Source organism: Bidens hawaiensis, unplaced genomic scaffold, assembly GCF_021521415.1.
Source record: "Bidens hawaiensis isolate Kalapana, Puna unplaced genomic scaffold, B.hawaiensis_p1.1 tig00021177_1, whole genome shotgun sequence".
Classification (NCBI taxonomy): Eukaryota; Viridiplantae; Streptophyta; class Magnoliopsida; order Asterales; family Asteraceae; genus Bidens; species Bidens hawaiensis.
In genome coordinates, this window is record NW_027493272.1 from 18,459 (window position 1) to 275,566 (window position 257,108).

The 257,108-nt window shown below is 37.1% G+C and overlaps 4 protein-coding genes and 4 pseudogenes across 10 annotated transcripts; 1 reads left to right on the plus strand and 7 right to left on the minus strand.

Moving 5' to 3' along the window:
* Nucleotides 1-17,043: 17,043 nt before the first annotated feature.
* LOC143562821 (receptor-like protein EIX2) lies at nt 17,044-22,317 on the minus strand (annotated as a pseudogene). The gene is made up of 3 exons (XR_013140558.1): nt 21,752-22,317; nt 19,166-20,782; nt 17,044-18,759 (listed from the first exon to the last, which is right to left on the minus strand). The product of XR_013140558.1 is annotated as a receptor-like protein EIX2 (transcript).
* Nucleotides 22,318-24,459: 2,142 nt separating this feature from the next.
* On the minus strand, nt 24,460-170,166 carry LOC143562828 (zinc finger protein VAR3, chloroplastic-like). Of its 3 annotated transcripts, none has more exons than XM_077050523.1 (7): nt 169,689-170,159; nt 169,103-169,220; nt 168,607-169,016; nt 168,408-168,524; nt 119,023-119,139; nt 118,849-118,938; nt 118,278-118,540 (listed from the first exon to the last, which is right to left on the minus strand). In XM_077050523.1, the coding sequence occupies exons 1-7, from the start codon at nt 170,087-170,089 to the stop codon at nt 118,432-118,434; spliced, it is 1,362 nt and encodes a 453-aa protein (XP_076906638.1). In that variant the 5' UTR covers nt 170,090-170,159; the 3' UTR covers nt 118,278-118,431. The 3 variants fall into 3 exon arrangements, with proteins under 3 accessions (XP_076906639.1, XP_076906638.1, XP_076906637.1); XM_077050522.1 differs by lacking the exons at nt 118,278-118,540; nt 118,849-118,938; nt 119,023-119,139 and adding exons at nt 167,348-167,704; nt 168,015-168,104; nt 168,179-168,295 and having other exon boundaries at nt 169,689-170,139; XM_077050524.1 differs by lacking the exons at nt 118,278-118,540; nt 118,849-118,938; nt 119,023-119,139; nt 168,408-168,524 and adding exons at nt 24,460-24,591; nt 24,740-24,856 and having other exon boundaries at nt 169,689-170,166.
* Nucleotides 48,916-57,619, plus strand: LOC143562829 (ankyrin repeat-containing protein NPR4-like). Of its 2 annotated transcripts, XM_077050526.1 has the most exons (3): nt 48,916-49,045; nt 55,312-55,797; nt 56,563-57,619. In XM_077050526.1, exons 2-3 carry the CDS (start codon nt 55,690-55,692, stop codon nt 57,205-57,207), a joined length of 753 nt encoding a protein of 250 aa, XP_076906641.1. In that variant the 5' UTR covers nt 48,916-49,045; nt 55,312-55,689; the 3' UTR covers nt 57,208-57,619. The 2 variants fall into 2 exon arrangements, with proteins under 2 accessions (XP_076906641.1, XP_076906640.1); XM_077050525.1 differs by lacking the exon at nt 48,916-49,045 and having other exon boundaries at nt 55,058-55,797.
* On the minus strand, nt 58,865-63,222 carry LOC143562830 (receptor-like protein EIX2; annotated as a pseudogene).
* Nucleotides 113,336-117,316, minus strand: LOC143562827 (receptor-like protein EIX2; annotated as a pseudogene). Its single transcript, XR_013140560.1, has 2 exons — nt 115,379-117,316; nt 113,336-115,306 (listed from the first exon to the last, which is right to left on the minus strand). The product of XR_013140560.1 is annotated as a receptor-like protein EIX2 (transcript).
* Nucleotides 163,012-166,830, minus strand: LOC143562822 (receptor-like protein EIX2; annotated as a pseudogene). The gene is made up of 2 exons (XR_013140559.1): nt 165,182-166,830; nt 163,012-165,109 (listed from the first exon to the last, which is right to left on the minus strand). The product of XR_013140559.1 is annotated as a receptor-like protein EIX2 (transcript).
* Nucleotides 170,167-174,785: 4,619 nt separating the features above from the next.
* LOC143562823 (phospholipase D delta-like) lies at nt 174,786-179,576 on the minus strand. The gene is made up of 10 exons (XM_077050520.1): nt 178,625-179,576; nt 177,886-178,002; nt 177,605-177,799; nt 177,245-177,526; nt 177,081-177,146; nt 176,846-176,993; nt 176,386-176,534; nt 176,143-176,310; nt 175,849-176,049; nt 174,786-175,273 (listed from the first exon to the last, which is right to left on the minus strand). The coding sequence occupies exons 1-10, from the start codon at nt 179,537-179,539 to the stop codon at nt 174,980-174,982; spliced, it is 2,535 nt and encodes an 844-aa protein (XP_076906635.1). The 5' UTR covers nt 179,540-179,576; the 3' UTR covers nt 174,786-174,979.
* Nucleotides 179,577-196,579: 17,003 nt separating this feature from the next.
* LOC143562815 (uncharacterized protein At1g76070-like) lies at nt 196,580-197,656 on the minus strand. Its single transcript, XM_077050517.1, has one exon. It carries the CDS (start codon nt 197,439-197,441, stop codon nt 196,614-196,616), a length of 828 nt encoding a protein of 275 aa, XP_076906632.1. The 5' UTR covers nt 197,442-197,656; the 3' UTR covers nt 196,580-196,613.
* Nucleotides 197,657-257,108: the final 59,452 nt, after the last annotated feature.

Here is a 257,108-nt window from a genome sequence, read left to right on the forward strand (position 1 = left end):
ATATTGTCTATAATTTTTTATTTCGCAATTGCTTGCATTCAAAAGACTTATGCATCATCTCTTCGTTTTCTTTTCATCTTTGAAACATTCACCTTGACCATAACATATATCATGTCCATCTTTACCCCTGCAAACATAAAAAGCTTACGTCTCCATTGTTTCTTGAGCAACAAGACTCCGATAACACCCCAAAACCCTGCTGCTAAACCACACATGGCACTTAAATAAAACCAAAACTCGGGCTCATCAGGTTCTCTGTAGTTGTTCTTACTTGTGGTGGTTGTATCCTCATTATTAGAGCAATTCTTTGGCAGTGGAGCACCACAGAGATCTTCGTTACCAATATATATTGATGGATCAGTAAGAGTTTGTAATTGATATCCCGTTGGAATTGTTCCCGACAACTTGTTGTATGACAGATTCAAATGGCTTAAAAAATAGAAAGATGCTCTGCTCGTAGGAATCCTCCCAGTCAACTTGTTGTCTGATAAATCGAGTGAATTTAATGCCTTCATGTTTCCAGTTGTGTTTGGAATGCCCCCACTTAGATGATTATGAGACAAATTGAGACCCACCAACAAAGAAAGTGTCATTAACTCTTCAGGTATAGGTCCAACGAGTTTATTGCTTGAAAGATCCATATTAAAAACCAAATCCAAAGTTTTCGAGTATTAAATATTGGAACCTTTTATAACCTGAGTTATGTTTTCACTAGAACTGGGATGACTTCCAATACGAATGTCTTTATGACTAGCCTCAATCATTCCATACAACTCCCCAAAGCAACGAGGGACTTGTCCTGTTAAGTTGTTGTGTGCAATATCCAAAATTTGAAGATATGAGTTTTTGCATAAAGAGTGAGGAATTATTCCATTGAAGTTATTCTTATGTAACCTCAAAACCATCAAACTTGTCAGGTTTTCTCCAATCCATTCAGGAATCTTACCCGAAAATTCATTGTCACCTAGATCTAAGACTCTCAAGGCATGTAGCTTCCCCAAATCTTGAGGAAGCTCTCCGGTGAAGTTGTTTTTGTTCAAGTTTAACCATGACAACATTGGAAAAGTGCGGCCTGGAAAACTTGGAATGGCGCCAGAAAGCTCATTTGAACTAAACATCATCATACCCAAATTTTCAAGATTTACTAAACAGTTCGGTATTTCCCTGGTTAACCTATTTTTTGAAAGATCAAGAATTTTCAAGTCAGTCCTTGTGCACAAAGACCCTGGAATCAACCCACTAAAAAGGTTATTCTGCATATATAATGACCCCATATAATAATATTTAAACCCGTTGAGGCGGCCCTTGAAAGGAAGGTTTGTCAATGATCCATTAAAGGTTGTTGCAAGAGAGATCTAAGGCCCTAATGATGGGCATTTGTCGCAACCATATGGGTAGAGGTCCAGAAGTGCTAGCATTAGACAATACTAACACATCAGGTTTCTTTTAAGTTTGAATCCACATGGGGAAATCATTTAAAATATTGCAAGAACCAAGCCGAATGGTTATCAACTGGAATGGAGGTATCCACTCATGTGAAACATTTAATATCAAATTTCTATTAGAACTTAAGTCCAAGTATTTTAGCAATGAAAGGTTTGAAAAATGGGCTTCCAAAACCACTCCTTCTAAAGAATTGTTTGACACATCTAAATGAGTTAGCTTGGAGAGTTGACCAATTGAAACGGGAATAGTCCCATTTAACATATTTAAAGACACTGAAAATGTTTTTAATGTGACAAGTCTTCCTAGAGATGCCGGCAGGGGTCCTGTTAACTGGTTGCATTCTAGATTCAAATATGTTAAATACGCTAACCTTCCAAAGGATTTTGGAATCGAATAATTCAAGTTATTATAAGAAAGGTCAAGTTCGGTTAGTTGTTGTCCAACAATTGTTGGAATGGGACCATCTAACTGGTTGTAAGATAGATATAATGCTTTTAAAAATATTAATCTCCCCAAAGCTTCTGGGATTGAACCTTTCAATATGTTTGATGCAAGATATAATGCTCTTAAACTTTTCATCCTTCCAAGTGATTTTGGAATCAAACCACTTAATTCATTACCAGATAAATCCAACACCTCTAATGCATATTGGGAACATATGGATTCATTTGTTGATGGTCCATGCATATCTCCTTCAAGATTACTATCTGAAACAATCAATTCTTTCATGTTACACTGTCTCCATATACCAATATGGTCAAGTAGCCCAATATTGTTATTGTTAGAAAGATCAAGCTTTAGAAGGCTAGGCATGAAAGGAATAGATGAATTTAGAAAGTTTCCTGAAAGGTCAAGGGATACTAGGGAACTCATGTTTGTTAAAACGGAAGGAAATCGACCTTCAATAGCGTTGTCTTTAAGATGAAGGTATTTAATGTTAGGAAGAATTCTAGTAAAATTAAGCTGAGGGCCTGCAAGACCAACATTTGAAAATCCACAACATGACAAGCTTAAGTGTATTACCGAAGGAATCATGTAAAACACCATGTCACGATTTTTTGCCCCACTAAGATTCACACCATTCAAGTCAAGATACTCGAGTAGTCGAGTGACAAAAAACCAGAAATCCATACCATGTCATCTACGGTTAATGTTTGTGTGTATGTTGTTGAACTAAGATCAAGAACTTTCAAATTTGAAATATTTCCAATGTGATGGGGAATATTACCACTAAAGCCTGCATTAGAGAGATTTAGGTAACTTAACTGTTTCAAGGAACCGATGAACTCCGGGATCCGCCATCCTTAAAAATCATTCCCGCTCAAGTCCAGGTATTTTAAATACCTCAATTCGGCCAAAGAAAAGTTGACATCTTCACCAACTAGGTAGTGATCTTCACCAACTGTATAGTCATCTTCAACAGTGGTGCTTATGCTTATGCCTGCAACCCAACATGAATAAGAAAGTTCCCTTACATTTCCTCTGAGATGAAGACCGACAACTCTTCCGGTGGCACTGTTGCAACGAACTCGGTCCCATGAGCAACAATCAACACCAACCCATGATGACATCATTTTGAAATCATCTTTGACGCTGTCTTTGAACTTGAGTAGTGCTAGCCTCTCTGGTTCATGGCAACTTACGGTCGGATTTTGTTCACCAAAACAAGTATATTTGGTTGCGACGAAAAAAATGCTTAAGAAAATTAGATGAAGCCCCATCATTGAGTTGAATATGATTTAGATAATGAGAATGAATCTGATTTATATGATGAACATACTACATTTATTAATATAAGGCTAAGTGTACTGGGCGGCAAAATTGGGCGAATTGGGGCGATATTTGGGAAGAACACCGCCCACCCCCCCCCCCCCGGCGATAATTGGGTGAATTGGGGCGGGGGCGGCATATATTTGTCGCCGATGGAGAAGAATAATAATAATATTATATTTAAAGGACCGTTGTGAAACGGTCAAATTTTTAAAAAAAATTAAACAATATATATATATATATATATAAACATACACCTTTCTTCTCCATTTTATACACAAATCATACCCAATTTCTTACAAAAAATAAACAAAATGAATCCTAGAAACAACCCGAACCAACCGAACTACCAATTCCCTGCTTTCGGTCAAACGTATGGTTCGCAATCAAGCCAACCGAACCAACCGAACTACCAATTCCCTGCTTTCGGTCAAACGTATGGTTCGCAATCGAGCCAACCGAACCAACCGAACTACCAATTCCCTGCTTTCGGTCAAACGTATGGTTCGCAATCAAGCCAACCGAACCAACCGAACTTACAATGGAACCAACCGAGCTATCCGTATCAACTTTCCGACCCGAACCTAAGCATGTACGACAACTTTCTCAACCCCCAAAACACAATGCCGGCGTTCGGGTCTACACCACCGGATACGGTACCGGATACGCAAACGTCACGGGCCTCCGGTTCAAGCAAAAAGCCGACCCGTAAACACAAAAAAAAACAACCGGGGGAGACGATGGCCCAACGTGATCCATACAAGCATTGGAACGAGGAGGAGGAGGTGGCCCTTGCAAGGGCTTGGGTTAACATTTCGGAGGATCCTAACGTCGGTAAGTTTTTTAATATTAAGTATTTATTAAAAATGTATTTAGTGTTTATTAAAATATATACTAATTGTTACAAATAAATTTAATTTGTAGCTAACTTTCAAGCCACCGGGGTGTTTTGGAAGAAAGTATTTGAAGCTTGGCTCGCGATAACCTGTAAACCCGAAGACTACCGGGGAAAAGAAGCGGTTCAAGCCCACTGGAAGGGGCTTAACGCCGATTGTCAAAAATTTGCCGGGATAATTAACCGGTTGAAGGGGTCCGGCTGGCGTAGTGGAAATAACGACATCGACATTATAGGTCAAGCCTTGAGCGAATTTCGAGCTCAGGGTTACACTGTTGAGCGGCCCGGGAAACCGTTAAAGTATTTGAGTTCTTGGGAAAAGCTACGTCGTTGCTCGAAATGGAATGTGGTACCAACCGTTCTGGCCGCCCGACGAGCCGGCTCATCCCGGCCTTCAAAAAAGTCGAAGACATCGTCGTCGACAAATCCGAGCACACCAAACACACCCTCCGATGCTCGTAGCTTCTTCCTGGACGACACGGTTAAATTAGCCGACGATTTTTATATACCAGACGACGAAGAGGTAGAGGAGTTGCCTCGACCACGCGGGAGATCGAGGAAAAATAAGGGGGAAGGTTCGTCGTCAACACGATTCAATACGGAGCCCGTTGAAATAAACGAGTGGGTCGGTCGTTTGGAAACAAATGCCACCGTAATTGGAGCCGACATTCGAGCATCCAACAAATAACAAGAAAAGCTGAACCAGACATTCGAATTAAAACAAATGAAAGACGACTACGAATCCCTCAAAGCGGATGGGTTTCACGAGGATGCCGAATTATTGATGCAACGCCGACGTGAAAAAATGCGCGAATATTACGGATATTAGTTTCTTTTTTAGTTATGTTTTTTTTTCTTTAGTTATGTTTTTTAATATTTTTAGTTATGTTTTTTTTGTATTTCTTTTTAATTTTAATGCATTTTAATTTAATTATTTAAATAAATTGGTTTTTATTTAATTAGTTTAATTATAAAAAAAAATAATAAAAACACACACTGTGGGCCCAACTTGTAGCCCCGACATTATTACACCCCAAAAACAAATTTCCACTCCATACTAACTGGGCGTCACGTGTCACAATTCGCCGCCAATTATAGCCCCTCCACTACACATAGCCTAATGGAAGACTTTGCAAGTCAATGTGGCCCATGGAAGACTTTTTCTCATCTATAGTAGTGATATTAAGTCTTTTTAAATGGATACTTGTTTTTTTCGACGAATATTGTAGTTGTAGTTTGAATTTGAATGCCAAATAAACAGTCTATTTCACCATAGTTTTTTTCACTAAGAAGTAGTTATTGAATTTAAAACGCCGACTAAGCTTTAGTCGGCACTCAAAAGCAAGGGCTAAACTTTACCGTCTAATTTTCTAATTTCTTTATTTCATTATATTTAATTTTTATTTTATTTAATACTAAAATACATATTCATATTCATTCATCTAATATCATATTAGTGTAAATATTTTACATAGTTTTATTCTTTTCTTAATATATTTTATTCAATTCTTGTTTACACGAGTATGTAACATAATATAATATACATAAAATTGTCATTAAAAAAAATAACAATAAAGGCCCTACTTTGCATGATAATACAAACTAGATTATTATAACAAGTCCATTAATTAGTGGATGATAGCTGCAAGTCTTCACACGCTTTTGAAGTCGACAAAGTAAACTCTCACTACAAAAAAAATTGACCTAAGGCAACCTTTATTTCACAAAAAAAGCTGTATTGGGTGAAGTTGCATTAGATCTAGTGCAACATTTTTCTTAGATAACGCAATTGTTTTCTTCAAATGCAACACTTTTAAAGGATTGCATTTTAAAGAAACAGTTGCATTATCTAACAAAAAGGTTACACCATGTTTAATGCAACTTCACCTAACGCAACTTTTTTTGTGAAATAAAGGTAACCACCTAATTTTAACCACCTAATAAAGGTTCCATAGACCAATTTTTTTGTAGTGTCTTGAAAAAATGGTGTGGTGGTAATGGTAACCACCTAATTCTATTCTCTTAGACCTTAGACGTAGAGGCTGTTTGACAGTCTCTTAGTGGCTATTAAAAGACTACATTTTAATTGTTCATAACCTCTTAATATTTAAGAGATAATCATAAGTTGGTAAGAGGTAGTCAGATAGCCATTAAGAGGTAGTCTCTTAACCATTCAGACTTATTGTTACTTCTTAACCATTAAGAGATTATGAACTATTAAGAGGTAGCATCGGCCATTAAGAGGCTACCAAACAGCCCGTAGTGGATTTTAGCAATGTATTAAAAACCGATATTTTACTTGTACCGGACTAGGTTAAAAATTAGTACAACCTGTTGAACTGTTTTACTGGGAGGTTCAACCAGTTGAATAGTTTACCTTATTTTCCTATAAATGTAACTTCAATCCAAAAATAAGTCAAAACTAATTGATTTCATAGAAAAAATAGTCCAAAAGTTTAACCATATTAAAAAAAATAATACAAAAGTACTCAATATTAAAAAAAATAGTCCTAAAGTTTACACTTTTGAATGTTAAATGTTGGGTTAAAAGTAATTTTGAAAAAATATGGGTCGCAAAAATCAAAAATTTCTCGGATTTAAAACTGGTTTGCCGGTAAAAACTAGTATTCTAGACAAAAACCGCCAGTACGTTCTAGCAAACCGGTGAAAAATATCGGACTCAAAATACTGGTCTGCTATGCGAAATCCGGTTTAACCGGTTCAACAAGCCGGCTTATACCGGTTTTTAAAACACTGGGTTTTAGTTTCACTAGTTTTTATTATAACATTTTAAAAACGGCATATCAGGTTCAAGCTATACATGATTCGCCTGTTCTCGTTGGTTAGTACCGTGCCGTGGAAATCGTGGTTATGAAAAAGGGTTGTGGTTTTATTAATTCGGGTAACTTTGGTGTTTCCCTCTCTTTTTGTCGTTTCTTTTTTTATAGAAGGGTCTTTTTTAAGTACTCATCATGGGCATTGAAAATTTCAGAAACGATCGTGCTAAAATTAGTTATGATAACTTACGACTTGATTCCGACCCAACGATTTTGAAAACATATGGAAAATAACTACTTTTTAACTATTTGCTGACTCATTATAAGATGATTTCTAATTTTGATGAAAGTGTATGTGTCATGGACGAAGGTTTATAAAGCTTTAAACGAGGTTACACATTTACCACGTGTGCGCGTTAAAAATACATTGGCAATTTTCAGTCTTGAGTTGATCAAGTACGCAACAAATTTATATTCTAGAATATTTGTACATACATATGAGTAGAGAGATGCACAAATCGGGTTTTTAAATACCCGGGTTCGGATATGAAAACCGGGTTTGGGTATGATCGGGTATTGGTAATACCCAGGTTGGTTTTGGGTCGGGTATTGTCTCTAAAAACCATACTCTATGCATCGGGTTCGAGTCGGGTATACAACCGGGTATTCTAAAACCGGGTATTTGAATATCCTATTTTCGGGCATTGAAAAACCCTATTTTCGGACTTTTTTCTAGGTATTTTCAGATATAGATTGGATTTTTTAAAAAATTGCACTTTTAGGGGTATTTTTAAGATATTTTTCAGGTATACATCGGCGGCATTTGAAATATCCGGTTTTGGGATGGAAAAACCTAGTTCCGGGTATGGAACCGGTTCGGGTTTTCGGGTATTACCGGGTATAAATCGGGTCCGGTTCGGGTTTTAGTACCACGATGTATACCCTATCCATACCCTACGGGTAGGGTCGGGTACGGGTTCGGTATTAAAAACCTGGGTATTAAAAAAACCGATCCTGAGTTTTTATTTCGGGTCCGGTTCCGGGTTCAAGTTTTTTGTGCACCTTTACATACGTGTGACTGTAGAGATGCACAAAAAACCTGTACCCGGAACCGGATCCGAAAAAAATACCCGGAACCGGTTTTTTTATACCCGGATATTCTATACCAAAAACCGGAACCGACCCTACCCGTAGGGTATGGATAGGGTATGCATTTTGAGGTCAATACCCGTACCCAGAACCGTACCCGATTTAAACCCGTAAATACCTAGACCAGGTCATACCCTATACCCGATACCCTATTTTCTAATACCCAAAATAATACATGAGTTTTTATAGTATATTTTTATGTTTACTTCACAACTTTTATGTGTACGTTTTTGTAAAATGCATATTACTAAGTAAATAATTTGTATTAAGTGGATTTATGGTTTTAGTAATATAGTTTAATTATTTTTATAGATTAATAAGCAAATTTAAATTTTAAACAAATTAAAAATGTATAAAAAATTACAAATTCAAAACCGGGTATTAATACCCGATCGTACCCGTACACATACCCGGTTCCAATACCCGAACCCGATCATACCATACCCGGGTACATAGGGCTGAGTTTTTCTCCTCAATACCCTACCCGAACCCTACCCGGTTTATCTGAATATCTGATTTTCCAATACCCGATCATACCAAAAACCGGTCCATACTCGAACCTGAATATTAGAAAAAACCCGATTTGTGCACCTCACACGGTGTGAGGTGTGATATCTAAAATTGCCTTATAGGCTAGAGATGTTCAACGAAACCGGTTCTTGGAACCGAACCGGTGGACCCGAACCGGTTCCTACCCTTTTTTTGTAGGAACCGGACCCTATCTGATTCAACCCGAAGATCCGTGACCGGTTCTTGCATTTCTGAGTGGGGGCGGGTAGGAACCGGAACCAAACCGGAACCGGTTCTGGAACCGAACCATCCGGAACCGGTTCCTAACCGGTTCTAGCCGTTGGATCGAATATAGCCGTTGGAAATCGTTTTTTTGGCCGTTTTTTGACCGTTGGGGTCAAAAATAGCCGTTTTTTGGCTCCCCCAAGCACCCCACTGTATTTGGTGTCATGGGTTCATCACAACACTCAAAACGCAAACCCGAACGCAAAAAAATACAAAAAAACGCTATTACAACGTTTTGAGTTCTCTAATCTCTTGTTTTCTCTTCTTCTATATTCATATTTGTTGTTATGGCTGCCTCACAATCATCGGTTGGTCAAGGTTCCAACGCCGAACCAAGTTTCGTTCGTATTGTACCTCATAATGGTAATCAAGAGATTTGGTGCAATTGGGATTTGGTTGAATTGAGTGACCATTCATTGAAGGCTCGGTGCAAGTTTTGTGGGATTTATTTAAACCCACTTTCGAATTCAAATTTGAAGAAACACATCGAAAAACCGTATTGCAAGGCGTTGAAAAAGAACGTCGATTCGCAACAAACGCAAATGGATAGTGAAGGCGGAATATTTACATACCAAATTGATCGAGTTCAAGATCGTATGGCGAAGTTTGTGATTCAAGAAGCTTTGCCGTTTAGCCACTTCGACAACCTTCGCTTAACCGCCATGATTCGAGATACGCTTCAACCACAATACACTCACGTAAGTCGTCATACTCTTAAACGTTATTGTTTAAAATTGTGGAAGAAGGCCAAAGAGGTACTAATTGCATATTTTGAAAATATAAATACAGGAATAAACTTAACTAGTGATGTTTGGTAGGCTCCACATGGTCTACCCGAATCTTATCTTTGTGTCACCGCTCATTGGGTAGACCCGTTATCGTGGGAAATGATAAAACACACCATTGCTTTCGAACTCTTTGAGTATCCACATACGGGAGATAATTTGTTTGAAATTTTAGATTATGTTATAAAAACTTATAAACTATAAAATAAAATATTTTCAATGGCATTTGATAACGCGTCGAATAATACATCGGCGGTTGATAAATTAAAATTAAAATATACGCCGATTTGCAATGGTGTATTTTTTCACTCAAGGTGTGTTGCACATATCATTAATTTAATCGTGCAAGACGGACTTGCTTCGGATGATGTTACATCGGTTATAAACGATTTTAGACTAATGATACATGAAGTTTTTAAGAAAAGTAAAAAAAGACAAATGGAATATAGAAAATTTTGTAAAGATACGGGAAGAAAAGCTTTAGGAGCTAATTGGGATGTACCTCATCGATGGAATTCCACTTGCATAATGTTTCAAAGTGCTTTGAAACAAAGAGAAACTTTACAAATGTTTCATTCTAGTCTTGCCGAGAATGATTTGGCAATCCCCTTTTCAAATGAGAAATGGGAAATTATCAATGACTTATCGACTTTTCTTGAAGTTTTTAAAACATCAACTAAGAAACTATCGGGAACGTATTATCCGACAAGTCCCTTGGTTCTTTCGGAGTTATTTTTAATCGTTAACAATCTTAAAGAATTTGAAAATAAAAGTCCAATGTTTTCAAACATCATATTACCAATGAAGTTTAAATTAAAAAAATACTTTCTTGAATTGCCACCGGTTTTTACTTGCGCCGCCGCTTTAAACCCAATGTTAAATGTTACGGGGGTTGAATGTGTGATAGACGAAATTTTTTCAGCCTTAGATATGCATGAAGTTGACCCAAACTTTTCAACAGAGGCAAAAAATGATTTTAACTTGAATTTTAAATTTATGTATGACTTTTATTTAAATAAATATGGGTCAAACATACACATGCCTATGCCGGGGGGGTCTTCATCAAGTTCAAGTGCTACTAGAGTACGAGATCCCATGATTAGCCTTATGAACACCGTTCGCAAAGTAACGGCTAAAAAACAAAGGGGTAACACCCCTTCAAGCGAACTAGGAAGGTATAGTGCAAATGATTACTCTATCGGTTTATCCGAAGAGGAATATGGCACTTTTGATGTTTTGGCTTGGTGGAAGGTAAAGGAAACCGAGTTTCCGATTCTTGGCCCGTGATTTACTAACCGTCCAAGCTTCTACGGTAGCTTTGGAATCCGCTTTTTCTCTTAGTGGCAGGGTAATATATCAGTGAGAAGAACAAGACTAAATTCGGAGTCGGTGGAGATGTGCATTTGCTTAAAGGATCACTTTGACTCAATCGATCGTATTCAACACGTAACCACTCTCGAAGATGAAACACCACTTGATGTTCGAGTGCACGACGAACAAGAAGGCATTTCTACAAGTAATTCCGAGGAAGAAGTCGCCGCTCAATAATTACGACGAACAAGAAGGCTTTTCTAGAAATAATATGTCACAACTTTATATTTATAAGTTTAATGTTTTGTTAGTTTGTTTTTGAAGATTTTAAAACATGTAACCTTTTTTTTTGAACTTCTTAAAGTAAATAAAATGAATTTTATGTTAATTGTTTTGTTTATTTTTCATGTTATACAAATACGAATCGTAGTTTAGAATCCAAATCGCAAACGAAAAACGAAAAAAAAAAACTAAATGCACTTGTATTGCAAATCCAATGAACAAGTTTACATTGTACAATGGTTACATATTTAACTGATGATGTTCCAACTGATGAAACTCTGCAACTGATGTGTCACTGATTCATATTTTGCATCAGTGACAACAAACTCTGCAACTGATGAATGTTCCCACTGATGAGTAGTCCTCATCAGTGGCAACCTTCAGTAGTTGTCATCAGTGGCAACCTTCAGTAGTTGTCTTCAGTGGCAACCTTCAGTAGTTGTCTTCAGTGGCAAACATCTTCAGTAGTTGTCTTTTCTTCATCAGTTAATTGTTTATTTTTATGTTAATTGTTTTTTTTATTTTTCATGTTATACAAATACGAATCGTAGTTTAGAATCCAAATCGTAAACGAAAAACGAAAAAAAAAATAAAAATTTTTACACTGTAACCGGTTGGAACCGGTTACGGTACAGGAACCGGGTTAGGAACCGGTAAGAACCGGTTAGATAGGTTAGGGGTCCGAGGGTGGGAGAACCGGTTCGAGCCTGGAACCGGTTTAAAAGGGGGTTTTGAATATAGGAACCGGTTAGGAACCGGTTCCGGTTCCTAGTCCCAAACCGTTTTGAACATGCCTATTCTAGGCTGCAGGATGATTACTGGGCTGACTGGTCTTTCTGATGGGCCTTTCATATAAAGGTACTGGTGTTAGAGGTGGTCAAAAAAACCGGTTACGGAACCGGTTTGGCCGGTTTAACCGAAAACCGGTTTTTTAAAAACCGGTTTTTTTAAAAACCGGTTTGACCGGTTTACGTAACCGGTTTACGTATCGGTTATAAGTTTTGGACCCAAAACCGGTTTTATAACCGGTTATAAAAAAAACCGGTTTTTTTTAATAACCGGTTATTAAAAAACCGGTTAACCGGTTTTTAAAATAACCGGTTATTACCGTTATAAAAAAAACCGGTTAACCGGTTTTTTAATAATCGGTTAACCGGTTTAACCGGTTTTCGAACGTTACCAAACGGCCTTATAGCCGTTTTTTTGTGTTTTTGACCGTTTTTTAGCCGTTTTTTTTTTGGTTTTTTTACCATTTTACCCCCACAAACATCTATATATAGTTTAGGTTGGGTATTGGTTAGATCACACTTGATTATACAACTCCAAAAGCTCTAAACGTTTATTTCATACGCGATTATACAACTCCAAACGCTCTTCTTTCGTAGTCGTTTATTTCATACTCGAGTATACCACTCTTAATTCGTAGTCGATTATCATGGCCTCCCAAAGTGCTGCTTCATCGGTCAACATGGGTGCCTCGAACACGGGAGAAACCGTCGTTCGGGTCATCCCCACGAAACGAAACAAAGATATTTGGCAACATTTCGACCTATGCGAAATGTCTAACGGAACCCAAAAAGCTAGATGCAAACATTGTTTGAAGTTTTATAACAAAGAAGCAAACTCCAGTTTAAGAGCTCATGTAGAAAAGCCCTCTTGCAAGGTCTTGAAGGACGAATCCGGAAGTAGTTCGCAGCCGGAGATGACGAATCAAGGAACGGTGTTTACGTACGACCTTGAAGCGGTACGTCAACAGTTTGGCAACTTTGTGATTCAACAATCACTTCCTTTCAACCACTTCGACAACCCTCAATTCACGCAGATGATGCAAACGTATGTTCAACCACGCTACCAACACGTAAGTCGTTCGACCCTTAGAAGAGATATGCTTAAAGCATGGAAAAACGCTAAATCCGAACTAATTTCATACTTTTCAAACTTACAAACTGGTGTGAACTTAACCACGGATGTGTGGTCGGTACCTAATGGTTCGCCCGACTCATACATTTGTGTGACGGCTCATTGGGTTGACCCCCGGTCGTGGCAAATGATGAAACGAACCGTTGCGTTTCAATTGTTTGATTACCCGCACACGGGTAGAAATATTTTTAAACTCTTGGATAAAGTCATTCGACAATACAAGATTGAAGATAAAATCTTTTCAATATCGTTTGATAACGCGTCCAACAATACGGCCGCGGTTGGCCATTTAAAATTAAAGTATAAACCTATCTGTGATGGAGCGTTTTTTCATAGCCGATGCATTGCACATATTATCAACTTGGCCGTGCAAGATGGGTTAAACGTGATCGAAACGCAAAGAAACAATTTTAAAAGAATGTTACGAGATGTTTTTAGCAACAATTCAACATTTTCAAGATACAAAAAATTTTGTGAAGAAGCTAACTGTCAATGGTTGGGGCCTAATTGGGATTGTCCAACAAGATGGAACTCGACTTGTGAAATGTTTGAGAAAGCCATCCAACAAAAACAATCGTTAATTGCGTTTCATCAAATTTTGTCAAATAGGGGTAAATGTGCACCGTACGATCCTAGAAACTGGTTATTGATTGAGATCGTTACGGAGGTTCTTCAAATTTTTAAATCTTGCACAAGTAGTTTATCCGGGGTTTACTATCCAACAAGCCCCATTGCTTTACCAAAAATTGCTGTCATGTGCACAAAGTTGAGTGACCTTCATTGTAGGGGTGCACCTTATTTTGATATGGGTGTAAAAATGAAAGAAAAATTTAAAAAATATTTTCAAGAACTACCCGCTGTTTTGACCTGTGCTGCTGCGTTAAACCCTTGCATCAATGTTGGTGGTGTTGAAGCTTTAATAGAAAAAATTTGTGATGAGCTAGGGTTAAACGACGATCAAAACCCCTATTATAGCCAAACTTTAAAGAATGATTTCAACACCACCTTGGCAAACATGTATGATGTTTACCTTACAAGATACGGGTCGTCTTCCCAAATTCATGACTCGTTAAGAGCTGTTGCCCAATCCCAATCCCAAACCGACCTTGAAATGGGGATGTACTACATGATTTGGGAAGACGCCGGTAAACGTCAAAGGGTAAACACCCCAAGCAGTGAACTTGGAAGGTATGGTGGTACCAACTTTGTGAAACACATGACTCCGGATGAATTTAGAAGTCTTGATTTGCTGGCTTGGTGGAGAGGTAAGGAGGATGAGTTTCCGATCCTCGCCGCCATGGCCAAAGATTTACTAACGGTCCAAGCTTCCACGGTAGCTTCGGAGTCTGCTTTTTCTGTTTCTGGCAGGGTTATATCGATTAGGAGGACTCGACTCACTCCACCAGCTGTAGAGATGTCGATTTGCTACAAGGATTACTTGGACTCTTTAGACAGGGCACAACATCAACGCTCACTCGAGGGGGAAATGGACTATGAGGCGGCCTTGTATGAAGACGAGGTCAATCAAGGACACACTCAACCAATGACCGATGAAGAAGCCGCGTACGACGATTACCTAAGGAATAGCTCGGGATCGGGTAGCGAAGAAAATGAGTAACAAACATCAACTTGTTAATGTAATCGTGTCTAAGCATTCTTTAATGTTTGTATTTTTGAGTTACGAATATGCGATAACGATTTAATGTTTGTATTTTTAATGTAAAAGCTATAAATGAAAGTTATGTGTTTTTAATCTTCCAAGCAAAGAATGCTAACAACGAAACCCTAAACCCTAAAGCAAAAAAAAAAAAAAAAAAAAAAAAACCGGTTAACCGGTTAGACCGGTTTTTAAAAACCGGTTATAAAAAAACCGGTTTAATAACCGGTTCTAACCGGTTTCTAAACCGGTCCAAACCGGTTTGGCCGGTTTGAGTTTTCAGCAATAATAACCGGTTAATAACCGGTCCGGTTATTAACCGAACCGGTTTTTTTCTGGATAAAAAAAACCGGTCCGGTTAAAAACCGAACCGGTTTTTTCAAAAAAACCGATTTGTGCACCTCTAACTGGTGTTACTAATTTCAAAATTACCCCTCTTTATAGAATTTCTTAGAATTTGGATGTTTTTGTTACTTAACATGTTTTTGTTACTTGTCGCTAAATAAGTATTTATAAAAGTATTATATCTTTTATTATTAGTAGTTATTCACATATTATTTGTTAAACAAGTATATGTATTTTTCTTGAATGATCATGTAGAGATACGTATGTACAAACGTAAGCATATATACTAATTGCTAACTAATCAAATTTTGTATTCTAGCTACTAATATAATACAATCTGGTTGTATAGAAAATGAAATTTGTTGCTAATCCCACGTAATTTGGCAAGAAAATGCAACATGAAAATAATCGAAACATCTAGTGATGTATACGACTATATATTTTACTTTGTATGATTTATTTGTCTTGAGCTAGTTATCAGAGCGCTGAGTTGTGATCCGATAGTATGGCTTATCCAAAATGGATCGAACTGAATCCTTTTTTTCAAAATTGTTAGTTTGTATTAAACTTTTTGATAATAAATATTGTAAGAGATCACAGTGCTCGTCCCTCTTTCATTCCATACTATTGGTATAAATAATTACATAATACTTTTGGTAATGATTATATTGTTAACTACAGAATCATCTATACATTTATGTTGATATAGTTTCTAATTCTATTAAATTCAATACATATACAATATATTATATATTACACTGTAGTCGTCATAAAATGATAGTAGTTTAAGTAATATTAGCAAGCACACAAAGGATTTTATGATAAACTACATACCCCTGCTTTTTACGAGAAAACAATTTGTTTCTTAACAAGTTCATAAAGTGATTTGAGCTACAAATCTCCATATGCTTTTGAAGTGAACAAAGTTTTATGAAAGTTGTGGTTTATTTCTTCTAGTGACTGTGGCAGTGTGGTGTTTCTTTATTTTCTTTTTGTTTTATTTAAACGTTCCTCAAAAACCCGTAAGGTTTTTGACATATAATTAATGTTTTAGAAAACATATACTAATTTACAAAAGATTCTAAATGATAAGTGAAAACAGGGGTGTATAAAGACCTCTATTAAAAAAAACAATATGGTATTGGCAATAATTTGAAAATAAAAATTAACACAAAAAGTAACTTAGTAAACGTTCTATCGACACTTGTATAAAAAATAAAAACAGTAGCGACCTCGTATAACTTCTGCTAAAAAAATTTACATATTCAAAAAACAAATACAAAGAAATAACATATCTAAAATGACATTTATTTGATCGGAAAAACTCGAGTGTTGCGAGAGCGACACAAATATTTGGTCGGTTTCGGTTACAATGCCGGAACAAAAACAAAACAAAAAAACTTGTAAACGTCGGTAAAATTTGTGCGGAGAGTCGACACGAATTTTGTCGGGTTCGGTTAAGTCGATACGGTACCGGAACTATAAAAAGAAAAGTTTTTATATACTAGATGTCAATCTTTAATTTCGCTGTTTTGAATTTGAAGTTTCAAAACGCACACAAGGTGTTTGATGAAATGACTAAGAGAGGCTGCCTGCTGGCATGGGTTATACTTTTGCATTATGTATCGATTTTGCAGGAGTCACGAGAGATTAAAGAAGAATAAACAATCAGAGATTGGTTCTTTGAACAACCGTTGTTACATACCTCCTATGAGATTGCTTTTCGGCCACCATCATTGCTGTTATTGCTCGTTTATTTATTTTCAAAATTCAACTCAAAATCGAATTCAAATTAATAATGGTTGAGACCGAAACTATGTACCGTATGGTATTCAAACAAATAGCAAGCCTGTTTCTGTCACATGATTTTTATGGTAGGCAGTTCTGATCTTCGGTAACTTCTTTTGTCACCTGCATGTATTCCATCTCATGTATTGCAATATTTCTATTTATATAATACACAACCATTGTTACAAATTTACAGTACAACAGAAGTATTCAAAAGCAAAATAATATTTTCATACAATATTATAATTTATAAGAATTTAGTTGGCTTCTCTGCCTCTTTTAATCTTGGAAACTCTCACTGCAACCATCACGAATATCTTATCCATTGCCACCTCTGCAATCATAAAAAGCTTCTGCCTCCACTGCTTCATGACTGACAAGACTCCAATAACGCCCCAAAAACCTGTTGCAAATCCACACGTTATGTCCAAATAAAACCATACATTATTTGGCTTTTTATTGCTTGTTATGGTTGGTGGTTTTTCGTGATTGGAGCAATTATTTGGCAGAGGGGTACCACATAGATCCCTGTTACTGGCATATATTGATGGGTCGTTAAGTGTTTGCAATTGATTTCCGGTTGGAATTCTTCCCGACAAGTTGTTGTGTGACAAATTCATATAGCTTAAAAAGTTCAAAGCTGCCATGCTTGGAGGGATCGTCCCAGTTAATTGGTTGTCTGAGAAATCGAGAGAATATAAAGCCTTCATGTTTCCAATGCTATCTGGAATACTCCCACTCAGATGATTGTGAGACAAATTGAGACCCATCAACAAAACAAGTGCAGTTATCCCAAGAGGTATTTCTCCTGTTAGTTTATTACTTGAAAGGTCCATGTTAACAACTAGCCGCATCGTCTTTGTATATTCAAGATTTGTTCCTTTCATGACCTGCATCACATTGATATACTGACCCATAATCCCATCATCACTGTACATTCCCTCTTGAAAATCTTGTTGTCCATCGTCGATCATCCCACTCAAGTTTCCAAAACAGTGAGGGATGGATCCTCTCACGCTGTTGTGTGCAATGTCTAAAATATGAAGATGTGGGAATTTGCATAACGATTGAGGAATACCTCCTGTGAAACGGTTTTTATGCAACCTGAGAATCTTCAAATGTGTAAGATTTTCTCCAATCCATAACGGTATGTTTCCAGAGAATTCATTATCACCCAAATCCAAAACTATCAAGGATCTCAAATTGCCCAAACCGGGTGGAAGTTCGCCACTGAAGTTATTATCATTCAGTTTTAGCCATTCTAATGATACAATGTTTCCTAAAGAACTTGGAAGAACTCCAGACAACCCGTTTGAACTAAGTATAAGCATCGCCAAGTTTTGTAGATTCTCTACACAGTAAGGAATATTTCCATATAACCGATTACTGGAAACATCGAGATGTCGCAAGCGTGTACTTTGGCACAGTGACCTTGGAAGTGACCCATTGAAAAAGTTGTCATGTAGAAGCAAATACCCCGTATATTCGCTAAAACGAAGGTTTGTCAAAGATCCACTGAGGTTGTTATGAGAGAGATTTAATTCATCAAGCATGGGCATCTTCCACAACCCTGTTGGTAGAACTCCATGTATGCTTGCATTAGACAACACCAACCGCTCAAGCTTCTTCTGAGTTTGAAACCACCATGGAAATCCGTTTGTAATGTTGCAAGATTTAAGGTTAACAGTTCTTAATTGGAATGGAGGCACCCACTCAAGTGAGAAATTGAAGATCAACTTATAATTAGAAGATGCATTTAAGTAATCCAACATCAAGAGATTAGCAAAATGGGCTTCAGAAACCACTCCTTCTAAAGAATTATCTGACAGATCTAAATCATCATCATCATCATCGTACTCAGTATATCCCACCAATAGCAATGCTATGGTAGGGTCTGAGGAGGGTAAGATGTAGACAACCTTACCTCTACCCCATAGGGATAGAGAGGCTGCTTCCGATGAGACCCCCGGCTCGATAGTAGTTTTGCATCAAGCCTTGGACATAAGGCACATAGCACTCAATCATCGGGACACCGGCTGATTGGTGCATGTGCCCTTGTCTTTCGGCTATCAACGCCACCACATGATGCCTGAATAACCTTCCCCCACTTTTAACGTTATTTTCACGAGATTAGTAAAATAACGTCAAAATTAGTGCAATTTTACTTTTGCCCACCCGAGAGTTCACACATATATACATTATATGCGTGCACCGCCAGCAGGGCAAATCTGACAGATCTAAATAAACGAGTTTATTGAGTTGCCCAATTGAAACTGGGAGACTTGTTAGCAAGTTTGCAGACAGATCCAAGTATTCTAATGAATCTAGAGTTCCTAGAGATTCTGGTAATGGACCTGTTAACAAGTTTGAACTCACGAAAAAATCTTTTAATGAATCTAGTCTTCCTAGAGAGGTTGGGATTGCACCTGTTAACCGGTTCGATTGTAGATACAAATAGGCTAAACTTGTTAATCTTCCAAATGATTCTGGGATAGAACCAATTAAAGGGTTATAAGACAGGTCTAAATATTCTAATGATCTTAATCTCCCCAAAGCTTTAGGGATTGAACCGGTTAAAGAGTTAGACGTGAGTTCTAAGGCTCTTAAATTGGTTAGACTTCCAAGAGATTCTGGAATTGAACCAGTCAAGCTGTTTCCCCAGATCTGCAAGTCTCTTAAATTGGTTAGTCTCCCAAGAGATTCTGGAATTGAACCAGTCAAGCTGTTTCCCTGCAAGCTTCTTAAATTGGTTAGTCTCCCAAGAGATTCTGGAACTGAATCTGTCAAACTGATTCCTTCGAGCTGCAAGACTCTTAAATTGGTTAGCCTTCGAAGAGATTCTAGAACTGAAACTGTCAAATCGTTTCCTGAGAGCGCCAAGACTCTTAAATTGGTTAGTCTTCCAAGAGATTCTGGAATTGAACCATTGAAATTGTATCCCCCGAGCCGCAAATCTCTTAAATTGGTTAGTCTTTCAAGATATTCTGGAATCGAGCCGTTAAAATTATCGAACATTGAATACAACATCTCTAAAGCATATTGGGAACATTCAGACGTGTTTGATGATGGACTTATCATTTCTTTTCCAAAATAATCAACTGATAAGCTTAACTCCTTGAGATGACACTGTCTCCAAATCCCAATAACCTCAATGCTCTCAAAGTTATTGTCATAAACATGGAGCTTTAGAAGGTTAGGCATGACAGGAATTGACGAGTTCAGTCTGTTATATGAAAGCAAAAGGACTCTCAGTGAGGTGATGTTCATTAATTCAGGTGGAAATTTACCTCCAATTGAATTCCAACTAAAATCAAGATACTGCATGTTAGGTAGAGCACTGAAATTAAGATAAGTGGGTATTGTGAAGGCCACAATCTAACATATGAAATTCCAATAAGGAAGGGAGTGTGTTTAACAGCTGTAGAGAGTTCCATGCCACACTAAGATTATAGTATGAAAGATCAAGGAATGTTAAGAATGTCATGTTTTGAAAAAAGTGTGGGAGTTGACCTTCAAAATTGTTGAAACCAAGATCAAGATGTTGGATGTTGGGAAGTATGCCACTTGAATTAAGATGTGGACCAAGATCAACGTTAGAAAGTCCACACCCACTCAAACTTAAAAATGTTAATGAAGGAATTATGTGAAATACCATATCAATATTTTTTGCTTTAGAAAGATCCACCTCACTCAAGTCAAGATGATCGAGTAAGGAGAGGCTAGAAACCCATGCCACATCATTCGCAATGAGCCCTTGTAGAAAGTAATATTGTGAACCAAGATCAAGAACCTTCAAATTGGAAAATTTCCGATGTGATGGGGAATAATACCACTAAAGCCTGCATCAGAAAGATTGAGGTAACTTAGGTGTTGTTTGTTTTTCTTCAAAAGCACTTTTCCACATCTTTTGTCTGCACTGAGAAGAGGGCGCGCAGACATTGAGCTCTGCAGTGCGTTTGTTTTTCGGAAGACCTTTCGTTAAAAAACATCTGCGCGTCCTCTTTTCCTAGAAGTGATGGACCATTAACTTCTAACCTCTTCTATCCTTCTTTCTTTTACATCAGACACTTAAACCTCTAACCCTAGTCTCTTCTTCCCCCTCCAACCATCAACCTCTCTTCCTCCATAACCACTGCCACCGCACCTCCCGAACCACCGCCACCGCGCCGGTCACGCCACCGCCGCTGTCCCAACCGTCATCACGCCACCACCGCTCCTTCTCTCTCCATCTCCAACCCTAACTTCCGCCTCCGCCTCCACTCTTCCACCGCTGCCGCCTCCACTCCTCCACCGCTGGCGCCTCCATTCCTCCACCACCGCTCTCTCTCTCTCTCCCTCTCATTATGTTAGATGTGATCGTAACAGATTCTATTAAGATAGGTGAATTCGGTTAGCTGATTGACGGTACCAGTTGTTGGTTTGTTGAATTGAAGAAGATGGGACTGTTGATTAAGGGTATTATTGGAAGACCTGATGAAATCTGGCTTTATTATTGATTTATTTCCATTGTTTTGGTGATTAATCTGTGAAAAAGTTTTCATTGTATTGTTAATGATGATGATATAGGAGCAAGTAGATCTCATGTATTGTTAATGATGATGATATAGGAGCAAGTAGATCAAGGAGTAATACTTTTTGAAAAAGTCTCCATGATTTGCTCATTGCCATCCATTAATTATAATAAATTTTAGTTTATTTTAGGTAGACATTACAAAACAAACAGTCTTCTTCTTACAGACTGCAGATATTTGGTCCACCTCTTCTGTTGCAGATGCCTGCAGATATGGTCCGCAAACTGCAGATGTTTTACCTCTGAAAAAACAAACAGCACCTTAACTGCTTGAAGGATCCAATGAATTCTGGAATCTCACTTCCTTGAAAATCATTCCCACTCAAATCCAGATGTTGCAGATGCCTCAACTCGGATAAATATGTGTTCACCTTATCACCTTCTAAGTAGCATTTTTCTGTGTAGTAGTAGTCGTAGTAGTCGTCCATAACATCCCCTTGATTTCGCCTTAGATGGAGCCCAACAACATTCCCAGTGGCGCCATCACAACGGACACCTTCCCACGAGCAACAATTAGTCCCGACCCATGACGAGAGCACCCCGCACTCATCTTTAATGCTATGTTTGAACTCGAGTAGCGCCTGTCTCTCTTGCTCATGGCAGCTTCTTGTTGAATTTTGATCAGCACCGAGACACGTATATTCGGTTGCAACCAGAAACATGCTTAAGAAAACTAGATGAAGTCCCGAAACCCACTGATTTCCCATCATTGAACGTCAACTTATTAGAAAAAATGAGTCGTAATATGAGTTGGTATGATGAACAAACTGCATGAATTAATAATTGTGTAGACGGAGGGGACCTTATGGCCCATGGAAGACTTCACAAGTCGTGGAATGTGGATGGATGATTAAGGCATAATTATGTAGATATAGGGGACCTTATGGCCCATGGGAGACTTCACAAGTCGTCGTGGAATGTAGAATGGGATATGATATATCAAGGCATAAACTGTATCCACAATATTGCTTCCGTCTATCTTGGGCTAGCTACCTTTCGTTTTCTCCATAAATTATTAATTTATTATTCCCAACGATATATATCTTGAGTCTAGACTATATTGAATCACATTCATATATTATTTTTAGTAAGCTGGTAAAACGGTCAGCTCATGCTAAGTAACTGGTCAAAACGAGTTGTTTTAGAAAACCATTAATTTGGTTCGGTTCAAGATCTGAGCTGTCGTTTTGGAAAATAATATGTATTAATATGGGTGCACCCACAATAATTTTTATAGCGGACGGTGGAAATGGGTGGAGACGATCCTACTTGTAGCGGCATCATGGGTGGTGTAGGTGGCTACGAGAGTGGCAACAGTGGCGGTGCAGGTGGTAGCTAGGGATGCTAACGACATATATAGGAGGGTTATTTACATAAGTAAAAATATAATGAGAACTACAAGAACCAATAAAATTTAATCCATATATGTATTTATCTAAAATTCTAACAAATCATATATTTATGTTTAGTATATTATAAACATCCACACGCATGCAAAGATTCATTATAACTATATGATATACACAAGTGTATAAAACTTGCAATGAGTGATATAGTGGAGACAGTAGGATAATTAATTAATCAATTAATAAGAGAAAAAAACCAGTTAATCTTTTACAATTATACACTCTTCACAAAAATTGTTGTTATAGTTATAACATTACCATTAAATGTAATGTTATGACAGTACCCCATTACTGTTACATATTGGCCCTGTTACATTCGAGCCGCTAAACATTTTTTTGTAGTCAAGTAAACTTACGGTTTCCTCCATATCTGTTCTTGATATTAAGCTTCTGCATCTTTCGGCCTTTCACCATTGCACTTCCGACACACAACATTTCCGGCATAGTTGAAGAAATCACACCTTTCCCAAAATAAATAAAAAATACATTATTAGACTGAATATGTTACACTTAACTAAACGTTTAATTTGCTTAAACACTAACAAAAACATGTTTAATAAATGGCTTACGTGACACATTTAACATGATTATATATAACAAGTTCAATAACATGAGTGACCTGACCCATTTTAACCCTTTTAACTTCATGTTATGTCGTGTCAAAACTTGCTGGCTCCGGTTAGTAACCGGTAGCAGTTTGACCTATGCAGTTATTGCCAAAAAATAGCGGATATCGGTCATTGACCGATATCTGAGATATCGGTTATTGCGGTGGGATAACGGTGTGCATATATATAATATATATAACATATATATATATATACACACACACATATACATATATAACACCAAAGATATCTAATATTAATACTTAAGTCTTAATACCAAAATCATAAAAGTTAACAGTTCAAAACACAAGATAACAATATTTTTTATTTAAGACATGATTAATCAATTAATCGAAAGCCATGAAATCATCCTCCGAGTCCACATCAACCAAATCCTCCAATTGTTGTTCAAGATCGTCCACTTCAATTGTAGCATCAACATCATCTCTATAGCCTGATATTAGGGTTAAATCAAATGGAATTGGGCTCTGGGAAAAAAAGGTAATGGGAATAATCTTTGAGCCAAAAAGTTTAACACATTTGGGTCAAAAATTTTGAACTGATAAACTCGCCGATAAATCCGCTATATCGGTAGTCAAATAGCGCAAAATATCGGTAAATAGCGCCGCAAATATCGGAACTGCTATTTGGGCCGATATTTCAACCGCTATTTTACAGATGGACCGATAACCGCTATAGCACCGATATTGATAGCATAGATTTTGACACATTCTTCCTATTCAAGCAATTAAAATATATAAACCGATTAAAAACACATTGTTGTAAAAAACAACTTAGGGACTTATGAGGGGCACTCCCACTCTCCCTGCTTCTTGGGGCGTTGCTCCCGGCAACGAAAACACTTTGTGCTGCTAGCAAAATTCATAAATTGACACCTAAAACAAATAATATCAAAGTTCATAGGTTAAAAATATTTGCATATAACAAAGTGTGTATATAAATTTCTTACTGTGGGCAGTTCCAGTCTCCTTTCTTCATTTCAACGTCATTTGTTCCAACCCTCTTCGGCCCCTCAGTTTTGCATTTCAAGCACCGAATGTTTCTCCAAAAATTCATAAAATTGCATCTGCAAAATCAAATCATCAATTTTAGTATATACACAATCGTTAATTCAACTATAAGTTCCCACAAGTGATGTTTTTTTTATTATTAAAGAATAACAAAAATGTGAAAAGCGATAAAACCAAATTTAAAAACCTTATTTACAAACTTACTGAGGACAATTCCAATCGCCTTTTTTCATTTCAACATTGTTACTACCAGCGTTTTTAGGACCATCTTTGTTGCATTCCTGACACTTTTTATTCCTGGAAAAGTTCAAAAAATTGCACCTACAAAAAAATGTAAGCAAATTATGAAATTAAATTTCAAAAAGTAAAAAACTATGAAAAAGGATTTCAACATAAACTTACTTAGGATACGATAACAACCAACACAGTATGAGTACAACTTTTCAAAGTCCAATGACCGGAACCTGTAAAACAGACACCGTGAGTCTCGTCACGGGAATGACAAGAGGGGGTCTTCCCGTAACCACCCTCCGGCGTGAGAATCAGTACAGTTCTTAAGAGAGAAAGTACTAAAGTAAACAGAGTAAGTACACTCGTGAGTGAATGTGAATGAATACCTCATGCAGGTTGACAAGGTATTTATAGCCGAAGGATGTAGGAAGGTGATTGAGCCAGCTGTCCCTTTCTAGAAGATCTTAATAACCGTGTGGACGCGTGTCCCTTTGTGATAGGTTGAGCTATACGTCCCATGTGCATGGGTATAACAACCTGGGCACGCGTCACTTCATGATCAGGACGAATCAAACCCTGGCCATGTGCACGGTTATAACAACTTGGCCAGGTGTCCTTCATTCATTGGTCGACGGGTCACGTATTTTCCAAGTAACAATCGTGGTTACTCTTCTAGAAGGTAATTAGTTATTTACAGTTGTCCTGTTGACATTGTCTTCCGGTCATTTTAGTGGACAAATGTCTTGTCCTGCGGATGACTTCTGAGGGTGCCAAGATGCTTTCGCGTGTGGTGCAAGGATGTTTCTCTTCTACCATGTTGTGAGGGTGATCCATATGTTCCGCGGGTGGCATATGAGGGGTTCCTCTCCGACCCATGGATAATACTTAAGGGTATTTGGGTCTTTTTGGTACCCTACCTCTATAAGTCCCCCAGTCCAATGTTTCTCCCGCATAAAACTTCACGCATAAAACAAAACTACGGGACAACTTGAGTCTACTCAAAGTAAACGGGTCAATTTGAGTCTACTCAAACTAAACTACGGGTCAACTTAAACTAAACAACGGGTCAATTCGAGTCTACTCAAACTACACTATGGGCCAGCACCACCGCCACCGCCATCACTAGTCCCGACTATTAGCCATTAAGAAATATAACAGACGATCATATTATGATACTTATATTCTAAAATGACTCAGTTCAACCTGAGTCCATTTTTACCCGTTTAATTTGGACCCGTTCTGATTGGTCACCCACAACCACCCGGCCCGCAAAGTTTTCCAGGCTTACTAGGTAACTATAAGCATAATACGCTATGTATTTTTGCCTATCAGCTACAGGTCACCAGCACCACTACCTCCACCGACAGTGCCACACCGCCGCCCACAACACGAGTCAGTTGTCGTCGCCGCCACCAACCCTCCTCACCAAGGGCCATAGAAAAATATAACTGATGAACCTACTCTTATAATAAAACAACTCGATTCAACTCGAGTCCACTTTTGCCAAAACCTGTTTTAACTTGAACCTATTCCGGCCGTCACCCAAACCCGCCCACAGCCCAGTGTTCCAGGCTTACTAATTAACTACAACCATGCCACAATTAGCAAACTCGGAATCTTTAATCAGCCTAACACTAGGTAATTTTGCTACAAATGAACAATGAATATTAAAAAAAAAGTAATAATAAGAAATGATTGTTTATTTCAAAAGGGGTTGCTGCGCAGCTTGTTGCCCGTTTGCCTGCCACTTTATTGTAATCGTTTTATATTAAATTATATAAAATAGCTGCAGAATTGTTTATACAAAATACAATAGCAAATTCTTACTTGAATAAATGAAATCGGTCACGGCCAAAACTCAAGCAACCGTCCTTGAGAATAGTGATACGTTTATAAAGAGTAACAGAAACAACATCACTTCCACCAGTAGTTTGTTCTTCATTATTAATGTAATGTATCCTTTTGACTTTAAACGGTCAACGAAAGCCACCCTTGTTTCATCGGTTATTGCAGAAGCAGAGGATGGAAGATGTGTAGTGACGTAAGCGTAGGAATCTATCTTGTTACATGAGTTGCCATAACTTTAGTTTCAGCAAGGTTCTTCTCCGTTTAGAGGGTAAGGTGAGCTGGAATGTTGGATGACCAGAATGGATAATTTAGACATTCTCGCTTTCTAACATAGAAATTATTTGTGTTATGTTATCGTGAATTATTGTTTCTAAGAAAATAATCCTAGTTTAAAAATGTTAATCCCAACTTTCATGATATTGGTTTTCACTTGTAACAGAGATAGTGGCGGACCCAAAAAGTTTTTTAATGAGGGGCAGAAATTTGTAAGAGTCTGTTGTTTATCTTATTAGGTAAGCAAATTTCAAGTCGAGTCAGATGACATAATAAAAATAATACTAAATCAAACCCCTTATACATAAAAAAATAAATAAATAAAACTATATAAGTTGCCATTATATATCAATAATCCGTACATTACTCTAAGACTATGTTTATCAACAACCCAACCCAGCCTAACTTTTTAATAAAAAACTAATTTCTTTCTCTTCCACATACACAACCCAACCTAACCTAACCTAACCCCAGTTTTTCACTTTTATTCACAACCCAACTAAACCCAATTATTTTAATACATAATACATATATACTATTTATGTTTTAATTTATTAAATAAAATCTATAAAAATTAAAAAAATATTTGTTTTTTTAAACATTATTATTTTAAATATTTTAATAAAATTACGTTTATTAAACATGTTTAATTAAAAAGATAATTCAAGTTACAAGCATGACACTAAATATAAAACTGCAAATACATAAGATGGAAACTACATAATTATTCATCAAGGGAAAATTTGTGTCATATATGCTCAATCAGATTGTTTTTTAGAGCATTATGAGATTCTCTATTGTGAAGTTGTGCTCTGTTAGTCATATAACTTAATAGATCTGCAATTCGTTTTGGTAGAGTATTGGAAAGGTTGTTCATCGTCTTCAATAGAGCTTCTTCGATGCCGATTTGTAGGCCTGTCATTTAGAAATTCAGATGGATCATAATAGTGAAGGTATGTGTCTCTTTCATCCTCAACGATCATATTATGGATGATTATACATGCAATCATAATTTTTCCCATCATATCCTTGTTCCACACAAGGCATGGATGTATACGACATATCACTATACGACATTTTTAAAGAGATGGAAATGAAAAGCTCTAGTTGGAAGAGAAAGTATATCAACGTTATGCTATTTCTTATCTAAATAAAATATACTCACCCAATGAAAAGTTGACAAATGGAAGATTTTAAGATAAAGTTAGATTGACATGATAATGTTGGATTATATTATTTAAATAAAATCCAAACATCCAATGAAATATTTGTTGGGTTTTAACAATATTAATACCCCATGTACTAGTCGCAGGACTAATACTCCATGTATTAGTCACAGGTCATTGAATATTTTTAAAATGTAGGAGCTGTATATTCCTTAGGTCGCTTTCTTCCTTTTGATGTAGCTTTTCTTGATCCATGTCAAGTTTCCTTTTAAAAACCTCATTCTCATAGTCTTTAGTAAGTTTCAACGCATGAAGTCCTTCAGAAATTGCATCATAAGCCTTACCCTTTCCTTTCTTTTTGGCCGCATCTCTACCTATTGGACGTTGAATTGCTGAACAACCGGTATTTGGCGTTTATGGGTTGGAATAGTCCCAATCTTCAGTAGTCCTCGATCTTTTTACACTGCCACCACCTTCTTCATTCTCCATTTCACATTCAGGACGAGAACGTGTTGTGTCACGATGTGTTAGTAGCGCCCACTTCTGGTTTTTAGACATAACATCATTATAAACAACAATATCAGTAAACTTGCTGTTAACATCTTGCTAATATATTTTAGATAATATCATAATTATGTAAAAAAAACCTTGAATTTTTACATATATTAATAACATAAAATTTACATATAATAATATTAAAAAAATACATGTTTTTAAAAATGCTCCGTTTTTAATAAATTTTATATCGAAATGCTCATAAAAATAAACAAAACAAAACTGTGTTATTAAAAATTTAAAATAAGTTAAATAATATAAATTATTAAAGAAAAATCAAATTGTAATAAAAAGAAATTGTGTAAAAGAAAAAGAAGAAAGAAAAGAATATTTTGATGATTGAGGTCATGGCCTGGGTTGTGATCTCGGCCAGGTCGTGGAATCAACTTGAATTAATTAATTTTTTTAATTATCAAATAGTGTTACAACCTCACAAGAGGTTGTTTGATAAACCTAGTCTAAGAGTTTTTATATTTTAAAATCAATTCATTATAATATAACTGAAGAAGCGTGGATCGACTCACTGGTAGACGATCTACTTTCCTCGGGTGTGATTATGCTATTTCACCGATGGTTCTCTGGGATCTGATGGATCTGGGTTCTTCCACCTACAAAATGAACAGCACCGTAAACTTACCCCTCAGAAAGGGACAGAGGGGTCCTCTTTGGGGTAACCCTCCGGTGTGAGAATAAGTATTTGTGGGAGAAGATAATAATATGCGAGAGTAAGGAATTTGGAGTGTATTGCTTAATAGATGAATACTCTGTAATTGGGTGATATCTGATGTAATTGGATGCTATCAGATGATATTTTATTTGATCCTCTCTCCTTGTGGAGTTGATGTGGTATTTATAGTGCTAGGGTTTCCAATGATTGGGCTCAGACCTAATCAGGGCCTTGCTGGCCTCCTCCAATTGCTTTGCGCCACGTGTCCTTTGGGACACCTGGTGCTTTTTCATTGGTTATAATCACGTGGTAGCACATGGGTTATGCTGAGTTTTCCACCTTTCATTGGCAGTTGTCAACATCAGCATATTCTTATTCCTTAAAAAGATACCTTCTGGAAGGTTGTCTGACGTGCACAATCAAGGTTGCCCTAATCCTGATTTGGATAAGGACGAGGTTGATTATGTGCATGTGTGATATGCGCCAATCCTGAGGATGCGCGAGGTCTTCTCTTTATTCTCACGCGCAGATGTTTCATGCGCAGATGTGATATGCACGAGCATGTGATATGCGCCACGCGCTGATGCGCCACGCGCATATGTGATATGCGTGAGCATATGTGATGCGTGAGCATATGTGATGCCTGAGCATCTGTGGTGCCTGGGCATATGATGCCTGAGCATGTGATGCATGAGCATGTGATGCATGAGCATATGTGATATGCGTGAGCATATGTGATATGCGCCATGCGCATATGTTTTGGCTTTGTGCCTTCATAATGTCTTGATTTCAAGCCTCTTGTCTATATCTTGTGGGTTGACCCGCCTCGCTCGGTGTTGAGGCGGGTACATACCTCTTCAAGCCCCCCCAGTCTAATGTGTGTCTTGTCTCGCGCGAGCGAGGTAAGATAGATATTAGACTTAATAGTTTGCTCTTTTAGTAGAGGTTTGTCTTTTTCTTCTTATTATTCATCGTTGCGCGAAATTCTATCCTTTTGGTTGAAAACGAATCGTCCCTGTACGTGGTTGGTTGCTGCTGACATGCGTCAGTGATGGAGACGTGTCAGACCTTTCGTGTGCTCGAGGTGCTACAGTTGCCTTTCATGTCCCCTCACATAGTGTCAGGGACACGTGTCGCGCTCGCGTTGGTCGGCTCTTGCGAGTGGTGGCGCGTGAATTCTGGCAACAGCTGTAGAGTTTCTTTTCGTGTCCCCTCACACAGTGTCAGGGACACGTGTCGCGCTCGCGTTGGCTTACACCTGCGAGTGGGTGCGCGTGAAGTCCGATCAGCACCAATATTTCTCTCTCCTGTGCCTATAAAAGCCAGCCCTTAGAGTTTTTATTCTTCATCTTCTTTGCTGTTTTATTCAAAGCTTTCCTTTCTTTCCTTGTATTCCGATTACCTTTGTTCTGCTTCCAGATATCTGTTCTTCAGAAGCATCCTTTGTTCGTTGTCACAGTTGTATGTCTGATAGCTCAGACAACACAATCTCCCCTATCCATCGCCGTGTTAAATCGTTAGTAATGTCGACGTTGAAGAAGACCGGCAAGGGGAAGAGGGCTGCTGAGGCCTCATCGGAGGAGGTAGGAAGGATCAAGGCAGTGAAAAAGTGGGATGAGATCCCCTGCAAACTGAGGCAGGCCGATCTTGACAGCCTTATCGCCTCTCAGGGTTTTCTCCCTGAGTTTGGCTGCATGTTGCCTGGGGCCGGGCAAACGGCGGCGGACCCGCCTACCGGTCATATATCCCTTTACTGCCATTTTTTCACCCACTGCAACCTTCGTCTTCCGATGACAAGGTTTGTGGGTGCGGTGCTTAGCTTTTATGGGATTCATATATCCCAAGTCCATCCGTTTGGACTCGTGCGCATGACTCATTTTGAGTTTATGTGCAAATCTCAGCGCGAGGAGCCCACCCCTCGGCGCTTTCAGTTTTTTTATAAGCCCAAGATCCAAGATTCTTGGTTCTCATTTATTCCTCGCAGTCAGAAGGTCAAGTGCTCCACTGTTTCATTCAAGAGCCTTCATGACTGGTCTGAGAGGTTTTTTTACATCAGGGCTGGTGTGATCCCCATCCGCATGACCATGCGCGCGATCTCTTCTGCGCCTGCGGATGTGGGTGTCTTCAAGAACCCAACTGGCGCCTGGGTTAAAAAGTTGACCGCCGAACCATCCCCCGCCAAGAAAATTTGTGAGGAGGCGTTGGTGGGGGTCGGTATGAGCAGGAGGTGGGCTAACAGCGCGACTGAGCCCGTTATCCAAGTTGACGGCTTGTGTAAGTTAATCTCATTCCATTACTTCTGCGCTAATGTACTTCGTTTTTCTGATATCATTTGACTTGTTTTGTGCAGTCAGCAAGGAGTATGTCCACGCCGCCTATGACGAGCATATGGAGGGTGGCTCCGTCGCGCTGGGCGCTGGTGAGGTTGGTTTCCCCGATCGCTTCGATGACATGTTCATCCCTGTTGATCTGGGATTTGTCTTTGACAGCGATGCGCCTGGTAAGCCTTTGTACTTATGCATTTTGCCTTTATAATACCAAATTTGGCTAACACTTCTTTTGCACGTATTGTAGACGCGCTTGAGAACTACGAGCTGGAGCTCGCGGAAGAGGAGGAGGAGGAGGAGGCGCCCCAACTAAAGCGTAAAGCTAAGGGGAAAACTGGCGCAGGGGCCAGTAAGAAACAGAAGAAAGATGTTGCCCCTGTTGCTCAGGATCCTCCTACTCAGGCGAGGGGATTTGAGAAAACCCAGGAGTTTCCTTCCAAGTTTCCCTTGTCTTCCCTGCCTCAAAAAGTGGGCAGACCTCCTGTCCACACGAGGTATGGTGGCGCTACCTCCTCCCTTCGCGCGGCGGAAGAGGGAAGCGGTGTTGCGCCTTCGACAGGTATACTTTGCTTATCCTTTGCTTATCTTTTATGGTTCTATGAGCGCAATTCTGATAGAATTACTAATGAATCTTTGCTCACTCAAATGTGTGTAGAGCCGGCGACCTTGGTGGATCAACCTCAAGCGCCACAAGATGCCGAGGCTGCGCCGGAGGTTCCTTCGAAGTCCCCCGTTTTACCCTCAAAAAAGGGTAGAATGGACTTCATGGCGATGTTTGCCTCGCGCACGAAGTTGCGCCAAGGTATGTATTGCGCTTTTATTTTCTGACTTATTTCTTTTAGATAATGTCATGAACAATTTCTTTTTGTTGATTTTTTCATAGGAGTCGTAGCTGGCGTACAAGCTGCTGGCGGCACTCCTGGCGCCGGTGCCAGCGCCGTTGGCTCTGCTCCTGCTCCTGCAAGCGATGAATCTCCCCTCATCGGGATTACTAAGGAGCAGGAGGCCGTTTTACGCGCCGATCTGGCGACGTCGAGACCTCCCTCACCTCCTCCTGCGCACAGCCCTCCTCGCGAGACTGATTTTGATTCTAGGTCGCAGGAGAAAAGGCCTGTTTCAGAGGAGGATGAGGAGGTTGATGCTGAAGGCTCCGACGGCGGCCGCGCCAGCCCTGCAGCGCCACGAGGCTTCGCGGCGCCGTCTTCTCGTGGGCCTGGCGCTGACTTTTCTGCTTCGTCCCCGCAGGTATAAGTTCGTTTTTGCTCCGCTGCGCGGACTTCCATATTAGTGTTTGATGACTTAGATTATTACTTTGTGTTTGCAGGAAGCCGATCACATTTACCGCCCGAGATGGAACATTACTGAGGACAGCTCATTTCAGTCCATGGGCGTGTGTGAGGACTTCTGGGCTTATTCTGTTCCTCCAGCTGAAAGGAGGTTTCAGGAGGCCCGCGCTCGCGATGATTTGCTTAAAGATCATCTGTTTGCTGGGTCGGCTTTCTTTGCTGCCTCCCAAGAGCTTCGCTATGATTACGTAAAGGTACGTGATGCTCTTGCGGAAGCCAAGCAAGAGGCTAAAGTATCTGCTTGGCATCTTTCTGATGCTCGAGAGAGAGCTGAGAAGCTCCAAGCAGAGCTCAGTGAGAACAGGGCAAGTGCCAACACCGCCTTTGTGAAGCGCGGGCATGAGCTCCAGGCTGCGCGGGAGAAGCTTCAGGCAGCCGAGGCGGACGCGGCCAAGTACGCGCGTAGAGTGCGCGACTTGGAGCTGGACGCGGAGGCGCGTGACCAAGCTCTTGTCCAGTCTATTACTGACAAATCATCGCAGGAGAGTGAGGTTGCGCGCCTGAAGAGGGAGCTGGCGGCCGCGCAGGCCGAGAAAGATGAAGCCTTGGCGACGGCAGCGTCTAGCTAGGAAGCACTTGATGCTGCGCGGGCGGAAAAGGAAGAAGCCTTGGCAGCAGCAGCGTCCGACAAAGAGGAGCTGAAACAGACTAAGGAAACTGTTGAGTTGTTAAACTCTCAGATTCCTTCCCTCGAGACGTCTGTTGCTTCCCTCGCGCAGGATCGCCAATGGCTAATCTCACAGGGCATGACTCGTTGCGCTTACGCGATGAAATACTCAGACGAGTTTCAGGCCCTTGTGATGGATTGCAACGCTGCCGCGCGCTTGGTGGGTCGAGCTGAAGGGTTTACGGATGGCTATGAATATGGCATGTTGAAGAAGAACCCATCCGAGTACCCTTATCAGAGCGACGTTGCCTGCGCGGACATGGCCGCGATGGGGGAGAAATATTTGAATACTCCCATTCCCATCCTTGCGCAGGTATTTTAACCTTAATGAGATAACCTTGACTTATTTTCCAAGTCTCTTTGTACTCATATTTTTCCTTATGATTTGCAGATATCCGCGCTTGCTGACCAGCCCGATCTCGCCGCGCTAAAGAGATTACTTGACGAGTGCGAAGGGGCTGGTGGCAGCGATGATGGCGCGGGGAATGCTGCCCCTGCTAGCGGCTCTGGCGTGGCCAAAGGATCCGCTCCTGACACTGTCGTGATAGAAGACTCCATTCAGGACGAAGAACTTGACTATGGTCAGTTTGGAGATGACGAGGAGCGGGCTGCGCCAGATGCTGAGGGCGGTGATGAGGACTATGAAGAGGCTGACGTCGACGTGGAGACTTGAGAAGCCCTTCATGTTTTTTGTATTTTTATTTGTAGTTTGTATCTCATCATCTTGTAAACTTGTAAATTTCAATGCTTTGGAATGAAATTATGTTTTTCCCTTCTTCGCATCTTGCGCATTCCCCATTCATCTCTTTATATTGCATGTTTGCTTGTTGAATATAAGATATGCTTGCACGTTTGCAATAAGAACAAGGTTGTAAGGAAATTATTATACTTAATCCTTGTCATATTGTAAGTGATTTTGCCATATCTTGATTATGTTGACACGTGCCTAGGCGTTTTCATTATTCCGCTTTTGCGCGACGTTGTCGCGCATTTATTACATGGAATTATGAGTTTTTTAGCCTTTACGTATCAATATGTGTTGCTCAGATATCCATTACAATTGCATGCGCGACCTCGACCTGAGACCTTAACAACTATGTTTTGGCATTTGTTTTGCCTTAGTTGTGTTTAGGTATTTTTATGGTCATGCTGCGCAGTATGTAGGATGGATGTTGTGAGTGATTTGAGCTAAGGCTCACATTATTGGGCTAAGGCCCTGACGTTTTAGAGTTAAGACTCGTTAACGCGTTTGAGCTTGAAGCTCGCGCATGTATGTTTTACTTCGTTTTATTTCGTTTTGATGTCAATACAATGTTGTCATATTGCTCAAAATTAATAAAGGGAAGTGTGAAACATGTATGCAAAAGGTAATAGAATTGGGCTAAGGCCCTGACGTTTTAGAGTTAAGACTCGTTAACGCGTTTGAGCTTGAAGCTCGCGCATGTATGTTTTACTTCGTTTTATTTCGTTTTGATGTCAATACAATGTTGTCATATTGCTCAAAATTAATAAAGGGAAGTGTGAAACATGTATGCAAAAGGTAATAGAATCCACATTAAGAGAAGATAGCGCGTATCATTATTCATAATGGCTTAAAAAGCCTTGATTACAAACTTGACATTTACATGAAACATTTTCTAAGCTGTGCCGCGTTCCATGCGCGCGGGATCTTCTTTCCATTCAAATCTTTTAAAGCATATGCGCCTTTTCCCAATTCTTCTGAGATTTGATAGGGTCCCTCCCAAGTGGGCTACATTTTTCCCGTGGGTATCGCGCGGCTAGCTTCATTGTTTCGAAGGACAAAATCATTTTTCTTAAAGTGGCATTCTTTCACACGCTGGTTGTAATATTTTTCCAGTTTTTTCTTGTATTTGGCTTCACTGATGATAGCTGCCTGTCTGCGCCCTTCAAGTAAGTTGAGATCCAACCTTCTTTCTCGCTCGTTATCAATCTTGCTCATCATGAGCACTCTATGGGATGGGCATCCAATTTCTGCTGGAATCATTGCCTCCGTTCCATAGGTTAGGCTGAACGGGGATTCGCCATTGCTAGTTTTGCTTAATGTCCTGTGCGCCCACAGGACATTAGGTAGCTCGTCAACCCAAGAATGGGATTCTCCCTCTAACCTTTTCTTCAGCCCATTCAGCAAGCTTTGGTTCTCGCGTTCCACTTGGCCATTCCCCTGAGGGTGGTATACTGAAGTGAAAATTTGGTTGATGCGCAATTCCTTGAGCCAGCTTGATATCTTCTTGTCAGTGAATTGTTTGCCATTATCGCTCACAATTTCCATGGGCAAGCCAAAACGGCATATGATGTGGCTCCAGATAAACTGCTTCATCGCTTCGGCTGTGATTTTTGCTAGTGGCTTGGCTTCAACCCATTTTGTAAAATAGTCTACTGCCACTACCAAAAATTTTACTCGCCCTTGCGCTTGCGGTAGGGGACCCACAATATCGATTGCCCATTTGTGGAAAGGCCATGCGGAGGTCACCGGAATCAAGTTGTTCTTTGGCCGCATGGTGTTCGGCGCATAGCTCTGACATGCTTTGCATTTTTGGATCTCCTTTAAAGCGTCCAAGTACATGCCTGGCCAATAGTAACCTGCGCTCATTGCCTTGGTAACAACCATGCGCGGACCAGCATGTATTCCACAGATTCCTTCGTGTATCTCTCTAATCACATAACTTGCTTCCTCAGCATCTAGGCATTTCATGAGCGGTCCAAGATAAGAGCGTCGATATAATGTACCATCAGGCAGTTCATAGTTCTGCGACTTGTGTCTTATCTTCCTCGCCTGTGCGCGATCGTCCGGTACTTTTCCCTCATTCAAGAATTCCATTACTGGAGTTATCCATGATGAAGGGGTTGTATGAGTTACAAGGACAGACTTCGCTCCCACCGACGGGTTGCTCATTACTTCTACTCTGACATCTTTGCCAAAGTGATCGAAGCTGGTTGATGCCATCTTGCTCAGCGCGTCGGCAGATTTGTTTTCACTGCGCGGAATATGAATGATTCTGAAGCAGTCAAATTGCTCGATGAGCTTTTTCGCCTGCTCTAGATATAGAGGCATGGTGTTCTCCTTGGCATCATAAAGGCCATTGACCTGTGCTGCTACCAAGTATGAATCAACATGGGCCTCTAGTTTTTTAACTCCGAACTTGTGCGCGATGCGTAGGCCAGCCAGCAGGGCTTCATACTCAGCCTCATTGTTGGTGCTCTTGAAGTCCAACCTGATGGCGTAAGTATATTCATGATTCTCTGGATCCACCAGTTTTAGGCCTGCGCCGGACCCTTCGTTGTTTGAAGCTCCGTCAGTGAACAATCTCCAAACATTTTCTTCATCATTGGCTCGCGGAGGGTCTGCCTCGCGCTGAGCCTCTTCAATTTTTCCCTCGGGGATTTCTGCGATGAAATCAGCTAATACTTGTCCCTTTATCGCTGGACGGGGCTATATGCGATCGTGTGTTCACCTAATTCCAGCGCCCACTTTGTCAGCCTTCCTGAGAGCGCGGGACGCCGCAAGACTTGCTGGATGTTGTAACCAGTCAGAACTTCAATAGGATGACCATTGAAGTATCTATGAAGCTTGCGCGACGCGTGTGTTAGCGTCAAAACTAACTTTTCCATGATGGAGTAGCGCGTCTCAGGATCTGTCAGCACCCGACTCACATAGTATATTGGCGTTTGGATTCCCTTGCGATCCACCAATAATACTGCGCCGATGGCGCGCTCTCCTGCTGATAGGTATAATGTCAAAGTTTCACCAGGAAGTGGAGCTGTGAGCGCGGGCAGATTTATCAAACATTCTTTTATCTCCCTGAAAGCTTGCTCGGCCTCAGGAGTCCATTTGAATTGGCTTTTCTTTAAGCAATTCCTCAATGTGTTGACAAATGGGGTAGATTTGCTTGCATGGTTCGCTAGGAACCTGTTGATTGAAACCAATCTACCATTCATCTTCTGGACCTCTTTCATGGTGGATGGCGAGGGCATGTCAAGGATGGCCTTCACCTTCTCAGGGTTCACCTTGAAACCATCCTTGGTGACCATTACACCTAGAAATTTTCCCTCTAGTACGCCGAAAGTGCTTTTGCTCGGATTGAGGTTCATGTTAACTTCCTTTAGGCGCCCAAGGGTTTCTTCGATGTCTTTGAGCATTTGCTTTTCCTCCCTACTTTTGATCACCAAATCATCCACATAGACTTCTAGGTTTCTTCCAATTTGCTCGCTGAAAACGGCATCCATAAGTCTTTGGTAGGTGGCGCCCGCATTCTTCAAGCCAAAGGGCATTTTTGTGTAGCAAAAAACACCCTTGTCGGTTCTAAATGCGGTCTTGTCCTCGTCTTGTGGTGCCATTTGAATCTGGTGATAGCCCTTGTAGGCATCCAGGAAACACTTGAGCTTGAATGGCGCCACGGAGTCCACCTTTGCGTCGATGTTTGGGAGGGGGTAACAATCCTTTGGGCATGCTTTGTTGAGGTCCTTGAAGTCAATGCACATCCTCCATGACCCGTTACTTTTCTTTACCATCACAGGATTGGCTACCCATGTCTGGTATCGTATCGGGCGGATGATGTTTGCGCGCAGTAGATCCTCAACCTGCTCATTCATGGCCCTCGCTTTCTCATCCCCCATGACTCTCTTCTTTTGAGCAATTGGCTCTACAGACTTGAACGTGTTGAGAGAATGTTGTGCCAGGTCTCGCGGAACCCCAGTCATATCAGAGTGTTGCCACGCGAAGACCGACATATATGCCGTGAGCAATCTTTTCATTCTCAACCTAGTGTCGTCTGATATCGTTGCGCCAATTGTGATCTTCTGCTCCGGGAATTTTGGGTTGAGAATCCATTCCTCTGGCGCGTTGTCTGCCATTGGAAGTTTCATTCTCCCTTCCCGCGGAGTATTTGTCACTGCACACAAATGATCTCGGTATACAAAAGTTACACCTGTTGGTGTTGGGAACCCCAACGCGCCGTGCGCTGGCGACGGTATGGCGTTAAATTGGGCAATCGTTCCCCTACCCAAGATCATATTGTGGCAAGAAGTGGTGGGCAAGACCAAGAAGTTTACAACTTCGGCTCGCTTGTGTTTTTCATCCCCCATGGTTAGTTCAAATTGTATTTGACCTAGGGGATGAATGATTTCATTCGAAACACCAGAGATTGGTGCATTCACAATTTCAAGCCTCGCTTGGTCTGCCGGATCCAGTTTTCTGAAACATTGCTCATACATGATGTCTGATTCGCTGCCAGTGTCCACCAGGACTTTTGACACTTCGTAATGAGCAATGTGTGTAGTGATGACAAGAGGATTGCTGATAGAAGGGCCTCCCCTGATTCTTGGGAAGATTACTTGTTGCTCGCGCCAATCTCCTTGGATTTGCGCGCTTCTCTTTCTTGATGTTTGCCCTTGCCTTCCTCCCTCGGCTACACAGATTCTTTTGTACTTTTTGCTGGCAGAGGCTCCTTCTGGTTGTTCACTTTCTGGTCTTGGGTTTTTCACCAGGTGAGCCAGCTTGCCTGATTTCACATCTTTTTCAATTGCATCCTTCAAGTGATGGCATGCATCAGTGTTGTGTCCCGTGGACTTGTGAAACTCGCAGTACTTGCCACTGTTTGATGGTCCCTTGTAGTGTAGTGGCTTGGGGCTTTTGAACTGGACATTCTCAGTGCTTAACACTTGTGAAGGTGTTTTAGTGAGGGGAGTCCAGATTCTTGGCAGAGGTCTGCTAGGATCTCTGCCGCCTTCCCTCTTGTCACCCTCCCAGCGATTACGAACGTCTTTTTGGGGCTGGGGTGAGCTTGGTTGCGCCTGCTTTTCTGCGGAAGAAAAACTGGTTGATTGCAACCTGGACCATACAGTGTTCTGTTTGCCCCTTCTTTCGCTGCTGCACGGTGCCTCTGCTTGATGCCCTCTTTCTCTCGCTCTATCTTGGGCAATCTGTTTTTCATTTCTCGCGAAGACTCGCGATGCTTCCATTAATTTGGCCCAAGTGGTGGGCATGCCATCTCTGCTCACAAGAGCTCGGCGGAGTTGATCACTGCGCGCGCCTTGTATAAAGGCCACGCGCAATAGTTGCTCAGTGATACCTCCGATTGCCAGAGGCTCCTAATTGAAACGAGTGATGTAGTCTTCAATCGTTTCATCATTCCTGCGCACGCAGTGCATGATGTCATCAGGGTCGCGCGTGTGTCTGCGCTGTTGTACGAAGTGAGCTTGGAACTTTTCCAATAGTTCCTCGAACCCATCGATTTGCCCAGTAGGCAAGCTTTCAAACCAGACACGCGCCGCGCCCGTGAGGCAGCGAGCAAACATGTGACACCATGTTGGCATCGTCCAGCTTTCTAGGTTTCCAGTGTTGTAAAAACCTTGTAAGAAATCGTCTGGATCTGTTGTGCCGTCATATTTGCCTAAACCACTTGGCATCTTGGTCTTGTGCTGGATGGGGGCCTTCGCAATGCGCTCAGTGAATTTTGAATGTTTCACCAAGATGGCTGGCCTGTATGGGGTGGTTACATCCACTTGCCCTCTCACTGGTGGGCTGTATGGTGTGTGCAGATCCAGATCGGCTCTGGCTCCAGGCGCCATGTTCATGTGCGCGCGGAGCTGTGAGCCTCCTGCCTGAGTATCTCGCGTCTTCCTGACGCTGTGCACTTCTTCATCACTAAACTCAGCGTGTTCAGTGTGAACAGAGTGACCCTCTTCCGGCGCGCGCGCCCTTTTTGTTCCCTGAATGGCTTGCTTGTCAAACGCTAGCCTTTGTGTTAAGTCGGCTAACTTTTTCTGTTTGACCATCTCATTGTACTTGTCCATTAGACGTCGTTGCTCGTTTATGAGCCATTCCTTAGGGTCATTCGTTTCATCTTCTGGACCCATTGGTCCTTTTTGTTTCGCGCCGGCAAGATTTTGTAACGTGAGATCGTCTGGAGGAGTTTCAGTCTGGCCGTGAGGAGTTGTGATGAAGGGACGGTTACTGGTGGTGCGCGTAGAATCACGCGGCCCCCTCAGAAACTGCTGTCCCTCATTAACATCCTCACGTTCAATATCCTCCAGAACTTGATCGACGTTACGAGCACCAGAAACCATGGTGATAATTTGTTTTTTTAGAGATTTGATGAGATCTTGTTGCCGTTGGTCCCACGGATGGCGCCAATGAAGAAGCGTGGATCGACTCACTGGTAGACGATCTACTTTCCTCGGGTGTGATTATGCTATTTCACCGATGGTTCTCTGGGATCTGATGGATCTGGGTTCTTCCACCTACAAAATGAACAGCACCGTAAACTTACCCCTCAGAAAGGGACAGAGGGGTCCTCTTTGGGGTAACCCTCCGGTGTGAGAATAAGTATTTGTGGGAGAAGATAATAATATGCGAGAGTAAGGAATTTGGAGTGTATTGCTTAATAGCTGAATACTCTGTAATTGGGTGATATCTGATGTAATTGGATGCTATCAGATGATATTTTATTTGATCCTCTCTCCTTGTGGAGTTGATGTGGTATTTATAGTGCTAGGGTTTCCAATGATTGGGCTCAGACCTAATCAGGGCCTTGCTGGCCTCCTCCAATTGCTTTGCGCCACGTGTCCTTTGGGACACCTGGTGCTTTTTCATTGGTTATAATCACGTGGTAGCACATGGGTTATGCTGAGTTGTCCACCTTTCATTGGCAGTTGTCAACATCAGCATATTCTTATTCCTTAAAAAGATACCTTCTGGAAGGTTGTCTGACGTGCACAATCCAGGTTGCCCTAATCCTGATTTGGATAAGGACGAGGTTGAATATGTGCATGTGTGATATGCGCCAATCCTGAGGATGCGCGAGGTCTTCTCTTTATTCTCACGCGCAGATGTTTCATGCGCAGATGTGATATGCACGAGCATGTGATATGCGCCATGCGTTGATGCGCCACGCGCATATGTGATATGCGTGAGCATATGTGATGCGTGAGCATATGTGATGCCTGAGCATCTGTGGTGCCTGGGCATATGATGCCTGAGCATGTGATGCATGAGCATATGTGATATGCGTGAGCATATGTGATATGCGCCATGCGCATATGTTTTGGCTTTGTGCCTTCATAATGTCTTGATTTCAAGCCTCTTGTCTATATCTTGTGGGTTGACCCGCCTCGCTCGGTGTTGAGGCGGGTACATACCTCTTCAATAACAAATAAATTATGAGTAACTCAAACCAAGTTAGATATAACTTAAACCAACATCAAACTATAGTTATAGAATTAAATAGCATACACTAAATAGATAAAAAAAACAAAAGTTAAAGGGAATCATAAGTTTTAAATGCTACAATTTTATGAGGGGTAAAGTACAAATTATAAAAACAAGAGGATTATGTTGTGTTTTATTTTAACTTTTAGTGAATGAAAGAACAAACAAATAAACTGTGCAATAGTACAGTACAATACATCTTTCTCTTTCTTCCTCCCCTTTCACCTTCGATGTCTTTCTTGTATATTCTACCTCTCACACAACTTTTGGTAGACATTAGCCGGCCGGAAAAGTTCTAAAGATTATAAGTTTGTCATCTCTTTTCACCCAGTAGTTCCGCTGATGTGGGCGGTGTCAAAATTTCATAGGGGGCGGTTGAAATAATTCACAATATACCTAAAGAAGATAAAATTTTAAGGTGGCCGGCCGCCCTTCTCCACATAGTAGGTCCTCCCCTGAACGAAGACTAACTCAGTTAATTGTGGGGAAAAATACGTTATTTCTCCAAAGGTAAAACAAAACTTCTTTTTATTTGAACTCTGGTTTATTTTTCTTCTCCAATTAGGTTTATTTTATTTCTCCAATTGTTTTTATACTTCGAACAATTTGTAAGTTTAACATAGTATCTCTTAAAACATAACGATATTTAAAAAAATGTTTTTATACTTCAAATAATTAATTAATTAGTGAGGAAAGTTGTGTTTGATTTAGTTGGATATGTCGGTAGGGGTGCAAACGAGTCGAGTTGAGCTTGAACTCGGTTTGTTTCAAGCTCTATATACAAAGCTCGAGCTCGGCTCGTGAGTAGATTTTTAAGTTCAAGCTCGGCTCAGGCTGGGCTTGTTTGCTATTTATTTATTAATTTGTACAAATTTATAATTAATATATAATGTTTTTTCAATTATAACTTTATGTATAAAATAATTTATATTATGTAGTTACTTTTATTTACTTTGTCATAATATTATATTTAATTAATAATTATTAAATATATATTTTAAAAAGTTAAATAAATGACATGTTCGTTTAGGTTTACGAGCCGGTTCGGGCTCGATTAAGTTCGGCTTGATCAATCCTTTTAACGAGTTAATCTCAAGTAGTTCGTGGGCTACTCGACTCGTTTACGTCACTAGATATGCGTGAGAGAGAAAGTAATTTTATAAAACAAGTTACAAATGGTTGTGAACGAAGATAGGGGGTCTTTGGCCTAGCTTTTTTAACAAAGCTTATAGTTTTTTTAGCTTTTTTTTTTTACAAAATAAGTTTAACTTAGTGTTTGGTTTAGCTTTTTAAGCTTATGCTTATATAGCTTTTTAAGCCTGTGAACCAAATCCAGGCCATCCGCCAAGGATTACGATCCCACTCAACAGTTGTGATGGGCAAGAACGCCTGGATGAGGAGCTCAATTGCGGTCCATGCTCCTACAATTGAAAATTCTACTTTTGTTGGTGTGATTCCTTATATTGTGAGTAAAGTTGGGATGTTGTTGACTGATTGCGATCCGGAGGAAGTGAGTGAAGCTGTTGTTGGTACCGTTGCGGCCGATGGTGTGTTCGTCTATGGATATTGGGATGTGTTCGCTCTGGCAGTGGCTGCTAGGGGTTCATTTGAATTTGGTTACTAAATTAAGCTGAAGCAGATTTGCATAATAAGGAGATTGATGATTATGTTTATGTGAATACTTATTTTAAAATTAATGCGGTTAAGCTAATAATATTAATATTGTTAAGAACTATGATGCTCACCATGTGTTCGATGAAATGCTTATGTGAGTTTTTTTTGTTTTAGTTATCGAATTTAAAGGAATTGAATTCATTGTGAGAAAGAAACATCAACTTGAGTTGTGTTACTTTAGGATTTGAGTAAAGTGTCTTTTTCTGTAACATCGTGAAAGTTTCGGATCAAAAATGCCAAGTTACAAAATTTCAAGGATAAAAAATGACAAATTCTAAACTCAAAGGGGTAAAATGTAAATTCTGATTTTATGGCCTATAGCGATACGCGACGGCCTTGGAGACAAAGGAATCGCGTATCGCGATGACACATCTGGACAGGTGGCACGTGACCCACCACGTGGCATAAAGTCCGCCACGTGGCACCGCGTCCGCCACGTGGCAGAGCTAGGGGTGACTGGTGGTGCCTATGTCGCGATACGCGACAGGCTAACCAAAGGGGCATCGCGTATCGCGATGGGCCCACTGAATTGCCTATAAATAGCAACCTCCAGGTATCTCATTCTCCACACCCAATTTTCACACATATCTCTCTCTCTCTAACATCTCTCTAAACCTCGTGAAACGCACCCTTGATCACCTCGTAAAACGTACTCAAAATCCGTCGTTCCTCGAAGTACATGCCAACTACCGACGACATTATAATCAAAGATCAAGCCATCCAAGACGTCCCTACGATTCGCCTCATAAAGCGTGCCGACGTGTGGAGAAGTATTGGTGTGCCTCGTTTTGCGTACAAGGAAAGGCGTTGATCAAGAAGACAAAGAAAACGACCGGCGTCGAAGTGCTGCTTGATTGTGTAGGGTTTCTATAAGCCAAAGAAGGTATGAATAATGGCCAAACAAAATAATAATAAAATATTAAAGGCTTAAAACCCTAAGTCGAGGATATACTCGATTCCTCGATAAATAAAAGAAAACATAACAAAGAAAAGAAAAGAAAGGAATATGAATATGATATCAATGTGATTATTATATAATTCTTTGTTATAAAATATTTTTTAAGTTATTATTCTTAAATAATAAAGAAAAGAAAAGTATATGTTTCTTAGAGAAGAAGAAACGTAGGGTTTTAAAGAAAAGTAAAATAAGATTAACTAAAGGTTTATCTTATAAAAGAAAAGAAAAGTAAATAAGTTAAAAGAAAGAATTTTAACTTATAAAAGATTAAGAAGAAAACATACTTTTATACTAAAGGTTTAAAGTAAAGAAAATATAATCGAGGTAAAGATTATAAAAAGAGACTAGAGGTCTTAAGCCGGATTGTATATCCAACTAATAAAAGTTATACTCGTACTATAGGTGCGAGATATCAAAGAAAAGGGAAAGACCCTCGGACAGTGTATTAAGCTGATCCAAAGAAAAAGGTGAATACGCCACAACTTTACAAACTAGTTTAATCGAGTCAAAAGAATTAAATGAAAAGAATTACATGGGACTACGTGCCTCTAAAACGTTATAAACAAAAGTAAGCGCTAGCCCTCAGGCTGTCGTGTACGTTTGTTTGGATCCTTACATATGTGATAAATAAGTCGGTGGGCACACCGCGCCACACTTGGTCACGACCTCCGCCACGATGGGCCGGACCCAAGTTAGGTCCGAGTGAGACTGCCCATGTGTATACGTATGGTACTTAAGTAATGTCAAACGCTGCGGTGTTTGCTGGGGTGTCTTGTGTAGAGACTTGAGTTTATAATTGTGTTTGTTTTAAAAGCTTGATTATTCCTAAGCCACGGTGGTCCGAACCCAAGTTATGTCTCAAGGGGTAATCAAGTAAAAGAAAATATTTTAGCGTCATCATATTCACCAGCAAGTGTTGCTTTTTAAACATTTTGCAGGTAATCAAGAATAGGGCTTGGAAGCTCAAAGTGCTCAAGATATCCGATGGCTCGGATCTTTTGTTAACTTAATAATATAAATGGTGGTTTGTTCTTCATTATTAATGTAATGTATCCTTTTGACTTTAAACGGTCAACGAAAGCCACCCTTGTTTCATCGGTTATTGCAGAAGCAGAGGATGGAAGATGTGTAGTGACGTAAGCGTAGGAATCTGTCTTGTTACATGAGTTGCCATAACTTTAGTTTCAGCAAGGTTCTTCTCCGTTTAGAGGGTAAGGTGAGCTGGAATGTTGGATGACCAAAATGGATAATTTAGACATTCTCGCTTTCTAACATAGAAATTATTTGTGTTATGTTATCGTGAATTATTGTTTCAAAGAAAATAATCCTAGTTTAAAAATGTTAATCCTAACTTTCATGATATTGGACTCAACAATTTTTTTAATGAGGGGCAGAAATTTGTAAGAGTCTGTTGTTTATCTTATTAGGTAAGCAAATTTCAAGTCGGGTCAGATGACATAATAAAAATAATACTAAATCAAACCCCATATACATAAAAAAAGAGTAAAGTGTCATTTTCATCTTTATGGTTTGACAAATAATGCAAATTTAGTCTAAAAAGTTTATTTTTTTGCATATGTACCCTCCACGCCCAGTTTTTGCCAATTACATCCAAATCACTAACCCCATTAAATTTAATCGTTAAGTCAGGGTAAAACAAAACTTCTTTTTATTTGAACTCAGGTTTATTTTTCTTCTCCAATTAGGTTTATTTTATTTCTCCAAACGTTTTTATATTTTGTACAATTTGTAAGTTTAACATAGTCTTTTAAAACATAGCGATATTTTAAAAACAATTTTTTTTATACTTCAAATAAATAATCTATTAGTTTTTGGTTAACTAGTGAGGAAAGTTGTGTTTGATTTAGTTGGATATGTCGGTAGGGGTGCAAACGAGCCGAGTTGAGCTTGAACTCGGTTCGTTTCAAGCTCTATATACAAAGCTTGAGCTCGGCTCGTGAGTAGATTTTCAAGTTCAAGCTTGGCTCAGGCTGGGCTCGTTTGCTATTTATTTATTATTTTGTATAAATTTATAATTATTTTAATATATCAATTATTTTCAATTATAATTTTATGTATAAAATAATATATATATTATTTAGTTACTTTTATTTCCTATTTCATAATATTATATTTAATTAATAATTATTAAATATTTATTTTAAAAAATTAAATAAATGAAATGTTTGTTTAGGTTCACGTGCCGGTTCAGGCTCGATTAAGTTCGGCTTGATCAATCCTTTTAACGAGTCAATCTCATGTAGTTTGTGGGCTACTCGACTCGTTTACGTCTCTAGATATGTGTGAGAGATAAGTAATTTTATAAAACAAGTTACAAATGGTTGTGAACGAAGATAGGGGGTGTTTGGCCTAGCTTTTTTAACAAAGCTTATAGCTTTTTTTTTTTTTTTTTTTTTACAATATAAGCTTAACTTAGTGTTTAGTTTAGTTTTTTAAGCTTATGCTTATATAGCTTTATGCTTACCAAATCTAGGCCATACGCCAAGGATTACAATCCCACTCAACAGTTGTGATGGGCAATAACGCCTGGATGAGGAGCTTAATTGCGGTCCATGCTCCGACAATTGAAAAATCTAGATACTGTGCGGTTACGGGACCTACACAGCTGCAAGTTTTCTACATTGTATAGAGGCGTGTTAGTTCCAGTGTTCATCTTGTTAACTTTTTGTTCACTACAACCGGTAAATTATAAATAGCAGCCGAGATGGCTACGTTGTCAGGAGAAGATGTAGCTGGAGAGACTCCAAGCTCAGAAGCAATCAACTGGAGGACTCAAAGAATTATCTATACTTCTAATTATAGCTCTATATCATATCTATTTGGTAATGTATCTTCTTCTAGCGTATTATACGCACATGTTCAACATATATCAAAGGTATAAAATAACATTTTATCAAATCCATTCCATACTTAAGTGGGCTAGATCTGGTCTAGATATATATTTTACCGAGTTTAATTTTATATCTAACTATGCTTCAAGCTAAATCTCTCCCATGTTTAGCTTGTGGAGTAGTACATATTAGACCATTAGTCCATTAGTAACATTAGTGATATGTTTCAAGCTAAATATGTCAAGTGTCTAAAAAAATAATTACCAAAATGGCCCTTTTAACCAACAACATTCCTTGACTAACTCATTTAAACCAAAAATACCCAAAATGACCACTTTCTAAACTGTCAGATCCAAAACTGACATCCGACAAAGGCCCATGCATTATTGTAACCCTAATTAATGACATCACACAACAATCTAATACATATCGATTCTTTCAACAGGTAGTGCAATAATGCAATCTACATATAAAGAAAGAAATTCCATTATATGATGGTGAATCATATACAACTACTTTAAAGAGGCCATAGCATATGGCTTTTCATTTGTAGCCATTCATTATTGATAACTCCCTGAAATAGAAATAGAAGCCCACATTGTCATGTGAACTTATTTTCAAAACTTGAAGGCCCATTTCCGACATAACCTACAGTTGATTTTGACTGCACTCACAATTGATTCTTGACAGCACATACGAATTATTTTCAAGAGCCAGCACAATCAATTTTTGACAGCAGATACAAATAAATGGCTACTCAATGAAATCACTATTCACCCGTACAAACCATTTAAGATGTCATAGCAAAATCATGTTGTAATATCTATCTATATGTATAGCGAAATCATGTGATTCTACAGGCAGTAAACTATAAATGGCAGCAGAGATGGAGCCGTTGAAAGGAAAAGAATAGCCGGAGAGAGTCCAAGCTCAGAAGCAACCGAGGGGGATAGTCAGAGAAGGATTGACACAGCGAATTCTACGGAAAATACCAAACGTGTATATCTATTCCATGATCACACAAATGATATTACCTATACTTATAATAGCACTGTATCATATCTATTCGGTAATATATCTTTTTTCTAGCATATTATATATATGTTCACCATCAATGGTATTAATTAATAACAGTATGATTTCACATGCAATTAATCTGTAGGAAACACAGAAGACTACTTAAATTTGGTTGTTCCATTATATGAGGCATCTATCATTGGTGATTGGGAAACTGCAAAGATCATCCTTGACAAACGCCCAGATTTGGTAAGGATTGGTCTCAGCAAGAATCTTGGGACATCGCTTCATGTGGCAGCGACAGCAGAAGAAACCAAGGTTACGATAAATTTTGTGAAGAATCTAGTAAATATGATGACGGTGGAGGAGTTGGAAATTCAAAACCAATATCTCAATACTGCCTTTTGGATAGCATCTTCTGAAGGGAAAATGAAAATGGCTATGATTATGATGGAGAAGAATCGTAGACTCCCGGATATCCGTGGTATGGCATACTTGCCACTGACCATTGCAGCTATGAAGGCGACAAACACCATAGTGAAATATTTGTATGAAAAATCTCAGAAGATGTTGCGCTCCAAATTGTGGAGGATCATCCAGAACTTGCCGGTAACATGTCTGTACTTGAAGTTTTGTCTCGGAAGCCTGATGCAATAAATAAAGTAACGAAGAATCATTTATTCATGAGAATCATAAAACCATGTAAGTATGTTAGTAGCTTAAGTCATATCTCATGGTTTAATAAAGCGTTTGTTAAAGTCCAGGACTAGATATGTCGTTCTTCTTTAGTTGACAGTTTTGGGTCAACAGTGATAAATCATTGAAACTCCTAGGGGTTTGTTGGGTTTAATCTTGACGCGTCGGTGTAGAGCATCTACAACAACAAATTTATACAAACCGAAACATTATCGTCACATCCGATTCTCTATTTTTCTCAAAAAACTCACTTTTTCCCGCAACAACAAACCTCCACAAACCAAATTAAAAAATATTAATGGTATGTTTGGTAAGAAACTTTTATGAGCTTTTAGGGGTTTTTAACTCCAATTTTTAAAGCTCCTACTACTAGCGTTATAGAAAAAGCTAGCTTTTGAGAAAATTTTACAAGTTTGGTACATGAACTTTCATCAGCTTTTGTAAATTTATATAATAGTTATACATTTAACACTTATTCAAAACCAACTACCACACGATTTTTTTAAAGGCCAAAACTTTTTCAGGGCGTTAATATTTTTTTAAAAAAAGATCATAAAAACAAGCATTTTATTCTCTTTAATTTAAGTATGGTATTGTTATACTTTTTTAACTTTAAAAAATTAGCATATTAAGTGATTACCGATTAGGATCGGTAACAAGTCAGAGTCAGTCGAGCTCGGGCCATGTGTAAGACCAAATTAGGGTCGGAACGAATCGATACAAAAAAGATTAATTTAGTTCGATTCGTGTCGGTACTGTTTTGAGTTGAAAGGGGTCAGTTGAGAACATATTTCTGATTAGAACAATGTCGGATCGGAACGGGATTTAGATGAAAAGAAAAGGTTGTCTATTTCAAACTACTATATCTTGATACAAAAGTGTCGAGACGGGTGCGGTAAATCAAACGACCAAACATAAATAAAACATAAAGATAAGATATATGAATGATCTCGTTGTCGATTAAAAGATTAATATATTAAACAAAGAACTTACCCACCCAATGTGAGCTCCCTCTGGATAGATGATTTACACCATGGTAAAAACACATATAAAAGACTACAAGTGACATATTTATAGCCTAATACACTAGAAGCTTTCTCCCATTGAAGTTAAATGCGCGTCCCGAAGCCCTTGTTTCGTGTCCGTTTCCTCGTCGGCTTTAATTATTAACTGACCATTAATATTAACGGGTTTCATAATTTGATATCGCAAGTCATAACTTTTTGGCCTTAAAATCACCCCCTTGACTTGTGATATCTAAACATCATCGAACCGTGTCTCGCATCTTCACGAATTAACCCAATAAAGTCGAAGCCTCTCCAGTCACCCCCCCCCCCCCCCAAAAAAAAAAGGTATGATCCACTATCGGGGACAACGATCAAATGACAAAGTTTATTATTACCCTTTGAGAAAATTACTGTTTGCGTCCCTGTGGTTTCAGGGTGGAGGCACAATGAGTCCCCAATAAAAAATTTGAACTGGTTGAGTCCATGTGGTTTCAAAAAAGAACTATTTGAGTCCCTGTTGTTACTTAACTATGTTAGCTTCAATGGTAGATTTGACATTTCACTTCTATATAAATACTTTGTCACTCTAAGTACTTGAACTTTCATGATTGGTCACATTGAGTCTCATTCACCTTTTAACAAAAATAAATAAACTTGAATAATTTAGTTTAGTAAAAAAATAGTTCGTTTATTTTTGCTAAAAGGTAGTTCGATCGTTTATTTTTTGTAAAAAAGTAGTCTGGTTTGTTTATTTTTATTAAATGTAGTTCGGTTTCTATTTCTGTTAAACAAATAGTTTGGTTCGTATTTATGTATAAAAAAGTATGGTTCGTCTATTTTTGTTAAAAAAAAGTTACTTCAGTTCGTTTATTTTTGTTAAAAAAAAGTTTGGTTTTTTTATTTTTGTAAAAAAAAGTTCAGTTCGTTTATTTTTGTTAAAAAAAGTTTGGTTTTTTTATTTTTGTAAAAAAAAGCTCGGTTCATTTATTTTTGGTTGGTTATTGTTTGGTTAGTTTATTATGGCTTAATTGATTATAGTTTGGAGGTCAATTGTGTAATTTGGAGGTAATTTTTAAAGAGGGACTAAAACTGAGCAATTACTTAACCACAAGGCCTCATATAGATCATAAAAAAAAGGTAAACTATTAATTCCAAATTGGCAGGGACTCAAATGGTTCACTTTTGAAACTACAAGGACTCAACTAGTTCAAAAAAAAAGTTTTGAGGACTAATTGTGACTCCGCCCTGAAAGCACATGGACGCAAACAATCATTTTATCTTTCCCTTTTAAGCGTCTTTTAAAAAAAATATTATTCAAATAATACTCTTTGAACACGGTTCAACAATGACGAAAACCCGAGCAAATTTGACTTTCTTCAATTGGTCAACCCTGAACAATAATTCTTTCATGGCCCAAAATTATCTAGCAAACATGTGGCTTGAATGTCTAAAAACTAGAAGTCTAAGAACCAAATGAATGCCCATTGTTTAAGTGAACTCATGTTGTCCCAAACAGCCCATAAAAGGCCCAAGTCCAAATCCAAGCCCACATCACTTAATAAAACATAGTAGGGCACAAATCTTTAACATTTTGGTGACTAAAAAAGACAGCCGCCACCACGTCGAAAATGTGATTCCAATGGCCAGTAGGTCGCCGCAGCCGACGTCTGTCTTCCTCTCCCAACCCACTTTCGTCGCTGATCCTCATCCGTCGCTGATCCTCATCACCGCCGTCAACTATCGCATCCAACTCATTAACGCCGAAAAAAGGGTCTCCGGCCACCACCACCACCATGTTTAGTTGCCGCCACTCCTACCACCTGTCACCGTCGTCAACTTCTTCATTCATTCTTTAATTCTCGCTGGAAAATCAAAAACCACCCTCCTTTCCTCTTTCTTTCTTTCTTTCTTTCTCTCTTTCTTCCTTTCTTTACCGGAAAAACGTTTCGTCGGAAAACGATTCGATTCGTTGTTTTTAACTTGAAACTCGGACATCCACCATCTACCACCGCCGGTAGCTACCGGCAAACCCGTCGGTCACATCTTCATCCAACAGTTGCAACGACCCGAAATAACCGACACTCCTGTATCGGAGTTTGATGTTTTACATCTTCAACTTCGAACTCTTCATTGGGAAGAACCGTATGGTCACTGGATTTTTGGCGTATAACGGAACGATTCCCGAAACGCCCGGATCAGACACTTGTAGATCCCGAACATCAGATCTACAAGGAGAAGCTTTAAACACGCTTATTTCCCAATTTATTTTCAACTTTAGTTTGAGATCTAGAAACCTTATTTTCAAACTTCAACGGATTTTAACGTCTCGGTTAGGGTAATAGTGGATATAGAACCCGATATCAAGAGCTAAGTTGAATCATAAGATTCGGCCCGCTCTGAACCAATTGTAGGTCCCAAACCGACCATACGAACGGTTTTGCTCTTGATACAAAGTATCAAGACGGGTGCGGTAAATCAAACGACCGAATATAAATAAAACATAAAGACAAGATATATGAATGATCTCGTTGTCGGTTAAAAGATTGATATATTAAACAAAAAACCGACCCACCCAAGGTGAGCTCCCATTGAGTGGATGATTTACACTATGGTAAAACACACATATAAAAGACTACAAGTGTCATATTTATAGCCTAATACACTAGAAGCTTTATCCCATTGAAATTAAATGTGCGTCCCGAATCTCTCGTTTCATGTCCGGTTTCCTCGTCGGCTTTGATTATTAACATGACCATTAATATGTACGGGTTTCATAATTTGATATCGCAAGTCATAACTTTTGGGCCTTACATATATTTTAGCTTTGCTTCATGATTTTCACCACCGGTTACACGCGTACTACCTTTACACGAATTACACCTCTACATTTGGGTTATGTGTGCACTGTCATTGGGTGAATCATGTACCGACAATGATTATGTGGTTGATGTCAGGTTGCACACCCACCCCATCGCACCGCGCGGGCACCCAACTAGTTTTATTAAAAACTCCATCTACACCTAATATATCTAAAAAGCTACAACTACCAGCTACAACTACAACTTCCAGCTACCAGCTTTCAACCATCAGTCACCAGATTTCAGCCAACAGCTAGTTTTGCCAAACATACCGTTAGGGTATAGGGTATGTTTGGCAAAGAGATTTTATGAGCTTTAAGCTACAAGCTTTTAAGAAAAAAAACTCATATTTATTGAAAAGTCTTGCTCGGTTGGAGTAGCCAGAAGCTTTTAGGTTTAGAGAAAAAACTTGAAGCTAAAAGCTCCAACTAGTAGCATTTAGAAAAAACTACAAGCTTTTAGTATTTCTAATTTTACTATTTTGGTACTTGAACTTCCATCACCTTTTGTTAATCATTTAACCCTTATTCAAAACCAATTACCCCATGACTTTTTAAGAGACCATAACTTTTTCACACATTAATATTTTTTTTTAAAGATTGCATAATAAAAACGGGCATTTTTCTCTTTAATTTTTAATTTGAGTATGATATTGTTATACTTCTTTAACTTTAAAAAATTAACATATTATGTTATTATCGTTTAGAATCGGTAGGGCTGACATATCGTGTATATCCGTACACGATAAGGCACGAACACGAAATGTGTATACCTGTGCACGACACAAAAACTTATCATGTACCTGTATCCCAAACACGTAAGAACATTATCATGTTACGAACATTAACATGTTACGAATATTAACATGTTACTACCTGGTATACACGATAGCATGGCTGCAATTTAGGGGAGAGTGGGTTTAGTTTTAGGTTGTTGAGTCTTAGTATTGAGTCTTAGTATTTTTTATGGAGTCATGTAAGGCTAGTTATTTAATTAGTTTCCTTCAATACACATACAAATACGAAAGCTTGTTTACGGAATGAGAGAACTTTGGTTTTGGTCCTTGTGGTTTCTTAAACTATCAGTTATAGTCCAATGGTTTATTTTAGACTTTTATGTCACAATAGTTTCATTTTACTATCAATTTTAGTCCAGACCCTTAACGCCATTCACCAGATAGTTGGTTAACCTAACTTGAGGGTTTATTTGGGTTTTTTTTAACCGTGACGGTTTTTTTTTTGTCATTTAACCTCTCGCTTTAATTAACCATAAGTAAACCCTAATAAATACATCATCATCGACATACATCACATGGAAGGGTTTGTTAGACAGATCTTCCTATGTGTCAAAGAGCTGTTGAAATTATCCCTAGACTCTTGAGATCCGGGAACAATTACCAAGTTCAAAATTGAAGGCTGAAGTTTTCTTTAATTCTTAGTTTGGTTTTCGCTTTGATGTCGTTTGTTAAAATTATGACTTGATAGTTGTTTATTTCGATGTCTTTCTTACCAAAATGACCCAAACTGTTGTAAAGGTCATTAATTTTGTTTCGAGGTACTAAGAAGTTATTGTCATTTTGTTTCTAAATGAATGTTGTTGAAAGTTATGCTTTCTTTGTTTGTGACGCAATTTTTCTTAGCAATCAAATTGATCCAGATGTTTCAAGCAAGAAATCAAAGCAACAAAGTGTTTTCGATAGGAAAAAAAATATTAAATACCATCGTTCAAAAAAAAAAAATCCTTGAAACTAGCTAACAAACAAAAAGGATAAATTCAAACCAACAAAGTCAAATAAAGATAGAACTAGCTTAGGTAAATTGAGATAACTGGATAAAGTTTCAAAACGGCTCTAGGTGGGTCTTGCAGTCTTGGGTTGTTTCATGGATCAGGCCCGTGATCAGTAGTAGGTTGATCCGGGTCATCCGCATCAGTTTGTATCCGAAAGTGATCGATGAAGACATATTTATTAGGGTTTACTTATGATTATTAAACAGCCCCTCACGTGAGGCTAACTAACGATCTGGAGGATGGCATTAAGGGCCTGGACCAAACATTATAGTAAAATGAAACTATTGTTACCATAAAAGATTAAAATAAAATATTTGACTAAAATTGTAATTTAGAGAAACCACATGGACCAAAACGAGGGTTCAAGTGTTATTAAGCAAATTGATCCGTTAAAGTTGTTAACAACTGATTTTTAACAATTCTTTCCATTTGTTTTCTCTGTAATATTGATTCAGTATAAATAATCAATTGAGTTCTTCATCCGTTTTCGTTCTTGACTGTTCCAGTTTTGTACTCTTTGCTTTAATTCGTTACAAAGTACTATTGCAACACATAATAGATATCTCTAAAGTAATAGTGTGGAGTAGTTGGTTGTTCTTTATTTGGTAGTTGTTTTCAGGTTTTATATTTTTTGGCATTACTGTACAACCTAATGATGAAGAGGGTAACGATGCACTTACATTACTGAAAGCCATTTGGGGACATGCTACCCGAACAACGTGCATAGATGAAATTGAGGGCATGCTCGATAAGCCTCCTACTTTCGCTGCTAATGAAACATTAAGAGAATCTTCAAGAATATTACTTGTTGCTGCAAAAATGGGCAACACCAGATTTATCGTTGAGTTGCTTCGAACCTACCCTGATCTTATGCTTTATGCAAATGAGGATGGGCTCACTTTATTTCATGTGGCTGTTATGCATCGTCATCAAGCTATCTACAACCTATTGTACGAGATAGGGGGGGTCCAATCATGATATATGCCTATATAGAGACATGTCAGGCAATAATATGCTTCATTTAGTTGGGAAGAGTTCGAAGGAGATGGTAGCTAAGAAATCCGGAGCATCTCTCCTAATGCAAAGAGAATTATTGTGGTTCAAGGTATAACTTTAAATGTCCCCGTACCCCATAAGTAATTGTGTGCCTAATGAATTAATTATACTCGTATAACTTATGGGAGCTAGAACTTGGCTTTTTAAGTAATATTTTAGCCATAATTGTATTTAAATTTTTTACATATATTTATAATTTAGTAGATTTATAAAACATGATATACAATATTGAATTGTTTTACCATAATTTTATACTTTTTATATAGTAATAAACATGTACTATATTAATATATATTTGATATATAAAATAAAAATTATATAAATAATAGTCTCGTTTAGCCTTGTTAGCCTAGTAAATCTTAATATTTGAAGCTCCAGCTCAAGCTTGTTTAGAAAATGAGCCCAAAATAAGCTCGAGTTCGGGCATGCACTTAATTGCTCGTTTAAGCTCGCCTTAGTTTAAGCTTTTTAACGATCTGATCTCAATTAGCTAACAAGCCTCTCCGCTTATTCACGCCTTGTATATGTCACTTTAACTTTTTGATCTATGTGGAAATGAGAAAATTGATGAGCTTTTGCAATTCATATAGCTATTAATTATGTTGTGTTATAAAAGTACCCATATAAGTTATATTGTCATTACTTAATTATTAGTTTAATCATTCAGAATTATCACCTGGTTATTGGAATAATATTGAGATTGTTCATGAAGCACACACGCATCTTGAATGTAACTCGTTCAGCACAACAATAGGCAGAATTATTATAAAAATTGTAATGATTATCGCGTCTTTAACTTTTGTGTATGTTGTAGGAAGTTGAGAAGATGATGCCACCTTTTATGAGGGAAGCGTTGAACAACGATGGTCAAACACCATATGAGTTATTCTCCAAAGAAAACGAAGAACTTGTTTCCAGGGGACTAAAATGGATGAGAGACTGTATGGTCGTTGCCACCCTTATCGTCACCATTGCATTTGCTGTTGCTTTTACGGTCCCAGGAGGCTACCACCAAGAGGATGGTATTCCCGTTTTCATTCATGATTACACCTTTTTGGTTTTTCTTATTGCAGACGCCATTTCTTTGTTCTCTTCCTCGACCTCACTCCTAGTGTTCTTGTGTATCCTCACATCTCCTCACGATCAACGTGACTTCTTGTATTCATTACCCAGAAAGTTAATGATAGGTGTTCTGACACTTTTCATCTCGGTGGCTGCAATGATGGTTACTTTCAGTGCTGGTTTTTTTGTGCTATACGACAAGAAGATGAAATGGGTACCAATCTTTATTGCTGCATTTTCCTCTATACCGGTCATCGTGTTTGCAATAATGCAATTTCCTCTTTTGGTGGATATGTTTCGCTCTATTTATGATTCTCATTATCTATTTAAGCCCAACAAACACATCCTTTACACTACAAAACCGAGGTTACGTTCTAACAACTCGCTCTGTGTTTGATTCACAATATCTTCAAGTCAGCTTGCATTTAGTTTGTCTAATTTGTATTAGGGTTTCATTGTGTTAGTCTGGTTTGTTATTTTTCGTCTTTCTTTGATATCTGGATTCATCATCATCAACTGATCTGCTAAATTAGTATATGATTTTATGTATTTTTGATTAAGAACTCATATTGCGTTCAAAAGGAAATTTTCAGTTTAGGTAAATCTCTAATAAAGTGTTCACTTTGTTTTTCCGCTACATCTTTTGTGCTTGTAAGTTCATCGGAGAATTTGACAAGAAAAAAAACCTGAAATAATAAAAATCGAAGACTCAAGAAATTGAATGAGCATGTAACAGAGAAAGTGAGTGAAGCTGTTACAGGGTATAAATTTCGGCCATTGGTGTGCTTGGTGTGTTCATTTGGGGATATTGGGATTTCATATGAAAAAAATTCTGTAGAATTTGAAAATATGAAGGTACTTGAAATGGATTCTCAGAATAAGAAGACTAACGAATATTTGTTTTAAAATCAATGCAGTCAGGCAATGTTTTTACTAACAAAATTACAATTCAGTTATTTGGTTTTTTATTAGATTTCTTCATTATTCATAAACTTATTGTGTTATTGTGTTTATGAATTGTTACCTGTGGAAGCTTGAGACTTAGGTTCCTAAAGTATAGTAGCTACCAAAATTTACGTGTGTGAATAAGGGAAATCTGAATTGGGATATTGTTAGATATCAAAGTCTCATCGCATTGAGAATTCAAGGGGTTTTCCTTCCGATGTTGGAGTTTGGGTTTTAGAGAATGAGTATTAAATGCAAGAGAGATATGTGCAAGAGAATTAATTGAATGTCTCTTGTTGAGAGGCCGAAATACTCTTGTGACTTGATTTTGATACAATTGGTGTTATTCGTCATGATCGTGTGTGAATCGTTATCTCGTTCATGGTGGACAAAGACCGAGATATGTTTACCATTGAGAACCTTGACATTTAATGCTCGTCATATTATTAGTTGGCACTTTTCCTCTGATGACATTTAATGCTCGTCATATTATAGCTGATTCACAAAAAAGTTGTGTATGATAAGTGAAAACTTCGATTCTATCTTAAGCACATAGGAAACCTACCAAATTATACATTTTAACTTTCTGGGCTAAATGATTCCTGATGGGCTTATCATTCTCTGCCGTTGAGTGAGCTACATTAAACTGGTGGGGAGGATTATATATGGAGGAGGGCATATAAACAATAATTCTAGGAATTTTACCAGCTTCAGTTTTTGTGGTTCTTGAGTAAAGTTATTTAGAATTAGACACACATAAGGCGTTTGATAAAATGACAAGACAAATTTGCTGGCATGGGTTATCCTAGTATTATGTATTCATTTCGCAGGAGACTAAAGAAAGAACGAGAAAGAGTCCGAGATTGATTCTCTGAACAACAGTTGTTACCTCTTTTTGGATTGCCTTTCGGTCATCATCATTGCTGTTGTTGCTCTTTCAATTTGTTTCTTTTCACAACTACACTGCAAAATCGAATTCAAATTAATACCGGGTGAGACCGAAACTATGAACTGAATGGTATTCAAACAAATAGCAAACCTGTTTCAGTCACATGATTCTTATGTTATGCATTTCTGGTCTTCGGTCAACTTCCTTTGTCACCTGCATGTATTCCATCTCATGTATTACAATATTTCTATTTATATAATACACACCCATGGTTGAAGTTATATAGTACAACATAAGTATTCAAAAGCAAAATAATATGTTTTTTTATATATATTATCATTTATAAAAATCTATTTGGCTTCTCTGCCCCTTTTAATTTTGGAAATTCTCACAGAAACCATCACGAATATCTTATCCATTGCCACCTCTGCAATCTTAAACAGCTTCTGTCTCCATTGCTTCTTGAATGACAGGACTCCAATAACACCCCAAAAACCTGTTGCAAATCCACCTGTTATGTCCAAGTAAAACCAAACATTATTTGGCTTTTTTTTGCTTTTTGTAGTTGGCGGCTTTTCATGATTGGAACAGTTATTTAGTAGAGGGGCGCCGCATAGATCCCTGTTACCAGCATATATTGATGGGTCGGTAAGTGTTTGCAATTGATTTCCGGTTGGAATTCTTCCTGACAGGTTGTTGTGTGACAAATTCATATAGCTTAAAAAGTTCAAAGCTGCCATGCTTGGAGGGATCATCCCAGTTAATTGGTTGTCTGAGATATCGAGAGAATTTAACGCCTTCATGTTTCCAATGCCATCTGGAATCCTCCCACACAAGTGATTATGAGACAAATTGAGACCCATCAACAAAACAAGAGCAGTTACCTCAGGAGGGATTTCTCCTGTAAGTTTATTACTTGAAAGGTCCATGTTAACAAGTAACTTCATCGTCTTTGTATATTCAAGATTCGTTCCTTTCATGACCTGCATCACATTGATGAACTGAACCATAATCCCATCATCAATGTACATTCCCTCTTCAAAATCTTGTTGTCTATCGTGAATCATCCCACTCAAGTTTCCAAAACAACGAGGGATGGATCCTCTTAAGTTGTTGTGTGCAATGTCTAAAATATGAAGATGTGGGAATTTGCATAACGATTGAGGAATACCTCCTGTAAAACGGTTTTTATGCAACCTGAGAATCTTCAAATGTGTAAGATTTTCTCCAATCCATAATGGTATGTTTCCAGAGAATTCATTATCACCCAAATCCAAAACTATCAAGGATCTCAATTTACCCAAACTGGGTGGAAGTTCGCCACTGAAGTTATTATCATTCAGTTTTAGCCATTCTAATGATACAATGTTTCCTAAAGAACTTGGAAGAACTCCAGACAACCCGTTTGAACTAAGTATAAGCATCACCAAGTTTTGTAGATTCTCTACACAGTAAGGAATATTCCCAGATAACCGATTACTGGAAACATCGAGATGTCGCAAGCGTGTACTTTGGCACAGTGACCTTGGAAGTGACCCATTGAAAAAGTTGTCATGTAGAAGCAAATACCCCGTATATTCGCTAAAACGAAGGTTTGTCAAAGATCCACTGAGGTTGTTATGAGAGAGATTTAATTCATCAAGCATGGGCATCTTCCACAACTCTGTTGGTAGAACTCCATGTATGCTTGCATTAGACAACACCAACCGCTCAAGCCTCTTCTGAGTTTGAAACCACCGTGGAAATCCGTTTGTAATGTTGCAAGATTTAAGGTTAACAGTTCTTAATTGGAACGGAGGCACCCACTCATGTGAGAAATTGAAGATCAACTTATAATTAGAAGATGCATTCAAGTTCTCCAACATCGAGAGATTAGCAAAATGGGCATCAGAAACCACTCCTTCTAAAGAATTATCTAACAGAACTAAATCAACGAGTTTACTGAGTTGCCCAATTGAAACTGGGAGACTTGTTAGCAAGTTTGCTGACATATCCAAATATTTTAATGAATCTAGTCTTCCTAGAGATGTTGGGATTGGACCTGTTAACCGGTTTGATTGCAGACTCAACCAAGTTAAACCTTTTAATCTTCCAAATGATTCTGGGATAGAACCGGTTAAATTGTTTTGAGACAGATCTAAAGCTTCTAATGATCTTAATCTCCCCAAAGCTTTAGGGATTGAACCGGTTAAAGAGTTAGACGTGAGTTCTAAGACTCTTAAATAGGTTAGACTTCCAAGAGATTCTGGAATTGAACCTGTCAAACTATTATCCCTGAGCTCCAAGACGATTAAATTGGCCAGTCTTCCAAGCGATTCTGGAATTGAACCTCTTAAACTAGTAAACATGATATTTAAGACCCTTAAATTGGTTAATCTTCCTATAGAATCTGGAATTGAACCTGTTAAATTGGTTTCTATGAGCTCCAAGACTCTTAAATTAGTTAGTCTTCCAAGAGATCCTGGAACCGAATCTGTCAAACTGATTCCTTCGAGCCTCAATTCTCTTAAATTGGTTGGTCTTCCAAGATATTCTGGAATTGAAACTGTCAAATTGTTTCCCAAGAGCATCAAGACTCCTAAATTAGTCAGACTTCCAAGAGATTCTGAAACTGAATCTTTCAAACTGATTCCTCCGAGCTGCAATTCTCTTAAATTGGTTAGTCTTCCAAGAGATTCTTGAACTGAAACTGTCAATAAGCTGCTTCCCTGAAGTGTCAAGACTCTTAAATTAGTTAGTCTTTCAAGATATTCTGGAATCGAGCCGTTAAAATTAACGAATATTGAATACAATGTCTCTAAAGCATATTGGGAACATTCAGACGTGTTTGATGATGGACTTATCATTTCTTTTCCAAAATAATCAACTGATAAGCTTAACTCCTTGAGATGACACTGTCTCCAAATCCCAATAACCTCAATGCTCTTAAAGTTATTGTCATAAACATGGAGCTTTAGAAGGTTAGGCATGACAGGAATTGACGAGTTCAAACTGTTATATGAAAGCAAAAGGACTCTCAGTGAGGTGATGTTCATTAATTCAGGTGGAAATATTCCTCCAATTGAATTCTCTATAAGATCAAGATATTGCATGTTAGGTAGGGCACTGAAATTAAGATAAGTGGGTGAAAAGTGGGTATTGTGAAGGCCACAATCTAACATATGCAATGCCAATAAGGAAGGGAGTGTGTTTAACAGCTGTAGAGAGTTCCATTCCAGACTAAGATTATACAATGAAAGATCAAGGAATGTTAAGAATGTCATGTTTTGAAAAAAGTGTGGGAGTTGACCTTCAAAATTGTTGAAACCAAGATCAAGATGTTGGATGTTGGGAAGTATGCCACTTGAATTAAGATGTGGACCAAGATCAACGTTAGAAAGTCCACACCCACTCAAACTTAAAAATGTTAATGAAGGAATTACGTGAAATACCATATCAATATTTTTTGCTTTAGAAAGATCCACTTCACTCAAGTCAAGATGATCGAGTGAGGAGAGGCTAGAAACCCATGCCACATCATTTGCAATGAGCCCTTGAAAGTAATAAGGTGAATGAAGATCAAGAACCTTCAAATTGGAAAGATTTCCAATGTGATGGGGAATAATACCACTAAAGCTTGCATGAGAAAGATTGAGGTAACTTAACTGCTTGAAGGATCCAATGAATTCTGGAATCTCACTTCCTTGAAAATCATTCCCACTCGATGTTTCAGATGCCTCAACTTGGCTAAATATGTGTTCACCTTATCACCTTCTAAGTAGCATTTTTCTGTGTAGTAGTAGTCGTAGTAGTCGTCCATAACATCCCCTTGATTTCACCTTAGATGGAGCCCAACAACATTCCCAGTGGCGCCATCACAACGGACACCTTCCCACGAGCAACAATTAGTCCCGACCCATGACGAGAGCACCCCGCACTCATCTTTAATGCTATGTTTGAACTTGAGTAGCGCCTGTCTCTCTTGCTCATGGCAGCTTCTTGTTGAATTTTGTGCACCGAGACACGTGTATTCAGTTGCAACCAAAAACATGCTTAAGAAAACGAGATGAAGCCCCGTAACCCGCTGATTTCCCATCATTCAACCTCAACTTATTAGAAAAAAATGAGTCGAAATATGAGTTGGAATGATGAACAAACTGCATTAAGTAATAATTGTGTTGATGGAGGGGTCCATATGGCCCATGGAAGACTTCACAAGTCGTTGTGGATGTATCAAGGCATCAATTGGGCTACCTTTCGTTTTCTCCACAAATTATTAATTTATTATTCCCAACTATATATATCTTGAGTATAGACTATTGAATCACATTCATATAGTATCTTTGTTAAGCTAGTAAAACGGCCAGGCCGGCCATGCTAAGTAACAGGTCAAAACGAGCTGTTTTAGAAACCGTCAATTTGGTTCGGGTCATAATCTGAGCTGTCATTTTGGAAAATAATATGTATTAAAATGGATGCACCCACTATTTTTTTATAGCGGATGGTGGGAATGGGTGGAGACGATGCTACTTGTGGCGGCATCATGGGTTGTGTAGGTGGCTACGTGAGCGGTGAGAGTGCGATGCAGGTGTTAGGGATGCAAAAGACATATACAGGAGGGCTATTTACAAAGCTACAAATATAATGAGAACCAATAAAAAATAATCCATTTATTTATGTATTTTTCTAAAATTCTAACAAATCATATATTTATGTTTTCGTATATAATAAACATCCACACACAAGCGTATAAAACTTGCAATGAGTAATAGAGATTGTGGAGACAGCAGGGAAATTAATTAATTAATTTATTACAATAAAAAAACCAGTTAGTCTTTCAATTATACACTCTCCACAAAAATTGTTGTTATAGTTATAACATTACCATTAAATGTGATGTTATGACAGTACACCATTACTATTACATACACCATTACTATTACATATTGGCCCTGTTACATTCGAGCCACTAAACATTTTTTTGTAGTCAAGTAAACTTACGGTTTCCTCCATATATGTTCTTGATATTTAGCTTCTGCATCTTTCGGCCTTTCACCAATGCACTTTTGACACACAACAAATAAATAAAAATATACATTAGACTGAATATGTTATACTTAACTAAACGTTTAATTTGCTTAAACACTAACACAAACATGTTTAATAAATGCCTTACACGACACAATTAACATGATTAATGTGATCAGATATAACCAGTTCAATCACATGAATGACCTTGACCCGTTTTAACCCTTTTAACTTCATGTTGTGTCGTGTCAAAACTTGTTGGCTCCGGTTATGGTAATCGGTAGCATTTTGACACATTCTTCCTATTTAAGCAACTAGTAGTTGACCCGTCCGGTGGACGGGAATATCAACTTAGAAATGTGATTACATTAATTAATTTAGTAACAAATGTGACGGTTTGGTTACTTTCCAACACATTTTGGGAGTTACGGGTTCGCGGGAATAGCAAATAAAATAAAATTGTATTACTTAAACGGGATGCACAATGCTTACCTTTTTTTAGAGTTTGAAATTAAATTATTTCAATGAAGGCAATAGGCCCAAACATTGTGTATGAAAACACAATAACGGTTATAAGTAACATTCGTGTTGCATGTAAGCCTTGTTTTAGGTATTAATGGTATTTTGTAAAACAAATAATGCATCACTCATATCTTGTTCAAACCTGTCTCAACCTTAATAACTAAAATCAGAAACACATAATTGGCAGCGCGTGTTTGTTTGCCTCTGAATGGAATCATTCAGAGGCTCAAGTATGAATCGGTAAGATATAGTGGTGTTGGGTTGAATATAATAAACTCAAAACAATAACATTTTTGTAAAACATAATACACTCATTTCAATACCATTAAAATAAAAAAACACTCAAATGAATTATAAGGTTCTATACTAAATTATAGGTTCAATTGGAAATTTCGTAAGTTTGTTAACCAAGTACCAACTACCATCACCACTTCAATTTCAAGCATGCACTTCATAACGGTCTTAAAAATGGCAGGCCAAAGTAACGACTCAAAACAACATGAAACCAGCAAAATCTGCAACAAAAAGTCAACCTAATGATCTCAAAAGACAATTAAGTGAAACACAATGATAGAGAACCAGAATTTGATGAGAATGTGAATGTGATGCATATTATAAGTTGTCAGTTATCGTTGGAACAAAACAAAAACATATCTGAATCGGATGTAAATGTGACGAGTGTTGGTTAATATACAAGTTTAACTTAAGAGAATTAGACTACAATCAGAGTTTAGATCAAATGATGCAGGCATGGGCAAGTTGCTTTAATTGATCATGTTACAATGAGATTTAGCTTTTAAAAAGACCATTTATTAAGAATTAAGAACACGAACTAAAGCAACAACTATTGTAATAGTTGTTAAATAATCAAATTGTATCAGAACATATTTGAGCCATGCTCAGTAACTGTCTATAGACAAACTTGGATAGTAGAAGAACACATCCAAAAAATCAAATCATCATATTCATATGATAAATAAAGTAAATAAACAAAGTGCTAGTAAAAAGGAATTCCAGTAAAACTATTTACCAGAGGTTCGGAGATAAGGTTCTATGAGTGCCTTGTTCATCGGATAAACCTGCATTGTAACCTATAATAAAAAAGATCATCAATTGTTACCAAAAACACAAATAAGAAATAAAATCATATAATAAAATAATCACCTTATTTGGTATAGGCACATCTAATTCTTCACAAATGGAGACAATTGCATCTTTCAAAGTGACACGATCAATAACTTCAAAAAACATTGGGAAGTTGATCTTTTGGTGGCTGTGGCATCAGCTCATAGGCTTCTGCTCCTCCACCACCCATGCGCATCGATTTTCCTGTAAATTACCATTTTACCCTTAATAAGAAAAAAATATATAATTAAAATTCTGCTCCCAAATGCTTCAGTTATTCATGACAATCACATCAAAAACTATGATTTTTATAGACCAAACAACTCTCATACAAAAGTCAACAATACTAAAATAGTCTAAATTAAAATAAAAAAAAGAGTTAAATTTGCTTAAAAAGACAAAACAGATTATGATCATCAAATTTTCAATATATCCCAACCATTGATTTATAAAATTTGACTTTGACTAAAAGCTCTAAGGATAAAAACAAAATAGCCAGATATGAGTTTTTTTGGTTTCAAGTCAAGTCAGTCTAAAACGGCTAAAATGCCTAAATATGTCTCCGTTAAAAAAAGTATAAAATGGTCATATAATGAAAATTTGGGCAAAATATTACTCCAGAGGTTTAGTCGTGCTATTGAAGAGAAATTCTTGCCAATGTTGCAGAAACTGTTTTGAGAACGAAGCAAGTCATAAATTGTTTTTTCGGGTTATGCCGTTGCAGGTCAGTTTTGAGGTCTTAGTAAATCACAGCAAATGGGTTATAACTTATAAGTCTCAAAGTGAAAAGAGTCATGGGCATGCCTTGAATTAGTGTAATGTGCAGTTTTGACCATCCTATATCAAGTTGTACTATTAAATTGAAAGCATAATCGTAAGAAAGTGTACAATTATATTAACAACATAGCTGTAACAAAATGTACAATTATATTAAAAGCATAACCAGAATGTTAACATTCTCTATGCATTCAAGCTAGTACATGTGCACAGGTCAAGGGTCCACAAGCCTACCATTACAAAACCTAGGAACTAAGAGCGCAAGAAGCGGAGACTTCTAATAACTATGGCTAAAACACTATGAATGGAGAATTAACTGACATTGACGGTTGTCGAAGATAATTATGACCGATGCTTGTTGAGCTATAGCATTAACTCTAGTAATCAAAATCAGTTATGAGACTCAATAATCGAATAAAGTGAACAATGTAATAAAATTCATCGTGTTAGTATCTGACTAATATATATACTGTAATTAGCAGTGAAAACAATAACATAATGATTAGAAACTGACTAATATGAAAAAGAGGTAAGAAATTACATGATGCGGGGTGTGTGTTTGATTTGGGAGGTGTTAGGGCACGGAAATTTGGCATTGTGGATACGTTATCCTAGCATATGTCTGGATCAGTTATCCTTAGCATGTATTCCAGATCATATCAGGGCCAAGGATCCTCAATACTTATTACTAATTAACGGTTGTTCTCATGTGTAGTCTTGTATTTAGCAGGTGTAACGGTTAGAAGACTCAGTCTATCCACTAACTCGCATTTAAGAAGATATGGCACGTGGTCAAATGGCTGTAACACGTTTAGTGGGGATAATGGCGGATTTATATGACTTCTTGTTGAGTCACAAATAATTGAGTGCTGAGGATATGTTATTCTTGAAGACGTGTCTGGATCAATTATCCTTCTGAAGAGTTCCAGAGCTATGCCAGGATCAAGGATCCTCAGTAATTGGTGTTGTTAACGGTTGTTTCTAATATAAAGGTAGATATTTATCAAGTGCAACGGCTCTAAGATGTGGTCTACCTAATATTTCGCTACAAGGCACCTCCAGCACGTGGTCAAAAGTGAAGACTAAGCTAGTGGGAGTAGTGCCATAAAAATAGGAGTTAGTTAGCTTTTATTTTTATATATAATTGAGATATGATCGATTAGAAACTCACTTGTATTCTCACACACACTAGAGCAGAAACAATAACTCTCTCTACACAATAGCATTCTATTGTAACATCGATCACAATCTCCAAACACCTGTAACCTTTTTTGTGATTAATAAATTGTTGATTGACGAGTTGTCATCACCCGGGGTTTTTTTCTTTGATCTAAACAAGATCAAAGGGTTTTACCTCGCAACAAATCGTCGTGTTCATCTCAATTTCGTTCATATATTCGTTGTTATCATTTTAGCACTAAACCTCACATAATAGATTTGGATACATTATCCTTAGCAGATTTTTATCCAAAACAGCTATAACCTCCCACGAAGAACATGGACGAAAAAAGAGGGGGTGAAACCTCGGGTAACTGCATGCAAAACTGCCATTTGAGTTATATAATACGGCTATGATTTAATCTCAGTGATTATCTATGGCTGAGATTCAAGGAAACTCTTCTCTAGCCATATAATATATAATTAAAATATATAACACAATCAAAAATGTGTTGGTGTGAAAAAAGAAAAAAAAAACAACTTAGGGACTTACGAGGGGCACTCCCACTCTCCCTGCCTCTTGGGGCGTTGCTCTTGGCAACGAAAACACTTTGTGTTGCTAGCAAAATTCATAAGTTGACACCTAAACAAATAATATCAAAGTTCATAGGTTAAAAACTATTTGCATATACTTTACAAATTGTGTGTATAGATTTCTTGTTGTGGGCAGTTCCAGTCTGCTTTCTTCATTTCAACATCATTTGTTCCAACCCTCTTTGGCCCCTCTGTAGGTTCCCAGCCGGATCTACACGGAAATATCTCGTTCTACTTAGGTGCTGAATTCTTACGTAAGACGATACGAGTGTAGAATCGATATACATTAAACACAAGCAAACACACGTTACAATAAACAAAGAACACGTTGTATTGCAACCAATTACACATGATTCACCGATCACCTATTTCACGAACTGAACAACTGATTACGAATAACCAGTAGGCTAAACCTATATATCATACGACAACTTCGCCTAATATGTTTAGGCGAAGTTGTCACTAACTTCGCTTGTTCCACAAGTTCGCTTATATCAGGCGAACTTGTGAGACAAGTTCGCTTAAACATAAATACAAAACATACTAACTCGATTACAGACACTAGATATTGAACTATTGACATCATGTACCAACAGACTCCCCCTTGGCAGTAGCTTCATATCTCTTTCTTCAAACACGTGTCTCGTAATCCCAAAAATCTTGTATCTTCCATCTTCAAGCATGAACGCCTTCTCGTACGCAAACTGAAACTACTCTTTGATATTTCTTTGCTTCTTCTTTCCAAGCAGGAATGTAAAATATCTTTTTCTCGTTCAGCACCTGCAGATCAGCTTGAGACAAATTCACTAAATGCATAGGATCATATACTCTCATCAGCTCTTGTTCATCTTCATCCTCCATTACTGCTTCAGCTGTTTCACTATCAACGTACCACCATTTTAGATCCTTTAGCACGTCCTTGGGCATTTGTTTCATCGGCACTTCTTTTAAGCACCGGATCGGCTTATACTTCATTATCATCCAAGTTTTGCCATCTGCTCTCATTCCTCTGTCTCTGTCTTCAACGAGCTTTCCTTTCTGCGGTTTCAACAGCTCGAACTTTTTCTCCTTTATGCTTTCCTTCCAGACTATCTTTCCAATGATCCTAGCCATGTTATCATCACTCTTGTTGTTCAACCCCAACCTGGCTAAGTCCTTCACTTCACATTCAGGCAACGTATTCAACGATCTCAACAACCTCTTGAAATACTGAACCCCATCATACCGTTTAATCACAAAAAACCTCAACTGCTCATCATATAACCAGCATATAATCCCCTTTTCTTGAACATAGTAGGGACCGCCGGTTTCTTAGTCTTTACGAACCACTGAGCGTAGCCTTCTTTCCATCTTGGCTGCTCCTCCCATTCTGTCTCATCACATCCCGTATCTTGACCCAAATCTGACTTTTCAACTTCTGGAATTTCATGTTCAATGTTGTCCTCCACAATCTCTCCTTCTTCAACTTCATCGTCAATCACAATCTCAGCCCCTATCTTCTCTATCTCCTCCAACGGTAACACATCCTCATCACCTATAACATCATCATCCAACACCTCCTCAGCCTCCACAACCACCACATCATCACCCCCTGAACTGCCAGCTGCACTCGTTGACTCCCCCTGAGATGTGGAAGTCCCAAGAGCTTGTTCAGTTCTTGGCAACTCTCCACCTGCATCTTTCGATGCATTGGGATCATCGTCTCGATCGTTACGCTTCTTCGTCCTCAGCTCGTCACCCTTACAGCTCGTCTCCCCCTGAGATACCAAGAACTGTTTCAAGGCATCAAATATTTTACCATGCTCGATAAGGAGGGACGACTGAATCTGATTCTCCGCAACGAGGCGCTGAATAGCATGAGTCTGGATAAGATTTACCCTTGATTGTTCTGCCATGACCCTTTCCAGCGCTGCTATTCTTTCCGAGTCGGATAAGGTTGCATCGAAATCAAACCTCATATGTGATATGTCTTGAGCGTACGGAGGAGGGATTCCCAATGTAACCGGCACCTCAGAAACAGGTGGAAACGTAACCGCAGGTGGTATCGTAACCGACAACCCTGCAGTGGCAACAACTGTCGACTCAACAAACCTTGCTACGACCTCCGATGGAGTAAGAGTTGGAGGTGGCAAGGACACAATCTCCGGAGCCGAGAGCTGGAATGTAGTGGGTGGGATGCCGAAGGAAGATGAGGTAGTCACCACAGGAACATCCGCGGCACTTAACCCTGTAACTGGTAGTGATGAAGGGACCATAGTCATACCAGACAGTGCGGGTGGAGTGAAACGAACCACCCTTGAGCTCTCACCAGCTCCCGAACCTACACCTGCCCTTTCCCTTCTCGATCTACGGACCAACCGATGTAAATCTTCCTCAAAGTCCGAATCACTGTCATCGGTGTCTCTCTTCCTCTTCCCGTGAATTCTTTCTTGAGTAATCAGAATCTGTCTTGCTTCATTCACATCATCATTTGAAGAGTCAGAATCAGTCTCCGTCGTAGCTGTCATAGCCACATCCACACTAGTAACCCGTGCAACCGAGACTTGCACCTCTTCCTCTGGATCAACACGTTCCATATCGAAGAAACCTTGGCCGCCAAAAGCAGCTTCAAGGTCTACATTTTCCTCCGGTGCCACAACAGGAGCAGCAGGTAAAGCTTGTTGTACCTCAGGTGGTGGTTGAGGTGCTCCAGCCTGTTGTGGTGCCGGATCCCGAAACTCGTCCCCACGAGCTGGAACATACTCTGGGTTGATCAAGTACCCAAATAATGGAGTATGTCGAGGACAGAGCTCAGGTTTGCTTCTTGCACTTGATGATCTACACTGAGCGAAGATTTGCTTGCTGACACTTTCCACATACCGAATCGGACGGCGCTGAGGTAACGAGGGGGCCACGTGATTCAAGATCATTTGAAGGAATCTTGGGTACATTAAGAATCTCTCACGCGCCACCGCTCGTCTTTGACGGTCTATCTCGTAGAACACCATCTGACTAAAGCTATAACGCTTGTTGTAAGTCAGTGCAGTCATTGCCGACTACATGGTCGCACCCATTCCATCCGTACCGGCCTTTCTCCCCGACATACACACGATCATCACGTGCATAAGAAAGCGCCATTGGTCTAACAAGAACCCCTTTCGTCTTTGAGTATCCTCCAATGGACCAGAATAGCCCATTCTCAGAAAAGCACCATCTCTGAATGGAGCCACGAAGTCGGTAGGGTCATTTCTCGTTTCATCCCTAAACTGCAAAGCCACCCTGATTTGCTCAGACGAGAACTGCACTACCTGATTGTTAACCGTTGCACGCATGACTGGGGGCTCGACTCGACAATCATATTCCACTGTCTTCCAGAAATCTTCTATGTTTGGTAGGGAGATGGGCAGTGTTGTAGTAATAGCGTGGAAGATACGCGAGCGGATAAGAAACGTGATGATCTCGCTGAAATCATCAACACCGCTCGCATCCGGGTCTAGAGTAATGTACATGTTATGCCCCGGGAAAAACTGTCGGTTGTTGTCTCCACCTTCATCACCACCTGCACCACCTGCTCCAGCTACAGCTGCCATTTCTGCAACAAAAACAGTCTAAGTTAGAGAATCGTCAAGTCAAATCACAAGTTCGCCTGTTACCATGAGCGAAGTTATGATTTATTCTGTATAGGCGAAGTTAGGGGTGGGGTGAAGTTGGTAATAACTTCGCCTTAACTTTAACTTCGCCTGATAAATGTTATATAAATAAAAAAAATAAAAGGGCCAGGCGAAGTTAATGATAACTTCGCCTAACCACAACTTCGCCTCATATACAGTTAAATAATTAAATATCAGGCGAAGTTAAACCTTAGGCGAAGTTAAGGATAACTTCGTCTAAACTGTAACATCGCCTGAATCTGAAGCGGCAACAGTATAGACAGCAAAAAAAGGTGAATTTTATGAGTTTGATGATTGTGGACTCTACAAAACATGTGTTTGAGGAGATCACGACGATCAAGATGATTACGAACACGTGAAAATAAGTTTGAAAAGCGGGTGTTGAGGGTTCGAATGAACGGGGTCACGAATCGGGTCGAAACGACCTTTGTTTAACGTCAATGTCATAGATTATACGATATGATGACACTACACACCTTTAAATCGGATTAGAAACTGAGAAAAACAACCAGATGTGATTCGAGAGATAACTTCGCCTTGGTTAAAGGATGATAAGTTCGCCGGGTTTAAAAATAATACTGAGTTTGACCAAAAATTTCTTTATATAGGGTCAAGGTTATACAGGCGAAGTTAGGGATAACTTCGCCTATCCCATAACTTCGCCTGTTTAAACAACTTCGCCTATATTAAACTTTACAAAACAAACCCTTATAATTTGAACAATTTGCAATTAACTTTTAAAACTTCCTTTAAAGAGTTAAATGATACGATCAAAGACCAAGTAACCAGGTATAAAATCATAAAACGACATAAGTAGAATAAAATTTAGAGATAAAGTACACGGGATCAAATTTCAGTCTCAACAGAGACTACCACGTTTTAGAAAAGATCCGAACAGGAATCATACTAATTAAGTGACTGTCACACAGATCCATGTTCAGCTGTATTATGACATAAAGAGACAGGTTGTAAGCAGGTAAACAAACTTAGTATGGTTTTCATCGCTTCTGTGATACGGATTAGGTTCAATTAAGCTCAAAATTTAAATGGACGACACATCAGAGATGATGATGTCTCCTATCTATTCTCAAAGCGTATTTGGCTTTCCCCAAGTCACCCCGAGTTAACCTCGACCCGTAGTGTCTGATTAAATAGTAAGTACACGTCGATCTGTAGAGTCTTCTTCCCGTTCTCTTTCTTGCATCTTGATTGAGAAGTATTAACATTATAAGCTCTAGAATGTCTCAATAACATATAATAAATTATTTATTTATTTATTTTTATTTATTTATTTATTTTTTTTAATAAATATTTACACAGTTTCAGAGTAGTAAACAACTGCAAGTCCCGAATCTGGATCACTGCAGTTTCTTGCCACGCTATCTTCACGAGAATCAGAACACTCACGGGCTCGTGTATGACTGGGTAATCGCTTTTCTGCCTATCATTCGGAAAGATATATATGAAGACATGCACAACTCTTAAGGAGTTTCCACGTAAGATCGAGGAGATTTAGTTAGTATCACTTCTACTTTTACGCACCATAAAAAGCTACCATGACATACAATGACTGTTCTAAAGTCTTTTAGGCCTAATAACTTCACTAGTTAAGCACACAGAATCAGTTTGTCCATCACTTTCCAAGGTTGGATCAATTTTCTTTTAAACATTGTATAGATACTTCTTACGAAGCAGTAGACTTGAAAAATTATTTCATCTCCCTTTTAAAAAAAATTTTAACTTCTATCGCCCCGATCAAGTCGAAGTCTTCAGGTAAACGGCTATCCTGAAGATCCAATGGATCTGCTGGACCGGCCACATACGAGTATGTGTCCTTCTAACTAAGTATGAACGACTAATTTTCAGCGAAAGAATAAAAACACATCATAAACCGCCCCGGTCACTTTCAGTCATCTGGTTAATGGCTATCCTCATACTCTACAGGTAGAAATGAGGACCAAACATATCCGAAGATATGTCCTTCAAACTGAAGCAACCGACATAATTCTAAGCGATAGTGACGTTTTTTTTTTAAGTAAAAACGAAAAACACGGTTACTCGGGATTGATCATCCCATTTAGCTCAACAAGGTTTTGAAAACGAGTTTTGTCAAACGCTTTAGTAAACAAATCAGCGAAATTATCTAACGAATCAACCTTTTCGAGCATTATCAATTTCTTCTCAGCACAATCCCGTATAAAATGATGACGGATGTCAATGTGTTTAGTTTTGCTATGCTTTACGGGATTGTTAGTTACTGAGATAGCAGCAGTGTTATCTATGCAAATAGGAGTATGAGTGAAATTCAGACCGTAATCGCGCAATTGCTGTTGTATCCAAAGAACCTGGGAGCAGCAGTTCGATTCTGCCATGTATTCTGCTTCACAGGTAGAAATGGCGACTGAGGTTTGCTTCTTGCACTGCCATGACACTAATCTGCCTCCAAAAAACTGACATCCACCCGTTGTCGACTTCCGATTCTGATTGCATCCTCCATAGTCAGAATCCGTGTAGGCGACTAACTCCAAGTCTCCTCCTTTCGTGTACCACAACCCTAGCTTAGGCTTGCCTTTGAGATACCGCAATATCCTCTTCACACCCTTCATGTGAGATTCCTTTGGGTTTGCCTGAAAACGAGCACAAAGACAAACTGCAAACATAATATCAGGTCTAGATGCAGTTAAATACATTAAAGAACCTATTATTGCCCGATATTGGGTGGGGTCCATGTCTGCATCACTGTCTGAATCAGCACCCAGTTTATGGTTGACGCAAACTAGAGTATCAAATGGAGTGCTGTCCTCTATCTTGAAGCGTTTGAGAACGTCTTGGACATATTTAGTCTGATGAATGAACATCCCATCTTTTTTCTGATCAACCTGCAATCCTAAAAAGAAAGTTAGTTCACCCATAGCACTCATTTCAAACCTCAATTTCATGACGGCTTCAAACTCCTGACACATTGCGACTTTTGATGCAGCAAAGATGATGTCGTCCACGTAGACTTGAACCAGAAGAAAGTCTCTTCCTTGTCTCTTAACGAACAGTGTGCTATCGATCTTCCCCCTTTCAAATCCATTCTCAAGCAAGTAATCGGATAGAGTTGCGTACCAGGCACGAGGGGCCTGATGTAGCCCATATAGCGCTTTACTTAGCTTGTACACGTGATCAGGAAAGTCTGGGTCAGGAAAACACGGAGGTTGCTCAACGTACACAACCTCATCGACTTTACCGTTAAGAAACGCACTTTTCACGTCTAACTGGAACACCTTCATCTCCTTGTGTGCAGCAAATGCCAAAAACAATCGAATCGCTTCCAATCTCGCCACAGGAGCAAACACTTCATTGTAGTCGATCCCTTCTTGCTGATTAAAACCTTTTACAACCAGCCTTGCCTTGTTCCTGATAATTATCCCTTTTTCATCTCTCTTGCATTTGAAAACCCATTTTGTGCCAATCGCATGCACATTTTTCGGGTTTGCAACCAAATTCCATACCTCCATCTTCTTGAACTGGGCTAACTCTTCTTGCATGGCTTCGACCCACGAGCTGTCCTTGAGAGCCATTTGATAGTTCTTTGGTTCAATCTGGCTGATGAAGCAGGTGTACAAGCATTCGTTAATGATGCCTGTATCTTTAATGCTCGTGTAAACACAAGTGTGCTCATTCAAGCTTCGTCTTGTTTGTACACCGTCGGACAGATCACCTATTACGTTCTCCAAAGGGTGATTTTTGTGAACACTCGTAGTCGGAACCGAACTGACTTGCAGATTGTCTTCCAGGTTCGAAGATAGCTCATCAATGGGTGATTGTTGTTGAGAGTGAAAAGGATTGAAGAATTCCTCTTCTGTAGAGGTAGCAGGGGTATCGACAGCATTTGACGAGGAAGGGTGACATTCATCGTACTGCGGTCGTTGCATAAAATTTTCTTCCTCATCATAAAGCATCTTCGTAGCTATTCTCTCATCAACTTCTGCACAATCCAAGTAAGGCAAATTAAAAGATTTAAAAAGCCTATCATAGTCGAAAGCCCCAGCGGGTCCCGTGCTTGGTTTTGGTGATTTGTAACTTGTGATGTCAGTGTTACACACCACCTCAACCTTGCTGGTCGATAGATTAAAGACTCGTCTGTTGGGTGTCCCAACAACATATCCGACTAAAATACCTTCGTCGGCTATCTCACCAAATTTTGAGTTCGTCTTTAATACCGAACACGGGGACCCGAATGGATCGAGACCACTCAAGTTAGGCTTTCTACCATGCATAAGTTCATAACATGTTTTATTCAATCTTTTAACAGTTAAAACTCTATTAAGGATATAACAGGCTGTTGCAACAGCTTCAGCCCAGAACACCACAGGAAGTTTAGAATCAGCCAGCATGGTTCTGGCTCCTTCAATTAGCGTTCTGTTCTTCCTCTCAGCCACCCCATTTTGTTGCGGAGTATACGGAGCGCTGTACTGGTGGTCTATCCCTTTCTGTAAGCAGAATATCTCCATCTGATAGTTTTTGAACTCTATCCCATTGTCACTCCTGATGTATTTAACCTTTTTCCCCATAATATTCTCAACCTTGGTAATCAAATTCATTACCAACTGAACCGTTTCATCCTTTGTCTTCAGGAAATATACCCAAGAATATCGAGAGAAATCATCAGTTATCACCAAGCAGTATGATGTTCCACCTAGGCTTTTTACATTCACGGGACCGAAGAGATCCATGTGAAGTAGGTCTAGGGTACTGACTATTGAATTAACCTTCTTGGTGTGATGAGATTTCTTGTGTTGCTTTCCCTTTTTGCACGATAGACATTGGTCTTCAAAGTTGAAATTTTTCAAGGGAACACCCAGCACCAGCCCATTCTTGACAATGTAGTTCATTTTTCGAAGATGTATATGCCCCATTCTTCGATGCCATAACTCGGACTCCGATTCAGTTGCTTTTGACGGAAGACATGATTCTTCTGTTGCCATCTCAGTCGACCTCATGTCCATAACATATATATTCTTTTCCCTTGGAGCCTTCAATACTATCCATGCCTCTGGTATCTTGAAACCAGGATACAGTACGATCGCTTCATTTTTGGTAAAGTGCACAGTGTAATCTTTGTCACAGATCTGAGACACACTCAGCAGATTATGCTTCAGCTCTTCAACGAAATTCACCTTTTCTAACTTCATTTTACCATTAGTCACCGTCCCAATTCCAGTAATTCTACCACCACTCTCTCCAGCAAAACTTACTCTACCTCCCTGAACAGGTTTCCATTCGTGTAACAAATTCTTGTTACCCGTCATGTGCCGGGAACAGCCGCTATCCACAACCCATAGATTGTTTGCAACCCTGTTCAACTGTTCCTGCACGATTAAAGCAAAGGATTAAAATCTGGGGACCCAAGACCTATTGGTCTTGGGTCGATTAAATCTGTTAAAAGGCATACCGTACTTTGGCTGTCCAAAGTTAGTATTAGAATGATTTCTGTAAGTCCTAAAAGGATACCTTCTAGTAGATTGACTATGAGGCCATCCAAACCTTCGTGAATTAAATGAATTATAACTAATGATTTGGTTGTTAACAGGGAAAAACTGAGATCGACTTCTTTGAAAACCTGGATTAGTCCAATATCTGAACTTTGATGAGTTTTCATTCTTACCATTATAGTAATTACTGTTAGTTCTATTCTCAGTTTTCGAAGGCCTCATACCTCTGAATCTCTGATTCAGAGGGCAATCAGCAATCAGGTGTCCTATTTGATTGCATCTGAAACAGCTCCTGTGTTCAACTTTCGTCTCAACAGTTGTTTTAGATGTTGAGGTTGCATTACTGCCCGTTTGTCTAACATATGGTGGGACATATGGGTTTAGTGGAGAATTCTTTTCAGTTGGTTTATGTTCCTCTCCACGTTTTAGTAACACTGCCTCTTCTTTTGTCTCGCTAGACTCGGATGTCTTGTCCGAATTTGATGAGACAGAACTAGGAACAGAAATCTTAACATTCGAAACAGGCTTACTCGTTTCGCTTTTACTAACTTCTGGATCTTTAATCATAACTTTAACAGGAACTGTCTGACCAATTTCAACATCAACAGATTTCTGATTACTAGGATCATAAGTATAGTTATGATTATAAGGTGGTGGAACTTCAGAATATCCAATTCCTCCCCTTTTAACTGGGGAACGTTGATTACTTACGAGGTGATCAAGTATTGCGGAGGAATTTCTAAATTGCTCAAGCTTTCTGTTTAGTTCCACCACTTTCACCTGGTAATCAGCTATCTGTTTATCCCTTTCAGCAATTAGTTTGGTTTTCTCTTCTAACACTTCATAGCTAAGATCAATTACTTGTATTTTTTCAGCTAGACTGGCTTTAAGACTTCTGATATCTTTCTCACTAGCTTTTATTTTTACCGTGTAATTGTTTTCTTTAGTTTTAGTGTAATAATGATATTCTTTTAATGTTCTAAATTGAGCATCCAAACTAACAAACTGATCAGTTATTGTTTTCAATTGTTCAAACAGATTTTCACATTTCGTACAAGGGAGTTTAGAACTTACCTCAGAGAGCTGATCTTTCACCTTTGCCATATAAGCTTGATCTTCTCTTGTCTCTCTGTTTTTTCCTTCAGTTTCGATGTTAACCAAGTTGGCCTGTTCGAACACTTCCTCAACTTGCAGATTCCAATTGTATTCCCCGTTCTGTCTGGATATCATCACCCTATTCTCGTTACTTCCCCCATTCGGTTGTGTTGGCCTGTTCTGACTACGTTCTACTCGTTCATTTGTGCATTCTTTAGCAAAGTGTCCATTCTGTTGACAGTTATAACACCGAACCTTTGACTTATCAAACCCTGGTCTTTCGCCAACAAACTTTCTACCAGTTTTTTTCATAAACCTTTTGACTCTTCTTACTATCATCGCCATCTGCCACTGCAGATCCATCTCCTCCAGATCATCAGCATCGATCTGATCATAGTCTTCGTCTAAAGTTGCAGGGTCAACGATTTTACCTTTAATGTAATTTTCGTAAGAAGAAATGAAAGATGCATAGAGAGCAAACTGCTGTTCAGCAGATTTAACACTCATGGGCATCTGAGAGTAGTTGTTGTTCGGAACACTTGAAGAAAAACTACCCTTTGTTGTTTGAGGTTTAGAAGTATTTGTTCCACCAGCTACGAAACACACATCACCATCCATGTTGAGAGTTACATGACCATCATGAGTTGAGTTAGAGCTCGAGTCTCCTTTTGAGTAGTAAGCAGATGATTCTGAATTCGAACTTGAACTTGAATTAACTTTCGCACCATACATTCCCGGATCCTGAACCTGATCAGTTGGTGTCTCTTTTCGAACCATGTTAAGTTCAAAAGTTCATAGTTTGTTGACTGCTGTTTCCAAGTCAATGTTGGCAAACTCTTTATCTTCTCTCATCAAGACAGTGTACATCTCCCAATTCGGTGGGAGAGCATCAAGGAGTTTTTCCACGATCTCTTCTTCTTTATAGTCAATTGAAAAGTTCCTGAGTTCGGTCATCAAGTGGTAATACCTTGTGATGATATCATCAAGTGACTCATTCTTCAAATGCCTGAACACCGATAATTGGGTTTTGAGTAGCTTAATCTTGGATGCACGTATCCCCACATTACCTTCATATCGGTTTTCAAGCGCTTCCCATAGCTCTCTGGCGGTTTTATATTTCCTGAAGGTGTGAAGAATCTCTTGTGGAAGAGCCATTGTTATCGCAGCATGAGCTTTGCTTTCAGCCTCATACATCTTCTTTTCTTCCTCTTCCATCTTATTGTATTTCTTAATTTGTTCACGACCCTCATACAAAGCCGTTGGTGGAATGTATCCATCTTGAATGCACACCCACATCTTAGCATCTTGATATTTAACATACTGCTCAAACCGATCTTTCCAAGCCACGAAATCGGTACCCTTAAGCATTTTCGATGCCTTAGTAGCTGAGCCTGCTTCCACCTCCATTTTTACCAGTTCCGTAATATTTATGGAAGTCATCTTTGGAAGAAATACGAACGATCACTCGAAGAAACCAACAAAAATATTAAATTATTCTGAACAGTACCAATAGGCGAAGTTAAACTTAACTTCGCTTGATTTTTCAACTTCGCCTGATTAGGCGAAGTTGTGGATAACTTCGCTTAAGTTAAGCGAACTTGTGAGGTAGACGAAGTTGTTAATAACTTCGCTTAAACTTATATCTTCGCCTAAACCTTACAAACAGTGGCGGCAACTTCGCCTGATGAACACAATGTTTTTGAAGGTTTGATTTTGTCGTTTTGTGAGGTATGCGAAGGTGTAATGGGTTAATTTTGATGGTGGGAGGTGAGTAGGACACAAAAACTCGGTATATTAACGTAAACTCGTCCAGCGAATAGTCGAACGGAACGATTTCTACACCCGTGTGATAATCCCGAACCACACAATCACGAGCAAATGCTATGATACCAATTGTAGGTTCCCAGCCGGATCTACACGGAAATATCTCTTTCTACGTAGGTGCGGAATTCCTACGTAAGACGATACGAGTGTAGAATCGATATTCGTTAAACACAAGCAAACACACGTTACAATAAACAAAGAACACGTTGTATTGCAACTAATAACACGTGATTCACCGATCACCTATTACACGAACTGAACAACTGATTACGAATAACCCGTAGGCTAAACCTATATATCATACGACAACTTCGCCTAATATGTTTAGGCGAAGTTGTCACTAACTTCGTTTGTTCCACAAGTTCGCCTATATCAGGCGAACTTGTGAGACAAGTTCGCTTAAACATAAATACAAAACATACTAACTCGATTACAGACACTAGATATTGAACTACTGACATCATGTACCAACACCCTCGGTCTTGCATTTTAAGCAACGAATGTTTCTCCAAAAATTCATAAAATTGCATCTGCAATATAAAAACATCTATTGTAGTAAATACACGATCATTAATTCAACTATAGGATCCCTCAAGTGATGTTTTTTTAATTAAAGAATAACAAAATTGTGAAAGGCCATTAAACGGGTGTTTGCAACTACGAATCCCGTTCTGTTAATTCAACAGACCGTGCCTTTCTAGCAACGGTTGCGGCCGGTTTTTGCAATTCCGGGTCAACATTGGTGTCACTAAGCTCAGTCAACTCCAAAAGCAACTTCCTAGCAGATGCTTCAACAAGTTCTGCCCCTGAAGGCTTCATATCAGAACCAACAGATGGATCAAGCGCATTATTTAATAAAACGCGCACAGCATCTACGGTTCGTGCGACCGATTCACTGTCTTTTAGTATCACATAGGCTCGCTCACAGGATCCTTTAAAGACACATATACCCCATACATATGTTTAAAATGTAAATATACCAAAATTAATTAAAAATAAAATGTTTTAAAATGTTTAAATTAAAAAAAAAAAATTAGCTTACATCTCCCTCGTCGAGGTGTAAATGTGATCGTAAACGCTTCCCAGAGTTGACGGTGTTTCGGTTAATATTGAGACAACCTTTTTCTACAAGAGTTTGAATATCTTGCATCGATAGTGACCTGCAACGTGATAAATAAGCATGCTTGTGTTATTTTTTAGGATCATTTATCATCACAGAACTATTTATTTATGCCTAGTTAACTATAATCATAACATAATTATCTTATTTAGGATCTTTAATCAGCTTAAGAATTCATTTGGGTCAATTCGGGTCTACTTAAAGTCTTCAATTATACGAGCCATTTTGATTTCTTCCAGACAAGTTGTTGTGAGACAAATTTAAAGGGTATTTAAATTTCACATTAAAGGGTAAAAAGGTTTCAAGGGTCTGATCCTTTTTCAACCCCTTGAACCGTTTATTAGTTTGTTGATAGATATAAATTAGATTCGCGATTAATATGACATTTAGATGAGGTTTGTATTTCATATATGATTCATCAAAAATTTCCCAATTACTAAGAAAAATAAAAATAGAGGGTCATACTATTGATTGGAAACATATATATGTATGTTTCGGTCAAAAATTGGCAAAGCAACTTTTGATCAAATTAGTGCGTGAGGTGAAGTGCTTGTTGATAATAAGATCGAACACAAAGATATGATTACGAGGGAAAAAACCCTTGATTATGATAATCTTCGTTTCGGTCAAGAGTTTACAACGTAATCTTTAGTCGAATTTCTTCGGTTAAAGATTATGAACTTAACTTTTGGTCGAATTACGCTTGATTATTATGATCTCCGGCACAAAAAAACCCCCGGACGGTGAAAACTATCACCGTCGATATTATTAATAACAAAATCGGTTATTACAAAGGTTGGAGCTGATTAGTAATCGTGAGCTAAGTGATACAATGAGTACTAGCAGCTAAACGAGTGAGTTGTGTGTGACCTATCGATACTATCAGCTCATATTTATAATAAGAAGATTACAACTGTTATTCCGATTATTCCGGAAACCCTAGACTATTTCTTCAACAAGCCGTTGCTGCCCACGTTCTTTGTTGACGAAGTTCAAGTATCATTCCGTTGCAATCCACGTTCTTATAAACATATTTAACACGTGCTCTTATCTGCAAAACAATCAGATAATATAGGACAATTGAATTAGTCAACGTACCTTCCTCAGAATAGCAGCTTAAGTCGTTATCCTTAAATTAGGCTCAATTCCGAGGGTGAAAATCCGCACCCAACAATTGCCCCCAATTTTTACTGCGTGACAGCTGTAAAAATTTTGAATTTAAAAAACAATAATATCTCTGCGATGTGAAATGACGTGTGCGAGAATCGAGGAGACTCCACAACCGTTTCTCTAGGTTATAATTAAAGCATTCCCAGTCTTCTACACCACAATCCTCTTCCACCGATTCATAATCAGGTTAGTTCTCATCTCTCGTCTTCTTGATTTCTTGAAGTTTTTCTTTCGATCCACACAAAAAATGAGAAAAAGAACCCCTCGTGCGCCCAATCCTTTCTCTTTTGCAACCTCAGATGATTTCGTCGACCAGGCTCTCATTCCGGCGACCGATGAAGACCAGTGTCTTTTTAAAGATTTAGATATTAGATTTCTGAAAGAGTCGGGTTTACTACCTGCCGATACTGTCATTAGGCAATATGATCCCAAAGTCAAGGCCGACTTTTCCTCTAAAACCTGAACCTGCTTTTTCTATTACCCCTTTTCGATTGGCCTTTCATATCCATTTTCCCTGCTCATACAAGAGTTCTTTGATGTGACCGGGTTCTCGTACTCACAAGTCATGCCAATGTGTGGAAGGTTTTGGCAACAGTAGATCGTCTGAACAAAACCGGTGGTCTATCCATAGGTGTGCCTGAGATTGCCGCAACTTATAACCTTCGGACTCACGGATCCTTTCGCTATTGTCTTCAATCCAAGTCCAGCCGTCTTTACATGGTTCCCAAGGTGTCCGGTAGCGACCCTGATTGGAAAAAACATTTCTTTTTCGTTCGTCGGGATTCTATTCCTGATGGGACGAACTTGCCTACTAAATGGGTTCATAAGGGTAGGAAATCTGTAGGATAAAACTTCTCTTTGCAAATGATTCATCTTAACATGGTTTGTTTTTTGACAGTTGTGTTTGAGGATTTGATAAAGCTTAGGAAGGATACGAAGAAAAGGCTCAAGGCGTTGTTCAAGATTCCAGCAGAGGAAAGGGAGTTTTGCTTAGAGGAAGAAACAGGAGAAACAAGTGTGATTGCTGCAAAACCCGCTGAAAGCATGAATTATGGTAAGTGTTTTGGGGATATTAGGTTTTCTAGGGATTTTGTTATCTTGAAAATAACTCGATAAATCATTGTGTAGGGATGCCGAGGCCAAAGTCTTTTAGCTTAGTAGATTTGGACGATCTTATTGAGGATAGGATTGTGGTGAAGCAAGGAAATTCCAATACACTTTCTCCGTCGGTGAGAGTCCCAACAACTCGCCAGAAAAGTGCCGCACAGAAGAAGAGGAAAGCCACTACTTCAGCCGAGACCGAGCCTTTTGCTGACATGACCATTACTGATGCTGTGGAGAAGCTTCAAGCTCTTGCTAACTTTCTTGGAACAGTAAGTATTTTTTACTTATCCTGAAAATAGTAATCTGCAGAAAAACTAATATTAATTTGGGAATAACAGAAAACCGAAAGTTACCGACAGATATCCCAAGATGCTGAATTGTCCAAGAGAGAGGCTGAAGCCAAGCTCGCCGATCTTCTACAAGCTGTTGACACCAAGGACAAGTTACTCAAAAAGAAGGACAAAGAGATTTCGGATCTCAAAGCCTCATTTGAGTTGGAGAAGACTGAGTTCTTAGAGGAGACCAAGAAGTGTGCAGCCGCCAGCATTCTGGAGTCGATGATCAAGATGTCAGAGGAAGCGCAAGCGAAAGGTCATATGATGGATTCTTGGAATTCTGTAGCTTGGAAGAAAAAGCTCAAGATGCTAAAAGGGGAGAAGATTGAAGAGGATGAGACGGCTGGGACTTCTGAGGTGATCAAGGATGCTGGAGCTGGTGAGGATGTGAAGGAAGCCAAGGCTAGTGAGGTGCCGGAGTCGGAGAAGAAGGAGGGTGATCAAGGTGAAGGTGACAAGGTCTGAACCGGGTGTTCCGGTTGTGTTAATGTGTTTGTGATGGTGGTTTTAAACAATTTTCATTTTGGTTATGTATGGATAATGTAGTATGCTTAGGATAACGGTTTGTGTGGAGGGATCCTGGTTCAGGACGAAGCCCAAACCTTTTATTTCCTGCTTTAAGACAATATGATGGTTCAGGTGGATGGGCTCTTTTTTGAGTGAAACCTGAATAATCTCTTTCCTGCATTTTTAATATTAGTAGAATAACCTTTTATGACTTGTGTTGGTGTTTTATCCTCGTCCATGTTATCGAATTTTCACAATAAAGTTGATTTCATTATAATTATAAATCTAAGTGAGATAAGAAACAAAATTTAGGTTTAAGTTAATGAACCAACATAAAGTCATAAAATTCATTAAATAGAAGGGAATAAAGAACATTGCAAAATAGGAAGTCATACCAGAATTATTTAGTAACCAACTTTGATAAGGTATAGACCACTTCGTCCTTGTTAATAAGATTCCCTCCGAGGTTGTTCTTCTAATCATAAAGATATCCTGCAATATTATCCTGAGAATAATTTCAGAAATTCTGGCGACAAGGCCCAAATATACTGGCGACAAGGCCTACACTGGCGACAAGGCCCTGAGAAGAGGTGAAAACCCCTTAAACCTTATGATTAAACTGGCGACATGGCCCTTGAGAAGAGGTGAAAATCCCTTAAACCTTAGGATTAAACTGGTGACATGGCCCTTAAGAAGAGGTGAAGACCCCTTAAACCTTAGGAAATGGTACGTCTACCATAAACTTGAGATTAAAACCAATAGCTGAGGATAACGAGGTAACAAGTCACTATATTTCATGTGTTGGCCCCGTCTCTCAAACTATGGCACGAATAAACGTGCGCTACAAGTGATCTTAAGAAGAGGTGAAAACCCCTTAAACCTTAGAAAGTATTGAATAATACCTTTAACTGGTGACAAAGGCCGACTGGCGGCAGGGCCCTTGAGAAGAGGTGAAGACCCCTTAAACCTTATAAATAAACTGGCGACAAAGCCCAAAGATACTGGCGACAAGGCCTATATATACTGGCTACATGGTCTAAATTAACTCCATTCCATGTGGGGATACCACATATTTTTCAAGCTACAAAACAGTCAACTCTAAGTGAGGGGTGGGTGTTAGCCTTGCTAACACCCCTCCGATGCTTAAGTTAGTACCAAGATAGAAGAATAATAATGTTGAAAAATAAAAAGATAAATTAAAATATGTACCTTAGTTGTTTAACATTACTGTTAAATTATCCTCTGGATAGAATCTTACATAAAATATTTTTTTGAGGTGGATAGCGTTCCAAGCCCTTGGTAGTAAGTCACCATCCAAAGTGGACAATCTGTATACCCCCTTTCCTGCTTCCGAATCTATCAAGTAAGGACCTTCCCACTTTGGTGCAAGCTTTCCATCTGCATGATTTGTAGTATTCTGAAAGGCTTTTCGGAGAACCAAATCCCCTTCTTGAAATCTACGAACCCTGATATTCTTGTTGTAGGACTTTGCTATCTTCTGCTGATAAGAGGCCATTCTGATCTTCGCTAAATCCCTGAGTTCTTCTACTGCATCTAGGTCTTCGAGTAGACTTTGAGTGTTATTTTCGGGATTTTGAAGACTGACTCTAGCTGTAGGGATAACCATCTCTGTCGGGATAACTGCTTCAGCTCCAAACACCAATGAGAAAGGAGTCTGACCAGTAGCATTATTTGAAGTGGTCCTGTCTGCCCAAAGAACAAAGGGTAGTTCCTCGGCCCACTTTCCTTTCTTAGACCCCAACTTTTTCTTCAGGTTATTGATAATAATCTTGTTGCTTGACTCGGCCTGTCCGTTAGCCTGAGGATGGACGGGTGTTGAAGTGATCATTTTGATTCGCCAACTGGCACATAAGTTAGTGGTCCTCTTGCCAATGAACTGCGAGCCATTGTCACACACTATCTCTGCTGGGATTCCAAATCTTGTCAGGATGTTGCGCTTGATGAATGAAATAACTTCTTTCTCTCTGACTTGAACAAAAGATTCAGCCTCGATCCACTTTGAGAAATAGTCTGTCATTGCCAGCATAAAGACTTTTCCTCCCGGAGCTCTTGGTAGCTTTCCCACGATATCCGTACCCCACTTCATGAAAGGTCAAGGGGATATAATAGGATATAAGGGTTCAGCCGGCTGGTGCAGAATGTTGATGTGTCTTTGGCATGCATCACATTTCTGAGAATAATTCATAGCATCCTTCTTCATCGTGGCCAGAAGTATCTTGTTCTCAGGATTTTGGAGAATAGTGCTTTGCCCCCAGTATGATTCCCACAGTCTCCTTCATGGATATCCTGAAGAACTTCTTGAGCTTCTGCCTTCTCCAGGCACCTAAGATATGGTCCTACAAGAGATTTTCTGTATAATATATCATTCATTATAATATATGGGATTACCTTTGTGAGAAAAGCTCTTGGGTTTTCATCCTTGGGGATAACTCCATCCTGAATATATTTCCTGATCGGAATAATCCAAGAATTTTCATTATCCTCAGGATCCTTGGCTCTCATATCTTCATCATCTTCTGATATTTCATTGACACCTTGCTCTTCTATTGCTGGGCTCATGATGTGTATGATGGGAATCTTGGCACCTTCCGGTATTCTAAAGGATGAAGCTAAGTATGCTAAGGCATCTGCTTCAACTTCTCTTCTCTAGGTACCTGTGAAATTTCAAACATTTCGAAACACTTTGCTAGTTTTTTGACTAGCTCTAAGTATTTCATTAGTTTTTCTCCTCTAACAGTATATGAACCATTAAAGTGATTAGTTAATAATAATGAATCAACATGTACTTCAATAAACCTGATTTTCATGTCGATTGCTAGTTGTAATCCTGCTATCAAGGCTTCATATTCCGCCTCATTGTTTGTGGCTTGGAATCCGAAAGATATGGATTGAAGTATAATGTCCCCCTGTGGCGATTTCAGCAGGATCCCGAGACCTGTTCCTCTATCATTTGAAGCACCATCAGTGTATAGAATCCACTTATCTTTGGTCTCTTCAAGTTGTTGGACTTCCAAGTCTGCTTCTTCTTTAAGTTCACTGGTGAAATCAGCCACAAATTCTGCCAATGCCTGGGATTTGATGGCAGTCCTAGGTTCATATGCTATATCATAAGCGCTTATGTAACATCCCGAAATTTCAAGATAATATTAACTGTATTACTTAATAATAGAGGGAAAGTTTACTCGGGTTATCAGGAAATAAATAAAAGAATAGGAGTTGGTATGGGTCGGGCTAGTGTCGGGTAATGGACGTTGGTTATGGATTTGGATTAATTGAGATGGGTTAAATAAGAATGGGATTTCAGGGATATAAATACCCCCCCAAAATCCCAAAAATATCTTCATTTACATCTATTTCTTCACACACTCAAAACACACATTCTAACCGATCAAGATTCGAAGCCGAGACCCGAGATTTTGTTGATAGATCTGAGTTGGTAAGTCAGCCGTGCACAACTGAAGAAAGGGATTACGATCAACGGAGAACGTAACCGTGTTCAGGTGAGTTTCTAGCCCCATTTATGTGTTACGTTTTCGGGGCTGTGTGCATACTCAATATGTTTGTTAATACACTTATCCTAAGAGATAAGTGTATGCCTTATATGGATAATGTGAAATATATGAATGATTACTTGATGGTACGTGAACGATCTTCGGATATTGCACGTACTGTCAGGTTGCAGCGCTAAGAATAAGGTAAGTATGTTATGTATGTTTATGTGTATGAACATGATAGAGATAATAGAAGAAAGAAATGATAACGTATGGTTGTATGGTTACGAAGAGGGTTCCGAGCCCTAGTAATACTCGAGGAATGTAGGGCGTAATGCTCTTTATAACGTAAGATATGAAAGTAAGATAATACAAAAGAAAGTAAGAAAGTATGAACGAAAGGATATAATTTTATGTGTATGCCGTGTATGGTATATGTGATCGATACGAATGAAAGCTTGTCGGTACGTGAACGATCTTCGGATATTGCACGTATCGTCAAGGGAAGTGATTAGCTCCTTACATGGATATTAAATAATAACTTATAGATAGTGTTCCTTATATGGATATATATAGAGTTCCTTACATGGATAGTATAATGTTCCTTTTATGGAAAGTAAAATGTTCCTTCTATGGAAAGTATAGTGTTCCTTCTATGGAAAGTATAGTGTTCCTTCTATGGAAAGTATAGGGTTCCTTCTATGGAAAGTATAGGGTTCCTTCTATGGAAAGTATAGTGTTCCTTCTATGGATAGTATAGGGTTCCTTCTATGGAAAGTATACAGAGTGTTCCTCCTATGGAAATTCTATATAGTATGGTAATGGTAAAGGTTCTTTTAATAGATATTACGTGATGATCCTCCTATGGATATTTATACGAGGTTAAGGTAGAACTATGTGTCTTCGGATACGGGAAGTAATATATGGGAATAGATTGTATGTTGCCTGATTAACTAGAACTCACTCAGCGTATCTGACTTTTAGTATGCACGCAGGTGAGCTGATTATAGAGTTAGCATGAGGATGGCACACGGCATGGATTGAACGGCTGGCATCTGAAGAAAGAAGTAAAGATGTTTTAAATATAAAGTTTTGTGTTATGGTATCAAAGAAAAGATTTAATGTTTTGTAACAAATGATTGATGTTTTATATTCCGCGAAAAGTTTTAATAAACTCTGATTTGAAGAACTGTGTTTATGAGTAAATCCGACGCTAAAGTAAGGTCACCGGGTTCGGGGCCTTACAACTTAGCTTTACGGCCCATTTTCCATCCTACCTGACATTTCTGGTTTTCTCAAAACAGACTTAATAGGGTAATTAGTTTTAACAAGAATAGGATGAGTTTCAAAATAATGTCTAAGCTTAGTGGATGCCATAATAAGTGCTAAAATTAATTTCTCAAGATAAGAATACCTGGTTTCAGCATCCAATAAACTCTTACTTACATAATAGATGGGATGTTGTTGACCTTCAAGATCCTTAGCCAAAACTGCACTTACAGCATTATTTGATACAGCTAGATATAGAGAAAGAAGTTCACCTTCTTCGGGTTTTACCAGCAGAGGAGCAGAAGAAAGATAAGCTTTTAAGGACATTAAAGCTTCTTCATGCTTACTTGTCCACTCGAACCTTTTGTTTTTCCTCAGGATATCATAAAATTCTTTACACTTTTCTGAGGATTTGGATATGAATCTGTTGAGTGCTGATATCCTGCCATTCAGCCTTTGAACATCTTTGACTGATGCTGGGGATTTCAGGTTAAGGATAGCTTGTATCTGCTCTGGACTCGCCTCTACCCCTCTTTTGGTGACCATGTATCCCAAGAATTTGCCAGCCTTCACTCCGAAATGGCACTTTGCAGGGTTCAGCTTCATGTTATATTTGTTGAGGATATCGAATGCAGTCTTGAGATCCTGGAGGTGATCCTCAGCTTTTTTGGACTTCACCACCATATCATCAATATAAACTTCCATCGTGTCCCCCAATTACTCTTTGAACATCATGTTAATTAACCTCTGATAGGTTGCACCTGCATTTCTAAGTCCAATGGGCATAGCAATATAACGATAAATACCTGTGGGAGTCATGAAGACCGTGTCTTCTTGATCTGAGGGCTCAATTTGGATTTGCTGAAATCCTGAGGATGCGTCCATAAATGTCAGCATCTCGTGGCCGGTTGTAGCATCTACTATTGAATCGATGTGCGGTAGAGGGAATGGATCCTTAGGACAGGCTTTATTCAAGTCTGTGAAATCCACACAAACTCTCCATTTTCCATTCTTTTTCAGCACGACCACCACATTTGCCAACCATCGGGGATATTGGACTTGCCTGATCATATTTGCCTTCAGAAGTCTTTCAACTTCTTCTTGGATAATTGTGTTTCTCTCAGGTGCAAACTTCCTTCTCTTTTGATGGATTGGCCTGAAAGAATTATCAAATCCAAGTTTATGTGTTATAATATCTTTGGAAATACCTGTCATATCCTCATGTTTCCATGCAAATGTTGACGGTCCTGATTTGAGGAAATCGAGCAATTTTGACTCCATATCCTCAGGAATGCTGGTTCCCATCAGCACTTTGACTTCAGGATCCTCGGGATAAGGAAGTACTTCTTTGATTTCTTGTTCCCTGGCCTCCATTACGCCTCGTGCTGATTTCTGTAATTGCTACGCCTGCTAGGGTTTGGTAGTACACTTCATAGAGGATGTGTAGCAATTCTTTGCGTCTTGTTGATCACTGATGATTTTGATAACTCCCCACGGACTTGGGAGTTTCACACATTGGTGGTAAGTGGAGGGGACTGCTTCCATGTCGTGTATCCAGGGCCTGCCTAATATAATATTGCAACAAGATAAACAGTCAATAACACAAAATTTTTGCATTTTATTTACCCCTTCGACATATACTGGGAGCTTGATATCCCCAATAGTATTCTTAGTTTCTCCGCTGAATCCGACCAGTACTGAGGAGCTGGGGATAATTTCATCCTCAGGAATGTTCATCTTCCTTAGCACATCTAGTTGAATAATGTTGACAGTTCCACCATCTATGAGAATACTGCACACATAATGGTTAGCCACATATAATGTTATTACCAAACTATCATGGTGAGGATCCTGAATATGGACTCTGTCGCTTTCATCAAAGGTTATGGTCTTTGCTTGAGAGAGAATGGATGTCTTTGTTGGTCTGTCAACCACTTCTAGCTTTCTTTGGTCAGCATTTCTCTTTGCAGCAGAGTAAGAGGTTCCACAGATGTCGGATCCTCCGAATATGAACATAATTGTTTTTGCATCCGTTGGTGGGGGAGTCGGCTTCTCAGGAATTTTTTCAGGATTTTGCTCTCTTCCCTTTTTCCTGCCAAGTAGCACTTTCAAGTGGCCCTTGCTGAGAAGATAGTTGATCTCCCTTCTGAGTGCAATGCAATCGTCAGTCAAGTGCCCAAAGTCTTCGTGGAAGGCACACCACTTTGATTTATCTTTGTAGGCTCCTTGTTTTTCCATCTTCTTTAGCCACCTGGCTTTTTCACCTAAATCCTGCATAGCACACATTAATCCACCAATATCAACAGAAAAACAATATTCAGAAACCTTAGGATATTCTTCATTATCCTCATCGTCTATTGCATTGATCCTGGGGTTATCAGGCTTATAGTAAGGCTTTGACCGATATGATTTTCCTGGGGATTCGGCCTTCCTGTTCGTCTGATCATACTTCGGGGTATCGATCTTTTTAGAGATTATCTTATTGTCTTCCAGCCTGATAAACCTCAGAGCTCTGCTTCTTGCTTCATCTAATGACCTGCATGGAGTCATAACGAGATCATCATAGAAAGAGGAGCCTTTTTCTAACCCCAGCTTAAGAGCTTCCACTGCTGAAGCCGGTTTAGATTTGGAATTTCCAACGACTCCTTGCTAAACCTGGTAATAAAATCTCTCAAGGATTCCCCAGGATTTTGGGTAACCCTGTAAAGATCACCTGTCATTTTCTCAAATGTTTTACTGCAAAAAAACAGGTTATTGAACAAATTAATTAAGTGAAAAAAAGAAGTGATTGTATTAGGAGGAATACTCAGTAGCCATTTCATGGCTGCTCCAGTCAAGGTAGACCCAAACCCTTTGCAAAGACACGCTTCCTTGATTTCCATCGGGATTGGGTTAATCTCCATACGCTCTCTGTATTGTGCAACGTGTTCCTCAGGATCCGTTGAACCGTCATACAGCTTCATAATTGGGGTTTGAAACCGTTTAGGGATCTGTACGTCCCCAATCGATGGTACGAATCGGGATATTCTGTGACTATCAGTGGGACTTCAGCTATGGGACGGATTACACCAGGAACATTTGATATCATGTCCTTAAGCTTCTGTAATTCCCGGGCTAAACTTGAACTTATACCTGCATCCTGCAAAAATCCTTGATTAGCATTAAAGGGAATTGTATTGAAAGTGTTACCCTGGTTAGTATTCTGAGGAACGGTTTGGGTGTTGTAGCTCGCATTCCCAAACACAGTATTTCCTGGAGTGACAAATGGAGTGGCCGAAGTGATAACCTGCATCGGGATGAAGTCTCCTAGTGCATCTCAGAGGGCAATCCTGAGAATCCTGCTTGTTGCTGAAATCCTGAGGATACCACCTGCTGATAAGGACCTGAGGATCCTGTCTGGTGAGACAATCCTGAGGATTCGGACTGCTGAAACGATCCTTTGGGTCCTCCGTGCTGCAACAATCCTGAGGATAACGCCTGCTGGTAAGGACCTGAGGATAACGCCTGATGGAACAATCCTGAGGATCCAGATTGTTGGAAAGTTGAGGACCCGGGATTGTACGCCGCTGGTTCTGGACGCACCAATCCTGAAGATCCTGAAGGAGTGAAATCCAGAGATCTTGGGATTGGCGGTGTAAATTCTTCCACCGGCAGTTTGGCCTTCCTGAAATCTTCCAGTTCCTTCACGAGCATCTGGTTGGTCTTGTTCTGACGATCCATCTGTTCCTGTAATCGCCTATACAGAGACAAAAGGTCGTTGTTGGATACCATAATGGGATCCTGGGGAGATGGTCTTGCTCCTGAGAATACGGGAGTAGCAGCTTTCTTCTGAACGATTTCCGGTTTCTTTGGAATAACAGCAGCAGAAGGAGGAGGAGGCATGGAAGGCTTCACGGAGGAATCTGAGGCTGCGGCAGAAGAAGAAACCATCTTTGGTTGGGTAGACATGTTGTGGATACTGAAAGTAAGGTTTGAATTGAGAGTTGATAATGATCAAAGCACCGATTGCCCCACGGTGGGCGCCAAATTGTTTTGGTCAAAAATTGGCAAAGCAACTTTTGATCAAATTAGTGCGTGAGGTGAAGTGCTTGTTGATAATAAGATCGATCACAAAGATATGATTACGAGGGAAAAAACCCTTGATTATGATAATCTTCGTTTCGGTCAAGAGTTTACAACGTAATTTTTAGTCGAATTTCTTCGGTTAAAGATTATGAACTTAACTTTTGGTCGAATTACGCTTGATTATTATGATCTCCGGCACAAAAAAACCCCCGAACGGTGAAAACTATCACCGTCGATATTATTAATAACAAAATCGGTGATTACAAAGGTTGGAGCTGATTAGTAATCGTGAGCTAAGTGATACAATGAGTACTAGCAGCTAAACGAGTGAGTTGTGTGTGACCTATCGATACTATCAGCTCATATTTATAATAAGAAGATTACAACTGTTATTCCGATTATTCCGGAAACCCTAGACTATTTCTTCAACAAGCCGTTGCTGCCCACGTTCTTTGTTGACGAAGTTCAAGTATCATTCCGTTGCAATCCATGTTCTTATAAACATATTTAACATGTGCTCTTATCTGCAAAACAATAAGATAATATAGGACAATTGAATTAGTCAACGTACCTTCCTCAGAATAGCAGCTTAAGTCGTTATCTTTAAATTAGGCTCAATTCTGAGGATGAAAATCCGCACCCAACAATGTAAATCACTAAATTGTTCTCTACATGTAATTTGTGAATGTGATTATTTGTATCAGTTCAAATGGTTGATAAACTTTTGAAGTTAGACTTTACTATGTTATTAAATGAAAGTATAGCTGTATAAGATTCGTATATTAAAGTCATATATGATATATGCAACTAGTAAATACAGAAAAAAAGATGTGATTAATGTCTTATAAAGTAAAGGGTTGGACCCTTATTTATACCCGACCCTTTTATTGTTTAGAGGGTGAGGTCTCGGGTCCACGTTTCTTCCTAAAAGGGTAAAGGGTACTGGTAGGGTATTAGGTAAAAGGGTCGGGTCTTACCCTTTGAACAATCTTATTCTCAACTTATCCCTTATGAGGGGAATTTGTAAATTATAGAGTGGGTTTGTGAGTGTAAATTATAAGGTGGGGAGAGAATTGTAATGATTTTTCGTAAATTTGTGGAAACTATGTTTGCCCCGATTTATTTTTTAATATTTGTTGAATTGGTTGTGAGTAGAGAAAAGAGAAAACTGTAATGATAAATATATAAAAATATTATTTAATTAAACAGAAGAAAGAAATATAGTATTTTTTAGTGTAATTATAGAAATATGAATGAGAGACAGATTGAAAATGTCCTAAATCTTTTAATATGGGGTAAAGATGGTTGGGTGTTGGGTTTTTGTAGTGTTTTTTTTGTTGATTTGTTATTTAATGACTGTTTATATGCGTCTTGTATTTTATATTTGGTGTTATTAGCCACTGGCTAGTTTTAAATAATAAGTTTTTGTTGGTTTTTAAAAAATTAATTATAAAAACAAAACCAAAGCAAAAGCAATGGAGTTACCTACCTCGTATTCGTAGCGTGATTTCTGAAATTTTGACTTTTGACCCTCAAATGGCCAGACAAGAAAAACAAAACGACAAAAGTCAAAAGGTGAAAAGTGATGACTATAAATACTAAGGCCAAACGTAGTGGGCGTAAGATTGGGCGATTTGGGGCTAGAACACTGCCCCGGCGATTTTTGGGGGATTTGGGTGGGGATGGATTCTTTTTATCGCCTAAACTCTTGAGAAAATAATAATATTTTATTATTTTAACTGTTTGACAAAGATACAAAATAAAAAAAAATAATTAAAACAATATATTATATATCTATATAAACATATACCTTCTTCTCCATTTCATATTCTTCTTCTTCATTTCACATCTATATAAACATAAACCTTCTTCAAAAAATCTAACAAAATAAATCCTACAAACAACCCGAACCAACCCACACCCGTGGAACTCGCCGCTACTATGAAAGAAATCATCAAAAAACACAAAAAGTGTGTCGAGGAACTCAACGATGCCATGAGAGAAACCGACAAACAACACGAAAAGATTGCCCAAATGTTGGAATTGCGGGAAATGAGTGAAGAATACAAATCCCTCAAAGATGTCGGGTTACACGAAGAGGCCGCATTATTGCAACGACAACGAATGGAAAAAAATGCGCGAATATTATGGATATTAGTATTTTATTTAGTTATGTTTTTTAATGTTTTTAGTTATGTAATTTTTTTTAATTTTAATGCATTATTAGTTATGTTTTTTAAGTTTTTTGTATTTCTTTTTAATTTTAATGCATTTTTATCTAATTATTTAAATAAATTGGTTTTTATTTGTTTAGTTTAGTTATAAAAAGAAAATAATAAAAAAGAAATTGTGGGCCCAACTTGAAGCCCCTACACCATTACACCTCAAAAACAAATTTCCACTCCTTACTGGCTGGGCGTCACATGTCACAATTCGCCCCCAATTGTAGCTCCTCCACTACACATAGCCTAAAAAGGGAACAAAAAGGACAGCCAAGAAAACAAATAATCCATAAAATGTTGTCTAGATTTAAATGGCCCAATCACCCATACCAACACATAACCCCAGGTTATTTTAAAGAGAAATATACAATAATATAAGTCATTAAGTCATCTTGTGTTCTTAAATCTTCACTGTGGTTTCACATATTCGCATGACCACGTACAGTTTGCCGGAAATTATCAAGTACAACATCTCTACATTTTCTTTTCAACCTCAATTATTAATGTTGATTTTGGGTTTTATGTTTATGTTATTCTGCAGGCGGTAAATTAGTTATTATTAGCCGGGGAGAGAGAGAGAAGCATTGACATGGCGAGTTCGGTAGAAAATACCAAACGTCCATATCAATTTCATGATCACACAAATGACATTACCTATACCTTAAATAGCGTTGTATCATATCTATTCGGTAAATGTATCTTCTTCTAACATATTATATATGTTCACCATCAAAGGTATTAATTAATTAATAACAACATGATTTCACAATTACTTTGTAGGAAATAGAGATGACTACTTAAACTTGGCTGTTCCATTATATGAGGCATCAATCATTGGTGATTGGGAAACCGCAAATAGTATACTCAGCAAACGCCGAGATTTGATAAGGGTTGGTGTCAGTAGGAATCTTGGAACAGCACTTCATGTAGCAGTGACAGCAGAAATGACCAAGGCTACCTTCACTTTTGTAAAGAATCTAGTAAATATGATGACGGTGGAGGAGTTGGAACTTCAAAACCAATAGTTCATACCGCCTTTTGGATAGCATCTGCCGAAGGAAAAATGAAAATTGCTAAAATTATGATGGAAAAGAATCGCAGACTCCCAGACATCCGTGGCCTGGCATATTTGCCACTGACCATCGCTGCTATTAGGGGGACAAACAGCATGGTGAAATATTTATACGATAATTCTCAGAAAATGAGGGGTGATCATTGGACAGATAATGATAGGAATTTGACACTCCTACATTGTGTGGAGCGCGATTTCTTTGGTAAGTAATTCTTGTGTTTCTCGTTACTAGTTATTTTGCCCATGTAGATAAATGATGGTGATCACAACAATCTTAATTGCATTGAGTTTTAAAATCTTATGCACTGAAGTGATTGTCATATATCTTCAATCTATAGATGTTGCACTCCAAATTGTGGAGGACCATCCAGAACTTGCTGGTAACATATCTGTACTTGAAGTTTTGTCTCGGAAGCCTGGTGCATTAAATAACATAGAGAAGAATCATTTATTCATGAGAATTATAGAGCCATGTAAGAACTAATTGTGTTTATAGATAGACGTCTATTAGTAGACTTGATGTGGAGTATTTGGTTGTTCCTTACTTGGTAGTTGTTTTCAGCTTTTAGATTTTTTCGTATTAAAGTACAACCTGATGCTGAAGAGGATAATGATGCACTAAAATTACTGAAAACCATTTGGGGACATGCAACCCGAACAATGTGCTTCCATGAAGTTGAAGATATGCTCAATAGGCCTCCTACTTTCGCTGCTAAATCTTCAAGAATATTACTTATTGCTGCAGAAATGGGCAACAACAGATTTATAGTTGAGTTGCTTCGAACCTAACCTGATCTTATGCTTTATAAAAATGAGGATAGCCTCACTTTATTTCATGTAGCCGTTATGCACCGTCATCAAGGTATCTACAACGTTTTGTATGAGATAGGCGGGTCCAATCACGATATATGCAGTAAAAGAGACAGGTCAGGCAATAATATGCTTCATTTAGTTGGGAAGAGTTCAAAGGAGATGGCAGCTAAGGCATCTGGAGCATCTCTACAAATGCAAAGAGAATTATTGTGGTTCAAGGTAAATAGGTAATTATTTTCCTTATGAACTAAATGTTCGTTTAACTTATGCTAGCTCGAGCTCGATGTAACTCGTTAGTACAACAATAGATAGAATTATTATGAAAACTGTTATGATTATAGCTTTTTTAACTTTTGTGTATGTTGTAGGAAGTTGAGAAGATGATGCCACCTTATATGAGGGAAGCGAGGAACAACGATGGTCAACACCGTATGAGTTATTTGTTAACCTGGATATCACGAACACCCCGATACACACGTTCTGAACTTGACTAGTTCGACTCTTTTATTAATTGAATAAAGAGATTACAATACTAATGAAAGAAAACTAAAGCATATTTATACTAAAAAAATAAACTTGCCAGGAAGGCAGAGGACTCCTGCTCAAACACAAACTGAACTAATTCAAAATTTAAACACAAAATTATCTATTTAACCAAAAATTTTCAATTCAGTCCTTGAACTTTATATCTTTTATGATCTCCACCAAAACCACCCCTTGAGACCAAACCGTACCACCCTCGAGTCTTATGAATTAGTCGGCTTCATAGTCGGTGTTGGATATATTCTCACACTCCCTCTCAACACCAACTTTTCCCATATTCTGTAGGTCCCGAAACCGGATCAAACAACAAAACAAACTAAGTACTAGTCGTTCTTGGATCAACCTCACAACTAGTTGGCGGAAACAACTAGTCGGACCGAGATCTCGGATCTTGTGTGTGGGTAAGGGAGGCCGAAAGTGAGAGTAGGGTTAGGGGTTAGAGAGAGTCTTAAGAGTTTGTATGTTACGTAGATAATATGTTTTGTGAAAGGGTTAGGTTGTGTATTCTATACACACACTTTATATAGTGTGTGTATTATCATACACTCTTCATTGATAATGCCCAATGGGCTCCAAATACAAAGGCCTCGGGCCCAATACATATAAACGTAAATGATCTAAAACTGTAAATAAACTAATTACAAATACGAAAGACTCAACAACCAAAACCAGGCCTTACAATCTCCCTCTAGTCTTTTGGTATTTGTATTATTTCCTTCTCACCACTCGCATTCGGACTCATAGTCAAATCCACCATCTGGGTCTTCTTCGAAAGGCTGCTTTTCAAAAGTAATCTAGCAAACTTGCTGAACTTTCCAACGATGGCGTCCATGTTGTCACGACGGACATCTTTGACTGCACATAGAGGCGACTCAATTAGCTTCTTGAGGTCCCGGAGTCCAAGTTCTGTCAGTTCAAGCTCATCAAAGAACGTGAGCTCGTGACTGCGAGTGAAATGTATGGTAACTTCGCCGTATTCGTTGTCGAATTCCCACGCAATGAAGTCGTGAAGAAACTTCAACCTCGTTCACATGCTTCTCATCCTGCTCACGCTGTAGAATTTTGTTCCTTTTCTTGAGTTTCTTCAAGTAGGTGCAGCAACATGAGTGACAACATGTTTATCAACGGTTGGCTCAACATTCTCCCTAACTGGTGTGTCGGGATCGGGAGAATAGTTGATGCCATCATCACTTTCATCATTATATTCATCCACGGCTTTCTCGAACAGAAGGAATGGTACCCGCAAAAGAACAAACATTTAGTAAAGAGGCGAGCTCAGCCTCCACCGCAGCCATCGATTCCCTCGTTTTCTCAGCCTCCTTTGACGGCTCATCATCAGCCATCTTATTTTCGGTAGACTCACCGCTACCAATTTCACTACCACTACTATCACCACGAGTATCATCATAGCTATCATACTCATCCTCATCCTTGCCATCTCTCTTCGGACTCATCATCGTCTTCATCCAAGCACTTTTCAAGATATATTTTATCGGGTCAATACTTAACAAACAATGCAATGAGGACCTTGTTGTAAACAAAAACCCATTTTGACTAAATACTTAAAAATTAAAATATTTTTTTTAAATAAAATAAAATTAAAATTTTAAAATAAGTTTAAAGTAAAATAAAGTTTTAAAAGGTTAAATTAAAACTAAATGGTAAAATAAAAACTTAAAACTAAATTAAGAGTTAAAACCAAAAAAATAAAATAAGATAAAGTCAAATATTTTAAAATTAAATTAAAAACGAAAAATAAAAATAAATTTTAAAATAAAATTAGAAGTAAAAGTAAAATAAGATAAAATAAAATTAAAAGAAATATAAGTTAAACTAATTTTAACATGTAAAATAAAATAAAACAAAACTTAAAAATGAGCTAAAATTTAAAATCAAAATAAAGAGAAAATTAATATCATATTTATCATATTAATTAATTTACAAATTTTTATTATACTTGTTTTTGGTGAGAAAGATCACGACATGGAATCATATTGTCTATAGAGTCCTAGATCACACTTCTATTTGGATATTATTATACCAAGAACCCAAAGTCGATTGTAGATATATTGGTCCACTTTAAACTTAACAAGTATTTTGATTTCACTGTAATACGTTAAGGTATAGTTAGGCACAATACATGTTTGGTCCCCTGTTAATCCAACATGTTACATACTCCATCATACCTCGGGCATACTTTGTGTTCATCAGTATCACCCCGAATTGACTTCGACCCCCTAATGATTGATCAAAACATTTTGAGCTTCATAGACTTTTTGCAAACTTTTCTTTCAAACAATATGTAAAGGTTGAACCATGGACTTACTAACCTTGTTGACTTATGCCTTCATATAAAGTGTTTAGGACTTACTTGTTTGCCCCACGTTACGTGATTCTAATATACCCCTTTTTGTTTGATAAAATTATCAACATTTTTGTTGTTGATTTTTGAATACTTTTTGAGTATTTTGCAGTTTTTCTGCTTTTTCAATACTTTTTGATGTTTTTCAATATTTGAAGCTAAAGCAATAAATAATTTTCATTGTGACCAATCACTAATGGGCTCGTGTATGACTAACTATTAGGATTTTTGCATTCATTAATATGACTTATTTTGAGTCGGCAACCGCTTCATAAAAGTGTAACCACTAGCATAGGCAGATATTTAAGTTTATATCACTATGATACTTACTCATTTGTCAAGCCTATCTACACATCAAGCAATGATCTTGTTGGCTTTTGATCTACTCTTTTCATGTGCTAGGTCACCTAAGACAATTTTCTATCATTTTCCAAAGGTCGGATCAATTTCTCAAATTTATGATATTTTAATATTATCCGACTCACTCTAAACGAGAGATTATATTATTAAGATCTTTTTCAGATTTTCTTAAAATAAAATAATATAAAATATTTTTGGAAGTCAAGTGACTTAATTTTTGTTTTTCTTAATAAAAGTAAAAAATTTTTGGTGAGTTAAGACTCATTTTGTTTTTCTTAACAAAAGTAAAATCTTTTTGGTGAGTTAAGACTCATAATATAAAATATTTTTGGAAGTCAAGTGACTTAATTTTTGTTTTTTTTAACAAAAGTAAAATCTTTTTGGTGAGTTAAGACTCATTTTCTCCCTCTAAAATTGTGACATATTTAAAAAATATTTACAATTTTATATACAAAAAGATAAAAGAAATATGAAATAAAATGAAATGCAAATTAAAAAGAAAAATAAAAACAAAATAAAAATAAAACAAAAGTTTCAAATTTTAAAACCTTTTTTAAAAAATAAATTTGAAAATGAAAGTTTAAAATTTAAAATAAAAGAAAATTTTAAGCTAAATTAAAAAGGAAACTAAACTAAAAAGAACTTAGATAAAATAAACTTTAAAAAAATAAAAATAAAATGAAATAAAACAAAATAATTTTAAAATAAAAATAAAGAAAAATAAAACAAAAAATTAAAACTTAATTTTGTACAAAAGAGATCATGCCAAGTGACTTAACGAGAAACAAAAAAAACTGGCACGATCAAAGGCTTTAGTAAACAGGTCTGCATAGTTGTCATCAGTATCGACCCGTTCTATTGTGACAAGCTTTCGGTTCAGATTTGAGAGATGCTAAGCAAGTTGTGGTTCAGTTGTTCCACCAGATTGACGTTGTCAAACGTCAGGACTTCATTTAACACTCTACCCTGTTTAGTGAAATTTTTCCCATATCTCTAGCAAAAAAAACGTATCCGCCATCGAACGGTTTAATGTCAAACAGCAAGGATTCGTCATGTGTCGAGTACAACCACTATCCAAATACCAAATACTATTTACATAACGTCTTGGCTGACCCTACACATTATCAGTTTAATTAGATACGGGTTCCCGAGATTTAGTTGTCTCGGGAGGGTCAAATGTCCTTTTCTCATTGTTGTTTATGAAGTTGTGGGGCGTGTCTAAATCAGAAGAACAGTCTTTAGGATTCCATGCACGAGCAGGTTTCCTGTTTTTAAACGATTTTTGAGACTGTCTCCTTCTTGGTTTTAAGACAACATCCTCAGATCTTTCAATCTTTGGATGTCTTTTCTGCTTTCTTTTTGATGAATTCTCAGACTTTTCAGTCTTCGAATTCCTTTTTGCTCTCTCTTTTTTGGTTATCCAAAAAGGAGGTTTATAATTCTTTTTATTTTTGGATCTCACATCCATTTCGCTGGCAGAACTGTCAGGTTGATCATTTCTTGTTCTTGAGCTTGGTTTAGCTCTTGAACGGAATTGATTAAATCTACTGTTCGTTTCTTTTTTCATCTTATGCCAGCTCTTGCAATGTCTTGCAAGGTGAGAGGGGTTACCACACACAAAACAAAGTTTTCTTCTATCTTCCCTATAGAAACCGTCAGAATGATAATACATGGGTTGAGGCGAATAAGGAGATGGTTGTACGGGAACAAACAAGTTGTCAGATCTATGACCTCGATCATCAAAAACATTTGCATAGAAAGAGTTAACATAATCTTGTGGATAATAACCATAGTAGCTATTATCAAATTGATTGTACAGTTGAGGTTGATAATATTGATTAGTAGATTGATAAAAATTGTTTCTATGAGGTGAGACATATTTACCTGATGTACTTGCCTTTTCCTTTTCAAAACAATTTTCATTAACTTTGGTTTCCTCAACTTTACAACTATTTGACGAACAACTAGGTAAGTTAGTATTCACATCTACCTTTTCATGCACGTGTCTATCAACAATGGTTTCATCAAAAATAGTTTTAGAGTCACTATCAGAAATGGAAACACCATTTTCATTTTCAAGAGTCGTGCCAACATGAACACTCTCATCAAATACATCATTGTGCAAAATGTTTTTGGAATCAATATTATTACAAACAGGGTTGACAATAGATGAATCAAAAAGTACGTTTTTATCTCCACAACCCTTGTTTGTTTCCACACACCCCTTTTCTTCTACACAACCCGCTACATAAGATGAACTACTATTAGGACTAACTGAAGGAACAGCTGAATCAACAGTCTTGGGAGCAGCAGGAACGAATGTCTTTGAAATTGGCACATGACCAATACCATAGACCATTTCTTCCTCTGGTGGTGAGTTAAAATCAAAGTGAGGAAGGCTAGTATAGTTATCATTAAAAGGCGGTGGTACAGCAGAACGATCATAGCCTATACCGGTCTTTAATCTTAACTCCATTTGTGACCCAATTAGCTTGTTCAGCTTTTCAGAGGCTAACTCAAAGTTTTCTATGGCAATTTTCTTTTGAGATAATTCAATTTCTAACTTGAAAATTTTAGCATTTAGTTCATCTATATGTTTTTCATGATGTTGAGCTAAATATGTAGCAATAGTGATCTTTTCCTTAAGTTTTGCCATATCATTACCATGAGTATTAATCCTAGTGGTATAAATCTATGCAGCTTTCTTAAGATCATCATTCTGAACTTTAATGCTACGAATTTGTTCAAGAATTTTAGCATTGTGATTTCTATAATTAAGAACTTTATCTATACATTCTTGAGTGCAAAGTTTGTGTACCTCGGGAATGAGCGATGCAGGTGTAGGAATCCCATTAGTGGAGCTTGACGAGATGTTTGCTTGACTAGTTCCACTTGCAGCACACTCGGGGATGATAGGACTTGATTGACTGCTCTCACCCGCATCACTTGTCTCATCTTTATTTTCTTTTGACTGATTGTTTATTCGCAGGTTGGCATCCATTGATTCAATCGACTTGATGGTAGAAGTCAACTCTGAGAGTGTTAAGGTATCCAGGTTTTTCGTTCTCCTGATGGTAATCACACTGCTATACCATGCGTAAGGCAGTGAATCCAACAACTTCATGTTGATCTCAGACAACCCAGGGATGATACCGACACTACTCAATTTAGTAACGAGTGACTCAAATCTGTTGATGAGAGAGACAATCGATTCTCCTTGAATATGTTTAAACTTGTTGAATTCTTCTTTTAACATGTCCATTCGGTTCTCCCTCATATCCAGATATTTTTTTTTATTTTTTTTGACAAATAAACCCAAAACCATTTCTTGGACCGGCCCGAAGAAAGATCTTATCAACTTTGAAACCCGAAGTAAGTAATTCTAAATTCCCGAAATAACCCTCAACTTAGACCCGTGTCAAACCTTTTAAGAATCGCTTGAAGTTAGTTAGCCCGTGTTAACTCTAAATTAACCAAAATGTCCTTCGCGAGAAACTTGACCGATGTCAAATTTTCACAAATCTTGTAAACGGTTCTCAACCCCAAAAATTTGCTTCTACTAACACCCAATAAAATTTATTTCCCAAACATAGACAAGCTCCTCAAATAAAATGTCAAAATAATACAGTGGCTATACGAAGATTACATGAATTCTTCCAAAGTAGTTTTGTTTTTAATATATGTATTCCATACCAAAAATGGCCCCACACAATACTCAAGTGTCAACGTAGACTACACCAATAATGGCTGGATTTCAAAGAATATTAATTGCACTTTAATCTTTCATTGATGATCATCTTTTTCATTATTTCTTAAAGAAATCGGTCCTTTTGTTTCTCCATCACCAAGATAATATATACCAACCCAACCTTAAAATATAGATCTAAATTCCTCTAACCCGTCACCAGACAAAATCAACAACACAACTCAACAGATTTGCGAGAACAAGAGGGTTGCGAGATGGTGGAAGGTGCGTTCGATTCGATTGGAATGGAAAGGAAGGTGCGTTCGATTAAATTGATGGTGGTTTGAGTTCGATTGTGAATGAATGGTGATGTGAGCAAATGACTGGAAGATTGTAATCGAATGCTAAATTGTAATCGACTGGGAGATGTAATCAACTGGGTAATCGACTGGAGTTGTAATCGGTTGCCGACTCGAGTTACTTGTAATCGACTGGGAGATGTAAGCGAACGATGATGTGTAAGACTGATGAGGATGTAAGCGAATGTGGAAAATAAGCGAGTGGGAATGTGATCGAGTGATGATGATGTATGCGAGTGACTGGAATGTGTGGAATGTATGCGAGTTTGGCTTGATGTATGCGAGTGGATTGAAGATTTCACACGTGTAAGAGTGATGTAAGCGAGTTTGGTGATTGATGATTGTATGCGACTGATGATTGTATTCGAAGGACCTTGAGATTGTAAGGATTGTGTACTGTTAAGATTGTATGCGAGTTGGGTTTAAGCAAGTGTATGTGAATTGGGCCAAGACAAATGTATGCGAGTTTGGAAGTAATAGAATGGAATGGAAGTATGAGAGTTGGGGAATATGTAATCAATTTGGAAGGTGTAAGCGAGTCTTGATGTGAGCGACTTGTCAGTTGTAAGCGAGTGGCAATGTAATCGACTGGTGGGTGTAAACCAATGAGATGTATGGACTGATTGGAAAGTGTAGTTGTATGCGAGTGGGATTGTGAAGTCTATGCAAGTTGGTGCTTTTGTATGGGAATGGATAAGGCTGAGTTGTATTCTAGTTTGGATAAGGCTGAGGTTGTATGCGAGATTGACTAAGGCTGAGATTGTATGCGAGTTTGTACTCAGACAAGATTCTTGAATTTTGAGGAAACTTCAAGAAACATAATTCACAAGTGCCAAATTCTCTAAAACTGTAATCGATTACAATTGAGTTTTCACACACATTCAACTCCAAACAAGGAAAGTCACCAACTCACTTTCCATCACCTTTCTCAAACACATCTATTTTTATGTATAACACAATATTTGAAGTATTCTTTCACATGCACAACTACAAACACACTCTTTGATAATCAAAACACCAAAACAAACAACTTTTCACCCAAACTTCATCATCTTCTTCAATATTTTAAGAACACTAGAAAACCGAAAACCACATATTTCCTTTAAAAATCCGTCCTTTCACACACAAGACCAAAATCCAAGGTTGTGACCCAAGATCTACAACTAGTCGAGCCCGAAAGCTCTGATACCAATTGTAGGTCCCGAAACCGGATCAAACAACAAAACAAACTAAGTACTAGTCGTTCTTGGATCAACCTCACAACTAGTTGGCGGAAACAACTAGTCGGACCGAGATCTCGGATCTTGTGTGTGTGGGTAAGGGAGGCCGAAAGTGAGAGTAGGGTTAGGGGTTAGAGAGAGTTTTGAGAGTTTGTATGTTACTTAGATAATATGTTTTGTGAAAGGGCTAGGTTGTGTATTCTATACACACACTTTATATAGTGTGTGTATTATCACACACTCTTCATTGATAATTCCCAATGGGCTCCAAATACAAAGGCCTCGGGCCCAATACATATAAACGTAAATGATCTAAAATCGTTAATAAACTAATTACAAATACGAAAGACTCAACAACCAAAACCGGGCCTTACATATTCTAACTGGACTGAAATTGCACCAACTCTTGTTTAGACAAACCTTTGGTTAAGACATCCGCAACTTGTAACTTTGTGTCAATATACTTTAGATCTATCTCGCCATTCAAAACCTTTTCTCGGATAAAATGGTAATGCACTTCAATATGCTTTGTTCGCGCATGTAATGTAGGATTTTCGGCTAACTTAATTGCTGAAATATTATCACACATTAGCTTAACCTTATACTCAACTTTCTGATTCATGTCGCCCAACAATCGCTTCAACCATACAAGTTCTTGAGCTGCAACCGCAGCAGCTCGGTACTCAGCTTCGGTGGTTGATAGAGACATGGTCGGTTGTCTCTTACTATACCACGATATCAGGCTATCACCGATAAAAAATACGTACCCGGTAGTCGATCGCCTTTCATTTAGATGGCCGGCGTAATCGGCATCACAGAAACCTTTGAGCTCGATTCTTGCCTCCCTCTTAAACTCTATTCCATAATCAAACGTATTCTTTACATACCGTAGAACACGTCTTGCTGCATACATATGCGGCTTTCTTGGTTCTTGCATAAAACGACTTAACACTCCTACCGAGAATGAAAAATCGGGCCTCATTAAAGTTAGGTAAATCAAACTCCCTACAAGTCGGCGATATTCTGTTGCATCTTCCAACTTGGCTCCTTCATCAACATATAGTTTCATGTTGGTATCTATGGGTGTACATGCAGGTTTCGAGTCCGTCATCTCGAACCGAAATAACAACTCGGTTGCATATTTCTTTTGATGTAATAATAGCCCACTGTCTCTGTATTCAACTTCTAGGCCTAAGAAATGGCTCAATCTGCCAAGGTCTTTGATTTTAAATCGAACACTCATATTCGACTTAATTTGTTCAACTTCATTCCAATCTACAGTTATAATAACGTCGTCTACATAGATTAAAACTATAGCAGTTTGCTTCCCATTCTTTTTCACAAATAAACTCGCATCGGATGGCGTGCTCGTGTACCCGTTATATTCCAAGAATTCTCCTATTTTCCCATACCAAGCGCGTGGGGACTGCTTTAACCCGTATAGCGCTTTCTTCAACTTACAAACGTAACCGAGATTTGCTTTCTCCTCGAACCCAGTTGGCTGATCCATATATATTGTGTGACCCAAATCGCCATAAAGAAAGGCGTTATTTACATCCATTTGGTTTAGTTTCCAACCTTTACGTGCAGCTATAGCCAAGATCACACGAACGGTTGACAACTTTGCTACGGGACTAAACGTTTCATCATAGTCCAGCCCATATTCCTGAGAGAATCCGCGAGCTACTAAACAGGCCTTAAAACGGTCAATGCTTCCGTCTGCCTTCGCTTAAGTTTTTAAACCCATTTACACGAAACGGGCTTTACGCCATCTGGCTTCTGTACTAAATCCCACGTTTCGTTAGCTCGTAAAGCATTAATTTCTTGCTTCATGGTTGCAACCCATTAGGTTTACTGTTCGCTTCAGAAAAACTAGTCGGTTCTACAATTTTCTCTTCAATTATTGCAGCGTATGCATACCTGGGATTAGGTTTCCGCACTCGACCAGATTTTCGGGTTTCTAGAGGCTGCTGTTCAGATTCGGTTTCAGCTCCGGGCTCGATTACCGGATCTAGTTCGACTGTGTCATCTTCAGTATGTTCAAACATATTTAATTTGACCTTGCTAGCTTCAAGTTCTTCCTTTATATTATCATAATCCGGAAGGCGATCCTTGTTTGCAGAACACCAGGAGGATCTTTCATCAAACACTACGTGCCGTGAAACATAACATCTACCGGTGTTCGGGTCTTAACACTTCCAACCCTTTCGTTGCGAGTCATAACCCACAAAAATACACCGTACAGCTTTCTTTTCGAGCTTATGTCTTAAATGACTCGGTATGAAGACATAACACACACACCCGAAAACTTTGAAATAACTTACACTCGGTTTAGTTTTAAACAGTAGCTCATACGACGTCACATAATCCAGCCCTTGTTGCGGTAGTCGGTTAATTATATATGATGTTGTTGCCATTGACTCAGCCCAAAACCGGCCCGGTACGTTTTTGTCATGAGACATACTTCCACACACTTCAGCCAAGTGTCGGTTTTTACGTTCCGACACGTCATTCTGTTGTGGGGTATTTGAGCGACCTATATTACAATCCATGAGGTACTTATTGAACTCGTACGAGGTGTATTCACCCCCGTTATTGGACCGCAACATCTTTATTTTTGACTCGGTAACTCTTTCGGCTTCTTGTTTAAATTCTTTAAATTTAGTTAAGGCTTCGTCTTTGGTCTTCATAAACGCCACCCGCACATACCGAGAGTAGTCATCGATAAAAGTGATCATGAACACCTTTCCTCCTAGAGACTTTTGTTTTACCAGTCCGAAAACATCAGTGTGTACTAACTTGAGAGGGCCGGTAGTCTTTTGCTTTGATCTTTCAAACTCTTGTTCATGGGCTTTTCCAAATTGACAGCCTGCACAAACAACATTATTATATAGTTCCAAATTAGGCATACCTTTTACTATTCCTTTCTTTGCCATTAAATCAAGTTTGTCATATGCAACATGGCCAAGACGGAGACGCCATAGATCGGCACTACTCTGGTTACGGGTTTTGTGAACATATGCGGCTTCGGCTGACAACACATAGAGGGTTTCCTTCCTTCTTCCTTGTAAAATTGGGACCGACTTTGTTTCGAACTTGTCGAATACCTTAACATCATTCGGTCCGAAGAGAACGTATTTTCCCGTCTCGGTTATTTGGGAAACCGACATGAGATTTTTCTTCATCCCGGGAACATGATAAACGCTTTCGAGAGTCATCCCGTCTTCTCTTCCATCAGTAGGAAACATGACGTTTCCTATGCTCGAAATTTTGTGTTTAGAATTATCGGCTAGCACCACGACTCGGCTTCCATTATACTCCCTTGTACTCAACAGCTTTGCTTTGTCTCCAGTTAGGTGATTTGAGCAGCCCGAGCCTATAATCCAGTCACCCAATCTATTTTCCTTTGCTTCTATGGTAACTGTTAGTGCTTGTACATCTTCCTCTTCATGGACAACATGTGCCTCGGCATCCCAAGCCCTCTCCTCGGTTTCAGCACTATTTCCTTCATCTTGTTTGGGTGCTCGACAATCCTTCGCCATATGCCCTTTTCGGTTGCAATTGTGACACGGATACGGGAACTTTTTGAACCCTTTATTCAGTTGTTTATCTTCCGACTTCTCCTTCTCGTGGGTCTTTTTCTTTTCCCAGTTACCTCGTTTATATTTATTTTTACTCCAGGTATTACTGTTTCGATTAAACTGATTCTGTCGGGGTTTTTCCTTTGACTTTTCGACATACAAATCCTCGGTGTCATTCTTGATTGATGTTCCCGCTAGTTGCTTAGCCAAAGCCTCCTGCCCGGCCAACAAATTCTCGAACTCGGTCAGGTTAGGCTGATTCGCCCAACCTTGTATGGCAGCCACGAAACTCCTATACTCCGGTCGAAAACCGTGTATAATTATTCGTTTCATACGTCCCTCGGTGATTTTCGATTCGGCGTCAAGTTCACCTATCTCCCGGCACAGATTTTTAATCTTTCGGAAGTATTGGGATATCGGTAGATCTCCTTGAGGTGTTGACATCACTTCTCCTTCAAGAAGTTGGAGACGTGCATCGTTCTTCTTTGAGAACAGTGCTGCAAGAGTATCCCATGCTTGCTTAGGATACTCGCTTTCTTGTATATGATCAAGAATGTCTTCTTCAACCGTGGTCTTCATCACAAACATGGCACGACCCGCTTTCACATGCCACTTCCCAATCGATCCATTGATGTCGGCTGTCGGTACCCGGGTGTCGGTTCCATTAGTGACTTGCCATAAGTCTTGCCCTTGAAGGTATGACTTAATACATGTTGACCACATCTTGTAGTTGGTCTGATTTAGCTTCCTGATCCCTCCAACAGTTTGCAAATCAGCCATGATGTTGTTCTTCGGTTCTTCTTCTTGGTTGTCTTCTGATCAGAATTCGCTGCTTCTGATCACGGCTCTGATCGGTTCTTCAATTCTTCGATCGAGCACTGCTCTTGGCCCCAAGAATCGTTCGATTGCTCTGATACCAGTTGTTAACCTGGATATCACGAACACACCGATACGCACGTTCTGAACTTGACTAGTTCGACTCTTTTATTAATTGAATAAAGAGATTACAATACTAATGAAAGAAAACTAAAGCATATTTATACTAAAAAAGTAAACTTGCCAGGAAGGCAGAGGACTCCTGCTCAAACACAAACTGAACTAATTCAAAATTTAAACACAAAATTATCTAATTAACCAAAAAATTTCAATTCAGTCCTTGACCTTTATATCTTTTATGATCTCCACCAAAACCACCCCAAACCGTACCACCCTCGAGTCTTATGAATTAGTCGTCTTCATAGTCGGTGTTGGATATATTTTCACATTATTCTCCAAAGAAAACAAAGAACTTCTTTCCAGGGGACTAAAATGGATGAGAGACTGTATGGTCGTTGCCACCCTTATCGTCACCATTGCATTTGATGTTGCTTTTACGGTTCCAGGAGGCTACCACCAAGAGGATGGTATTCCCGTTTTCATTCATGATTGCACCTTTTTGGTTTTTCTTATTGCAAACGCCATTTCTTTGTTCTCTTCCTCGACCTCACTCTTAGTGTTCTTGTCTATCATCACATCTCCTCACGATCAACGTGATTTCTTGTATTCATTACCCAGAAAATTAATGATATATAGGTGTTCTGACACTTTTCATCTTGGTAGCTGCAATCATGGTTACTTTCAGTGCTAGTTTCTTTGTGATATACGACAAGAAGATGAAATGGGTACCAATCTTTATTGCATCATTTTCCTCTATACCGGTCATCGTGTTTGCAATAATGCAATTACATAATTACTCTATGATGTAATTACATAATTACTCTACTTGTATATATAATTACTCTACTTGATTCTCACGTTTAGCACGTTAATTTCATTTGTATTTGATCCAAACCCTTCATTTTAAAATATGAAGGTTGAATCGGATTCTCAGAATAAGAAGACTGCCGAATATTTATTTTAAATCAACGCAGTCAGGCAATGTTTTTACTAACAAAATTACAATTCAGTTATTTGGTTTTTTATTAGATTTCTTCATTATTCATAATCTTAATGCGTTATTGTGTTTATGAATTGTTACCTGTGGAAGCTTGAGACTTAGGTTCCAAAAGTATCGTAGCTACCAAATCTACGTGTGTGAATAAGGGAAATCTGAATTGGGATATCGTTAGCTATCAAAATCTCATTGCATTGAGAACTCAGAGGTATCCTTCCGAAGTTGGAGTTGGGGTTTTAAAGAATGAGTATTGAATGCGACAGAGATAGGCACATGAGAAAGAATTGAATTGAATGTCTCTTGTTGAGAGGCCTAAGTGTTATTCGTCATGATCTTTTGTGAATCATTCTCTTGTTCATGACGGATAAAGACCGAGATACGTTTACTATTGAGAACTTTAACATTTAATGCTCGTCATATTATTGTTGGCACTTTTATCTCTGTGGGGATTTTCCTTCTGTGTCTTGGACCCTTGGGCCGGACATTATTAGGAGTGCAACCTATTGTCTATTCTTAGCTTTTACTTTCATCAACCAAGCAATCAATAGTTTAATATTTTTTTAAGAATTGGAATGATACACTACGTGTATTGAATGCAATATAATTTGATTGTTAAAGAATATCTTATTTAAATTAACCTATTTTTTGTCTGCTAATTGGACATTTGCTTATTTTAGCCCAGAAAGAAAATTGTGTATGAAGTAAAGTAGCTAAGTAAACCTAATCTAACGTATTTTTATTATTTAATGAAATATTTTTCTTTTATCGTTAATATAAAAATAGAAAAGGAATTTTAAAAATAATAATTGAGTAATGATTGCAAAGTTTTATAGCATTACTATAACTTTTTGCATAAAGTGTCATTGCTATATGTCACATAACACCCCCTGCTTTGCCACTACATAATTACGGGCTTGAGGATTAAACCACCAAATCCACACAACCAACTTAAGCCAAACGCAGGCCATACGCCAAGGATTGCAATCCCACTCAACAGTTGTGATGGGCAAGAACGCCTGGATGAGAAGCTCGATTGCGGTCCATGCTCCGACGGATTATGATCCCGAGGAGTGTGTTCGTCTATGGATATTGGGATGTGTTCGCTCTGGCAGTGGCTGCTGGGGTTTCATTTGAATTTGGTTATTAAATCAAGCTGAAGCGGATTTGCAGAATAAGGAGATTGATGATTATGTTTATGTGAATACTTATTTTGAAATTAATGTGGTTAAGCTAATAATATTAATATTATTAAGAATTATGATGCTCACCATGTGATCGATGAAATGCTTAGGTGAGTTTTTTTTTCTTTTGGTTTTAGTTATCAAATTTAAATGAATTGAATTCGTTGTGAGAAAGAAACATCAACTTGAGTTGTGTTACTTTAGGATTTGAGTAAAGTGTCATTTAATATTTGATTGTAAAATAATATATTTTAGTCTGCTAATTGCACATCTGCTTATTTCAATACTGAAAGTTTTGTATGAACCATGAAGTAAAGTAGCATAGTAAACAGGTTTGATTTTTAGCATATTAGGTATTAATTATAGCTAGTTAAATTGAGTAAATACCCAAAGGCTTGTAGTCTAGGTATATCGATGTGTATACTAAAGATGTTCTACTTTTTTCATGAAAACAAACTAGTCCCTATCCCCAAAATGAATGTTATATATGGTTTATTTATTCGGGTGATTTTGGTGTTTGTTTTTATTATTTAATTCTATGTAAATGTTTCTCTATAAACGTACGTGACACAAGCTCTTTGACAAATAATTTGTGTCTTCGTAATAAAAAACTAATTTACAAAAAATTGTAAATGATAAGTGAAAACTTTGATTCTGAGTTAATGACAAAGAAAACTTATGAAAGTGTAGTAATGTATAGTTTTAACTTTCTGGGCTGCAGTTTCTAACTGGGCTAAGTTATAAGTTATTCTTGGCTGTTAATACTGAGCTACATTAAACTGATGGGCTTGGAAAGGATTGACTATGGATGGTTATAATTTATAGATGAACAATGAAGGGCTCATCATTCTTTGAACTTTGAAGAATAAAACAATAATTCTAAGAATATTACCAGTATCAGTTTTTGTGGTTCTTCAGTAAAGTTACTGTGAATTAGAAGTTTCAAGACCCACAAAAGGTTATCCTTGTATTATGTATTCACTTTGCAGGGGACTAAAGAATGAGAAAGAGTCAGAGATTGGTTCTCTGAACAACAGTTGTTACATACCTCTTTTCAGTTTGCTTTTCGGTCATCATTATTGCTGTTGTTGCTCTTTTAATTTATTTCTTTTCACAACTACACTGCAAAATCGAATTCAAATTAATAATGGCTGAGGCCGAAACTATGAACCGAATGGTATTCAAACAAAAAGCAAACCTGTTTTCTTCACATGATTTTTATGATATGCATTTCTGATCTTCGGTCAACTTCTTTTGTCACCTGCATGTATTCTATCTCATGTATTGCAATATTTCTGTTTATATAAAACACACCCATGATAACAAACATATAGTACAACAGAAGTATTCAAAAGCAAAATAATATTTTTCATACAACATTACAATTTATAAGAATTTATTTGGCTTCTCTGCCCCTTTTCATCTTGGAAACTCTCACCGCAACCATCACGAATACCTTATCCATTGCTACCTCTGCAATCATAAACAGCTTCTGTCTCCACTGCTTCTTGAATGACAGGACTCCAATAACACCCCAAAAACCTGTTGCAAATCCACCCGTTATATCCAAGTAAAACCAAACATTATTTGGTTTGTTTTTGCTTTTTGTAGTTGGTGGGGTTTCATGATTGGAGCAGTTATTTAGTAGAGGGGCACCGCATAGATCCCTGTTACCAGCATATATTGATGGGTCGGTAAGTGTTTGCAATTGATTTCCGGTTGGAATTCTTCCTGACAGGTTGTTGAGTGACAAATTCAAAGAGCTCAAAAAGTTCAAAGCTGCCATGCTTGGAGGGATCATCCCAGTTAATTGGTTGTCTGAGAAATCGAGAGAATTTAACGCCTTCATGTTTCCAATGCCGTCTGGAATACTCCCACTCAGGTGATTATGAGACAAATTGAGACCCATCAACAAAACAAGTGCAGTTATCTCAGGAGGGATTTCTCCGGTAAGATTATTGCTTGAAAGGTCCATGTTAAAGACTAAATCTGTCGTATGTGTATATTTAAGATCCATTCCTTTCATGACTTGATTCATATTGATGATCTGACTCATAATCGTATAACTATTACTTTCGATATGAAAATCTACTTGTCTTCCCTCAGTCATGGCGCTCAACTCTTCAAAACAAGGTGGTATGGATCCTATTAAGTTGTTGTATGCGATGTCTAAAATATGAAGATGTGAAAATTTGCACAAAGATTGAGGAATACCTCCTGTGAAGTTGTTTTTATGCAACCTGAGAATCCTCAAATATGTAAGATTTTCTCCAATCCATTTTGGTATGTTTCCAGAAAAGTCGTTGTTGCCGAAATCCAAAACTACTAAGAATCTAAAATTTTCCAAATCTCGTGGAAGTTCACCATTGAAATTATTGTCATTCAGTATTAACCATTCCATTAAAGAAGACATATTTCCTAAATAACTTGGAAGGACTCCAGACAACCTATTTGAACTAACTACAAGCGTATTCAAGCGTTGTAGATTCCCTACACAGTCCGGAATATTTCCAGATAACTGATTTCTAGAAACATCAATATCTGCCAAGTGTGTACTTCTGCGTAGTGACCTTGGAAGTGACCCACTAAAAAGGTTGTCTTGTAAAAGCAAAATCTCAGTATATTTGCTAAACGGAAGATTTATCAAAGATCCACTAAATTTATTGTAAGAGAGATCTAATTCATAAAGCTTGGGCATCTTCCGGAAGAATGTTGGTAGAAGTCCATGTAGGCTAGCATTAGACAACCCCAACGCCTTAAGCTTCCTTTGAGTTTGCAACCATTTTGGAAATCCATTTGCAATCTTGCAAGATCTAAGGTTAACCCTTGTTAACTGGAAAGGAGGGCTCCACTCATGTGAGATATTAAAGATCAACTTATAATTATCAGGTGTTTCAAGTACTTCAACATCGAGAGGTTAGCAAAATGGGCTTCAAAAACCACCCCATCCAAATTATTTTCAGAGAGATCTAAATCAACGAGTTTGGTAAGTTGCCCAAGTGAAACTAGGATTGGACCTGTTAACAAGTTTGAAGCCACATAGAGTTTTTGTAATGAATCCAGTCTTCCTATGGATGTTGGGATTGCACCTGTTAACCGGTTTGATTGTAGATTCAAACTGGTTAAGCCTGTTAATCTTCCAAATGATTCTGGGATAGAACCGCTTAAAGCGTTATATGATAGATCTAACACTTCTAATGATCTTAATCTCCCCAAATTTTTAGGGATTGAACCTGTGAAACTGTTGAACATGAGATGTATGACTCTTAAATTAGTTAATCTTCCAAGAAATTCTGGAATTGAGCCGTTTAGTTGATGATCATTTAGATACAACATCTCTAAAGCGTATTGGGAACACTCAGACATGTTTGGTGATGGACCTATCATTTCTCCTCTAAAATAATTACTTGATAAAAGTAATTCTTCAAGATGACACTGTCTCCAGATTCCGACAAGCTCCAGTTTATCAAATTTATTATAAGAAACATCAAGCTTTAGAAGGTTAGGTATGACTGGAATTAATGAATTCAGATTGTTTACGCTAAGGTCAAGGACTCTTAGGGAAGCCATATTCCTTAATTCATATGGAATTGACGAGTTCAAACTGTTTCCTGAAAGGACAAGGACTCTTAAGGAAGTCATGTTTGTAAGTTCAGATGGAAATCTACCTCCAATTGAATTCCCACTAAGATCAAGATATTGTATGTTAGGATGGGCACTGAAATTAAAATAAGTCGGTGAAAAGTGGGTATTGTGAAGGCCACACTCTGACAAATGCAATTCTGATAAATAAGGGATTGTGTTTAACAATTGTAGAGAGTTCCAGGCCAAACTAAGATTATACGACGAAAGATCAAGGAATGTTAAGGATGTCATGTTCTGCAAAAAGTGTGGGAGTTGACCTTCAAACTTGTTAAAGCCAAGATCAAGATGTTGGATGTTGGGAAGTATTTTGCTTGAATTAAGTAGGAGACCAAGATCAACATTAGAAAGTCTACAACCGCTCAAACATAAATACGTTAATGAGGGCATCATGTACAATACCATATCAGCATTTTTTGCTTTAGAAAGATCCACTTCACTCAAGTCAAGATGATCGAGTAAGGAGAGGCTAGAAACCCATGCCACATCATTCGCAATGAGCCCTTGTAGAAAGTAATATTGTGAACCAAGATCAAGAACCTTCAAATTGGAAAGATTTCCGATGTGATGGGGAATAATACCACTAAAGCCTGCATCAGAAAGATTGAGGTAACTTAACTGCTTGAAGGATCCAATGAATTCTGGAATCTCACTTCCTTGAAAATCATTCCCACTCAAATCCAGATGTTGCAGATGCCTCAACTCGGATAAATATGTGTTCACCTACTAACTAGTAATCTTCTTTGTAGTACTCCGTAAAATTCCCACGATTTCCCATGAGATGGAGGCGGGCAACATTTCCGTTGGCACCATCACAACGGACACCTTTCCACAAGCAACAATCAGTGCCAACCCATGATGAGAGCATTCCGAACTTACGTCAACGCTATGTTTGAACTCGAGCAGTGCTTGTCTCTCTCGTTCATGGCAGCTTCTTGTTGTATTTTGAGCACCGAGACACGTATATTCGGTTGCAACTAGAAACATGCTTAAGAAAACGAGATGAAGCCCCGAAACCCGCTGATTTCCCATCATTGAACGTCAACTTATTAGAAAAAATGAGTCGAAATATGAGTTGGTATGATGAACAAACTGCGTGAAGTAATAATTATTGTGAAGATGGAGGGGACCTTATGGCCCATGGAAGACTTCACAAGTCGTTGTGGAATGTGGATGGATGATTAAGGCATAAATTGTATCCACAATAATATTGCTTCGTCTACCTTGGGCTACCTTTCGTTTTCTCCATAAATTATTAATTTATTATTCCCAATGATATATATCTTGAGTCTAGTCTATTGAATCACACTCATATTATTTTTAGTAAGCTGGTAAAACGGTCAGGTCATGCTAAGTAACAGGTCAAAACCAGCTGTTTTAGAAACCCATCAATTTGGTTTGGGTCAGAATCATCTGACCTGTCGTGTTGGAAAATGATATATATTAAAATTGGGTGCACCCACCATTTTCTTATGGCGGATGGTGGGAATGGGTGGAGATGACGCTACTTGTGGCCCCAGTGACGAAGCTTGGACGAAAACACAGAGGGGGCCAGACGAATATACGTACGAAAGTTTTCATAAACGAAGGGGTTGGGCTCAACTTTCGGCCGAAAACAGGTAAAATAACACTACGTATAACAATTACTACCCGAAAATGATTAAACTTACATTACTGAGCCAAAAAATGGAGGGGACGGGGCCACCCCTGACCCTTGATATAAACATACACATCCATTGCGACTTCTAACAAGTTAATATTGATGATCATTAGTTTCAAGTCGAGTTTGAGGACACAAAGAACACCCCAACCATGCGCTGATATCGGGACTAAGTCTAACCCCTCGAGTTTTGGTAGCAACCATATTTTTGTAACGAAACACCCAAGTCACTCTACCAACGTCTACAACCTTGTGCCACATGACACATATATGGGAGGGTATTTACAGAATTACAATTATAATAAGAGCTGCAAGAACCAATAAAAATAATTTGTTTATTTATGCATTTATCAAAAATTCTACCAATGTTATTATGTATATATACTTATACTTGAAATGAAATGCATATATTTATGTGTTCGTATTATGAACATCTACACACGTGCACAGTGACGGACCCGTGAATTATTTTCTTGGGGGGGGGGGAGGCATCGGAACTTAACACTAATTTTAAGGGGGGCGATCAGGATTTTCACATACAAATAACACTAAAAAAATCTTAAGATGGGCGCCCACCCCCCTACCAAACACATAGGTCCGCCTCTGCACGTGCATAGATTGATTATGCTTATCTGATCAACACAAGTGCATAAAACTTGTTATGAGCAACAAAGATAGAGGAGACCGAAATTAATTAACTAATTAATAAGAAAAACACAGTTAATCTTTTACAATTATACACTCTCCACAAAAATTGCTGTTATAGTTACTTTTAACATTACGTATTGGCCGGCCCTGTTGCATTCGACCCGTTAAACATTTTTTTGTAGTCAAGTAAACTTACGGTTTCCTCCATATCTGTTCTTGATATTTAGCTTCTGCATCTTTTGGCCTTTCACAATTGCACTTCCGGCACACAACATTTCCGGCATAGTTGAAGAAATCACACCTTTCCCAAATTAAATAAAAAATACATTAGACCAAACACGTCATGCTTAATTACACGTATAATTTACTTAAACACTAACACAAACATGTCTAATAAATACCTTAAACGACACATTTAACACGATTAAATATAACAAGTTGAATATCATGAATGACCTGACACGTTTTAACCCTTTTAACTTCATGTTGTGTCGTGTCAAAACTTGCTGGCTCCGGTTATGGTAACCGGTAGCATTTTGACACATTCTTCCTATTTAAGCAATTAAAATATATAAAACGATTAAAACGCGTAAAAAAACAGGGACTTACGAGGGGCACTCCCACTCTCCCTGCCTCTTGGGGCGTTTCTCTCGGTAACGAAAACACTTTGTGTTGCTAGCAAAATTCATAAATTGACACCTAAACAAATAATATCAAAGTTCATAGGTTAAAAACTATGCAACTATTTGCATATATTTTACAAATTGTGTGTAAATTTCTTACGGTGGGCAGTTCCAGTCTCCTTTCTTCATTTCAACATCATTTGTTCCAACCCTCTTCGGCCCCTCGGTTTTGCATTTCAAGCACCGAATGTTTCTCCAAAAATTCATAAAATTGCATCTACAAAATAAAAGCATCTGTGTTAGTAAATACACAACCTCCTCCGCCAACACACCCACCACTGTTGCCACCGACACTGCCACAGCGGTTGCCATCTCTACTGTTCTCTCTTTTGAGTTTTGAATTTTCAGGGCTTGAGTTTGAATATCTTGCATAGATCACACTACCTGCAATGTGATATAAACAAACATGATTATGTTATTTTATTTAGGGTATCCTTAATCAGCCTAACACTATGTATATATGCCTAAATAAATATAAGCATAATAATATTATCTTAATTAGAATCTGTAATCAAGTTAAGACTATGAATTTATGCCTAACTAATAAAGTTGGCAATCATGATCCATCCCTCAATATTGGGTTGATTTGGGAAATAAAAATATGTACATGGGTTCATTTGGGTCAACTCAAATTAGACACCAGGTCAATTCGGGTCTACTCAAATCATTCAATGGATCAACTTGAATATGATCCATTTGATTCTACTTTATTCGAAAAAGGGGGTCAATTTGAGTCCACTCAAAGTAAACAATGGGTCAGATTGAGTCTACTCAAAGTAAACAATAGGTCAATTTGAGTCTTCTTAAATTAAAAAATGGGTCAAACGGGTCACCGATATAGAACTGGCTAGCTTAAAATGAATCCAAATGAGTTAGCACCATCCATTGAAATCAGAATTAATACACTTTTATTGTACAACAACTCAATTCAGGCCGAGTCCATTTTCGTCAGAACCCGTTTTAACTTGGACCGGTTCGGACAGGTCACCCAAACCCACTAACTAACTAACTGTAACAATCCAATTTAGGATATTTAATAAGTTATCAGACTAACACCATGTGCTTTTGCCTAACTAACTACAAATGACCAATGAATTAAAAAAAAAAGTAGCAATAAGAAATGTTTCTCTACACAAAATATAATAATACATTATTAAGATTGAACAAAATCTTACTTGAGAATAGTAGTGATATATCTTTATAAAGAGAAACAGTATCAGTTCCTGCAGCAGCTTCTTCTTCTTCTTCATTATTAATGTAATGTATCCTGACCCACGGATGATGTTGTTCACAATCTCTGCTTGTTTCACTTTCATCGGTTATTGAACGGAACGGGATGAGGTTTCCGCGGTGACGGTGGCGTTGGTTTCCAACGGATGTGGAAATTTGTCATCTTCTACCAACTTCAGCTAGATAAAGAAAAGGGGTAATTTAGACATTCTCACCCTCGCTTTCTAATGTTGAAAATATATGTTTTCTTATCATGTGTCATTGCTTTTTTTTTCCTTTTAAGAGTTGAAGAAATGCATAGTGTTAGGATTTTTTATTTATTTATTTTTTATTTTTTTCAAAAAAAGTTATAGTAAACTCATATATAATAAGCGAGTTTTATCCCTGATATTACCAGAATTGTTTTACATTATTCGATTTAATATTTTTATATATTATTGGACTTTTAATTTTATTTATTATAAAAAAGTTAATAATATACTTAGGGTTATTTAATGAGGGTCAAGTTATTCTACAAAGTGTAATAAAAATGAGAAGTGTGAAAAGCCATAAATGATTGGCATGTGTCAAGTGGGGACAAAAAGAAAAAGGGTATAGAGATAATTGTACACATTTTCTCTCTCCACATGCAAGGCGCATGTTAATACCCCATCATTTTAGAACGTTTAAAACTTTTTCGTATGATATTTTTTTAAAAAAAAAATCATCATAATAACAAGCGTTTTTTATCTTTAATATGAGTATGATTTTTGTTATATAAAATTTAAAAAAAATCACGTCATTGTGTCTTTTCGCACACCATTGTGCTTTTTCGCTTATCATTGTGTCTTTTCGCACACCATTGTGTCTTTTTTCGTCATTGTGTCTTTTCGCACACCATTGTGTCTTTTCGCTTACCATTGCATCTTTTTTCGTCATAGTGTTTTTTCGTCATTGTGTCTTTCAACTCATCATTGTGTTTTTTTAAATACTAATAACACCGTTATGTAATAATAATATGTAAAAATAATGATAAAATAATAACAAATTATCTAATACATAAAACACAATGATTAATACATGTTACACAATAACTTAAAACGTAAAACACAATGGTGAATACGCATAACACAATGACCTAAAACGTAACACACAATGGTGAATACGTATAACACAATGACCTAAAATGTAAGACACAATGATGAATATATATAACACAATGACTTGAAATGTAAAACACAATGGAAACAACATATTACACAATGACTTGAACGCAATATACAATGAACGCAATACTATTTTTCTCAAGTTAAATGAATTTGTTATATGTCAATCCGAATAAAAGACAATGAACGTATTACACAATGACTAAAAGTTAATGACGAACAAAACGACACAATGACGCAATCTTTGTTTTAATTTTTGTCTTTAATATGAGTACCAATTGAAAATATAATGATTAAAATCTGTAATACAATTCATATGAATACTCAACTAAAAGACACAATGAACAACAAAAAAACACAATTAAAAAAAACCCATTATTTTTTTATTTTTATATAACAATATGATACTCATATTAAAGATAAAAAACGCTTATTATTATGGTGATTTTTTTTAAAAAAAATAATGTCGTATGAAAAATTTATAGACATTTTAAAATGATTGGGGAATTGACATGTGCCTTGCATGTGGAAAGAGAAAGTCAACAAAGGTGTGTTATTACCTCCATGCGCTTTCCATCAATTTTTATTTATTAAATTAATCTCAACCATTCAAATCTAAGATCAATGAACTGGATTTCTTCTCACCTTTCTCATTTTTGTTGTCCTTTGTATTTTAACTTTACCCTATTTGTAGGTTCCCAGCCGGATCTACACAGGAGTATCTCGTAACACGAGGGTGTGGAATCCCCACGTAATACGATACGAGTGTAAGATAAGCAATACGTTAAATCGGTAAAACAAACCCACTAGATAATACTGTAAACTTGATATATTGCTAATCGCCAACACGTGATACCCAAGATAACGAAACAACTCGTTTCCTGAAAAACTTAAACCAACAACCCGAAGTTGAGGTTTATATATACCTCGACAACTTCGCCTAACATGCTAGGCGAAGTTGTCATAACTTCGCTACTCCCTAATTTCGCATATACATACTAGCGAACTTACATAATCAACAGTATTCGACACGTAACAAACAAACTAAACAATTACAGACACAGACAAAACACGAGATACTGAACTACTGACATCATGCACCAACAGACTCCCCCTTGGCAGTAGCTTCATATCTCCATCTTCATTCTCATGTCTTGTAATCCCAAAACTTTCATACCACTCGTCTTCAAGCATGGACGCCCTGCCTTACACAGACAGAGACCACCCTCTGGTACTACATGGCTTCATCCTTCCACGCAGGAATGTAGAATATCTTCTTATCGTTTAGTACCTGCAAATCAGCTTGAGACAAATTAACCAAGTGCATGGGATCATACACTCTGAGAATCTCCTGTTCATCCTCATCTTCCATAACAGCTTCAGCTGTCTGACAATCAACGTACCACCACTTGAGATCTTTTAACACATTCTTGGGCATCATCTTCATCGGAACCTCTTCCAAGCAACGAATTGGCTTATACTTCATTACCATCCAGGGCTTGCCATCATCCCGCATTCCCCGATCCTTATCTTAAACCAACCTTCCTTTCTGAGGCTTTAGAAGTTCAAACTTTTTCTCCTTAATAGCTTCCTTCCATACTATCTTTCCAATTATTCTTGCAATATCATCATCACTCCTATTAATCAATCTCAAACGAGCCAAATCTTTCACCTCACACTCAGGCAAGGTGTTCAGTGATGTCAATGCCTTCTTAAAGTACTGAATCCCATCATAACGCTTAATCACAAACAACTTTAACTGTTCATCATATAGCCAGCAAATGATACCTTTCTTCGACTCAGCGTGCCCCTTGATGTTGTAACTCTTCTTAAACATTATTGGAACAACTGGCTTCTTTTCTTGAAGAACCACTGAGCACAGCCTTCTTTCCATCTCGGCTGTTCTTCCCACTCGGACTCATCTGACATATTTGCATCCTGACTCAAGTTCACTTTATCAACATTTGGAATATCGTGCTCTACACCATCATCAACGATCTCCCCTTCTTCTAAATCACTATCGATATCTATATGTTCCCCAATCTTTCCAATCTCATCAGCCGTTAACACATCATCAGTTGACTCATCATCCTGCTCCAGCACTTCCTCATCATCAACAACCACCACATTTTCACCACCTGTTCCACCTAATGTACCAGCAGACTCCCCCTGAGATGTGGAAGTCCCAAGAGCTTGTTCAGTTCTTGGCAACTCACCACCTGCACCTTTCGATGCATTGGGATCATCATCTCTGTCTTGCCTCTTCTTGGTTCTTAACTCATCACCCTTGCAGCTCGTCTCCCCCTGAGATGCCTAGAACTTTTTAAGAGCATCAAATAGTTTACCATGTTCAACAAAGAGGGACGACTGTAACTGATTCTCTGCCACAAGTCTCTGGATAGCTTGAGTTTGGATGAGATTGATTCTTGACTGTTCAGCAACTACCCGTTCAAGAGCCGCTATCCTTTCAGAATCCGATAAAGTAGCATCAAAATCAAAACGCATGTGAGAAATATCTTGAGCATACGGTGGAGGAATTCCCAAACTAGCTGGTATATCCGATGTAGACTGAATAGTGACCGCGGGTGGTATCGAAATAGGCAACCCCGCAGTAGCAACCAACGTCGAGTCAACAAATCTCGAAACAACCTCCGATGGAGTAAGAGTAGGAGGTGGCAAGGATACTATCTCCGGAGCAGTAAACTGAAATGTGGTTGGAGGAGTACCAAAAGATGACGACGTGGTTACCAAGGAAACGGTTATGGTAATCGGCACTGTGACAGTTGTAGAAGCAGGAACCATAGTCATACCGGATAAAGAGGGTGGAGAAAACCGAACCACTCGTGAGCTTTCACCAACTCTTGAGCTTTCACCAGCCCTTGCCTTCTTTGATCTCCGTACCATCCGATATAAATCCTCCTCATAATCAGATTCGCTGTCATCTGAATCTTTCTTTCTCTTGCCATGCATTCTTTCTTGTCTGGCAAGAATCTGTTGGGCTTCAACGAGATCATCAGTAGAGGAGTCAGAGTTAGTTCTCTCCGAATCCGCCACAGATGCAGTGACCATGGAAACATTTACATCTGACGCCTCAGCTACTGAGGCTTGAACTTCAGCAGCTGGATGAATTTGTTCCATGTCAAAGAAGCCTTGCCCTCCAAAGGCAACTTCAAGGTCTACCTGTTCTTCCGGAGCGGCAACAGGATCAGTAGGCTGTGCTTGCTGTACCACGGGTGGTGGTTGTACCACAGGAGGTTGTTGAGGAACATTTCCTTGTTGCGGTGCCGGATCAAGAAATTCATCACCCGGTGGAGCAACATACGCAAGATTCACCAGATAACCAAAATTTGTTACTAAACACTGTAAAAACGAATTGTTAAACAATTGTTTAATGGATTGCAGCAAGCGAGAACACAAAGCGAATCATCATGACACCGATTATCACCATATATAACAAATTACGGGTCACTTGGATCCTACAAACCTTAATCACGGACACGAAACAGATTAGAATGAGGTTCGATTCAAGTGTATAAGTTCGCCGAGGGTTAGTATTTGAAGAAAATTTGACAAGTTTGACCTCCGAAACCCCATATAAAGTTTAAAGGAACCCCAGGGGCGAAGTTGTGTTAACTTCGCCCAAAATTAACATCGCCTATAGTCAACCTTGTGGTCAACTTCGCCTATGAAGCTTACAAGTTAACTTCGCCATTTAGTTATCTTTTCCCGTAATAACTTACAAACAGATTCTTATAAAGTTGATCAAAGGGCAACTTGCTTTTAAAATTTTATGTAAAAGATTTAAACGTGACGATCAAAGAACCAAGTAACCAAGTTTTAAACCATAAAACGAAATAGATAACGAAAATTTGAAGAAATAAAATAAACGGGATCAAATTTCAGTCTTGACGAGAACCTGCATGTTTTAGAAAAGATCCGAACATGAATCATACTAATTAAGTGGCTGTCACATAGATCCATGTTCAGCGGTATTATGACATAAAGAAACAGGTTGTAAGCAGGTATAAAACTTAGTATGGTTTTCATCGCTTCTGTGATACGGATTAGGTTCAATTAAGCTCAAAATTTAGATGGACATCACATGAGAGATTGTGATGCCTCCTATCTATTCTCAAGGCGTATTTGGCTTTCCCCAAGTCACCCCGAGTTGACTTCAACCCGTAGTGTCTGATTAAGCAATGAGAACGCGTCTATCTTCGGAGTCTTTTTCCCGTTCTTTCTCATACTTTGACCGATTCATCTTGCCTCTTTGTAGATATGTGTAATAAAATAAGCTTCAAAAGGCTTAACAATAATATCCATAGTTTTTTTTAATAAACACCTTTATACAACTTCATAATTGAATTCAACTGCAAGTCCCGAATCTGGATCACTGCAGGTACTTAACACTATTTTCGCGAGAATCAGAACACTCACGGGCTCGTGTATGACTGGGTAATCACTTTTCTGCCTATCATTCGGAAAGATGTATATGGAGACATGCACAACTCAAAATGATTTTCCACATTAAATCGAGGAGATTTAGTTTGTATCACTTCTACTTTTACGCACCATAGAAAGCTACCATAACACACAATGACTGTTCTAGAGTCTTTTAGGCCTAATAACTTCACAAGTTTAGCACACAAAATCAGTTTTTCTATCACTTTCCAAGGTTGGATCAATTTTCTTTTAAACATCGTATTGAACCTTCTTACGAAGTTATCGACTTGAAAAATTATATATTTCCCAAAAAAAATTAAATTCTATCGCCCCGATCAAGTCAAAGTCTTCAGGTAAACGGCTATCCTGAAGATCCAATGGATCAGCTGGACCGACCACATACGAGTATGTGTCCTTCTAACTAAGTATGAACGACTATTTTTCAGCGAAAGAATAAAAACCCATCATAAACCGCCCCGGTCACTTTCAGTCATCTGGTTAATGGCTATCCTCATAATCTACAAGTAGAAGTAAGGACCAAATATATCCGAAGACATAATTTTAAGCGATAGTGATGGTTTTTTTTTTTTACTGAAAACAAGGTTACTCGGGATTGATCATCCCATTAAGCTCAACAAGATTTTGAAAACGGGATCGGTCAAACGCTTTAGTAAAAAGATCGGCAAAATTATCCAAAGAATCAACATTTTCAAGCACAATTAATTTCTTCTCAGCACAATCCCATATAAAATGATGACGAATGTCAATATGTTTAGTTTTATTGTATTTAACGGGATTGTTAGTTACTGAGATTGCAGCAGTGTTATCAATGCAAATAGGAGTTTGAGTGAATTTCATACCATAATCGCGCAATTGCTGTTGTATCCATAAAACCTGGGAGCAGCAGTTTGATGCTGCCATGTACTCTGCTTCGCAGGTGGAAATGGTTACTGAGGTCTGCTTCTTGCAATGCCACGACACCAATCTTCCTCCGAGAAACTGGCATCCACCGGTTGTTGACTTCCTGTTCTGATTGCAACCTCCATAGTAAGAATCTGTGTAAGCTACCAAATCCAGTTCTCCCCCTTTCGTGTACCATAATCCCAACTTATGCTTGCCTTTGATATACTACAAGATTCTCTTCACTCCCTTCATGTGAGATTCCTTCGGGCTTGCCTGAAAACGAGCACAAAGACAAACTGCAAACATAATGTCAGGTCTAGATGCGGTTAGATACATTAAGGAACCTATGATTGCTCGATATTGAGTGGGATCCACATCTTCATCACTGTCGGAATCAACACCCAGTTTGTGGTTGACGTAGATTGGAGTGTCAAATGGGGTACTATCATCCATCTTGAAGCGTTTGAGCACATCATGGACATATTTCGTTTGATGAATAAACATGCCATATTTCTTCTGATCTACCTGCAATCCCAAAAAGAAAGTTAATTCGCCCATGGCGGTCATCTCAAACCTCTTCTTCATGACCGCTTCAAATTCCTGACACATAGTGACTTTGATGCAGCAAAAATAATGTCGTCCACATAAACCTGAACGAGAAGAAACTCTCCCCCTTTTCTCCTGACAAACAGCATACTATCAATCTTTCCTCTTTCAAACCCATTTTCTAGCAAGTAGTCTGACAATGTAATTCATCTTGCGAAGATATATATGACCCATTCTTCGATTCCACAACTCTGACTCAGACTCAGTTGCCTTTGACAGAAGACATGACTCTTCTGTTGTCATCTCAGTTGACCTCATATCCATTACATACGTGTTCTTTTCTCTTGGAGCTTTCATCACAACCCAGGCCTCTGGTATCTTGAAACCATGATAAAGAACGAGTGCTTCATCTTTAGTAAAATGCACCGTGTATTCTTTGTCACAAATCTGAGTTACACTCAACAAGTTATGCTTCAACTCTTCCACAAAATTCACATTCTCTAACTTTATTCTTCCATTCGTCACAGTTCCAATACCATTAATTCTTCCTCCACCCTCTCCAGCGAAACTAACCCTTCCTCCTTGAACAGATTTCCAATCACGTAACAATTTCTTGTTACCAGTCATGTGCCGGGAACAGCCACTGTCTACAACCCACATATTGTTTACAGCCATGTTTGACTGTTCCTGCACAATAAAAGAGATAGATTAAAATCTGGGGACCCAAGACCTTCTGGTCTTGGGTTGAGTAAATTTGTTATCCGGCATCCAGTACCTTGATTGCCCAAAGTCAGTTTGAGGATAGTTTCTGTAAGTTCTGAACGGAAAACTTCTAGAAGACTGGCTATGAGGCCATCCAAACCTTCGTGAATTAACTGAATTATAATTGTTGGTTTTGTAGTTTACTGGGAAAAAACGAGCCTGATTTGTTAGAAATCTTGGATTAGTCCAATGACTGAAATTTGGTGTGTTCACATTTTTACCAACATCATAATTAGTATTCGTTTTATTCTTAGTTTTCGGAGGCCTCATACCTCTAAATTTTCTCTGTTTCAGAGGACAATCAGCAACAAGATGTCCTATCCTGTTGCATCTAAAACAACTTCTGTTCTTCTGTTTTTGTTGAACTTTCGTCTCAGAAGTTGTTGCAGATGTTGAGGTAGCGTTACTATCCGTTTGTCTCACGTATGGTGGGACGAACGGATTTAGAGAAGATTTCTTTTCATCAAACTTATAGTCCTCCCCTCGTTTTAGTAACACAACCTCTTTTTTTATCTCACCCAATTCAGACGACTTGTCCGAATTTGATGAGACAGAACTCGTAACATTAGAACTTGGCTTACTCGTTTCGCTCTTATTAACTTCAGTTTCTTTAGTAGATACTTTGATTGGAACTGTCTGACTAATCTCAACATTCGCATATTGCTGATCACTAGGATCATAAGTATAGTTATTGTTGTACGGTGGTGGAACTTCAGAAAATCCAATTCACCCTTTGTTAACCGGGGAACGTTGAACACTTATGATGTGATCTAGCATTGCCGAAGAATTTCTAAATTGTTCAATTTTTCTGTTTAGTTCCACCACTTTTACCTGGTAATCAGCTATCTGTTTATCTTTTTCAGCAATTAGTTTGGTCTTTTCTTCTAACACTTCATAACTAAGATCAATTACCTGTATTTTTTCAGCTAGACTGGCTTTAAGACTTCTGATATCCTTTTCACTAGCTTTTATTTTTACTGAGTAACTATTTTCTTTAGTTTTAGAATAGTGATGTTCTTCTTTCAGATTTTTAAATTGAGTATCCAAACTAACAAACTGATCAGTTAATGTTTTTAATTGTTCAGACAGATTTTCACATTGTTCACAATGAAGTTCAGAACTTACCTCAGATAGCTGATCGTTCACTTCTGCCATGTATGCCTGATCTTCTCCCGTCTCTCTCTCTCACTTCCTCCAGTTTCGATGTTTAACAAATTAGCCTGTTCGAACACTTCGTCAACTTGTATATTCCAGTTGTATCCAGCATTCTGTTGAGATACCATAGCCCTATTTTCACTACCACCCCCATTCTGTTGTGCAGGCCTGTTCTGACTTCGTTCGACTCTCTCATTTGTACATTCCTTAGCAAAGTGACCATTTTGTTGACAGTTATAACAGCGAACCTTTGATTTATCAAACCCTGGTCTTTCTCCAACGAACTTTCTTCCCGTTTTCTTCATGAATCTCTTTACCCTTCTTACTATCATAGCCATCTGCCACTGCAGATCCATCTCTTCCAAATCATCAACATCAATCTGATCATAGTCTTCATCCAAAGTTGCAGGGTCGACTATTTTACCTTTGATATAATTCTCATAAGATGCAATGAAGGATTCATAGAGGGCAAACTGTTGTTCAGCAGATTTCACACTCATAGGCATCTGTGAGTAGTTATTGCTTGGAGCATTGGATGAGAAATTTCCAGTTGTAGTTTGAGGCTTTGAGGAATTACTCCCTCCTACTACGAAACATACGTCACCATCCATATTGAGAATCACATGACCATCTGGAGTGGAGTTTGATTCCCCCTTAGAGTAGTAGGCAGTGGATTCTAATTTTGAACTTGAGCTTGGAGTGACTTTCGCACCATACATTCCCGGATCCCGAACCTGATCAGTTGGTGTCTCCTTTCGAACCATGTTAGGTTCAAAATTTCGTAACTTATTGACCACTGTCTCCAAATAAATCTTGTCAAAATCTTTATCTTCTCTCATCAGAACAGTGTACATTTCCCATTTCGGTGGGAGAGCATCAAGAAGTTTCTCTACTACCTCTTCTTCCTTGTATTCAATGGAGTACTTATTTAGTTCAGTCATCAAATGATAATATCGTGTGATGATATCATCAAGTGATTCATTTTTCAAATACTTGAATACAGAGAATTGGGTTTTTAGCAGCATTGTCTTGGAAGTACGTATCCCCACATTACCTTCATATCTATTTTCTAGTGCTTCCCATAGCTCTCTAGAAGTTTTGTATTTCTTGAAGGTATGAAGAATCTCTTGTGGAAGAGCCATTGTTATAGCTGCATGAGCTTTACTCTCTGCCTCATACATTTTCTTTTCGTCCTCTTCCATCTTACTGTACTTCTTAATCTGTTCACGACCCTCAAACATGGACGTTGGAGGAATGTACCCGTCTTGAATGCAAACCCACATCTTCGCGTCTTGATACTTCACATACTGTTCAAACCAATCTTTCCATGCAACGAAATCAGTACCTTTCAGTAATTTTGGAGCTTTAGTTACTGAACCGGCTTCAACCTCCATCTTTACCAGTTCAGTGATGTTTATCGAAGTCATAGTTGAAAGAAACAAGACTCAACCCTAATGTATAAACTTCTGTGAATAGTGCACAAATAGCGAAGTTGATATAACTTGGCTGGCTTCTTAAGTTCGCTAAAGAACTTCGCTAGCCAGACAACTTTGCCTGCTTCTTAAGTTCGCTAGCAACAACTTCACCCAAAACTATATCTTTGCTTAAACCCTACGTTTTGTGACGGCAAGTTCGCCTGAAGAACACTCGAGTTCTGCTGGTTTAATTAGGTTGTTTGCGAGGGACGCGAGGGTGAATTGAAGATGTATTTGATGAGGGGAGATTGGCAAGACACAAAAACGAGGTATTTCAACGTAAACTCGTTCCGCGAATAGTCAAACGGAACGATCTTAACACCCGTGTGATAATCCCGAACCACACAATCACGAGAAAAATGCTCTGATACCAATTGTAGGTTCCCAGCCGGATCTACACAGGAGTATCTTGTAAGGCCCCGTTACCGGTAGCCCTACTTTCGTGTTGGATTTACTCATAAACGCAGTTCTAAATATCAGAGTTAATTAAAACATTCGCGGAATATAAAAGCTTTCAGAAAACATTTCATAATAAAACACATCTTGTCTTAAAACACCATCTTGTCTTTTCAAAATAAATAAAACATTAAACTTAAACGTCTTTTGTCTTCCGATGCCAGCCTCTTCTTCGGTGCCACGTGTCTCCTCAAGCGAGCTGGCTCATCCTACTCACCTGCGTGCATACTAAAAGTCAGCTACGCTGAGTGAGTTCTAGTTAATCATACATTATACAATACACATAAACTTATATTCCTTCATTCATACTTTCATATTTTCATACTTTCATACTTTCTTACTTTCATACTTTCTTTTGTATCTTACGTTATAAAGAGCATTACGCCCTACATTCCTCGAGTATTATTAGGGCTCGGTACCCTCCTTCCTCGAGTATTATTAGGGCTCGGTACCCTCTTTCCTCGATATTAGGGCTCGGTATCCTCTTTCCTCGAGTATTATTAGGGCTCGGTTCCCTAGTTCTCGAATATTAGTAGGGTTCGATTCCCTCTTCGTTACCATACAACCATACATCATACCTCGAGTATTATTAGGGCTCGGTACCCTTTTCGTAACCATACAACCATCACTTCCTTCTTTTATTAACTTTATCACGTTCATACACATAAGCATACATATCATACTTACCTTATACATAGCGTTACAACCTGACAGTACGTGCAATATCCGAAGATCGTTCACGTACCATCAAGCAATCATTCATACCTTTCACATTATTCACATAAGGCATACACTTATCTCTTAGGATAAGCGTATTAACAAACATATTGAGTTTGCACACAGCCCCGAAAACATAACACATAAATTGGGCTAGAAACTCACCTGAATGCGGTTACGTTCACCGTTAATCGTAATCCCTTTCTTCAGTTGTGCACGGCTAACTGTATAACATTTACATGTATCAATTAACTATCACTACTCATATCATCTTTCTAGTCTTAGCTACTACCCACAACGAACGGGGGTCCGGGGGCAGCGCCCCTGGCAGCGGGGTCTAGGGGCGGCAACCCCTAGCAGGGTCTAAGGGGCAGAGCCCCTGGCTGGGGTCGAGCTGCCAGGTCAGCTTGGAAAAATTTTATTTCCATTAACTGTCTTAACACATTTTTCATTAGGTTTTTAATTTACTTTCTAATTTGCTAACTCCAGCGAACTTATCATTAAGCGAACTTAACATTAAGCGAACTTACTGTAAGCGAACTTAGTGTTAAGTGAACTTAACATTAAGCGAACTTACTGTAAGCAAACTTAGTGTTAAGCGAACTTAACATTAAGCGAAGTTAAGCATTCAGCGAACTTAACTCAGGCGAAGTTAGACCTTAAGCGAACTTAGCTTTGGGCGAAGTTATCATGGGCGAACTTATCATCAGGCGAAGTTAATCAGTTAGGCGAACTTGCTTGCAAGCGAAGTTAAGCTTGCAGGCGAAGTTATGGCTTGGCGAACTTAGCTTGCAGGCGAAGTTAAGCTTGCAGGCGAAGTTGCCCAGCTGCGCCTTTGTTCAATCTTAATCCCCCAAAATCATCATCGTTTTATAGAGAAATCCATGGGTATGGTATTTGACTAACCCGCGATCATTCCTATGGTCGTTTTTGGATAGGATTTGACTCGAAAACACGTAAAGTTTGGACCTTTAATTTCATGAACGTTCAATACAAGTTATCTTAAACGAACCGTACATGTTTATGGGTTTATTAGGTTCATCCTAGCATCAAGTTCGCTATTTTACGCTTCGTTTAGATCCGATCTATTATCGTTTCAAGTTTCATGGCAAACCGTCTATAAAAACATGAACTTTAAGATCGAAATCTTAACTCTATGCGTTCGGTTTGCGTGGTTATCTCGTATCTAGCTCGTATATCGAAGATCTAATAATGGTCGGCTTGATTTTTGGACTCAAATCCACTCTCTCTTTCTCGGCCGTATGAGGTGTAGTATATGTGTGTGTTTTTGAGTGTGTAGAGATTTATGAAAGATGGAAATGATAGTTAGGGTTTTAAGATGGTTTAAGGGGATATTTATACCCTTAATCCATCTTAATTAATCCAAGTCCATGATCTTTTCCTCATTAGACGTTAATTAGTAACATTAAACGCACGACAATTTAACGCAACATTCTCTATTTATTATTAGAATATTTAGGATGTTACATATCTCATAACACGAGGGTGCGGAATCCCCACGTAATACGATACGAGTGTAAGATAAGCAATACGTTAAACCGGTAAAACAAACACACTGGATAATACTGTAAACTTGATACATTGCTAATCGCCAACACGTGATACCCAAGATCACGAAACAACTCGTTTCCTGAAAAACTTAAACCAACAACCCGAAGTTGAGGTTTATATATACCTCGACAACTTCGCCTAACATGCTAGGCGAAGTTGTCATAACTTCGCTACTCCCTAAGTTCGCATATACATACTAGCGAACTTACATAATCAATAGTATTCGACACGTAAAAAACAAACTAAACAATTACAGACACAGACAAAACACGAGATACTGAACTACTGACATCATGCACCAACACTATTTAATGAAAGGGTTTCATAAATATATGAGAATATTTATTTCTAATTTACCGTTTTTTTTACTATCATACTATAATTATAAATAATATCTTTTTTTCTAATTGGATATTAATTTTAGTATATCTCTATATTATAGGATTTTTATATCAAATAATTGATTAAATTAGTTATTAATTTAATTGGATGTTATAACCCATTTAAGAGTAATCTGGGTTTGGTGAGACACATACCTAGGGGTATTCAAAATACCCGAACCCGATTAACCCGACCCAAACCCAAATAAGCAAATTCGGGCTGGGTTAAATAGGGTCAAAAAGTAATGATCGGGTTATTCGGGTTAACCCGTATAACCCGAATTGTAATAGGGTCTGGTTCGGGTTTGTTTTTGGAAAAAAGGTCGGGTTTCGGGTTAACCCGAATAACCCGATTAGTGGTGATACTTAACTTAAATACAATGATGGAAAGATGAAATAAGCACTATAAAGGCAATATTGTAAGCTTTATTGATGAGTTAATTATTTTGCTTATTCATGAACCGTTCGACGGAAAGTTCATTTATGTTGTGTTCATTTAATTAAACAAACGAACATAAACACTTGTTTCACTCATTCATTTATGTTTGTGAGCGTTCGCTTATAACGTTTATTTAAGTTCATTCATGTTCGTTTACATATTAATAGAAAATTATTAAATATTATTTGCATTTAGAAATTATATCACCCCAATATGTTTCATACTTGTTTGTGTTTATTTAAATGCGTTCATTTATGTTCGTTTATGTAAGTTTGTATTCGCTAATGTATGCACATATATGTTCCTTCATGTTTGTCTTTGTTTAATTATGTTCATGAACTATTCGTTTAGATTTTAAATAAACGAACAAGAATAGTTTTTAACTGACGAGCATGAACACAAATATTTCTTCGATTAAGTGTTCGTATTTGTTAAAAGTAAAATGAACGAACACAGACATGCCTTTATTTATGTCGGTTCGATTCGTTTACAGTCCTATATATGTAATTATAAGATAATTACTTGTTAAAGAAATTGAAAATTGAGTGGAATGAGAAATTTTGCAACCTATAAGTTAAAAACACAATAAACAACTTAAAATTATTAAGTAACATGGTTAACCTGACTAACCCGACCCGACTAACCTAAAACCCGAATAAACCGAACCCGACTAACCCGAACCTTAATAGGGTCGGGTTGCGGGTTAGATACTTTTTAAGGAAAACCTAACTAACCCAACCCGATTAACCCGAAACCCGATTAACACCCCTACGCATACCCATGAATTCGAGTCAAATGCAGAGAATGCTCCATTTAGAAAAAAACACTATGGTGGAATGAGAGAATTTAGGAATGTTTTGTTTATATATATTTAACTAGCTTTTAGCCCCAGTATAATGGGGGCATATTGTACATTTGTCATTTTATTATTGAATATGTTTTCAATGTATAAGAGCTCTTTACACTCAACCTAATTGAATGACCATATCTCCATCTTCTATATCAAAATGAAAACATGCATGTCTAAAGAATATGTCATTATTGCTCATTAAAAAGATAATCAAAATTTGTTTTAAAATAGAAGATGAATATATCTTTACTTTTAAAATCTTATAAATACTACTATATTATTAATTAGTGGATAATTTATGTTTAAGAAATTTAAAATTGGATCATCATAAAGAAGATTGAAAAAAAGGAGAATAAAAAGAAGAAAATGGCAGGTGTAAAGCGTACTAAAATTATTTGATTACTTTTTTTTAACAACTGAATCTTTTAAATAGCAACAATCATCTCTCAAAATGGAAATTAGTAGCATGTTGCTAATCATCTTTTATATATAATCATATTTACCTACAAAGGTTTCAAATATGAATGCAGTAATAAGAAAGAAAATGGTGAAACACTCTTACCAAATTACTGTATTAACAAACCAATGCAATGCAAACAATGCAGAGCCTGTCATGAGGGGAGGTAGGGTAGTCGACGGTCATAGGCCCGACACCCCGCTAGGCCCGAAATTTTTTTTTAAATATATATTTTTATGAAAAAAAATACGTATAATCAATGTTTCAACACAATTACATGACCACTAGCTTGGTCTAGTGGCAAAGAGATAAGACATCTAACCAAGAGGTTGTGGGTTTTAGTCTTATTTGAGTCATTTTTAAGTTTATTTTTATACAAAAGTTTTTTAAACAACTCAAATCATAGTCAAGTAAGCTCATTTAAAATTAAACTATTTAAACCCAATAAAATGTTCCTTTCACTTAAGGCCAAAAAAAAATTTCGCTTTTCGCCCAAAAAAATTTCGCCTTCTCAAAGCCGGCCCTGAAACAACGCATCACGTTCCGTAAAAAGGTGGAAACCGACAAAGAGAAACGGTAAAAAAGCTTAGCTCTTTCAATCATCATTCCTTCACATAGTGAAGCAACTAAATAAGCTTTTCCTGTTCTGCACCCAAAATCAACAATAAAACACAAAAACTGATCAACACAAATTTATTAATATAATATAGGAGTTGGTAATTAGACTAAAGGGTATAACTCATTTCCCTCATTTCTTCTCATGTGCCATGTCTACGCGCGCCACTTCAATGCCAACTCAGTTTTCCTTCATCATTCAACTTCGTCCTTCAACATATGTTATTGTTCATTCCCCTCATTCTCTATTTCTCCATCTGTCCCCACCATTCCATTTTATTTAATATTAAATAGAAATTAAAAAAAAATCTATTTTAAATGACAAGTAATTTACAAAGAATTAATACATAGTGTAGCCTGAAATTTTATGTCTGTTTCTAACTCAAATGACAAAACCAAAAAACCCATAACCGAAACTTAACCGAATTTTTGGTTATTGGTTTGAGCTCAACCAAAAACGATGGTTTGGTTTTATAAAATCAAAATAACCGACCAGTAACCAATATAACCAAACCCAACGATTTGGTTTTACGTATTGTTAAAACCAAACTCATGGCTCGAATTTAGTTTTATATGTGCCAAAAACCGGAAAAAAACACACAATTGAACTGGTTTCAAAATCCACGAACCAACCCACCCACACCCTTAAAAACTATTGATTTCGATTGCGTTCTATCTATATCTATCACACCGTTACATACCCTACGAGAGAGCATCACCATAATTTGTAATGTCAAATGTCAAAAATTCGTTGGTTCTTACCTACCTATGAAACTCTTTATTCTTATTCGAACATTTTTTTATATAAAGAAATATATATATATATATATAGAGTATCATTATAGAACTGTTAAATTATTTAAGAACTTGAATGAACCATTAAAAACTAATGTTTTTTTATAAAATTCTTTATATGTTAATGTTATTTGAGTGTAGTTTTATCATTTTATATATCTATATGTACGATTACAATTTTAAAAATTAGTTTTTTATACATATCTATGTTTTATTTTACACATATGTAAATTTGTTAGTACATAACTTTTACACATATGTAAACTTGTGATTAATATATGTAATCAAAAATTTTTATATAAAATATGATAAAACTACTCTTAAATAATGTTAATATATAAAAAAAATAAAAAAAATATTTGGTTGTTTGGAGTTACTAACGGCCTATTCTTTAGTTTTTTTAAAGGAGTGAAAGGAAAGGAAAACTAAGGATAGTTAAAAAATGAGTGTTCTTGAGTTTTCTTTTAGGATGGAAAGGAAAGGAGTATAAGGAGTTAGAATTGATTAAATTGATATTTTTTTCCAATAAATTATCCTCTCAAAAATGGGATGATTACTAAGGATAGCATAGTTATCCTTTCCTTTATACTAATTTCCTTCAACTCAAAAACACACATAATTAAAAAAAATTTCATTCCCTTCTCTTCCCTTTCTTTTTTTCCTTGGTTAAAAAAATCAAGAACAAGGCGTAAGAGTTTTTACTTTTTTAGAGTTCTTAAATGATATCAACTATATATATATATATGTATTGGTTCATTTCAGAAGTATTTTTATTGCGAGAAGTGCGAGAAATGATTATAACCAATCATAGATTTTCTTTGTATATTTAATTTCAATTTATGCAAGGGTGCATTGGTAATCTTTTCTGATATTATATTTGGTAATGTTTAATGGTTTAAATGTTTCACAATTACATATTTATTATTGTTGAAGAAAAAAATTCATCCATCCCTCACAAATCCCATATTTATAGCTAATCATACCCAAATCCATATATGTTTGCAACTTGTTTGTCGATAATATCTAATTCGAATTTTTTTTCAAGGAAGTTACAATGTCTTTTTATCATTCCTAACTTTATTCTAAGGTGGCTTTTATTATCTTTTTCATACATTTCTTTAACATATTTGTACCATTTGCTTCATTAGTTAAGCATGCAGCCAACTGCAATTTTACATTATCTATTACGTCATGATTATGTATGTATGTGTCTCGGTCACACTTGATTCATTAACATGTATATATCTGATCGATTATGTACGTGTGTGCCTCGATTACAACTAATTCATGAACACATGCGTCTAATAATGAATAACTGATTCATGAACACTTGGTTTAACAATGTATATATATGTTTAACAAACTTTTTGTATGTACCTGTCTATATACGTTGCCATGTATTCATGTGTGTCTGTTTGTATCTAATTATCTACGCATGTACTTGATATTTTATAAACTTGTATGCCGGCTCTTATAAATGTGTCTATCGATGTATGTACGTATCTTTACTTGTGCCTATCTATGTAGGCACATATTTGGGAATGTAGGCGGGTTCGATGTGTGTACATATGTAGGAACGTATCGTTTGACCTTTTGTATATATAGACACGAACGTATGCCTGTACATGGGTATGTATATACATATGTATTTGGGTGTACGTTGGTGTCATGGTGTGTATGTACGTAATTGTTTAGTTACGCACGTTTGTATTTATAAGGGGTGTATGTGCGTAGTTGTAAAGCTTCATATGTACGGGGTATTATGTAGGTGTGATTGTATGTAAGTGCATATGCGTTCGGGTATGTACGTGGTCATTCGATAGATATGTAGGAATGTATCAATGTATGTAGGTATGTATGTACGCATGGAAAGAACAAAACAATCTTTTTTTATTATGCTACACACTGGTTTAAAACAAACAAACCTTTTTTTATGCTTCTTCTCGTCTACAGGACTCGACGTATCATTTACATACCTGAAAAAACTAATTTTCTTCGTGATTTATTCACTTATCCCCTATATCCAACACACACGCAAAAAAAAAACCAAAAAAAAACAAAAAAAAACAAAAAACTTAAAAATATGTCAGCATAAAATTAACTCTCAAGTAGCATACACTCTACTTAACAAACAATCATAATCATCAATAAAGTCACATTCAATGTTTAATTGTCGTTGCTTTTTGTTAGCTACACACTAATAACCTCTTCTTATAAGCAATTAACATCTAGTAATAGTTATTGGTATTTACTAAATTGTCATGGTGTAACATAAACCATTGATATGTGTAATCAATGGTTGAGATTTACTTCTCGCACTTCTCGCAAAATCCATCCCCTATATATATATATAATGAAAATATAACACATTATAAAGATTCAGCAAAATCTTACTTGAATAAATCAAAACAGAGGCAAGCTTCCTTGAGAATACAGTAGTAATATCTAACATCAGTTCCAACAGTTTCTTCTTCATTATTAACTAGCTTTAGAAACCCGTGTATTACACGGGATAAATTAATATATAAATTACAATAAATAATTTAATATAAATAAAAAATATAATTAAGTCTCTTTATATTATATAAAAAAATGTATTACAAATATAGTCATTTTATATCATCAAAAAATTTTGAATTTTAAATCAAGAATGAGTTGTTCTACTATCGGTATACAATAATGAAACAATGCCACTGGAAGCAACATTTAAAACAACGAGGCATTTCGATGTGAAAGATGTAGCAAAAGTCTTTCACAAAAATGTTATACGTTTCATACCCAGTCATAGACAAAAAAGACACCAGATTTTTCTTTTTAAACAACTTTCTTGTTGTCCTTATAAACACACTGTTGTTCAACTATCACAATAGTCTTATAATCAATATAAAAAATTGAAGATTTGTCTATGATTTATAAGACTAAATATTTGTTAAAAAAATAAAAAAAAATATTATAGCTTTATTCAATATTGTTAGTGCACGGTTTTGCGTCTTGAGTCTTTGTATTTATCGTTAACGTTTTTGTTTATTAATTAATGTAATAATTAGTTTATTTAATAGCCAGTTCGCTAAGTTAAAGGCTAGTTCGCTAGGGGATGTTAGCGAACTAGCCAAGTAATGTATTCCCTCCTGATTCTTCAGGGGATGTTAACGAATCAGGGAGTGTTTCGCTAAGCTTATGTATGTAACGAAGGGGAAGCTGGTTCGCTAGGGGATGTTAGCGAACCAGATCACCTTCTATATATAGTGAACTCCTGTTCACGTTTTTAATAGAGTTTTTGAGAGATTAATTAACGAATTGTTGTCCAAACTCTCTCTCAAGCTTCACCTAATATTATACAGATAATATATTGATAATATATACACATACATAACACTGAATCAAGGTTAATTATGAGCTATATCCTTAATTGTATTAATCGTATATACACAGATCTGAGATTTGTTCGTTGTTACTGTTATTGATACGAGTAATTGGGTTCCAACAAGTGGTATCAGAGCTGTTGGTGCTCAATTTACACTTGATTTGGTGTTTTATTGGTTTCGTTTTTGTTAGTTTTCGGTTTTGTTTGGTTTTGAATCAATTGGTAGTTTGAATTGGTTGAATTATGGACGGATTGGATTGAGTTTGTGTTGGTTAAGGTATTGGATAGGTGGGGTTAAGTGGAATTGAGGTTTGGATTGGATTTGTGTGATTTAGTTTTGGTTTCGGTTTAAGTCCGAAACAGGGGTGTTTGTTTTGGTCAAATTGGTAAGGTAATTAGTGTTAATCGGTTACGAGATGGTGTGTACTGGATTCGGAATTTGATTACGAGAAGATTGATAGGTTATTTGTGCGTTTTGGTTGAGAAACGAAATAGTATTACAAATCTGGTATTTCTGGGTTTGATCTTCAAAATTTCTGGAAAATTGCTTTGAATGTTTGAAGATTTGAAGATGAACTTAATTCGTTATCTTCTTTCTAATGATTCGCTATATGTTTCATCGTGATTCGTTATAAAAATTGTTACTTCGTTACCCAGTTCGTTAATCAATTCGTGTGAGTTATTGGTTCGTGTTATCTAGTTCGTTAACTAAATTAACTGATTCGTGTGACACGCGTCCAACTTGGGATTTGTGTCCTAACAACCTTTGCCACGTGGCATAAGGTGTCAGAGTTTGTTACAAACGATTGTAACAACCTGATTCGCTATAGTGTGATTCGCTAATCAACTGTAGTTGATTCGTTATCTTAATTCGCTAAGCATTCCTTAGTGATTCGTTACTGATTATCATCTGATTCGCTAAACTAATCCTATCTGGTTCGCTAAGCTAATCCTTTGTGATTCGCTAAACTAATCCTTTGTGATTCGTTTGGTCAATTCGTTAAGTTGACTTGTCATTCGTTATCTGTTTCGTCATTTGGTTGATTAACCTTATTTGTGATTCGTTAACTTTCAATCTTAACTTCGTTAAGACTTGATTCGCTACACTATTCACAGTTCGCTATAACTATTCACAGTTCGCTATAATTGTTCATAGTTCGCTATAACTATTCACAGATTGTTAAATTTTATTTGTTACACCCTTTAAATTTTTGAAACCTTTCAAAGATGGCCGGTATGTATGCATTAGCTTATCAAAACATGTTGATGCAACAAATGTTGCAACTTGATACCGAGATAGGTTCGCATTCTAAATGTCCAAGATTGATGAAGTTCAGTGACTTTGCCAAGTGGGAACCTCGGTTTCGTGCACATTTGGGATCTGTTCGTCCTGATTGTTCTTACTGTCTTGATGAATTTTATGTGGCACCAATGATTGGTGATGATACTATTGGGTATACTCCTAAAGCTGTTTCTCAATACTCACAAGAAGAGAAGAAAGCTTTAGAAATCGAGATAAAAGCCTATTCTACTCTTACCATGGCTTTGCCCGAGAATATATTTCATCAAGTTGGTAGTATCAAGATATGTGCGTCTTTATTTCAACATCTGCGTATGAGAAGCATGGGAAACACAGCTGAGAGTAAGAAAGTGATGCTCAAGTTTCAGTTTCGAAACTTTAATCTATTGAAGGGGGAAACAGTTGAAGAAATGACTACAAGATTTAGTCATTTAATTGCTGAAATGGACAAGATGAAAATGAAAATTTCTGAAAGGGATAAAATTGACACTATTAAAAGTGTGCTTCCAAGTTCCTACTCAACATTTCTAATGGTTTTGAAAGAGAATGACTATTTTGTGAATGAAGACTTGACGGCATTTGAATTTCTACAAAAGATCGAAGCTAGAGAATACGATCTTAAGTGTCAAAAATCCTCCAAAGAAAATCAAGATCCAGCTTTCTATGGTGGAAGTATGCCTCTTAGTTCAACGATCTCTGCAATCACTGTTTTTCTTACTCATGCTGCAAGTGAACAAGAATCAACTATGTTTAATGATCCAAAAGTTTTTTTCTACTCTGCTGGTAATTCGGGTGGTTCTGGAAGTTCAACTAATACAAATCCATTTGCTACACCACCTAGTGTTAATATGAAGGAAGCTAAGCAAAACTTTGCTTTTCTGACAGCTTTTATGTCTTCATATGAAAAATCAGTGAGTAGTAAGATTGCCACAAGTGATTTAACAGATGAGGACTATGATCAGATAGATCCAGATGATCTAGAAATCATGGATTTAAAATGGAACATTGCTATGATCATTCGTAAAGTTAAAAGATTTATGCAGAGAACTGGAAAAGATCTTCCAGCTTTAAACAAGAAGTTGGGTTTTGACAAATTAAAAGTAAAGTGTTATAATTGTCAAGAATTTGGGCATTTCGCAAAGGAATGTGACAAACCAAGGAAAGAATACACTGGTCCTCGTGGTCAAAGTCAAAATGCTTCTACACCACGAGGAAGTGATGCTGAAAAGAAACCATCTTCTTCTACAACACAAGCAATGTTAGCAGATGGATCCGACTGGTCATAACGGTTACTATGCAATGATGTTCAAGCAAATTTGGCTATGTTTGGGTTACATAAAGATTGTCAAGATGCAACTGGTAGTGAGATGTCTTCCGATAATGATTTTGGATATGATTCTGATGACTCTTGCGACAAGCCTTCCGAATCAATGTTTGCTTGCATGGCCAAGATCAATGAGGGTTCATCCAAGACCATTTCTGGTGAAAACTGGATCATGGATAAAGGATGTTCTCGTCATATCACTGGGAATCTCGATCTATTAACCAACGTAAGAAATATTCAAGGGGGTTATGTAGCGTTTGCTGGGAATTCTGGGGGCATGATCACACAAGAAGGTGAAGTTTCAAATGGTCATATTACGTTTGAGAAAGTGAATTATTGCGACAAAGTTGATCATAACTTATTGAGTGTATCGCAGATTTGTGATAAAAAGTACACTACGATATTTGCTGACAAAGAATGTCTTATCTTGAAACCGGGTTATGTTATTCCCGAGGACATGGTTGTCATGCGATCACCACGATCAAATGATATTTATGTCTTAAATATGAGTTCTAAGGTATCCACATCGATCGAAACATGTTTTGTCTCGAAAGCAACTGAGAAAGACTCGATTCTATGGCATCGTAGAATGGGTCACATACATGTAAGAAAAATGAATTGTTTAATGGCAAATGACTTAGTTGAGGGTGTCTCGTTAAAGAATTTTAAGTTATCCGATCACTGCGTTGCATGCAAAAAAGGCAGGCAGAAGAAGAAGAGACACATCCCTCTAAGTTATTGAATTCCATTGATACTCCTCTTGAACGACTTCATATGGATTTGTTTGGTCCTGTGAATCGTGCGAGTATTTATGGGGATTGGTATTGTCTTGTAGTGACTGATGATTATTCAAGATACTCTTGGGTGTTATTTATGAGTTCGAAGGATCAAACACCGGTTTTGGTACAAAAACTTATTACTAAGATCGAATCACTGTATAAACAAAAGGTGAGGAGAATCCGAAGTGATAATGGTACTGAATTCAAAAACACTATATTGGATTTCTTTTATATTCAAACGGGAATTCACCGAGAATATAGTGCACCTTATGTACCTCAACAAAACGGTGTTGCTGAACAGAAAAATATAACTCTGATCGAAGCTGCACGCACAATGCTTGCTGATTTAAAGCTTCCTGTCCAATTCTGGAATGAGGCAGTGAATACAGCTTGTTATACGCTTAATCGAGTTCTAACTGTGAAACGACTCAAGAAGACAAGCTACGAGCTCTTAAATAATAGAAAACCTAATTTAAAGTATTTGGAACCATTTGGGTGTCCGTGTACAATGTTGAAGAAGGATTCGGGTAAATTTGAAGAAAAAGTTATCGAAGGGTATTTCTTGGGATATGCATCTCCAAAGAAAAGGGTTTTTAATTTCACATCTGGTTGTGTTGAAGAATGGTACCATGTGGATTTTCAGAAGTACACTACTCCTTCACAAGGTAAAGGTCCAGACTGGATGTTTGACTACGATAGTTTATTTAATTCATTTACTCCTTCGACTGAACACATCGACGAAGATCTGGTTCAAGCATACTTTGAAGATCATTTGACCATTCCAAGATTTTCAAATTCTAATGATGTTGAAGCTCAACCGGATGCTCCAACTGAAGAACCTCAAGTTGTTTCTCCAGTTGCTATTGATAATGTTTCTACTTCTTCTGATGATGATCAAGCTGAAGATCTAGTTATTGACCTTGACAGTGATAATGTTTCATCTCCTGAGTTAGGTGAACATTACACTAACTTATTTGATAATGTTATTGTTCCTGAGAATCCCACTCTTCAGATTCATGGATATCATCCACAGGAAAACATCATTGGAGAACTTGATGTGGGCGTTCGTACACGTCATCAAGTTGCTTCGTCAAGTGATAATAACATATTATGTGCTTACACTAACTTACATTCTTCGGGAATTGTAAATCTTGCTAAATTCTCTTGCTTTCTATCTCAAGTTGAGCCAACGAAAGCTCATAAGGCACTTGAAGATCCTTCTTGGGTAGAAGCTATGCAAGAAGAATTACAGCAATTTGCACGTTTGGGTGTTTGGAACTTAATAGACAAACCTGCTAGAGTCAAGAAAGCCATTCCGACTAAGTGGGTATTTAAGTGTAAGAAGGACGATCGAGGGGTGATTGTCAGAAACAAGGCACGATTAGTGGTGCAAGGTTTTCATCAGCAAGAGGGTATTGATTACACAAAGGTATATGCTCCAGTTGAAAGATTAGAGTCGATTCGAATCTTCCTGGCATATGCAGCTTATAAGAATATCAAGGTCTATCAAATGGATGTTAAAAGTGCTTTTCTCAATGGTGAATTACACGAGGAAGTGTTTGTTTTACAGCCTCCTGGTTTTGAAGATCCTGATTATCCGGACCGTGTTTACTGATTAAACAAGGCCCTATATGGTCTACATCAAGCCCCGAGAGCTTGGTATGGCACGCTCGCCGACCATCTGACTGATAATGGCTTCAAACGAGGGACTGTCAACTGCACTTTATTTCATAAAACTGTTGGTGATGATCTTCTCCTAGTCCAGATTTATGTCGACGATATTATTTTTGGGTCTACAAACGACACATTATGTAAGGAGTTCGAGAAGTCCATGCAAACAAAGTTCGAGATGAGCTCGATGGGAGAGATGAATTTCTTTTTAGGGTTGCAGGTTCACCAGTCTGCTCACGGAATTTTTATTCACCAGGCTAAGTATGTGAACGATGTCTTGGAACGGTTCAAGATTTCTGCCGAAAAAATCCCTTCTACTCCTCTTCCAGTAGGGCACAATTTATCACCGGATGAATTGGAGGATACCGTTGGTCCGACCCTCTATCGTGCCATGATCGGTTCTTTAATGTATTTAACGGCTTCTCGTCCTGATATTATGCTTGTTGTTTGTCTTTGTGCTAGGTATCAAGCAAGTCCACGAATGACTCACCTAGCTGCAGTCAAGAGAATTCTTCAGTATTTGAGGGAAAATCCAGACATCAGGTTGTGGTACCCCAAGGATGATACTTTCGATCTTACTGCCTACTCAGACTCAGATTATGGAGGATGGAAGATCAATTTCAAGTCTACTACAGCGGGATGTCAATTTTTAGGAAACCGACTTGTTTCCTGGCAGTGTAAGAAGCAGACAACGGTCTCCACTTCAATCGCCGAAGCTGAGTATGTTGCAGCCTCAGTTGCTGTTCCCAGGTTTTGTGGATACAACAACATCTTCGCGACTACGGTTTGAAGTTTCTTACTACTCCTATTTTGATTGATAATTATGCTGCAATTTCTATCACAAAGAATCCCGTACAACATTCGAAAACAAAACATATTGAAATTCGATATCACTTTATACGGGATTGCTTTGAGAAGAAGTTGATTGACCTTGAGAAAGTACATACTGACTTTCAGAAAGCCGATCTGTTCACTAAAGCTTTTGCCAAAACGCGTTTTAAATTTTTGCTTAATTTAAACGGATTGAAGACCCTCGCTGATATCCTTAGACAAGGATGACTATCTTTATTTTCTGTCATATTTTCTTTTAAAATTTATTTTGGTTTTAGGGGGTGAAAATCTAGAAAATACAAAAAGATTGTGTTTTTCGTTTGTATAGATAAAATCCAAAAATATTAAAAGAGATTAAAAAAATCAAAAATAGTGTGTTTTTATGTTTTTATATTTTCAAAAATTTCTGAAAAACCAAAAACATTTTAAAAATGAGAAAATTCCAAAAAGATTGTGATTTTTGTTTGAATAGAAAACCATTTGAAAAAGGCAAAAAGAATGTGAATTTTCGTTTTTTAAAAAGAAAATCCGAAAAGACAAAAAGATTGTGTTTTAGTTTGTAAAGAGAAAAACCAAAAATATTTTCGCTTATGATCGCTGAAAATTATGTCATTTGCTTCTATTTCGAAGGACATATACTTGTATATGTTTAGTCCTGATAATTTCTTGAAATCTTCGGGTTAGCCATTTATCTGACAAATGGAAAGTATTTGGGGCGTTCATTAAGCATTCTATTTTATTTTAGCTGAGAATTTAGTCAGTTATTTAAGTTTGTAAAGCATGCTTGCATGTCTTGGTCCTGTTCTCTACTTGTAGATGAATAGGATAGCCATTTATTTATAAACTTAAGTTAACTGGGGCGATTAAATTTATCTTTTCTTTATTTTATGCTCCTCAAAATTGAAGCAAAAAGAGAACATGATAGTACATTAATTATCTTGACCCCAAATCCAGCAAAAAGTAAGCTTAAAAGACTGCGTGCTTAATTGCATTGGTGCATTGGTAGGTCTTAAAACAACCCAGTAGAGTAAAGTATGTGATATAAACATAAAGAAACGCCAAATTGAAATAGGTGTTAGTCTCTAGCAAAAGTCTCGGTGAGGATGGCAGAAATATAATAACCAGTCATACTCAAGCCTTATATTTGTTGATCACCCAAAAATAAAATAAAGCAAATAACAAGCGTTAGGATTCTGGACACTGTGAGTCTTTATGCGGCTTAATCATCTGGGTATTCATAAGCATGAATATTTCACTCGCTTTCAAGAAGCAAACCCAAAGTCATTAAACTTGATCACCGCTGTACTTCGTACAATTTAAATTACTGACTTGATCAAAATCCGCTGTTAGTCATACAATTGTTCCTCCCTTGCGTGCGTCTTAATACCAATAAGAAACGGACCCCAGGGGATACAATGTATGTAAGCCGACAGATGGACTCGTGCATACTCACTCACCGTAAAGGAAACTTGATGCATTGCTCAAAATTTCAAAATTGGTATCAAAAATTTTGATCAACAATATAATGGTTTAAGTCAAGTTGGGGTGATTTGGCAAAAATCAAATTAAGCTTGAACCGAGATTAGGGGCTGATAGGTTCTGATATTCTGTGCTTTAATTGAACAAATTAATCATATCACAAAAATAATTGAATGTGTGTTATTAGATTTATGTGGATAACAATACCAACGACCGACTTATCGCCAGTCATAATATCGCTGAAATATAAAACTGTGATGGAAGGGTAATTTGATCAATATGATTCTCTGCTCAAACTCGACAAAAAATACAAAAATATGTTCTATTTTTGAAAAATTAATGAAAACACAAAAAGATTGTCTATTTTTAATTGTTCGGATATTCTTTTGTAAATAAATTCTTTATTTTTTATAAAATACCAAAAATATTTTCGTTTTTCTTTGTACATATTATTTTAAGTTATGTTTCGGAAAACTGAAACGTTTTTAAGGTATTTGGTTGTCGGGATAAAAAGATTCTCGATAACCTAATTTATTTATTTTATTTAATTATTTAATTCATTTAATTATTTAATTTAAAATTAAATAAAAGATTTTTTAATTAGAATCTAATTCGTTATTTATGGATAACGAACTATGTGATTCTTTAGCGAACTAGCTTCTGGTTCGCTAACCTAATTCGCTTCCGCACTCAGTAACGAATCATCCCTTCGTTATGCTTATTTAACGAATCAAGCCACGAATCATATTTTGATTCGCTAAATGTAACGAATCAGGAAGTGATTCGCTAACCTAAGGTAACGAATGAATTAGCGAATGAGCTAATTCGCTAACTTTATTCAAACGAAGTGACTACTTCGTGCCAGCTATACCTCGGGTTGTGTGCAAGGTTATATAAGACAAGAAAACGAACAGTTCTTCACTATTCGCCTTCTTCTTTCACCTTAAAGTAACCTTATTCAAAATTTTCTCTGAAATTTCAATCGTCACGTTTTGATATTTCTAAGATATCTTTGGATTTTTAAGGTATAGCCGATCATGGCGATCTAATTTTCGTCAAAAATGGCTAAGATTTGATAGTTAAATTCTGAACGGTTAAGGGTTTAAGGGTTTCTGAGTTTATAAACCCCATTTCGGTATAATTTGTGCTGACATACTTGTTAATTTAGATATCATTGTGATCGGATTGTGATTCCGATACCCTTGGTGGAGTCTAATCAACATTTGATTATTGTTTGTTGGGTTAATTATGTGTTCATGGTCTCGGTTTTTATGTTTAGTTAGTTTCACGTAGGTATTTAGAGATGTTGAGCCTCAATCTCATCGATCTTAGCTTATGAGCGTGATTCCGAGTACAACGAGATCATTATCTCGATGGTTCAACGATAGTTATGGCCTAATTGAATCTGGGTTTATAATGTTGACTGTTGTTGTTCTTCCTGATTTTGACCTTGACTATGCGAGTCAAAGAGAAAGTCTTAATTTTTGACCATTCGTTAATCTTAGCGAATTGGGACTGTTTCGTGTCCAATTCGTTAAGATCTTACATGAACTAGCTAAGCGAATAAAATGTTACACGAATCAGATATGGATTCGCTTAAAATATAACGAACTAGAGTTTAGTTCGTCAAAATTAAATAGTAATTCGCTATGTTCAGTTCGTTAAAGTATTTATTTGATAGCAAATCGCCTGATTCGTTATCTTATTGTAACGAATCAGTGTGATTCCCAACGAATGACATTTATTAATTAAATTAATTTCAATATTCATTTAATTTAATTAAAGGATTTAAATCGTCTAATACGCGTAAATAGATTAATTACGCATATCTTTTAATTATATATATACACCATCTATAGATATATTGATATATTTTGATATATCTTCTCATATTCGATTTTATTTATACAGTAAAACATGGCTGATCAAGAACAAAAAAATCAACCACTACCAGAACAACCTCCACAAGGACAACCACCACAACAAGATCAACAAGCTGAAGTGATCTTATTGCCGTTTGATAAAAAGCACAACATTTGTGCTTATGTTGATCAAGATGTGACTGATTTGGAAACGTTTGGAGCTATGTTGACTTTCTTATGACATTCAAAGATACACTATGCAATCACTACTAACCCTAAAGTGTATCTTAGTATAATCAGGCAATTTTGGAACACGGCGGAATATGTTGAGGCAGATAAATTGGTTCGAGCTACAATCAATCAGATTCCAATTACGATTGATGTTGAGGCCATTCGTCGGGTACTTCAATTTGACGATAATGATGATAACCCGAGTGAATTTGACAGGACATTGGTTAGAGGTTTATTCACACGCTTGAAATATGGTGGTGATATTCGTAAATCTATGTTGAACAAGAACGGGTTGTGTCCACTATACAAGTATCTGTTGCATGTTCTACTTCATTGTATGAGTGGACGTCGAGGTGGGTTTGATGAGTGTCGCCTAAGTTTCCAGTCGGCGTTTGTTGCCCTAATCCTGAACAAGCCCTTCAACTACTCAGAACTCGTCTTTGATCATCTGAAAGAACAGGTTCAGCAAACTCTACAGTCACAGAAGTTCTTGATGTACCCTCGCTTTTTACAGCTAATTATTCAGGACTTGATTCCAAATTTGGTGATTGATCGGACGTTGGTGAACGATGTTCTTGATATGGAACATATGAAAGCTGAAACGGTGCATCGTATGTTAATTTATAGAAAGGAAAAGCCACAGGACAAACGGGTGATTGGTCATATAATCAATCCGGATTACGTATGTCCTCCTAATGAGCGCTGGATCCACGATGATTCGGATTCTAAGCGTGAAGGGGGAGAAGGTGGGAACAATGATGGTGGAGATGATGATGGGAATGATGGTGCTGGTGGAGCTGGTGAAACAGCTCTTAAAGAACAACAAGATGCAGTCGATGTTGCGTTAGCTGCCACCATTAAAGCTCAACTAGAAAGAAAACGAAAAGAGAAAGCGGGTGGCAACTAGTGAGCCATCGAAAAAGAGACGTGTTTCTGAAGGAGCTGGGGTGGTTATTGGAGTACCACCACCACGTCAATCAACTCCTCAAAGCTCGGCGGTGCCGATAACTACTAGCACTCTGATGCTTACTTTGACGTCGACGTTGGTGTCACACGAGAGGCTCGGTCTTATTCCTCAAATGGCGTTAACCGAGATACCGAGACCTCCTGCTGCATTGTCTACAATATCTCCTACTACATCAATGAGACCTCCTCCTCCACCAACAACTACTCCTCCTCCACCTCCGCCTAGTGATGTCTCATTCATGAGAATCACTCGGCCTCAAGGACCTGTTCAACCTGTTCACCCGTCCGTATAAAACTTGCCACCAGGTCGTCAAACTGAAATGCTGCTAAATCTGCTACATCTATATGAAAATCAAATGGCAGCTGACCGTCAAAATCAAGAACGACTCATGGAGAATCAACGACGAATGATGAGTTATATTTCTTTCTGTCAGAAGGAGACTAAGTCGTTGCGTACGATTGTTGAGTCTCAGGGGGTGAAATTAAAGGAACAAGAAGAGTTGATTTTACAATTAACTTGTAAAGAAGATGCTCTCAAGAAACTCAAGAATGACGACGATGATCCTGACGAATCTGGTGCAGGAGGTGAGCCTAAACAATCATATGGTTCATCCTCTGGTGCTGGTGTTAGTGGAGGTGATGATTCGAGCAAACAAATTATTATTTATCAAGATCCAACAGTTGCCAAGCCAATTGAAATGATTGAAGGTAACACAGTGATATTTGTTGATGGATCAGGGGTGGTTAAGAGTGTGGTGAATAGAGATGAGTTAGAGGTTGGGGAGTTTGTAGAAAGATCGTTAACACGGACGCAGTTTTCGATTCTGCTTGGGCTGAATGACGATCAGTTGACTGCTTTAGAGACTGAGCATGATGTCGAAGTGATAACTGAGGAGGATTTGGAAGTTGATCCGTTGTTTATGAATACGGATTTTGTTTATGAGGATGAGGAGATTGAGATGGAGGATGTGACTGCTGATGAGTACCCGGACTTGTATCAACACACGAACGTTGATCAAGGTGCTCCGGTATTTCAAGAAGAGGTGTTTAAAGAGACTGAGGATGAATTGGAAAAGGTTGTACAGCGAACAGTACCCTCACTCAAAGAAGTGACTGATGAGGACGTAGAAAGATGGTTCAAACGTCATAAAGTGGGTAAAATTATCAATGCTTATCGTTATGTAGATCAAGAAAGAAAAGATACTGCTGCTTGGTTTAAGGCTAATCAGGTGACTACATTCAAGACAGTTTCTAAGGTACATGGTGATATTGTCTCCTGGCTCTATGATTCTGACCTTAAAGTATGTATAGTCAAGTGGGAAAAAGGGTGTCCAATATTACGAGAAGATAATGGATGTTCTTACATTGCCGCGGTGGGATGTTCGTACCCTAGCGAGACGTCCATTTATCAATCGTGTGGGTTACCGAACAGCTGAGTGGTTTCACCAACACTTACTGTTCGAGGTCAATCATGGCTTCAAATTCTTCAAGCCCCAGGTCCCAAAACGTAAGCGCATTGACGAGATTGATCCAAGGACCGGCTGGAAGAAACTTGTCTTGAAAGTGAAGCCGCCAAAGACGATGAAAAAGGTTCCTGTGAAGACAATGCCTCAAGATATTTATCTGTCTTTCAACCGTTGGTACTATGACAATCGTACTGGCGAGGCCGTTATTGTTCGTGGTCAAGGACTGCAGACCGAGCTCATCAAGATAATCGACCCGATGTGGTTGGTTAATTTATCAGAGACAGACAATGATGTGCTACACAGGAAGCAGATTTTGATTGAGCGCCAAGAAGATTACGATCTGGCTATGCAATTCCAACGAGTCGTTCGTGTGTGTCATGAACATGGAATTCATAGTTGCAGAGACTGGCAGTCCAAGCGCTTCAAATAAGTTAAAGGCAAAGAGCTCAAGACGAGGGGGTGTCTGTTAGTGCACGATTTTGCGTCTTGAGTCTTTGTATTTATCGTTAACGTTTTTGTTTATTAATTAATGTAATAATTAGTTTATTTAATAGCCAGTTCGCTAAGTTAAAGGCTAGTTCTCTAGGGGATGTTAGCGAACTAGCCAAGTAATGTATTCCCTCCTGATTCGTTAGGGGATGTTAACGAATCAGGGAGTGTTTCGCTAAGCTTATGTATGTAACGAAGGGGAAGCTGGTTCGCTAGGGGATGTTAGCGAACCAGATCACCTTCTATATATAGTGAACTCTTGTTCACGTTTTTAATAGAGTTTTTGAGAGATTAATTAACGAATTGCTGTCCAAACTCTCTCTCAAGCTTCACCTAATATTATACAGATAATATATTGATAATATATACACATACATAACACTGAATCAAGGTTAATTATGAGCTAGATCCTTAATCGTATTAATCGTATATACACAGATCTGAGATCTGTTCGTTGTTACTGTTATTGATACGAGTAATTGGGTTCCAACAAATATGAAGATGTCTTAAAATGTTAATGTACTTTTTAACCATAAACTCTTTTATATATACATTTCAATCTTAAAGAAAATATATTTATGACACATAATTATTATATTAATATTTTTTTATATTAAGTATTTTTAGAATATAATTTATTGCATTAATAATTTAATCAATGGAGATTAATACTATATTTAGAACGCAGATTTTTTTTCTTTTTCATAAATAGTAAGTGATTTTGGAGGGAATTTGATAGTAAGAATTAACCTCTGAATGCCATGTGTCAGAATTATTTTCTTTTATTAGTATATAGGTAGACTAGGGTATATACCCCGCGTAATACGCGGGTGGAAAAACATGTCAACAAACTTAATAAATTAAATAACAAATTCAAGCAACACAAAACTTCTTCAAACTTTCAGACCAAAACGTTAACCATTTACTTTGTCTAGATATAAAAAGTTAAAAGTTACAATAAGTTAATGTACACCGAACAAATAAAAAACATCAACAAAAGACATAAACATGTTCTTTCATATTAAACCACCGTCAACTTCTTCAAACATTCTATCAAAAGAAACTCATTTTGCTTCACTACCTGAAAATTTAATAAAACAATAGCATCCAAATTAAATATATTATAATAAATAATACTATTATTAGAATAAATTGTAAACTTCTTCAAACATTCTACCAAATCGGTTGCTAAATAAGTGTGTGTGTGTGTATGTGTGTGTGTGTTAAAAGGAAAATCAAACCCGAGCTGACCTATTAAAAAATATGTATTTAACTCTAAAACGTTTTAAAATATAATTTGTTATTATGGAAATGTCATCCGTTTTAAACTAACTTATTTACTGCTTAACAAAAATAGTTTGTAAAAACAATCAAGAATTTAATTTGTTCTTATTTGAAATTCAAAATTTTGACAACAAATTAAAACATAATAGGATTAGATAATATTAATTTTGTTAAACGTATTATGTAGATGAAACATGTGACGACACGAATTCATACCGAACAAATTTGATATTTTGTCAAATTTGGTTACAAAATGATTAATAGATGAAAAATGAATATGCATTTTTAGTTAAAAAAAATAGTATAACTTAAAAATAACTTGTGACGACACGAATTCATACCGAACAAATTTGATACTCTTTTAAAATTAACACAACACGTTTCGAAATAATTACAAAATATTAAAAAAATGGTTAACTAGTCAACTTCAAAATATTAAGGAAATGTTTTTTGTTTTTGAAACATCGATATCGGGAGGTTTATTTTAGAATTTAATTTTGACATTTAGACATAATAATAATGGTCAAATATAAAAAAATGGAAAGTTCGTTGAGATTGAAAATTATGGAAAGCTTTAAAGGTGTGTGTTTAATTTGTAAAATTACGTATTTATCGGGTTTAATTATGTTATGAATATTAACCATAAATTAAACAATTATATTGACTATTTAAAATTTGAAATTTAAATATAAATTCGAAATGATTTATTTAAATTTCGTATTTAAGCAAGCAACTTATTATATTTTTAGTAACTTAAAAGTAACTTATAATGATGATTCTAATTTGAATTTCGAATAGAAGATTGAAATTATTAATTTGGGGGTTTATTTTTAGACATTAATTTTAACATTTAGGCGTAATTAAAAATGATCAAATATAAACAAATGGAAAGTTGGTTGATGATATAATATAAATATAAATGATAATAAAATTTTGAAATTAGAAACAATAATAAAAACGATAATAAAATTTTGAAACGATATGCCGAGTTTTGCATATCTTATATTATGTAAGATATAATATAAATAAAAACGATAATAAAATTTTAAAATTAGAATATAAATAGTAATCAAATAGTTTGTAAATTATCAAAATATTATCAAAATAAGGTAATATAACTTATCTTTGAAAATTTTAGTCAACTTATTATTTAAATTATTGATCATTAATTCTAAAATTAAGTTATTTAAATGTAACAATATAGTCAAAATTTTAATGTATATAAAAAAATATATTTTAGTCAAATCATTACCAAAATTGTTTAGAATTACCTATTCAAAGCATTGACCTACATTGACCTTAAATATGTAAGGTCAAATTTGAGTGCGTGATAAATTTTATGACTATCCATTATATATACTTATATATGGTGATCTAATTTATAACGATAACAAATTTTTTAAATTAGAATATAAATAGAAATCAAATAGTTTTGTAAATTATAAAAATACGGTAATATAAGTTAGGTTTTAAATTTTAGTCAAAATTTAAATTTATATAAAATAATATATTGTAGTCAAATCATTATTATTATGGACCATTATTTATATGGAAAGTCAATATTCAATATTGATGTTAATTAAAGTGTGATTGAGATAATTTAAGTATTTAAATTACCATATTCATGTTAATTCGGTTATTTAGATAAATACGGAAAGTTAAACTAAATCAATTGTATTAATAACCTGAAATAATAAAATCAAATATTAATATTGATATAATGGAGTATTTTAATTATAATTAATAACTGAAAAATTTTAAAGGTGTTACCGGAAAAACGAAATTGTGAGAATGGCTATGGTATCTCGTATTTTTTCGTAGAATTTAAATTGAAATTAGGTTGTATGACTCGTGACATTTACCTGAAATTATAAAGTAGAATATTAATGTTTATTAGATCATAACAATATATCCATTATCCATACTTATATATGGTGATCAAATTTATAACGATAATAAATTTTTTAAATTAGAATATAAATAGAAATCAAATAGTTTTGTAAATTATAAAAATACGGTAATATAAGTTATGTTTTAAATTTTAGTCAAAATTTAAATCTATATAAAATAATATTGTAGTCAAATCATTATTATTATGGACCACTATTTATAAGAAAAGTCAATATTCAATATTGATGTTAATTAAAGTGTGATTAAGATAATTAAAGTATTTAAATTATCATATTCATGTTAATTCGGTTATCTAGACAAATAAGGAAAGTCAAACTAAATCAATTGTATTAATAACCTGAAATAATAATATCAAATATTAATACTGATATTATGGAGTATTTAATTATAATTAATAACCGAAAAATTTTAAAGGTGTTACCGGAAACGAAATTGTGAGAATGACTATGGTATCTCGGATTTTTTCGTAGAATTTAAATTGAAATTAGGTTGCATGACTCGTGATATTTACCTGAAATTATAAAGTCAAATATTAATGTTTATGTTATGGAACATTTGATATTTAATTTATAACCGAAAAATTTAAATGTCTTACCGGAAAATAACAAATAATGATAATAACCATGATATCTCCGTTTTTTATTAAGAAATTATAATCAAATTTTCCGTAAATCAATCGGGTAAATTACCTGAAATAATAAAGGTTTGTTATAACATTGATATTATAAAATATTAGAATTATAATTTATAACCGGATAATTTAAATGTATCTTACCGGAAAAACGAAATAATGATACTGAATAGGGATGAAGCTGATTCATATAGAACCTAGAAGAAAAACATCTATAACAAAAAAACAGGAAAAATATTAAACTTCAAATAAATATAAAACACCCATTGTTATAGATATAACATATAAACGGAAAACTTACTGAAATAACGTAAATACGTACATATATTAGCTTCATCGCCGTTTTTGATTTAGAACCTTAACAATGAAAATAAAGATAAAAAGGTTAGATCTACAATAACCGGAAGAAAATATGATGTTGCCGGAAAAAGATATAACATTGCCGGAAAATCATATAACATTGTTGGCCATTAAAGTATAATACATAACCTTACCGGAAAACGATTAATCTCGATATACATTACCGAAATTATGAAGATGATGGAGTTAGTAATTAAGCCGAGAGAGAGAGAGAGAGAGAGAGAGAGAGAGAGAGAGAGAGAGAGAGAGAGAGAGAGAGATTAAAATGATTAAAATGATGATGAAAAATTCTAAAGTTTAAATAGTGTGTGAGATGACACATGACAGCATGATAGAGACTCTTAGAATGAAAATTTGGTGAGGTGGAAGCCTAGGTGGATAGCCTAGTAGAATGACATGTGGCAAATTGTATTGATTTAATAGATTAGTAAGATGTAATGTACCCCTTTGACTTCAACCGGTCAACGAAAGTCACCCACTCACCCCACGGATGTTGTTGTTCACAATCTCCGCTTCTTTCACTTTCATCGGTTATTGCGGAAGGGGAGGATGATGATGATGATGAGTAGTGACGTAAGCGTAGGGATAATGAAAAGGGTAATTTAGACATTCTCGTGTATCATTGTTTTTTTTTCTTTTGTTTTCTTTTAAGAAATGCATAATGTTAGGGCCCATATACCACATGCTAGGGGTGTCATGATTCGATTTAACTGCTTTTTAAGTCAAACTATAAGTCATACCGTTACAAATGGTTTTTATCGTTTGAAACTAAAACTGAATCGTTGAAATTGAAAACCGAACCATTATTAATGGTTTGATTTTGATTTTGATTTGGTTTCACGGTTTTGGCTCACTACCCTTTAGTTCCCAACTGCAAAACATGTGCTTTTTTTGTTTGCCGGATTTTTTTATATTTAGATATGTTAAATTGTTGTATTTATGTGTGAAAGAATTTATGTTTTGCCTTACTTTCGACACCATAACTAGATACCAACCAAATTTTCGTAGGTTCGCAACCGCAATGCGCATATTTGATATGTTAATTTGTTGTATTTGAGCGTTAACAAAGTTTTTCTGGGGTTTGTTTCTGGTGTCGTAAACCAGGACTAATCGAATTATCACAACTCAAACTCGCACCGCACAGTTTGATGACTGCCAATAACATCAACCCAGCGCGTAATCTATCTAGTTTGGCAATAAAATGCAACATAAGAATTAAGGAAATATCGTTAATATCTAATAACGACACATATGACTATATTTTATTTTCTTATGATTTATCTCTCTCGAGCTAGTCATGGGCAATGAGTTGGGATCCCACAGTGTGGCATACCCAAAATGGATCGAATTGAATTCTTTTTTTCAAAATTGTTAGTTTGTACTAACTTGTAGTCGCTATAGAATGATAGTAGTTTAAGTAATATTATCAATCACACAAAGGTTTTTATGATGAACTACATAGCCTTTCTTTGACGAGAAAACAAATTCGTTCCTTAACAAATTCATAAAGTGATATGAGTTACAAATCTGTATATGCTTTTGAAGTGAACAAAGTAAACTCCCTATCCCCACATGAAAGTTATGGTTTATTTTTTCTAGTGACTGTGGTGGTGTGGTGTTTCTTTATTTTCTTTTTGTTTTATTTAAACGTTCCTTAAAAACTTTTAGGGAGCGTTCGTTTCATGGAATGAAATGGAATTGGAATTGGAATTTACATAGGATTTGGAATTTGAATGAATTGGATTTGGAATTCGAACATTCCAATAGGAATTGGAATTGGGAGAAATTAAAATCCAAATACATTATTAATATGTTCGCTTGACAAATGAATAGGAATCAAGGACTTTTTTTAACAATGATAACGGCGAAAACATTTTAGTTTTTTTAGATTTTATGTTTTTTATTTATATTTTGCGTTATGATTTTTTTTTTTTGAATTTTTTTATGGGTTTTCTATTAAGATAAAAAACCCCTCAAAAAATATTCAAAAATAATAATAAAAAATTCATTACTCAAAATATAAATTAAAAACAAAAAAAGTAAATAAAAACTAAAATGTCTTATTCGTTGTCCTCTTTTTAAAAAAAACAATTTGAGATAATATTCCAATGAATTTCCTTGAATTCCTCCACATTTTGGAATGATTTGAAATCCTTGTATTTGAAGGAATTGAATTTCAATTCAATTCCAATTCTTTGAGCCGAACACATCAAAATGAAATTAAGATTCCAATTTCAACGAAATGAACACGCCATGTCATGAGATTTTAATTCCAATTCCTTTGAATTCCCACGAATTCTGTGAAACGAACACGCCCTTAAGGTTTTTGACAAATAATTAATGTTTTAGAAAAGAAATACTAATTTACAAAAAATTCTTAAGGATTAGTGAAAAACTTTGATTTTATCTTGATAGAAAACTTAAGAATATGCGTTCACTTTTAGGGCTGTTGTAAGTAGTGATGATCAAATAAACCGGTTCCTGGAACCGAACCGGTGGACCCGAACCGGAACCGAACCGGTTCCTACCTGATTCAACCGGACCCTATCTGATTCAACCCGATGATTCGTGACCGGTTCTTGCATTTCTGAGTGGGGGCGGGTAGGAACCGGAACCGAACCGGAACCGGTTCCATCCGGAACCGGTTAGGAACCGGTTCTAGCCGTTGGATCGAGTATAGCCGTTGGAAATCGTTTTTTTGGCCGTTTTTTGACCGTTGGGGTCAAAATAGCCGTTTTTTGGCTCCCCCAAGCACCCCACTACTAGTATAAATAGGTATTTGGTGTCATGGGTTCATCACAACACTCAAAACGCAAACCCGAACGCAAAAAAATACAAAAAAACGCTATTACAACGTTTTGAGTTCTCTAATCTCTTGTTTTCTCTTCTTCTATGTTCATATTTGTTGTTATGGCTGCCTCACAATCATCGGTTGGTCAAGGTTCCAACGCCGAACCAAGTTTCGTTCGTATTGTACCTCATAATCGTAATCAAGAGATTTGGTGCAATTGGGATTTGGTTGAATTGAGTGACCATTCATTGAAGGCTCGGTGCAAGTTTTGTGGGATTTATTTAAACCCACTTTCGAATTCAAATTTGAAGAAACACATCGAAAAACCGTATTGCAAGGCGTTGAAAAAGAACGTCGATTCGCAACAAACGCAAATGGATAGTGAAGGCGGAATATTTACATACCAAATTGATCGAGTTCAAGATCGTATGGCGAAGTTTGTGATTCAAGAAGCTTTGCCGTTTAGCCACTTCGACAACCCTCGCTTAACCGCCATGATTCGAGATACGCTTCAACCACAATACACTCACGTAAGCCGTCATACTCTTAAACGTTATTGTTTAAAATTGTGGAAGAATGCCAAAGAGGTACTAATTGCATATTTTGAAAATATAAATACGGGAATAAACTTAACTAGTGATGTTTGGCCGGCTCCACATGGTCTACCCGAATCTTATCTTTGTGTCACCGCTCATTGGGTAGACCCGTCATCGTGGGAAATGATGAAACGCACCATTGCTTTCGAACTCTTTGAGTATCCACATACGGGATATAATTTGTTTGAAATTTTAGATTATGTTATAAAAACTTATAAACTAGAAAATAAAATATTTTCAATGGCATTTGATAACGCGTCGAATAATACATCGGCGGTTGATAAATTAAAATTAAAATATACGCCGATTTGCAATGGTGTATTTTTTCACTCAATGTGTGTTGCACATATCATTAATTTAATCGTGCAAGACGGACTTGCTTCGGATGAGGTTACATCGGTTATAAACGATTTTAGACTAATGATACATGAAGTTTTTAAGAAAAGTAAAAAAAGACAAATGGAATATAGAAAATTTTGTAAAGATACGGGAAGAAAAGCTTTGGGAGCTAATTGAGATGTACCTCATCGATGGAATTCCACTTGCATAATGTTTCAAAGTGCTTTGAAACAAAGAGAAACTTTACAAATGTTTCATTCTAGTCTTGCCGAGAATGATTTGGCAATCCCCTTTTCAAATGAGAAATGGGAAATTATCAATGACTTATCGACTTTTCTTGAAGTTTTTAAAACATCAACTACGAAACTATCGGGAACGTATTATCCGACAAGTCCCTTGGTTCTTTCGGAGTTATTTTTAATGGTTAACAATCTTAAAGAATTTGAAAACAAAAGTCCAATGTTTTCAAACATCATATTACCAATGAAGTTTAAATTAAAAAAATACTTTCTTGAATTGCCACCGGTTTTTATTTGCGCCGCCGCTTTAAACCCAATGTTAAATGTTATGGGGGTTGAATGTGTGATAGACGAAATTTTTTCAGCCTTAGATATGCATGAAGTTGACCCAAACTTTTCAACAGAGGCAAAAAATTATTTTAACTTGAATTTTAAATTTATGTATGACTTTTATTTAAATAAATATGGGTCAAACATACACATGCCTATGCCGGGGGGGTCTTCATCAAGTTCAAGTGCTACTAGAGTACGAGATCCCATGATTAGCCTTATGAACACCGTTCGCAACGTAACGGCTAAAAAACAAAGGGGTAACACCCCTTCAAGCGAACTAGGAAGGTATAGTGCAAATGATTACTCTACCGGTTTATCCGAAGAGGAATATGGCACTTTTGATGTTTTGGCTTGGTGGAAGGTAAAGGAAACCGAGTTTCCGATTCTTGCCACCATGGCCCGTGATTTACTAACCGTCCAAGCTTCTACGGTAGCTTCGGAATCCGCTTTTTCTCTTAGTGGCAGGGTAATATCGGTGAGAAGAACAAGACTAAATTCGGAGTCGGTGGAGATGTGCATTTGCTTAAAGGATCACTTGGACTCAATCGATCGTATTCAACACGTAACCACTCTCGAAGATGAAACACCACTTGATGTTCGAGTGCACGACGAACAAGAAGGCATTTCTACAAGTAATTCCGAGGAAGAAGTCGCCGCTCAATAATTACGACGAACAAAAAGGCTTTTCTAGAAATAATATGTCACAACTTTATATTTATAAGTTTAATGTTTTGTTAGTTTGTTTTTGAAGATTTTAAAACATGTAACCTTTTTTTTTGAACTTCTTAAAGTAAATAAAATGAATTTTATGTTAATTGTTTTTTTTATTTTTCATGTTATACAAATACGAATCGTAGTTTAGAATCCAAATCGCAAACGAAAAACGAAAAAAAAAAATTTTTTTACACTGTAACCGGTTACAGTACAGGAACCGGTTTAGGAACCGGTAAGAACCGGTTAGATAGGTTAGGGGTCCGAGGGTGGGAGAACCGGTTCGGTTCCCTAACCAGTTCGAGCCTGGAACCGGTTTAAAATGGGGTTTTGAATATAGGAACCGGTTAGGAACCGGTTCCGGTTCCTAGTCCCAAACCGTTTTGAACATCTCTAGTTGTAAGCTTGGCTAACAAATTTCGGATGGGCTTATCATTCTTGGTTGTTCAGCTGCTTTAAACTGGTGGGCCTGGGGATTAGTAAACATAAAATAGTTATGAACGTTGCTATGGAATAAGTTCTTTACTATACCGGCAGTCCGGCACTAGATTAAAAAACTACCATGTCCACATAGAAACACAGTGACTACATTAGTATAGCTTATAATTACAAAAAATAACATATTTAAAAAATAAATATAGTACTTACACAATTTTAAAAAAAAAATAACACAAAAAGTAAATTGGTAAAGTTTAAAATAGCATCGACACAATATAATGAAGACAGTAGCGAAACTCAAATAACTTATGCCAAAAAAGATTAACATATTCAAAGAAACAAATACAAATAAATAACATATTTAAAATGACGTTCATTCGGCCAGTAAAATCCAGACGCCGCGACAACAAGTTGGCGCGCGATCGGCCGGTTTCGGTTACGTTAATTACATTGCCGGAACCCAAAAAAAAAATCGTATAGCTTATGATACAGGAAATAACATATTTAAAACGTTATTTATTCTATCGGCAAAACCCGAGCGGTGTACAGTTCTGGAACTAAAAAAAATAAATAAATCAACCTTGAACTAATCATAAATGAAAAATATTATAAAAAAAACTTCACTTTTTATCTATATATTATAATGAAGGGCTTATAATTCTTTAGGTATAAAACAATGATTCTTAGAATTTTACCAGAATCTGTTTTGTGGTTCTTCATCAGTTTGGTGGTGGTTAAATCTTTATCATATCTGTAACGTTGTTTTGAATTAGAAGTTTCAAGACGCACATAAGGTGTTTGATGAAATGACTGAGAGACGCTGGCATGGGTTATACTTTTGCATTATGTGTCGGTTCTTTGAACAACAGTTGTTACTTGTAACATACCTCTTTTGGATTGCTGTTGTTATTGCTCTTTTATTTCTTTTCAAAACTCAACTGCAAAATCGAATTCAAATTAATAACGGGTTAGATCGAAACTGTGAATATAGAATATGTATTCAAACAAATAACCAACCTGTTGCCATCCCATGATTTTTAACTTATGCATTTCTGATCTTCGGTCAACTTCTTTTGTCACCTGCATGTATTCCCTCTCATGTATTGCAATATTTATATTTATACAAAACACACCCATGGTTACAAATATATAGCACAACTGAAGTATTCAAAAGCCAAGTCATGTTTATTACATATATTGTAATTTATAAGAATCTATTTGACTTCTCTGCCTCTTTTAATCTTGGAAACTCTCACCGCAACCATCACGAATACCTTATCCATTGCTACCTCTGCAATCATAAACAGCTTCTGTCTCTATTGCTTCTTGAATGACAGGACTCCAATAACGCCCCAAAAACCTGTTGCAAATCCACACGTTATGTCCAAGTAAAACCATACCTTCTTTGGCTCATTAGCATCCTCATATTTGTGCTTGCTTATTGTAGTTGGTGGGTTTTCATGATTGGAACAATTATTTGGCAGAGGGGCACCGCACAGTTCCCTGTTACCGGCGTATATTGACGGGTCAATAAGTGTTTGCAATTGATTTCCGGTTGGAATTCTTCCCGACAAGTTGTTGATTGACAAATTCAAAGAGCTCAAAAAGTTCAAAGCTGCCATGCTTGGAGGGATCATCCCGGTTAATAGGTTGTCTGACAAATCGAGAGAATTTAACGCTTTCATGTTTCCTATGTTATCCGGAATGCTCCCACTCAGGTGATTATGAGACAAATAGACCAATCAACAAGGAAAGTGCAGTTACGTCTGGAGGGATTTCTCCTGTAAGTTCATTGCTTGAAAGGTCCATGTTAAAGACTATAGCCGTCGTATGTGTATATTTAAGATCCATTCCTTTCATGACTTGATTCATATTGATGGTCTGACTCATAACGTAATGGTCGTAACTGTCTATAAAAAAATCATCTTGCCTTGCCTCAGTCATCCCACTCAACCCTTTAAAACAATGTGGGATGGATCCTATTAAGTTGTTGTGTGCGATGTCTAAAATATGAAGATGTGACAATTTGCAAAAAGATCGAGGAATACCTCCTGTGAAGTTGTTTTTATGCAACCTGAGAATCACCAAATCTGTAAGATTTTCTCCAATCCATCTTGGTATGTTTCCGGAGAATTCATTATTGCCCAAATCCAAAATAGTTAAGAATCTCAAAGTTTCCAAATCTCGTGGAAGTTCTCCATTGAAGTTATTGTCATTCAGTTTTAACCAAGTCAATGATGAAGACAAATATCCTAAAGAACTTGGAAGGGCTCCAGACAACCTATTTGAGCTTAGTACAAGCAAATGTAGGTTTTGTAGATTCCTTACACAGTCTGGAATATTTCCAGATAACCGATTTCTAGAAACATCGAGACCTGACAAGTGTGTACTTCTGCACAGTGATGTTGGAAGTGACCCACTAAAATGGTTGTCTTGTAGAAGTAAAATATCTGTATATTCGCTGAATGGAAGATTTATCAAAGATCCACTAAATTTGTTGTAAGAGAGATCTAATTCAGAAAGCTTGGGCATCTTCCGGAAGGATATTGGTAGAACTCCATGTATGCTAGCATTAGACAACACCAACACCTCAAGCTTCCTTTGAGTTTGCAACCACTTTGGAAATCCATTTAAAATCTTGCAAGATCTAAAGTTAATCATTCTCAATTGGAATGGAGGTTTCCAATCATGTGAGATATTGAAGATCAACTTATAATTAGATGGTGTTTGCAACTTATTCAACATTGAGAGGTTAGCAAAATGGGCTTCAAAAACCACTCCTTCTAAAGAATTTTCAGAGAGATCTAAATCAACGAGTTTGGTAAGTTGCCCAAGTGAAACTGGGATTGGACCTGTTAACAAGTTTGAAGCTACAGAGAGTGTTTGTAATGAATCTAGTCTTCCTAGAGATGTTGGGATTGCACCTGTTAAACGATTTGATTGCAGATTTAAACTTGTTAGACCTGGTAATCTTCCAAATGATTCTGGGATAGAACCGTTTATGTGATTATAAGATAGATCTAATACTTCTAATGATCTTAATCTCTCCAAAGCTTCAGGGATTGAACTTGTGAAACTATTTTCGCTAAGCTGTAAGACTCGTAAATTGGTTAGACTTCCAAGAAATTCTGGAATTGAGCCGTTTAAGTTATTCTTATCTAAATAAAACGTCTCTAAAGCATATTGGGAACACTCAGACATGTTTGGCGATGGACCCGTCATTTCTCCTCCAAAATGCGTACTTGATAAAAGTAATTCCTTCAAATGACACCATCTCCAGATTCCTACATGCTCCATGTTATCAAACATATTAAAAGAAACATCAAGCTCTAGAAGGTTAGGCATGACTGGAATTGACGAGTTCAAATTGTTTATTCGAAGGTCAAGAACTCTCAAGGAAGTCATGTTCATTAATTCAGATGGAAATCTACCTCCAATTGAATTACGGGAAAGATCAAGACATTGTAAAATAGGATAGGCACTGATATTAAAATAAGTAGGTGAAAAGTGGGCATTCTGAAGGCGACAATCCGACAAATGCAATTCCGTTAAGAATTGAATTGTGTTTAAAACCATCAGAGAGTTCCATGCCAAACTAAGATTATACCATGAAAGATCAAGGAATGTTAAGGATGTCATGTTCTGTAAAAAGTGTGGGAGTTGACCTTCAAAATTGTTGAAGCCAAGATCAAGATGTTGGATATTGGGAAGTATTTTACTTGAATTAAGATGAAGACCAAGATCAACATCAGAAAGTCCACACTCACTCAAACTTAAATATGTTAATGAAGGAATTATGTGAAATACAATATCAATATTTTTTGCTTGAGAAAGATTCACATAACTCAAGTCAAGATGATCGAGTGATGAGAGGCTAGAAACCCATGCCACGTCATTTACAATGAGCCCTTGTGGAAAGTAATAATAAGAACCAAGATCAAGAACCTTCAATTTGGAAAGATTTCCAATGTGATGGGGAATAATAATACTAAAGCCTGCATCTGAAAGATTGAGGTAACTTAGTTGCTTGAAGGATCCAATGAATTCCGGAATCTGACTTCCTTGAAAATCATTCCGACTCAAATCCAGATGTTTCAGATGCCTCAACTTGGCTAAATATGTGTTCACCTTATCACCTTCTAAGTAGCATTCTTCTGTGTAGTCCATAACATCCCCTTGATTTCGCCTGAGATGGAGCCCAACAACATTTCCAGTGGCGCCATCACAACGGACACCTTTCCACGAGCAACAATTAGTCCCGGCCCATGATGAGAGCACCCCACACTCATCTTTAATGCTATGTTTGAACTCGAGTAGTGCTTGTCTCTCTTGCTCATGGCAGCTTCTTGTTGAATTTTGAGCACCGAGACTTGTATTTTCGGTTGCAACCAAAAGCATGCTTAAGAAAACGAGATGAAGCCCCAAAACCCGCTGATTTCCCATGATTTAACCTCAACTTATTAGAGAAAATGAGTTGGAATGATGAACAAACTACATGAAGTAATAATTGTGTAGATGGAGGGGACCTTATGGCCCATGGAAGACTTCACAAGTCGTGGAATGTGGATGGATGATCAAGGCATAAATTGTATCCACGATAATATTGCTTCGTCTATCTTTCTTTTTCTCCATAAATTATTAATTTATAATCACACGCATATTATTTTTAGTAAGCTGGTAAAACGGTCAGGTAATGCTAAGTAACAGGTCCAAACGAGCTGTTTTAGAAAACCATCAATTTGGTTCGTATCTGACCTGTCTTTTTGGAAAATAATATGTATTAAAATGGGTGCACCCACCATTTTTTTTTAGTTTCAAGTTGAGTTTGAGGACACGAAGAACACCCCAACCATGCGCTGATAACGAGACTAAGTCTAGCCCCTCGGGTCACTCTACCAACGTCTACAACCTTGTGCCACGTGACACATATGGGAGGGTTATTACAGAATTACAATTATAATAAGAGCTGCAAGAACCAATAAAAATTATTCATTTATTTATGCATTTATCTAAAATTCAACCAATGTTATTATGTGCTCGTCTTATAAACATCTACACATGTGCATAGATTGATTATGCTTATCTGATCAACACAAGTGTATAAAACTTGTTATGAGCAATAAGACAGGGGAGACCGAAATTAATTAACTAATTAATAAGAAAAAAAAGAGTTAATCTTTTACAATTATACACTCTCCAGTCTCCACAAAAATTGCTGTTATAGATACTTTTAACATTACCATTAAAAGTAATGTTATGACACTAGACCATTACTGTATGTTACATATTGGCCCTGTTGCCTTCGACCCGTTAAACATTTTTTTGTAGTCAAGTAAACTTACGGTTTCCTCCATATCTGTTCTTGATATTTAGCTTCTGCATCTTTCGGCCTTTCACAATTGCACTTCCGACACACAACATTTCCGGCATAGTTGAAGAAATCACACCTTTCCCAAATTAAATAAAAAATACATTAGACCAAACACGTCATGCTTAATTACACGTATAATTTACTTAAACGCTAACACAAACACGTCTAATAAATGCCTTAAACGACACATTTAACACGATTAAATATAACAAGTTGAATAACATGAATGACCTGACACGTTTTAACCCTTTTAACTTCATGTTGTGTCGTGTCAAAACTTGCTGGCTCCGGTTATGGTAACCGGTAGCATTTTGACACATTCTTCATATTTAAGCAATTAAAATATATAAAACGATTAAAAACGCGTAAAATAAATAGGGACCTACGAGGGGCATTCCCACTCTCCCTGCCTCTTGGGGCGTCGCTCTCGGCAACGAAAACACTTTGTGTTGCTAGCAAAATTCATAAATTGACACCTAAACAGATAATATCAAAGTTCATAGGTTAAAAACTATTTGTATATAACAAATTATGTATATAGATTTCTTACTGTGGGCAGTTCCAGTCTCCTTTCTTCATTTCAACATCATTTGTTCCAACCCTCTTTGGCCCCTCGGTTTTGCATTTCAAGCACCGAATGTTTCTCCAAAAATTCATAAAATTGCATCTGCAATATCAAATCATCGATTTTAGTAAACATACAATCATTAATCCAACTATAAGTTTATTAAAGAATAACAAAAATGTGAAAAACGATAAAACCTTATTTACAAACTTACTGAGGACAATTCCAATCGCCTTTTTTCATTTCAATATTGTTACCACCAGCGTTTTGAGGACCATCTTCGTTGCATTCCCGACACTTCTTATTTCTAGAAAAATTCAAAAAATTGCACCTACAAAAAAAGTTAAGCAAATTATAAAATTAAATTTCAAAAGGTAAAAAACTATGAAAAAAGGATTTCAAAATAAACTCACTTGGGACACAACCAATCTCCTCTTCTCATTTCAACATCACGCGGTGAATCCCTTTGCGTTATTTTAACAAATTGTGCCTTTCTAACAACGTTTCCAACCGGTTTTTGCAACTCCGACTCCCGTTCCGTTAATTCAACAGACCGTGCCTTTCTAGCAACGATTGCAGCCGGTTTTTGCAACCCCGGGTCAACTCTCGTGTCACTAAGCGTGGTCAACTCCAAAAGCAACTTCTTAGCAGATGCTTCAACAAGTTCCGCCCCCGAAGGCTTGTTACCAGAACCAACAGATGGATCGAGTGCATAACTTAATAAAATGCGCACGATATCTACGGTTCGTGCATCTGACTCACTGTCTTTTAGTATCACATAGGCTCTGTCGCATGATCCTTTAAAGACACATATACCACATACCTATGTTTAAAATGTAAAATTATCAAAATTAATTAGAAATAAAATGTTTTTAAATGTTTAGACTAAATATTATGTAAATAGCATACGTCTCCTTCATCGAGCTGTAAATATGATCGCAAACGTTTCCCGGAATTAACGGTCTTCCGGTTAATATTTGGACAACCTTTTTCCACAAGAGTTTGAATATCTTGCATAGATAGTGACCTGCAATAATATAACAGATGAACTAAATTTGATACTTATATTCTAAAACGATTCATTTCAACCCGAGTCCAGGGTTGTAGAACTCGCTACGCGCTAGTTGGCCAGTGACTTACCTAGTAGTGATTAATCGGGATTAATCGGATTATATTTCTATATGTACATTTACAAATATGCATACATATATACATATATATATATATACCAAATTTTATATATATACGTATTCAATTTTGACCAAATAGTTTTTAATAGGCGATTAGTCTGTGGGTATCGACTAGTGATTAATTGGCACCGATGCGCGATTCGCCAGAACCTGTTCTGATCAGTAGCCCAAGCCCGCCCAGTTTGCCAGGATTACTAATTAACTATAACCATACTATAATAAATAACTCTCTAATTTAATATCTTTATTTAATATCAACTACAAATAATTTAAATACAATACATTGATACCCAACAAATTCTTACTTGAATAAATCAAAGCGGTCACGGCCAAAACTCAAGCAAGCTTCTTTGAGAATAGTCATATCATTATAAAGAGAAACCATATCACTTCCACCAGCTTCTTCATTAATGTACCCCTTTGACTTCAACCGGTCAACGAAATTCACCCACTCACCCCACGGATGCTTTTGTTCACAATCTCCGCTCGTTTCACTTTCACCGAAGGTGGTTTCATCGGTTATTGCGGAATTGGAGGATGATAATGTGCAGTGACGTAAGCGTAGGGTTCGGGAAGATATGGGTTTAGTGTGGAATTGAATTGAACGGAACGGGTGGAGGTTTACGGCGACGGTGGCGGTGGCGGTGACGGTGGTGTTGGTTTCGAATAGAGAGAGGAATCGTGATATTGTTACTGTTGTTGTCATTTTTGTTATCAGGGGTTTTCTCAGTTTCCAGGGTTTAAGTTGACTGAACAGGATAATGAAAAGGGTAATTTAGTCATTCTTGCATTCTAAAAATTAAAAAATTATATTGCCTGTTGTCGTAATTTTTTTTTTTTTTTTGACAACTAACAAAACTCTGTCACCTAGGTATGTTCGTTGGCAAAAGATCATTAACGTTTGTGATGGTAGACAGCGCTGGTGACCACCTATCTCGTCACCAATTTCGGAAAAAACTATCGTCTGAGGACCCACTGGCTCATTCATGACACTTTTATCATGAACGAGACTCGACCCATGACATCCATAAAAAAAAGACAGGGACTTACCATTTGACCGATTAATAGTTGTTTATTAAGGTATATATATATAGGAGTGTTGCTTCCAAGTGGTTAAGTGTTTAAATCTTGTTATATAAAGTAGACTAGTTTGAGCCCCGTGTATTACACAAGTAATTGACGAAAGTTTTATACTTTAACCATTAAGTGGAATATAATTAACAAAATGATCATATATTTTATATAGTTACAATTTACATTAAAATTACAGAAATTACATAACTAATATTACACAAATATCTTACAAATAAATAAAACCTTCCTTCTACACTACATTTGTAATTGTATTGGTTAGTATACATTGTTTATTACAAATCAAAATTTTTAATCCACGCCTGCTTGTAACTCTTGATAAGGTAACATATATGTATGCTTATAACTCTTGATATAACCATGTATAGTTGTCCGTGTGACAGATAAGATTCTTTAAGTACATACCAACTCTAGATAAATGATAATATACTAATAAAACTAACAAAAAAATATACATACACATAAAATATCATACCTTTTAATTAATTAATATAATGTCATTTAAGATCATCTGCTCATATTTGTCCCAAAAACATGATTATCCAAAAAACCAGATTACTTGAACGTTGATATAGTCATCCTTATAATATTTAGAGTTTGAAATAGATTAATCATGATAAATTTGGTGTCATTAGTATTCTGTGTATGACAATTTTTTACTTGATTTTATATTTTACAATTAACAATTGTATAATAAAGCAACATATAAAAACCGGAAATTAGAATATAACAAAATGATTTTTTCATTTCATATTAATGGAAAATGACAAAGACATACTAATATTAAAGTCATGTTCAAATAAAAGTGATTATTCCGAATTAGCAGAATATTAAAAGATTTAAAGTTACATAAAGTGAAGGTGGTGATTTTTATTTATAATAGTTGAAAGTATTGAATAAGAAATTTTTAAATTTTGAATATTAATCCCGTGTTATTAGTTATATTATGGGAATTGTTGAAATATTTAATTAATTGTTATATATATATATATAAAGCAAAGATTTCGGATTTGTTGGAAACATGGTAAATGACATTTAACCGGATTAACAATTTTTTTAAATTAATGTGAAAATATATGTTTATGAAACATTTTGGTCTGAGTTATAGAAGAAAATATTGAAAACTATATACTTTATACTACAAAAAAATGTCATATAAATAAATGACATATACTTCATATAGTAATCAATATACACATAGATTATAATTATAATTATAATATTCAACTTCAATAATTTAATGCTAGACACCAAGATATATATAAGTATTCTCCATGTTTGTAATATTTATATAAAACGTTTGGAGAAAATTAAGAAAACACACATTTTCCTATGTTCAAACGCATAAGAGAAATTTTTAAATTCAAATTTGAAACCAATTTTATATTAAAAATTATGCACCGTTGCTCGAATCCCAGTTTAGAAAACAATTTGTAGTTTACCATACAAATCCAAATTCTTCGACAATGATCCACCTTTATTTACTTTAATTTGCAATTAGCCGTGTCGTTAAAATTTTATTCTAACAAACCTGCAACTTCAATTATAATATTTCCTTGTTTTCTTATTTCACCGTTAATGTTTATAAATTAATTGATTAGTATTTACATATAATAAGAACAAACTTGAATTCATATATTGAAATAACTTAAAAGATAAGGATCATATACTGAAATAAGTGAAAAAAATGTGAGAATGGCTATGAGATTGACAAGTGACAAAACTATGTAGTCTATTATTAGAATAGATAGATTTAAAAGTAGAATTAACGAGTGTGTGAGTTAGACGTATTTTAAAAAATAAAATAAAATACTTTTAGTTTTTAGTTACCCTCAAAATGGGCATTAGGGATTACAAATTATTTATGAATGAAGTATAACTAGGAGGTTTACCCCCGCTTCGCTGCGCGGGCATGCAATTGACAGTGTTTGTTTTATCTGTTCATTACACGTCCAAACATCGGTAGTCCGCAATCATATTTCGCAAGTCAACACGCTCCAACCCATTGTGTTTTTCACCCACGAAATAATTCTAAGATTGGGTCACAACCATTCTAACGCCGCTTTTGCAATAATCACGCTACCCATAATCCGGATTTGACCAAGCTTCTAGAGCCAATAAAAGTAACCCTTCTCTATGATAAAAAAAACCAATATACAAAATTATAATAATCAAATCAAATTCAAAATTTTAAACCCAGAAACAAACATTTCATTATAACACACAAATCAAAAGCCAAACACACAAAAAAAAAATTCAAAGCAGAGCTGCAGATGCAACTCGCCGGTCGCCATAGACGGCCGGTAAATTCAAAGCTGGCTCCGAAATAGACGGAAACCAACAGACTTAAAGCCGCCGACGCCGTAGACGGTTCGAGCCATTGGAAACGGCATACCAACGGTCACGTTCCCAACATGAGTGACTCAAAACCTTCAGATCCAAATCCGCCGCCGTCGGCAGGGACTGTCGGAGCCGCCGACAACGGGAGACGAACATCCATCTGTTCATTTGTCTTTGTTAAATCACCGTTTGACTAAAACCAACAGATTCAAATCCACCACCGACATAGACGAAAATCAATAGGCTAAAAGGGATAAAAAGGCGCCATCGCCAAGTACGGCTGGAGCCTCCGGCAACGGCAGGCCAAGAGCCACCACCTGTTTGTTTTCTTCTCTCTAGATAGAGAGTTGTAGACCCGCCGCCGCATGGCAGGTGGTCGACAGTTGCCGGAGATGGAGTGGAGAGAAGACAGAGCTATGGTGTTTAGAGAGAGAAATGTTGAGGTTGAATATGAGAAAAAGATGGGTGAAGAAGGTATCAAATATATCATGACACTTGCTTAACCCAATATACAAAACTAAGGATGATACTATATGGGAACCCGTTTTTAAGGCTTTTATACTGTACTTTCATCATCACATCACTCCATCAATCAAATCAGCATTACCTTATAAGCTACTATATCATCACATCGTTGTCCTAAAGTCCCGTATATCACATTCACCGCACCATACATCAAGACACCATCATAACTACTCTCCTATATGCTCACAATTGTTGCCCTATGCGTTCGTATACATATGCTATATGACGCTCGTATAAATATCAAATCATATCATATCATTAGAGATTTTACTAGTAAAGAGGTGTACATATACAAATGTCATGTATACCATTACATTCACAACCCTACACGTCCGTAATAAGGCATGGTGTGTACATGTAGGCAACCCATACCAACTATCATTTTGCGTCACCACGCACGGTTAGATCTAAAAAAATCTCCAATGCAAAACCTATTTTTCACACCAAACTAGTATTAAAGGGTTCCATTATGGAATCTATTACAATGAAAGTGAGTTATTTTGATATCTAAGAAAATCTTCAATGTAAAAACTATTTTTCACACCAAACTAGTATTAAAGGGGTCCATTATGGAATATGTTGCAATGAAAGTGAGTTATTTTGATCTTTTGGAGATGCATTGGTATTCGTCATTTTCAAAGCGGATAGCGAAGACCTGTAATGCGGTTTGTTTGGCCATGATATAGTCTTTGGTGTGCTCAGAATGCACTTGTGTTTGAGGAAAAGCCATTAATCCTTAGCAATGTGGTTGGTGAAATTAAGGCGCTTAGCTACCTGTGGTTTAAACATCTTGAAAAAAAAAACACGAGTCTTACTCGGGAGATGTATTGGGGTTTTAAGTTTTGATGTAGCAGGAGGCCAGGAGCACTGTTGTGTTTGGTAGTCTTTTGACTTGTATTGCTAAACTCTTGGGGGCTAGGTGGGTTTTGATCGTTGCTAGTATCTTGCTTGTAACGATAGTTTGTTTACGTTATAAAGTTTTGGTTGATCGTTAAGAAAAATTATTTCATAAATTAAATATACATAATAGTAATATGTATTTCAATCATTTCAATTTACTTCTTGTTCAACGTAATTTTTTTTTAAAAATTTGAATACTATTTCCTATAAAGCATAAAGTTAATAAAATTATCAAAATTCACAACCCACAAATCCACAATCAGTTAAAATATAATTTCTAGAATTACTTAACAATCTCATAAAATGTTCAACAAATCTATGCATTGTGAAAAAATATTATCAAACTTTACTTGATCACATATTTACTTTCTATCTATCTACAAAATAACTAATCACAAACACTTATTTAATAACCGAAATGCTCTAATACCCAAACGCTATTAGACAATCTACACAGTATACATACTACCAACACTTAATGCTAATGGAGTTTTATCTAACCAAGTAATATAAACTACTAATCGAAAAGACGAAAACTGTAGACCAACATAACAAAACTATATGCAGTTTTATATCCAATCACATTGATTATTCCTGTCAGTGTACAAAACAATAAACCTACACTTTTTTTACCTCAAAAATACTACACTTTCAGTACGTGAACCTACCCTAAAAAAACAACTTTTAGTGTACATATGTACGCAGTACGTGGGCATCAAAATTTAACAAAATTTGAATATTATGTTGTTAAAGCACTAGGCAGGGTAGATGGACTACCTAGTACCTTACCACCGACATCAGGAAAGTGTTCATGTCCCGGTAAACTTGTTACTTTGCCATCAGAATCAACTTTGATCGGGTATTTTAGAAGATGACCTTGCAATGGAGTGTAATCGTCGTCAGTAAACTTCTCCCAGTTATCTTCTGCAAGTTTGTTTATGTTCTTTACGCATGTTAAACTTTCTGCCTGCGTAAAGTAGTCTTCTACCTTTCCTGTGTGTTCTGCCCATAATGACATTCTGTAACCGTATACCTAATAACAAAAACTTATGTTAGTGATATGTTAATGTATGGCTTTAATTAACGGGGTGTTAAAGAAGAAGTGATAAACATCAAGCATAGGCTTGTAAACGAACTGAATGAAGACGAGCGGAGCATGTTCGTATTCGTTCTTTAAGATTTCTTGCTCATGTTTGTCCGTTATAAAAATGATTAAATGAACACGTTGGTTTATGTTCATTTATTAACAGCACAAACGAACGTAAATGAATGAACATAACTGAAAGATGTACGACCAAAACTGAACATAAATGAATGAACATAACTGAACATAGATTAACGAGCATAACTGAGCGAAACCAGTTAAAAGTAATGTGAAGAATAATGCGTTGGGTCTAAAGAGTTATTAAAACTAGACTAAGTTGTATTGGGTGAAAAAAAATAAATAAATATATTAACGAACGTGAACGAACGAACATAAACGAATTTAAATGAACAAATTAACAAAACTTTTTGTTCATGTCTGTTCGTTTATTAAATAAATGAACTTCCCATCGAACTTTCAGTTCGTTTACAGGCCTAAACAAGCAATAAGAGTGAAGGACTAACCTGACCACGAGGGTGTCTTTTCTTGTGGGCCCATGTGTGATGAGGCTGATACGCACCCATAGCTATCTCAGTATCTCTTGAACCAGCCATAGACCGCTGGTTAATGTTGGCGGACCCGATAATCACATACTCATCATCTACTATCATCCCTTTAGCATGTACATAGATCATGAACCTACCATGCTTTTGAGAAGCCGAAATCTGAAACAATATTAAAATAAAACGTGTTTTATTTTCAATAAATTCCAACAATAATTGTAAAATTATCTACAAAAATTTGAGAAGTATTATTACCGAACCACCATTCGCAGTGTGGCTGCCCGAGTTTGACGCGTGTTCATCACATTGTTCACGGTTACCGAGGCAGTAGAAATTTAAGTAGTCTTGTGGATGTGCATTCTCAAGATTTGAACTCTTTAGCTCTCTTGCAATTACTTCATACATCATTTGCATAGTTTGTCCCTAAGATAATATAAAACAAATAATATTTATATTTAATAAGCTTGACAGAATAAAGAAGGTAAAAAATAAACCTACCTGCCAAAACAGAATTTCTTGAACAGATGCAGAACTAGGGACACCTTCGGGCCACATTGGAATGACAATATAAACTGAAAACCTTTCGTTTGCTCTTATCTTGCTAGCAATCTTCAATGCCAGTTCCACTGGGATTAAGTGATCAGCACCTGTTCACAATTTGAACTCCACATTGGTCATTTTGAACATTAACTCTATGTGCATAGTATTAGCATCACATAATACATACTCACATCTCATAGTGCAATGATTATCTTTTTGCATAGTAAGGAGAACAGATTTTACTAATTTATTATTTCCAAATTGTAACTATGCAATTTATATAACTTTTTGTTGAGCATACAACATAATTTACCTATATTTACAAAACATATCTGAAGAACTAATATAAGTCGTAGGCTCATTATTTATCAAATTTTACATATTAGTTATACAAATCCCAGTACGAAAACTTTCAAACCTGCATCTTTATGGGAACTCCATGCATAAGACGACCCAAGAAAATACTGGTTCTCGATATAGATGAAGTTCTTGGCGGATCTTATGGCTTGAATGTATGCTTTCTGGATGCTTCTATCAATGACCAGATTTTTAGCACACACTAGATTCTGCAAAATAAATAAATAAATCAATTTCAACAATTTTAATTTACAAAAATATTTTCTTGATACAACAAATAATCGTATAATACCAACCTGAGACTCGGCTGATCTAACATCTTTTGGAAACCTCAAAGAACCAGAATCAACAGAGCGAAAAACCTATCATTATTACAAAACACAACAAAGAAATAGTTAGTACAGGTCAAAACCGGTCAATTGGTCATTTGCATACAGGTCAAAACGAAAATAAACCGAACCTGAACATGCCAGTTTTCAGGATCAGCTTCTTTAGTAACCCATAATGCAGGATCATCATTCGATATACTTAAATGAGGACTAAGTATCCAAGAAATGCGTTCTAGTTTGATTAACGAATCATCGTGCCAATGAGATATTTTTTTGAAATGCCGTCCAAATTCAGACCATTTCGTGGCTCTTCTCCACCTTTGTTCAAAGTTTTTGAGCACATCATATGCAGCAGGACCGTCAATTTTGCAATGTAGATCATGCCATGGTTGCCTCGGACCTTTTGTACCTGCCTATTGTGTAGAAATTAAAGCATGAAACAAAATTTAATATTTAAATACTGTGAAATATTAAATAGTTCATAGACTTACAGTAAACGTTGGATTATGGTAATCGTTCGCAAAGACAGTGTCGAGATCACGAAATAAACGATGTTCTGGTGTGTCATAGCGTCCATCACAGAGGTCCAATCCACCGATAAAAGCAGATATTTTCCTGTTATTTCCACGGGCTTGTGTATCAACTATAACACATTTTTGATGATGCGTGTATAGGGTCCCAACTACCTGTGCAATGTAAAAGATAAGATCACGAGATATTCTTGAACAATTAATAATTATAAGTTATAACCTAGTATGAACATGAAGCATGCCTTTTGTTTGAAAATGCTAAGCTTGTTGCTTGCATATCGAGGTGAAAGCACACAGTGGACCGAAGAATGTTTGAAAAACTTCCGTGTCTCTTCATCATGAGTTTGCATAACTCCCTCCTGCAAACAAAACCATATGAAATCTTCAAATATAATTTACCAATTGAACGGGTCGGGTCAGTCTGAACATTTTTCGGAAATTTTGTATGTTTGACCAAACTTTTATAGTGAGAAATACATTTGAGTCAAGACGTGTATATAAATGAATATAAAACCGTTACTTTGAAGAAAAATATGTTTAGGGTGACTATTGAGCCTTTTGGCCCGTTTCCCTTTTAATACAGAATCTGCTCACAATCTTCATCAATACATATGTGTTGAGCAATATAAATATCTATGTTATATTTTTTATTTTTTTTTCCTCTCATTTTTCTTTCTTATTGCAAAGCCTAATTTGGATGCAACACAATTATATCTCAAGTAAAAGTAATAAAAGGCAGAAAGAATAAAGGCCAGTTTCTTTATTAGGACCAACATTTTCACCTTTCTATAAAAGTTCAAACCGTGTTCATTTTGGCTTTATATCTTATATCCTAGAACACCACAATAAAATCTTTAATTAGTAAATTTCCAAAAAAGGAAATCAACTACTATCAGTTTATTAGTAGTACTTGCTCATCAAAATAAATATGAACTAATAAAAAACACATAATACACAAAACGTTAATAACCGAATCCATACCGTTTTGAAGAAGAACTTGTTATGCGAAGTTTTATCATCCCAAACCAGCAACAAAACCCGAACCCCTTCCTGAGACTTATACTTCAACAACTCCCCAAGACTCAAATCCCACCCATTCGGCAACTGCCTATTCGGCTCCCTAACCAACTTCACCTTATCGTAAATCGACCATCCAACAATGTAAACCAAATGATGAGCCTCCAATATAGCATGACAAATATCCTCCCAACACCCCCTCTGCTTAAAAACCTTATCCCCATCCAATTCAATCCCCGGTAACCCCCCCTCGGGCACGTGCGCGTCCTGATACAACGTCACATTCCCTCCGTGCCTAACCGGAAAATAACCATCCTTCAATCCAAACAACTCTACATTATTGTTATTATAATTTCTATCATTACAAGGGGCAAATTTAATCTTTAGCCTAATCGCTGCATCGGGTTTAACCGGTTTCCCATTTGGACCGATAACATCGAACCACTCATCAATCAACTCGCCTGACGCCACCCGTTCGGCCGAGACCTTGACAACACCAATCAAATCAGCTCCAATGACGTCATTATCCTTCACCTGGAACTCAATCTCGGTCGCGGGGTGCGCTAGCGGCGTGACGAAATGCTCGTTCCATACCGGGTTCTGCGAGTTGGGTATCACGCGCGTACGCGCCACCGTGGCCTCACCTACACTCACCGTCACGTAGGGGTCACTCGTTATAATCTTCCGGAGGCGGTGTGATGGTGACGATTTGGATTTAGTCTTAGGTGGTTTACAGGTGTGAAAAAATGTTATACAACGGTGCATATGGTCGGATAATAAGTCCATGTTGGGTAAAGATCGAGCTTCGATGACCGTTAGATCAAGATCACCGTGTAAGTAAACAATGGAATCTGAGTCTGAACAAGTACTACTACTCATTATTGTATTATTATTATTATTATTATTGTGAAATGGAATAATAATAATAATAATAATAATAATAATAATAATAATATGGCCGGAAAATATAAGAGGTCCGGTGACGTGGTGGCGGCGTTGAGTACAAGAAAAAGAAACGGAGGAATCGGTGAGGTGGTTTGAGTTGAAGTAACGAAAGTCGTAACTGTATTACACGTGGATGATGTCTTCGGAAGTGAATAAAAGCATGTTCGTGTTATGGGTTTTTATTTATTTCTGGATTTGTATTTATTGATGAATGAATGTGGGTAGGTTTGGGTTTGAATCGGTTTTATTGTTTTCTGTGTAGATTATATTATATGAGGATCTCTCTTTTTTTTTTTCAAACACCAAAGCATAAACACGGGGTTTACTTTAGTAAATAGATCACTCTTATGTTTGACAAACAGACGTCGAGACTTGGCTTATTCACCCAAAATGCAATCTACCACCCTTTGATTCGATCTGTAAGATATTGCTTTAAGTGAGACTAAAACCCATGACTTCTCACAAGCAAAGTAACAAGATTATTGTTGACCAATTAGCCTTTGTTACATATATGAGAATCTAATAAGCTTCATCTTTTTTTTTCTAAGAAAATATACAAAAGCATCATATGCAAGGATGTAAAGGAGCCGAGTTGAGCTCGAGCTTGTTAAAGCTCAAGCTCGACTCGTAAGTAGTTTTTCAAGTTTGATCTTAACTCGTTTATTATTGATTAATTGTTTAGTTATTTTATATATTAAATATAACATACGTATATTGCTTAATTGTTTTTATCATAATTTTATATATAATAATAGTTATTATACAAATATATTAAATAAAAACGATATATTGTTCATTTAGGCTAGCGGGCCAAATCGAGGACGATGTGTGAAGCTTGGACTCGGACTTGCTTGTTAAATGAGTCTCATTAAAGGCTTGAGTTTGTTAAAGCTTGACTCAATTTGAGTTTTAACGACTGGTCTCGAGTAGCTTAATAAAGGCTTGACTTATTTACGCCCCTGCGTATGCTATCTTAATTATATGGATAAGAGCAATGTTGTTAAAACCGGACCGGCCGGTCGGACCGGGAGTCGGTCCACCAACCGGTCCAGTTCTATGCTGCTCGCTCAGTATCCAGAAAACCGGCCGGTTTGACCGGAAAACCAGACTGGTTCAACCGGTTTTCCTATTAAAAAAATATTTTTTTTGAAAAATTTGTTTTTCTAGTATTTTTAAGCCGAATTTGTTTGGCGGGTCTGACAGGTGCGACCGGTTGAACCGGTGAACCGGTTATCCGACCGATTCGCTATCCGGTCCGGTTATGAAAACATTGGATATGAGATAAAGTGGAATACATGTGTTTATACACTTCATACAACTATTTACTTACAACTTATTTACTTAGAATTAATACTTCTATATTTTACGATTGCTACATTATACTTATTATATATACAAAGTTATTATTGTTAGATATTATAGGTAAGACCCGGACATTGTATTATTTATATTCAAACATAAAGGGTTTTTATAATTATAATAATGTACCTTTCAAGTTTTAGTCGACATTCTAGTTCAATGGATTGACTTTGAAAACGTGATATGAAAACATATCATTTCATCAAAAGGCGTACTCATTTTGCCGTATTAAAAGTTCAAATTAAAATAGTAAGTAAATTTAAAGTAGATTACATCAGATTTTCTTGCTATTTCTCGTAGAGCCATATGGTAATTATGTTACATAAAATTACGTCCTTCAAATTAGTAGTTTTATTACAAGGTAGTTTTATTATTTGCAAAGTTAATGACGTGTAACGTTTTCTCATTTTGAATGTTTTAGTGACATTTATGTGTCGATTTATTGTACTCTCATTTTTATGTTGTCTTAAATAAAATGGAAATGTAACTTTTCTACAGAAATACTTAAATTACCCACTTAACTTGATGGCTTGATGGGAATTTAAATTGGTATCGTATACATTTTGTACAGTAAACATAGTTTATTGGTCTTGATATTTGACTCTTGACAAGTGGTCCAACTGGCATCAAATTGATAACTTGATATATAGCATAATTGATGCCAAATAGTTGGATGGATGGACCATCTAATCTTGGTATACTTTTCCCAACAAATGGACCATCTTACGTACTAATCTTTTTTAGTTGTGCATTTGTAAAAAAAAAAACAAAAAAAAACATTGTTCTTATTTATCATACAGTAATAAGTTAGTAAAAAGGGTTATTTATAACCATTTTTACTGATTTTTATGTGCCATTTCCTTTGTGAAAATTCCAAAGAAATAACTTTATATAGAATTTGTAATACAAACACAAATCATTGCGCTATAACACAATCTTAAACCAAGTCCTAACTTACCCCTTAGTAAATAACATAACATAAAGAAAAAAGATGTGATATTGATATATAGTTGAAGAAAATATATGTTATTCATCACAATGTTAGTCAGATTTGATGTGAGAGAAATTAAATACGTATTTTAATCACATTTAAGTAGTTTTAATTGTTAACTGACTTTGAAGAAAGGCTACACATTAAATCTTTACTTTATTAGATAAGATGTGATTTGTTTTTTTTATTATTATTAAAACATTTGGAAATAATTTTTAACTAACAAAATAATCAGACAAATATCGTAATCTTGAATTAAAAGGTTGCCAATTTGTCATGTCGAATACGTTTACCGAAGCAGCATGTTCACACTTTTATAAGTTAATCATACACAGTTTTAACTAACATACACCTCCAAAAATTTACACGAGACTTGGAATAATCATATTGACTAACTAAATTAACTAAAAGCAAAATACATGATTATTGCCAAGCGGCACAATAAACTTGTTAAAAGCTTGAGAACTTGTTAAAAGCTTATACCATGGATTTTATGGCCATGTGTTGTGGTTGAGGCTCAATATCATATTTATCCTATCATATTGTGTCACATTGCGTTGACTTGACATAACCCTTCAACCCTTGCAGTTAACCCCCCCCCCCCCCCCCGGTCACTTGAGCCTGTTGTGGTGAGTTTGTTGTTAGCCCTTCTATTCATTCCTTTCACGCTACCCCCGTTAGCGCCCCTCCGTTGTGGTGTTCGTGATCTATTTATCTCGTGCCCACCGTTAGCGCTCGACAACAGTTAGTCTAACTTACAAAAACTATTGTTATTGTCATATAGGTGTAGTGACATTCACTAACTAAACCATCAAATGGTGGACTCATGCACAACGGCCCCTCATGCCCGTCGACAGCACGACACTGATACTATTGGCGGCTTGGCGCCCCTACATTTATCCTTGTGATAGTGTTTAATGTCCACCAATGCTTATGTGGAGTGGGGCTAATGACCACTGTACATGATCTTACATTATTTTGAAATTTATACATGTATGAGATGCATGCGTATTTAGTTATCTAACACAATGGTAATACCCAAAAGTTTTCACATGCAATTATTACATCCACCAACGTGATATTTTGCGGTTTTATGTGTAGTGGTTGAAGCCCCTTGCAATGATTAAATATTTTTTTTTAATTATATAAGTAAAAGAAATGGGTGATGGAAATTGGTTGAATAGTTGATGAGACATACCTTCTTTGTTCCCAAAAGGCGTCGTATAGAAAACAACCAAAGGGAAAAAGAGGCAAAACGCCCCTTGTGGCCAACATCCGTGTTTATGTTTATGCGTTAGTAACGTGTCATATGAAATGGGTAACATTCCATTACGCATAACCTAATAGTTTTGTCTCTTACGTATTCATACATTTTTCATGTTAACTCAACTTTTATACTTTATGTAACTAACCGTTTTATATATAACAAGCTTTTTAATTTTATAGAAATTAAATTAACTTTTTTAACATATGTACTATAGATTTAATTAATTTTCTTATATTTGTAATAAAAAGTAAATTAGTATTATGAAAGTACATGAAAACGCAAGAAGAAGAAAAATACTTCTCTCTTTTCTATCGATTGCAATTGTTTCTCTTGTCTTATTTTCGACAAATTGTTTTTCAATTAAAAAAAAGGAAAAGGCTCCACATCTCACCCAGTCAGCGTCAAGAACGCTTCCTTTCCCGTCCATCAAAAACACTCATGGGCGCAGCCACACAACGCCCTGAGTTTTGTATTTGTAGGAAACTTGTTGCGTGTGGTTTAAGATTATTATCCAGTCAAAGTCGATCATTTTGTAGGTCAACATATCTTTTCAACGAGCTTACGGATGAAAAATGCTTGGTTCCACATAAACAGTGTCATCAAGGTTTAAACATGGGACATACGTGAATATTACGGTACACTTTCATTGAAAAATTCCTACACAAGTATATTGCATTATATAATTAAAAAATATACTAAAAATAGGCGACGAATGGAAAGATTATTGAAGACTTATGAACACAAATATACATTGGAAAAGGAGCTTACAAGCTTACATATTCACATATTCGGTGTTTACATATTCACATATTCGGTGTTGGGATTTCTATTAAAAAAGAAGCCCCTATGAATTTGTTGACTGAACCGTTGGATGAAAGATCAACACTTCGATCAACTGAGATTTTGGCCTTTGGACTGATGAGTGGGAAACATGTGTGCGTGGGTCTAACAAGGTTTCCTTCTTGTGGGTTTGGGAGTAGTGGTTTCAGGTCGGTCAGGCTGGCAAGTTGTATAAAAAATAGATTCATGCAAGATGACTAAACATAAGAAAGTGTTGTATAAAAAGTAGATTCATGCAAGATGACTAAACATAAAAAAGTGTTGTATAAAAAGTTGATTCATGCAAGATGACTAAACATAAGAAAGTGTGTCTTGACAACCAACATGAATTTATATCTTTCACATTTGGCACTTTTGGTTTCCTCGCAAGCCGAGTCCAACTGGTCATAAATAGTAATGTTATAACTCCAAGATTTATCAATGCAGTTTTTACAATATTGAGTTTCACAACAAAAAATGGGTGGCAGCGCAGCTTGTTACCCGTTTACTTTTGTTTCAATCTAAACACTATTATGCAAGCTTTTAATTAAAAAAAAGGAGTATTGGTTTTTAATACTCCCAACTTTCACTTGTTGGACAATGACACTCTCAACTAACAATTTGTTTTCCACAACTCCCAACTTGTAATTTATTTTCTTTTATCACTCCGGAACTTAACGGACCCTAACTCTGTTAGTTTTTTTGCTGACGTGGCATTTTTTCTGATATGGCAATCATATGTGGCATTATTCTTAAAAAATTGTGGGTCCATGTCTCTAACTCATCATCTTCTAAAAAAAACCCTAACAACACATCCAAAAGGCCACCTACACCCCCTCCACCTCCTCCACCACCCACCCACCCACCCACGTCGCCTATAACCACCGCCGGTAACACCGTAGTACCACCATTTCATTTGCAACACCCGCAGAGGAGAACAAGGTGTAAACAATAGTGCAGGACCCTTTTTCCTTTCCAACACCCGCAGCACGAACCTCCAAATTCAATCGAGGTCACTATTGAGGGTAGACTTGTAATTTTGTACAAATTCCAAATCTCAATAGGGGTTGGTTAGAAACAATATAATCAAATCTTAAACAAATTACTATGATGGTATTTTCTTGCTTACAAGTGTAGGGGTGACAGATGCAAACCCGATGAGAAACAAGGTTCCGATTGATGTGATGTCATACAAGGTTCTGATCAACTGATGGAGGTTCGTGCTGCAGGTGTTGGAAAAGGGTGGTACTATGGTGTTACCGACGGTGGTTATAGGCGACGTGGGTGGGTGGGTGTGGTGGTGGAGGAGGTGCAGGTGGGCTTTTGGGTGTGTTAGGTTTTTTTTTTAGAGAAGATGATGAGTTGGAGATATGGACCCACAATTTTTTAAGAAAAATGCCACATAATTGTCACATCAGAAAAATGTCACGTCAGCAAAATAACTAACAGAGTTAGGGTCAATTAAGTTCGGGAGTGATAGAAGAAAATAAGTTACAAGTTGGGAGTGGTGGAAGACAAATTGTTAGTTGAGAGTGTCATTGTCCAATGAGTGAAAGTTGGGAGTATTAAAAACCAATACCAAAAAAAAGGATTCCAAATGCCGTCTTACATGCCCAGCTTCATAAAATAAAATGATAAATACAAGTAATAGTATCTAACGAAAATTCAAAATGAACATTTGGTCAATGTCAACTAATACGTTAGAAAAAATCAAGTCATCCAAATGATAGTGTTATAAATGTTAATGTCAATGTTTAAGCGGACGCACAACCATCAACTTTGTGAGTGCCTTTAAAGTAACCACAACAAGAAATTAAGAAAGGAGATAAGGATTGGGGTTTTTGTTCTTTTATTTCACCTTGTTCTAACAGTTATTTAGAACAACCTTGTTAGTTGTTAGATAGCAAAATCATCACAAATTGTGAAAAAAATCTGAGACCAAATATGTAACTATTTGAAGTGAAAAAAAGGTACGCCCGTGTATGACACGGTGGATAATATTATCATGCTGATATTTATTATTATGTTGTGAAACATGATATATAATATAAGTAACCATGCCAGGAAAATGAAACATTAAGCATAATGGACTAATGGAGTATAACTGTATAAGATAAAAGTCCAATGAATTTGGGTTAATCCAATACCATAAAAGTATATAACGTTATTTCATAACAATGGATTTGGATTATGTATAGTCGTTAGACCGTATGGTATGTTGCTTGGCCCATTTGAATGACACGTCGCACGTCATATATGAAGCCCAACAATAATAGGACTAAATAAATGATTAGTAAAGAAAATGAATTTGATTAACAGGGCCAGAGGCCCATGGCCGACGAGCTCAATTCCATGGTTTATGTTCTCGGCTTATTTCTCTTTGAACGAGTTAATTTGTAATACTTTTAGTTTTCAAATTTTTAATGGTATAATCTTGATACAAAGTAATTTTGTATTATTTGTAATATCCAATTTAAAATTTTATCAAATTTGTATTGTAAAAGCACTCGTGTTGTGGAATAACATTGGCAGGTCAAACCGATAAACCTAAACATAATTAATATGTTTATTCGTGTTAAAAATATCAACCATAACTTGAACACAATCAAAAGCGTGTAATATGATTTTCCTATGAATTTATATAACTAAATGTTACATAAGTATATAGAGTAACTTAGAAGAGGGTTACAGGGTAGTTAAATAAAAGTAAAAGAGATTAAATTGGGAGATCAAATCAAATACAGAGGAGTTGAGTTATCTTGTAGACGCGATGGGCCGGACTGCAATTCTCATAATCTGATTGCAATGCCCAAAAAGAACAAGAACATACTATTAAGTTTCGAACAGGTAACCTCAACTTAAGGGAACATGAGAACATCAGTGAAATGAATTATACAGGACAAATTCCCAAAATGTTTTGTTTTTAAAGAGATTCTTAAAATGTAATTGCCTAAAAAAACTTCCCAAAATGTTCCCCTAAATCCGTTGTTGGTGACGTATTTGTTTTCCAATAAGTCTGTTTAATTTTTTTTAAAGTTAAAAGCAACATCCCCGCATAGTTTAATTTTGGAACTGAGGTGGACACATGGTTTGATTTGAAGTTTTAGCAATGTTTTAAAAACCGGTATTTTATTTTTATAGGACGAGGCTAAAAAATTGGCACTACCGGTTGAACCGGGTTATACCGGGAGGTTCAACCGGTTGAATAGTTTAACTTGTAATTTTCTATAAATGCAACTTCAATCCAAAAGTAACCCAAAAGTAAATGATTGCATAACAAAAATAATCCAAAAGTTAATCTATATTACAAAAAATAATACAAAAACACTCAATTTAAAAAAATAGTCTTAAAGTTTACACGTTTGAATATTAATTGTTGGGTTAAAAGTAATTTTGTAAAAATAAGGGCCGCAAATATCAAACATTTCTAGGACTTAAAACCGGTTTGCCGGTAAAAAACCGGTATTTTAGAGAAAAAACCGCCGGTACGATATTCCAGCAAACCGGCCAAAAATACCGGACTCAAAATATCGGCCTGCTATTCGAAATCTGATTTAACCGGTTCAGCCGGCCGGTTTGAACCGGTTTCTAAAACATTGAGTTTTAGTTTAAATAAATATTATGATATAACTAATTTTAATCATATGTAGTTTTTTTTATAACTTTTAAAATATGAAGTTTTATAAAATTTAAAATACACCATTGAGGCGCACATAACTTTATCTACGAGTTGACATAACGTTTACTTAAAATCAAGCTAGGTCAAATTTAAGTTGAAAAGTTCCATATAAATTGAAGTACACATTAAGTCAGCATGTTAATAAAAATAAGCTCATTTCAACCATGTATTCGAAGTTTTATCAAACTTTATATATTAATAGCTAACAAAATTCATCATTTATGAGTATTGTTAATTACAATATATATATTTTATGTTTGCTAAGTACAGAGCGACTGGTTCAATGATTTTACAAAATTCGAATTTAGTTTGGACGTCCAATTACAAAATTAGTCTCGAGAGGCATATATCATATATGTAGTCATTTGTTGAATGAACTCTATCCATGCATCCGAAAATGCATTTTTTATATGTTCATTAATGAGATTGATGTATATGTTTAGCTATTATTGTTTTTTTTTGTATTTAAAAAAATTAATGAATGATTGATCAGTATTACTAATTTAATATGATTTTACTTTTAATAACTTTTGTAATCGTCAGTAATGTATGCAGAAAGATATAAATTAATAATAATGATTTGGACTCTCATTATATTAGTTCTCTTTACTTCAACCGATCAATCTACTTAAAGTTGCATGTGACACAAACTAATTCAATATACTATGATAAACACCTATAACTGACCAAAAAATAATATTTGGGTTTGTTTTACCATGTAAAATGCATACTAACAACAAAAATTAGTTTATAGCAACTATTTCGATAATTTTAATAGCTTAATCAATAAATAAATAGTTAAAAACGATTATTTCAATTAACTAGCATAAACTGGCTCGTTATTAATAATATTCAAATTCTTAAAATGTAACATCCTAAAATTTATAATGTTGAATAAAGAAAGTTATGTTAGTGATTTCGCGTTTTTAATTATTAATATCGGGTAGGAGCGGATCAGAGACTTGGATTAATTGAGATGGGTTAAATGAGAATGGGATTTAAGGGATATAAATATCCCCTAAACCCAAAAATATCTTCATTTACATCTATTCCTTCACACTTCCAAAACACACACACACACCCCATACACAAGCCGACCGGCGACCGAGATCCGAGGAGAGAGAGAGAGGCCGAGAGCCGTAGAGAGAGAGACCAAGATCCGAGAGAGAAGAGAGAGCGGTTGGTTGTGATTAAGCAAGGAAACAAGATCCAACAAGCTCAAAAAGGTAAGATTCTTGAACTTTGAAGTTTAAAGATCCAAGCTTTTTAGTGTTAAGTGACCGGAAATGGTCGGGAAGCGTAGTGGGTGATATTGAACCATAGCGGGGGTGTTAAAATCGCTCGAAATGTTGGACAGAAACCAAACAGCAGGCTGTCTGGGCAACTTCGCCTTCATCTGGGCAACTTCGCCTTCAAGCGATGAACTTCGCCTGCAAGCTAAGTTCGCCTGATGAACTTCGCCTGCAAGCTAAGTTCGCCTGATGACAAGTTCGCCTGATGACAAGTTCGCCTGAGGTTTAACCTCGCCTAAAGCTAAGTTCGCCTGAGGTTTAACCTCGCCTAAAGCTAAGTTCGCCTGAGGTTTAACCTCGCCTAAAGCTAAGTTCGCCTGAGGTTTAACCTCGCCTAAAGCTAAGTTCGCCTGAGGTTTAACTTCGCCTGATGACAAGTTCGCCTGCGGTTTAACTTCGCCTAAAGCTAAGTTCGCCTGAGGTTTAACTTCGCCTGATGACAAGTTCGCCTGCGGTTTAACTTCGCCTAAAGCCAAGTTCGTTTAGAAAATAAATTAAAAATCTAATGAAAAATGTGTTAAGACAGTTAATGGAAATAAAATTTTTCCAAGCTGACCTGGCAGCTCGACCCCAGCCAGGGGCTCTGCCCCTTGGACCCTGCTAGGGGCTGCCGCCCCTAGACCCCGCAGCCAGGGGCGCTGCCCCCCGGACCCCCGTTCGTTGTGGGTCATATAAAGATAGAAATACATTATGAGAAGTGATAGTTAATTGATACGTATACTTGTTATACAGTCAGCCGTGCACAACTGAAGAAAGGAATTACGATTAACGGTGAACGTAACCGTGTTCAGGTGAGTTTCTAGCCCCATTCCTTATTATGTTTTCGGGGCTGTGTGCATACTTGATGTGTTGTTAATACATTTATCCTAAGTGATAAGTGTATGCCCTATGTGATATATGTGTTATGTAAGAATGATTGCTTGATGGTACGTGAACGATCTTCGGATATTGCACGTACTGTCAGGTTGTAACGCTAGGTATAGGTAAGAATGTTATGTATGTTATGTATATGAGCATGGTAGTGATAATAGAAGAAAGAAATGATAATGTATGGTTGTATGGTTACGAAAAGGGTACCGAGCCCTAATAATACTTGAGGTATGATGTATGGTTGTATGGTAACGAAGTGGGAATCGAACCCTTCTAATATTCGAAAACTAGGGACCAGACCCTTATAATATCTGTGATGATAGGGACCAGACCCTTATAATATCTGTGATGTTAGGGAATCGAACCCTTCTAATATTCGAAAACTAGGGACCAGACCCTTATAATATCTGTGATGATAGGGACCAGACCCTTATAATATCTGTGATGTTAGGGAATCGAACCCTTCTAATATTCGAAAACAAGGGACCAGACCCTTATAATATCTGTGAGATTATAGGGCGAAAGGCTCTTTAAAAAGTATGATTATGTATGTAAGGAAAGTATGAAGGTAAAATGAACGTATGATTATGTATGTAAAGAAAGTAAGAAAGTAAAAATGAAGGTAAGAGCACTTAGGTGTATATGAAAGAAAGTTAAGAGATTAAGTATGAAATGTAAGAAGGTATTGTATGATTATGTGATTAACTAGAACTCACTCAGCGTAGCTGACTTTTAGTATGCACGCAGGTGAGTAGGATGAGGCAGCTCGCTTGAGGAGACACATGGCACTGAACAGGAGTCTGGCATCTGAAGACTTACGTTGTTTTAATTTTAATGTTTTAATGTGGAAGACAAGGGATGTTTTGGGACAAGTTGTGAAATATTGTAATGTTTTATGAAAGTTTTATTTTCCGCGTAAATGTTTTAATCAACTCTGATAGCTAGAACTGTGTTTATGAGTAAATCCAACACGAAAGTAGGGTTACCGGTAACGGGGCCCTACTTATCCAATACATGCATATAACTAAGACTTGCTTACTCACCCGTGTACTTATCCAAATCCAACAAAGCCGGCAGCCGCCTTTGAAAATTTATCTGTTTTCTACACGACTACCCACACCACACACACACACACACACACAATTATTTGGTAAAAATGCAAGACAATCCCTAAGACCACCCGTAGTGGGTGAGTTTTGTGTAGCGTTTAGGAGGAAAACGCGGGGGGTACACCGCCCCCCTGCGTTATATGATTTTTTTTTGCTACGTTGTATACAAAACGCTCATAATGGCACAAAACTCAAATAAATAGACCGGTGCATGGTTTTCCCCGCATGATAGGGAGTGTAGATTGCATGCGTTGGGACTGGGTTAATTATCCAACTGCATGGCGAGGTCAATTCATACGAGGTGACCAGAAGGGACCAACGGTCAGCCTTCAAGCGATCGCTTCATACGACCTTTGGATTTGGTCGGCATTCTTTGGTGTTCCCGGTTCCAACAATGACATAACCTTCTTAGAGCAGTCTCCTATGATGGAGAGTTACATATCTGGGACCGTTCCCGTCGCTTCGTTTTGGGCTAACGATAACTTCTACCATCATGGGTACTATCTGGGTGATGGAATATATCCACAGTTCACGATAATTGTTAAAACATTCAGAGACCCGATGGATGAAATAAGACAGTATTTTAAGAAAGTTCAAGAGTCTGCGAGAAAGGATATCGAGAGGTGTTTTGGTGTTCTTCAACAACGATGGCATTATGTTAAATATCCTTGTCGTCTGTGGTCTTTAGAAAGAATGAGATGTGCTATGTATGCGTGTATCATAATGCAAAACATGATCATCGAGAACGAGGGGAGAGCAATATGTCCAACTTTCATACCGGACCCGGATCCACCACGGACTCCGGCAAGTATGGAGCACGACTCAAAAACTCGGATTCCGTGCGGTCAAGAGAGATACATAACGCACTAAAGGAGGATTTGGTCCAACATCTTTGGATGTATCGACCTCTGCCTGGTGAAAACGATGATCAAAACGAGGGCAACAATGAAGACGATGATGAAGACAACGACGACGATGGCGAAGACGATGAAAACGACGACGAAGAGGGCGAAGACGACGACGACAACAACGGCGAATAGTTTTTTTTATTTTCTTGTAATATTTATTTAATAAAATATTATTGTTATTTGATTATTTTTATTAAAAAAGAAAAACAAAAAGTGTAAAAGTGACTGGGCGCCACGTGACGCATAATGCCTGGATGTGGAGAGTTATGACTACAGCCTGTTTTTGTACAAAACCATAACTCTGACTGGGCGCCACGTGGCGCATAACCCCTGATAGTGGAGCTTTATGATTACACATGGTCTAAGACTTAAACAATAAACTTTAATTAATTGGTTACAAAATGGAAAGTTATAAGTTAACTTCTACTATGTTCATATACACGTAAAGTATTGAATGATTATTATTTATATTGCTAGTTTTCATTAATAAAAGTTTAAGAGTTACAAATATCAAATCTTGAACGCTAAACTCAATATCAAAATAATCACAACCATGTATCTAAATATTAAACATCTAAAGTTGGTTTAATCTCTTCTAAATGAATGGATATCTCTTGATGTCAATGCAATAATATGTCTATGTATTTTATTATGTACACAAATAAAACCAAATTATTATTCAAATATAAAGATTATAATAGCAAAAAAATTATATTAGATTGCATATAATGAAGTGATTGACAACGAGTTTTGTATTTAAAATACCAGAAAAGAAGTAACATATAATGTGGTGCTTATTATATTCTTAAATCCTTAATTGATTAGTGTTTCCCTAACAAATTTTAAAACGTATTGGGAGTAAACCGACAAACACAATTTAGTTAAATAGTCGTTGATGACCACATGCATGAATAATTAAAAAGGAAAAGGACAGATCTATCAACCTAACTTTATGTTTTAACGGGCCCAAGGTAAAGCCTTTAAAACCAAGTGATCTTGTTGAGTTTTTTTCTCGTAGAATTTATCCCATCAAAATTAAGTGAGTATTTTTTTCTCCCTTTGCTTTTCTTTTTTACTGTTGGTCTCTAATAACTAACTAGTATCATTACCTGTGCGTTATGACAGACGCGTTAAACCATGAATTGCGTTGAGTTTACATTATGCTTTGTTTTAATAGGAAAAATCAGCAATAACACCTTCATAATACCCTAAAGAAACATATAAAACAACTATCATCAATCTATGTGTCCAGAATTGTGTTCGTATACATAGATAATATAATATAATTATCTAATTAATGATGAAATCGTAAGATGATACTTACAAGGCTTTGATTTATAAAAATCATGTATACAATAGCAGTCGAAGAGATTTTTTTTTTTTTTTGAATTGAATGATTAATTTTAAGTGTGACTACTATATACGTAACATAGAATCCCCAAACAACATACATGAACCCTAAACCCAAATTGCTGAAAGCCCTAGAAGTCAATTAACAACTCCAAAAAACAAAAGGGAAGCCCAACAATGCAGAAAATCGGTATCGGGCCTTGCAAAATAAAAGCAAGTTTGAAGGTGATGGAAATGGATGAAAAATGAATAAAACATGTTAGAGAGTTGCAAATATGGTGTTGGTTGTTGTCGCTGGTGAACCGCCGAATGATGCGCCCTTGCTGGTTGATATGAAACGACCGGTCGTTGTCTTCTGCTTATGGTGTGTAAACCAAAGGAATAAAAAAGAAATAAAAAATAATAAAGACTAATATATAAAAAGAAATTTGAAGTGACCCATATGTATAAAACAAATTGAAGTTTTAACTACACATGTGAAAAAACTAACGCATTTGCACACATGTAAAAAAATTAGTGATTAGGTTTTATGAATATTAACTTTTGTGAGGTAGCTAACACTTGCTTTTTAATATATGTGTCAAGTTATTGTACAAACGGTGACAAAAATGAGAAAGATTTTTAACAAAAAAAACCTCAAAAAAAATATAATTAAAAATTAATAAAAAAATATCATAACTCAAAATTTAATAAAAAAATGAAAAATGTAAAAACGCAAAAAATTTCCACCGTCTTCCTCGTTCTAAAAATAAAGAAAAGAAAAAAAACTCGAAAAAAAAACAATGTTGAGGAAAAAACATCATCGTGTTTTGTGTTTATTTTCATCATTAATTGTGTTTTTTTTCCTTGACATTGTGTCATTTTTTCTTGATATTGTGTTATATTACTCAACATTGTATTATATATTTTTGTTCGACATTGTGTTAAATTTTGCGACATATTATGTCTTTTTTTATATATCATTATATATTTGGTCATTTTTGGCATTGTGTCTTTTTCAACTTTTCTCGACATTGTGACTTTTCGCCGTTTTTTTAACAAAAATGACGGAGTAAACATTTTAGTTTTTTTATTTTTTTTCATTTTTGTTTATATTTTGAGTTATAATTTTATTATTATTATTATTATTATTATTATTATTATTTTGAATATTTTGGTGAGGCGTTTTTGTGTGACCTCAAATTCTTCTCACACTTCTTATTTTTGTCTTCTTTTATGTTTTAACTTTACCATTAATATATATATATATATATAGAGAAAATTGTTCAAATAAGAATAAAGAGTTTCCTAAGAATGGTAAGAACCAATAAATTTTTGACACTTGGCATTACAAATGATGGTGAAAGAACAATTCTAGGAAACTATGTCGGTTATTGGAAATTTTGAATCTCAACGGGAAGACTAAGAATAAATCATAGCTATTGGATCATATTAATCAATGGTTGAGATTTAAAATTACCAATAACCGACATAGTTTCCTAGAATTACCCTTTCATCATTATAACCGAGTTCTTTCACCATATGTTTTAATGCCAAATGTCAAAATTCTATTGGTTCTTACCATTCCTAGAAAACAACTTCTTTTTATTTGAACTTTTTTCTCGCTCTCTCTCTCTCTCTCTCTCTCTCTCTATATATATATATATAGAAAATTGTTCAAATAAAAAGAAGTTGTTTCACATGAATAGTAAGAATCAATAGAATTTTGGCATTTGGTATTAAAACCTATGGTAAAAGAATAATTCTAGGAAACTATGTCGGTTATAATGGTGAAAGAGTAATTCTAGAAAACTATGACGGTTTTTGGTAATTTTAAATCTCAATCATTGATTGATATGATCTAATGGCTATGATTTATTCTTAGTCTTCCTAGGAAACTACTTATTTTTAAGATAACCCTCCTATATATATATATATACACTTCGTGTGGTATAAAACCAAATACTAAAAATATATAGTCAGCAAAATTTCTAAAATGCTATTTTTTTAAAGAGAATCACTTATGTCTTAAAAATCGAGTTAATCCGAAATGTCCCCACTCAAACAGGTCGTCACACTTTGTTTTGAAGTATGACCAACGCGTTTCAAAATCCACTCATAAAATGGCACCTACCACCTAACAATGTGTGAAGCCTCGTTTAATCTCTAACCACATGGCCCCCATTTAAGCTGCCGTCACACATAGTTTCGTCGTTGCGTCCGAATTCAAGCGATGCTATATTTCTTTGAAGGTTTAACTTAATATTTTATTATTATAGTTTTTTAACTCGTATTTTGTTTTATTAGTACTCTATTTATTATAATATCAATACCCGTTTGTTTTTTTAGAGATTTAAGTCTGAATCTGTATACCACATCTGAATGTTAAGAGGTGGTTCAAATGTCTGAAATCTGAATCATTAAGAGGTGGAGGCTAGAGACGAACCTCTAGTCGTCGGAGATGTAGCCTAGTCTCCGGGTTAGAAGTTAATGGAGGCCGGAGACAAACGTATGTTTTTTTTGGGTTAAGAGGTTTTCAGACCCACTAAAAGCTCTTATTGGTTCAGATGCTATTAAGACGCTGAACCTCTTAATGCCAGAAAAAAAACAAACAGTCTCACGTCTGATTACGTCTGACCGAATTAGACGTTTTCCTCTATTCAGAGAAAAGAGGCAAAAACAAACAGGGCCTAAAATTTGGAATTATGATATATCATTCGTGGTTTTTTATTTCCTTTATTCATTTTCATCTATGGTAAAAACATGGTATTGGGCTAAGCTTTTATAGTTTCTTCTTCATTAGCTTTTTAATTTACTAGCTAGTTACATATATTTTTATACAAATAGTGTAAATTGTATTAAATGTGCGAATTAAATAATGCAATTATATATAGAAATAGTGTAATTATATAAAATAGTTATTTTGTATGTAGTGTAATTACATTATCTGTATATATAATTAAATATTTGATTCATATGTTTAACAAGTTAATTTAATTTTTGTTTGATCCAAAGTCTTTGATTTTCAGCTCATGTGTTTTTTTTTTTGAATTTTGATATGGAATAGTTTCAACGTACAAACAACTAATTAATATCAATCAATTTAAAGCAATAGTATTCATTTAATTTGCTATTAAGCCAATATGACATTACAACTCTTTCGAATGAGTGTCACATTATCACATAATAATATTGGACAAATCTCTTCTTAATGATACAACAAAATACACAGCTACCATTTTAATCTTTAAACAAAGAACTTTAATTCTTCATTAATATATCATACAAAATGACTCAAATATTTCTTGCTATTTACACATTCAAGTCATTAAAAAAACCAAAATAGGCATTAAAAAACCAACATTATAATAAAAAAACTAAAAAACTAATTTGCAACAATATGCAATTGCAAAGGTTTAGGTTGAGCCATAGTTCTTCTCTTCCACAAATTAATCTCCTTTCTTGGCTCCAAATTCACACCTCCAACCCTAACAAAATTATCACAAACCCCTTTGTTCCTTTCCATAACCGGTGCCGATGACGGGATCATGACCTCTTCGCCGTCACTACCGTCTCTCTCGTCTTCGGTATAATAATTCCTTTGAGCACAATCCAACGGTGTAACTTGTGTAGTCCAATCGAAACTCGCAAAAGCGTCTCTACCACTCGCAAATCTCTTCATGTTTCCCAAACTCGGAGCCTTAGGAAGATACGACGCCGTTTTGGACTTGTTGTCCTTTGCATCCGCCTTCTTTCGGCTGCTAAATAAGCCCTTGATCCCTTTTTTCTTGCTCTTTGTAACCTTTTCTTTATCTTCTTCTTTGTTGTAACTTGTCACTGGAGTAAACGATGTCGCACGTGAAAACTTATTGGTTTTGGTAGCGGTTTTGGCTGCGTTAGCAGCCGCGGCAGCTGCAGCGAGTTTTCTATAGTGTTTACACTTGACTTGTCCCATACATGAGACTCTTGGGGAAGTAGGTTCGAATACGAGTTTAGGAGAGCCGTTACGGCTCTTCATATTTAGGTGAGTGTCTGATGATGGAACTACGGTGAAGCCGATTCCAAGGTTGGATTTGTGTGGTTTTTCGCATGGTTTCTTGTCCTTAACCGGGCTGTAAATTTGAGGGTTTTGAAATGAAACTGATGATGTTGCTCTTGGAAGATACTTCAAGATTTTGTTGATAGGTTTTCCTGATTGTTTTTGGTGTTCCATGTTAACACCAAAATCTATAACTATATGTATATGTATTATGTATATGTATCTAGCTAAAATATGAACAAATGATTTTGTTTCACTTTGTGTGTTGCGGTACCTATGTATATATATTAAGGGATATATGCATTTGGTTATGTGAGGAAAGAGAGAGGAAGTGAGGTAGTGGAGAGATCAAGGTTTTTGGTCAATGAGGGTAGCTAAATATGACTGAGCAACTCAAGGCATGGTGTATTATTAAAATTTTAATATTTTTAAAACGTTTGAAACGGTATAGAAGTAAGTACACAAAGGGTACTTTAAAAGATGTTTTGATCACCGAATTGAAATTGTCCAGTTTCACAATTTATGACATAATTATGGTGTTTTGGAATTCAAATACATGTATTATTACGTGGTAGTAGAACTTGTTCAACTTAAATCAGAGTTGAATAGAGGCATTTGAAAAGAAAGTTACATTTCATATTCAATTTTAAAAGATAAATCAAGTTTAAAAACTAGAATAGTAGTTGGTTACATCTTTTGTTTATCTAAGTTTATAATTCGTTTCCTAAGGCAACCTTTAGGAAAAATTGGCGCAATCTTTATTACACAAAAAAGCTGCATTAGGTAAAGTTGCATTAGATCTACTACAACCTTTTTGTTAGATAATGCAACTGTTTCTTTCAAATGCAACCATTTTAAAGGAGAATACAAAAAAAAATTGAACAAGTGCATTATCTAACAAAAAGGTTGCGTTAGGTCTAACGCAACTTCACTAATGCAATTTTTTTTTGAGATAAAGGTCATCTTAGACCAATTTTTTTTATAGTGACATCTTTTTTTTATCTAAGTTTATAATTCGTTTCCTTTTATGTTGGAGTATTCTCCTTTTTATATCCGATGTACTTGATCTTTTATTTAATGAAACAACATAAAATGATAAAATGTTCTGTACCAATTCTCTATGGTATCAAAGCGTGGATCCAACCACACCAAGAACCCCTAAACCTTAGTTAGGCCGCTATATCTGGCCAACGACAAAGAAAAAACAAAGAGTGAACCAGATATTATCAATTCAAACTCACCCTATAACATTCATGCATTAATTTACCCCATACTAGCGCATGTCAACTGAAGAAACACGGATCCAATCCCTGGGTACGGGTCCTGGATCCAATGAGTACATAGGGTAAAATACGATAATTACAACCACGATATGAGTATAACTTCCCAAAGTCCAATGACCAGAACCTGCAAAACAGATACCGTGAGTCTCGTTACAAGAAGGATAAGAGGGGGGTCTTCTTGTAACCACCCTCCGGCGTGAGAATCAGTAACGTTCGTAAACGGAGAAAGTACTGAAGTATAAAGACTAGTGTAGTCAGAATATATGTGAGTGAATGAATACCTCATACCGTTTGACAAGGTATATATAGCCGAATGATGTAGGAATGTGATTGGGCCAGCTGTCCTCTTCTAGAAGATCTTTGATAAATACCTGGATACGTGTCTTCTCATGATAGGTTGAGCTATACGTTCCATGTGCATGGGTCTAACAACCTCGACACATGTCGCCCAATGATAGGACGGATCGCACTCTGGCCATGTGCACGGTTATAACAACCTGGGCAGGTGTCCTTTGTTCATTGGTTGATATGTCACGTATTCCCCAAGTAAGAATCGTGAACCTTCTTCTAAAGGGTAATTAATTGGTGACAGCTGTCCCGCTGGCACTGTCTTCCAGTTGTTTAGGCGAACAGATGTCCTATTTTGCGGATGACTTTTGAGGGTGCCAGGATGCTTCCGCGCGTGGTATGAGGACGTTCCTCCTCTACCGTGATATGCGGGTGATCCGTATGTCCCGCGGGTGGCGTATTAGAGGTTCCTCTGTGACCCGCGGGTGGTACTTAAGGGTATTTGGGTCTTTTTGGTACCCTACCTCTATAACTACCGGTGTCGAAGAAGACGTATTGGGAACGATAGTGTCCGAAAAGGGCAGTGATGATCAAAGGGTTTTTGTTGTTTAGACCCCCCTTAATTCGAGGGAAGATCACTAGCTCATTCTTCCACTCCTCATCATCGGATTCCTTCCTCTTTTTCCCAGTGTCGTACCTGCCTTGTATCACATGGACGTTCAAATCTTTAACTTGCTTTTTACTCGGACCTTGGTTGTCCTGAACGGGAGCTTTACCATTGTCGGGTTTCCCATTTTTCACCAAGTGCCCGAGTTTTCCAGACTTCACAGCCGCCTCAATTTCATATTTTGATGTTCTACACTTGTTCGTATTATGACCAATGTCGTCATGATATGAGCAATGCTTCTTGTCGTAAAAGAATTACCTTCTTGACAGTGGCTGTGGCTTTCTAAATTTTACATTTTATGTAGTGAGAATTTTGGCGGGAGTCTTTGAAAGAGGAGTCCAATTGTTGGGACCCCGGTTCGAGGGTCCAGCTATGTTTTTGTTGCCTATGAGGGATCTTGCATCAAATGGTTTTAACACTTCCGTACTTGGCTGAAGTCTCGACCAGATAGGGCCTTTCGCCTGTCTATTAGGTCTCGGAGTTTGAAACTCGACTTTAAATTTTTGTTTCGGATTACCATTCCTCAATGTTTTTTTCAGTGTTAGCGTACAACTTTGCCGCAGTCATAAGATCGTCCCACTCTTTTGGCATTCCGTCTCTGCCAATGAGTGTGCGGACTAAATCATCACACTTGACATTTTTACGGAAGACACCGCGAAACATGTCTTTACTGATTCCGCCAATGTTTAGACTTTCGTCATTGAACCTGGTGATAAAGTCTTCTATAGACTCGTTATCACGGCGAACGACATCCAAAATTTCTGACTGGTCTCGCGTATGCTTTTTCTGCTGGCTGAACTGTTGAGAAAATTTTTTTACGAGGTCATCCCAACTAGAAATTTGGCCATCAGGTAACTTTTCAAACCATTCTCTCGCTGCCCCTGTTAATGTCAATGCAAACATGTGACACCAATAGGGGAGCGTCCAACCACTAACACCACCTACTGCCACGAAATTCTGGAGATGATCGCTTGGATCAGTCATACCGTTGTATTTACCTACCGATGTAGGTATTTTAGCATTAACAGGAAAGGGTGCTGTAGCTATACTTGCTATGAATTTTGATTTCTCGGCAAAAGCTGCGGGGCGGTATGGTTTGGTCAAGTCTCTTTCGGCGTTACTATGATATTCTGTGTGGCGGACTAAGTCCTACGGACGACTGCTTCTCGCCCGTGAACCCATCCTACTGTCACCGGTATACATACTGTACTCTCCTGGCTGGTAAGTTGAATCGTAACTATCAAATTCTTCCCAAGTAGGATGGCATCCGCATGTCTATGCGAGGACGAGGGCGTAGCCTTGGTAATTCGCCAAACTCTGGCTCCTCCTGTTGGCTGTAACGGATCTGACTTCCTCTCACTGTTGGTGGAGGAGAAGGAGATCTTCTGGGGGATTCCTCATAATTCAAAGTGCGAGCATGGAATCTTTCATTGCGTTTTCTGCGCTCGTATTCAGCCACCAAACTTTGTTGTTGTGCATGGAGCCATTCCTCTGGGGTTAGTGTTCCTCTAGATCTGGAATTACGTTGGTGGGATCTCGCCATATCAGAATCGCCTGAATCGTCTTCTGGATCTAATACTGACCGATCTCGGCGGGTCTCCCCCATAATTCGTCTGAGGTCACCCAAATTTGAACCTTCCGGTACCGAGACACGTCCCATGTCTGTGGGAATGGGACCAGTTGGTGCTGCAACATTCTCTGGGGTAAAACCGCCAGGTGTTATGTCAATATTCTGTGACTCTGGAGGTGTAACACGTTCCAGAGTACGGCCATTTGAAGTCGTGATACGTGCAAAAACACTTGAAGTAAAACCAAGAGGTGCTTCAATGTTAGTTACACGTGAATTAGGTGCAGGGGTTCCCGTCGGCCCTTCAGGAAGTTTACTCATATCGAACGAACAAAAAAAAACCAACGAAAACTTTTGCTGTTCTAACACCAAACACGAATGGCGCCAATGAAGAAACACGGATCCAATCCCCGGGTATGGGTCCTGGATCCAATGAGTCCACAGGGTAAAATACGATAATTACAACCACGATATGAGTATAACTTCCCAAAGTCCAATGACCAAAACCTGCAAAACAGATACCGTGAGTCTCGTTACAGGAAGGACAAGAGGGGGGGTCTTACTGTAACCACCCTCCGGCGTGAGAATCAGTAACGTTCGTAAACGGAGAAAGTACTGAAGTATAAAGACTAGTGTAGTCAGAATATATGTGAGTGAATGAATACCTCATACCGTTTGACAAGGTATATATAGCCGAATGATGTAGGAAGGTGATTGGGCCAGCTGTCCTCTTCTAGAAGATCTTTGATAAATACCTGGATACGTGTCTTCTCATGATAGGTTGAGCTATACGTTCCATGTGCATGGGTATAACAACCTCGACACGTGTCGCCCAATGATAGGACGGATCACACTCTGGCTATGTGCACGGTTATAAAAACCTGGCCAGGTGTCCTTTGTTCATTGGTTGATATGTCATGTATTCCCCAAGTAAGAATCGTGAACCTTCTTCTAAAGGGTAATTAATTGGTGACAGCTGTCCCGATGGCACTGTCTTCCGGTTGTTTAGGCGGACAGATGTCCTGTTCTGCGGATGACTTTTGAGGGTGCCAGGATGCTTCCGCGCGTGGTATGAGGACGTTCCTCCTCTACCGTGATACGCGGGTGATCCGTATGTCCCGCAGGTGGCCTATTAGAGGTTCCTCTGTGACCCGCGGGTGGTACTTAAGGGTATTTGGGTCTTTTTGGTACCCTAGCTCTATATCAACGATACGATAACTTATTCCAACCACAATAATTTGTCACAAGAGATGATGGATTTCTTATTTACCAAGAACAAAGACGGGTTTATCGATGGCTTACATGGGATTGATATGTTCCGATGTCTTTCCTTTCTCTCTTTTATATCTATACTTGTGGCGTGTGGTCCACACATCACGTTATAGTGTTTTACTTGGTTAATAGACAATAAGATTACTTATGTTTTGCTTACTGGTTTTCTACTTAGCGTAAACTATATTTTATATAATTGTCTATTAAAATTCATTACCAGATTAGTCAACAGTATTAACAAGTTTACACTTGAAGAAGCGTGGATCGACTCACTGGTAGACGATCTACTTTCCTCGGGTGTGATTATACTATTTCACCGATGGTTTCTCTTGGATCTGGGTTCTTCCACCTACAAAATGAACAGCACCGTCAACTTACCCCTCAGAAAGGGACAGAGGGGTCCTCTTTGGGGTAACCCTCCGGTGTGAGAATAAGTATTTGTGGAGAAGATAATAATATGTGAGAGTAAGGAAATCTGGAGAGTATTGCTTGATAGCTGAATACTCTGTGATTGAATATGATTGTGTATGTTACTGGCTGTAACTGTATGTGATTGAATGTAATTGAATATGATTGAATGTGAATGAATGTCCCTCCTTGTGGAGTTGATGCTGTATTTATAGTGCTAGGGTTTCCACTGATTGGGCTCAGCCTTGTTGGCCTCCTCCAATCGCTTTGCGCCACGTGTCCTCTGGGACACCTGGTGCTTTCTCATTGGTTGTAATCACGTGGTAGCACATGTGTCATGCTGAGTTGTCCACCTTTCATTTGGCAGCTGTCAACATCAGCATATTCTTATTCCTTAAAAAGATACCTTCTGGAAGGTTGTCTGACGTGCACAATCAGGGTTGCCCTAATCCTGATTTGGATAAGGACGAGGTTGATTATGTGTGATATGCGCCAATCCTGAGGATGCGCGAGGTCTTCTCTTTATTCTCACGCGCAGATGTTTCATGCGCAGATGTGATATGCACGAGCATGTGATATGCGCCGCGCGCTGATGCGCCGCGCGCTGATGTGATATGCGTGAGCATATGTGATGCGCGAGCATATGTGTGCCTGGGCATATGATGCCTGAGCATGTGTGGTGCCTGGGCATATGATGCCTGAGCATGTGTGGTGCCTGGGCATATGATGCCTGAGCATGTGATGCATGAGCATATGTGATATGCGCCATGCGCGTAGGTTTTGGCTTTGTGACTTCGTAATGTCTTGATTTCAAGCCTCTTGTCTATATCTTGTGGGTTGACCCGCCTTGCTCGGTGTTGAGGCGGGTACATACCTCTTCAAGCCCCCCCAGTCTAATGTGTGTCTTGTCTAGCGCGAGCGAGGCAAGATAGATATTAGACTTAACAGTTTGTTTTTTTTTTAATAGGGGTTTGTCTTTTTCTTCTTATTATTCACCGTTGCGCGAAATTCTATCCTCTTGGTTGCAAACGAATCGTCCCTGGACGTGGTTGGTTGTTGCTGACGTGGGCCAGTGATGGAGACGTGTCAGGCCTTTCGTGTGCTCGAGGTGCTACAGTTGCCTTTCGTGTCAGGGACACGTGTCGCGCTCGCGTTGGTCTGTTCCTGCGAGTGGTGGCGCGTGAACTCTGGCAGCAGCCGTATAGTTTCCTTTCATGTCCCCTCACACAGTGTCAGGGACACGTGTCGCGCTCGCAGTGGCTTAAACCTGCGAGTGGGGGCGCGTGAAGTCCGTTCAGCACCAAAATTTCTCTCTCCTGGGCCTATAAAAGCCAGCCCTTAGAGTTTTTTTATCCTTCATCTTCTTGTTTAATATTCATAGCTCTTTTCTTTCTTTCCTTGTATTCCGATTACCCTTGTTCTGCTTCCAGCTATCTGTTCTTCAGAAGTTTCCCTTGTTCGATTTTACAGTTGTATGTCTGATAGTTCAGACAATACAATCTCCCCCATCCATTGCTGTAGAAAATCGTTAGTAATGTCTACATTGAAGAAGACCGGCAAGGGGAAGAAGGCTGCTGAGGGCTCATCGGAGGAGGTAGGGAGGACCAAGGCGGTGAAGAGGTGGAATGAAATCCCCTGCAAATTGAGGCAGGCTGATCTTGACAGCCTTATCGCCTCTCAGGGTTTTCCCACCCTGTTTGGCTGCATGTTGCCTGGGGCCGGGCAAACGGCGGCGGACCCGCCTACCGGCTATATATCCCTATATAGCCATTTTTTCACCCACTGCAACCTTCGTCTCCCGATGACAAGGTTTGTGGGTGCACTGCTTCAGTTCTATGGGATTCATATATCCCAAGTCCATCCGTTTGGACTTGTGCGCATGACTCACTTTGAGTTCATGTGCAAATCCCAGCGCGAGAAGCCTACCCCTCGGCGCTTTCAGTTTTTTTACAAGCCCAAGATCCAAGATTCTTGGTTCTCCTTCGTTCCTCGCAGTCAGAAGGTGAAGTGCTCCACTGTTTCATTCAAGAGCCTTCATGACTGGTCTGAGAGGTTTTTTTATATAAGGGCTGGTGTGATCCCCATCCGTATGACCATGCGCTCGATTTCTTCTGCGCCTGCGGATGTGGGTGTCCTCAAGAACCCAACTGGCGCCTGGGTTAATAAGCTGACCGCTGAACCATCCCCCGCCAAGAACATTTGTGAGGAGGCGCTGGTGGGGGTTGGTATGAGCAAGAGGTGGGCGGACAGCGCGCTTGAGCCCGTTATCCAAGTCGACGGGTTATGTAAGTTTTATCTCATTGCTTTACTTCTGCGCGAATATAATTCTTTTTACTGAACTCATTTGACTTGTTTTGTGCAGTCACCAAGGAGTATATCCATGCTGCCTATGATGAGCACATGGAGGGTGGCTCCGTCGCGCTTGGCGCTGGGGAGGTTGGTTTCCCTGATCGCTTTGATGACATGTTCATCCCTGTTGATCTGGGATTTGTCTTCGACAGCGATGCGCCTGGTAAGCCTTTGTACTTATGCGTTTTCCTTTATAATACCAAATTTTGCTAACACTTCTGTTGCGTGTATTGTAGATGCGCTGGAGAACTACGAGCTGGAGCTCGCGGAAGAGGAGGAGGAGGAGGAGGCGCCCCAACTAAAGCGTAAAGCTAAGGGGAAAACTGGCGCAGGGGCCAGTAAGAAACAGAAGAAAGATGTTGCTCCTGTTGTTCAGGATCCTCCTACTCGGGCGGGAGGATTTGGGAAAACCCAGGAATTTACCACCAAGGTTTCCTTGTCTTCCCTGCCTCAAAAAGTGGGCAGACCTCCTGTCCACCTGAGGCATGGTGCCACTACCTCCTCCCTTCGCGCGGCGGAAACGCCCGCGACAGGTAAACTTTGCTTATCCTTTATGGTTCTATGAGCGCGATTCTTATAGGATTACTAATGAATCTTATCTTACTCAAATGTTTGTAGAGCCGGCGACAGCGCAACAAGATGCCGAGGCTGCGCCGGAGGTCGCTTCGAAGTCCCCCGTTTTACCCTCAAAGAAGGGTAGAATGGACTTCATGGCGATGTTTGCTGCGCGAACGGAGTTGCGCCAAGGTACGTATTGCGCTCTTATTTTCTGACTTTCTTTTAGATCTATTCATGAACCATTTCTTTTTGTTGATTTTTTCATAGAAGCCGTAGCTGGCGTACAAGCTTCTGGTGGCACTTCTGTCGCCGGTGCCAGCGCCGTTGGCTCTGCTCCTGCTCCTGCAAGCGATGAATCTCCCCTCATCGGCATTACTAAGGAGCAGGAGGCCGTTTTGCGCGCCGACCTGGCGGCGTCGAGACCTCCCTCACCTCCTCCTGCGCACAGCCCTCCTCGCGAGACTGATTTTGACTCTAGGTCGCAGGAGAAGAGGCCTATTTCAGAGGAGGATGAGGAGGTTCATGCTGAAGACTCGTTAGGCGCCAGCGCCAGCCCTGCAGGGCCACGAGGTTTCGCGGCGGAGCCTTCTCGTGGGGCTGGCGCTGACTTTTCTGCTTCATCCCCGCAGGTATAGGTTCTTTTTTGCTCCGCTGCGCGGACTTCCATCTTAATGTTTTGTTGACTTAGATAATTTCTTTGTTTTTTGCAGGAAGCCGATCACACTTACCGCCCGAGATGGAATATTACTGAAGACAGCACCTTTCAGTCCATGGGTGTGTGTGCGGAATTCTGGGCTCATGCTGTGCCTCCATTTGAAAGGAGGTTCCAGGAGGACTGCGCTCGCGACGACCTGCTCAACGACCATATGTTTGCTGGGTCGGCCTTCTTTGCTGCCTCCCAAGAGCTTCGCTCTGATTACGTAAAAGTACGTGATGCTCTTGCGGAAGCCAAGCAAGAGGCTAAGGTGTCTGCTTGGCATCTTTCTGATGCTCGCGAGAGAGCTGAGAAGCTCCAAGCCGAGCTCAGTGAGAACAGAGCCAGTGCCAACAGCGCCTTCGTGAAGCGCGGTCATGAGCTTCACGCTGCGCGGGAGAAGCTGCAGGCGGCGGAGGCGGACGCGGCCAAATACTCGCGCCGTGCGCGCGAGTTGGAGCTTGAGGCGGAGGCGCGTGACCAAGCTCTTGTCCAGTCTATCACTGAAAAATCTTCACTGGAGAGTGAGGTTGCGCGCCTGAAGAGGGAGCTAGCGGCCACGCAGGCCGACAAAGATGAGGCCTTGGCGACGGCAGCGTCTAGCCAGGAAGCACTTGATGCTGCGCGGGCGGAAAAAGAAGAAATCTTGGTGGCAGCAGCGGCCGACAAAGAGGAGCTAAAAAAGACTAAGGAAACTGTTGAGTTATTAAACTCTCAGGTTCCTGCCCTCGAGACGTCTGTTGCTGGCCTCGCGCAAGATCGCCAATGGCTGATCTCACAGGGCATGACTCGTTGCGCTTACGCGATGAAATACTCAGGCGAGTTTCAGGCCCTGGTGATGGATTGCAACGCTGCCGCGCGCTTGGTGGGCCGAGCTGAAGGGTTCACGGATGGTTACGAATATGGTATGTTGAAGAAGAACCCATCCGAGTACCCTTATCAGAGCAACGCTGCCTGCGCGGAAATGGCCGCGATGGGGGAGAAGTATATGAATACTCCCATTCCCATCCTTGCGCAGGTATTTTAACCTAACGAGATTACCTTGACTTATTTTGTAAGTCTTTTTGTACTCATATTTTTGCTTATTATTTGCAGATATCCGCGCTTGCTGACCAGCCCGATCTCGCCGCGCTAAAGAAGTTACTTGACGAATGCGAGGGGGCTGGCGGCGGCGATGATGGCACGGGGAATGCTGGCGTTGCTAGCGGCTCTGGCGTGGCCAAAGGATCCGCTCCTGACACTGTTGTGCCAGAAGACTCCATTCAAGATGAACAACTTGACTATGGTCAGTTTGGAGATGATGAGGAGCAGGCTGCGCCAGATGCTGAGGGCGATGATGAGGATGATGAAGAGCCTGATGTCAACGTGGAGACTTGAGAAGCCCTTCATGTTTTTTATTTTTATTTGTAGTTTGTATTTCATCTTGTAAACTTGTAAATTTCAATACTTTTGAATGAAATTCTGTTTTTCCCTTCTTCGCATCTTGCGCATTCCCCATTCATCTCTTTATATTGAATGTTTGAATATAAGATATGCTTGCACGTTGGAATAAGAACAAGGTTGTAAGGAATTTATTATACTTAACCCTTGTCATATTGTAAGTGATTTTGCCATATCCTGATTATGTTGACACGTGTCTTGGCGTTTTCATTATTCCTCTTTTGCGCGACGTTATCGCGCATTTATGGAATTATGAGTTTTTTAGCCTTGACGTGTCAATGTGTTACTCAGATATCCACTACCATTTCATGCGCGACCCCAACCTGAGACCTTAACAACTATGTTTTGGCATTTGCCTTGCCTTAGTTGTGTTTAGGTGTTTTATGGTCAGGCTGCGCAGTATGTAGGATGAATGTTGTGAGTGATTTGAGCTAAGGCTCACATTATTGGGCTAAGGCCCTGACGTTTTAGAGTTAAGACTCGTTAACGCGTTTGAGCTTGAAGCTCGCGCATGTATGTTGTACTTCGTTTTATTTCATTTTGATGTCAATACAATGTTATCATATTGCTCAAAATTAATAAAGGGAAGTGTGAAACATGTATGCAAAAGGTAATAGAATTGGGCTTAGGCCCTGATGTTTTAGAGGTAAGACTGGTTACCGCTTTTGAGCTTGAAGCTCGCGCATGTATGCTTTACTTCGTTTTATTTCATTTTGATGTCAATACAATGTTATCATATTGCTCAAAACTAATAAAGGGAAGTGTGAAACATGTATGCAAAAGGTAATAGAATCCACATTAAGAGAAGATAGCGCGTATCATTATTCATAATGCCTTAAAAAGCCTTGATTACAAACTTGACATTTACATGAAACATTTTCTAAGCTGTACCGCGTTCCATGCGCGCGGGATCTTCTTTCCATTCAAATCTTTTAAAGCATATGCGCCTTTCCCTAATTCTTCTGAGATTTGATAAGGTCCCTCCCAATTGGGGGACATTTTTCCCAGGGGTATCGCGCGGCTAGCTTCATTGTTGCGAAGGACAAAATCATTTTTCTTAAAGTGGCATTCTTTCACACGCTGGTTGTAATATTTTTCCAGTTTTTTCTTGTATTTGGCCTTACTGATGATAGCCGCCTCTCTGCGCCCTTCAAGTAAGTTGAGATCCAACCTTCTTTCGCGCTCGTTATCAATCTTGCTCATCATGAGCACTCTATGGGATGGGCATCCAATTTCTGCTGGAATCATTGCCTCTGTTCCATAGGTTAGGCTGAACGGGGATTCGCCATTGCTGGTTTTGCTTAATGTCCTGTGTGCCCACAGGACATTAGGTAGCTCTTCAACCCAAGAATGGGATTCTCCCTCCAACCTTTTCTTCAGCCCATTTAACAAGCTTTGATTCGCGCGCTCCACTTGGCCATTCCCCTGAGGGTGATATACCGAAGTGAAGATTTGGTTGATGCGCAATTCCTTGAGCCAGCTGGATATCTTCTTGTCTGTGAATTGCTTGCCATTATCGCTCACAATTTCCATGGGCAAGCCAAAACGGCATATGATGTGGCTCCAGATAAACTGCTTCATCGCTTCGGCTGTGATTTTTGCTAGTGGCTTGGCCTCGACCCATTTTGTAAAATAGTCTACTGCCACTACCAAAAATTTTACTCGCCCTGGCGCTTGCGGTAGGGGACCCACAATGTCGATTGCCCATTTGTGGAAAGGCCATGCGGAGGTCACCGGAATCAAGTTGTTCTTTGGCCGCATGGTGTTTGGCGCATAGCTCTGACATGCTTTGCATTTTTGGATCTCTTTTAGAGCGTCCAAGTACATGCCAGGCCAATAGTAACCTGCGCTCATTGCCTTGGCAACCACCATGCGCGGGCCAGCATGTATTCCATAGATTCCTTCATGTATCTCTCTGATCACATAGCTTGCTTCCTCAGCATCTAGGCATTTCATGAGCGGCCCAAGATAAGAGCGTCGATATAATGTACCATCAAGCAGTTCATAATTCTGCGCCTTGTGTCTTATCTTCCTCGCTTGCGCGCGATCATCTGGTACCTTTCCCTCCTTCAAGAATTCCATTATTGGAGTTATCCATGATGAAGGGGTTGTATGAGTTACCAGGACAGACTTCGCTACCACCGACGGGTTGCTCATTACTTCTACCCTGACATCTTTGCCAAAGTGATCAAAACTGGTTGATGCCATCTTACTCAGCGCGTCTGCAGATTTGTTTTCACTGCGCGGAATATGAATGATTCTGAAGCAGTCAAATTGCTCAATGAGCTTTTTCGCCTGCTCCAGATATAGAGGCATGGTGTTCTCCTTGGCATCATAAAGGCCATTGACCTGTGCTGCTACCAAGTATGAATCAACATGGGCCTCTAGCTTTTTAACTCCGAATTTCTGCGCGATGCGCAGGCCAGCCAGCAGGGCTTCATACTCAGCCTCATTGTTGGTGCTCTTGAAGTCCAACCTGATGGCGTAAGTGTATTCATGATTCTCTGGATCCACCAGTTTGAGGCCTGCGCCGGACCCTTCATTGTTTGAAGCTCCGTCAGTGAACAATCTCCAAACATTTTCTTCATCATTGGCTCGCGGAGGGTCTACCTCGCGCTGCGCCTCTTCAACTCTTCCTTCGGGGACCTCGGCAATGAAATCAGCCAAGACTTGTCCCTTTATTGCTGGACGGGGCTTATAGGCGATCGTGTGCTCGCCTAATTCCAGCGCCCACTTTGTCAGCCTTCCTGAGAGCGCGGGGCGCCGCAAAACTTGCTGGATGTTGTAACCAGTCAGAACTTCAATGGGATGACCATTGAAATATCTATGAAGCTTGCGCGACGCGTGTGTTAGTGATAAAGCTAACTTTTCATGATGGAGTAGCGCGTCTCAGGATCTGTCAGCACCCGACTCACATAGTATATTGGCGTTTGGATTCCCTTGCGATCCACCAATAATACTGCGCCGATGGCGCGCTCTCCTGCTGATAGGTATAATGTCAAAGTTTCACCAGGAAGTGGAGCTGTGAGCGCGGGCAGATTTATCAAACATTCTTTAATCTCCCTGAAAGCTTGCTCGGCCTCAGGAGTCCATTTGAATTGGCTTTTCTTTAAGCAATTCCTCAATGTGTTGACAAATGGGGTAGATTTGCTTGCATGGTTCGCTAGGAACCTGTTGATTGAAACCAATCTACCATTCAGCTTCTGGACTTCTTTCATGGTGGATGGCGAGGGCATGTCAAGGATGGCCTCCACCTTCTCAGGGTTCACCTTGAAACCATCCTTGGTGACCATTACACCTAGAAATTTTCCCTCTAGTACGCCGAAAGTACATTTGCTCGGATTGAGCTTCATGTTAACTTCCTTTAGGCGGCCAAGGGTTTCTTCGATGTCTTTGAGCATTTGCTTTTCCTCCCTACTTTTGATCACCAAATCATCCACATAGACTTCTAGGTTTCTTCCAATCTGCTCGTTGAAAACAGCATCCATAAGTCTTTGGTAGGTTGCGCCCGCATTCTTCAAGCCAAAGGGCATTTTTGTGTAGCAAAAAACACCCTTGTCGGTTCTAAATGCGGTCTTGTCCTCGTCTTGTGGTGCCATTTGAATCTGGTGATAGCCCTTGTAGGCATCCAGGAAACATTTGAGTTCGAATGGCGCCACGGAGTCCACCTTTGCGTCGATGTTTGGGAGGGGGTAACAATCTTTTGGGCATGCTTTATTGAGGTCTTTAAAGTCTATGCACATCCTCCATGACCCGTTACTTTTCTTTACCATCACAGGATTGGCTACCCATGTCTGGTATCGTATCGGGCGGATGATGTTTGCGCGCAATAGATCCTCAACTTGCTCATTCGTGGCCCTCGCCTTCTCATCCCCCATTACTCTCTTTTTTTGAGCAATTGGCTCTACAGACTTGAACTTGTTGAGAGAATGTTGCGCCAGGTCTCGCGGAACCCCAGTCATATCAGAGTGTTGCCACGCGAAGACCGACATGTATGCTGTGAGCAACCTTTTCATTTTCAACCTCGTGTCGTCTGATATTGTTGCGCCAATTGTGATTTTCTGCTCCGGGAATTTTGGGTTTAGAATCCATTCCTCTGGCGCATTGTCTGCCATTGGAAGTTTCATTCTCCCCTCCCGCGGAGTACTTGTCACTGCACACAAATGATCCCGGTATACAAAAGTTACACCTGTTGGTGTTGGGAACCCCAACGCGCCGTGCGCTGGCGACGGTATGGCGTTGAATTGGGCAATCGTTCCCCTACCCAAGATCATATTGTGGCAAGATGTGGTGGGCAAGACCAAGAAGTTGACAACTTCGGCTCGCTTGTGTTTTTCATCCCCCATAGTTAGCTCAAATTGTATTTGACCTAGGGGATGAATGATTTCATTTGAAACACCAGAGATTGGTGCATTCACAATTTCAAGCCTTGCTTGGTCTGCCGGATCCAGTTTTCTGAAACATTGCTCATACATGATGTCTGATTCGCTGCCAGTGTCCACCAGGACTTTTGACACTTCGTAATGAGCAATGTGTGTAGTGATAACAAGAGGACTGCTGATGGAAGGGCCTCCCCTGATTCTTGGGAAGATGACTTGCTGCTCGCGCCAATCTCCTTGGATTTGCGCGCTTCTCTTTCTTGATGTCTGCCCTTGCCTTCCTCCCTCGGCTACACAGATTCTTTTGTACTTTTTGTTGGCTGAGGCTCCTGATTGTTCATCTTCTGGTCTTGAGTTTTTCACCATGTGAGCCAGTTTGCCTGATTTCACGTCCTTTTCAATTGCATCCTTCAAGTGGTGGCATGCATCAGTGTTGTGCCCTGTGGACTTGTGAAATTCACAGTACTTGCCACTGTCTGATGGTCCCTTGTAGTGTAGTGGCTTGGGGCTTTTGAATTGGACATTCTCAGTGCTTAACACCTGTGAAGGCGTTTTAGTGAGGGGAGTCCATATTCTTGGCAGAGGTCTGCTAGGATCTCTGCCGCCTTCCCTCTTGTCACCCTCCCCGCGATTACGAACATCTTTTTGGGGCTGGGGTGAGCTTGGTTGCGCCTGTTTTTCTGCGGAAGAAAAACTGGTTGGTTGCAACCTGGACCATACAGAGTTCTGCTTGCCCCTTTTTTCTTTGCTGCGCGGTGACTCAGCTTGATGCGCTCTTTCTCTTGCCCTATCTTGGGCAATTTGTTTTTCATTTCTCGCGAAGACTCGCGAGGCTTCCATTAACTTGGCCCACGTGGTGGGCATGCCATCTCTGCTTACGAGAGCTCGGCGGAGTTGATCACTGCGCGCGCCTTGTATAAAGGCCACGCGCAATAGTTGCTCAGTGATACCTCCGATTGCCAGAGACTCTTGATTGAAACGAGTGATGTAGTCTTCAATCGTTTCATCATTCATGCGCACGCAGTGCATGATGTCATCAGGGTCGCGCGTGTGTCTGCGCTGCTGTACGAAGTGGGCTTGGAACTTTTCCAATAGTTCCTCGAACCCATCAATTTACCCAGTCGGCAAGCTCTCGAACCAGACACGCGCCGCGCCCTTGAGGCAGCGAGCAAACATGTGACACCATGTTGGCATCGTCCAGCTCTCTAGGTTTTCCGTGTTGTAAAAACCTTGCAAGAAATCGTCTGGATCTGTTGTGCCGTCATATTTGCCCAAACCACCTGGCATCTTGGTTTTATGCTGGATGGGAGCCTTAGCGATGCGCTCAGTGAACTTTGAATGTTTCACCAAGATGGCTGGTCTGTACGGTGTGGTTACGTCCACTTGCCCTCTAACTGGTGGGCTGTACGGTATGTGCAGATCCAGATCGGCTCTGGCTCCAGGCGCCATGTTCACAGGCGCACGGAGCTGTGAGCCTCCTGCATGAGTATCTCGCGTCTTCCTCATGCTGTGCACTTCTTCATCACTGAACTCAGTGTGTGCAGTGTGAACAGAATGTCCTTCTTCCGGCGCGCGCGGCCTTTTTGTTCCATGAACAGTTTGCTTATCAAGCGCTTGCCTTTGTGTTAAGTCGGCTAGCTTTTTCTGTTTGACCATCTCATTATACTTGTCCATTAGACGCCGCTGCTCGTTTATGAGCCATTCTTTAGGATCATTTGTTTCATCTTCTGGACCCATTGGTCCTTTTTGTTTCGCGCCGGCAAGATTTTGTAACGTGAGATCGCCTGGAGGAGTTTCAGTCTGGCCGTGAGGAGTTGTGATGAAGGGACGGTTACTGGTGGTGCGCGTAGAATCACGCGGCCCCCTCAGAAACTACTGTCCCTCATTAACATCCTCACGTTCAATATCCTCCAGAACTTGATCAACGTTATGAACGCCAGAAACCATGGTGATTTTTTTTTTATGTATAGATCTGATGAGATCTGATTGCCGTTGTAACAGTGGATGGCGCCAATGAAGAAGAGTGGATCGACTCACTGGTAGACGATCTACTTTCCTCGGGTGTGATTATACTATTTCACCGATGGTTTCTCTTGGATCTGGGTTCTTCCACCTACAAAATGAACAGCACCGTCAACTTACCCATCAGAAAGGGACAGAGGGGTCCTCTTTGGGGTAACCCTCCGGTGTGAGAATAAGTATTTGTGGAGAAGATAATAATATGTGAGAGTAAGGAAATCTGGAGAGTATTGCTTGATAGCTGAATACTCTGTGATTGAATATGATTGTGTATGTTACTGGCTGTAACTGTCTGTGATTGAATGTAATTGAATATGATTGAATGTGAATGAATGTCCCTCCTTGTGGAGTTGATGCTGTATTTATAGTGCTAGGGTTTCCACTGATTGGGCTCAGCCTTGTTGGCCTCCTCCAATCGCTTTGCGCCACGTGTCCTCTGGGACACCTGGTGCTTTCTCATTGGTTGAATCACGTGGTAGCACATGTGTCATGCTGAGTTGTCCACCTTTCATTTGGCAGCTGTCAACATCAGCATATTCTTATTCCTTAAAAAGATACCTTCTGGAAGGTTGTCTGACGTGCACAATCAGGGTTGCCCTAATCCTGATTTGGATAAGGACGAGGTTGATTATGTGTGATATGCGCCAATCCTGAGGATGCGCGAGGTCTTCTCTTTATTCTCACGCGCAGATGTTTCATGCGCAGATGTGATATGCACGAGCATGTGATATGCGCCGCGCGCTGATGCGCCGCGCGCATATGTGATATGCGTGAGCATATGTGATGCGCGAGCATATGTGTGCCTGGGCATATGATGCCTGAGCATGTGTGGTGCCTGGGCATATGATGCCTGAGCATGTGTGGTGCCTGGGCATATGATGCCTGAGCATGTGATGCATGAGCATATGTGATATGCGCCATGCGCATAGGTTTTGGCTTTGTGACTTCGTAATGTCTTGATTTCAAGCCTCTTGTCTATATCTTGTGGGTTGACCCGCCTTGCTCGGTGTTGAGGCGGGTACATACCTCTTCAACACTAGTAGTAATAAACGTGTCAAATTAAAATTCGTATTAGCTCCGAAATAATTAGTTGGGTGGATACAACTTTCAAGCAAGATGAGTTATGAATTCAGATTGTTTCATTAACATCTTTGTTTATTAGTACCGGTTCCACATTCTTATCCATTCATGGTCCTCAAGCCTCCATATGTAACAAACTGCTAAAGACGATTCGAGATGGACAATCTTTTAAATGATCGACTTACCCTTTTGTGATAGACAAACTCTCCCAAAAATCTAAAGAAAAAGACATGGGCTTAAAGCTATTTATAGGCTTACAAACAAACCGAAATGGAAATGCACAATAAAAAACAAATGTAAATAAAAATAAAACAAAAGAAACGCAAGATGGGCTTCCCCACGTTTTGGTCAGGGCCGGCCCAATAAGGTAACTAGGTAAAGCTAGGGCTTTAGGCCCCCAAAATTTTGAGACCCGTTTCAAAAGAAAATAAAACAAATTATATATATAATGTATATTATTAAAAGTTTAACTACATAAGCATGTGTCTTTGATGTGGCGTAGTGGCTAGAGTATTGAGCTGGTATTGTAAGGGACCACGATCGAATCTCTGTGGTTCCAATTTTTTTTTCTTTTTCCATATATATGCCAATGTAGAGGCATCTTGAGCAGGGGCGGACCCACATAGTGTGGATTGGGGTCCCGGGACACCAATGTTTTTTAAAAATTTATTAGAAGCGGTATATTAAATTTTTTGAGGACCCCATAAGATTTAATACTTGGAACCCATACTATTAATGTTGATGTGGTCTGGTGGAAAGTCCCTTGTTTTATCTTTGAAAGGTCATGGGTTCAAGTCTTAAAAGGCTCAGTTTTTGGTTTTTTGTGTTAATTTTTAGTGTTAATCAATCATTTGATTGCTAATGTTGCAATGATAACTTTGAAAACATTCAAACACCTCTAAATTACATATCGTTGTTTTCAACTTTATGCATGGTTTTCTTTAGAAACATTCAAACACTTTAAAATATCAGTTTTATTTTTCACTAGTTTAAGTTAATGGTTTTCAACACATGCTTATGAAAGGGTGGATTTAGGTTCTATCTCAAAAATGTTTAAGAAAGGGAAAACAAAGTGTTTATGTGTCAACCCGACCCATTTTGACCCGTTCAGGTAGTGATGATTGAAAAGAAAGTTTTATTATGATATTGTTTTTTATTATGTTCTTCGCCTCGACCCGACCTGAACAACGACCGACCCGAAAAATTTGAACACCGAAAATATGGGACCCCATTGGCAAAAAATCCTGGGTCCGCCACTGATCTTGAGGCCCAAAAAGGCCAAAAAAATTCATAAATTTAAGTACTTTTCAACTCTTGATTTCAATGCTAATCTAGAAATGTCTCAATTATTTGCTTTTTTTTTTTTTGTGGTTATCTTTTATTTTTTTTCCATGCCATTCTTATGCATGTTTTTTTCGTTTGTTTATGTTATGTGCAAATTACTTTCACACTTGTATTGTAAAGGATAATAGGATATCATTTTTTTTTGTTACATATATAATTCTCATGCATTTTTTTTTGTTTGTTTATGTTCTGTGCAAATTTCTTCCACATTTGTATTGTAAAAGATGTCATTTTTTTTAAAAAAAAATTGTTACTTATATAATTGTGTACTAATTAAGATATTTTGTATCAAAGTTATCGAACAAAACTTAAGCTGAAGATTTTATGAGCAAATTACTTATATATTGTAGTTGGGCGTGAAAAGATTGGTTTGGATTGTATTGTATAGCTAAGGATAAAATTTTATTAACGAATCAGATAAATTGAAAATATCAAAGCTATTAATCAAATAAAGACAACACAAAAGGCCCCTTATTTTTATTTCGCTTTAGGCCACCTAAAGGTTGGGCCGCCACTGGTTTTGGTGATGCTTAGGATGGTCACATGCATGTGCATAACATGACTACATGAGTACTTTTGTTTGGAGGTACGTATCACAAACACAAAATGATTTGATTTTAAGCTCCCAATCCTCTACACTTCCCATACGTGAGTGATGTATAAATTTGTCCAAACTAAAAGCAAATAAAATTAATAATTTATTTATCGAATTTTAATTTCTTGATTTTTAAATAAATAGTATAACCGTCATGGTACATAAAAACAAAACACCATGGTCAAAATTCCACATGTACAATGTTTCGTGTGAAGTGAGTCTGTGAGACTAACATTGGAAAGTAATAAAGCGGAAAGTAAGAGTAAAGCCAGCCTCATTTGACTTGTCACTTGTAAGTAAACCTTGATCTGATCCATAAGTATATTTGTTTTTTAGGGAGCTTGTTTTATAAATATTCAATACAATATTTGTTTATAGTATTATGTTTAATTATTATTGTTTAAAGACAATCATGCATAAACCAACAAAGATGGCAATTGAAAACATTATAAACACGTCACGATATGTTCTTTTTTTCTACATCAAATTCATTTTGTTTTTTTTTTTTGCAGTGAAATTATGGAACATAAACATCTAAATTATCTTCTAAGACTAAAAGCGATGCGAAGATGTAAATTAGTTGGGGGGGGGGGGGGGTTAAGGCCAACAGCATACTATGTCATGTCGGTACGCAATCTGTCATAAACCATAAACGAATAAAAATGATTGACGCTCTTAAACTTGAATGGTTTATTTGTAAACTCTTGTTGATACGTCAATGACGTGTACACAAATCATCCGTTATTTGTAGACTTGGTAAATAAGGACAAATATTATTATAATTTTGGTTACCAAATTTTTCCAAAGAGATTATGGGATTATTGGTTTTTCGAGTTCCTGTTTTACCGAAAGATTATGGCATTCTAGCCCGATGTATGTGAGAGATTTCAGACCAATCAGTTTGATAGGCTTGCTGTTATGAACTTGAGCCGCCTAGACGAACCCAGTTAGCCCAGTTCAAATGGCCCAACAAGGGAAATGGCCCAGTTAGTCTCACCTTGAATGAAATAGTTGACGGGTATAAGAAAAATGGACATTTTAGAGCATTTTCAATGGGTTCTCTATCTCCATATTTAAAATTTAACTATAAAACATAATTTCTTTAATTTATACATCATTTTCAAATAATTTTCCCAACTCATTCTCCTCCATTACAATCTCTATATTCTTTTGTCTTATTATCATTATCAATATAAATTGATTTATAATATATATTTATAGAAGGGTAGTTGGAAAAGGAGTATTGTGACAACACTCTAAATTTGGAGGCGTCATATATCATTTCACTAAAATTTAGAGATGGAGTTTGGAGATAGAGAATGAGTTGGAATGATTATTTAGATGTTTTTCTAAATTTTTAGAAATGAAGATGAATATAGAGAACTCATTGGGAATGCTCTTACTACAAAAGATTAATTGTTGGGTTTAATACGGGTGTAGCCCCGGCCCCGTCTTGGGTTGGGCAGTTGAAGACTAGAAGGGTTGAATGGGTTGGCCACCCACTCAACTTTAGTGGCCCGTTTTATATTATTTCTTGTAACTTATGGAGAAAGAAATAAACCCTAGTTAGCCTCCCTATATAAACAATGTTGTATCTTGTAATTTTTGGAGCACCTCAATAAAAGAAGAGATCATGTTCGTTGCCCGTGAACGTAGGTTACACATCGTGACCGAACCACGTAAATCTCGTGTCATATTTACTGCTTTATTATATTATTGTTTGTGATAACCTACTGCCGCCGTCAACATTATTATATTGCATTTGTGATTGGTTTTTTATTTTGTATGTGAGATTGAGAGCATGCACCATCATCATTAATAATTGATATTATAAATCAATTGTCTTTCTTGAATTAAAAGTCAAAGCCAACAATCAATTTTAGAACATCGATCAGAAGGAAGCCGCTGTGTTTAGTTCGGATCAAGGGCAATTTACTTATCCAGGTTCTGATTTATATTCTGTTTTAGTTTGGTTGTTTGGGTTAATTAATTCGAGTTCAGTATACTTCTCGTTTGTTTCCGCTGCACGTTTTTATTTTGTTTTAGAAATCAATTAGAAATACCGTTAAGTTCTTAAGGCCCGAGCCGTTGTATTGTATTGATTTCTGTTACCCTATCCGATCCTTTCGGGTCAGCCGCGTACACGTAATACCTAACATTAATGTCGATCGAGAAAGTGATTCTCTAAGTTGGGATTACTTGATGAGCAATTTTTTTTTACTTTTATGTGGTTTGGGGTCAAATGGATTTGTTGGATCCAGGCTTGCCTTAAGTCTTCTTCGGATTTTGTTTTGGTCAACGATAGTCCTTCCGTGTTCTAGTTAGAGAGAGGCTTACGTTAGAGGTGTTAAACGGGTCGTGTTGACAGGTTTTACATGACCAAAACCCAGATTTTGATACAAACCCAATCGACAACGAAAATCGTCTAATACAAGTGACCGAACACGAATCGCATATTCACTGACGGACCTGAACACGAATACACGGCTCGTTCGGCCCGAAATTATTTGTTTATTGCAGTGTTTTCCATATTAATACTTTAAATTTACATTTTTACAATATAAAATTTAAATTTATATAACACAATTGAATTTTAATTATAAAATGTTATGTTAATTACTTTCCATTTTCTTTTTAAACTTTTACTTACAATACCCAACTAATCTAATTTATTATATAAACCACACTTTAAAAAAAATGAAATTATGGGTTAAACGTAGGGGTGTACATGGATTGAACCGGACCGGACGAGAGCCTGCCTGTCCGTTAATGTAATATCTTACTTTTGATAATACATAAAAGGATTGTGTTTATTTAAAAAGTGTGTTAATATTTATAAAATTAAGAGTATGGACTTGGTTAATGAAAGATGGATTACGGGATGACTATGAGCCTTAGGTCCATGAGCTTAAGGGAGTATAAATACTTCTTAAACCTCCCTAAAACCCTAAAACCCTCATTCTTATCTTCTAAGCCTCCATACACACGAAAAAACACACACAAGCACCCTCTACCATTCGGCTGAGATCCAAGACCAAGAACCGAGCATAGTTTGTGTTAGATCTTCGATTATACAAGCAAGATACAACTCTAAAGTTGCATATCGAAGCTAACCGTAGCATTTAAGCGTGAAAAGGAACGTTCTTTACACGTAACGATTATGTTTTTAAGAACGGTTTGCCCTAAGACTTAGCCCTAAGGTAAACCGGATATTATTATGCTATAAAAATGTAAACGTGATGTTTAATATGGACTTAACAAACTCGTTGGTATGTATGGTTCATGAAGAAACCCTGGATCTAGCTTAAACACGTTTAAAACCAATAAAGGTTCAAACTTTACAGATAAACGGACTATATCTTAGTCAAGGATAGGAATGGAAATGTTTAAAAGATGATATAATGCTATAATAGTTGGACATATGTTAGATTGTGAAGTGAAAAAGGTAAATAAAGGTGATAACGACCCAACAATGGGTGTATTCAAACAAAAATAGTGTTCGAACCATGTATTCAAATGTTATTCGAATAATGAAATTCGAATAGAAAGAAAGAAAAGAAGAAATGCAGGAAAAATGCAAATTTTACTCGAATGCAAGGCCATTCAGATACAATACTTCATACGAATACAAGTTCCTTCCATTCTAATGAAAGCCTATTCAAATAAAATCTACTCGAATGCAAATTATATTCAAACACAAGAGTATTCGAATACAAGAATATTCGAATACAAAAGTATTCGAATACAATGGTAATCGAATACAAAAGCATTCGAATACAAAAGCATTCGAATACAAATGTATTCGAATACAAGAGTATTCGAATACAAACGAATACAGAGGGGACACTCGAATAGGATAGACCAGACTTAACCGTTTCTGCTGAAACCTAAATAATGTGACTAGGAAAAATATTGATACATATAATTGTTGTACAGTTAGCCGAGCCCAGTTAAAGAAAGGAATAACTATTAACGGTGAACGTAACAGGATCCAGGTGAGTTTCTAGCCTCATTTCCTTGTTATGTTTTCGGGGCTGTGTGCATACTCAATGTGAATAGTTAATACACTTACCTTAAATGGTAAATGTATGATATGTGAATGTTTATGAATGATATATGTATGAAGTATATGATATGTGAATGTGTATGAATGATATATGTATGAAAGGTATGATATGTGAAGGTGTATAAATGATATCAAAAATATGTATGGAAGTATTCCATGAAAGGGGCATGTAAAGAGATGTATGCATGATTGAAGTGAAAGAAAGGGATCAGACCCTAATAATATCTGAGATAGAGAACTAAGGGACCAGACCCTAATAATATCTTAGATAGACAAGGAAAGAGGGATCAGACCCTAATAATATTTGAGATAGAAAAGGAATGAGGGATCAGACGCTAATAGTATCTGAGATAGAAAAAGGAAGGAAACAAACCCTAATAATATCTGAGATAGAAAAGATAGAATGTATTTATTATGGAAGTATAAAAGTATGAACGTATGTATGTATGAAAGAAAGGTAGCAAGTAAAGTATTTAATATGTATCTTCGGATGCATATGTGAAGGTAAGTGTACGTATTGAATGTTGCCTGATTAACTTGAACTCACTTAGCGTAGCTGACTTTTAGTATGCACGTATGTGAGTAGGATGAGGTAGCTAGCTTAAGGAGGGCATATGGCAGAAGAATAAGGAGCTGGCATCCGAAGATTTATGATGTTTTATGAATGATGTTTTAATTATGAAAGAAAAAGATGATTGTTTAAGATAAGTTTATGAAATATTTATTTAAAGTTTATATTCCGCTAAAGTTTTAATTAACTCTGATATTTAGAACTGTGTTTATGAGTAAATCCAACACCAAAGTAGGGCACCGGGAGCGGGGCCTTACAAGTTGGTATCAGAGCATAAGTTCGAGAGAAATAAGCATCCTACATGCTTAGACTCGAACAGAGAATGAGACTTAAGTACGAAAAGAAAGAAGATGCGTGTTCAAGAAAGCCATGTGTCGCTCAAGCAATCTAAATAAAGGTAAAGAATATGATTAATGTGTAATGATGTTAGCTTAATTGCTAAAGAGAGAATATGTATATGTTAGGGATATGATTAAATTGATTGTTTGATTGATTAACTGTTTGAATACTGAACTTAGCACAAGTGAATTCACAAAGGGAAGTGTATAGGAACCGAAGAGTAACGTGATCAGCTAATCACAACTGGCCACTGTTATTACCTTTTCGCCTTACTATCCTTGTACTAAATAGTTCCTTGAGTGATAAGTTTGTGTTTCCTTATTAAATACTAATGGCTGGAGCTAGGAAGATTGCTAGAAAAGGCGGTCGTACGGGACGACGTGGCAGGCCACAAACTGCCTGACACCTTCCGAAGAACCGATTGTTAACTCAAGAGAAGAAAGACGTGAAACTCTGCGCAGGCCAAGCCACAATGAAGGGTATCAACTTGACCCTGTTGTTCAAGCTGGCATTGCTCAAGTTGTAGCTGCTGCAGTGAAAAATCTGCATCCCGAAGGATCTGTTGGAAGTCATGCTAAAACCGCTGAGAAAACTGGGGAGAACTCTAAGAAATATTATGAAAGAGAGAAAGGTGACTCAAGCGAAGTTTGATATGTGAAAGTTGACGACAGGAAGAGAGGCCGAGGTGGCTGCAACTATAAGTCGTTCAAAGGTTGCGACCCACCGAAGCTGACTGGTTTGGGGGATGCAATCGCTACTCTCCAATGGATAACCTCCATGGATAAGGTTATCAGAATTAGTGAATGTCATCCTGACCAAGCAGTGAGTTATGCCACCAAATCATTCGGAGATGATGCTATGTATTGGTGGGAGTCGGTGGAACAGAGAAAGACTCGGGAAGAGATTAAGGCTTTGAGTTGGGATGACTTGAAGGAGTTACTGATGAGAAAGTTTTGTGCTGATGCTGAGGTGGAAAAGGCGGAGATGAAGTTTCTGTACTTGAAGGCGGGTAAGATGACACACCGCGAGTATACTACCGAATTCAATTGCATGTCTAGGTTGGTGCCTGGCATGGTGAACACTGAAGCTAAGAGAATCAAGTGCTACATAAGAGGGCTACCACATAACGTCCGCACCTTGGTCAGGGCAAGTAAACCTGCTACTTTTGACTATGCAGTTGAACTCGCAGAGATGGTTTATGAAGACCTGACTGTGGACGATGTGATGGTGGTGGAAGAGAAGAAAGAAAAGAAATGGGTTGTTCCTGCTAAATGACCTGGTACTCAATTGTGGAACCCCAAGAATAAGTAGCCAAGAGTATGGGAGAAGAGGCTATGTAAGACCTGAGGGAAGATGCACGACGGTGAGTGCAAGTGGAGTAAGGGAAGTGATTTCTGTTTTAAGTGTGGTAAGGCTCATGGAGGATAGTGCAGGCTTGGATCGATTGCCTGTTACAAGTGCGAGAAGGTAGGGAACTATGCTTTAGAATGCATTGCAAAGCCAGTGTGTTACAAGTGTGGTAAGACTGGTCATATGGCAAGGGAGTGCACCGATGGTGAAGCTGGAGGAAGCCGAAAGAGAGATGCTGATCAAGCAAGGCCAAGGACTAGGGCCTTCATGCTGCTCAGGAGCAGGCCAAGCAGATTCCCGATGTTGTGACAGGTACGTTTCTAGTAAACGGTATATCCGCTTCTGTATTGTTTGATTCGGGTGCGAGTAGAAGTTTCTTAGCTACACCATTTAGTAAATTAGCCAAAATGAAATGTTGTTGAGTGCGTGAAACCTTTACAGTAGTAACTGCTAGTGAAACTAGAGTTAATATAATGAGAATGGTTAAGGATTGTAAGATAGAGTTATAGGGACGCGAGTTCCCTGTTACCCTGTACGTTATGACCTTAGGCGGATTCGATGTATTCTTGGGAATGGACTGGTTGTCTGAGTTTGAAGCTCAGATAGTGTGTAAGAGTAGGTTAATAAGGTTAAAGTCCTTGGAAGGTGGTACGGTGACGGTTTATGGTGATAAGGAAAGTTCTGGGCTAAATGTCATTTCGATGATAAAAGTCTAGGGTTTGTTAAGACGAGGGTGCAGTGCCTACCTGGCGTATGTTGTCAAAGCTACGACCTAGACGAAAGAAGTGAAAGATGTTCCTATTGTGTGCGACTACCCAGAAGTGTTCCCATAGGATCATCCGGAGTTGCCACTAGAGTGAGAGATAGAATTTCAGATAGATTTAATACCCGAAGCACAACCCGTTGCGAAAGCACCTTACCATCTAGCGCCGTTCGAGATGAAATAATTGATGTCCCAGCTGCAAGAACTCCTCGACAAGGGTTTCATAAGACCAAGCATGTCACACCCTCAAAATCCACTAACGGAGTTTTACCGTCAGAGGGTGTGAACTGGCAGGATCGGAATCATTAGTTATAATCAAACCATAAAAACGTTTAAATGCAAATAAGTGCGGAAGCGTAAACCATATAAATAAAGATGATTCAAACAATGCATGTTCCTAGACCGCGCGCCCGCCTCGGCTACCTGAGAATAACATACTAAAAGGGGTCAACACGAGGTTGGTGAGTTCACAAGTTATATAAGATAAATCGTTTAGCGTTTGAGTTCAGCGTTTTCGTTAAGTGTTTTGCGTAACCACGTTACGGCGTTTAAAAGTTTTGCGTAACCACGTTACGGCGTTTAAATGTTTTGCGTAACCACGTTACGGCGTTTAAGTGTGTAACCACGTTACAGCGTTTAAGTGTGTAACCACGTTACAGCGTTTAAGTGTGTAACCACGTTACAGCGTTTAAGTGTGTAACCACGTTACAGCGTTTAAGTGTGTAACCACGTTACAGCGTTTAAGTGTTACCAGATAGTGTTATGTCAAATTATATATCGATAGGTAGCTAATCTATACAACAAGTATTACTAAGTGGTTCGAGACCGAAGCTGACTGTTTATCAAGTGCCCGTCACCAGGTCAACCCAGACCATGGTAAGTGTTAGCCAAAATTACACCCACTCAACCTCCAGTTGAGCTTAGCGTCGGGTGGGGTTTGTCAAACCCAGTAGTACTACTCAACAGTGACTCGCTATTCCAAATATTAACCGGTTCGATGCGTGGGACTTCAAGGGTTACGTGCCGCTTAGCCTCTACAAGTGATATATATAATTTATAACAAAATCTTAAATATGTGTTTATCTCAAAAATGCGTTTATCGGAGTATGTTATCTCCCCCAAGTGAAAAACGTTTGAAAACAGTTCAAAGAGCGGGGTAAGTGAACTCACTGTTTGCGAAGAATATCCGATCTAGATCACCAAGTGATGCGCGTCGTAGAAAACTCTCTAGCGTTCTAAAATAACAAGGAAATTTTCTAAGTATCGGAACGTTTAACGAGTCTCTAGACTCGGCACATAATACCTATGCACGTATCATGTTTCGTGTTTCGTTTGTGAATCGTGTGTGACTTGAACAAGTACAATTGTGATACGATACATGAGTGAGCAATTACTCTCGTGTCACGTATTAATAACATACTTATTAGCAATTATTCCCGTAAGGGCATTTTGGTCAACAAACAAAGACTAACTAACCATTATTCCCCATAAGGGCAATTTGGTCAATTCATGGAAATCAACTAGCAACTATTCCCCGCAAGGGTATTTTGGTCAAAATACAACAATTATATAAAAACTATCATATTTCATGCATTCCTATACAACTCAGCAGCTAGTTTCGTTATGACAGAATTTCTACTTGAAAGATTGCACTAGTTCACCGATTATAACGTCTCAATTAATTCACCAAAAATTACCACAGAAGCATACATATCTTAGGTTTCCAGAACATGTTTTATCTTATTTTTATTCCATATAGATTGCTCATAATGATCAAAACACTACAGTAAACTCATATCAGTCAGATTCATGCGCAACAGAATGTTATTTGAAATTCCCGTTAAACGAAAAATCCAATAAATGCAAGACCACTTGGGTTTGGTTCCTAACTCAGTGAGTCAACTTCCAGAAGTGGAACCAACCCAATTGGTCTCGTGGTTCATGAGATATAACATTTACAACATAACCTAACAGCAGGTCTAACAGCTCAACTTTGCATCACGTTTTTGTAAAATCATAAAAGTATACTTCCACTTATCCAAAAATTACGAATTTATACTTCATAGAAACTAGACTCAACCTAGTTTACTGCAGTACCCACAATCTCAATCAATTTTCACGTTTACACTTCGTTACAGTCAGTTAAACATCGTATATTCATTCTGTCCAGAATCTGTTCACATCAAAACTCAACATAATCACAACCTATGAACTATCATGCATCCATATAACCCTCTAGACACTATAACTACTATCCATGCATATCAATCACACCATACATACAAGATTAGGGTTTGTGATCTAATCCAAATCAAAGACAACAATGAATCATGCAACAACATCAATCTAGTTATCAATCTATTATGCAACTAACAAGAATCATATTGATCACATACATACATATAATCGGCCTACTTAGGGTTTACATACAACCCATTAAACATCAAAATTACACAACAAGGAGGTAAGGGGTGATCAAGTATACCTTCCTAGCACCTAGTTCTTGGATTAATCTCTTGATTGATGTGTGTGTGTGTGATCTTTGTGGACGGCAGCCGTGGAGAGGGAACAAGAGACTTCCGATCGGAAGTTGTAGGGTTAGGGAAAATAGTTAGGGTTTAGTGTTTAAGTTATATTTATAAATAATCAAGTTACATTCTAGTCCCTCTTCTTTCCAAGTGTTGTTTTTCTAGAACATTCCATCATACTTGGACAATAAGTTAACATGACCATAGTATTATCACATAGCACATAATCCTAACACATAATAATCATATAATTATTGTTTTTACGTTTGTCGTTTATTTATCAATCGTTTGCGTCAACTCGTTTGCGTTTCGGTGCAAATCCCGAAAGACTACCCATGTAGTGAGTGTTAAGCGTCATTTAAACCCTAGTTTAAATGTAATGAAGTGTGCGTTATAGATTCAACGATCTTAAAGTTTGAATTGACGGAGTTGAGTTAACGGAGTTAACCTGGAATTGACGATTGTCACAAAGCATTTCCCCGTGGGGCGCACCAGTGTTGTTCGTTAAGAAGAAGGATGGAAGTATGAGAATATGTATAGACTATCGTGAGTTGAACAAACTTACGGTAAAGAACAGATATCCGTTGTCACGGATTGATGATTTGTTTGATCAATTACAAGGTTCGAGTTGGTTCTCCCGAATAAACCTTAGATCAGGCTACCATCAGTTAAAGTGAAAGAGGCAGACATCCTTAAAACAGCTTTATTGACGTGGTATGGACACTACGAGTTCCTCATGATGTCGTTCGGTCTAACGAATGCTCCCGCATCATTTATGGACATGATGAATAGGGTGTGTCGGCCAATGTTAGACAAATCAGTTATCGTTTTCATTGACGATATATTGATTTATTCAAAGAGCGAATCTGACCATGCTGAACATCTAAGAGAAGTGTTGGAAATTTTGAAGAAAAAAAATTGTACGCTAAGTTTTAAAAATGCGCATTCTGGTTGCGTTAAGTATAGTTCCTAGGTCACGTAATCAATCCTGAAGGGATTACTGTGGACCCAACTAAGATTGAGGCGATAACAAATTGGAAGACTCCGTAGAACCCGACTGACATACGAAGCTTTTTAGGGTTGGCGGGCTATTATAGAAGATTCATCGAAGGCTTCTCCAAGATACCTGCACCGTTGACCTGTATGACTTGAAAGTCCGTAGTATTCAGTTGGGGTAAGTTTCAAGAAGAAGCTTTTGAGAAATTAAAGAAAAGACTCACACAAGCACCAATACTTACGCTACCCGATGGCGATAAGGATTTGGTTGTTTGTACCGATGCTTCGCATCGTGGGTTAGGTTGCGTATTAATACAATGAGGAAAAGTGATAGCTTATGCGTCCAGACAATTGAAAGTTCATGAGAGTACCTACCCGACACATGACTTAGAGCTAGCAACAGTTGTACATGCTCTCAAGATATGGAGACATTATCTGTATGGTACTAAGTGTACTATCTACACCGATCATAAGAGTTTGAAGTACTTCTTTGAGCAGATTGAGCTAAATATGAGACAGAGAAGGTGGTTGGAGTTGATAAAGGACTATGACTGTGATATCAAGTACTACCCTAGTAAAGCTAATGTGGTCGCCGACGCGCTAAGACGTAAGAACGAAGAAGTAATTGCAACCGAGAAGTCGTATAAGTTGCTTTTAAACTCAGATTTCTTTGAAGAAATCAGTAAGGCTCAGTAGGAGGTGCTCACCGATGAAGTGTTAATGAAGAAGAAAAGAATTGTCGGACATCAAGACGAGCTAATGGAAAACACTCATGGTGTTAAGTTTAGGTTTGATCGTATGTGGATTCCACGGCATGGAAATCTTAGGAGTCAAATCTTAGATGAAGCTCATAAGTCAAGATACTCGATTCAACCAGGATCCACTAAGATGTATCAGGAGTTGAAGAGAGATTTTTGGTGGCCGGGGATGAAGGATGATGTAGTAGATTATGTTAGTAAGTGCTTAACTTGTTTACAAGTCAAAACTGAACACCAGAAGCCTTATGGGAAGATGCAGCCTTTGGAGATACCTGAATAGAAGTGGGAACACATCACCATAGATTTCTTAACTAAGCTGCCGCGCACAACTAAACATCATGATACCATTTGGGTGATTGTGGACCGTTTAAAGAAGAGTGCTCACTTTCTGCCATACGAGAAGCCATCTCGTCGGAAACGCCAGCAAATGTGTTCATAAAGAAGTTTTGACCAAGCATGGAGTGCCATTGTCGATCGTGTCTGATAGAGATACTCGCTTTACTTTGAGCATGGAGTACCATTGACGATCGTGTCTGATGGAGTGCTATTGTGTTTATTTAAAAAGTGTGTTAATATTTATAAAATTAAGAGTATGGACTTGGTTAATGAAAGATGGATTAAAGGATGGCGATGAGCCTTAGGTCCATGAGCTTAAGGGAGTATAAATACTCCTTAAACCTCCCTAAAACCCTAAAACCCTCATTCTTATCTTCTAAGCCTCCATACACACGAAAAAACACACACAAGCACCCTCTACCATTCGGCTGAGATCCAAGACCAAGAACCGAGCATAGTTTGTGTTAGATCTTCGATTATACAAGCAAGATACAACTCTAAAGTTGCATATCGAAGCTAACCGTAGCCTTTAAGCGTGAAAAGGTACGTTCTTTACACGTAACGATTATGTTTTTAAGAACGGTTTGCCCTAAGACTTAGCCCTAAGGTAAACCGGATATTATTATGCTATAAAAATGTAAACGTGATGTTTAATATGGACTTAACAAACTCGTTGGTATGTATGGTTCATGAAGAAACCCTAGATCTAGTTTAAACACGTTTAAAACCAATAAAGGTTCAAACTTTACAGATAAACGGACTATATCTTAGTCAAGGATAAGAATGGAAATGTTTAAAAGATGATATAATGCTATAATAGTTGGACATATGTTAGATTGTGAAGTGAAAAAGGTAAATAAAGGTGATAACGACCCAACAATGGGTGTATTCGAACAAAAATAGTGTTCGAACCATGTATTCAAATGTTATTCGAATAATGAAATTCGAATAGAAAGAAAGAAAAGAAGAAAGGCAGAAAAAATGCAAATTTTACTCGAATGCAAGGCCATTCGAATACAAGGCCATTCAGATACAATACTCCATACGAATACAAGTTCCTTCCATTCTAATGAAAGCCTATTCAAATAAAATCTACTCGAATGCAAATATATTCAAACACAAGAGTATTCGAATACAAGAATATTCGAATACAAAAGTATTTGAATGCAATGGTAATCGAATACAAAAGCATTCGAATACACATGTATTCGAATACAAGAGTATTCGAATACAAATGCATTCGAATACAAAATGTATTCGAATACAAATGTATTCCAATACAGATGTATTCGAATACAATGGTATTCGAATACAATGGCATTCGAATACAAATGTATTCGAATACAGAGGGGACACTCGAATAGGATAGACCAGACTTAACCGTTTCTATTGAAACCTAAATAATGTGATTAGGGCGAATATTGATACATATAATTGATGTACAGTTAGCCGAGCCCAGTTAACGAGACATGATTAACCATTTACAGTGAACGTAACAGGATCCATGTGAGTTTCTAGCCTCATTTCGTTGTTATGTTTTCGGGGCTGTGTGCATACTCAATGTAAATAGTTAATACACTTACCTTAAATGGTAAGTGTATGATATGTGAATGCTTATGAATGATATATGTATGAAGTATATGATACGTGAATGTGTATGAATTATATGTTGGGTTTCTATGGAACTTATGGAATTTATAACTTAGTTAACCACTTTAACTAGTCATTAATTAAGGCGGAAGCGTGATATTTACAAACTAAACATATGTATCCATGTGTTTATATATGTATATATTACAAGTTTATATAAGATATGTTCATGAACAACCTAGTTTATTCATGTCATAAGATTACCAATAATCTATTTATTAGAAACCCGAAGCAAGGATCAAATGATACGGAAAAACTAAACTATCAAAACTATAAACACTTACATTCTTAACCTTTTAAGAGTGTAGTTGATGTTGAAGAAGATGATGATGTTGATGCTAGACTTTCAAAGGGAAAATCCTCAAACGGAATATACCCCGAGCCTCCAACACACACCGAGCTATGTTAGGGAGCTTGAACACGAAAAACCGAGACCCGAATCTTTCTTCTTGATTTCGGCCGAACCAAGAAACAAAGAAAGAAAGAAAAGGGTTGTTGTTTTGTTACTTGTGTTTATTTTTGTTTTCTTGAAAAGTATGTATATTGATCTTGATCTTTCCTTTTATCATTACACCACCATAATGCAAACATGGTGTTAGGTTTTTTGTCAAGTAAAAACACTCAACTTCCACCAAATATATGACAAGATTTGACCAAGACCATGGGGTGTGGGGCCCACCCAAAACCGGCCCCAAATATATTTATTTATTTTTTTTTTATTATTTATTTTATACTTTATAAAATATATAAACACCCCATCTTTTATAAACCATTTTATAAAAGAACACATAGTTAAATAATCATTCCAATAATAATTATTTGAATAAATAAATTAACCAATTAATTTATTTAACACTTTCAAGTAATTATTCAGAAACCCGTTTTTCTGAATGTGTCGTGTTCTGTATTTGTCTTATAGATCTTATCTTAACAAATACATAATTGGTGTGTGTCTAACTCGTTATTGGGTATGACCCGACTTGGATCAAACACGGCTAGCCACATTAACCTAATTATGTGTCTCGGGCATACGGTATTCCAACATTATATATGTATCAAAGGTATGATATGTGAAGGTGTATAAATGATATAGAAAGTATGTATGGAAGTATTCCATGAAAGGGGCATGTAAAGAGATGTATGCATGGTTGAAGTGAAAGAAATGATCAGACCCTAATAATATCTGATATAGAGAACTAAGGGATCAGACCCTAATAATATCTGAGATAGACAAGGAAAAGGAGATCAGACCCTAATAATATCTGAGCTAGAAAAAATAAGAGAACATACCATAATAATATCTGAGATAGAAAATATAGAATGTATGTATTATGGAAGTATAAAAGTATGTATGTATGTATGTATGTATGTACGTACGTATGAAAGAAAGGTAGCAAGTAAGGTATTTAATATGTATCTTCTGATGAATATATGAAGGTAAGTGTATGTATTGAATGTAGCCTGATTAACTAGAACTCACTCAACGTAGCTGACTTTTAGTATGCACGCATGTGAGTATGATGGGGCAGCTAGCTTGAGGAGGGCACATGGCAGAAGAATAAGGAGCTGCATTCGAAGACTTATGATGTTTTATGAATGATGTTTTAATTATGAAAGACAAAAGATGATTGTTTAAGAAATGTTTATGAAATGTTATGAAATGTTTATTTAAAGTTTTATAGTCCGCGAAAGTTTTAATTAACTCTGATATTTAGAACTGTGTTTATGAGTAAATCCAACACCAAAGTAGGACACCGGGAGAGGGGCCTTACAGTTAAGCTTTTGACGGACAAACAGCCTTACATCAAGTTTTTGATAAGTTAAACAAAATAACTATAGTTTAGAATCTACACAACATATTAATATGTATAATTTTTTAAGAACTATCTTAATTGAATTAACATATTTGTATATATTATTATTTTCAGGAGAACCTTTCTCATGGAGTCTCTAATGCTTTTAGTATTACAAAATTATTCATCAATGAAGAAACTGATGAAATTGTGGAGTCCAAAAAAATTTAAATTAATGTTTTATTTTTAAAGTTTTATATGTATTTGAAACCAAATATATATATATATATATATTAATCTGATATTGAAATTTTCATTCTTAGTTTTAGGCAAAAAAAAAAAAGTGAATGACGTCAGTTAACTACAAGAGTTGGTATTATATTGGATGTAAAATATGTTCTCTTCAGCTTAAGTTAGATAACAAGTATAGTCATGAACGAGAAATTGAGGGGGGAAACATTGATAAAACAGTTTAGAGGAAAAGGTACATGTGAAAGCAAAAAATGCAATGGCGCTATTGTTGAGGCAGCTATTAGGTTTGTAAAAAAAATTTGTATAAAAATATTAATAATTATTGTTCACAATAAATTTTTTCATCAGTAAGGTATCGAGTTCCTTACGATGTACAAGACTCGAGCGGAACTGTGCCATTAACTTTATGGGACACACATGATGTTCCAATCTTTAAAGAATCTGTTATGGATCTTTTGAATAAGTTGGTTGAGGTAAGTGTTATTATATATATATATACTTTGTTTAAAATTTTTAAAAAGCTTTATATTTATAAGTCTATTAATAATGTTTTTTAATTTGTGTTCATAATGATGAAGATACTGATATAATTTCTAAAGAATTAGAGGATATTGGAGGTCATAATTTTGCTTTGAAGATCAACGTTCAAGAATACAATTTAAATAATCAAGATGCTTCATATAATGTTTTTAGAATTATAAAGAATCCAAAGTTATCTCTTTATATATATAAGATACATTTACAGTTTATATATTTAAATTTACTTTTTGTTTGTTTATGTGTTAGGAACAACTTCAAATGACAAGTATATTGAAGGTGTTTCTAAAATGGTATATATTAAAGATAAAAACAATAAGAAAACTATTATTATATTGTAATGCCTATTTATTTATTTAATTTTTTAACCGTTTTCAGGATCCTAATAATATTGTGGATAAGAATGTTACACCACCCAAGCAAAATGCTGCAAAAAATTCAGCTACAAACAAGAAAAACAAAATGAAAGAAGCTTCAAAACAAAAAATCCAAGATGTTTATGATGTTGACAACCTACCACAACTTTCAATAGGGAAAATAATTGCAAGAACCACTGGTCAAGATCATGGCAAAAACAAGTTTTTAACACTAAAGAAAGAAAAATGATATTCATCTATGTGTTTTGTTAACTATGATATTTTAAAAATGGTTTTGAATTATTTTGTTTTATAATTTCGCAAATGTTTTTAGATAACTATTTTTTATTTAAATAATGGTTTTTTTTTGTATCATATTATATCATATTGAATTACGTCATTGACACTTAAATTTTTTTATATTGTAGAACATAATAATAGAATAATACAACATCTAATGGTACTTTATTCATACTTTAATTTCATAATTATTATAACAAAATAAATATTTAAATTAATCTTTTAGGAACTCAAATAATGAAGACTATCTCAAAACAAATCGTCATACAAGGAAAATGTTATTGGATGCTTAAAGAGAAAAATTAAGTCATTTCGTTACCACAAAACTATACCGTATGAGAAGGAAACTTATTTTGGGTTCTAAAAGAGTAGGTCGTATTTCTATATCCAATGTTGCGTCATCATCAAATCTACCGATACAAACATAGTTAACTCTACATCTAAAGAAAATCATATGAGTAGAAGAATGAAGATCAGTTTTTAACGAACATGTGTTCGTCCTAACTATGAGAATAAATATTACATAGGAATTTCTAAAGGTACGAGAAATTACATAATTTCTATATATATATATATATATTTATATTTATATTTTTAAATTTGATTCAAAATATTTATTAACATTATATATTATTTATTAATTACTGATTATTTAGATCATCAAGACCGGACAGTTGTATGTGAAATATGTCATGCAAAACTATGGGCTGATGAGACTAAAAGTGGCCAAAGAAGAAAATCAAGAGTAAGCTTTAATTTATGTTGTCATTATGGTGTTGTGGAGTTACCACCAATAACAAAATCAAACCCCCGGTACGAACAACTGTTTAAATCTAATGATGCTAGAAGCAAATTCTTTCTTAAAGACATTCGTCGTTATAACTCGATGTTTTCATTTACATCAATGGGAGGCAAGATTGACTCATCTGGTAATAGAGGGAAAGGTCCATATATCTTATTCGAGTAAGGTTATCTTCGGGATATGGTATGAAACTCGAGAAAACAAGACACTTCGAGCAATGTATTTACTTATTCGAGCAAGGTATCTTATTCGAGTAAGGTTAAGTGTCAAGCTTCGACCAAGTTGCACTTGTCAAGTAAAATTGTTCTTCAGTCAAGCATAGTTTGTGTTAGAGCAAACACTTGACATATCCAACCCTAAACCAAGTTTCCAAGTGATTTGGTGGGTCGAGCAAAGATACAATAAGAAAATCTCAAGCATACTTGTGAGAAGTTAAATAATTTATTATAAGGACTTCTACGAGCATAGTTCAATCTCAAACAAACTATAATACCCGAGTATACTATGTTTGCTGGAATAAGTCTTTATAAGCCCATTTAAAACATAATATTATTAACACAATTTTAGTATTTAAAATAAAAAACATTAAGATATATTTTTAATAATAAAAAAACTTCAAGTAACCCGCGTAACACTGGACTAAAAGCTAGTGTGTCTGTGTGTGTGTATATATGTATATATATGGGCATGTTCAAGAGGTAACTCAAACAAAGTGGGGAACTTTTCATTTTACATGTAAAACTCTTCATTTTACACGTAAAAAATACTAAAAAATTCATTTTCATGTAAAAAACACATTTTACATGTCTTTTTAGAGTTTTTTTTACATATAAATACATTTAGAAGCCGTTTTTATTTTTTTGATATATTTTCAGCTACAAAAATGTAAAAAAATTTTACAAATATAATTTTTTTTTATTCGAATGTCTTCTACATGTATTTATAAACAAAAAGTTTAAAAAGGCTTATGCTAAAACTAATTTTTACATGTGAAATCGAGTTTTTACATGTAAAATGAAGAGTTCCTTAATTTCCTACTATTTTTGAGTTTTCTCTGAACTTGCCCTTACTATACATATATATATAGGGAAGTGTTATTTTGAAAACCATAATGTGTGTGAAAACATATGTAACTTCTTGTAAGCTTTTTGTAAAACATGTAAACACTTGTAAAACCTAAACTGGTAAAACATGTAAACTCTTGTAACAGATGTAAGCTCTTGTATTATGTAAACTCTTATTAAATGTATGTAAAAGACGTAATGCAACAGATGTAAACTCTTGGTAAAACATGTTAACTCATGTAAGCCATGTAAAGGCACAAGTCGTAACTACATATTCAAAATGTAATAAATGTACAAAATACATTGTAAAGGGATCCTAAAAATACATATTCAAATGTAACAAATGTAAAAAATAAACAAGTCCTTAATTATTCTTGCTGTGATTGTGTTTCCCTGAATCCTGTAAGTTAAAATGTGAGATGTATGTAACACGAATGTTTAATGTAAGGCGTATGAATCAAATGTAACTATTGTAAAAACATATGTAACAAATGTAATTATTGTAAAAACGTATGTAACAAATGTAAACCAACTACATTTTAAGGCGTATACTTAGAGTCAACAAAACGTAACAAATGTAAAACAAGTAATCTTGTTTTCAACGAACATTTACTGATTATTATATCAAACGGCAAACTCTAAACAATTTACTAGCTTTTCTATGTTAATATGAATCCTATATTTTTCGGAAAAAAATAACAAATCATGCCGGTGATTGCGACTCGTCTCCTTCCACCTTCTTTGTGTTAATATGAATACGATGTATTAATTTATTAACTCGCGTACCTACAAACAACTTAAACTTCTTGAACCACCATCTACAACCATGTTTTCTGGCAGGAGCGAAGGAAACAGAGTCGGATGTTGATGAAAATGGATGTTGACGAAAACGGTGGAGAAGAGGTGGTGCTGGTGGAGATCCGTTCATCTCCTCTTCGCTTGGAAGACAGGTTCTGACTGAGTAAAGTGGTGCCGGCGACAATGTTGTAGATCTGGATTTCGAAAAGAAAATAGACAGAGAAAATATATGTTTTGTTAGATGACATGATTCTCTAATTTTAATTACAAAAGAGATAAATTAATTGAAGAGAACTTAATGATTAGCCTCCCTGTACTTTATGGGTGGGAAACGGTTGCAGGCCCTATCTCGATTTTGCGTGTTGTGTGCCACCGTTGTTTATAGGTTGCAATATACGTTGCCATTCCAAATAACGGAACATCATCATAGTGAAACACATTATACAAACAAATAGCCAAGGTTGCCCTTTGACAGAAAGTCCAAATGCAGCGAATTTCAACTTGAAATCAATTTCAATCTGTAAGCAGTAAAAGTTACAATAGCTTTAATTAAATATCAAACTTGAACCTTGACTTTGTAAATGATTAACTGAATTTTCAATACCCACTTTGCAATTCACTTTTAAGATTATTATTCACTTTGAATATATCATCAACCAAAAGCAAAAAATAAATAACAACAGAAAGAACATCATCAAAACTAGGAAAAGATTGTTAAAAAATACGCCTAAAAAATACCTAGCGCCTACAAACCCCACTCATCCAAACATCCAAACATCGAGTTAAATGGTGTATTTGATTGATAAATACCTATGGCCTAACACATGACTAATTAACCCACCAAATGTTAATGAATTTCAACGAAAATCATTGTGTTTGATTCGTTTTTGCCATTTATATATAGATCTAGGAACACTAAACGAATCAAACAAGTTTTCGTTATAGAACGTACCTTTAATGAATCGGTTTACGAACGCGATCTAGTCTTGAGGGGTTTTGCTCGTCATGATGCTCTAACGTCCTCAAGCTTGGGTCTTTTCCTCCGAATCTTGGCTCGGGATATAGGAGAGTGTTTGTGTGTGTTTTTTAAGGTGTAGACTATGGTGTAGATATGGATGAAAAATGGAAATGATTAGGGTTTAAGGGGTATTTTATACCCCCTTAAGCCCATAAACTTAAGGCCTATTACCACCCCCTATTCCATCTTTTAATGTCCAAGCCCACCCTCTTATAGTTTATTTATCTAAACTGATACACTACACGTTAATAACAAACAAAATTTTCTTTATTAATCTTATCGAAAGTAGGATGTTACATTAAACGCATAAGAAAACGAACAATAACATGCTCAAATACATGATCATCATAATCGTTATCAGTGTAACCATGTCAACATAAGTCATAAAGCCAACAACAAAACACCAAATCACGGTCGGCAATTGCCAAATTGGTTCAATCGCCACCAAGGGTTAAGAATTGAAGCATGGTAACGATAAACGATCATCATCATAGGCTCAGATACATGATCATCATAGCCTTTGTCAACCAAGCCGCGCCAAAGTAAGTAAGACATCTGTAAAAACAACCATATGGTAGTTGCCGATACAACCCACAAAACCAACCATTATGATTTCCTAACTCGACAATGAGCAAAATAGTCACCGCCAATCATAAACAACTGACAACCACAAAGTCGTCGCTTTTGTAGACCACTACCATGAAACCACCACCTAGAGTTCGGAAAATGAACCTGACAACAGTGGAGGCGAATTGTCACCTACGGTTCCAAAAAGGAAACCGACAACAATCATGATACCCGTAATAACCATATTTGTCCAACTTATGGTAAACATTTACTCGACAAATTGTCTAATAAATTTAACAAATCCAACCAACTTAAAGGTTAATGATGAGAAGTGTTTCATTTAATTCTTCCATATAAATCTATTTCATTGTTTCTAGTTCTACTTGGTTTCACTAGTATGCTATATACATGCTTCAATGATGGCTTAATATAGAATGGAATGTTAGTTTTCTAAGATGAATTCGATGTTAGAATTTAAGTCATCAAATTAAATTATAAGAAGATCTGTTAAGACAATTGTTTGTAAAGCTAATGATCACGTTAGTGATATTATGAAATTAATCAAGGTTGAGGTGGGAAATTCACATTATTCTTTGGTATTTCACTAGAGAAAATACATGTGTCAATGTCACTAAAAGGTGCAACGTGCCACTCTATGATTACATGAGCTGCAATGTGTCATACTTTAATTGGCTATGGCAAGTCATCAACTCATGATAGTAGTAGTGATACGATAAAGTTAAATAAAAGCTCACGTTGAAAATCCATATTGTTCTTTGGTATTGCACTAGAGGAAATAAATGTGCTAATATCGTAATGTGCCACTCTATGATTACACGTGTTCATCAACTAATGATAATAGTAGTGATAGTGAAGTTAATAAAAGCTGACGTGGAAAATCCAGAATGTTCTTTGGTATTGCACTAGGGGAAATAAATGCGTCAACGTGACAAAAAGGTGTAACGTGGAACTCTGTGATTGCACGATTTGCAACATGTCACACTTTTATTGGCTATGACAAGTCATCAACTAGCTGTAAACAAGATGTTATTGGTATAAAGCGTGAAACTATGGTTGCTTAAAAATGTAAACAAATCGGAATGTAGAGATACGCATTGAGGCAAAAACACCTAAAATTATAACATATCAATTGAAGTATTTGGATCTTCGAGAATTAGAGAAGGATTAATGAAGATCCAATCAAAAGCGTGGTATTTAATTTGGGTAAAATTTCATGGTTACTCTTTGTGGCAAAACATCGTTTGCAATCAACCACCATTATCACTAGTAAGTTCTTTGTGTCCATGGTCCAATTTGGAATGCGTTTTTTTTAATTTGTGTTTTGAATATGATTTCTATTGTTATAACGTAGATTGTTGTATTACCTGCAAGATCTTTGGCCACAAAATCATCGTTTGATGATTTGCATTTTGTCGAGAAAGAAGATGGTAAGTCTATTGGTGGTTCAAAGTTCAAATCAATATTAAATATTCTAACACCTTGGTTTATAAATGTAGATTTTTGTAATTGTTACAACTTTTTTTTTACCAGATCACTAAGCCTTTGCATCGGAAGAGGACCAGATAATCATTCAGGAACATGCAAAGTTAGGCAACAAATGGTCAAAGATTGCCAAGCATATTCTCGGTCGGACGGATGATGCTGTAAGAAGTCAATGTTTCAGCAACAGACCCGATCGATGTAAACCGAGTCTGGTTCGGCGGGTGAATCGTCGGGTCCATGCCTCCGGCAGCGGCAATTGGTGCAGAGTTTTTGTCGTTGATTCGAGGAACAGTGTATGGGAGCAAGTGAAGAGGTGCAAAGAGGAGTGGCTTAAGGGGATGATATGTAACATGCTTGTTCTGTTTGTTTTAGTTTTTATGGTTTTATGTTTTTTTAAGTTTTTAAGATGTAATGAATCCCTTAAATTAATAAATGGAAGTGTTGGCTAAGTATCAATGGATTTTTCAAAATTAATGACAGTATAAGAGAAGATCTGGAGAATATTTTAGTTTTTTTTATATTTAAGTTTTATATATAACAAGTTGTAGAACCCGCACATTGGCGCGGCTCAAACTTTATTCGTTAATGAACCCTAACACCTCCACTATTTACCTCATTGGAAAACTAAAAGGATCCAAACCTAGTCTCAGTAAAGGTGTGAAACTTTTGTGGCAAAAGTTTGAAGATTACACTTGTAGTGGCTAAAGTATAATGAACAAACCTATAGTGATCAAAATATAAGGAAACAAACTTTGATTAAATACAAAGGACAAGCTGTACAAAAAACCAAACTTTAACCAAAGTGAAAACAAAATGTAAAGTTGTTAAACTTTTGTGACAAATGTTTTAAGATTAAACTTGTGATTGTCAAAGTACAAAGAACATTTTTGTAGTGACCAAAGCATAAAGAACCAAACTTGAACTAGATCCATAGAACAGACTTTGATGGTCAAAATTGTTTTAAAATAAAATTTTGATCAAAGTAGAAAGAAAAACTTTTGTGACCCATTTACAAAGAATCAAACTTCATAATTTTGCCTTTTAATAATAATATAATTAATATTCATGATGAATTCAAGTGATTTTGAAAGATAAATGCAAATTAATTATCCATATTAGAAAGAAACGTGATGGCTATATTATTTAGTGTCAAACTAGGATAAAGCCCATGCAATGCATGAGTGATTAAAAAATAAAAAAAGTTAAATTTAATAATATATATAATAACATGTCTTATAGATTCATAAGGTATAAATAATTTTCTAAAATATATAAATTAGTAAGAATAATTTGTATTGTTATTTTAAAAGAAAAATCAAAATGGAAAGTTATAAATCTATACCAATTAAGAAAAAGATAAGGCTAACATCAATTAATCCTAGTTGAGTTGGTAAGCCACAAATATTTTAAAAGCAATGTAGTGAGTTTTTTTTATCATTCATGAAAGGGGAATTGTAAAAATGAAAACTTTTACACTTAGGGTCTAATTGAATGACATGTGAAATTTTGTTGCTTTAATAATATATGTAGAGGTAGATAATGAAAAAATATTTTAGATATTTCTATCATAAAAGAAGAGGCTTGTTGTAGTAAACACAATATTTTTCTAATCAATTATAGTAAGGCCGAGTGTAGTGGGGCTCGAATTTGGGCGAGAAGGGGCGCGAACACCGCCCTCCTGGGCGATTTCTGGGAGAAAAGGGGCGCGAGCGAGGAGAAGAAGTCGCCTGGAAGAAGGGCGAAATGGGTGGTGGTCCGGCCAGCATGTATGGATGTGTGTTATATATATATATATTATATATATATATATATTATATTACAAGTTATAGCCCCTACACCATTACACCCCAAAAACAAATTATTACCCTTTGCTGACTGGGCGCCACACGGTGCAATTCGCTCCCAATTGTAGCCCCTCCACTACGCATAGCCTAAGAGTCTATTGGTTGATAGATTTTTTAACAACGTTTTGAACTATCCCAGGCCCGAACAGGGGGGAAGGGGTGCTAAGGCTCCAGCCCGACATGATAAACTCATAAGCACACTACCGTGATAAACTCATTATGATAGTATGGTTTTCCTTCACAAATAAAAACTATCGATGCCACCATATGCGAGTTATAGGCTGAAACGATCTAAGAAGCAACGAACCCGTCTAGCTCAGTTGGTAGAGCGCAAGGCTCTTAACCTTGTGGTCGTGGGTCGAGCCCCATGTTGAGCGATTCGTTTTCATATATATCTTATATATATTTTTTGCCTTTTTGATGGGACTCAATTTGTCTCATAATCACCTTAGTGGCAACATTCCAATAGCATTGGGAACATGAAGGACTTCTCTCTATTTCTCAGACAACCAGTTTACCGGAATGATCCCTCCAAGCATGGCAGATTTGAGCTTTTTAAACGTTATGAATTTGTCACACAACAACTTGTCAGGACCAATTCCAACGGGAAATCAGTTGAAAACACTGACTGACCCTTCAATATATGCCGGTAATAGGGATATCTGTGGTGCACCTCAGCCAAATAACTGCTCCACTCATGATGAACCAACCACTAAAGCGAGCAAGACCAAATACAAAGATTCTGGTGACCTGAGGAATTTGTTTTATTTGAGTGTAATGTGTGGCTTAGCAACAGGGTTTTGGGGTGTTATTGGAGTTTTGTTGTTCAAGAAACAATGGAGATATAAGCTTTTAATGTTTGTAGAGGTAACCATGGACATGAATCATGATATCTGTTGCAGTCATGGTGAGAGTTTCCAAGATGAAAAGATTAGGAAGAGATGCTACTTAAGTCCTTCAAAATGCTAGCAGTTGTGGAAAATATATATAATAAGTAATTATCTTTCCTTCTCAATACTACTGTTGTGCTTTATGTTTATGTATTATCATGTGTGTTTTCTACAGACAGGATATAAATGTAGGGTTGGCATATCGTGTATACCCGTACACGATAAGACACGAACACGAAATGTGTATACCTGTACACGATACGAAAACTTATCGTGTATCTGTATCTCAAACACGAACACGAACCTGTTAGTCTGTTACTACCTGGTATACACGATAAAACACGATAAGAGTTGTTTAGAAACACATATTCGGCAACCTGTTTAGTGAAACAAAAGCCGAAGAAAGAATGTTCGTAAGTGGTGACGGCTGAAAAACATAGTGTGAGAATGTTTTAGGAATTTAGAGTTTAGGATAACTTATAATTATATATATTTAATTATAAAAATCTAACCAGATACTTAACATGTACTTAACAGGTAAACAAGTATTTTACCTATTTAGACACGAAAATTAACAGGTAATTTTGTGTCTACCTGTTTAGTACACGAAACCTGTTAAGGCCTTACCTGTTAAAGTCGTGTAGATACGTGTCATGTATTCATGTCTCGTGTATAAATTGCCAGCCCTATATAAATGTAAAACTTATCACTTTAATACAAAGCATGCTTATCATTTGATTATTTTGCTAAGTAATTCAACCGCCTCAAAAGCTCTCCCAAGCATGCTTAGACAATGAAACCAGTTCTTGTTTGATATATATATATATATATTATATAAATATATAATGACTGTTTCTTGAGTTTTTCTTATCAAAATGGATGGTGGGGAAAAACTATTTTCTAATATAGGTGATTTAGAAAGTATATACCAAAATAGGTTTTTTCTTTATTTTTTTCATATTTACCAACACAATTTTAGACTATTAAATCCTCTAATCAGTTTTTGATATATTAATTCTATATGCATGCATATTATATCTATGTATTTATCTATATTTTAATTAATTTTAGCAAAACCTAATTATCAGCTCAACAGCTCCATCTCCGTCACCATCTTGCTTCCGGCCGACCACCATCATCATTATCATGCATCACTACCAATGCCATCACTCGTGATAGTTCATATATATATATATATATATATAGGATCAGGATCATGAGAGAATTTTTTTGAAATTGAGAACTATGAGAACCATTTTGGACCACAAAAAACACAAAAATAAAAAAAAACACAAAAATGAAAAAAGTAAAAAAACCAAAAATTCTTATTTTAACATCCCGATTTCATTAAAAAAATAATAATAAAAAAAACTCGGTTTAGCAAATCATATACACATATGTATAATATATACATATATGTACATTTACATGATTTTTTTATACACATGTATATAATTTAAGATAAATGATACTGCACATATGTGTATATTACGTAACTAAAGATTAAATAAAATTATACATATGTGTATAATACGACGTTTTATTTTATTTTATTTATTTATTTTTTTATTTTTTAATGAAACCGGAATGAAATATAAGAATTTTGGTTTTTTTACTTTTTTTAAAATTTTTGTTATTTTTTGTTTTATGATTTTTTAAAAAATTTTTTAAAGGTGTTTTTAGTGGTCTAAAATGGTTCTCAAAGTTCTTAATTTGCAAAGGGTTCTCTTAGGATCCTTACCATATATATATATATATATATATATATATATATATAGAGAGAGAGAGAGAGAGAGAGAGATGTGATGAAGATGGAGATGGTGTAGGTTGATTTATAGATTTTTCCTTTTCCGGCGTTTTTGGCCTGTGATGGGTTTTACATTTTCCGGTGAACAGAAAGGGGCGGCGGTGGTTGTGAAACCCGCCTCCCCAGAAAAGAGGGACATTTTCTCCTCTCCTGACGTCTTTCTCGCATCAAATTCAACTAGCTTAATAAATTCAATAGTATAAAATCGTAAACTAGTTTTATTTTATTTTTATAAAAATTAGATTGTGTCACAGAGATTACAGATTACATTTTCTTAAGAACATATACATAAAATAAAAATTCTAAAAACACCAAAGTCGCTAGAAGGAATATATACACCATAACTTTCATCATAAGAACCCACATTCAAACTGCAATTTTACATACGTGAAACTGAGTTGCTGTTAAAACATGGGATCATTGGTACAAATTCGTTCTAGTTATGCCACCAAACGTTCTCTATCATCATTTAATTAATTTCTTAAGTAATTCAACACTCACATAAACTCTATTCATCACATTGGATGACCTTGGCTGAATATGTTGACTAACAAAACCAGCCAGCCAGGCGCGTTTGGTTGGCTGCATCAAGGTTCTTGATATTAGGCATACATTTCAAACGTGAAAGCTTTCTTATTATTGTAGAAATTGCTCTAGAAATAACACAAAAGTTATTGAATACCATCGTAACTGAAGCCGCACATTTAAGACAACACAGTCTGACCAGAGTGAGGCATTGGGGCTCTCCAAATTTGGAGAGTGTGGTTGCCTAAATACAAGTTGCCGTTCTAAAAAAACAATGTAACCGATAAGGAAAGCAAACAAGGAGACCGCTGGTTCACCAATTTTGTTTCTTGAGTGAATTACATAAATCATCCCTGGATTTAATAGTCGTTTCAAACTCGGTCCTTTATTTTCATTTTTGTTTTCTTCCTGTGGCTAGCGGCTCCAAAGTAAAAACCGTTCGAATAGGTCAACAAAAGATCGAAACCAAAACCAAAACCGGGTTAAGTACTAAGCGGTTCAGTTTGAAACCAGTTTATGACCGGCTTCTTAACCATTTTGAAACCGGGTTGGGTTGGGTTGCGTCAAAGAAAGTCAAACCTGGCTTTTTATGAAGCTGGTTTGGGTTCCAACACGGTTTTTGAGGTAGAAAGGATCGGTTTTGACTTTTGACTATTTTGAAACCAAGTTTAAGTAGTTCCAATTACGGGGTTACAAAACGATTTCAACCCTACAGTTTGGTGAATTGGTTTGCGTGCAAATAAAATTCGACGAAACCGGTTTCCAAGTTGAGTTTGGCTCCGGTATCAAACCAGGTTCGGTTCCCAACCTAGAGTTTTTACACCTCTACTGAATGATACTTAGTAAAAAATTAAGGCCCGTTTGGCCCAACACTTTAGTTATTGGCCCAAAGTTTTATGGAGAAAATGAGATTCGAGACATCATCATCGATTCTTCAAGTTTCTTGTAATTTGAGTTAATACTTAACTTGTTTTATTACCCGCCCGTTGTTGCGGAGTGCGTTAGATGCATTACATGTTCGAGTGCTCAAAGAATTCAAATAGAAACATAATATGTTAACAAACATCAACTCCAGAGTACTACCAATAGACATCACCAACGGACCCGGAATGCAAATGGAATACATATTTTCATACCATTACATATTAGCTGGCATAATTAAAAGAGAATAGAAAACAATGCATCAGTATCCTATATTAAAGAATCTCTTACTTTCACCCGCGACTCGAACCCGGTCTAAAATGCAGAAATAATAGTAATAATAATAACAAAAAAAAGGTTAACGGATTCATGTAAACCCGCATATAATTTTTGTTGTTTGGCGGTTTGTGTATGACATGATTTTTGGATTCATGTTGTATTCGGGTATTTTTAGGTTCAGGTTCGTGTCAGTTTCGATTCGCGAGTCACGACCCATTTAACAACGTTAACAGAAGTTTGAAAGCTTACACATGACATACAAATCATTCATGAAATAGACTATTACCCAGAAATAAAATATTTTTGTATATTTTAAAAGAAGCTTCTTTTAATTTTCTTTTCCTTTCCTTTGGAAGAATCATACTTTCTTTTGGCAATTTAGGCCTGTAAATGAACTGACCAAACATTCATGAACAGTTTGTGAACCATTCGGCGTGAAATTCTTTTATGTTTTTTTATTTAATAAGTGAACAAACATGAACAAAACTTATTGTTCATTTATTTAAATGAATGAATATGAACATGCCCCGTTGATGCTCGTTCGGTTCGTTTATAGGCCTATTTGGCATTCTTTTGCCTAACCGCTAAAAGCATGAACAATCTTTTTTTTTTCAAAGAAAAGTAATACACTCACTCACTGCCATCAGAGTTACACAGCAACATAAAGCTTCATAAGCACCCATGACAACCTTTTTTTTAAGAAAAGTAATACACTCGTTTACGTGTGTTTGTTTATCTTTTTTCAATTCATTTATGTTCATATATGTTTGTGAACTGTTCGTTTAAATTTTAAATAAACGAACATGAGCATGAACACATATATTTATTTGATTAAGTGTTTGCGTTCGTTTAAAATTAAACGAACGAACATGAACATGAATACATATATTCGTTTGATTGTGTTTGTGTTCGTTTAAAGTTAAATAAATGAACACGATCATGCCTTCGTTTGTGTTCATTCGGTTTGTTTAGAGGACTAAACATGCACCACGGTACGTGGCATCTACCGAAGAAACAAATAGATTATCAACTCCTATGTCATCATGAAAGGTATACATAAAACCAAAAGCATACATGCTTACTGTGAATAACACTAAAATGCAGATTGTACGATTGACATTTCAGTCAGTCAGTACTTTGTATCATCGACAGAGCAAATACCTAAGGAACCGCACACACGATTTGTATGAGCTTAACCAACAAAAATCATCAACATATGATCGGGTAACATTAAAATTCATCTGCTATGAGTGGTGTAACCAAGAAGGCATTCTTTAAAGATATGGCCAACTCTTAAGTAATTTTTCCTGCAGTTACCACATAATATTTATTATTATTATTATTATTATTATTATTATAACAAAACTTCAATCTCAAATACACAACAGCAATAAATTGCCCCCAATCGTTTCTACAACAAAATTTCTCCAAATTAAAAACCCTAAAACTCCATAAGGGAATAAGAAATATATCGAATTGTGGTGATCAAATATATATATAATATAGGAATTTTTACATATTTCCCCTTGCTAAATACCCTTAATTACATATATCCCTAACCCAAAAATCAATTTACATATTTCCCCTTTTTATATGTGTTAGGAAGGGGAAATATGTAATTATTTTTTTAGTATTGGGGAAATATGTAATTAAGGATGTTAGGAAAGAGAAATATGTAAATGCCCCTATAATACAATAGCACGGAAGATTTTATTTTTACAAAGAACTATGATATAATGCAAATGTGAGTGGGCCACGTCGGCTCACAGGGTGTGGAACACCGTCACATTCAGAGCGCTATTATGTGTAAGGCCCGATTTTGTTCATTAGTCTTTCGTATTAGTTTTCGTTTATGTTTTTTTACGTTTGTATGTATTGGACTCGAGGCCTTAATGTACTTGAAGCCCATTGGGCCATTATATATGGAATAGGTGTATGACAATACACACACTATATATTGTGTGTATGGCATACACCAACTCAACCTTCGCAAAACTAATACATTTTACGTGTACGGTGTTGTAATCGTATGAAGAGTTAACACAAAAGCCGATTGCATCGCTGTTATATTTGTAGAACCCTTGTTTGTTCGAGTTTGACAACTTTTTGAAGATAGTTGTCAATGGATTCAAAACAATCAACTCCCATGTGTTTATTAGACAAACACATAGCATGCCATCTAAACTTGATAAATATAACAAATTTTCTGGCCTAGCATTAAACGGGATGCTAATCATGGTGACCAAGAAATAGTTCGCGACTTTATAATTCAACGAGCGAACCTTGCACGATCGTGGACCTGCCTCGAGAATTTTTTGATCCGCTGATGCCCGCATGTAATCACAGTGAGCCTTTAGAAACATTGGCGTTGATATGAAGGCTAACAATTCCTTACAAACGGTCTTGCATTGGGCTATTGCATTTGGACGGAGTTTTGCAATAATTTCCAGCATTTATACCATAATCGGAAGGGACGATATGGTCATTTTGATCTAAACAATTTAGTTTGGAAAAAGACAAATCATGTTTAGTTTAGCATATATAATTTATTACATAGAAAGATAACAAAATATATTTAGTAATTATAAAAACTAAAGAGAGTTTTCTTGCATATATAAAAGATATAAAAATCGATGTTTAAAAATACCTGTCGGATATACCCGGCCAAAACCCGTCAAGTTTCTAGCGACTTTTGACAAAATAACTATTTAATCAAAATTCCACTAAAGAAAAAGAAAATCAATAAAAGAGTAGCATGTTTAAAAAAACACAAAGGTATATTAAATGGTTGTAGTTTTTATCATCAAATGGTTGTAGTTTTAGATTATCAGTACAGGGGCAGATCCAAGGGTAAATGAGGGTGGGCAAATGCCCGTCCAACCTATGTTTTTAGTGTAGTTAATAGCTCGATCTTCTTGTTTAAGCCAAAGTGCCCACCCTCCGGTTGCCGCATCTGTCTCTCACTAAGTATAAAAGTGTGAAGTGAAGGAGGAGGAAGGAGTTTACAGAAATAATGTATATGAGGAAGGAAGAAGAAATGGAATGAGATCAAAGAAGATTTGAAGGTTATTTTAGTTCTTTCATATTTACTTCTTTTCTTTTACTATTTTCGAGACAAACACATGTTTTTGTTTTTTTGTGAAATCTTATTTTCATAATGATTCATATTAAAGTAAAGCTAGTAACATTTGTCGTTAGTTTTTAATTAACAATTATAATTATTATTATTTTAATTTTAAAATTTGTATCTAAATTAAAATTCTTATATATTGTCTAGGTTATACTATATTACTTTAATTTTTAAATTTTATTTAATAAAAGACATTTACCATTAAGTTAAAATATGTTATAAATTTGATTAATCTCAATTATAAGAAACATAAATTATCTACTTAATTTAGTTAATTAACACTAATATCTACTATGTTTAACTTCTAGGCTTTATGAAATTCAAATCAAACAAAAAAGATAGATTAGTAATTACTATTACTAATAGATATAAATGACAACTTTGGTGCCGCAAGTACCCTATTGGGCCACTTGGCGGCACCTTAGTGGTCGAAGAAATTTTGTTTTGTTTTTTAGGTCCAATACCGTAGCAAATATAACGTAAACTGACCGAATGACAATTTTTTTTTGTTTTAGTTTTGGTACCATAACGAGCGTGATAGAAACCAACCGAATTTGCATAAGTTCACTACATTTTGTTTTAGTTTCAGTTTGTAACAAAAACCAACATAGTGCCAAATTTGTTTTGATTTAGTTATGATATGTAACAAACGTGACGAAGACCAACCGAATTCGTGTCGACTCGCAGTCTCAACGCCGACGATTGACAACACTGGGGTTTTACCAACGCTCGACTTTTACCGACCGGAAACCCCACTGGGCCACCTCAATTTTTATATATTTTTTTGTTTTAGTTTCAATCATAACGCACATAACCAAAAGCGATCAATTCGTGTTGACTTACCGCATCAACACTTGTAACTGACAACGCTTGGGTTTTACATACCTGACCCAGCGCAACGCGTCGAGTGAGCTACTAGTTTTACCTAAAAATAACGGGTAAGGAAGAAAAAAATGTTAGATAAAAATAAATTATTATTTTTTTCACATAGTAAACCGGTTCAACCGGTCTGGTTCTTTAGTCGGGCCAGTGTAATGGTTTGAACCAACCGATTTTTTAGGAGCGGACGAACTACATAGGTCTGGACCGGTCAGATGACCGAATCCCGACTGAACCAGTCCGGTCTCAAAAACATTGTATATGACCGACCATATCCTAAAGTTCCAAACACTAATTGGTTCTCATATTTAGTTTAAAAAGCTAACTTTTTTAATACACCCAAATTTTACACGGATCAGTATGGTACCACTACCGTACTAAAAAATACCAGCACCAAAACGAATTGAAGTATTAACCGAATATCATACAAGTTTTATCGATAACCGTATGATTAAAAGTGTCTGAAATATCAAAACCGAATGGTACTGATACTAAAAACATGAGAAAACGACTATTGATACCAGTACTGAATGGCTGTAATGGTTCTTGCACATGCCAACCCATAAAGGATATCATTTGGTCTGATTTTACGATCGCTTTACACTCATTCAAATTTCACATATTAGAACCCCTCGTACTTGTGAACTTTCTGTTATATCCGATTAAAGATTTAGTAATAGGCGAAATACATTAATATGAAAACACACTACCCAATCATATAAGAAATCTAAAAACACTACAACATACCTCTATCTACTATTTCTCTTAGTGTAAGAAATGCAAACAAGTTGATCTAATTACATACAAGAGTGTATTGCAAGATTTCTATAAAAGATAACATAGTTCAAAAGATACAATATAAAGAAGAAATGGCCAAACATAAAAAAAAAAAGAAGCAAACAAACAAAGAATTATAAGAAATAAAATTTTCTTTAAAAAATGCTTAAGTCCACTACTTATTAAATATAGTGAAAATCTATGTAGTGTTTCATAAAACAAGTTAACCTTTTCGACAAGCATTGTATTAAAATAAAGAATTATGTTAAGAAACATAAAAATTATCATAATTTAAAACAATAATTTATAGTTTATAACATCATCATCGGCTCGTAGCAATGAAATTGATCCTTTCTCAAATCATCGCTCTTAAAATGAAAAGTAGTTGTAATTTGTAAAACAACTAGTAAAATACTCGCGCGTTGCGCGAAGATATCGGTCAGTAAAACCCAAGGGTGATAGCAGAGAGTCAATGCGAATTCGGTGGATATATTAACTAAACCTAAAAAAGTTCGTTAAATTAACATGTTTAAGATAAAAATACAAAAATAAAGTAGCGGCAAAACCCGGCTGTTGGTGTCCGGACGTTGGCAAAACCCGACGGAGTCGACGTGAATTCGGTCAGTGTCGGTTACATTCATTACGGTTCAAGCAACGTTCGTAAAATCTGGGCGCTATTGGTCTTGGACGTTGAGGCGGTGAGTCTACGCGAATTCGGTTAATTTTTGTCATATCTGTTACGGTTTCGGTTGCGTTCATTACGGTACCAAAACTTAAACGAAAAGTAAACTTTAAGTTGAGGTGGACCAATGGGGTGACGTCGGTCGTTAAAATCGGGTGTTGGTAAACCTGAGCGTTGTCGGTCGCGGTCGTTGAGGCGGTGAGTCTACAGGAGTTTGGTCGATATACGTCATGCTCGTTATGATACCGGAACTAAAGCGAAAAATATATATAAAACTGAGGTGAACCAAGGTGGCGTGATCACTAAACCCGAGCATTTTTTGTCACGAGCGTTGAGGTGATGAAAGTACATGAATTTGGTCGGTTAAAACAAAAAAAAAGTAACAAAATAAAATAAAATTAATGTTCAATCGGTTTGGATGAACGTTCATTTGCGCAAATCAGATCTTTTTATGTATCCAACACATTGCACCGGATGCACAAATGTTGGTTCAGTTGGTAGTTGGTACTATAGTTAAACCCAAATTAACATAAAAGAAAAGTAAAATATTTAATACATTTATTCGGTTGGTAAAACTCGAATGTTGAAGCCCGAGTGTGTAAAAATAGAGTAGAAGCGAATTCGGTCAGTACCAATTACGTTTATTATGGTATAACAAAGCTGGTAAAATAAAAACGTTAAAACCTAGAAAATAAATTCGTCAAATTCACATATAAAAAGACTAACATATAAGCGAATAAAATATTATAAAACTATATATATTCGATTGGTAAAACTCATACGTTTTCATAGTTGGATTTATCATAAACATGTTTTATATAAATTTTTTATATTTATGTTAATCAAAACATGTTTGATGATCCATCAATAATGACATAAATGGGAAAAAAATCAGAAAAAAAATAGGGAAAAAATTTCCTTTGTCCAAAATTGAACCGGGGCTAATCCAAGGAAACACAAATTACCAACAACAACAAAGCCAACGGACCAGAAGTAACGACAACGACTTTTTAGCACAAATTTCCAATATATATGAAATCTTGAAACCTATTTTATTTTGTGACACCAACTTTCATTTTTACTATACTCAAGGTTGCAAAAGTCGCTAGGCGCTTCCAGGGCGGTCGACTAGGAAGTTGCGGGTACTCAGTCTAGGCGGGGTGTACTCGAGGATTACTCGGACATGGTATTTTATAAAGAAATTCATTTTCGGAGATTATATATATGTCAAATATGAAAAGTTTACTAAATATTTTACAAAATACAAAAGAAAAAATACAAAAACAATCAATAACACATACATATTAGTTCAATAACATGTCTCAGTTGATGAAAGATGTACCTAAATCGTACTTAAATAAGATGTTTGCAAGTTTAGAAATTCGAATCGGATGATAACAATGGTGGTTGCAAGTTTAGAACATAAATTAGGTTGCGTCTTAGTGTGAAGAGGAAAAAAAATAGTGGTAAGCTCTTGGAGAAATTGAGTTTATTTAATAAAAGTCTAAATTTTGTTAAGACCGAGTAGAGCCGCCTTGGTCCGAGTTGGCCCGCCTAGGACCGAGTTGGACTGCCTAGTGCCGATTCCGAGTTTTTTGACCTTGGAGAAGAAAAGCAGTGCAGTAAAGTGCCGAGGAGCGCCTAGGCGCCGAGTACTCGGTCGCCTAGGCCGAGTTTTACAACACTGACTATACTAGCCAGTTGCCCGCGCGATGCAGTGGTGTACGCGCAAACGTAATTGGTGTTAGTATGTTTGTAACCTCGCAACGGTACGTACGTAACCCGACGGTGGTATGCATTTAACGTGGCATCAGACATGTAGCCGGTGCCAGTAAGCGCGTCACATAACGTCTATACGTGAGCAACTCGGTATGTCATCCACGTAACTGATTCTTAAACGTGTGTAACTGGTGGCGACAAGCAATAAGCAAAGATGAAATGTATGGTAATTTCAAATAATTTGTTTTTTAACCCAATCCGTTTTGAGTTTTGACAGATCAGTTCCGACCCGAATTCCGTTTTAACATGAACCCTTTCGATATAAACTCATCCCAACATGAACTAAATTAACCCTTTTTGTATTAACATGTTTCAATCTAACCCGTTCCAACACCATTAGCCGAACATGTCCGACCAGTTGCCGGTAATAAATGGTAATCGCGTAACATGTTAGTTTTTTAAAAATTAATAAACAATAGCAATACCATACTCAAATTAAAGAGAATAAAATGCTCGTTTTTATGGTGTAATATTTTAGAAAAAATATTAAAGAGTTAAAAAGTTATGGTCGTTAAAGAGTCGTGGGGTAGTTAGTTTAGAATTATGGGGAAATATGTAACTATTTAATAAATTTACAAAACTTGATTGAAGTTGAAGGACCATTATTGTAACTTATTTTTGAATGAGCAAAGACTAATTTGTCCCTACATTTTTAAAATTTTATGCATTATTACTTGTGTAACATACAATAAGAGTGGTAGCTCTTAAAATTTAAGAGGTCCCTAACTCCTATATTATATATTGTATAGATATAAATGGCCGTTCATAAGATTAACAGTTTGGGCCAATACTTGAGGGACCTAGATTATGTCTAAAGATAGGGTGCAATCGAGCCGAGTTACTCGAGATCCGATTAATGAAAAGCTTGTGACGAGTCAAGCCAAGCCCAAGGCTCAAACAAAGCTCATTTAATTATCGAGCTCGAGTTTTGTACGGGAAGCTCATTTAGGCTCATCAAGACTTAACGAATCTTGTGTATACTTAAGTCTTACCTCTTTTAAATTTCAACGTATTAATAGAACACGACACAACCGAACTAGAGCTTTACAAAACTGGTTTTTTTTCCAAACTGAACCGGTTTGGTCAAAGCCTAGTCAAAACCTGTTTGATCTAAACTGGTTTGGTTTAGAAATCTGTTTAAAAGCAAGGAGGTGGACATGGTCCAGCTCAGTTCGGTTCAGTTTAGAATCGGTTTAACCGGTTTAACTTAAACAAATTTGGTAGTTTAAAAGGAAAACTGGTACTAAAACCAACGGTATGACTCAGTTCATGACCCGATTTGGGTGAAACCCGTTTTCTTGTCAAACCGGTTCGGTTCAGTTTCCGGTTAACCGATTCCAAACATGTTTTTTGTACACCTCTACGTTAAGGTACTACACGAACTCGAGTCATACTTAAACTTGTTAAAGCTTTTGTCCAAATATTTAAAAATAATATATGAAAACTAACTAACAATTAACTCAAACTTAAGAAAACAACTCAATCGGAATTTTAAGACATGGTAAAAACCCCACACAAAGTGATCAAATAACTGATGGGGTGTTTGGGATTGCTTATTTTACTTCCTTATAACTTATAATTTTCATAAAAAAGTCGTGTTTGGCAAAACTGAAAGTTCTGTTATAAGGAGGTGGAAATAAGGAATCCAAACAAAAGTCGTGTTTGGCAAAACTGAAAGTCGTGTTATAAGGAGGTGGAAATAAGGAATCCAAACACCCTGAAATAGATCACAACCGGCAACCGGAATCCGAACGAAATCGGCGATAATTAGCGTATTCCGGCCATCACCGCCGTTAGTTTCCGGCCAGCTTTGTAAATCTGTATCTATTGGACACCTTTCATTCACAGTTAAACGAGATCGGAACATAATTTATCACAATCTTTCTATCCAGGTAACTATATTCTTCTCTATAGACCTTATCACTGCAAATCTCATGAATTTGTGATCTTTTAGCTATTATTCGAGTTAATATTGATCGTTCAGTTGCTTAGATTGAAACCCAGTTCCTATTTTGAGCAGTTTTAGTTAAATTGTTTATATGCACACCAGCTGTTTGATGAAATGCTTGAACGAAACTTATGTTGTAATTAGCTTTGTGGGCCATTGAAACTTACTAAAGCTTCACTTTTATCAAAGTAGTTGATTAAAAATCTACACCCAGTTATAGGATTCGAAGAAATGAATTTAATCTATTTGAGATTTGCTTAATGAAATTAAACCTTTTAGCAAGAAATTTGAGATTGATTGTTTTGAACAGTTAACTCTTGGTGTAAAAAAGTTAGGTTTTTTCGTTAAGCTGATTATCTGTTTCTGCTTATAATCGTAAGCTGTGTAAGTGAGCAACCATCTACAACAACAATAGCAATGATAATCCGTAAAAAAAATTCCCACCAATAGCCTTGGTTTTAAAAGGCATGCTTTAAGCGCACCGAAGCGCAAAGCGACGCAAGGCGATAGCTTTGTCGCTTTTGCCTACACAAAGCCACCAAAGTCCAAAAAGTGCAAGTAAGGCGCGACTTTTTGTACACTGGTCATATTTATGTTTTAGAATGTTGTATCGCATGTTTTTTAGGTTGTACATGTAGGCAATTTATGTACTAAATCCTATATAAAGCTTATTTATAGATAAATGCTGGGTAGGGGATGCTAACAAACTATGAGATATATAACAAAAGTTATAATCCTTACGCCTCGAGTACAAAATGCGCTTCACGCTTCGGTTTTAGACCCCATCGCTTTTGTGCGCTTCTCGCCTTTTTAAAACCAAGCCAATAGCACAGGTATTAGCAGGGTTTGGGGAGGGAAACCGAACCTCTATCCCGAAGAAGAATATAGAGGTTGGTTCAAATAAGCAACCATCTAGGTAACCAAATTCTAAAGTATCGGTATTTCCAACATTGTGTGAGGGTTAAGTTGCAAAAGATATTACTCAGTGGATCCTTAAATGTATAAAGAAACCATATTTCATTGTCTCTTAGTTAACATATTGTATTTGATAACTTGTTTAATTTAAACTGAAAAAGGTTAAAATTCAAGTGTCGTACATTACACTTTAATTGTCTCTCCATAGATATAGATGTAACTAAAAACCCTCAACAAATTATCAGAACACGTTCCAAATAAATTAGACGACGCCCGACGTCTTGGCCACCATTCAATTGCCGCCGCTCAAACACCTTCAGCCATGGTGAAATCCCCAGTTTGATTCTTTTATAGGTATAATTTATTTTTAATTGTCCGGATTGTTTTGATTTAGGGGTTAGATTGTACAAATCGGCTTCTGTTGACTGGGTTAGATTGTATCCTCGGTCTATGAATAAATAAGTGTGATTAGATTCAATAATTAGGCTTTGGTAGTATTCGTTGTTTTGTAGTATTCGATTCGACTGCTAGTTAACTTTGTTATGGAAGTATATTTTGCTTCTCTTCATTAACCGTGTCCATCGTTTTCATATGCTAGTTATAATTAGAAACCAAAAAAAACTATATTGATTATTATTGGGGAATAATATTTTTCGTGCATTGAATAACAAAAAAAACATCTCTCTTTATACAGAGATATTTCAAGGAATATGATCATAGTAAAGTTAGCTAATCGGTGATGGTGATAAAACATTTGTAACTATCTAGTATTCAAAGGAGATAAGAGATGGAATAAGAACAAAAAGATAAACTTAAAAATATTAACTATAATAAATAATATGTTCTGTTAAAAGTTAAAAACTTTATATTTTGAAACATGTTTTAGCACTTGTTATCAAGATGATTTCATGCATTTTTAAGCTTTTTAGTAAATATGACAGGTTGTGGAAAGGTATTTGCAGATAATTTATATACGAGTCTTAATTAACACGGGCACAACTTTTAGTTCTAATAGGCAGGCACGAAATTTAGGCTTTCAAATTATGATACCTCTTCGAGACCTTCTGCAATTCTTTCTATCTTAAAGGTATCTACAATTTTCCCTATATATATATTTTTTATTTTTACAATTATAGTGTTCTTTTATTCTGATTCATGATTTTTATATTAGAGCT

Coding starts and splice junctions, on each gene's coding strand:
- LOC143562829 (XM_077050526.1), top strand. CDS start 55,690: ATGTCAGGCAATAATATGCTTCATTTAGTTGGGAAGAGTTCGAAGGAG. Junction 55,798..56,562: donor GAGAATTATTGTGGTTCAAG/GTATAACTTTAA, acceptor TGTATGTTGTAG/GAAGTTGAGAAGATGATGCC.
- LOC143562828 (XM_077050523.1), bottom strand. CDS start 170,089: ATGACAACAACAGTAACAATATCACGATTCCTCTCTCTATTCGAAACC. Junction 169,017..169,102: donor TACAGCTCGATGAAGGAGAC/GTATGCTATTTA, acceptor TTTTAAACATAG/GTATGTGGTATATGTGTCTT. Junction 119,140..168,407: donor GGCGATTGGAATTGTCCTCA/GTAAGTTTGTAA, acceptor TTTATTTTGTAG/ATGCAATTTTATGAATTTTT.
- LOC143562823 (XM_077050520.1), bottom strand. CDS start 179,539: ATGAGTAGTAGTACTTGTTCAGACTCAGATTCCATTGTTTACTTACAC. Junction 177,800..177,885: donor TTAGCATTTTCAAACAAAAG/GCATGCTTCATG, acceptor TACATTGCACAG/GTAGTTGGGACCCTATACAC. Junction 176,311..176,385: donor AAGAAATTCTGTTTTGGCAG/GTAGGTTTATTT, acceptor ATATTATCTTAG/GGACAAACTATGCAAATGAT.
- LOC143562815 (XM_077050517.1), bottom strand. CDS start 197,441: ATGGAACACCAAAAACAATCAGGAAAACCTATCAACAAAATCTTGAAG.